The 283,992-nt window shown below is 40.0% G+C and overlaps 16 protein-coding genes, 1 long non-coding RNA gene and 2 pseudogenes across 29 annotated transcripts in view; 16 read left to right on the forward strand and 3 right to left on the reverse strand.

Annotated features, from left to right (window-relative positions):
• Positions 1–403: 403 nt before the first annotated feature.
• On the reverse strand, positions 404–17,124 carry ppp1r13l (protein phosphatase 1, regulatory subunit 13 like). The gene is made up of 13 exons (XM_035910263.2): positions 16,290–17,124; positions 9,583–9,646; positions 9,351–9,472; positions 8,450–8,975; positions 7,864–7,956; positions 7,663–7,751; positions 6,946–7,306; positions 6,396–6,856; positions 6,137–6,274; positions 5,423–5,556; positions 2,307–2,473; positions 1,608–1,801; positions 404–1,481 (listed from the first exon to the last, which is right to left on the reverse strand). Exons 2-13 carry the CDS (start codon positions 9,617–9,619, stop codon positions 1,446–1,448), a joined length of 2,358 nt encoding a protein of 785 aa, XP_035766156.1. The 5' UTR covers positions 9,620–9,646; positions 16,290–17,124; the 3' UTR covers positions 404–1,445.
• Positions 17,102–19,614, forward strand: opa3 (outer mitochondrial membrane lipid metabolism regulator OPA3). The gene is made up of 2 exons (XM_006796680.3): positions 17,102–17,288; positions 18,674–19,614. Exons 1-2 carry the CDS (start codon positions 17,147–17,149, stop codon positions 19,000–19,002), a joined length of 471 nt encoding a protein of 156 aa, XP_006796743.1. The 5' UTR covers positions 17,102–17,146; the 3' UTR covers positions 19,003–19,614.
• Positions 19,615–19,906: 292 nt separating this feature from the next.
• hnrnpul1 (heterogeneous nuclear ribonucleoprotein U-like 1) lies at positions 19,907–29,171 on the forward strand. Its single transcript, XM_006796684.3, has 16 exons — positions 19,907–20,035; positions 20,522–20,801; positions 21,022–21,312; positions 21,625–21,817; positions 21,907–21,980; positions 22,260–22,399; positions 22,820–22,919; positions 23,006–23,118; positions 23,302–23,568; positions 23,764–23,886; positions 23,997–24,125; positions 26,155–26,323; positions 27,044–27,307; positions 27,527–27,678; positions 27,768–27,968; positions 28,272–29,171. Exons 2-16 carry the CDS (start codon positions 20,564–20,566, stop codon positions 28,386–28,388), a joined length of 2,571 nt encoding a protein of 856 aa, XP_006796747.2. The 5' UTR covers positions 19,907–20,035; positions 20,522–20,563; the 3' UTR covers positions 28,389–29,171.
• rasgrp4 (RAS guanyl releasing protein 4) lies at positions 28,633–42,544 on the reverse strand. Its single transcript, XM_006796683.3, has 17 exons — positions 42,071–42,544; positions 36,356–36,531; positions 35,645–35,756; positions 35,379–35,441; positions 35,141–35,272; positions 34,849–34,990; positions 33,764–33,937; positions 33,508–33,624; positions 32,661–32,936; positions 32,487–32,567; positions 32,112–32,216; positions 31,873–31,982; positions 31,612–31,762; positions 31,470–31,506; positions 31,002–31,133; positions 30,713–30,906; positions 28,633–30,243 (listed from the first exon to the last, which is right to left on the reverse strand). The coding sequence occupies exons 1-17, from the start codon at positions 42,085–42,087 to the stop codon at positions 30,136–30,138; spliced, it is 2,127 nt and encodes a 708-aa protein (XP_006796746.2). The 5' UTR covers positions 42,088–42,544; the 3' UTR covers positions 28,633–30,135.
• A 4,197-nt stretch (positions 42,545–46,741) lies between these two features.
• Positions 46,742–116,470, forward strand: ryr1b (ryanodine receptor 1b (skeletal)). Of its 4 annotated transcripts, none has more exons than XM_087851159.1 (106): positions 46,742–47,045; positions 59,138–59,257; positions 59,357–59,458; positions 62,563–62,637; positions 62,734–62,812; positions 62,979–63,091; positions 63,178–63,277; positions 63,372–63,468; positions 63,566–63,640; positions 63,795–63,951; positions 64,073–64,237; positions 66,258–66,379; positions 66,480–66,666; positions 66,853–66,988; positions 67,079–67,174; positions 67,849–67,967; positions 68,574–68,707; positions 69,281–69,522; positions 69,608–69,800; positions 70,390–70,606; positions 70,683–70,787; positions 71,037–71,140; positions 71,238–71,321; positions 71,411–71,570; positions 72,662–72,809; positions 72,936–73,141; positions 73,503–73,677; positions 73,820–74,028; positions 74,108–74,454; positions 74,711–74,846; positions 74,994–75,154; positions 75,862–76,024; positions 76,117–76,203; positions 76,544–76,770; positions 77,131–77,575; positions 77,659–78,222; positions 79,092–79,292; positions 79,637–79,745; positions 79,833–79,979; positions 80,100–80,373; positions 81,088–81,205; positions 81,316–81,448; positions 81,668–81,762; positions 81,847–81,982; positions 82,067–82,250; positions 82,390–82,501; positions 82,624–82,744; positions 82,843–83,012; positions 83,193–83,413; positions 83,653–83,743; positions 83,826–83,966; positions 84,057–84,220; positions 84,916–84,994; positions 85,074–85,163; positions 85,377–85,529; positions 85,724–85,801; positions 85,901–85,976; positions 86,063–86,186; positions 86,280–86,395; positions 86,513–86,580; positions 86,779–86,900; positions 87,172–87,221; positions 87,978–88,038; positions 88,566–88,692; positions 88,785–88,893; positions 88,989–89,070; positions 89,255–89,385; positions 90,083–90,403; positions 90,560–90,800; positions 91,780–91,867; positions 91,956–92,048; positions 92,475–92,489; positions 93,822–93,992; positions 94,295–94,354; positions 94,462–94,596; positions 94,757–94,869; positions 94,998–95,094; positions 95,755–95,861; positions 95,951–96,002; positions 96,092–96,172; positions 98,483–98,582; positions 98,971–99,050; positions 99,193–99,269; positions 99,378–99,451; positions 99,860–99,877; positions 102,459–102,539; positions 104,495–104,583; positions 105,321–105,449; positions 105,804–105,908; positions 108,799–108,880; positions 108,975–110,284; positions 110,368–110,450; positions 110,747–110,939; positions 111,175–111,261; positions 111,506–111,760; positions 111,862–111,992; positions 112,395–112,437; positions 112,520–112,653; positions 112,741–112,801; positions 112,893–113,039; positions 113,134–113,268; positions 113,417–113,573; positions 114,149–114,213; positions 114,301–114,401; positions 114,570–114,621; positions 114,752–116,470. In XM_087851159.1, exons 1-106 carry the CDS (start codon positions 46,998–47,000, stop codon positions 114,845–114,847), a joined length of 15,240 nt encoding a protein of 5,079 aa, XP_087707285.1. In that variant the 5' UTR covers positions 46,742–46,997; the 3' UTR covers positions 114,848–116,470. The 4 variants fall into 4 exon arrangements, with proteins under 4 accessions (XP_087707285.1, XP_087707286.1, XP_087707287.1 ...); XM_087851160.1 differs by having other exon boundaries at positions 96,092–96,154; XM_087851161.1 differs by lacking the exon at positions 99,860–99,877.
• Positions 116,471–117,548: 1,078 nt separating this feature from the next.
• Positions 117,549–122,815, forward strand: LOC102779565 (galectin-4-like). Of its 2 annotated transcripts, XM_087851163.1 has the most exons (16): positions 117,549–117,661; positions 119,180–119,268; positions 119,602–119,806; positions 120,027–120,140; positions 120,591–120,614; positions 120,702–120,728; positions 120,844–120,879; positions 120,987–121,016; positions 121,131–121,166; positions 121,273–121,302; positions 121,413–121,448; positions 121,603–121,629; positions 121,728–121,757; positions 122,190–122,278; positions 122,369–122,534; positions 122,669–122,815. In XM_087851163.1, the coding sequence occupies exons 1-16, from the start codon at positions 117,620–117,622 to the stop codon at positions 122,813–122,815; spliced, it is 1,128 nt and encodes a 375-aa protein (XP_087707289.1). In that variant the 5' UTR covers positions 117,549–117,619. The 2 variants fall into 2 exon arrangements, with proteins under 2 accessions (XP_087707289.1, XP_087707290.1); XM_087851164.1 differs by lacking the exon at positions 120,844–120,879.
• Positions 122,816–128,387: 5,572 nt separating this feature from the next.
• LOC148098982 (galectin-4-like) lies at positions 128,388–135,448 on the forward strand. Of its 2 annotated transcripts, XM_087851170.1 has the most exons (16): positions 128,388–128,429; positions 130,404–130,492; positions 130,789–130,993; positions 131,188–131,301; positions 133,261–133,284; positions 133,372–133,398; positions 133,514–133,549; positions 133,657–133,686; positions 133,801–133,833; positions 133,931–133,960; positions 134,067–134,102; positions 134,251–134,277; positions 134,376–134,405; positions 134,838–134,926; positions 135,017–135,182; positions 135,302–135,448. In XM_087851170.1, the coding sequence occupies exons 1-16, from the start codon at positions 128,388–128,390 to the stop codon at positions 135,446–135,448; spliced, it is 1,125 nt and encodes a 374-aa protein (XP_087707296.1). The 2 variants fall into 2 exon arrangements, with proteins under 2 accessions (XP_087707296.1, XP_087707297.1); XM_087851171.1 differs by lacking the exon at positions 133,514–133,549.
• An 11,464-nt stretch (positions 135,449–146,912) lies between these two features.
• On the forward strand, positions 146,913–155,195 carry LOC102779851 (galectin-4-like). 2 transcript variants are annotated; one of them, XM_087851168.1, is made up of 16 exons: positions 146,913–147,001; positions 148,980–149,068; positions 149,365–149,569; positions 149,764–149,877; positions 151,886–151,909; positions 151,997–152,023; positions 152,139–152,174; positions 152,282–152,311; positions 152,713–152,748; positions 152,855–152,884; positions 152,992–153,027; positions 153,176–153,202; positions 153,301–153,330; positions 154,400–154,488; positions 154,579–154,744; positions 154,879–155,195. In XM_087851168.1, the coding sequence occupies exons 1-16, from the start codon at positions 146,960–146,962 to the stop codon at positions 155,023–155,025; spliced, it is 1,128 nt and encodes a 375-aa protein (XP_087707294.1). In that variant the 5' UTR covers positions 146,913–146,959; the 3' UTR covers positions 155,026–155,195. The 2 variants fall into 2 exon arrangements, with proteins under 2 accessions (XP_087707294.1, XP_087707295.1); XM_087851169.1 differs by lacking the exons at positions 152,139–152,174; positions 152,713–152,748; positions 152,855–152,884 and adding exons at positions 152,426–152,461; positions 152,569–152,598.
• Positions 155,196–155,236: 41 nt separating this feature from the next.
• On the reverse strand, positions 155,237–180,284 carry axl (AXL receptor tyrosine kinase). 2 transcript variants are annotated; one of them, XM_087851166.1, is made up of 20 exons: positions 179,676–180,284; positions 176,294–176,504; positions 175,811–175,911; positions 175,538–175,720; positions 172,683–172,763; positions 172,463–172,578; positions 170,508–170,703; positions 166,201–166,340; positions 165,956–166,100; positions 165,773–165,790; positions 164,856–164,985; positions 164,500–164,591; positions 162,640–162,735; positions 162,291–162,368; positions 161,749–161,841; positions 161,189–161,310; positions 160,503–160,612; positions 159,481–159,640; positions 158,722–158,858; positions 155,237–157,989 (listed from the first exon to the last, which is right to left on the reverse strand). In XM_087851166.1, exons 1-20 carry the CDS (start codon positions 179,836–179,838, stop codon positions 157,542–157,544), a joined length of 2,820 nt encoding a protein of 939 aa, XP_087707292.1. In that variant the 5' UTR covers positions 179,839–180,284; the 3' UTR covers positions 155,237–157,541. The 2 variants fall into 2 exon arrangements, with proteins under 2 accessions (XP_087707292.1, XP_087707291.1); XM_087851165.1 differs by having other exon boundaries at positions 165,773–165,793.
• Positions 180,285–184,776: 4,492 nt separating this feature from the next.
• Positions 184,777–189,471, forward strand: LOC118454635 (uncharacterized). Its single transcript, XM_087851727.1, has 5 exons — positions 184,777–184,851; positions 187,024–187,282; positions 187,550–187,583; positions 187,725–187,911; positions 188,562–189,471. The coding sequence occupies exons 1-5, from the start codon at positions 184,797–184,799 to the stop codon at positions 188,915–188,917; spliced, it is 891 nt and encodes a 296-aa protein (XP_087707853.1). The 5' UTR covers positions 184,777–184,796; the 3' UTR covers positions 188,918–189,471.
• Positions 189,472–193,377: 3,906 nt separating this feature from the next.
• Positions 193,378–194,892, forward strand: LOC148098983 (uncharacterized). The gene is made up of 3 exons (XR_015719997.1): positions 193,378–193,500; positions 194,488–194,536; positions 194,705–194,892. It is a non-coding gene; the product is annotated as an uncharacterized LOC148098983 (long non-coding RNA).
• A 2,208-nt stretch (positions 194,893–197,100) lies between these two features.
• Positions 197,101–208,920, forward strand: LOC148098984 (cytochrome P450 2F3-like). 4 transcript variants are annotated; one of them, XM_087851174.1, is made up of 9 exons: positions 199,739–200,030; positions 200,212–200,374; positions 200,507–200,656; positions 202,095–202,255; positions 202,410–202,586; positions 203,766–203,934; positions 204,062–204,249; positions 204,354–204,495; positions 208,748–208,920. In XM_087851174.1, the coding sequence occupies exons 1-9, from the start codon at positions 199,860–199,862 to the stop codon at positions 208,807–208,809; spliced, it is 1,383 nt and encodes a 460-aa protein (XP_087707300.1). In that variant the 5' UTR covers positions 199,739–199,859; the 3' UTR covers positions 208,810–208,920. The 4 variants fall into 4 exon arrangements, with proteins under 4 accessions (XP_087707301.1, XP_087707300.1, XP_087707298.1 ...); XM_087851172.1 differs by lacking the exon at positions 208,748–208,920 and adding an exon at positions 205,753–206,562 and having other exon boundaries at positions 199,740–200,030; XM_087851173.1 differs by lacking the exon at positions 208,748–208,920 and adding an exon at positions 205,753–206,562 and having other exon boundaries at positions 199,744–200,030; positions 203,793–203,934.
• On the forward strand, positions 197,614–199,738 carry LOC148098985 (uncharacterized; annotated as a pseudogene).
• A 53-nt stretch (positions 208,921–208,973) lies between the features above and the next one.
• On the forward strand, positions 208,974–220,647 carry LOC148098986 (cytochrome P450 2F3-like). Of its 2 annotated transcripts, none has more exons than XM_087851178.1 (9): positions 208,974–209,438; positions 209,620–209,782; positions 209,915–210,064; positions 213,089–213,249; positions 213,404–213,580; positions 214,796–214,937; positions 215,065–215,252; positions 215,359–215,500; positions 220,462–220,647. In XM_087851178.1, exons 1-9 carry the CDS (start codon positions 209,268–209,270, stop codon positions 220,521–220,523), a joined length of 1,356 nt encoding a protein of 451 aa, XP_087707304.1. In that variant the 5' UTR covers positions 208,974–209,267; the 3' UTR covers positions 220,524–220,647. The 2 variants fall into 2 exon arrangements, with proteins under 2 accessions (XP_087707304.1, XP_087707303.1); XM_087851177.1 differs by lacking the exon at positions 220,462–220,647 and adding an exon at positions 216,593–218,326.
• An 83-nt stretch (positions 220,648–220,730) lies between these two features.
• LOC148098987 (cytochrome P450 2F3-like) lies at positions 220,731–231,150 on the forward strand. Its single transcript, XM_087851179.1, has 9 exons — positions 220,731–221,166; positions 221,397–221,559; positions 221,690–221,839; positions 222,274–222,434; positions 222,597–222,773; positions 228,839–228,980; positions 229,386–229,573; positions 229,680–229,821; positions 229,965–231,150. The coding sequence occupies exons 1-9, from the start codon at positions 220,996–220,998 to the stop codon at positions 230,144–230,146; spliced, it is 1,476 nt and encodes a 491-aa protein (XP_087707305.1). The 5' UTR covers positions 220,731–220,995; the 3' UTR covers positions 230,147–231,150.
• Positions 231,151–235,548: 4,398 nt separating this feature from the next.
• LOC148098988 (cytochrome P450 2F5-like) lies at positions 235,549–248,647 on the forward strand (annotated as a pseudogene). Its single transcript, XR_015719998.1, has 9 exons — positions 235,549–236,817; positions 237,031–237,193; positions 237,326–237,475; positions 239,916–240,076; positions 240,256–240,432; positions 246,211–246,352; positions 246,474–246,661; positions 246,768–246,909; positions 248,155–248,647. The product of XR_015719998.1 is annotated as a cytochrome P450 2F5-like (transcript).
• Positions 248,648–252,011: 3,364 nt separating this feature from the next.
• On the forward strand, positions 252,012–262,370 carry LOC148098989 (cytochrome P450 2F3-like). The gene is made up of 9 exons (XM_087851180.1): positions 252,012–252,509; positions 252,740–252,902; positions 253,034–253,183; positions 253,618–253,778; positions 253,941–254,117; positions 260,174–260,315; positions 260,721–260,908; positions 261,015–261,156; positions 261,300–262,370. The coding sequence occupies exons 1-9, from the start codon at positions 252,339–252,341 to the stop codon at positions 261,479–261,481; spliced, it is 1,476 nt and encodes a 491-aa protein (XP_087707306.1). The 5' UTR covers positions 252,012–252,338; the 3' UTR covers positions 261,482–262,370.
• A 5,132-nt stretch (positions 262,371–267,502) lies between these two features.
• On the forward strand, positions 267,503–271,672 carry LOC118455339 (cytochrome P450 2F3-like). The gene is made up of 9 exons (XM_087851181.1): positions 267,503–267,988; positions 268,219–268,381; positions 268,512–268,661; positions 269,093–269,253; positions 269,416–269,592; positions 270,550–270,691; positions 270,813–271,000; positions 271,107–271,248; positions 271,391–271,672. The coding sequence occupies exons 1-9, from the start codon at positions 267,818–267,820 to the stop codon at positions 271,570–271,572; spliced, it is 1,476 nt and encodes a 491-aa protein (XP_087707307.1). The 5' UTR covers positions 267,503–267,817; the 3' UTR covers positions 271,573–271,672.
• Positions 271,673–282,553: 10,881 nt separating this feature from the next.
• Positions 282,554–283,992, forward strand: part of LOC102794390 (cytochrome P450 2G1-like) — a 9,013-nt gene continuing 7,574 nt past the window's right edge. The window contains exons 1-3 of the mRNA XM_006805216.2: positions 282,554–282,745; positions 282,911–283,073; positions 283,215–283,364. Of these exons, the coding sequence (XP_006805279.2) occupies positions 282,578–282,745; positions 282,911–283,073; positions 283,215–283,364 (481 nt within the window). The 5' untranslated portion in view covers positions 282,554–282,577. The remainder of the gene's footprint in view (positions 282,746–282,910; positions 283,074–283,214; positions 283,365–283,992) is intronic.

The following is a 283,992-nucleotide window of genomic DNA, read 5'->3' on the forward strand; positions in this document are numbered from 1 at the left end:
ATCATGCGTGTAGCTTTTTCGGTAATTACACTTATTCATAGGAATACAGTTAACTGACTCATTAAATATCACAGCAGTCCTGTGGGTGCTCTGTGGTGTAAAAGCAGAAAGACTGAAAAAGATCAGGGAAATGAATGCAACTTCAAATAAGAAGAAATAAAAGAAATAAGCAGATCTTTTTCCATGTATAATTTACAGTGTGGGATAATGCTGCAGACCAGCCTTGAATGGTGCTTTGTCATATATTACTATATACAGTTTTTGCTTGCAAAACATGCAGCTGTTGAAATACTTAATAATACAATGCCATCTGTTGGTCAGTAAGGGACATTTCAAAATGGTATTTTCAAGTAACAAAACTCCAAATACAGCACATTTTAAAGAAAAGGCCAAAACAAAAACACGATATTCATCTTTTTATTCAGCATTCAAAAATTTGATCACTATGTGCTCCATAGAAACCTAAAGGTTAGATGCACAGAGGGCCCTAGTAACAAGGGAAACTTGTTTTTGTCACCAAATGCACTACACCACTGTGAGTACACACACAAACACATCCACCCAGAAAACACTTTCAAAAAAGACACACTTATTTAGTGAGCATAAACATACAACACAAACCTGAAGGCAAAAAGAAAATACTGAGGTTGAAAATACTATGGTAAACCTACTACCGCCGTACTGATAGGAGAACACAACTCCTGACATTCAAAAATCACACATATTTCAAGAATATTGTTGTTATTAGGATTTAACAGCCATTGTAGCCAGAAAAAGTTACAGTTAAATACTAGTACTAATATCTGAGAAACTATTTGCAAAGACTGTGATATCTGAGTACATTTCTGAAAGATTATGTAAAGTAAAACATTCCCTGCTAACTGCTCTCTTTTACTGTGGTGCTTCCTTTCTGCAAACCTTTCCAGGAATGGAAACTTGGATTTTACTTTGATTGAAGCAAAGCATTTCTAAACTGAGCAGTCACAAGATTTCACACACCTGCCATGACTTTGCTGATAAGTTGACTGAGCATCAAAAGCCAGTGTTTGCATTCTGATTAGTAACCTTACCAACTTTTTACTCATTGTATGGTCAACCGTTGACTGAAGCCTAAGTAATCCGAACAACATGGACCTTCACCCCTTTGTAACATTTGGATAGACAACAAAACTTGACTATCTGTTATAGAGTTGTAACATAGATAATTATTCTACAGCCAAGCCGGTACAAACGTAAAAAGATTTATCCTTGTCAGTACAGCCAAAAGGAGTATAGAGACTTCACCTTTGCCTCTCCTTCCCTGACAGATCACAAAAAATCTTTTAGGTCTGCAGTCTTTTTATGGCCGTACAGACACAGAATGTTCAACTAAAAGTCTGAAGCTATAAAGCATCTGAGAATATTCCCTGCATCAGTTTGACCAGACCTGATAATCAGGATGCCACTTAACACAGAGATTTCGGCCGAACCTTCGGGAAAAGCTAGAAAAAGAAAAAAAACAAACATGAAAACAATTAAAAGTCATGTTTTGTTGCAAAATGAAAATCGTGAAATCAGGAGAAAAGGACTGAATTGATGTTTTCTTTATTTAGAAAGTGGTGTCTTACCCCAAAGTAGTTGTTTGGAACAAAGCCTTCCCTGCCACACAGTGAGGCCCACCACCAGTCTGACCCCTCAGGTTTCTGGAGGATGGTGACCATGTCTCCGTCTTTAAAGCTCAGTTCATCTGCTGCCTGAGCTGGGTAGCTCCACAGAGCATAAAGCACTCCGCTGTTGTCCACCCCCATGGCCTCCTCCGCAGCTGAAGAAAGAAAACAGGATACATATAAATATAAAGACTGCTGTACCAGAAAGCAGTAGTTTGGAATAGTGTTCATTGAGAGGCTAGAGGTCACTATATTTGCTTTTGATTTCATAATATTTAAAGAAATTATAGTTCACTATAGCTTTATTTTAAAACGCCTCCTTAAAGTGTCCCTACGCTGTATTCTTAAAATACATTTTTTAAAAAGAAAGAAAGAAAGAAAACTTGTAATCCTCCTAACATTTCTTTGGGAGTAGAATTTGAACAAAACTATTTAATTATGATTATTATTTTTCTTACTATTATTTATATTACAACATACAATATATACATATTCTGTACATGTCTGAATGGCTGAATGCTATTTAACAAAACAATTGACACTGAGGTTAAACATGCAGCAGATTACATCAGTAGAAAATATCATATGATACGTTATAAGTACTATTTGACTAATTAAACAGTTCATAGTACAGTTTACGTGTGGGAGTTGTTGTCTCACCCCTCAGGAAGGTTTCACACTCCTCATATCCAGGAGCATAAGGGTCACACTTCTGGGAGGCGGTAGCTCTGTCTCTTTCTGTAACGGCCATGACAGCAGCCCCACTCCTCACCAAAAACTCACAAAGAGGACGGTCATTACAAGAGGCTGCACAATGAAGAGGAGTCCTGTGGGCCACATAAAGAGCTTTTATTATGTTGTATTTATAGATATAGATATAACCATACACCGTCTTCCAGTTCCAGGGCTTTGTATACCAGGATATAACATTATATTAAAAAAATAAAACATCTACTCCTTTGCAACTCCTTCAGATCAACTTCATCAAATGATAACTTAGACTGAAAAACTTTTATCCTTGTCAGCACAGCCAAAGGGAAATATTTATTTAATAAGAACAAAACCAAAATGCAAAAAAAGAAAAGTTAAGCACACTACATGTTAACGTTTTCTGTATGACTTTATCAGACTCTCATGTTATTATGGTCGAACTATGGCCCACTTTTTTTTAGCAACGTTGCTTGAGTTCATTGAGCTTTGCAGGCATTCATTTATGCACAGTTCACTTATGGTTCCACCACAGCATTTCAGTGAGGCTGTGGCCAGTGCAAGGCCTTAATTCTTTTCTTTTTCAACCAGTCTGTTGTCGATTTACCAGTATGCTTAGAATCTTTGCCCTGTAGGACGGATGACCAAGTTTAGTCAAAAAGACTTCACATCTGATTCTAGAAAACTTTTGTATATAAAGAAGTTTACAGTATACTCAAAAACTACATGTTGCACTGGTCCAGACATTACCCCTCCATCACTGTGTTTGACAGTTGGTATGAGGTGTTTGTGTTTGGTTTTCACCAAATGTGAGGTAGTGCATCTCCACTTCGGGCATGTCTGCCCAAAAAGAGATTCTTTAGATATTAAAGATATTCTTTAGAGAGCTGTTTACTAATATGTGCATGGAAATGTTCAAGTATACATTTCTTTCGTGCAAAAGTTATGTGTATACACAAAATTAATATGGAATTTATTAAACATGAGAAAAGTGGTCGATGTTGTAAGACAGAAGTCTACGCATTTATGGCAAGAAAGCAGGGCCAACTGAAAATGGAAACAATTGCACCCAAAGAGAAAGCCAGAAAAGTTGAAAAAGCTTTCCAAAGTTAGGCCTTCATCACTTTGTTCTAACTGTGTTCATAAATTATGAACCAATTTGGTATAAAAGACTGATTTGGCATGATATGCTTGAATTAATTTGTTTGCAGGCATTCTTACTAAATGAGAACCTTTGTTCCAGAGGCCTTGTGATTTGTTCAGATGCAGGTTTGCAAACCTAAGCCATGCTGCCATGTTATCTTTAGAGAGAACAGGCTTTCTCCTGGCAACCCTTCAAAACAATCATACTTGTTCAGTCTTTGTCCAATTGTACTGCCATGAAATGTAACATTTAACATGCTGAGGACTGGTGTATTTTGAATGGTGCTTTTTTTATATCTCAATTTTAATTTGTCTTAACGTTGACGTTGGGGTGAATGTACTGGAACATTTACTGGCAGCTGTCTTCAATGTTTTCCTTTTGCGAATAATCTTTCTCCTAGTACAAACCACCTGCAACTCAACACCTCAAAGACTAAGGAACTGGTTGTGGACTTCGGGAGGTCCAGAGAAGGTCCACTGCCGGTTCAGATAGAGGGGGAGGAGGTGGAGGTGGTCAACAAGTACAAGTACCTCGGGCTGTGGGTGGACAATAAACTGGACTGGTCATGCCACACAGAGCACCTGTATGAAAAAGCCCAAAGCCGACTGTACTTCCTCAGGAGGCTGAGGTCTTTTAACATCTGCAGGAAGCTCCTGAGGATGTTTTACCAGTCGGTGGTTGCTGGAGTACTGTTCTATGCTGTGGTGTGCTGGGGGAGCAACACAGCAAAGAAGGACTCATCCAGGCTGGAAAAACTGATCAGGAAGGCTGGCTCTGTGGTCGGCATGAAGCTGGACACTCTGGTGACAGTGGCAGAGAAAAGGACACTAAAGAAACTGATGGACATTATGGACAATGCTGGGCATCCTCTGCACACGGCCATAAACAACCAGAAGAGTCTGTTCAATGACAGGTTGCTTCTCCCCAAGACAAGACCTAACAGACTTAAAAATTCCTTTGTCCCACACGCCATCAGACTGTTTAACTCCTCTCTGGAGGGGAGAGGGAGGGGAAACAGGAGGACAAAGGAGGGGGGAACAAGCAAGCTGTAGTGCCTCTTCACTTCACTGTGCAATACCTTTTGTGCAATACTTTTTGTTAATAACCAACGGTGCAATAGACTCCATACTTGAAATGTGCAATTCACTTGTATTTTTATTTTTATTTTTATTCCTATTTATTCTATTTATCCCCTTTGTATATTTATTTTTATATGTCTCTGTATTTATATATGTGTATATATATATATAATATTCTGTAACTCTGTAACTTCTGTCGGAAGTTTTTTTTGGAAACCGAATTTCCCAGAGGAACCCACCCGAGGGATTAATAAAGTTTTATCTTATCTTATCTTATCTTATCTTAGAATGATGGATTTCATCTTGTTTGGAAATAGCTTCATAACCCTTTCCAGAACAGTAGGAAACAATAATTGCTTCTCTGAGATCATTGGTGCACACTCTGGTAAGGGGAGTTGGCTTGCACGCACCTGAATGCACCAGACCTGCAAACTGCCAAAACCTCTGCTTTTATAGAGGTGGTCACGCTTATTGATGATCAGTTAATCAAGTGTATTTGATCAGCAGCTCCTGTGTGCTACTTACCCTCTTAAGCCCTATGGAAATATTAAGGCTGCATTTAATTTTTCCTTCTGCATTTTGGTTGAGTTTTGGTTAAAAATAATAATAACACTATGCCATGTAATGTTCATCTATCCAAATGTAAGACCAATTTTATGGCTTGGTATGTAAATCTTTTGAACTGAAATAGGTTGTACCTTTTGTCCACATGGCTGTGCAAACAAGGAGTAATGTTGTGTTCTGAAATAAGTTATATGAACTAGTTGCACAAAGGCTTTTACAGGAGGCAAACATAAGAGGAAACAAGAGAAAGAGGATGTATACAACAGTAAACAAATATTTACCAGCCATGGCTGTCAGGTGCACTGACATTAACTCCAATCCGAACCAGGAAGTCCACAATATCGTGATGCCTAAAGCAGACGGCATTATGAAGGGCAGTGATGCCTTCTTCATTTGGTTGGCTGGGATCACTCATCTTGGAAAAGCATTTTACACACAGTAGATTTGTCAGATAAAATGTGATTCATTTCCACCAACCATTTAAACAAATTGCAGACATAAAACAAATAAGATTTGCATCTGTTGTAACCAGTTTATCCACTCTGACATTCGTTTAGCATGACTGTCAGCATTTCTTTCTAAAATAGGAGTTGAAGCTATTGTGCTGACTGGAAGACTCAGAGATGAGCTGAAAAACAGAACGCATACTCAGCATGTGTTCCTTCAGAAAACTAAAGTTAAACATAAAACATTTTTTCACAATTTTCAGTACTTCTTGATGTCTAAATACGGCACTGGAGCAGGAAGTCTGTCACTTCACTGTTGCAGTCCAATAAACTATATTTATAAAGGCTGCTGATGTAAGCTAAAGAAGAAGAAAAAAATAATATAACTATTATGGGCAGTCCTCGGAGATCATGCTATTTTCTTGAAATACATCCAAACCTTGCTGCCTGCACAGTTCATGACTGGACTTTGTTAACTGAAGTTCTCTTTAAATTCTTAACATAATTAAGCTAGCGATAGAGAGAGAGAGATAGAGCTAGTATACATACCTCCTGGACAGCTTTCTGCACTGTGTCCAGGTCTCCAGCTAAAGCTCCATCAAGTACAAGCACCAGCGGGCTAAGCCGAGCCCGCCTGCCAGAATTGTTGCGCTCTCGATTAGGCAGGCGCAAAATTGATCGGTAATTCTGCACAAAAAACAGAATATCAGTTTGTATAAAGCCAAACACTTGGCTGCAGAAGATTGCATTCCACCTTTTAAAACATTAGATGCTATTGTTATAATTGTTATTGTTGTTAAATACTTACTTTGTCATTTTTAAAGAGAGTGGGTGTCTTAGGTGGAGGGGGAGGGGGTAAAGCACTGTCCTCCCCATCTGATGAGCTGCTACTCTCACTACCTTTGTCCGCCTTGTTATGGCATTCCTTGCGAAAGAGCTTGTTGATAAGATGTTTGTACTGGTTTGGTTGGTAATGCGAGGGCTTCTTCAGGGGCTTTGAAAGGTTCTCAGAGCCCCTCCTCTTCAGGGCTCTGGGAATTTCTGCCCTGATGCGCAGCACCTCCTCTATGACAGGCGTCACATGGCTCTGGGCATCAGGCGCCACCACTGGTTGCAGCGTGGTGGGGCTTAGGGGCCGAGGAGGTTGCTGATTGGTGCCCTCGGTCTCCACACTACCCTCTGATATGGCAGGATTCTCCAAATTTACAGGGTTCTGCTGAGCAGATACCAACCGCTCTAACTCTGCATCTATATCCGCTGGGTTCAGCACTACAAACATGGATAAAAACCACCATTTATAAGACAGAGATTCATAAACCATAGTGAAGAAGTGTTTGCTAATGTAAAATGTGTTTTACCGTCACTGTATAGAGCTGGCTGCCACAGCTCAGGTGGCTTCAGTTGTGGCTGAACTGCAGGAGGCTGGAAGACTTCCTTTGGGACGGGTACAGCAGGTTGGTAAGGTGACATGTCACTTTGTCCTCCAACCACTCTGGGTTGGGGGGCTATCATTGCTCCCCAATAAGGATTTTGAAGGCGCATGATGACAGAAAGAGGAATGGGTTTATGCTGGCGGGACTGAGTTGAATTGGGAGGAATAGAAATACGGGAGATGGGCTGAGACTGGTAAGGGGAGTGAGACTGAGATGGTGGTACTGCAATACGTGCATTACGGGGGAGGGATCCACTGGAAAACTGAAGAGTATTAGAGAGACGATCCTGTAACAGAAGAAACAAAAAAGGGACAATTTTTTTCCTTTTATTTCAATGGAAGAAGTCATTTGGGGGTTTTTTGTGTTGCATTTCTTTTTCATTAAACTGGACATTTTTCTGTCCCACAGAAGACAAAAAATGCAGTATTACAAAAAACATGCTCTGAATTGAGATCAAGGTTTTTAGGAAAGGTGCATCCTGTTCACTGTTGTGATCAACTTGAAAAAACAAGGAAATAGAGTAATTTGCATATCTGAAGTTTCTCATGAACTGCAGGGAGTCTGGAAGCAGATTCATTGGAATTAAAGCGTTGAGATACACAAAAGCCATACAAACAAGTTTCATCTAGTATTACTATTTACTTTTATGGGGTTTGAAGCTGGAGAAGGGCCATCGAGGTTGGATTCTTTCCAATTTGGATTTGGCATAGTTGACCGCAGCCACTCTGTCTCTGCAACAGGAAGGTTAAAAAACAAAAAGAACAACAACAAAAAAAACTTGCTTAGATTACTTGCAGAGACTCATTCCAGAAATTCACTTTAAATGGTCATAAAACCACTAACTGTCATAAGTGTGGTGAGGCTTCCTTTCATAGGACATGTCCAGATCTGTCTCATTCCACTTGCCAGGACTCTTCTGCCATTGCACAGCCTCGTCTGAGATTGTGGGAGATAAAGCAACAAAAATATGAGCAAAGGAAAGACAAAAATAGAGCAAGTGTGCTAGAAAGTTTAGAAGCTTACGGACCAATATTATTTTTTATAACATTTTCACGAGTTTGTTTTTTATACCTGAAAGAACATTGTGACACGTCTACTTTTAGATTTGCTTTCATGTTCAGAAAGTGAGTCTGTTTTTTATCTATTTATCTATTTTTTTTTTATCTTGTTGACTAAGAAGCACTTTTTCAGCCACACTTTAATGACATCTCTACCCAACACACCTCTTTATTTAATCCAGACAATATTTGAATTGTTACATCTCAAATCCTGACTTATATCCAGATATGTTGAGGTAATTTAATTTGACTTGTTGGGTAGTTGCTCACCTAGTTTCTTAATAAAATGTATTAAAATTACTACAAAGGTAATAAAGTAAAATGAATTTCATGATAATTAAGTTTCAATGTCCTGAAGATGAAAACTTTACCTTGTTGCCTGGAACTGCTAAAATTTCTGGGAAGCGTGCTGGACATTGGATAATTGACAGACAATGGAGAAGGGTTTCTGTCGAATCGAGGCGACCTTGGACGCATCTGGCTATTGTCATAAAGTTTGAGCAAATTGGAATGGGCTGAAGCAGATGGTTCCAAAGTAACCATAGAGTTTGGAGCAGGGCTTCTATCAGTGGAGCTAACTGAGCTCCGTGGGCTCTTGTTATAATGAGGCAAAGAATTATACTTCATGTTTTGAGCTGAATGGCTGTAACTATGGTGGACGATGTCAGATCCAGCTCGGACTGGAGCGTGTGCACTTCTTTGGAGCTTTGGGGATGATAGTGGGCTTGATGAGAATACGGGGGAGGATCTGGTATTATTATTGTTAGAACTGACAGAGTCAATGGGATGGAAGGATGCTGAGCTTGTGGAGTAAGCTGAAGAGCTGGAGGATCCATTATTGGAAGTGCTGGAAGACCAACTGGACTGAGGCTGCTTTCTGGAGATACTGGAGGTGGCCTACAGAAAAAAGAGATATGGATATCACTGCGTTTTGTTTTGTTTTAAACACAAACACATCAACATGTTTTTGTTGGCATTCAACTACATCTGAACAAGGGTGTGTTTGAAAGAGTGCAAGGGAATTTGAATGAAAGTTTTTATTTTGGTCTGTGTTCACACATTTACAAAAAATCAGGACAAGGAAACCCCCTCACTGGCAAATTTAATTTAGAAACAGAGGAAAGAAAAAAACAAATAAATCAACCACTGCCTTGATATTTCCACCCATGTTGCACACTTTGAAGGACTACAAAATGTAACTATTATAAACTAGTGCAAATTAACAGCTAAAAGAGGGAAACTACTACTACATGTGTGTGTATGAGTGAGTACCTGTGACTTAGACTCTGTGTTGTTATTGCTGGAGGAGGCCTCCTGCAGCAAGGAGTTAAACTCTTTGGATAACTCGTCTGCTGTAGCGAGTGATGCGCTCAGATCATCATTCATGGTCTGGACTGAATATAAACCGCAAATGTACAAAACTCAATTAGCAGAGGATATTATTCCCACATGTACAAATACACACTGAGCCAAGTGGAAAAGTTAAACATTAGTGGAAACTCACACAGCATGCTGCTCCCAAAGCTTGTTTGAGAACTCATGACTCATCAGATAGCAATAACTTGCTCCTGAAAACAAACGCCACCAGTTAGGACAGAAAAAAAATCCAAAAAACAAAACACTTCCATCAGCTCACAAGCTTTTTATCATCTTTTTAGAAGAATTAACATTTTACAGGAAATGTTTCTCCTAATACTGAACTACACACAGACTTCCTCGAACCCTAATTCACTTTAAATCAACCTTGAAAGTTAGGTTTCATGCAAGATTTACTTTGCTTAGCTCTTCCCTTTCAGCTGCAAGCTCAAATTGCCTTCAGGCAATTTCCAAATAAGCCGAATATTTGTCATGTCTAAACAAGCCACAATTTTCTGATTACTGAAAGTGCAAAAACAGAAATATGACATAGTGCACAGCTGCAAACATTTGTAATGACATTATAGACATTTGAGCGCCCTTTTAAGTGCTGGTTGCAGGTGTTCATCATACCTGCTGACTCAACCAAGTTATCTGAGATACCAGGTGCTCAAGCTTAACATCACTTATGACTTATGTTGGAGTGTCAGTTTCAGACAGACAGGCCAGACAGACAGGTGCAGCACAGCTTCAAGTGCGTCACAAATGATAGTAATGCTAACACTCCAGAGAGACGCCGATGCAGGCTGGGCTATTCTGTTAATGAGTTAAAGCCAATAAAAAAATCTGAACAATGAGCTGCGCAGTAATAACCACTTTGCATAGAAGCCTTTGCAAAGGCTTTTTTGTGTATACATTTGGATGCACTACAAAAAGCTGAGAGTCACCACTGCACGTTTCTCAGTAAACATTCATTTATAGTGCATCTTCAGCCTTTAGGTCCAGTAAATATTGTTCATGCAGTAGAAATCTTTTGAAGACCCTCTAGTTCATGACATTTCTAAAAGTAACTCTGTCATGTTGAAAGCTTAACTTATCACCCTTATCTAATCATTTCTATTGTGAGTTCCAGCAGATTTCCTTTGTGGTTCACGCTTCTTCGTATAGTTAGCCAACTACATTCTGCAGTAGGCAAGTAGATGTTACATAAGCCGCAATGGCTGCTTTCCAACCCATAGCTAGTATAAAGCTAGAATGAAGGTGAAATTTGATGTTACTAAAGAACATTGTTCAAACTAGTTTACAGTAGTAAGGTGCCAAATTAGTGACACCTTCAAGAAGCAAGTCCTGTCAGTCAGCAGCCTACCAAAGAACATCTGGGCACTTATTTGGACATTTATTTTTGAAGTATTATAAAAAATCTGCTTTTATTTCAATGCTCAATACACTTCTACCAACATCTTTGCTGTTGCAAAAGTCTCTCCTGCTATCCAGGACCTACAAGAGTTATGACCATGGAACCCAGTTAGCCCTGCAGGCAGTGCAACAGCACTGTAGACTGTAACACTATACTGCAAACCACCCAGTTTTACCTGTCCTTACCGTCCTATATTCAGTTGCGACATCCCTAGTTTAGGCATAATGGGGGGTGGGGGGGTGGGGGGGAGTTGTGACAGAGGACAGATTTATTGAATCTCCTCACTTTCACTCAGATGCTGTTTCCTGATACTTTGATCTTTATTGTGTTAGACTAGACACAGATTACACATGTACATGACGATGAAAATGAATTTAATACGCATAATGTCTAGGAAAAAATATAAAACATTTTTGGAAATGTTCCTCGGTTCACTTTTAGTGGTTTAAAGGAGCCAAGCCACTTCAACTAGTCATGAAGAGAGATGTGAGATTGATCTTCATAGCCCCCTGTTGTTTAATATTGTTGTGTTTGTACATAAAGAAACCTTGTCTGGACCAATCTCAACCAGCATTGGTTATGCACACCCTGCTCTACATAATTCTGATTAATTAGAATACCAACTGAAAATTAGCCCTGGCCAGAGCAAACAAGGGTTATATGAAGTAATCAATACTAAATTTACAGCAGAATCAGATAAGTGTTGTTCATGCTATTTGTCATGCTTTGTAGCAAGAACTTGTCACGTCTCAGTCGGGCCTGGGTGCAGGCTCACATTCCTTACTCCTCCCAGTGAGACATTCTCACACATTTGCACACTTGAACGCTTACCACTGTCAACAGCAGCTCACACAAAAAGAGATTGCACTCTCGGTGACTCACAAAGGTCAGGCTGATCACTCATTCACTGAACTCTCGCTTTACTGCCCAGGATTTTATTCACCCCACCCTTTTTCTTCCTGTGAAACTCTGCATGCCGTTTGGCACCTTTGCTATTTTCTCTTGATTCCGACAATTTTGGCTTTGTGTTGCCGGAACCGGCTAAACTAGAACGGAATCAAAATTAGATGTTACGTAATTTATTTTTAGATGCATGTAAGAAGTCAAGTCAAGTTAAAGTTTATTTCTCTAGCCCACATAGAACAACCTTTGCTGACCTAAGTGCTGTACAAGGTTACAGAAAATATACACTGGACAAATCCATCACTAAATCAACAACAACAAATACACTGAAAATGATCAAGTAAGACAAAGTAAACAAGACTGTATTTGCATAGAAAAGCCAGGCTACGCTGCTCAACTAGAAGTGAAAACAAGCAAAGATAAGCAGTTTTTTTAAACAGTGTTTTAAAATGATTTAAATCAGCGGTCCCCAACCCCCAGGCCTCGGTCCGTGAGTCGTTTGGTACCGGGCCGCCAGAGTTGAGGCTCGGGTGTGAAAAATATGGTTTTCAGGGTTTTTATCGGTTTTCAGCGTTATTTTGTTATCGTTTTTATCGTTAACTCGGTTTTCCTGGGTCTTTTCACGTGTGTTATGAATAAATCTTATTTTTTATTATTATTATTTATTTTTTTTAGTACAGGTGTTGTGCCAAAAAGTGATTGTCTGCCAAAAACTGATTTCCAGTGTTTCTGTGTATTTTTTATGTGTAACATCTTTACGTATGTTCGTAAATAGACTTCAGTGAACAGGGTTTACAAAGGGGTTACATAAAGAATTAAAAAATGATCTGTTTTTTAAGTATCTTTACAACTTGTACTTACCAATAGCGTAACCAATCCGCTCCTTTATCCCCACTGAAAATATTTTTACTGAACTATTGTAATATTTGCTGCCATTTCTGCTGTCCTATTGGGCAACTTACTCTTACAAAATACATTTTTAATGTTAACGAGATTTTTTTTTTACTGCATAAATAAAGGTTATATAAAAGTCACTGCCAAAAACTGATTGCGTCTTCTATCTTGTTACAAGAATGTTGTTTGTGGCTCAAGATGACTTTATGTCATCCATAAGGGATGCATTTTACATATGTTTAACATATTATAGCCCAACAACTTACTTATAGCACTTTAAATATGAGCAATCGCTTTTTGGCAAATACCGGAAATCAGTTTTTGGCAGACAATCACTTTTTGGCACAACACCGGTACTATTTTTATTTTGTTGTATTTATCCGCGACACCTTAAAGGCCGGTCCGTGAAAATATTGTCGGGCATAAACCGGTCCGTGGCGCAAAAAAGGTTGGGGACCGCTGATTTAAATTACTCTTTTGGGTGTGTTTATGACGTTAACTTTTCTTATAACTTAGTTTATTGCAAACTAATAAAGCCCATTACTGCAGTTAATATAATGACAATATTGAATTATTTCTCTCCTTTCACTTTACTTTTATTTTGTGTTCTATCATCTTCTATGACATACGTATCATAATAACATTTAGATTCTGGATTTGCCTTTGTTTTTGTGCTATTTTAGTGTTTATTTTGAGATAATCTCTTTCATTTATTTCTCCTTGTTTGTTTATTTTTAATCACAATAGGTTTCCTTTGTTTACTTAACACTTTTATCTTATGCAAGTGTATGAATCTAAACAAAATAATAAAAAATCTAGACAACTGTGTAAAGAAAAAAAAGGTTTTAGAAGTGAAGACAGAGATATATAATGTATATATGATATATATATGTTCCAATAACTTTGTTTGTGAAACAGCCAATATCCTTTCAGTTATCACATATAGTATCTCTTGAGGCAATTATTCCACATTTTAATAGACACGTGCTACAGTAAATAAAGATAGAAGCATATGCAAATATGGAAGCGAAAAAACATCAATCATCTAGACGTTTAAAGTGAACTGACAGCTTGTGGCTACTGCAGCTGTGCTGTCATCTATTTCTGGTTTTGTGTTGTGGTTAGTTTCTTGGAAAACCACATTTTGATTTTCTTGCCAGTGCTTAGACTAGAATGTAGTACAATACAGCAACAATTAGCTCTTTTAAGTGGTGAAGCCAACATAAAAGCCACAGGAATAAAATATAAAATGGCACTTGACAAAACTACTGGCAGTGCAAAATGTTAAAATTCTGTTAGGACACCCTGAAAAACAGAGAGAAACTATGGGAAGCACAATGGAAATTTAGAGATTAAAGACAATAATCATTAGCTTTGCAAAATGCTAGGGTGTGTCTAACCAAGACTACAAGCAGTCTCTCCCTTTCCCACTCCTTTTAAGTCTTTCTCTAGAAGTTCATGATTACACATCCAATTCTTTAGTTTTATCCTAACTACATATTTCTATCTAGGTACTAATTTCCTGCCTGTTCTCTTTCACAATTGTCGGTCCCTCCTTCATATCCTTCCTCCAGAACTTTGGCTTTGTGCTGGCAGAAGACTTGCAACAGCATGATAAAGTCCTAAAGCAAACATTGCCTGTAAGTCATCATACAGGCAACACAAACTAAATAAAAACTTTCTGCCAATATTCCAGAACTACTCTACAGGATTTCTTTGCCAGCTTCCAGGGGAAAACAACTCGAGCTTTTTCAATTGCTCTTGCATAGTAAGATTTTAAATACCAAGAGTCCAAAGTCCAACATCCAGCATAATGTTTACACTGGCTCATCACTGTTTCATGTAGCAAGAATGTTTGAACACATGGCGAGAAAGGAGAATAAACCCAAGGATAATTATGCAGATACATGTGGGAGGTGCTGTGTAATTACTGTGAGAATGACCAGGAATCTGTGTTGCAGAATTCTGAGATCTTCATGCACTGATAGGCTTTATCATTAGCATTAGTATTATTGCCTCAACAGATACCGGCAACACTTGAGCTGTTTATGTGAAAGGTCATGTCAAGGCTTGTAAAACTAATTTCAAAAACCGCTATGACGTTGTGCTGACGTAGTTACATGAGAAGTTTAGTTAAATCTGACTATGACCACATGCTGACATTAGACTAATCGTAAAGGGCTCACTGATTAAAACATGGCATGTACTTGGACAATGGTGAGATAACAAGTTGGAAAAACCCCACCCAAAGAATTCTGTTTTGTTTTTTTACAGTGCTTTCACCTGCACAGCGGACCTAGTTAGTCACTGAAAGCCAAACCTACATAATTACACAAACAAGAGTTCACACTAATACGCTCTATTCACGATAGCAACTGTCACTTCCAAAGACAATACATGACTATTATACTTCTCAAGCTTGGGATAAAAGCCAGTCACTGCAGACACAAGAGCACATAAACTATGGATAGACCAGAGACGTGCTGATGTGATGATTACTAATCCAGAACAAGAGTATAACTTTCCTTCCTTTTGTCCCATAATGTGGATAATTGTTTTTTAGCATAGCCTCGTGTCTCTGTGGTGGTAATTCACTTCACTTCTAGCATAATACTGTTCTCCACAGCATATGACACAGGAATCTCTCAGTGCTATATGACATTTCTGGGAAGTTACATGCCAGATCCATTCATCCAATGCCTGCTTTGTAACATTCTCAAGCTGTGGTGCAAAGCAGGGCCACTACCAAGAAGTAAATATCAGCTGGTATATGCGTAGGTACATAAATTCGACCACAATTTTTTTTTTTAAATTGCTGAATTCTGCTTGGTTTTAACATTTTTTTGCAATAGGTTGCAGCAAGTGCAACAAATGCAGCCAAACTTGTTTTGATAGAGAAACCATGTAAAGCACACATGCTGGATAAATGCCATTCCGTCCCTGTTCCAACAGGAAGGTTTGCTTTGCTTGTAAATTAGAGTTGTGTATAGATCCAACATGCAGTTCAATTAAGCAAAAAATTGGCACATTTGAATTTGTGATGTAAAATTGACTGAAACAGTGGTTATACTAACACCAAATGTTATGAATGAATTTCTTGCTTATCCTAACACTAAAAACAACAATTAATACATTTCATCCAGGACCCAGTGTAGTAACAATCCAATAATAATGCACATCAAAAAATAAAAAGAATAAAAGCACAAAACTGATAGAAATATCCAACCTGGATATTGTGTTTCTACATAGCTGTATGGCTGTATTAGACTATATGTATACATAACTGTAAATAAACGATTGTTTTACTGGTTGCACATCAATGTCCAGCCAGCAGCTCGCTTTTGCACTTCAGCTTTTCTTTGTGGTTTTGGACAGAGTGGCATGCCAGGCACGGTTGGTAACATCTGATTTTCATTACAGTACACGCTCTTCCTCAAATAGAAGAAACCTCACAATCAACTAGAAATGAAATGAGATACGCTGTGAAAAAGAGTTTTCACAACTTCAGTTGAGCTGCGAACAGACAACTAATCCGACGTTGCACAAAACCGTAATACAGGCACCATCTTAAACCGCAACTTAAAGTTTTCGACCATGAAGACGGGCAAATTTGCGTTACGGAACAAATTAAAAGTTCATACCTCAAAAAATCAGAGCCTGTCCTTTTGTCCTAAACTGAAGAGAAGAGAATGCGTTGCGTCCAAACCTTCTTGTCTTCCTGAAGTTGGGATCAGCCTGAGTCGCTCTCTTGTGGTGGCGGCTCCAGACATGTAGTCATAGCTGCGTACCGAGTTGAGTTATTTTGGCTGATAGTCCAGCCCCTCGGCTTTCTTCACTGCTGTAACCCGAGCCAGGTGTTCCTGCCACAGCTGTTCCAGGTGAAGTATATAATCCGTGAGGAAGGAGTTGCGTATTATTTAGCAAATTGCGGACAGGTAATTGTCGATTTTTTAATTCACACCCTTACTTTTGAATAGATTTTAGTTTCTTTTTAGTTTATAAACTGTACAGTTCAGTGTTACATGCATAATAATAGACTATTGTTTTACACAATTATGTATTTTTAAAAACATATAACTGTCTTAATTTGTTGGGCCTATAGGCCCAACATATACTTCCGATACACAAGTCTCTCTCATTTTAAGAAAAAATAAAACCATAAAATAGTACCTTACTTTTGTTTATAGTTTATAATGCTTGTGCATTAAAATAATCTAACATGCACCAATGCAATATGATGCCACGCAAAAAAAAATGTTTTTCATTTTATGAACTTAATTAATTACATATTCAGTTCATTTTTAAAGAGAAAATTAATGTCAAACATCAATAATGTTATTTAAATTGGGAAAGATGGGACCAAATAAGTAAGGAAATCAGGGCGTTTCAGTTCACGAGACTTGGACACGTGGTCGGATTTGTGACTGGGCTTGTCAATCAATAACGTCATCACGTAACCTCTACGCACTCCGCCCCATTGAGAAGCATTTCCGCCAAGATGGTTGTTGGTGCCTTCCCTATCGCCAAGCTCCTCTACCTCGGAGTGAGGCAGATGAGCAAGCCTGTGGCTAACCGGATAAAAGCTGGAGCCCGGAGGAGCGAGTTCTTTAAAACTTACATTTGCCTGCCACCGGCACAGAGTGAGTAATTTGAGCTAACGGCTGCTAAAGGCTTAGAGTCCAGTCCAGTCACCTCTGACGGTTGATAAGCATGGGGAGGCGCAACAACCAATGATAATGAACCTGAAATGACTGTTATCCAATAATCTTTCAAGATATATTTCTTCGACCAATAGCAGCCAGGCAAGGTGTAAAGGGCGGGTCTTGTCTGTCATTGAAACAGATTGTATTAGCCTTTGCTATGAGGGCACGGCAGGACAACTGTTGTCCTAACGCCCTATTCAGAATGTGACACTGACTTTAATTAGACAGAAATATGCTAAGTGGACACTTAGCTCTATTGTTTAGTCATTCAAAAATACTTCCCAAGTAAAGATTACTGTGTATATCATGTTGTGTTTGTTACTGTGTGCAAATAAAATAAGTCACAGTTTTTCTTTAAAGATAGCAAATTTAAGTAAATTAATGCATCAAATCGAGCTTTTATGAAAAGGCGCTGCAGAAAAAAGGGCAAGGTATTATTTGTTGACTGAGTAGATAAAATGCAATTAAAGTTTGATTAGATTTAAAGGTGGTCTTATCTTCATATATGATGGCTGAGTGAAGCAGAAAGGATTTTACTCCAAACTGTGAAGGTGTAGTCATACTTGGAGCTGTCAGGGGGTGGAGGAGGGCCAGAAGCAAGAAGGTGGAAGTATAAATGGAGGACACACCAGCTTTTGAGGAGTCTGAGCAGGGGCAAAATGACAACACACAAAATTTGTTATGGACGAGAAATATTATGTAAGCTAAGGCTCTGAGGGATTTGGCTTCTCAGTTGTTATACAGGACACCAGTGACTGTGAAGGGATTCATCTTTACGTGGCAGCCTTCTTGCATTCTGTTTAAGAGACTTCTCACTTTGCAGGGGGCTTTATTCTTTTCCCACTTATAACTGACATCAAGATAATTTGTCTCCTTGATGGACTGCTGAATCTTGGAGAGTCTCTTGAATTATTAACTAGTAAATGTGGATCCTAAGTCATGTGGTGACCGCAGATATGCGGAAGAATGTTTCAGTTTTAATGAACCTGGTTGCCTAATTTCTGTGTAATGTACCAAGAGCACCACTGATTCGGTGGTTTTGGGCAGTGTTGTTCTGTTTTCATGTTTTATTCTAAAAAAACAAAACAATTTCAACCCAATTTCAGTATGGTATTAAGGCTACTTTCTCAGCTGGGTAGAAGATTATAATAAATGATAGCGCAATGATGACATGCATCTTTAACTATAAATGCAGTTTCTCCTGTATTCACAACCTTTGACCAGATTAGCTGATCCTTTTGATGAAAAATTGAACAGGACCCAAACATATTCAAAGTCTAACAGCTCTTTCCTTATATACTGTATGCTCCTTGTTCCAACAGTTTATCACTGGATTGAGATGAGAACAAAGATGCGGATCATGGGCTTCAGGGGAGCCACCATTAAGCCGCTGAACGAGGAAGCGGCAGCAGAGCTGGGCGCCGAGTTACTGGGGGAGTCAATCATCTTCCTCATTGGTGGTGGATGCATGGTGTTAGAGTACAGCAGGCAGGCGGCTAACTCTCGCCGTAAAGAGGAAGAGCTGAACGAGACCCTCATAAGCCTACAGACGCAACTAGCAGAATTATCCCTAACGACAGAGACTCTAAGTGCGCAGCTGAGAGAGGTCAACAGGCAAATGCTGTCATTTCCTGTTCCCACCAAAAAGTAACAAATTTAGTTGTTTGCTATACAGCAAGGCACAATGTCGGGTTGTGGGATGAAGGAGTGAGTGCAGGTGTATATATACAGCCTCATAGCTTTGAGCTGGGTGGAAGAGGTTGATATAAGTATATCACTGCAATGCGGATTTGGGTGTTATTGTTTGCTCGTGTTCTGAGCAACTAGTTGTAAAAAAAGGAATTGCTATGATATTCATAGTGAATTTCACTGGCTGACCTTGTATGTTCATTGTAAAGTTGACTGAGTGTATATAAAAACTTACAGTACAATAAAGTGGTGACCTTAAAGTTGATATATACATATATATTTTTAACAGCATCAGCATATTCCTTTCTTTGTAATTCAGTGATCCTCGTAGACCTTAATCACTTTGGAAATAGTGAATTATATGATTTTTTTAAATACTAATTATGAGTTACTATTAATGGAAAAAAATATAAAAAACCAAAAAACAGAACCAGCTCATATCAGTGGATTAGTTTTTGAGAGAATCTGCCCCTGTACTGTCCATAAAATTCCATGTTGTAATTGCTGGTTTTTAATTGGATATATGGTGACAATTGGAAAAAAAAAATTGAAATAAAATGATATGTTGGCTGTTGATAGCGTTTTTGTCATGTTTAATACCAAACAAGAGAACAAAACTGAAAGCACCTCCAGAGTGGATGATGTCCCGCGTGTCTTCACATTACTGTAAAACTACAGTACCCAAGATGACGTCAACTTAAACACTTCCTGCTTTGGAACGCTCCAAGAGCTTAACGCGTAACATACAGAACATTGTTCTCTTTGATTTCATCTAAGATTATATGGTACAAATTAGTTAATGGTAAACTCGCGCTATTTGATAGCTCAAAGAAGTGCACCCCAGTGTTTTACATTTGCAGTAGAATAATAAATTCAACCAACCGGCTCTGGTTAACTTCCGGTTCTGAGTTTGGTCCACTTTGTGGCGCCAGGGGGCGGTAGCAACTCTTTCAGTCTTCTAACACGACTTGCCCGCGCAACTTGGGTGAAAGGAGGTAGGCCTCAACCTTGTTTTGTTAACATATTCCGCTTTAGTACTAAACTATAAGCGGACTGCACAGTTCATTTTCTCCTGGACTTGCATGCAGACATAAAGTATGGGTCGCAGCTTGCTTATTGTCTGAGTTAAAGTTTCTTCCCTTGCAGCGGCTGTCGGTGCGTTAGCTAATGCTAGGCTAAGAAGGTTAGGCGCTCAGCAAGATATTTAGATGAGTAATAGCATTAGCATCTATTTTAGGAATAGTTTTGTCTTGCAAAGGGTTATATTGGTAACGGCTGCAATAAAACACGAGTTTAATGGTTCACAGACGTGTAGTGGAACACTGTATATTCTTACAGAATCTGTCCAGCGTTGCTAGCTTAGCTAAACGGCTAACGCAGCCTATTTGGTTGTGGGCACGGTGCCGCGCAGCAGATAACATTTGAAAGTTATAGGCAGTGTTTTTAGCGGTACCTGAACATTTCCTCCCTATTTTTTGTAGCAAATAAAGACAAGAAGCACCGAGCAGACATCCAAAATCACAATGAGTGTTGACGTGAAGAAACTGAAAGTCAATGAGTTAAAAGAAGAGCTCCAGCGCCGTGGCCTGGACACCAGAGGCCTGAAGGCAGACCTCGTAGAGAGGCTGAAAGCCGCTCTGGAGGCTGAAGCTCAGGCTGATGCTGGTGAGCAAGAGGATAAAGGGGATCAGCAGCAGGAAGAGGAATACGGGGATGACTACCAAGACAATGAAGATGACACGGATGCACTAGAGCAGCAAGGTAAAGTATTATTTCATTAAGCATGTCACTTCCATGAAACTAGTTTTATTACGTTGTTTTGGACTTTGATCCAGTTTCTGCCCTTTGCTGATATTACATTTTAAGCACTTCACTGTACTTAAGTATGAATTAAAGTTTCAAAGTTGGGAAATGTCAACAAACTTTTCACTTTACAACCTTTAGAACACCTAAACTAAGTTTAAAAATTTTACATTTCCAGATTCAGAAGCAGCTGAGGACTATGGTGGTGATGAAGCTGAAGGTGATGCCCCTCAAGATGAGGATGAGGGCCGAGATTCAGGTGGTTACTATGAAGAAGAGGAGGCAGAAGGTAACCCCTACGAAAGTCAGACTCCTTCAGACTCGGGTCACAATGTGCCCGACTTCACAGCAGATGAGGATATTCAGAAACCTGACATGATGTCTGAGGAAGAGACTAAGCCTGCAACAAAGGAGGAAGTGGAGGAGGAGGAAGAGAATGAAGAGGAGGAGAATGAAAAGAATAGACAAGGTAATTTTTCATTACTTTTATTACTCAGTTGATTTTTATAGTCTTGTATTAATCTCTGATGGCACTGGTTGAGAATAGAAACGCTTTTCAGAGATTCAAGTTTTACTGCTACTTACAGAGGTGGCACAGTGACCCAGTGATCTGTTTAAACTAAATGATGCTAAAGGTAGTGTAAAATTTTCCTCATGGACTTTGGCAATAAAGTAAAGACATGTAAACCCAACACTCAAACTGCTCTCATACCTAGTAGAAAAAATTCAACAACTTGTTTTCATGCTAAAATGTGTTATTTTTGTTCATGTCTAATTATAGAAGTTAAAGTAGAGGTCAAAATGGAAGATGAATCTGAGGGTGCAGGTGAAAGGGAACAAGATAATCAGCAAGATACCGCGGGCCAGCCAGAGCAAGTCAAAACTGAAGGTGAGAGAGGTGGACACTATGGACGTAAGAGGCCGTATGAGGAGAACAGGGGCTACAGCTATTATGAGCACCGTGAGGAGAAGAGGTGGGCTTCTACATGTTTTTCTAAGTTTCTACACTCGGAATGGATAAGGCAAAGTGTATGACAATAAATACTCTGGTGTTATTGTACAGATCCCGAACACCACAGCCTCCTGCTGAAGATGAAGAGGAGAACATTGATGACACTCTTGTTACAATCGATACATGTAAGTATGGTACATTAAATAGTGAGTGAAAAATGGTCTATGGTTGTTTATAAATATCAGAGACTATGGGAAGTTGGACTGTTGTAGCAGACACGGAGTCATTTATTCACTACATGCTTTTGTTGATGGATTACGTGTAACATTTTAAATATATGTATGCTCTGCTCTAATCTACAGTGATAATGAGCGCCCACTATTGCTGCAGAGATGTAGACTACCATCTTATGACTGATATAGATGAAGTGTTTGATGCTTTGTGCTTGACTCTTTTGTTTTCAGACAATTGTGATTTGCACTTCAAAGTTTCCCGTGACCGCTACAGTGGTTATCCACTGACCATCGAAGGCTTTGCTTACCTTTGGGCTGGGGCACGAGCAACTCATGGAGTCAGCCAGGGACGCGTGTGCTATGAGATGAAGGTAAATGAATGTGTTTGTCTAAAGGCTTAGTAGTTTTAAAGCTAGACAGATGATTCATGCTGATGAGGTTAGACCTATTTTATGCAATGCTACCAATTTGGTATTGTGTAATGGTTACTGATACATGAAAACTTTGTGTTAATTATTGATATAGTGGATGGGGAAACTTTACTATTAACAAGCATTATCGTCAAATGTAAGAATAGCATTACCCTGTTGGCCTTTAAACCAATGTAGTTGAAAATGCCATTTTTATAGAAGCTCTGGTTAACTTTTCTTTTGTTTTTGTTTTGTTTGTTTTTGAACTAATGTCAAGTAATCATTCTGGTTCACACACACACACACACAGACACACGCATATATGTATTAGGCAAACAAAAATCTTACTCTGATTGTGTTTGACTTTTGTCTGTTTTTAAGATCAATGAAGAAATTCCTGTGAAGCACCTCCCCAGCAGTGAGCCTGATCCCCATGTGGTCAGAATTGGGTGGTCTCTCAACCACTGCAGCACTCAGCTTGGTGAGTGAAGCATCTGTCACAATACTCAACATGATGTTTGCTCGGTCAACTAATAAAACAATTGTTTTTATCCTGCAACGTTTTAGGCGAGGAGCCATTTTCCTTTGGATATGGAGGAACAGGAAAAAAATCCGTTGACTGTAAATTTTCAGACTTTGGTGAGAAGTTTGGCGAAAATGATGTCATCGGTTGTTACATTGTAAGTAATTGATTCATTTTCTCTAAAGCTTATCACATAAGAATTTCACACATTTCTTTAATAATGTATTATTTATTTTAGTTATTGTGTTTTTATTCTGTAATTCTGGTAGTAATTTATCATAATGCTCGTATTTTGCATATTTTACAAGTTGAGACGTTTTCTTTGCTTTGTCACTTTAAGGACTTTGACAGTGGTGACGAGGTGGAGATGGGCTTCTCTAAGAATGGAGTGCAATTGGGTGTGGCTTTCCGGACAACCAAAGAAGCCTTGGCAGGCCGTGCCCTGTTCCCTCACGTCCTGGTTAAGAATTGTGCGGTTGAGTTCAACTTTGGACAGAAGCGAGAGCCTTACTTCCCCCCACAAGAGGGATACACCTTCATCCACAATCTGGAGATGGAGGACAAGATCAGAGGTACTAAAGGACCTGCCACCAAGTCTGATTGTGAGGTAAGTTAGCAGTGAAATTGTACTATACAGTACATGAGGTTTTTGCCCCAAATCTGTTGTCTTTTTTGGGAGACTAAATGCTTGACTGTTAATTGGAAGTTAGCCACAATTTGTAAATTTAATTGTAAGCAAAATAATAAATTGATGCAGCACTGATCAGAGGTTTTGTTTTGTTTTGGGTTTTTTTCCCCCCAGATTTTGATGATGGTTGGCCTCCCTGCCTGTGGAAAAACCACTTGGGCCTCAAAGCATGCAGAGAGTAACCCGGACAAGAAGTACAACATCCTGGGCACAAATGCTATCATGGACAAGATGAAGGTTGGTTTTGTTTGTTGTGGGTTTTTTTTTTCTTCATTACATTGTGAATGTTGGTTCTGTCTTTATTTATTTTCAAACAAAGATTTTAAAATGTATTCCTTTTTCTCCAGGTCATGGGTCTGCGCCGCCAGAAGAACTACGCCGGGCGCTGGGATGTTCTGATACAGCAGGCCACCCAGTGTCTGAACCGGCTGATTGAGATCGCCGCCCGCAAGAGACGCAACTACATCCTTGATCAGGTACTGCCCCTCCAGTTACACTCTGCTTTAATACTCACCACAGTCAGTCAATGTGCCCTGATGATCACTCTCTCTCTAATGGACTATTTATTTATCTTTCAGGGGGTCTCTGTGTATAATAGAGTAGAAGAAGCATTGATCTCCCTCTTGTCACTTGCTTGTCATGCATTGTAAACGAAAATGATTAATGGCTCTCATAAGTGACAGAATATGTTATGTTTTCATCCCGCAGTATATTGCACTTGCTATTCCCTGTCATAATACAGTATTGTTTGTCTTGTGAATTTCAACAATGTACAAGTAAACCATGACTTTGTAAAGATGTTGAGAAACAAGTAAGCTCTGACTGGTGAGTAAGAAAAACACCTTCTGTTGCTAATTTAATAAGACAGAGTTGATAGCTTTTTAAAAGCTATTTTTTAAGTGAGATATATGGAACTTTTGAGTGTGTTTTTTAATAAATTGACCCCTAAGGTAAGTACTGACTAACAGCCTTTTAGATTTTCAGATCTTTGAGCTCAGGAAATGTGGGAAAAAGGTAGGTGGGTCTGATGGTGGACTGTGGCTTTTCTGTGGAAACTGTGAGTATTTGCAGGTAGGTTATATATGTGTTGTCTGGCATGGGACAAGAGCTCGTATGAAGAAAAGGTGAGTAAAGGTAAGTCTGAGGGACCCATGAGACTAGCAAGCTGTTTTTGAAGCAGCATGTTGTGGTAAATGGTGCGTTTCTGACATGTTTATACTCGATAAAAGTTGTAAAGTTGGCACTTTAGACACAGAATGTTTTCTTTCAGGTATGTGATTTCTTTGTGTATAAATTAAGGAACCGAAATCCTATTTTTTTTATTTTTTTTTTTAGCTTTTTGCATATATTTAAAGCTAAATTGGTTACTAATAAGAACTTGTATAAGCTTCTCACTGTTAAATTGTGAGATCATATTCATTACAAATTTAACTAACATTGGCATTACTTAGTTGTTTGTTGGTCAGTGGAGACCCCACTGAGTTCTGCTGGATGAAGAGAGAGATTGTTTGAAGTTAATACTGTGCCAGTGGTATGGTGAGCTGTTTGCTGTTTAAAGTGTCCTAACCGCAAGTCTTCTATTTGAATGTCATAGCATGGCGCAGTTTAATAGTTGTGCTTTGGCAGTTTTAATGTCACCTATAAGCCTAATTTAGATAAAGCGTAATTATTAAGTGTTTGTTATTGAGCTGTAGTCCTGATTTGAAACAAGGATTTTTGAAGCATTTTAATTCGGTTTTGAGTTCTTACACAGGCTGCAAGGATTATGAACATTTGACAGTTGGCACTGTCATCAACGCAAAATGTAACCATGAGTTGTTCCTGCTGATCAGTGTTATGGAATATTATGGGATAAAAATCTAACATTTTAGTTTATAATAATGAAATTAGGTTGTTCAAAGCAAGATATGAAATATTTATGTATTTCATCTATTCCACCTGGTGACTACTGCAAACTATCTCTACATTTATAATCGCAATAGAAGAAGAATTAACTGAATTGAAAATCAATTCAATCGAAATGGTAACTGTAATATTATTGCCCGTTGGTATTGTCATTGTAACTGTTCATCTAGGGCGTATTTAAGTTCTTTAATGTTTGAGGTAAATACAAAATACTCACATCTTCTCCCAGTTGCTGCTCTGCGTAATTGTAGCAGTGCTTTTGAAGCATATTTACAATCAGCACATAGTCATTGAATGAACTCATAATTGAGTGCGTGCATCTTGGCGTTGTCTGACAAAGCAGAAAGTTTAGTCAGCGCAGGGTCCCTCTTTTTACAATAACTTTCTTTAGCAGTCACTGGGTACCTGGACGCACAGACCGTGAGGTAAGTCTGTGGAGTGACGAGAGGCCAATAGTACCTGAGTAAAAACGTAGACTGACGTCCAAGCCAAACCTCTCTCACTTCATTATTGCAGGGTTCCAGCTTCCTTCCAGTGGAAAGCCATTACAAATAAACAATAACAAACAAGCTTCTACTTCTTTCTTGTCACCATTGCTAGACAAATGTTTATGGATCAGCAAGGAGACGAAAAATGCGTCCTTTTGAAGGTTTTCAACGCAAGGCTATTGTAATTTGTCCCACGGACGAGGATTTAAAAGAACGAACATTAAAGCAAACCAATGAGCAGGGGAAGGATGTGCCCGATCATGCTGTGTTAGAAATGAAAGGTAGGAACGCTGTGGAAACAATAAATAAAACACCAGATCTACTTTTTTACTTTTTTTCTATGTGTTGTCTCTAAAATCAAACTTGGAAGATGCCCCCTCCCCCCTTCCCTCATCATAGCCTTTGGCCAGATATCAGACCTGGATATTTTTTAAAAAGTCAACATGAATCTGATTCTTATTTTTTGCCCTGTATCTACCACTTGCCATTCAGCTTACTTCTGATGCCCTGCAAACTGAGATTTCGGCCTTGTAATAGTAGAACCATTACTGCGCAATTGGCTTCCATGAAACGAATGTTTCCAAATGACACATTTACATGCATATGTTTTTGTAAGTTAATTTGTAACACTCTCACATCAGCTGTCCTTGGTTTGCAGAGCTGTTTCCTCTTCTCACCAACTTTTTAGTTGTCCTTTGCCCCCCTCCCCACCTTTACTGAAGTCTCCCTCCTCTCCTGTGTCTGTTTAAACAAATGTTTCCTCCATGTTCCCTTGGAGGTAATTTTTGTTCCCTTTACCCTACCATCTGCTTCATTATCTGCTCTTAGTTTCTCTGATGTACTTTTCCCCTGTACAATAGTAATTAGTTTTCATTTTGTCTTCCGGTGGTGTGGCTGCTTTGGTCTTCACTACAACCCCCTCCCCCTCTTTCTCTCTCTCCCATCCTTTTTTTGCTGGATGGGCTGTCTCTTTCCTGTGGTCATCACTGCCACTCTTGAAGCCAACTTTACTCTCCCTGAGCCTTGCGACTTCCTGGAGGCAGTGACGTACGTTGAGCTGCAGCGCGACGAGGCTGAAAAGTTGATGAAGCAGTACAATGAGGAGGGCCGCAAAGCTGGCCCACCCCCTGAGAAACGCTTCGATAACAGGTCTGGTGGGTTCCGTGGCCGCGGAGGTGGTAGCTTCCAGCGGTATGACAACCGTGATGGAGCTCGTGGCGGCTACCAGAACCGCAGTGGGGATGGAGGCAGTGGATACAGAGGAGGTAAGAACTCTTAAATATTATTTATTTTTTGATAATTTCAAACTAGAAAGTTGGAACTTTCAGGTTAACATATTTTTCCTGAACACTTAATGATCTCAGTTTAACAAATGTTGCATCTGCTTTCTTCCTTTGACTTTTACGTTGGCACAGCATTTTTTTTTAAATAAAATTGTTCAATAAATGTCTGTAGATATTTAATCTTTTTGTTGTGTTTTACAGGCTACAATCGTGGTGGCAGCTATAACCAGAACAGGTGGGGCAACAGCTACCGTGACGGAGGCTCTGATGCACGAAGTGGATATAACCGCAGTCAGCAGTCAGGGGGAAGCTACAGAACCGCACCCTCTTACAACAAAGGAGGATACAACCAGGTACTTAATATGACTCATTTATGGATAAAACACCATAAATTATAAAATGGAGGAAAAAATTATATCATTGTGTTCTTCTTCACCCTCAGGGCTACAGCCAGAGCTACAATCAAGGGTACAACCAGGGCAACTACAACCAGAATTACTACAGCAACTACAGTCAGTACCCAGGATACAGTCAGAGCTACAGCCAGACACCTGCCACTGGTCAGACGTACAACCACCAGCAGCAGCAACCACAACAGCAACCACAGCAGCCACAGCAGAACTACAACCAGCAGTACCAGCAGGTACCACTAACGTCCATTTTTTGCCCTATGAAGTCAGGCCGTTACTTTAATAGAGCCCAGTGGCAGAAATCCTAATGAATTCACTTTAGTAGTAATCGATCTGATGGTGGCCAAGTTTTATCCAAAGTTTTCACTGTAGAAAAACTGAATCACAAAGTTCACAACTTTAAAACTGTGTTCAGCCTTTTTTTTTTTTTTTTTTTTCTCCACCTTTAAGGCTTTGGAAAGGGTTTAATGATGATGAAGTATCTCAAACTTGTAAACATACTTTTAACTCTAAATGCTTCTTGCTTTGATTTACAGTATGCTCAGCAGTGGCAGCAGTACTACCAGAATCAGAACCAGTGGAATCAATATTACAGCCAGTATGGCAGCTACCCTGGACAAGGCAGCCAAGGCTCATCTTCTGGTTCCCAGTAGCTTCCTTCCTGCTTCTGTACCTGCATCCACCTGTGTCCTGAACACCTCTGATAACTGCAGAAGATTGATTTTTGTACAGTCCCACATTGTGTCTCCAACCATAACACCCTCCATCTGATTTAACACAGTAGCCTTCATTTGCCATCAATCAGTGTACACCTAAATTACATACAGTTTGATGTCTTCTCATTATTTTTACTGAATTAAGTCTTATTCTAAGCAGTGACCGTGAAGTGGTAGATGATAGGTATCAAGACATTTAATGAATGTTATTGATAATGCATTCAGTGTGGATGTATGAAATCCACATTTACTACAGATTGAAGAGGTAATTGTACATTTCATAGTGTGAAGAAGGCAGGAAAAGTACAGCAAACCCTGAATACTTTTGCTTGCTTTGAGAAGAACAAAATGCATGCTTTTTACATCCATGACCCTGTCCTGTCTTGCTTTTTAATTTTCAGTTACCGATTTTACATTTTATTTACTGCAATAGACACCAAGCATTATGAAACACGTTTTTTAAATAGGTGTTGATGCTGTAGTATTTAATCCAGTCTTTGATTGAGAAAAATATTTTGCCACTCTTGTTGACTAGTTCTATGTGCAGGGTTGGTTTTTTTCTTTTTTTTTTTTTTCATCCCTTTGTGATTGCGCATTTTGTCTCGTAGTTTAATCCTATTCTTTTCAAACCATTTGTTTTCTACCTGAAAATGAAAATCAGATTTTGATCAGTTACGCAAACTGTCTTGTCTTTATACAATAAATGCAGTTGTATATGCCTGTACTTGTTAATGTCCTTTTGTTCCCCTTCAGTGAAGTCAGACACAACACATACTGTCTGATTAATCATTGATATGTTTTTTGACCTTTTTTTTCCCCCCAACATTTGTAAATCGTGGACAAAACAAAAGGAAGCGTTTAGCTAAAAATCATGTGCCAAGTTTGGACCATATGCATGTGCAGTCAAAAACATTGGGAAGGAAATGAACATTTTAAACTGTAGTCATGATGGCCGATTAGGCTTAACAAGCTCCTTTTGCTATTCAAGTGGGCAATATAGATGAAGTTTCAATAACAAATACTTTGTGATTTTTCACTAACTTTTTCTGACAGCTTAATTGAGTAAAAAACATGAAATCCAATATTGCCATTTAGAATTTGATGTGCAAAACTCTACTACCAACTGGGCTAACAGATGCTAAGGTAAAACTCAATAATATAACTGTTTGACACGCGATAAATTGATACATTAGCTGTTTGTATATCAAATATCCAATCAACAGCCAAATAAATAACAGTTAAAATAGTTTTCCATTCTTTCCAAATTGACAAGTTGTCATATAGCTGCCAGTGTTACAATTAACCACAGTTTTGTTGAGGTTAGTGTTAATTTCCTACCCTGCATGTGTATATATTGTATGATCAGGAAAAGCCTGCCTATAGGTTGGCATAAATTAGGAAGTAAGGTGGTTTAGCACCAGAAAACCAAGGCACCAGTTCAAAACAATATGAGGTGTTCCTCAGTAGGAAAATCCATGTTTCTGAGCCAGATAACCAATAAAATAGCAGTGACAAAGATCAAATGAAAAACATCACACAACCATGCTTGAAACACAAATGAGTCCTTTGCTGGCCTTCTAAAATAAGTGGCCAGTAAACAGTATCAGTTCAACACGAGTCAGACACAGCTTTGTCCAAAAAATGTGTTTGTGTCTGTGCTTTGTCCATGTGGGGAAATGAGTGCTCAGTCTGGCTCCCTGCTTTTGTCTTTGTACAGATGCAGCTCCTCCATCTTCTCCTGCAGGAAGGAAACAGGCATGGAGCAGCGGGTTCTGTGTGGTAGAGTGCTGACCTGGAAAACAAATATCAAATTAATCATACTAGTCACTGTTTGTTTTTTCTCATTTCACAAAGTCTTGCAAAGTGTTTTAAACTGCACTTGTAATGCTTTAACTCTGAAAGTAGTGCCTAAAATATGAGGTAGTAAAGTCTCAGCAGTCAGATGGACAAGCTGGACACAAAAAAGGATTCTTTTGCTGTTTTATAACAGCATGCATGAAAACGACAGTAGAGGGAGTCATTTAAAGATGTACATATGGAGTCCAAGCTCACAGTATTCTTAATGGAGTTATCCTTTTGTACTGTGTCTGGTAGCAAGTTTTTAATCTTAAATGAATCCTTGCTGGAATATTTCATTATGCAGAGGGATATTTGCTTATTTTATGTATTTTTCACACATAAACAGGATTACCGAGAAGAAAAGGTTAACAAACACTTCCTTTCTGAATGATCACTTTGCAGGAACTTGCACCATTTCTCACCTTTCTCAGTGATGGACGAGAGTGAAGGTGGTTTCCCTTTTTGTCCTTCTTCTCAGGTGTCCAAACTCCAGGATCCGTCTGAGTGGAGCGGTCGGACAGTACTGATTCACTGGTGTTACTTTTCCAGTCAGATGTACCCTTATGGTGCTCTGTTTCATTACTCGGGGGAAAAACAAAGGTCTCCTCTTCCGAACCTGACCAGGAAAAAAAAAAAAAAATTTTAGAGACTTTTTACTGGCAGAAAACAGTGTGTGCTTTGCGGACTGTATGTGAAGAAGAAAAGACGCACTCCAGCTGTTGCCCTTGGTTCTTAAATCAGGTGCAGGGGTGCATGGACAGGACCCGGTCGTGTTTTTGTGTTTCTTCAAGCACTCAATTCCCACCAGATCTCTACAGTGTCTGTGGCAGTTTATCCCACAGTCTGGAAGACAGAGAAAATGTTAAGCTTTTGAAGCACTACCACTTTAAGGATTCATTCACTCAGATTAAGAAAACGTTTTGTGGATTATCCAGAGTAATCAGACCATTGTTTTTGGAACAACATAGCCTATTTCAGTGTTGACGTGTAATTTTGTAATGCTTTTAGCGTTACAAACTAAATTACTTCAATTTAAGAGTTTAAGAGAATTGTCCACTTAAACTCTGTCTTATTCTATTGGGCAAATTCTTGCTCAGCTCAAGCTGATTACTCTTGACAGTTGATTAAAAGGTTAAGATCTCTGATCGTAGAGGTTTATTTTTGTGTTTCTGAGCCTACCTTTACAGTGGTAGCCCTGTTTGGTGACACCCCATAGCTGCAAGATATGACAAATTACAATTTGACTAAATTTCTACAAAACCCAAAACAACAAGAAAAAAGAAACAAACAAAAACCAACAAACAAAGCTAAAGACACTCACAAAGCCTTTACATATATCACAGAATGTTGGTCGTTTGTATGTGGTTTCATGGAAGTTATGCGCGTCATTGAAGTTGTACCCCAACTTGGCACATACGGACATTCCCCTCATGAAGTAAGAGGTGATTTCTTCACGGCTGATTTGTCCCTCCCTAGGCAGAAAATTTTCCAAAGTGCAACATAGATGTAAGTAAGTTGTCCTTTCTCTGATTTGCATTTAGGTCATGACGAGAGGCCCGTGTGTGAGCTGCAGCTTCCTCACCTGTCAGTTTCTTGAGTACAGAAGGAGAAGGGGAAGTTGGCTGCTATTTTTTCAAATTCCTCCAGCGAAATGTAGCCATCCTGATTGTGGTCATAATTCTTCATTATGGACTGCAGGGGGCAACAGAACGATCGGATATTCAGTTCCACTTGTCAAGGAACAGTTTGCTAGTTCTGCTTTAGGCTGCCAAGTAATAAGGAAGTGAGAGACATCAGGTTGTTGCAAAGTCACATACTCACATCCACCATCTGTTTGACGTGTTTAGATATGGTGTCAGGGTCGAGCCTGGGGGTGACTCCTGAACCCCACTCTGCCACTACCGGGGGTTTAACTGGAGCTACAGGCTGTGGACAAACAGATGCAGCAATGAGACACGAAGACTGTCAGACAAGCAAGAAAGCACACACCCACCACATAATACACTTCCCTAACGTACAGCGCTTTGATGTGGCTAACTTTGATGTATTTAAGCACTGCGTCTCTGCTTTTGTTTTGAAGAACATGTTACACCCACAGAAAGTGCGCAAATGTCCACCCGCTTATAAGAAGAGGTTAAAGTAAGTGTGAACCTGTGTACCGTTACAAAGAGCTTCGTTCACTTCAGCTCTACTGACCTGAACTTTGGGGTTCTTGGGTTCCTTGGCATATGAGAGTTCATATATCTCATCCTCAGTGTAGTATAAATCTAGGGAGAGCTGAAACATTAACACAGAACAGAATTTCAGATGTTTGTGACTTCGTGCTATCTAACTTTGTAAAAATCCCCTTCTTGTTTCTTGTTCTAGTACCGTGAGCAGATGCAGCAGGTCTTTGTTGGCCTCAAAGGGTGGTGTACAGCTGTGGAGGGCCAGCAGGTCATTAATGTTGCTATAGAGGTGCTGCAGCTTGCTCAGGTTGATTTTTTCCTCATCTATGTAGTCCGGCAAGGCCTCATTCAGCGAGATCAGATCCTTTAGATGGACACCCAAAATGGGAACCTTGAAGCCGGTGCACTCATTGTAAACCCGACGGTAGTTGCTGTAATTACTCCGCGACGAGAGCAGCTCTGTCATTTCACTGAGAGCCTGACAGAAAATAAAGATTGACAAATAGTGATTAAAAAATATATTTTTTTAAAATATTTAATTAAGCCTTTTTTTAAAAAAAATGGAAAACAGTGAATTGTCTAAGAGTAACCTCAGTAACCTTTGCACACGTTTGTCCAGTTTGTCTAAAAACAGCTGTCTAGCTGTGATGAGACCATACAGCTAAAAATGTAAAAATCTATAAAACTCTTGTCAGGATATGACAAAGCAACCCCAAGAGGGCAGTTGAAGGTGTTGTCCCACACAGGAAAAACAAGAGGTAAAAATGCGATGTGTACCAAACACTTCTCTGAGTTAATGTTACGCCCCAAAACATTCTTCCTCATACGTACAGTAAGTTTAGTCGATGTGCATGACATGCAAAAATCCATTTTTGAATGCCACCATATCTAACAAAAGATAAAGAATTACCAGAAACACCACTTACTGGGTTAGCAGGTGAAGAAACAGACATTACAATGATTAAGCAAAGCAATGTCTAAACGTTTACACCCTTGTGGCGTGACAGGCACTAACACTGACTCGTGACTACACGCAATATTTGAAATACCTTAGTGACATCAGGAGGCAGCAGGTTAGAAGTGTCTTTGAGGCGGGAGATTGAACTGTGACAGAGGCCTCCAGTTACGGCCATGAGAGTGTTAAAGTTTTGCAGAGATCGAAGTTTCTAAATGGAAAAGAGCATAAGAAATAACTGTAAATTAGAAAAAGTGCACCTGAAACAGTAGACCTGCTGGCAGCCAAACCAAAATGCGTCTTAGCTCTTTACTCCAGTTTTTGCGATGTTGCCTCCCCAGGTACTTTACCTGAGCCACATGAATGAACTTGGTGAAGACCTGGGCTCTCTGCTGGGCTGTGTGTCTGCTAAGAATCATCAGCTGGACCCACTGGGAGACCCCATTACACATCATCACTGAACGCTCCAAAGCAGGATTGTCCCGGACTGAACCCCGTACTACATAGCTGCGGTAATCCAAGAACTGTCCGATTAGAAAAGAGTTAGCCAATAAAGGTTATTCGTAATTTTAACATTTTGAATCATTTTCTCATAAAAATAAAGCAATATTTTATCTTCTGATTGTGGCTTCAGAGTAAAAGAAAAAGTTGTGGCACAACTTTGCAATTTCACAAACCATCTGGAACATCTGGAGGGAGCCTGACTGTCAGTAAAACCAAAAGATACGGTGACCACAATCGACTGTATGGCACCATTTACTAATACTTTGTAAAGGGACTGAGACTATAGATGTAGGTACTATTAGGCAAATTGATACACTGAAACCATTTCCCATAAAGTGTTCACACTTCCTATTGAAAGTTAGAAATGCCATCAACTACAATGCAAGTTACGCAACAGGATTTCTCACAATGTGGCAGAAAAACCTGTTCTTACAAATAACATATTACTGATAGTGTGATCAAAACAAAATGACCAATGTTCATGGAAAGTGTCACCATTTAAACTGTCAAAAATACAGTGAACCTTTAACATTTTTACACTATAATATTTTTACTTTAACATACTTCATGCTCAGCTGTGTGTCGAATGAATGAAGATGCCATTAAACTACACTGTTTAGCGAAAAAACTCAAACGCTGACAAAGAATGATTAACTAAAGAGCTTTAGCTTGAATCTTAGATGATTTTATGTTTTATCCATTAATTTTGCTACTAGGCTATAATAAAATATTTACTAGAGGACTAATTATCATAACCACATAATGTACTGCTACTAATAATGATACCAAAAGTAAAACTTGTCTATGCATATTCATCAACTCTGAGTGCTTATTTCAGGACTAGGAACATCTCTGTGAGTCATGGCAACATGATGGTGTCTCATTGGGTGAAAAACCTAAGAAATAGTGAGAAGTTGTTTGGTGAACTTACTGATACATTACAGAAGTTCTTAAACTCAAGGTAGCTGAGATGCTCAGCCATCTCGTCTGGCTCCATGTGATCGAATATTAAAGACACCTTCCTCTTCTTCACAGAAGGTGAGGGTGCCTGTGATATGTTCAGGTGAGGGCTTCTAGGAAAAGCAACAGGACAAAAATCGTCATTCTATTTATAGAATTGTTGATTGTTTATATATATATATTTTTTAACTGTTTTTAGACATATTTATATATATGCAGTTTTTTCAGGGTACAACGGTAAATCAAACAAAAACATGACTCACAAGCAGGAGTTCTCGATGAGCTGCGAGTGTTTCTCCTCTCCATCTGACCGGACCAGTGCCCACAGGTCCCCCATGGTCTGTTCAAGGTGGGGGTCCACCTCAAATACCGCTGGGAACTGGCTGATCCACTGCCTTGCCACGAAGCAAAACAGAAAACATGTTTACTACTCGCAAATAGAGCAGGATAACCAGTTCCGTCGTACTCCATCATTCAACGGTCTCGAGTGTCCTTACTCACCTGGCAAGGTGGCGGATCTGTGTCCGCCTGAGTCCTCTCTTGTCGGAGGGACAGTCCTTATAAGTAAGAATAATAGTCAAGGCTCTAAACACACTGTGCAAATTATACCAAACAGTAGGGATATATGCTTGAAATCTGCTTTGCAAACATGGAGTGCAAAACAAAGCCATGCTTGTTTCCTGATCTGATTAATTAACATGGCCATGTGATTGGGAGCAGTGCACCAGTGGAACCAGAGTATTACACTGAGTGGCAGTGGAGGATATAGAGTGAGAAGTTTCTGGGCAAATGCCTCAGATGGCACAACCCAGCTGTGCATCATCAGGGTCATGTGGACCAACTGGGTCCCTCTTGGGCTGGAAGTCTTGCCCTCTGAATCTGCAAGCAAAACGGAGCAGTGGATTCAGAGGAGGAGGATTAATGTCATTAAAAACAACAAACAGTGCAATAGGCAACGAGTTTATGTCACACCAAGCAGCTCAGGTAGAGTGGAGATTTCAGACTTTCTCTAGGTATGCCTGTTTTTATCAACAGAAATATATATTAATTATAAGTTAAAGGTTCAGTACAACCAAACTACCTAGTTTTCTTTTACCCTAACATTTCCCTAGCAAAGCTTTATAATATGTCAGTTAACTAGATCATTATTTAGAGTTTTTCTACTGTCACATTTCAGGACCTTTAACAGTTGATATCCAAAACATGTATTTGTGCAATTTTAATGAACTGACTGATACACCAACAGAGGAGGCGATAGAGATAGAGAGATTTGTATAGTTTAACATTGCATGGGAATGACTGGCTGGCTTCTGTAACCCAACAGAACAAAGCTTGATTGTATGAGACTGCTCTTTGTCTCTCTCCATCCCACCCTGTCAGTTTCTCTCACCCCCCACCCCCCACACTTTCCCTCATCCCTCAATTATATAACCTTGTTGTTGTTAAAGTGTAAAACCACATGGCAAACAGAGACTGACCAAAGCAGTTTAGGCAGCGCTGTATGAGGTCATCCAGGCTGGCAGCACTGGCACTGGGAGCAGAACTGGGGCTCTGCAGGGCCCGGGTGATGTCCTGAGGACTGGGACATGTATTCCTCCTCCGGTGGACCAGCTTTTTGCCCTTTAGCACACCAGGACTCTCCACATTGGACTTCCTAAGAAAGTGAGACAGACAGAAAGGCAGATAGAGAGTGAAAGTGAGAGCGAGAGAGGGAGAGAAAAGGGGAGCATAAGTAGCCTAAAAAAGTAGAACAATGTGTGACGAGATAGTTCGAGCCAGCATTAGAGGAAACACAGCTCCCCACATCTGATAAGCTCTGCTACAGCTCTGCTGCTGTCTGAGCCATCATGCACAAGCAGACTAACTGCACGCAACAGCTCAGACGTTTCTCTAAATTTGTCAAATAAGTAAAAGACTTGAAGTGGTGGGGGACTTTTCATTACTGACATTAGATAGGTGGCCAGTTATGTCACACATTTAAATGTTGTACTGTATTTTCACTCCCGTGCTTTTAGAAACTTTAAAATTAGTTTTGATGGGTGATGATGATTTTTTTTTTCTTTAACCACAGGTGCTAATGGTGACATAGGCCAGAGCAACTTTTATTTTTAAACTCCTATTAATGTCACAGAAAATCTGGAACAGACAATATGAGAGATTAAATAAGGCATAGTGACTGCTAGTCCTTTTGTTTTTGTTTTTGATATGTAGTACTGAAGTTACAAAAAAAATCTATAAGTATAAAAAAGTAAAACATCAAAACATATTCGGATGCTGTTAGTATAAAAATACATCACCCATCAGTGTTTATAAGACACTGAAATTATGCTTTCTTGTTGTCGAAAACAAAATAGATTTACCACATCTCACAAGTAAACTAGGCAAGAGCGGAAGATCTCTCTTTGATTCACCTCGCAGCCTATAGATACAGTATGTAACCACAAGACCCATTTGTTTTAGTAATCATACACTGGTGTCCTGCTACTGATGTGGCAGAACGCTGATGCAAATTTTCCCTTTTTTGGACTTCAAAGGAAGTTTGCAAATGAGGAGAATCCAGCCTAGTCATAGCATATAGGCCATCCCTTTGTGCATACTTTACGCTGAAGCTGGACTGATGCTAAGTGCGAGTAGAGTTACAAAAACAACTTTTTAGACAACAAAGATAAGGGAGAGATACTACATTTTATGCTTAAACGCAACAGTTTTCTGTTTCATGATTATGTTGATGCTTCCTCTTCAGATCAGTGGCTCAGTTGTGCAATATCTGACCGTGTTTCACAATAACCAGTGAAATTCTTAACTTTTTTTATTGGTTTCTATTCTTTGCTTTTTCATCTACATTTTAACTGGTATAGTTACCTCAGTTTTGCAAGAGACTTAAGAGACGTCTAGATCCACAATTACCAAACATTAATGAAACTACATTTTGCAACAAACCTGCCCATTAAGAGCGTCTGTCATTTTTTTTTAAAAGGTGGCGAAGCTTTGTGTTGCACTTAAGACATTTTGTATTCGTGCATCTGAGCAAACACTGAGTAGTATGTAACCAATATGAAACTGTCAGTCTATACTGCAGATAATGTGATGAAATTGCCAGGAAACAACTGTGAGTTCAGAGAACTGGTGACAAGTTCCCTGAATGACCAGACCTACATCCCCTTCTTTTAACCTAAGCACTCAGCTTATTTCCCCAACCCACTCACCACATCGGTACATTCTCATATAGTTTATGCATTACTAAACATACACCTGCACCCACTGTCCAGACACTCAAAAACATATAAAATGACAGAACACTTATAGATACACAGGAACATGTGGTGACATTCACTTATCTATTTATACCACAAGCTGCCTGTACATGCTGTTCCATCTAGTCATCATGCAACATATTTCACTCTCAGACATTAGGGGGATGTCAGTGATGAACCAGACTCCATCACTCTTCTTCCTCGTACTCAGGCTCCAGGTGACTGGTTTGGAAACCTGCTGGGCAACAAAGATCTGCTTCTTGTGCTCCTCCCCTCTGCCTCATTACACAGTCTGGCTACTGAATTCAAAACACTAACATTAACATGCACCATTTTCAACGAATATATTTTAAGGAGAGGAAAGCTTGTAAAATCAAGATGCCTCTGTCATTTTATCTACACTTAGTTGCTTTTTAGGTTTCTGCAAAAGTGTACTGTGAAACTTAAATCTCATGCTGGGTAAAGTCTGCTTTAAGTTAAGCTGTTACATTCTGTAGACACTGTGAAGTCCATCGATTGAAAAACAATGCAATTTGTGATTTTGACTATGCAGATAACACTGACTTAAAAGTATGAACAACATATTACCTGATCCAGATTGAAAATGAACCAATAATCACCAAATTCATTAACAGTCTCAATAAATTATGAGAATCTTTATTCTATGTTCTCAAGTGTTTCCAAGTCCGTTATTTCTTTTACGTGTTTGGATTGAAGTATGTACACTAATTGTGTACATTTAAAAACAAAACTGAGTGGTTTTCTAATCTCAATGTCCTTTGCAACATATCACCTTTCTCAGTGAATTCACCTGCTGTCAAAGCACTTGCACATACGTGAGACACGGCAACTACAAACAGAAATGCTGACGGGGAAATGTTGTTGATGTCATAACGTTATTCAGGGAATTTCCCCCCAGTGCTGAGTAGGTAACACACAAGACATCAGTCAAAGGTATGTTTTCTGTGTAGTGACACTGACCACCTTCAATGACAGAGAGCTATTTGAAAATAGAGTGTTGTGGATATGGATGCAAATTAGAACACAGTTACTGTTTGGGAATTTGCATTGACTTTTTTCCAAAGCATCGGGCAACTTGCATAAAAAGCACTCCCTTTATTTAGCATGTCATCTATAGGAACAACCTTTGTGTTGAAAAAAAAATCCTTGTGCGCATGACATGACATGACATACTTATTAATTTGTATCCTGCTCCATTGCATCACGGACTCTTTTTTTAGGAAGACCTTCCATTCCTCATTTTCCTCACTAACTCCTACTTTGCTCACTTTTTTCCTCTTCCTTCATCCTTGTTCTATTCATTCCATTCAGGAAACAGCTTCTCCTTTTCTCTCTGGAAATCCCCCTCACTCTCTTTCCCATCTGTGTTGAGACTCCTGGCTAAAGATCCAGTAACCCCCTCCCCTTGCTCCTGCTCTCACACTGGCGGGGGGATATGCAAATTCCTCTCTTTCTTTCCTTAATTGATTAATTGAAGCCCAGGCCCTTTGAAGGCCTTGTTTGTGCACTGCTCTTTTCCCCTGCTCTCCCCTCTCCCAACCCATATTCTTGTTTCCCTCTGCATCAAGAGGATGCATCTTCTGCAAGGAGCTATTGACCCCTCCCCTCCTCAGTACTGTATATAGTGCAATCATATAGTCCTGTGCAAAAGTCTTGAGAAATCCCCAAATTCTTTATATTTTGCTAGAAAATTGGGAGCTAGGGGCAGCCATTCATTAAAACATTCAAGTGTGCATCGAGATACAGTATAGAAACACTGTTTTTTTCAATTATAATGAGTAGTCAAGCTTTCCTGTAATTTCTTTAAATAGTCCTCAGGAATAGGTCACGTTGCCTCTTCAAGAACATTCAAAGTTCATTTTTGGATGCTGGCTGCCTTTTGTTCTGTTCTCTGTCAAGATCTTCCAGTGCTCCCTCAATAATGTTGAGCTCTGAGCTCTGGGGAGGCCAATCCATGACATATGGTGTTCTGTTACGTGCTTTCAATCCAGGTATGTTTTTAATGAATTGGCAGTGTGTTTGGGATCATTGTCACATTGAAAAATGAAAAACCGGATATTCAGATGCTTTGGATGCTCAATCAAAATCTGACAGCACTTTTGTGTATTCAAAAGTAATTAATGGCAAGACCTCCAACAACACTACCAGAAAGGCAGCGTCACACCATGACAGAGCTGCCACTGTGTTTTACAGATGGCTATAGACACTGACTGTTGTACCTCTCTCCTGACCTTCTCTGTGAATACTGAGGACAATCCTCCACTGAGACCATTTCTGGTGAACCTTTAGCAGATAGTAGCTTGATCGACTGAAGGGTCAGATGTGTTTCTCATGTCCTGTATCACATCTTTGAAAATTCTTCTTCCTATTTCTTACAGACTTGACATTTAGATAATGTTTATCTGCTATAGATAGTTTGCTAGTCCTGGTACTTTGTCTTTTGCCCTTCATTTGCCATAATTTCAAAGCACACATTGCAATCCATGCCATTTTTGACTAGGTCCTTGGGAATCAAGCACAAATACTATATTATGTGTGTCAAAGTTCAACTAAAGAAACAGGAATAAATGATGTGCTTTTTTTGGTGACAGACTGCTAATAGCAAAATGCCTAAATATGCAAATTAAAATGGATTCATTCCTTAGGTTTTGTGCCTTTTTCATACTTGAATGATTCATAGGATGGTGTTAAGTGGCTTAATGACGAAATAACAATAACAAAAAACAGAACAAAATATTCCTCTGAAAATGTTCAGGTAAAAGACAGCCAATATCCCAAAAAAACTGAAAGACCCCTAGGACGCTGTTCAAGAGCACTTTACAATTACAAGAAAGTCTGGCTGCTTGGAAGCAAACTATCAAGAAATGAGGAGTGGCTCAAGACTTTTACTCAGTACTGTACCTGTTCAACTAAACACTACACAATGTTCTCTCCAATTTTTGGAAATTCTCTCTCTGGTATACACACATGTATGTTTAACCTATAACAATAATTCTAATGTGACTTACTTCCCTAATTTCCACTATTACAATTTAGTTCCACGTTGAGTTTGTTCCATGCTTCTCTTTGGGTTTTTTTTTCTTTTAGAGATTTTACAAAAAATTCTTCATTTCAGGAATGTGTTATTTATTTTCTTACATATTGTTAAACTCACATGCACAACTGATAAAAATACAATGCTGACCTTATGTGATAGTTCTAGACAGTCTTGCCACTGAAGGGGAAACTCCATACCCTCAAACTCAGGTAACTAATTGGACAAAACTCACATTTGACTACCTCAACATTTTACATACAACCCTTTCATTCCAAGTAATCTGATAAGATCTGTGGCCACAACTGCAGCAGTAAAAAATGCCTCTGAAAACACAAACATATAGGTTCTCTGCTGTATCTAAAATCGAATGCAAAAAACGTCACTGCGCTGACGTGAAAAGGGAGATTACTGGACAGAACAGAAAAGCAGAACACATTTTCATGGAAAGGCAAGCAGGCAGCTCTCCACAGGCACGCACAACTGTTGAATGTTGGCTCTCACTTGTGTGCACTACACACAAATAATTTGAGAAGTTGATAGTCTTCACTGATATGCAGGTCAAAACATTAGCTGCAGCCTTTATTTTAACCCAAAGCCTCCATGTGCACAGTGTTGAATATGACAATAAATGGCAGAAGAGGCATACACTAGATGCAGAAATAAATGTCCTTGTTTCTCTTTGACTTTGTCAAGAACCTTTGCACAAACCACACCACATCTCAGTTACAACCTCAATGTTCACACATCACTGCTGCACTCAAAACACTTGCTGCTGACACATACTTAGACTTACACTTGTTAAGAAACTGAGGTGCAAATGGTTCTGCGAGCAGCGAACTCTCAGTTTTAACGCCCTGTCTCTTTTTTTCTTATTTAATTACCTTTTGTTCTTGTTCATTGCAGAGTTCTTCTCCTCAGCAACACTCCTCCTCCACTGGTGATCCGTACAGGCATTTGAGCACGTCTCTACAGCTCCATGGTTGGCCTTGCTCCTCCTTTATCTCCTCTGTGTCCTCTATGTGTTACTGTGCACTGGACAGCAAGAGCAGGCACAGCAGGGAGGGCTGCTCGAGGTCGAAGGCTGCTCACCTACACTCATCGACTAAACTCCGCGCCTAAGTCCTGCTTATCAAACGACTCTATGAGTGAGTTAACCTCCTTCTCGCTTTATCTGTCAACCACAAATCAGTAACAAAGCAGACCTCATGCCTCCGTTTCCTGCAACAAAGCAGACATGCCAAGACAAAATGCCCCAAAGAAGCCTCGAAGTAGAGTGCAAAAACTCGCAACAGTCACTCACTCGTCCCCTCAACATAAACAAGTCAGCATCTTAAATGGAGGAACTGGCTCTGATAGATAGGGGAACTCACATCAGTTTCTGTGTGTGTGTTTGTGTGTGTTTGTGTGTGTGTGGCCGTGTGCAAGGGGGAGGGGAGAGCGAGTGAGAGAGAGAGAGTTAGAATTGTGAACACAAATGGAGTACCAATAGAGGAAGGAGGAGGAGAGTTAGAGAGAGATAGTGATGAGCAATCATATGAGCATCAGTGTACTTCAAGAGGGGAACTCTCGGGTTCTTTTTAAGTGTCAACACAGGAAAAAAAAATAGGCCACACCTTAAAGCCTCTTTCTGATACAGTTTTCTGTGTCACTGTCAAATCCTGGCAAAAGAATTAAGTTACTAAGCAGGAATCATCAAGGGCCTGGTGACACTGTTGAAACCGGACACGTGTCTCCCCACTGGATCTCCAGGGTGCCCCACATCACGTCTATCTTCCTGATTTCTCCTTTTCTTCTTTTTTTAAACTGCCGCTGTCATTTCTCAGGGTAGCAAGTGATTACACAGGGAGGTAGTGTTTGTGCTTGTGAATGTCGCTGTGCAGCTGGACAGGGAGGCTCAAAGGAATCCTTGTTTTAACACCCCAAGAGGAAGAGGCAACCAAACAGGGGACATTAATGTCCCCAAGTCTGCAGAGGTGGCTTCTTTGCTGCAGGAAGCTGAGTGGCTGGCAGAGACAGTGAGTGGGCGACACGGCATTCAAAAGCAAAGAGAGATGCACAGGGCTCCCGCAGACCTTGCATGCCAAGTCAAAAAACACCTAACATGCACTTGGATTTCGCTGAGAAGTTAGAGTATTGAAGAGCTCCAGGGGAGTACATGCACATGTTGCAGAAAGACACAACACGCCATTTCCGGACAATGTGGTAAACTTACTGTAATCTTAAGCAATGCTTCTTTAAAACAGGAAGCGCCACTCAGCTGGTGAAGAACATTGGACAAAAGCACAGCTAGTGCCATTTTACTACAACTCAACACGCTGGAACGCCCACGTTACCTGCAGCACAACCAGTGCGAGTTTTAAAGCCCCCATAAGACTTTTGTCGTAACCACTGCGTATAATTCTATATGTTTTTTTGGTATCTATTATGTATGCAAAGTACATATTTTGAAAATATACAGCAAAACCACCAAACGTGATGCTTACAGTCTACGGAGCAGCCGTCCTGTTTCGTGAAAGTTTCATTACTTCACATGTTTGCAGGGGATTCCTCCCTTTGCTTGAACCACGTTTCAATAAAACAGTAAAATAACTCCATCTGAGTTAATTAATCAATTCCTTTAAACAACACCTATCTTATTTTGACTGTAATACTGTCATGACCTCTACTATATATCGTTAATTAATTATTTAGCTTGAGAGACACCTGTAAAGCCTTTTCCCATCAGTTCTCTGTATTATATTGCCTCCTTCAGGCGTACTGCTGCAACTGCACATAAAGCCAGCACGATTCGTGAGTTGGCAGAAAACGGGAGTCAGCAGGTTACTTCTGAATCGAGACTCATATTCCCAGAATTCATGTTAGTTCCGCCTCAGTGGCGTATCGCCTTCTTCACCGCCTCTTTTCCTCCTGCTCTCCGTTATCCGCTGAAAGGAGTTGTGTCCCGGCGAGCAGCGTCCTGAAACACCTTTTCCGCTGCCAGCTGCGGTTGCAGTGGGAGATGGATGAGAAAGAAAGCATGCTCAAGGATGCCAGATGGAGACAGGGGAGGTAGGGACGTGTGCATGAGCACAGTGTCTGAAGGCTGGTCACCGTTGCTGTGAGAGTGTGATGCGCTTTTCTCCCCCCCCCCCCCAGCACTCAGACTTCCAGATTTATTGTCTGGTGCATCCCTGCTGTCTGTCAGGAGGGGTGTGACACGCTCCTGCAGATCCACTGTTTCAATCAAAAGCAACTGTTGATTTTCTGAAAAGATGGCTTTTCCAGGGCAAGTTTGTGTCATGCAAAAAATATTTTTTGGGAGGCCTACATAGTTGATTCACAGTAGAGCCAGCTGACAACATTGTGTCTAGATGTAATGCATTTTTTTCCAAGCTAAACTGCTATTTCTTTGCTTTTCAATGAATTATAAGATCCCTGAAATAAGATATAAAAATGAAAACAAATAAAAAATATCAATTGTCCTTACACCTATAGTACTGTTCACACTGCTTGTTAAATTCAACCAGTCTGATCAGTCAACAGTTCAGGACCCAATGATAATGAAGTGATATTAAACATAAAAAGCAACAAATCCGTATATTTCACGACCAACGTTTTTGGAAATTTCTTATACGTTGCCAGTTTTTTACAGAGTAAATGAATAATAGATTAATTTCCGGTGGAAATGAATGTGTTGTTCATCACTGAGTCAATTTCATTATGATTTTACCTGCTGGATTCTTCCCCAGTCACTGCTGAGTCATCTCATCTCTTAAATGTTAAACCCAGGCAGCACTAAAACCATCTAGAGGCTGTTGATAGAGGTATTGCTTCAGATAAGTGACAGGGAAACTCAAAATAATAGGATGGTAATGAATCACTATTCTTAGGGGAAGTAGGAAGGTTGCTACTTTACCACTGAAGCATAAAACTGTAATTATATGGAAGCTAATTAAAAGCCAGACAAAATATCTGTGCAGAGTGTCTCGTTCAGTTATCGATTGGGCTGTAAGAAAGCTTCAATGGTGTCCACCACACTGAAAGTGCCAAGCTGTAAGTTGAGCTGTACTTTGATCCAACAGATTACTTGATTACTTAGACAAGGATGAGAGTTATATAATATACAATTCCTGTAGTATAGTGGTGAAAATAATAATCCTGAATCAACAATGAGTCACTCAACAACACCTGAATGTCAGGGAAGAATCTAAACCAGTTCTTTGTAACAGATCAGTTTTCTCTCTTCAACTATTGTTCAAAGAACACAAGCGATGTGATGACACAACTTCTCAGCATAAATGTGGGTTATGAAGTATTTATTATGTTTTCTGCCATTTCATTCCAAGGCCACGTTTAAAAAAAATGAAATGAAAACATTGCGTCTTGTCAGAGGTTTTTTTTGTATAGTCAAAGTTGGACTGTGTTGGGAAAGTTATGAACCGTAGTGGTTTAGTTATTTGTCTAACAAGTTAAATATTTTGAGTAGAGCTACAAAGTCCTTTAGGGTTGTGTCAGGAAGATCATCTGGCATAAAAATCTGCCAGGTCAAAAATGCAGTGCTAACCTCTGTGGCGACCTCTTGAGCCACAATTGTGGCTCTTGGGGGGGGTGTGATCGTGGCTCAACCGCCTTGTAATTAGGAGGTTGCTGGTTCGAGCCCCGGCTTGGACAGTCTCGGTCATTGTGTCCTTGGGGAACTTCACCTGTTGCCTACTGGTGGTGGTCAGAGGGCCCGGTGGCGCCAGTGTCCGGCAGCCTTGCCACAGCCCCAGGGTGGCTGTGGCTACAATGTAGCTTGCCATCCATCACCAGTGTGTGAATGTGTGTGTAAATGGGTGGATGAGTAAAGCGCTTTGGGGTCCTTAGGGACTAGTAAAGCGCTACACAAATACAGGCCATTTGCCATTTACCAATAAAGGAACAGCTGAAAGTAGCTTCTAAATTGCAACCAAATAATGTCTGATCAAAACACACAGATGAGCTTATATGACTAAAGATGTTTGGTGTCTAACTTAGCTGTTGTTGTATATAAGTTCATTTTGATTAAAAGATTAATCAGCACTAAAACGAATAATGAGCCATATATGGTAAATTATATAGTAAATTTCTTGTAAGTGTGACTTGCAATACTTCAAACATAAAACAAAGAACTAATGCAACCTGCTCGTCAAGTGATGCAGATATCTGAATTTCCAAATAGCTCATGTTGGGCCCAGAACATCTAGTATGATGTTAATATACTGATACACTATTTATCCCAAAGGGTTTTCTTGTGAAGAGCAGCTACAGTAACTTACTCACTTTGAAGAGCTGAGGTGTGTGCTCTTATTGCACGCTCCCCAAAGGCTAGTCCTCACCCCTCTTTCCTTTTATAGCCTCAGACATGTGGAAGAAGGGGAGGGTGATGGAGGGGGGCAGCCTGTGTGAAGGAGTGGCCCACTTCTACAAACATGGCGCCACGGCTGGATGTGAACGGTGCAAATGTGTAACAAGGTGCCTGCCCCTCCCTCATCCACCCTCCATCCCTCCTACTCTCATCTGCTGTTGGGGATACGATCCAAAGAGGAGAGAGAAGCCGGGGAGAGCCTTGCCTCCTTGTCACTCTCTCACAACACCGTGAGAGCACAGGACGCATGCTGTCCTCCAGTACACCCACACACACTAGCACGGAGAGTGAGAGACACTGAGGCAGAGTGCGAAAGAGAAAGAGGGGTACAGGAACGAGGAAACTAAAAGAGGGAGGGACATAGCAAAGCCAAATCCTGACGGGAGAAAACTGAAGGGTTTTCTGTTTTCTCCTGAGGAGCTGCGAATAACCCTCGGTGAAAGATGGCAGAAGGGGGAGAGGGAGAGGAGGAGATTCAGTTCCTGCGAACGGTAAGTCCTACTTACTTTCCTATTGTGAAGGACTAACCTGCCCATCTGTTTGTAGACGAGTTCTAGAGATTTGTGGATGGAGAGTGAAGTCATGAGTTATTAAAGAAAAGAAGTGAGAAGAGAAACAAAACTATTTGTTTTTATGTAGGAAAATCATTTGATTTAACTTTCAACCTGAAGCTCAGTCCTCATATTCCATCATCAGTTTCATGGCGCCTTCAGTGTTTCCCGGACTAATGGTTTCTTCACTTGTATCCCTTTTGCTCTCCTGGCATCGGATTTTTTTAAAACTCAGATTTTGTAGTTGCAGTTCGCAGAGCCAAGTCCCGCTTCTGTATATAGTTGACTATTTTTACGCCGCCCTCATTGTGCCATGACCTGCTTATTAGTTGATCTCTTTAAACCTAATAATTGATTATTTCAGTTTCGTAAGAGCTCAGAGATACATTCCTCAGTCATATTTAGATCTTTCCACAATGCACCGCATATTGCCTTGCATAATCTCTTTTAAATTATCTTCATAATCTTCTAGATTTAAGAATAGGTGGTAACAGAGTATGTGTGCATATGTGTGTGTGTGAGCACAGATAGATAGACAGGGGCTGGTGCATCTGTTAGCATCGTTATCTATTTATATCTAAGGAAAGTAGAGCCTGTCAGAGTGGGGTGAGAAGGCAGAGCAACAAGCTAGCCAGAGTTTGCAGGGGACAGCTGCCCAAAAGCTATACATCTTCCTTAGTGACGCAAACAGAGTGTTGCGATAGCCACTTCACAGCAAAATAGGTCTTTATAACCACAGTATGTGAGAAAACACTCAATGAAACTGGTCTAGATGTTTTTTATTTGAATCCACACTGCTTCTATCACTGCAACCTAAAACTTACCAACTTATATTAGGACCTACAAGAGATCTGGGCAAAATGTTTCCCAACCCCTTTCCTTTTACTTTATGTCAGCTGGGATAAACTCCAACCCCTGCAATCATAAATTAGATAAAATATGTTTCCTGAACTCCCAATTAATGCTCAGTGCAGGGAACTTATTGTTAATTCTTCTCGTTATATCAAGCATTGGTCTTTGCCTGTGTGAAACTGAATAATTCCTTTGAAAAATTCTTTTAGATATCGTATATTATTTTCACTGACACATATATTGTGTGTCAGTGAAAAGTAATACTGACTTTTGAGCAGACACTTGTGTGAGCTATCAAAGCGTTTCACTTAGTTTGCCTTTGCAAACAGCTTTAACAAAAACACTGCAGTGAAATGTGATTCTGCTAGTTTGTGTAATTGCTATCGTTGCTGAAATGTTTACCTGACTGACACTGAATCTGTTTCGATGTGAATACAAAAGTGCAAGTACAAGTATAAAAGAGCCTAGACAGAGGCATACAGAACAACCAAAAGCAGATTATTGATGGACAGGATTCATTTCAAGCTTGTGAAGCCACCTCACAATAACCACAAGAATTACAGAGTAACACAGCTGTTGCTACCTCAAAAAAAATGTTTTTTTCTATCTTTTCTATCTACCTTCAGCAAGTTTGTCATTTGGTCCAAGAGGATCAGTTAGGATAAAACTACAGAACACCAACACTTCAAAAGAAATAAAATAGTGTAGCTCTCTTTGAATTATTAATGTCTTGTGGACTTCAATGGGTTTCTCTTTGACACTAACAGTGTCAGGGTCAGAGGTTCTGTCGACATCTTTTTGCAGGAATACAGTACTAAAAATGTTGGTGCTCATGGCGCTGTTAGGCCTTTGGATGAAAGCATCCACCAAATGTTTCTGGTTATTACTCTTTTAATTACATGGGAGGCATTGTGTGAGTCAGCAGTCTCACTCTGTTGGGGTAGTTCCCTTGGTTATGTTGGAAGTGGGAGGTGTGAAGAAAATGAAGAGAGAGCACAGAGGAGTTTTTAACTCACCTGGACCAGCTGGGCAGCAGATTGTAGCTATGTCCAATATAATCTTTTTGCCGTTATGTAAGGAGACATGAAGGTTCATGGCCTGCACGTCAAGGCTTTCTTTTGAGCTCAGGGTTTTGGCTCATACCTAGAAAATACTTCTGTAAAACAATTTCAGGCGAATGAGTAAAGTTAACCTTTAAAATTAAGAGAAATGCAGGTAATTATTTTTGTTATGAGCTAGCTGTTTAAGATATTAGTTCAAGTAAAGCATAAGTTATATCTTACTAACGCCTGTAGGTCATTAATGTGGAATATGCAGTTACGGTTAACTTGACTGCCGGTTTCACTCTGTTTTTTTCTCTTTTATTCAAGGTCCTAATTTTATAAAGTTCAAATACCCCCTCATGTCCATCATCAGGACTACAAGTCATAATTTGGACTTCCCTACTCCCCTGTGGAAATCATTGAAACCTTTTGTTGTTTGTTTATTAAAGCAGCTGAAAGAGAAAGCATTGTAATCTCATTGGTTCCTTTGTTTTTTATCATTTTCTCTGTTACTCTATTGTTTTTCACCCCTGCTGGGAATCCTCCAAGTAACAAGAAAAGCCGTGGGAGTTATAGCGTAAGGCAATGCATTTAGTGCTGCATTTAGTGATTTGGGGGTTAGGGGTGGGGGATGTTTAATAGTGAGGGAGGAAAAGAAGACAAGATGAGATCCGTTAAATTGTAAATGCTGTTCAGTGTGGCACACGGGGAACACTTCAGCACATCTCCAGTGACTGTTTTTACATCACGAAAAGCCACTTATAGATTACTCAGCAGTCCTTCTCTATTTGGTTCTGGTTTATGGTGTTCTTGTAATACAGCCCTGGCCTGTGACTCATACAGCGGTGACTGATCGCAGTGTGGCTTGAATAGTTGTACATTCAGAAGTGAGCTTAGCCTTTCCACCTGCTCTGCAGTAGCAGGTTATTTAAAATCGGTCTTCACTCAAACAAAGTGGATGCCCTTCGTTGAACTACAGGTATCTCGTACTCAGCCTGCCCCCTAAAAAAATGTGCGAGCGCTTCAGCCCCCGCATTTACTGTCAGAGCAGAGACTGTCTTTACTTGCAGTAACTAGCAGACTTTTCTTTTCTCTTCAGTGGTAGCCACAGCCTGCACTGATGTCTCACATAAACGTGAAAGATCCCAGACAGCGGTGCTGTTTCTCTGTTGGTGAAACTAAAAGCTGTGTCACTGTTTCACGATGCCACATTTGCCATTTAAAGCACACAAGCAAGCGAGTTTAAGGGGCAGTCGAGTTCCAGTCTATAACAGCAGTTTCTTTTTATAGTGTGCCACTATAAGTGCACACGTTCAGGAGGGAGAAACCAGAGGAGCCAGTGTCCTATTTGCCAGCATCCTTTGGGAGAAGTGGTATGTGTACGTGTGTAGACATGGGTGTCTTTCTCTGTGCATCGAGCGAACAGAGACACTGTACATTGTTTTGACAGTTATGACATTTACGGTCAATGCGGGCCTGAATATTGCCTTTAAACCAGAACACTATGGGCTGTTGAATTATGTTTGCAGTGAACACTGAATTGGTATTTTGCCGGGTAAAAGGGGAGAGTTAAGAAATCCTCTAAAACAATAGATTGTAACTATAGAATCAAGGCCTTTGTTTTTATCTTTATAATTTTCATCTCCAGTGTTTGTAATGATGTCTTTTCATTTTTATCCATCCATCTACTTTCCTCAGCTTATCCAAGTCAGGGTCATGTTTGGAGCCTATTACAGCTGTCATGGGGGGGGTTACTCATCCGCAGATGAGATGAGGCTGACTGAGGAAGGCCCAAACTGTTGATACATATTTTGTTTGATGGTGTTCCTGTATAACTGTACTGAGATACGGAGTCTCCATATTTCACCCTGAACGACTTTGTCCCTTCTCCTTTGATATCTCTCTCTCTCTCTCTTTTAACACACACATACACTGAGCACATCTGCTCAGCTACAGTAGCAGCAGATATTGTACTGACAGCAGATGACAGACGGGGTAATGGGAATAGGGAGAGTGCAAGCAAAACACCGCTTTAGAAGTGCTGAGCCTGGGAGATAACCACATCCACGTTGGAATAGCAACACATATAAAGCTGCTCTCTCTCTCACACACACACACAAACACACACAAACACACACACCCAGCACCTGTCATTCTGCCTGCTTTGGTCACAGCAGTTTACACAATAAACAGGTGGTCCGCTTTGCTCTCGGGCACGAGACAGACATAGGGGCGAGGGGGGTTGTGCACAAGCGTTGCAAAGTGACACAACTGTCTTGTTATGCTTGTGTGTGTTTGTTTACACTTAAATAGTCCAAACAAAGTGAAGTGTGGGAAACTGTAAAGAGTTAAATACTTACAAACTTAAGGCAAACACAACTTGTTTTGGCATTGCTATGCCTCATTCCAGTTGTTATCATACAGCCTGTATTTAACCAAAAAAACAAAAATAATGTCTTCTACTGTTCTGTATTGGTAAACAAATAAACCGAACACTCCTAATAATTCATATACAGTCATGGATGTATTCTAGTTCGTGGTATAAAACTCAATAATCAGACGCATGCTGTTAGAGACTGTATTCATAACGCACACATCAAACCTGAATCTGCATTTATGAGTTGTTACGTCATCGTTGTCTGGCACTGTATCACAGTTTAGCAATATAACCCATTTTAACATGAGAACATTGTAGAACCAGTGTCATTGTGATAGATTACATTAATTCTGTCATTGAATATCTTATAGAAATGAAGGGAACATAGAAGCATGGTGTGCAAATGTTTAGTGTTTTTGTCTTTTCAGTCCTTGTATTTTGGGGTATTTTGCTGTATGTTCATTTTTAACATGTAACACTTGTCTTGTCATGACTCATAATGCTGCATGTAACTTGAAAATTTCACATCTGTCTTACATTGGCCTGCTGATCAGCAAAATATTTTGCATAGACTTAAAGCAAATGAACTTTTTTGAAGACTGGAACATGGATTTAGGCCAGCTAAAATAACTGATTTATATAAAATTGCTTTCCATTCATTTGCTAATGTCTGCCAGGATTATCATCTTTCAAAGGGCAGAGGCAGTTTAGTGTCATTTCTGGTAGTTTGCAGCTGTTTTTCTAACCTGGATGAAAATAAAGCCTGTGTCTCTGGGCTTTCCAAACATTTATTTAAAATTCAACTTAGATCTTCCTGAGCACTGGATTTGAGAGTTAACACAGCTTTAGCTTAGTTGTGTTTTCTAAATGTGCAACCCACTAAGCTTTTAGAGAATTTGCAATGATTAATTACTGCCTGTCGTCTAAACTAGCGTCTCCAGTAGCTCTAATATAAACTGCTTTTTTGTAACATTAGTTTAGGTTTGTTTTCCTTCTTCTTTATGTTCTTCAGTAGCAGAAGAAGTCTGCTAGTTTCCTATGTGTTCAGTATCTTGCCTGTGAGCAAGAGAATCTCTTTTGGCTCTTTCTTCAAGTAAGACCTCCAAGTATCTGCTGGTCAGCAGAAGGAGGGAATGGGATAGTGACAGGTGCAGCCAACTAAAATAGGAGTGGAGTGGAAGGGGAAGGCCCAGAGCAGGGTTGGTAGAGGTAACGGAGAAAGAAGGAAAGGGATGAAAGTACAGAGAGAATAAAACGGGTGAGAAGTGCACATTGAAACAAATAGCTTAGAGAAAATTAGTAAAAATAAAAGAGAAAGCTCTTAATGTTCACAACATTGCATCCCGTCTATTATGTGCAGTTGAAAGATTTATCTGCAATAGTTTAATGTAGCATAACAGCTTCCCTGCCTGTGTTCTTTGCCTATCTCAGCTAACTTTCATTCTTTATGAGCTATCTGCAAAACCAAGTCATCATTCCACATTAGATATCTCACCTAAAGCAGACACATACATTTACAGCATTGTAATTGCTCCTTAGATCACTGCATCAATGGGAAATTTCTTATTTTTCCTGTCATTTCTCTTCTGACCTTTAAGATTTACTCTGCAGTTGTGTAAAAATGGGTTTAATGCTTAGTATCCCACTGTCATTAGACTTCTCTAATGCTGCAAATACAAAAACAGCTCAGAGGAGGAAGCCTCTCACTTTAGCAGATGGAAATATTTTTTGGTATTTCCAATTCACCTAGGGAGGATTTAAATTTGCTCTAATGTGGTGCTTACTGAAAGGGAAAGAAGCTTAGCATTTAAGTAGATATTGTAATGTGTGCATGACTTTCTCTGAATCTTTTCAATCAGTGTTGAATGACGTTCATGACGTTTCACTATCGAGTGTCATACAAGTATTAACACCGTAATATAGTTAGAGGAGTTATATGTACCATTAGCAGTAAGAGAAAAAGAAAAGAAACTTTCGTTGAGCTGTTTAACGACAAATTGAGATGCTGCTTAACATTTTTCAAAAATTCACACAGTTTTTCAAAGAAGGTACAAAGCAGGATGAGCCAAAGCATAATGGATTACTTGCCACAGCTCTTCTGTAGATTTGGCCACTCTCATTTGGTTCTGTGTCTTCATGTAAGTGCACAATGACTCAGATCAGGGCTCTGTGGGGGCTATACCATCTGTTAATAGAGTGTTTTTTATTCTTGCTGCTGAAGAAAGTTCTTAATTAATCTGCTTGCAGGTCTGGGGCTGCAGTTTCACATGCTGCAGATTGAATTTAGGTCAGATACCTCCTAATGATATCGTGCTGTGGAGAAGAATCCCATAAATCCAGATACCTCCAAAAAATGCACTTAAATATTTTTTTAACCCACTTACAGTTAATCCCAGAAAAAAAGTGCAACTGATGCTATGACATGGTTTCAGAGGTGTTATGGTAAATTATAGGGTTTTTATCTGGTGAGCACAGCCTAACACAGCTGTCAGACTCGATGATTGATTTCACATCCTCAGCTTTCACAGACCTGAGAAGATATTTTATTATTTTTTAAGTCTAAATTAAAGAGTTTCAAGACATAACTGCTTATACATCAGAATATAAATATACATATTGAATATTTGATTTTCTGCACATACAGTATATATATATTATTCTCTATTCATGGCAGTCATTTATTGTGTTTTATATGTGTTTCTTTAGCACCGATGTGTAAAAATACTACTACAATTTCATTGTAGTATTGTACAAAGTATGAAACTTTGTATAAAAGAATGAGAATAAAGACTGAAACTTTAAACTTGAATGTGCAATAAAAGTCAGGGAGAACAGGAGAAGGATGTTTGGAAGCTTTAATTTAATTTAAAACCCTGTGAGTTCTACTACCCCTCTGTTAGACAGCTGTGACGAAGGATGCTGATCGTGCACCTGCATGGTCTCTCCCAGTATTCAAAGGGAAACCCCATCACTATTCTCCCCTCTGGCTTATTGAACTGTTCCTCTCCTCCACCCACATATTGAGTAATGTGCTGTCCCTCACTCTTTTTATGTCTACAGGAATATAATCAATAGCCTGGGGTGGCCTGCATCAGCACAGTTAAATGGGAGCATTGGACAGAACTCTAGAGCCATAAAGAAAGAATGAATATGTTATCTGTTTGCTAATGATTCGATTAAAGGACAGGTTTTCAGTAGCATGGATGTAGCAGTGTAGCATAAAAGGCAGAACTAGTTTGTTGCTGCTGAGCTGCTGATTCTGATGTGAGAAACCACTTGACTCAGTTGGATGAGTGTATGAGTGTAATTTATAAATATATGACTAGAATTCAGTATAAAAAGAAGGTTTTTTATAAACGTGTCTATAAACCCACTTGTTCCTGTCTCACAGTCCCTTTGTGCTGAATTAAAGCTGATTACCTGCTAGTGGAAAATGGTCAATTTACCAGCAGTTAGAAGTGTAACATAACTTTGTTGCTAGTATTGACATCATTGTATCGGACATAAAGTTGTCCCAAATAACCCATAAACTGTTAAATCCCAGATAAACTAGGCCTATATCTTTCACTTGGGGACCTGCGGTGTGTCAAAGATGCTGTTGCCCCAGCTGTAATTTAAGAACCTCTATAAACAGTCACTGTCCGCAAACAAACAAACCAAACAGTGACGCACCGCCGCGGCCACAGCAATATTTTTCCCAGCTTTGTTCACAGCTGTTCTATTACACCTGGTTCCCTGATTGTGGCTAATCTCTTAGTTTAGGAGATCATGAAAGGATTAGAGGGAGCAAATATCACTCACCATTTTGCATCTGTTCGCTTGTTTGCTTCCTGTCTGCCGCGGGCACCATGCCTGCTTTTCTGGGGAATCCTTGCATGTGCACCATTAGAGGGCCCTAGAGAATAAAGGTGTCTGCTTTCACTATCTATGCTTGTGGCTGTAAATCTCTGGTGCAATACATACTTCTGTTGGTGCTATTAATGCTCACTAGTTGGTTGGTTTGTTTGTCTGTCTACTATTTTCGTTCCATTTGTCTTAACTTCCCCTTTTAACCTCAAATATCCGCATATCCTGATACTTCAGCTGCCAAGTCCAAACATGATTTGGCTGTAGCCTTACAAGCAGCATTTGCATGAGGCATTAAATGTGTTTTATGTTTTTACGTGGCTCAGGTATAAGTTCAGTGGGTGAGATGAGTAATAATCATGACATCCTGACTTCCACTCAGTGAATCCTGTCTTGGTCCCATCAGATATGGTCACAACAGATTAACAAATAATCAGAAGTTGTGGTTGGTGTACAATTAACTGTCAGGTGCACATCTTCCAAATCCTTAAAGCTGCCTCTATTAATAACTGTGTGAGCTAAGCCTGTGGGTTTGTGTGTCAGCTTTTCACGTGGTCAAATTGGAAGTGATTCACACAGTGTGACTTCTGGAAGGACACTGCCCTGTAGCTGCTGATACATTTGACTTAGGAGTATTATAAATGTGTATTGGAGGGTTTAAACTAGTTATTCAGCATGACTGGTTTAAACATGTGCCAGCAAAGTTCTCACAAAGACTGTTTTTCCAGTCCACCAGCCAGTTTGACAGGTAGCTGTCTTGTGCTTTGTGCTGTTGGTTCTTTGTTTAAAGCTGTAAAATACATTAAAGAAGCATTTCTATAGGTTTGTTGGGGAAAGTTGGTTTCTTATCTTCACTGTGTCACAAACAGTGTTGGTCAAGTTACTTGAAAAAAGTAATCAATAACTAATTACTGATTACTTCCCCAAAAAAGTAATCCCGTTACTTTACTGATTACTTATTTTCAAAAGTAATTAATTACTTAGTTACTTAGTTACTTTTTAAAAACACGATTTACAACCTGAATAGGTGATAAAGCGATAGATCTTTCAGCCCAATTCTACTTTTTCTGCATAATCCATCATACAAAATGTAATCAAATGGAAAAGTCTCTTTTTAAAACTTGTTTTATTAGTTTTAATCTTTTAACTTTATGCATCAAGCAAAAATTAAATTATATGCACCATTCTCTGACTGGAAGAAATTAGTTTAACATTTAAACCTATTTTCTGCACATTCCAGCACAAAAAATAAAATATTTTTTGTGTTTACACTCAGTCTTTCAAATAGATGCAAGTAAAACACAGCAGAAAATAAATAAAGTCAAAGACTAGTGGTCCTGTTGCTCTATTTTCACCTGTAAAGCAGGAGTAGGGTAGGCGGAGGTTTACACTGGTGCAGGTGTGCCGCAGCGGTCAGTGGAAGAATCCGCGAGTTTCTCTGTGAGTTTCCCATCACGTCGTTGCTACTCGGAGCTTGCTCGGAAGTTTAGGGGTTTTTTTCGCTGTAAAAAGAAGTTTTCTTCCCACGCACAATGGACACTAATGTTTTTGTCACTTTTTATGGAATCAAACTCAAAGTAAGGTCAGTACTTCCACGCTTTAAACGCTGCACGCTCATACTCTCTCTGCACTCGATATATGATCCATTGTTGATCTGCACACAGCTGTTGCCACGAACTTGGCACTTGCTTACGTCACTGTCATGAGAGATTCTAGCAAAAAAAATCACGGTTTTAGTAACGCAGTAACGCAGCGTTCCTACAGGAAAGTAACGGTAATCTAATTACCGTTTTTGCATGGTAAACTCGTTACCTTACTCGTTACCTGAAAAAAGTAATCAGATTACAGTAACGCGTTACTGCCCATCTCTGGTCACAAATGACTTTTCCACAGTGTGGCGAGGCTTTGGTGTTTATTCTGTTCCAAAGTCCCAAATATTAGCTAATAATCATCATCAACCACTTTCAAGAACACGTTCACAAAAAACACAAATTGAAAAACTGATAAAGAAAACAAAAAAAAGTATTCTTTCTATACAAACTTTAGTCCTTGCAGTCCTCTAGAAAATCCTGTTTTTTTTGGATCATGACTGCAGAGGTAGAAGCTGTGTTTGTCTACCATGTGGGGCAGCGGCTGTTGAAATGGATTAGAAGCCATTGAGCAGGACTGCTGTATAATTGTAGGACATACAGTGTGTATGGTTGTCACCTGATCACTCAACAGTAAACCACTTGGTAACTTTAGTCTTTCAGACTCTTATTAGGTCAGCCCTGTCTTAATGAGGTTTGAGTATTTGTGCACTGGCCTCAAAACATGATGGCTTTAGACAGTTTAACCCTGACTTAGAGCTGTTTAGACCTTGTAGCCTTATTCTCGTTCTGTAATGCTGGCTTTAGAACAGGTATACTGAGTCGATAAAGATGCATGTCATTGTAGTGCGTGCAGGTACTGGTCTGAATCTCAGCTTGGTGCTGTGTAGGTAGATATTGTTGTTGCACAAGGGAGACGAAAGAAAATCTTCCAAATCCAATTTTGTTTCCTGATACTTCTGAGGTTTAAAAGTCAGGTTTAAAAAAAAACCTGTGCAAGCCGTGTGCAGTTTTAGTAACTCTTGACTTGCATTGAGTGCTGTTGCTCATGTCTGCAGTGAAAGAGAGAGGACACATTGCTCCACTTTTCTGAAGTGCAGAGCAGGCAAAGCAAGGAAAGGACAGAGAAGACATTTCTAGGCTGAGGAGGGAGAGATAGATGATAGCTCAGCCAAAGGAAGAGGGGTCACTTTTCAGCCAAAGAAACACTCGAGGCCTCTGGGCATAAGAGATGAGTAGATGTTATGAGGTCACAGCTCTGCATCGTTTTCCATTTTCCTGTTATATGCTAAGCTATAAACATAGATATGCAAAATCCTTTCCTGCCTTTGACCTCGCTTCGAAGGCCCTGCTATTTTTCTAACAGCAAGCCATGACATATTACAGCTGCAGAATCACCAGGGTGAGACAGCGAGCACTTCAAGAAATGAGAAGACAGAATGATACATTACTTGTTAGACGAGAGGGGAGAAAAGTCAGGGATCCGTCCAGAGCTGTAGATGGGATAGTATTCAGGTTAAATGATGGAGCCACTTACATAATGACTGAGTAGAAGAAACAGCTGAGAATTTTGAGTGTCAGGTGTGAGGTTCACATGCGAGGGGGTGTTTATTGCTGTATTTACAACAGTCTCTGGAGCGTCCAGGCATTGACGAGGAGCAAACAAATTACTCACTGTTAGCATTCTGCCCATGGAATAGATGCACATCTAAATATTGTGCCATACCTCACTAAAAGGAGCTGTTTAAATTCTGCTGAAAGCTCATATCCAATTAATCCTTTACACATTCACAATTCAAATTTCGTCATGTTATTGTTGTGGTGATGGATTTAAACTAAGATTGATTTGAAAAGTTGTTATTTATTCATGCAATAGTTTCATAGCTTCAAAGTGCACTTAAATTATTGCAGGTTTAGCATTCGCTGTGATAGATTATCTACTTAAAGCAACAGATTAATTAGTGGTAAAGTCATAAACATACTAAATCAGAGGGTTTTTTTCTAAGTGTACTAGTCATTTTTACTTCAGTCACTGTGTACTCTACAGCAAGTGTCTATTTGAAATGTGCTGTAGGCAAGTTTTCCTTTTTTGCACTTCTTGCAGAGAATTTCAGTTCAGTCAATAAAAGGTCAGTATTGTACAACAGAATGCCTGCAATATCAAGTGAAAACATTTTTTAATAAAAAAGAAATACCTAAAAAAAACAACCTGGCAAAGAGAAAACTGTAGTTGAATAAGTCATGTAAAATGATGCATCCTAAAATTGAAAGAACAGTGAATAAGAAATATTGATGACAGTTTGTTTGTTTGTTTACTGAGTGCAGGATGACCAGGTAGTTCTGCAGTGCACTGCCACCGTCCTGAAGGAGCAGATTAAACTGTGTCTCTCCTGCGAGGGCTTTGGGAACCGTCTCTGCTTCCTTGAAACCACATCCAACGCTCAGGTGAGATTCTGCTACCCATTCCTCCCTTTCCCTTGTACATGCACTTGTTTGTTTTTTGAACAACTTTAATTTACCTCTCTATTGTTTATGCATTTGCAGAATGTGCCCCCAGACCTGGCCATATGTTCCTTCATTCTGGAGCAGTCTCTCTCAGTCCGTGCTCTGCAGGAGATGCTGGCCAACACCGTGGAGATGACCGAGGTGGGGGTCATAACCAGGAATAATGAAACTAGTAGAAGATATATAGAAATATATTGAGAGGGTGATTCATAAATGTAAGAGATTCATGGAGTGCTAAAAGGAATGCGACTTATGAAAGGCACACTAAAGAAATATACTTTATTATGAAGATCAAGGTCTCTCTGAATGCAAAAATATGTATATTCTATATGCAATTTTACTGCCTCTGTCACTGTCCATCTTACTGTCACCAGACAAAAGTTGTCACATTCAGCTGGAATTGCTAAAGTCATTGTGTTTGCAATTTGTTGTGTGCAGTTGTTGAGCATAACTTTTCTGTGTCGTCTCCCACTACCGCCAAACCTATATTGCAAGAAAAATGACAACACTTTTGAAAGTCTGCATATGAAATTGACTCTATTTCCACCATGTCAACAAGAAGTACCCAGCCAAGTTTAACAACAAAAATAGATGCAGCAACCCTCTAACAATTTCCAGTCTGTCTTACTTGATGCACAACAGCTAACATTAATACGGATAAATATTTTTACCTCATATCTTATTGCAAAGTTGGCTGTTTCTAACAGTATATGAATTAATCGTTCTGTGTGTACTTAAAAACATCCTGGTTCGGAACACTTTGTTTCCAATCTGAGATTGAGAGATCCTCGACATGTCTCTGTTTTAGACAGAGAGAAATAAATTTGCAGTTTATGTGGGTCAGACTGTTTAGTAGCGCGTGCCAGTCCTGTCTTAATATGTAGGTGGTATTTTTCTGCTCCATCACAGATGGAGCTTTCAAAATGAATTTAAAAAGTTCACAGTTGGAGATATTATGAACCAAATTCCTTCAGCCTACATAACCACCATCAATGGACTTATTTTTGGTGTTTATTTTATTATGATTTTGTTACTTGCCATCTGATACCCGCTCCCCTTCCCTTCTTGCTCTTTGCAAAGCAGGCAGTCGATTTGGACAAATGGGTATGTCTGTTAACGTGTGTTATTTCCTGTAATGTGTGTCCCAACCAACCTGGCAACTGTCCTTGTTCCTGTCATGTTGGCAAGTGGGTGTCCTAGTGAATGAAATACGTAGTGCTGTATCATTTACACATCTCGGTTTGTGTCAGTTAAGCCCTCACCATAAGTAGGTGATTGTCATGAACACCTGTGTATAGCTTTTAGCAACTGGTGGAGTTCAAGTCCACTGTCTCTGTGCTGAGCTATTAAAAACAGCACTGTTAAGTATAAAAAAGTAACGTTTTAGGGAAAGATTAGATTTTTTTTCCACAGTTTTGAAGCAAGAATAGAGCACAGCATTTTTTCTCATAATTAAACTTCAATCTATCCCACAATATGAGACATAGCTACAAGGCGTCACTCATTTGCATTTTGTGCAAAACGCAGCCCATTCATCATAATTATTATTTCACCTTGCTTGATGTTGCTCATTTGTTTTAGATCATTGTTCTTTGTGAGTCTTAAAAATTGACCTGTTATGCTTTTCTTTCTTTTCCTCATATACTTCAGTTGTGGATGCTCATACTAAACATGGCCAAACGTTCAAATAATAAGGTCGTATGTAAAGACAATCCCCGGAAACAGAACACTCAGGATTCTCAGGATCTGGCCTGTCAGAGTTTTTTCTACACTTAGATGTGTATGATGCAAGAGGAGACATCCTTAATATGGTCATGTCAAACAGACACTTCTCGCAAAGAGCACATAAGCCCCATCCACATGCTGTTAAAACCACCCAGACAATCTGAAGAAGCGCGGCTTTAAAGGTGGAGGAGCTACAACAGTGGGTGAAAAGGGGCTGAACCAAAGCCCTGTGTGAGGCCACTCTAGCAGTCAAACAATAAAAATGAAGAGCTGGAAATGAGCATAACAGGTCCATTTTTATAACACATCCCAGTTCTCCTTTTATTCACAACATGTTATCATATTGATGAAAAAGATTCATTCACTATAAACGTACACACTTGGGTTTTTGTAAGAGAAACTTTTGGTTGTTTTTGGTTTTTTTTTTTCATTTCCAGATGATTACCAGTTAAGTATGCTTTTCACAATTTAACTACAATGTGCCATTTTGATTAGTATACAATCAAAATATCAGTTAGCACATCAAGAAAAAAAAAACAGTGTTGAATCTTTGATAAGACAGGTGAATGAAAGCTGATACGGCTGAGGCAATGATCTTAAGCTAGCTTTAAGAGAAACTATTTCAAGCCTTTTATTAGCTGCATTATGACTAGTCTAGACAGTTCCTGCTTCACAGGAGTTGAAAGATGTGGAGGAGCCAGGCTTCCCTACTGATGAACAAGAGGATGAGAATAGAATGGCATGCAGCCCAGCAGAGGTTCCCACCAACACATGTCAGGGATGGATGGAGAAATTGGACACTCCAGAGCTGCGGACAGGCCTAGCTCCTTCTTAACACACGCACTTGGGGATAAGGCCCACAACACAATCGCCAACACAACACCTGTCCTACCCAAGCCTCGTGCTAATGCTAATGCAGTTTAGAGCTGTTAGCATCATCCTAACACTTGACATACCTGCCCCTAACTCATCTCAGTGGATTATGGGTGCTAAACCCTTAATAAAGGTTTAGTCTTATCTTCCTGTCAACACCCCTAAATGTTAAATGTTGCGCTTGTGTTTGAGACTATAACCTATGGTGACTGACATTAGGGTTTAAATAAATAAATTGGGCAGGTCACTATTGGTTAATATAAACTTGTGACTAAACTAGACATATTGTTTACATAAATTGAACACATCTGAAAGAAAAGATACATATTATTGATCCTAATAGGATGTGTACTTTGACTGAAAAGTTTATGCACCATATACAGGATCAATGAATTCAACAAAAGTTGCTACATATAATGGACAATATAAAGCACAGGCTTAACTGAATACAGCTTAAAGATCTTTAGTACATTCATTTTCAGTTCTTGAAAGTTTCAACCAGCCTCTAATCTTTTCTTCTGACCTTTGAACCTTTAAAAATGTGTCGTTGTTTCCCCCCATCAGGTCAATGTGTTTGTTAAAGTATACAGTCACTTGTGTTGATTTGGCCTGTTAAGTATTTTTTTTTTTATAATTTCTCACCTCAGTCGTCCCAGGGTGGAGGTCATCGCACTTTACTGTATGGTCATGCCATCCTTTTGAGACACCACCACTCAGACATGGTAAGGCTAGAAATGAGCAAGAAATAAATGTAAACCTGTATAAGATGTCGTCAAATGCTCTAGTTGGAGTCATGTCCTCTATAAAAATCTCTCCAGTACCTGAGCTGTTTGACTACATCTCGGTCCCTCACGGACAAGCTGGCCTTCGATGTAGGCTTACAAGAGGATTCCACCGGTAAGGGAAATGCAGCAGAATACATTTTAGGCCTGGTATTAGCTCATTATTCTCTGGTGCTATTGTTATTGCCAACATGAAAGCTATTGACAAAAATAGTCAGCAGTTTATAAAGTTATCTGTTATATTTTTGGAAATAGCTGTTTTTTTCTTACTCTTGTTGAAGGTGAGGCATGTTGGTGGACTATTCATCCAGCTTCTAAACAAAGGTCAGAAGGTGAAAAGGTCAGGGTGGGTGACGACCTCATCCTTGTCAGTGTGTCCTCTGAGAGATACCTGGTACGACTGCTCCTTGTTTTGCACAATGATGGAGACATATGCACAGTATGTCTTTTTTTAATCGTCTTCTTCTCTTCTGTCCCCAGCATCTGTCCTACGCCAGTGGAGATCTCATGGTGGACGCTTCCTTCATGCAGACTCTTTGGAACATGAATCCAATTTGTTCAGGCTGTGAACTAGCTGAGGGTACAAACCTGCTTTAAAAAACTCTGTCTCTTCCCTGTTCCCGTAAAAAGAAACATAACACAGAATCGCTTTGGATGTTTGTTCCTTTACACAGGTTATTTAACAGGAGGTCATGTTCTCAGGCTTTTCCATGGCCACATGGACGAATGTCTGGCCATCGCTACACCAGAGGAAGGAGAAGAAAAGCGCAGGTGAGAATATAGGAACGCTAAGTTGCTCTTAGTAGAATAACTTCTTGTTAGTGTGATACCATGTACATACTGTTTGTGTGTGCCCACTCTGCCACAGGATGGCTCATTATGAAGGCGGTACTGTGTGCAGTCAGGCTCGATCCCTGTGGAGGCTGGAACCCCTCAGAATCAGGTGATTATCTCCTCAAGGGAGTCATGTGACACACATTAGTTGGTTGAATTGCTGGGTAAGGTAAGAATAAGAAAGAGCAACAAAAATCAAAATATAGTAGTGAATGAAACAGTTTAGTTGGCTTCTTTATAGTTTTTTCTTTAACTTTGTGCAGTTGGAGTGGTAGCCACATGAAGTGGGGACAGTCTTTTCGTATTCGCCACATCACGACGGGCCGGTACCTGTGTCTTGATGAGGAAAAGGGCCTCTTGGTGGTCGATCCAGAGAAGGCGAACACCAAACTGTCTGCTTTCTGCTTCCGGGCTTCAAAGGTCAACATTTTAATTTGAATTTCTCAGTGCATTTGGACAGTCATAGTTAATATACTGTGATTTATTCTCTCATTGACTTCAGTTTTTTTCTCACGTACTGTCCTTTTCTCCCCCCGAGCAGGAGAAGGTGGAGGTGGCTCAGAAGCGTGATGTTGAGGGGATGGGCATTCCAGAGATTAAGTATGGAGAGTCCATGTGCTTTGTCCAACATGTGTCTACAGGCCTGTGGCTCACATATGCTGCCCTGGATGCTAAAGCTGCTCGTTTGGGAATGATGAAAAGGAAGGTAATGATCTATCCTGGGAATAAAAGTGAGATACAAACCCAATTCTGAAAAAGTTGTCACACTGTGTAAAAGATAAATAAAAACATGATAATTAGCAAATTTAAAAATATTTCATTCACAGTAGAACACAGAAAACATGTCAAATGTCTAGTTATTTTAAGAACAATATGAGCTCATTTTGTAATTTGATGATAACAGCACGCCTCAAAAGATTTGGCAGGTGGAAAACAAAAGGTTGGAAAAGTAATTAGAAACAGCTAAATTAACATTTTGCAACTAATGTTAACTGACAACAGGTCAAAGAGCATCTTAGAGAGATACAGAATGACCAATCTGCAAAAACACGTTCCTAAACTTAAAATTGTGAATATATTGAATGTTTCATCATCGTCAGCACAGAATAGAATGTAAAGAATAGAATAGCCATTTATTGTCATTGTAAATGTGCAATGAAATTGTGAGTGCTCCTGTGATAGACCGAGCAGTGAAGGAAACTTAGGCACAGGTTAAAGTCCAAAAAACGGATTTTTTATTTAACCCAAAAAACATAATTAGTTAAATCATGCAAAAAGAATCAAAATCTTGGGCCCATAAAAGAGGTCAAAATAACAGAACTCTACTCAAAGTTGACAACACTACTGATAACTCAAACAAACTGACCTAACTTAATGAGACAAAGGGGAAACTTAAATAGTGGCTGATCAGCCCACAAAAACAGGAGAGGGGGTAAAGCACACAAAACCCAACTAAACCTAACATAATGAACTCCAATTCCCCCCCATGGTCCCGAGTTATGGCATGAACCAATTTGCAGTCTTCCTTTAAAGCTCGCTCCGCCCCTTTTCCACCTCTTGGCTCCTTAATCAAGGGACTGGAACAGCTACAACTAAGGTAACTCAGAAAACAAAAGATTAATCATACATAACAGTGTAAACTAAAATGTGCGCACTTATTTTAGAATGCAGTGTTATGTGGATATGTGAATTAACTCTAAACAAAAACCAGTTATTTATTGTCCTGTAAATTAATTCCTATATTTAAAGAAAGACAAATGTGAATGCGATGTTACGTATAAGCCTCTACACTAACATGGTGGGTATTACCACTGTGTGGCTGTAAGTGCAGCCATCACAGCTCTACACCAACTGTTGTGAGCCTAGAGGTGTGGGACCTGATTGACCTGAGGCGTCAACAAGAGGGCAGTGATGTCGGACAGGTGGAGTGCGGGGTGCAAGGGGTCACCTGTGATGGCCCTGCTTTTCCTGAGACAGGAGGATCTAGCAATGGCCTCAAGGGGTGGGAGAGGGCAGCCAGTGATTTTTTGGGCAGTGCTAATTACCCCCTGAGCTGCCTTCCTGTTCTCAGTTGTGGTCGTTGCATACCAAACACCCAGTACATAATATCATCAAAAGATCCCAAGAATTTGGAGAAATCTGTGCACACTGGATAAAATCAGTACTGGATGACTGTTATGTTTGGGCCCTTGGGCAGCACAGCATTAAAAACAGACACGATTCTGCCATAGAAATCAGTTCATAGGCTCAGCTCAGGAACATTCCCAGAAATCAGGTTAAAGATCTATTATACGAAGAAGAAGCCTCATGTGAACATGATCCAAAAACACTGCCATCTTCTCTGGGCCATTTAAAATGGACTGGGGTAAAGTGGTAGACTATTCTGTGGACGAATTCTTGTAAAACCTGGATTCCACATCTGGATTAATTTGGCTTGTGGAAGTTCTTTCTTGTTATCACCACACAGTTAGAAAAGCTGCATCTTTGATGATATGGAGCTACTTTACTGCATATTCACAGCTTGTAATCTGGAAAAGCAGCATCAATGCGGAAGAGTCTGGGTGCTGCAGTCCAGACATTTGTCAGATTTTAGTATTGTTTACCTGCATCTGTGTGCTTTAATGTTTAATGTGAAAATAAGTAAATATTGATAATGGCAAACCTTTTTGAGGTTCTTAAATCTTTTTTCCTACATAAGTACCACCAATGGAAAATAATGTTTCCAGGTTATTCTGCACCAAGAGGGCCATATGGACGATGCCTTGACTGTGTCCCGCTCTCAGACTGAAGAGTCACAGGCTGCTCGAATGATTTACAGCACCACAGGCCTCTTCAGGCAGTTCATCAAGTAAGTTTATATGTTTTCAAAATGTGGATGAGTGGAAACTCTTTTTTGCAGCAGGATGCAGTCATATAAACATATTATTAAATTTTATTTGTTCTTTCAGCGGATTGGACTCCCTCAGTGGGAAGAACAAGTCACCAGGGACAGGATCACTTCCTCTGGAGGCGGTCATCCTCTCTCTTCAGGATCTCATCTTCTACTTTCGCCCACCTGAGGAGGAACTGGAACACGAAGAGAAACAGACCAAGCTCCGCTCTCTCCGCAACCGGCAGAACCTCTTCCAGGAGGAGGTAATCAGCATGCTGCCATCAAAACCTCTTGCACTATGAGTGCAAGAAATAATTTCAGTGTTATATTCAGAATAAAGGGGAATATTCTTTTTTATACAAAATAAGTTTAAATGGATGTGAACATGACCTAAACTCTCAGGTTATTATTATGAATCCTGATCCTTTTGTTTTTGTTTTCAACCCCAGGGAATGATAACCATTGTGCTGGAGTGCATTGACCGCCTGAACGTATACAACACTGCTGCCCACTTTTCTGAATTTGCGGGAGAGGAGGCTGCTGAGTCCTGGAAGGAGATTGTCAACCTCCTTTATGAGCTGCTGGGTACGGCCTCTGAAAACACAAACCGCAAATTACACGTGGTCTCTGCTGAATAAAGAAAAAATGATTTGTCTCTGTGTCTCCACTGCACAGCTTCTCTGATCAGGGGTAACCGATCAAATTGTGCATTGTTCTGTGACAATCTCGACTGGTTGGTCAGCAAGCTGGACCGTCTGGAGGCCTCCTCAGGTTTGGAGTGCACCTTACTCATTCAGTCATACATCCAGCACCCACAAATTACAAGTGTTTCGACTAATTGGCTTGGCAGGATCTACTGTTTATAATTGGCACAGCTTAATGCATTAAGCCCTAGGGTGTTGTTTGTTATTTCCACTTATAAAATCCTCAGATTAATAACACCTTTGATACAGTACAATATAACTGTGTAGCGTTTGACCCGATAAATACACGCTGGGGCGATTATTTTGACAGCACAACGTTTTATTTAGAGACGTGGGTTTATTCGCAGCCACTCCCGCTCTCTGCAGCTGTCACGTCCGCTCCCCTCCGACTGTCACTGTCAACATAAGAAGACACACAATCAATGTCGGAACCCAGCACACCTGTCGACTCCGCCCCTGCGCCGCCCCGGAAGCTCACTGTGTCACCCCTCCTCTGCAGCTGGCCAGAGACCACACCCACGCCACAAACTGAAATACACAAGTCTCCTTACATTCAGTACATCCAGTCTAGATCAGGAGTTGGTTAAACATTCACAACAACAGTTGCATCAAGTTGCTTTATACTGCGAGATAAAAACCCAGCAGTTTTGAAGACGCAAATCTCTGCCAGCCAGCAGCTAGCCTGAAGACTGTATATTATTTAAATATTACCAGTATATGAACCCTTTTCCTTTTTTTAAGGTATTCTTGAGGTGCTGTACTGTGTCTTAATTGAAAGCCCCGAGGTTCTGAACATCATCCAGGAGAACCACATCAAATCCATCATCTCTCTCTTGGACAAGCATGGAAGGAACCATAAGGTAGGCTATATTTCACTGCCAGGAACTGAAAGGGAAAATAAATTAGCTCCATATGATATGCACTCATATTTGAATATTTTCCCATTAACACGTTAAATCTGTTTTGCTGTTGTTTATTGTCAGGGTTTGCAGATGTAATAAAAATATGCAAGATTTAGATGCATGTCTGTAGACACACAGACATCCTTTCTCACTGTGCACGTTTTGAAATTAGTGTGTGCATGAAGGACTGCCTGTTTGCTTGATTTTACATCAGTGCTAAAGTGCTTTGGAGACACTAGTTTATCTCCTCTTACCAGTATCTCCTGTGGAGGAGGTATTGGTGGGCCATCACATCAGTTAGAAGATCTATAAACTGGTAAAGAAAAAAAAGTAGAAGAGAAAGCAAAGACAGAATCCAGGCAAATATATTTTTACCTGTTGGTGGTAGCTAGCTGGTGTCTGTCTCTCTTCTGTCATGGGCAGCAGTTCTTCTGTTTATCTGTCTGAATGAATCTGACTCATAAAAATCCTTTTTGTTCTTGCTGTTCTGTTTTTAGTAATCTTAACCAGCGGATAATCCAGTGATAATTAAGTTAATAAAAGTGTTTATGCTTCTACCTTTAGGTGCTGGATGTCTTGCGCTCTCTTTGTGTGTGTAATGGTGTAGCTGTGAGGTCCAACCAGAACCTCATCACTGAAAATCTACTTCCAGGTCGTGACCTCTTGCTACAGACCAGCATTGTAAACTATGTCACCAGGTACTTGAACTACTGTTAAGTTGTTTTCAAAATCAGAATCAGGGAAACTTCATTAATCCCAGAGGGAAACTGAGTTACCATAGCAGCATAAATACAACAAACAACAAAGGAATAGCATAAAAAGAAGAGTAGAAATAAAGATACAATTAGATAAATATAAATATAAAAGGACACAAGTATTAGTATGTGCAATTCTTCTTCTGACGAAGTTGTATTTTTGTATTTTCCTACTCAGTTGTATATATTATTCTATTCTATTTTATTCTATTGTATATATTATTCTATTCTATTTTATTCTATTGTATTTTATTGCATTCCAGTGTTTTCTAATTTCTGCTACATAACTTTGCACTTTTGCTGTAACAAAACAAATTTCCCACCTGTGGGACTAATAAAGGTCATCTTATCTTATCTTATCTTAACACTAATGTTTCTGGGATATTGCAGAAATTAAAGGTGCACAAGAGTCCAAATATACATTGTTTTGCAATATTTCCACATTGTTAGTTTTTAGTTATTTTCCCTTGTTGTCTATAAAAGTTAATGCTAATGTACTTTCTCCTCTGTACTCAGTGTAAGGCCCAACATCTTCTTGGGTACATGTGAGGGGTCAACACAGTATAAGAAGTGGTACTTTGAGGTGATGGTAGACCATGTGGAAGCCTTTGTGACAGCACAGGCAAGTCACCTGCGGGTAGGCTGGGCTTTGACTGAAGGTTATAGCCCCTATCCTGGAGGAGGAGAAGGCTGGGGTGGTAATGGTGTGGGAGATGACCTCTACTCATATGGCTTTGATGGACTGCATCTGTGGTCAGGTAAGATTTCCTTAAATTCTTTACAAGAAGATTTACAATCTCTTGTAACCAATACAACCTCTTCACTACCTGCTCTACTATTCAGGTACTGTGGCCCGCCAGGTGGCTTCGCCCAGTGCACATACACTGGCTGCCGATGATGTTGTAAGCTGCTGCCTGGATCTCAGTGTGCCCAGTATCTCCTTCCGTATTAATGGCCACCCAGTTCAGGGAATGTTTGAAAACTTTAATGTTGATGGCCTCTTCTTTCCCGTCATTAGCTTTTCTGCTGGGGTCAAGTAAGTTTAACATACAAATAAAGCATAATCCTCTGTTTCACTATTTACTTGTATTTTGTTGATTAATGGTCTAGTACACCAGCAAATTCGTGTGATACATGTTGATGCAATGCAAGCAGAAGCTAATTTAATGGTTTTTCATGAGTTTGTCACCGTTTAAATTGTAATTTAATTTCAATTATTGGACTTTTTGTGTAAAATTTACAATGGGGAAGTAACAAAAGAATTATTATTGCATTATATTTCAGAATTTCTCCAGTTTTATATTTTTAATAATTATTAATTTTCTTGTATTTCTTTAGATTATTGTCTAATCTCCCAAATAATAGCTTTAAAATCATCATCAAATCTTACAGGATTTGTCTGTAATAAATCTTTATAGTGTTGAGATGGGGCTTATGCATCATTGACTGATGAGTACAAGAAGGGAAACACAAGCTCAGGAACCGGCACAGAAATAAAAATCAATTTTTTCTTTATTATGAGTTTTCTAAAGATCAATGAACCATTGTCATAAAGGAGTTTAGTAGTATATAAACCTCTGTCGTATAGATAAAGACTTGGACTCACTTGGTTTTTGTCCCCTTAGGGCTCGGTTCCTCCTCGGTGGTCGCCATGGGGACTTTAAATTCATGCCCCCGCCTGGTTATGCGCCATGCTACGAGGCTGTGTTGCCTAGAGAGAGGATGCGTATTGAACATATCAAGGAGTACAAGCATGACTTTAATGGTGTGCGCAATCTTCTGGGTCCTACTCTGTCCCTCAATCACACATCTTTCACCCCCTGCCCTGTGGACACAATTCAGGTAAAATCCCCTCAGCTAAAATCAGTACTCGATGTCTTTGTTTCTTTTTGTTTTCTGACTTTCCTTTGCTTTATAGATTGTCTTGCCACCCCACTTGGAACGTATCCGAGAAAAACTGGCAGAGAATATTCACGAACTCTGGGCTATCACTCGTATTGAGCAGGGTTGGACCTATGGGATTGTGAGTATGGTGTCAGCACTGCAGAACAGATGCAACTATACGAGATTAGTGGTTTGACAACATCAGCTTTAAGTGGTGTAGAGCTTTTAACTGTTAAAAGTTAATATGACTGTTAGAAATGCTTCAAAATGTTACCTTTGCTTCAAAATGCTTTACACAAGCAAAAAAAAAGCATGAACTAACATATACATATATAAATTTACACACATTTATAAACTGTGGGTAAAAAACTATGATTTTTCCCTGCAGTTTAGGGATGACAACAAGAAACTCCACCCCTGTCTGGTGGACTTCCAAAGTCTGCCTGAGCCAGAGAAGAACTACAATCTGCAGATGTCCGGTGAGACTCTCAAGTGAGTAGCAGGTTAGATTTGAGAGAGTTAAAGGTCAGAGGAAAACGTTTATGTCCCATTATTGGTGAACTTGTGTCTTTACTTTATTATCCCACAGGACTCTCCTAGCACTGGGTTGCCATGTTGGTATGGGTGATGAGAAAGCGGAGGAGAATCTAAAGAAAATCAAGCTTCCCAAGACGTATGAAAACAAAAGATATTTCTTATTGTTTCGTCATAATTTTATACTTTAACTATGCAGATCTAAATGTAACCATATCTTTCTGTTAGCTATGTGATGAGCAACGGATACAAGCCTGCCCCGCTTGATCTCAGCCATGTCAAGCTGACACCAAACCAGAATCAGCTTGTAGAAAAACTGGCAGAAAATGGGCATAATGTTTGGGCGAGGGACCGAGTACGGCAAGGATGGACCTACAGCATTGTCCAGGTGATGATTTCCCAATCCTTAGTGGATCTTTTATTTATTGGTGGATGGTCTGTCTTAAAGTACACAATCAATCACTTACAATCAGTGTTGGAGAGTAACGGAATACATGTACCGCCGTTACGTATTTAAAATACAAAATATGAGTAACTGTATTCCGTTACAGTTACCGTTTAAAAAGGTGGTATTTAGAATACAGTTACTTTGTTGAAATAAATGGATTACACGGCGGTACTTCCCTGTTTCATATTGTGGCGGGTCAGGACTGTTTGGGTTTTGTTTGACAGCTACGTTCTGTTGTTCCAGGCAGCGTTACGGTTGCCATGGTTACAGGGCGACGCTCTCTCTGCCTGTTTCCTGGGTGAGAGAGGCCTTTTTGTTGTTGTTGTGCTAAGCTAATAGGCAGAATGCTACAGGTATAGCTCTAAAGAATGTAGCATCATAGGCAGTGTAGTCCGTGCTGCAGGGAGAATGGACTGCCATACCCGTTATGTGTCTGTGAGCGAGGGAGGGAGAAAAAGGAAAAGTACGAGCTGTCATCGAGCAAAAACGGGAGCTGGAAGCATGTAAATATAATAATAACCACTGCAGCCAAGAAGAGTGCCTGACCCAGTTGTAAGTAAGCTATTAAGACTCGACTGTACACCGTGTTCGTGTTTTCCTCCGAAACAATAAGTTCCGTTGGAGCAGCCTTTCAACGCCTCTCTCTGTCTCTGCTAGCAAAGTTGACCCAGACAACAAAGTAAAGCTAGTTTTCGGCTATGAGCCCGACACAGAACCCACCGTATTAGCCAGAGGTCCCTTTACTACGGTTCGGAGCCGCGACCTTCAGTAACAGTAATAAATCACAGCAATAGTACATTCATGTAGTTGTAAACAGCATGATAATATATTAAGTAATCCAAAGTATTCAGAATACGTTACTCTCATTGAGTAACGTAACGGAATGCGTTACAGAATACATTTTGGGGCATGTATTCTGTAATCTGTAGTGGAATACATTTTAAAAGTAACCTTCCCAACACTGCATACAATCACATGCATTGCATATTTTTTTCTTTTCTATATAAAGCTGCATTTTGTACACTTTTCAGGACATTGTTAATAAGCGTAACCCTCGTCTGGTACCTTACAACCTGCTGGATGAGAGAACTAAGAAAACCAACCGAGACAGTGTCAACAACGCTGTCCGTACACTCATTGGCTATGGCTACAACATTGAGCCTCCAGATCAGGAGAGCAGTAAGTCATCTTTCCTCATGTGTTCGCTGATTAAATGCACAGTATCTTTTTTTCACCACCTTTTTTTTTTTTAGCATTTTTGTTTTTCTTATTCTTATCTGTCATGTTTTCCCTCTTTCACTGCAGCTGGCCATGGCCTTGAGAACACCCGTGGGGACAAGGTGCGAATCTTCAGGGCAGAGAAGTCGTATGCTGTCACCCAAGGAAAGTGGTACTTTGAGTTTGAGGCAGTCTCAACGGGGGAGATGAGAGTGGGCTGGGCACGTCCTAATGTCCACTCTGACACTGAACTGGGAGCAGATGAATTGGCCTACGTCTTTAATGGCAATAAGGTTAGTCACTAGGGTAACATTACAAATCGAATTTAGACTTGTTATCTTGGTCTATAAAAAATTACATTGTGTAAATGTTTTCTAAATCATTCACATCTTTTTGAATGGGTGACGTGGATCTCAAACTATTAGAAATATTGACTTTTGAGGAGGAAAGTTCTTTAAGTTATAGGAATAGAAAATATCGCATTGTCTTTATTATTTTTGTATAGCTAGGAGAAGGTCAAGGTATCGTAAACCTGAGGCAAGATGTATTAGTCAGTAGCTAAAAAAGGTTACTGTAGCACACTGTAGCTGGTGGAAATGATGTGTCTGTTTTTGTGGAAATAAGTAATATTTTATTTGTTGTAACCTCTTCCAGGCCCAGCGATGGCATATTGGCAATGAACCATTTGGCCGCCAGTGGCTGTCTGGTGATGTCGTTGGCTGTATGATAGACCTGACTGAGATGAACATCATGTTCACGCTCAATGGAGAAATGTTGATCAGTGACTCAGGCTCAGAGATGGCTTTCAAAGATATTGAAATTGGGGATGGTGAGAACTGTTTTTTTTATAGTACCAGCATTAGCACCAATAACTAAAAGTTACTGGTGCTTTATTTTTTGCCAGTTTGCATTATAAGCAGCAGCTTGAAAAAACTATTAACTGATTTCTTCCCTTTCATGCTACCCATCAGGTTTTATTCCAGTGTGTACCCTGGGTCTATCTCAGGTTGGAAGGATTAATCTGGGTCAAAATGTCAGCAGCCTGCGCTATTTTGCCATTTGTGGCCTGCAGGAAGGATTTGAACCTTTTGCCATCAATATGAAGCGAGACATCACCATGTGGTTCAGTAAAAGTTTGCCCCAGTTTGGGCCTGTGCCTGTTGATCACAACCATATTGAGGTAACTATTCAGAGACATGTGTAAAGTTTAATAAAGTTAGAACTTCAAAATGAGTGATTTCTTTATTTTTGTCTCCTAGGTTTCCCGTGTTGACGGGACCGTGGACAGCGCCCCCTGTCTGAAGCTGACGCACAAGACGTTTGGGTCGCAGAATGCCAACACTGATATGATGTTCCTTAGACTCAGCATGCCTGTGCAGTTCCATGAGACCTTTAAGATCCCGGCAGGTACCACCCCTCTCACCCGTGCCCTTACTATACCTGAGGAGGAAGTCGCAGTGGTAGAACCTGACTCAGAGTTTGAAGTTTTGAAAAAGTCTGCCAGTCGCAAGGAGCAGGAAGAGGACAAGAAGGACCCCTCTGTGCCTAAGGAGATCTCCGTGGAAAATGAGAAGGACACAATGTCAGAAAAGGGAAAGAAAAGAGGGTAAGTTTGTCAAAATCTTCTGGACTGTTATGGTTGCTGGTTTAATATAAATTAAACAGAACAATCTCAATCACCTTCTGTTTTATTCTATTTATTTGTTTTGTTTGATTTTACGAATATTTGTGCTACATACCAATAACTGAAGTTGTGATATTTTGCTTGTTCTTTTAGAATGAAATCCACTGAAACTGTAAAGCAGTTAGAAGCCTTTAAAAAACACTAATTCCAAATGTTATTTATCTTCTGTGGACAACAGATTTTTTTCCAAAGCCAAGAAGGCAGCCATGACACCTCTTGCCCCTCCTCCTGCTCCTCCAACGGTGCCACGTTTGGTGGAAGACGTGGTCCCTGATGACAGAGATGATCCTGAGATCATCCAAAATACCACCACTGTGAGATTCACATTATTATTTGCTACAGTTACACATATTATTACCTGAGATTTTGTCAATTTGAATGATGGCTTTAAGTTTACATGTAATCTGTAATAATAAAATAATAAAATAATATGATTTCTTCTTTTTCCCCCCCGTCTTTAGTATTACTACTCTGTGAGGATCTTTGCTGGGCAGGAGCCGTCTGGTGTTTGGGTTGGCTGGGTCACTCCTGATTACCACATGTATGATCAAAACTTTGACCTCTCCAAGGTCCGCAGTGTCACTGTCACAGTGGGAGATGACAGAGGCAACATACATGACAGGTTAGTGTTTTTTCGTGCATAAATTTTTATTATTGCTGGCCAAGCATTGAGGAAAACTTTTATGTATTATTTATTTAATCTTAATTGAATCTAATGACATTTAGGCTCGATTTGTTTATTTAAATGCTGTGGAAGTAAAGACAAGCAACACTAAGAAATTACAAATTAAATATGCCTTCATATTAATTTGGCATTGCACCTAAATGAATAAAGGGACCCATCAAGCTTATTTCCAGCTCCATATTTTTGTTCTGGGACTTCATTAGAGCAGCTTTACGGATCTTACTTACTTTGAGATGCAGCCTCTCAGTTCATTATCTGTTTAAGCTCGTGTCTATTTAAGACCCCCTCATGCTAATTGCCCACTTTTGCATGACTTGCTGTTCCTCGCCTGGCTGCTGCAAAAAGTCAATTTCTTATTCTTAAAAAACTCATATTTTGTACAAAATCCAATCATGAGGTTACTTTTACATATGCTGAACTCCTTATTTGAAGCTCTATTCATATTCACAGTGTATGACAGCAATAAAATAAAGAAAATACAATTCAAAGTTAGTTAGGGTTCTATTTTGCTTACATCTACTTCTTTTATTTGGTTTGTTAGTTACTGTAAAGAATTTGGATCAGCTGCAGTATTTCAATTGAGACAGATGAGTTTAACTGGAGTGAGTTTCATTGCAGCTGTGTTTCTTGCTCATTCTTTGCAGCATGAAGCACAGTAATTGTTACATGGTGTGGGGAGGGGACCTGGTCAGCAATCAACAGACCCGCTTTAGCCAGGAGGACATGGTGATTGGCTGCCTTGTTGATCTGGCAACAGGTCTAATGACTTTTACGGCAAATGGAAAGGAGATTAATACTTTCTACCAGGTAAGGGAAAGTCCAATAGATTTATCTGTGTTTTTTATTCTTTGCTTTAAATGTATCCTGATGAGCTATGTGACAACGCTACATTCTGTCAGGTGGAGCCGAACACCAAACTCTTCCCTGCAGTTTTCGTTCAGCCGTTCAGTCAGAACATGGTGCAGCTAGAGTTGGGCAAACTCAAGGTCAGATGGAACGATTATCACTCTTTTTTGCAGCTGCCTTTTCTTAAAGTGTCACCAATTTAGAAATGTATGGTAATGTAAGTCAGACCCACGTTGGTGGTCTTTGGGAGTGGAGCACGGTCCAATCTTGCATTGTAATTCTCCTACTTATCTCTTTTAATATTGGACCAGATGTTGTCCATCATTTATTAATGATGATGTTTGGTGTTTTTAATAAAATGAACCACTATGCTTTTACCTGTACCTTCACATCTGAATTTCTGTATTTTTCAAATCTAGTTGAATTTATTTTTTCCTTCAAATGACAGTAAACTCACCTCTGCTGTTTCTCTCATATCAGAACATCATGCCTATCTCAGCTGCGATGTTCCGCAGTGAACGTAACAATCCAGTCCCTCAGTGCCCCCCGAGGCTGGATGTCCAGATGCTGACTCCAGTTATCTGGAGTCGTATGCCAAATCACTTCCTCAAACCAGAGGTGGGCAAAGTAAATGAGCGGTTAGGCTGGATGGTGGAGTGTGTTGAACCTCTCATCATGATGGCACTGCACATCCCAGAGGAGAACAGGTCAGAAACAGAATGTCGATGCACAAAACTCTTAAGTTTAGAGTTTTCATATAGCATTTATGACATTCCTGCTATAAATAATTGAGATAGCAGCAGATCAGCAACATCTTTTAACTTTATCATTGCAAATGTCAGTTACTTGTTATACCCGATGTATGTAGAGATGTCATAGGAAGAAGCTATTTTCTTTTTTTCCGCATTAAGAGAGCTGAAAACCAAAAAATACATTTTTTTATCATGAGAGTGTGATTTAAGAAAGGGAAGGTAAATATATAGAGCGATTAACATATAGTTATTACAAAAGATTTGTCATGATCATATAATGCATGCAATGCAATGAAGTTGACTTTTTTTCCACAGATGTATTGATATCCTGGAGCTGTCAGAGCGTCAGGATCTGATGAAGTTCCACTATCATACACTCATGCTCTACTGTGCTGTGTGCGCACTTGGGAACAACCGAGTGGCTCATGCATTATGCAGTCATGTGGATGAATCCCAGCTTTTCTATGCTATTGAGAACACCTACCTACCTGGACCTCTTCGCAGCGGCTTCTATGATCTGCTTATCAGCATTCATCTGGAATCAGCAAAACGGGCACGCTTGGGAACCAACAGGGAATTCATCGTTCCCATGACCGAAGAGACCCTCAGCATCAAGCTCTATCCTGATGCAATAAAAGCCCACTCCTTACCTGGCGTTGGTCTCACTACCTGCTTACGGCCAAAGCTGCATTTCTCATCCATCAACTTTGTTGGCACAGACCCTGATTTGTACACCATTAGTCCTGTCTTTCCTCTACAGGTAAGAAACAGGAGACAAGGTGCATTAAATCAAAAATTGTAAATGCTTTCTGCCTTTACTTACTTGTTATTTTGCTTCTGTAGGAGCTGAAAACAAAGGCGATTAACATGTTACGAGAGGCTGTGCTGGATGGTAGCCAGGCCATGCGGGATCCAGTAGGAGGCAGTGTAGAGTTCCACTTTGTCCCCATCTTGAAGCTAATCAGTACACTGCTTATTATGGGCATCTTCAATAATGATGACACCAAGCACATTCTCAAGATGATCGATCCCAATGTTTTCAGTGGAAAGGAAGAGGAGGAAGCTGAAGAGGGTGGAGCTGCTGAAGGAGAAAATGAGGAAAAGAAGGAGGAGGAATCGGAAGAAGCAGCCGAAGACGAGCTTGAGGATGAAGGGGTCGGGGATGAGGAAGAGGAGGAGCTAAAAGAGCTGGAGAAACGAGAGGGTGAGGAGGAAGAGGCTGAGCCCAAGGAAGAAGGAGAAGAGGAGGAAAAGGACAAAGAAGAGGCTAAGAGAGAAAAAGTAGATGGAGAGAAAGCAGAGGAAGAGAAGGAGTCAGAGGCAGTGGAAGCAGAAGCACAGGAGGAAGACGAGGGTCTGGAGGAAGGACTGCTACAGATGACGCTGCCAGAGTCTGTCAAACTGCAGGTCATTGTGATGTTTAAACTCTGACTGCTTTACAGTTTTACAACCGATGTGGATAATTGTGTCAGAGGATCTCATATCATAAAATTGTTTTTTTTTAATTATAAGCATCAGCACCTCCAAATCTGAGGCCATGGTTCTCAGCCGGAAAAGGGTGGAGTGCCCACTCCGGGTCGGGGATGAGTTCCTGCCCCAAGTGGAGGAATTCAAGTATCTCGGGGTCTTGTTCGCGAGTGATGGGAGAAGGGAGCCGGAGATCGACAGACGGATTGGGGCTGCAGCTGCAGTAATGCAGACGCTGCACCGGTCTGTCGTGGTGAAGAGGGAGCTGAGTGTAAAAGCGAAGCTCTCAATTTACCGGTCGATCTACGTCCCTACCCTCACCTATGGCCACGAGCTGTGGGTAGTGACCGAAAGAACGAGATCGCGGATACAAGCGGCAGAAATGAGCTTCCTCCGAAGGGTGGCTGGCCTCTCCCTTAGAGATAGGGTGAGAAGTTCGGCCATCCGGGAGGGGCTCAGAGTAGAGCCGCTGCTGCTCCACATCGAAAGGAGCCAGCTGAGGTGGTTTGGGCATCTGACAAGGATGCCCCCTGGGCGCCTCCTGGGTGAGGTGTTCCAGGCATGTCCCACCGGGAGGAGGCCCCGGGGCAGACCCAGGACACGCTGGAGAGATTATATCTTTCGGCTGGCCTGGGAACGCTTGGTGTTCCCCCGGATAAGCTGGAGGAGGTGGCTGGGGAGAGGGAGGTCTGGGCCTCTTTGCTTAGGCTGCTGCCCCCGCGACCCGGCCTCGGATAAAGCGGATGAAGATGGATGGATGGATGGATAAGCATTAGAACTTATGTTCCTGTCTCACCTTGCTCTTTCAGATGTGCACACTCCTGCAGTACTTCTGCGATTGCGAGCTGAGACACAGGGTGGAAGCCATTGTAGCATTCTCAGACAAGTTTGTCCATGATGTTAAGAGCAATCAACGTGTCCGTTACAACCAGCTAATGAGAGCCTTCACCATGTCAGCTGCTGAGACTGCACGCAAGACCCGGGAGTTCCGCTCGCCTCCACAGGACCAGGTAATAACTAATATTATCACACTAAACGAATGTGTCTCATAGGCTCCAGGTTTGAATTAATTTAGAGGGTATTTCTTAGTTGATATTCATCTTTGGAAAGTAAGAACTTACACTGAGAACAATGTAACTTAACAGTTTGTCATCAGATCTAAGGATCTAAAGATTAATTCTAAGGATTAAGTACAAACCATGTACTTGATGAATTAATTATTAGTTCTTGAGATCTGATGATAAACTGTTAAGTTTCCCATGTGCTGTTCAGACGACAACAAAACAAACCATATTTATAGCAAAAGACACACAAAATATCCTGATATAGCTGCTATAATGTGCTCTCTGTTAAGGTTCTTATGCTAACGAACTTCAAACACTTGGAGGATGAAGATTCTCCAGTTCCTGAGGACGTGCGGGAAACACTGGCAGAATTCCACAATGACCTCTTGCTTCACTGTGGTGAGCATTTTTGTGTAATTATGAATTTCTTCAGATGTGAAAAGCTGTTTATGGGTGTTTAATGCTGTAGTCACATTTTTACCATAGGTATACATATTGAGGAGGAACCAGAGGAGGAGGAGGTGGACACTTCACTGAGGGGCAGACTTGTTAGTCTGGTAGACAAGGTTAAAAGCCTCCGTAAGAAGAAGGAGGAGGAGGAACAGCCAGAGGTGGAGGAAGAAGCAAAACCCAGTAAGATTAACACTTAGGTTACCTGTGAAACAGTTGAAGGACCCGATCTGCATTTTCTTTTTAGCTCTAGGGTAAGAGTTAAATTGAGTTTATAACACGCTCTTCCTTCATTTCACCCAGGCACCCTTCAGGAGCTGATCTCCCACACCATGATCCACTGGGCTCAGGAGTCTTTTGTTCAGAACCCTGAGCTGGTGCGACTGATGTTCAGCCTTCTACACCGACTGTACGACGGTCTTGGCGAGCTGATCCGTGCACTGCCCAAAGCATATGCCATCAATGCTGTGTCCGTTCAGGACACCATGGACTTACTTGAGTGTTTGGGACAGATCCGATCACTGCTCATCGTCCAGATGGGTCCCGAAGAGGAGCGGCTTATGATCCAGAGCATTGGGTTAGTGTGGGGGATAAATAGTGTATACTTTGGAATTTAGAGTTAGTTTGTTACATTTTGAGTTATAATAATAGAACATGTGATGTTATTTTTTTTTTTTTGATCAAGATCTTTTTATTGAACAAAGAATTGCTTCCAACAACAATTACAGCAATATTAACAAACAGTCGTGCCCCCCCACCCACCCATCCACCCATCCACCCATCCACCCAGAACAGTGTAACTAAAACCCAGCCAGAGAGGAAAGAAGAGATAAAATTAAAGAAAATTACAGATACAAAGTAAATAATAAAATAAATGAACAACAGCAAGGGAAAAAAACAAACAAACAAAAAACAACAACAACAACAAAAAAAACCCATTCACACGCACATTAAGCGATAGTATCGGGACTTAATCTTTCAAAGTAAGTAAGAAAAGGTTGCCATGTGTCATAAAACCTCCGAACCGAACCTTTTACAGTGTAGCGGATCTTTTCCAGCTGAGTATAGTACATGACATCCTTAACCCATTGCCCATATACAGGTGGAAGTGGCTCTTTCCATTTCAATAATATCATTCTACGGGCCAAAAGAGTGCAAAAGGCCAGAAGATCAGAGTGTGATTTGGAAAGACTGGCATCACAAGGCGTCACCCCAAAAATAGCTATAATGTGATGTTATTTTATTAAGTAATGTAACACTGATGTATGGCTTCTGTTTTTTTTCTTTTCAGAAATATCATGAATAACAAGGTGTTCTACCAACACCCCAATCTGATGAGAGCTCTGGGTATGCATGAGACTGTGATGGAGGTGATGGTCAACGTGTTAGGTGGAGGAGGAGATTCGAAGGTAACTGTGATTTCTTCAAGTCTTTCACTTTCCAGGCCTGCGATTTATAACACAGCACACATCAGACATTATGCATCTGAGAAAAAAATGTTTGTTTTTTTCTTGCCCAGGAGATTCGATTCCCCCAAATGGTGACCAGCTGCTGTCGCTTCCTGTGTTACTTCTGCCGTATCAGCCGACAGAACCAGCGTTCTATGTTTGACCATCTGAGCTACCTGTTGCAGAACAGCGGCATCGGCTTGGGTGAGTCCCCTGTTACACTGTTTACTGTACTCTGTGTATGGCTTATTATGGACAGATTTTAATTTTAAATCTTTTTATTTTGAATAATCATGAAACAATTACAATAAAATTTAACTCACTGAAGCATGCAGGTAAGAAGTTTCTAAATGAGTTTTAATGAGCTGGGATCTTTCTACCAGGTGATGAATGAATAAACTCACTGATTATATCCCTATGTAGGCATGCGTGGATCCACACCCCTGGATGTGGCTGCAGCCTCCTGTATTGACAATAACGAGCTGGCCTTGGCTTTACAAGAGCAGGAACTGGAAATGGTTAGAGAGAAAAAATGTTTTTAAAAAAGGCTATAGTGGAACTGTTATCTGATAATCTCTCCTTTTGGTACTCACACGAGGTAGGTGGTGACATACTTGGCAGGCTGTGGACTGCAGATGTGTCCAATGCTCTTGTCTAAGGGCTACCCTGACATCGGCTGGAATCCTTGTGGCGGAGAGAGATACCTGGATTTCCTCCGCTTTGCTGTCTTCGTTAATGGTTGGCTTTGTTTATTATATAATGATGAGATTTGTAAGTAGTCGCCGCTAATATTTACCTCCTCCTACAACCTACTCCCCTTAGGAGAAAGCGTGGAAGAGAATGCCACCGTTGTGGTGCGTCTGCTCATCCGTCGCCCTGAGTGCTTTGGCCCAGCCCTGAGAGGAGAGGGTGGTAATGGCCTGCTGGCTGCAATGGAGGAGGCCATCAAGATATCAGAGGACCCGGCAAGAGATGGGCCCACTGTTAAGAAAGACAGGCGCTTCATGTACGGGCTGGCGCAGTGGCAGTGAATTAGATTTTTGTTGACAAAGTAACACCAACTAACAGCTTAGACAAATCACTGTGTAGTTTCACAGCAGCACAACAAATTTTCTTATAGAAAATAACATTATCTGGATTGGCAGGTTTGGTGGTGAGGAACAGCACGAGGAGAACCGTGTGCATCTGGGAAATGCCATCATGTCCTTTTACTCGGCTCTCATTGATCTGCTGGGTCGCTGTGCCCCAGAGATGCATGTAAGTAGAGCAGCTTTTAACATATTTCTATCCCTCAAACCTCCAGGAAGAGTGGCTCTGTGGGTGTTTGATTTGTACGAGTTAGTTTCATATAGCACAACTTACATTTTTTTTATTTGTAGCTGATCCAAGCGGGTAAGGGTGAAGCTCTAAGAATCAGGGCCATCCTGAGGTCTCTGGTGCCTATAGAGGACCTGGTTGGAGTAATCAGCTTACCTGTGCAGATTCCAGCATATGGCAAAGGTTGGATAAAAAGTTGTGCTGATATACGGATGTTTTGTAACAATTTACAAAATGTGGCGCCCTACTTCAAAGAGGATTTTTTTCCTATCTAACCACAGATGGCCAGATTATTGAGCCCAAGATGTCTGCCAGTTTTGTGCCAGACCACAAGGCCTCCATGGTCCTCTTCCTCGACAGAGTGTACGGTATTGATAACCAGGACTTCCTGCTTCATGTGCTTGAGGTTGGCTTCTTGCCTGACATGAGAGCTGCAGCTTCTCTGGATACGGTGAGAAAAAAAGGCACAGACCTAACAGATAAAATTTCCTTCTGTAAATTCTAGATTTCAGTACAAAGTCTGCATATTGATGTAATTTGCTATAGATTCCCTTTGATATAGATAATGTATCGGTCTGTCCTTAAGGTAATGCAGTGAGTATAAGCAGTTTTTTGTCTTCTCTGATTTTAGGTGGCATTCAGCACAACTGAAATGGCCTTGGCTCTGAACCGCTACCTCTGTTCGGCTGTCCTCCCTCTTCTTACAAAGTGTGCTCCATTGTTTGCTGGAACAGACCACCGGGCCATCATGATCGACTCCATGCTCCACACAATTTATCGCCTGTCTCGTGGCCGAGCCCTTACCAAGGCTCAGAGGGATGTTATAGAGGAGTGTCTCATGTCCCTCTGCAAGTCAGTATCTAAAAAAACCCCTCTCTGTATACCAAATGCTAAATAAGCAAGCTGAATAACTCCGAAAAGGAAGCCTTTATTTTCTATTTGTTTAACCTTTATTCAGCCTTTCCGAGACATTATCTCTTTTACAAGAAAGATCTAATGATAACAGCAAATTCACAACAAATTACAAACTTTGAAGTGAATGATGAAACGTGCCTTTTCAAACAGTTTTAAACTTACGGTGATATCCACAGATACCTTCGACCCTCTATGCTGCAGCATTTGCTTAGACGGCTGGTGTTTGACGTACCCATCCTCAATGAATATGCAAAGATGCCTCTCAAGGTGAGTCTTCTGTGTAACAGTGTTCTGTTTGTTTGTTTATATAATCTAATTTTTATATCACATATTAATTGAATTGCTTCAGCTGCTGACCAATCACTATGAGCGCTGTTGGAAGTACTACTGCTTGCCAAATGGATGGGCGAACTTTGGGGTGACTTCTGAGGAGGAGCTGCATCTTTCTCGAAAACTCTTTTGGGGAATCTTTGAATCGTTGGCACACAAGGTGGGAGATGTTGTTAACCTTCCATAAGTGCACGTCGTTTAAGTTAAGGAATTACTAACTTGGCTTCTCGAATATGAATTTAAATTCTAGAAATTTGATGCAGAGCTCTTCAAGATTGCCATGCCCTGCCTCTGTGCTATAGCTGGAGCCATCCCCCCTGACTATGTGGATGCCAGCTACTCCTCTCACACTGAGAAAAAGGCCTCTGTGGATGCTGAAGGCAACTTTGATCCAAAACCAGTAGAGACCACCAAGTGAGAACTGAAAGAAAGACTGTTTGATGTTATTTTAGTGCATTATTGCTTTTGGAAGAGAGTCAACGTGTACCTTGTCAGTGACGGATAGTTATAATTACATATTTGAACAGATTTTTTAAAGATTGTTTCCAGTTTCAGTTTTATTTGTCATATGCAAGCTAGCACAGGGTCTATGGAACGCCAGGACTGCCATAATGAATTAATTAATTAATACACCATTAAATGATTAATTAAATGTGTCAATAATTAAAAATAATTCATTAAAATGGGAAATAATTGATTAAATAAATATTTTTGACGCATTTAATTAATTATTTGTTTATTTCCAATTTTAATCAATTATTGCCACAATTAATTAATTTTTTAATGGTGTATTTAATTAATTCATTATGTCAGTCCTGTCCTGTCATTATGTCAGTCCTATATATATATATATATATATATATATATATGTGTATATATATATATATATATATATATATATATATATATGTATATATATATATATATATATATACTGTAGGACAGCTTCTGAGTGCATCCTGTGGAGTGTGTGTTTAAGTGTCAAATCTTCAAGGGTAGTTATGAATGTGACTGAAAAGGCACATATAAACATCTTACATGAAAGTACACTGTAATTTCTATAAAGTCATAGATTATTTGAATAACAGTAAATATGACTAAATTTTCAGCACTATCATCCCAGAGAGACTGGATCCTTTCATCAATAAGTATGCAGAACACACTCATGATAAATGGGCTTTTGAAAAGGTCAGTAATAAGGGAATAATGTAAGCAATAATGTTTTTTTAAAGTGTTGCTTGTAATAATTGCTTAAATCATTTTTCAGATTCAGAACAACTGGACGTATGGAGAGGTGCTAGATGAGAATGCTAAGACTCACCCGATGCTCCGGCCATACAAAACATTCTCTGAAAAGGTAATGATTTTTCACTTGTTTTAGTCTGAAGCTTGAAATCGTATCTAACCTTTTGTAGTAACCCTGTGTTCCATTAAATATGAGGATGCCAGATCTTCTTAATTAGTATTCATTACCCGTGGACCTTTTGACTATTTTTGCATGATTATTGTTATGGGCATTCATAGTATAGCTTCGTTGTTAATTGTAAAGCCCTCTACCTTCTTTTCTCAGGACAAGGAGATTTATCGTTGGCCCATTAAAGAATCCATCAAAGCTATGCTAGCATGGGAGTGGACCATAGAGAAAGCAAGGGATGGAGAAGGAGAAGTCGAGAAAAAGGCCGCCGCCACCACCGCCACGCGCAAAATCTCTCAAACTGCTCAGGTAAAAGTCCATATAGGAATGCAAGGTTTTTACATAAGTGTAAAAACAGAACATTCGTGGATCGTGCAAAATGAATTTTCTCTTGGCCTAATTAAATTGGGGAAACAATGGAGTTTCTCTTTTACTGAGAAACTCAGTAAAACCTTCACATGGACACTGTTACACACAAGATCTTTTTTTAAAATTGTCTTCAGGCCACTTATGATCCGAGTCACGGATACAGCCCTCAGCCAATAGACATCTCAGGAATGGCCCTCTCCAGAGAGCTGCAAGTATGTCTCTTCTGGTCAGATTTTCCCCAGCATTTATAGGTTGCTCACATACCTTTAAAGAACTAGGTAGAATAATAATTATTTTTTCTTTCCACATAGTCTATGGCTGAACAGCTAGCAGAAAACTATCACAACACCTGGGGCAGGAAGAAGAAGTTGGAGCTACAGTCCAAAGGCAAGAGTAGTTTTTATTACAGTAAACTGGGAGTTTTCTTTTTAATGATATGTTGATTTAAAAAATGACTTGTGTGCCCTTGCTAGGTGGTGGTACTCATCCTTTGCTCGTGCCTTATGACACATTGACGGCTAAGGAGAAGGCCAGAGACAGGGAGAAAGCCCAGGACCTGCTCAAGTTCCTCCAGCTTAATGGATATGCTGTGACAAGGTAAGCTAGAGCTCTCAGAGTTTAAGATTAGAGCTATCTGTTTTTCTCTTTCAACCCCTTTCATATTTCCTCCATGTTTTTTTCCACTCCTAGAGGTCTAAAGGATATGGAACAGGACATCTCCTCCATTGAAAAGCGTTTTGCTTATGGCTTCCTTCAGAAGCTTCTTAAATGGATGGACATTGCCCAGGAATTCATCGCTCATCTTGGTACTGTGATTGAACACATAGATGATTTTTGTACTTATACTGTGTGCACTGCTGGTTAGACCAGAAATAAAGTCAGAAGTGGTTTAATTGTTATTATTATTAATTTTTTTCTAACAGAGGCTGTAGTTAGCAGCGGTAGAATGGAAAAGTCACCACACGAACAAGAAATCAAATTCTTTGCCAAGGTGAGCTTCTTTATTCGTCGTACTTTTTTCCCCGTGGATGTCAGAGGATGATAGTTGTAACAGAATCCTGTGCTGAAGTTTGTAGGGACTGAAAAAATTGCCACAATTTGTGATTTTAAGAAACGCCTTTTATTCTGTAGCTTTACTAAGCAGATACTATTTATGATTGGATATTTTATGCTGGGTTATTTTTTATAGATCCTCTTGCCGCTGGTAAATCAGTACTTCAAGAACCACTGCCTGTACTTTCTCTCCACTCCTGCCAAAGTATTGGGCAGTGGAGGACATTCCTCAAATAAAGAGAAGGAGATGATTGCAAGGTATGTGCCATAAAACCATATATTTTTTAAAAAATCAATCTTACCTTGAATTATGTGCCCTGAAAAAATTGCCATTTCCTTTCCCTCTAGGACAGTGTGATAGTATCTGTCCTCTCCTTCCATGTCCCTCCATCTTTCTCCTGTTGTGTGATATCCATGATCTCCTTTACTTTCCTTTTGCTTTATGTGTACTTCAAACATTTTTCCTGCCTTGTTTCCCCTTACTATACTCCCTTCCTCTCTCCCTTCCTCTTTTCTCCTCCTACCTCAGTATCTTCTGTAAGTTGGCTGCTTTGGTGAGGCACAGAGTATCTCTTTTTGGTAAGGAAATTGCACGATGTCATGCCCTGTCACCATCTCTGTATTTGTTTCCCTGTGTAATTTCTCTTTATTACAGCGTTTTATTTCTTTGCTTCTTCCTCCTCCCTACCTTTACTTTACATACTAATCAAACTAATAAATCATCGTTACCTCCTGCTAACTTACCAGTTCTTCTCTTCTCTGTCTTTAGCTCAGCTTTTGCTTGGCTTTAATGTTTGCTGCAGTTTCTTTGATTTAAAAGGTATCCACAAAGTTAGCATGAATGTCTGTGACGGCGTCAGATATCCAGTGGTACTGTACTGCAGCTTTGTCGTGTGTTATCATCCTGGCTTATATGAGACAATGAATGCTTTGTTGTCATTTTACTCCCCTTCACCACCATATGTCTTAAGCAGACTGTCATTGTTACATGGCCAGTGGACAGGTGAGCTTGTCTCACCAGCACAATATAATCTTCCACTTTAAACGTGCCTAAATAAAACTCTGTGATGGTGGCATTGCACTTAAGAAATTGTTTTTTAACATCTTTTTATGCTCTTTTCTTAAATAATAATTATTGTTGTTTCAGCTATGTATTTAACATTTGCGATTCAGAAGATTCAGACTTTACCATTGTAATGTAATTGTGAGTTTGCTCAGTGTTTCCCAACAAACTGTATACAAGGTTTAGAGCTAATTGTGGCATTTGCAGTAATTTGGGCTCTTGTAGAGCTGAAGGATGGCACTGACAATGCACCTTTTTTGTTATGTTTTCAGGAACGGATGCCCCTGCAGTGGTAAACTGCCTGCACATTCTCTCACGATCACTGGATGCCAGGTAGATCACAATAGAATAGAATAGAATAGAATAATCCTTTAATTGTCCCACAAGGGGAAATTTGGTTGTAACAGCAGCCAGAAAGACAAATATACAAACAAACAGTACACAGGACACGGAGCAGAAACATACACAATTTTTCTTACATATTTACATTAAGGACAATGGTTACTATAAACAGAGAGTACTGTACAGTTATTAAATCAAATAAAAATAATTACAGGTAAGAGGCAAACCAGGTTGTAGTGCGAATTGGTTAATTAACTAACTTATTTCAGTTACAGCATTGATGTAAACATCTATGTTTGTTGGGAGCAGTTCAGATTGTACAGTCTGACAGCTGCAGGGAGGAAGGACCTGCGGAAACGCTCCTTCATGCATCTAGGATGCAGCAGTCTGTCACTGAAGGAGCTCTGCAGTTCATATATATACCCATAAAACATCCCTATTGGTCCACAAGCAAAGAGAAAATAGAAACAAACTGTCTGAGATTTTTAGAAAACCTTTTTCTCTGTGTATTCTTTAAGGACTGTTATGAAATCAGGCCCTGAGATTGTGAAAGCCGGCCTGCGTCAGTTCTTTGAGAGCGCTGCGGATGACATTGAGAAGATGGTTGAAAATCTAAAACTGGGCAAGGTGTCCAGTCGAAACCAGGTCAGAGAGGGTTTTCTTTCTTTTTGCTCACTAAACAAATGTGTTCATGTTTTTCTTGTGAACTGAAATCTGTATTTGTGTGTTGCTTACAGGTTAAGGGTGTCGCACAGAATATCAACTACACCACCACTGCCCTGCTGCCAGTCCTCACTTCACTGTTTGACCACATTGCCCAACACCAGTTTGGTGATGATGTCATGAGTAAGTAGAATGCTTTTGTCCTTTAAATGAACCATTAATGACTTGTTACTCTGGACCAACTCAGAGCTAATGAAGTCTCTTCTCAACATTCTCAGTGGACGACTTGCAGATATCCTGCTATCGTCTAATGTGCAGCATCTACTCTTTGGGCACTGTGAAGACTCCACATGTGGAGAAGTGAGTAGAGACATGGTCTAAAAAAAGCCTGCAACTAGTTTTACTTTTTTCATTATATATCAGATATCATAACAAGAAACATTTATTTTTCTTTATGTGCATGTATTCATTCAAAGGTTGATTTTGCATGTGTTATTTCATACAGACATCTAATGAGTATGCGTGTTTTTTCCTTCCTTTGCAGACAGCGACCAGCTCTTGGCGAGTGTTTGGCCCACTTAGCAGCTGCTATGCCGGTAGCCTTTCTTGAACCAGTGCTAAATGAATTCAACTCATTTTCTGTTTACACGACCAAGACTCCTAGAGAGAGAGCGAGTGAGTTTTGCTGTCTTCTTTTACCTTTATGATTCATTTTTGTCATGGTCCTGGGCCATGTTGGCCCAGCATTCTTAGTTTTCTTGTATTTTTGTATTTTGTTCCTTATGCCGTGGTTCCTAGGTTCTGTTAAAGATGTTCCTTATTTGATTACCCCTTGTGTGCCCCTCTGTGTATCTGTGCCCTCGTTTCCCCTCCTTGTGTTTCATTTAATGTTTTCCCCAGCCCGTTATGTCTGTGCTCTCTCTCCTCCTGTCTGAACCTCTGTGTACTTCCTGTTTTACTTTGACAGTCTCTCGTCAGTATGCGTCATGTTGTGTTCACTCCTGCCCTGTCTCTACGATTATCTGTGTTCCCCGTGTGCTCCCACTTCCCTCGTTAACCCTCTGTGTATTTATGTGCATGTCTCCCTCAGTTCAGTGTCGCGTCGTCAATGTCTCCTCCCCGAACCTGTGTGTCTTTCTGTGTTCCCTCGGTCTTCTGTTAGTATTCCCAGTTTAGTTCTGTTTCGTTGTGAAGCCTGCAATAAAGCAGTGATTTCGAGTTCAGTTCCTGTCTCCGTGAGTTTTGCGTTTGGGTCCTCATCTGCCTCCACACAGCCAGTTCATGACAATTTTACATGCTTCAAACTATTAGATAGTGTTCATGCTGAGTTATTTTTCATGTGATTTCACTCGTCTTTTCTCTCCCCGCTTAGTTCTTGGTCTTCCCAATCAAGTAGAAGAGCTGTGTCCTGACATCCCAGAACTGGAGATTCTGATGAAAGAGATCCATGACCTGGCTGAGTCTGGAGCTCGCTACACAGAAATGCCCCATGTGATTGAGATCACCTTGCCCATGCTGTGTAACTATCTCCCGCGCTGGTGGGAGAGAGGCCCAGAGAACTTCCCCGAGCAGGACGGCCAGCTCTGCACCGCTGTCACCTCCGAGCAACTCAACCAGCTGCTGGGTAGCATCATGAAGATTGTGGTTAACAACCTGGGTATAGATGAAGCCTCTTGGATGAAAAGATTAGCAGGTTAGTGACCAGAGGATTTACAATAAGCCAAAACAATGTCACGTGACACACAGCTATCGTATTGCAGCATATCATAATGTGTAAACAACTACATTTTCACATGTTACACTAACTATTATTTGGAGATGACTTGCAAATGTTTTGTGCCTTGTCCAGTGTTCGCTCAGCCCATTGTCAGCAGGGCTAAACCAGAGATGCTTAAATCCCACTTTATCCCAACCATGGAAAAGCTGAAGAAGCGTGCAGCAAAGGTGGTGGCAGAGGAGGATCATCTGCGCATGGAGGGCAAAACAGAGGTGGACAGTGAAAACGGGACCATTCGAGATGAGTTTGCTGTACTCTGTCGGGACTTGTACGCTCTCTACCCTTTGCTCATTCGCTACGTGGACAACAACAGGTAGCTGAGATTTGCAGCACCTTTATATGAAACACATTTCTGCTTCAGTTTTCTTTTTTTTTATTGAAATTTGAAATTTAGGGGAGCATAATATGACGCTTTTTTGTCTTGCAATGAGGCACAATGTTGTTATTGAGGCAGAGGGATGGAACCAGGGAACTAAACCTACAAGAAATAATAAATTCAAAATCTGAACACTAGAACAGGAAACTCAACAGGAACAATAATTCAAGGTTTTAAAAGAAACGTCTTGATGCATTCTCAATCATCCAGGAAAATAAATCTACAAAAGTTGATTCTGTTCATCTGGACGTAGCGTATATCTTTCGCCATCTTACAATGCTGTGATTGCAGCCATTCCCCAACTCTCTGTGAATGGTACTCATGGCCATTGATCAGTGGTCTTTGATCAGTGGGTTTTGGTCAGTGGTTGTTGATCAATGGTCATGAGAATTTGCATAATTATGATTAAGGAACTGACCTCACAGCCCGTTGTTCCTTCAGTGGGCTGGTTTCAGTCATTATGCAAATGTACTGTTTATAAGATTGGGGAAACCTGCAGTCAGCTGAGACTGAAGAAGTCACTTGGATGAGTGACGAAACGTTTCTCCCAGAATACGCTACGTCCAGATGAACAGAATCAACTTTTGGAGGTTTTAAAAGATAAAAGATAAAAGTTAAAAGAAACACATTTCTGCTTCAGTTTTCTTTTTTTTATTGAAATTTGAAATTTAGGGGAGCATAATATGACGCTTTTTTGTCTTGCAATGAGGCACAATGTTGTTATTGAGGCAGAGGGATGGAACCAGGGAACTAAACCTACAAGAAATAATAAATTCAAAATCTGAACACTAGAACAGGAAACTCAACAGGAACAATAATTCAAGGTTTTAAAAGAAAGCTCCACCTTCATTTCACCCTTTTGTTTGCTGGTCATGATTCACATTTAAGAACTATCTATTGCTGCCTGTGTCTGTAGGGCAAGGTGGCTGACTTGTCCAGACCCAGATGCAGAGGAGCTTTTCAGGATGGTGGGTGAGGTCTTCATTTTCTGGTCCAAATCCCACGTAAGTCTTCTGTTTTCTGACATTTTCCATATATGTATGCATTTATTCCGTCTCTCGTTTAGCATCTTTATTGTGTTATATATTGCAGAACTTCAAGAGGGAGGAGCAGAACTTCGTGGTGATGAATGAGATCAACAACATGTCCTTCCTGACTGCTGACAGTAAGAGCAAGATGAGCAAGGTACTGTCTGAGAGCAAAGGAAATGTAAAAGTAAAACATTGCCTGTTCTCTAGATGTTTGATTCACCTACTTCCATATCTTGAGTCATAACACATTAAGAAACTAAACTCTAATAATTAATGTTTCACTAACACCACCCATCACAAGCAGAGAAAAGTAACAGGAAGCCCTTCCTGGTGTTTTCTCAGCTGTTATTTCATTGTTTTTCTTTAAGCTGCTGTAGCTTTATGATTATTCTGTAAGTGTTCATTTCAGTCATTTCACAAATAAGTTTCTACGAGAAGACTGATGGGCTGTTACATAAATATTAATATCCTTTTTTTCCAGGTCTGTGTAAGTGGCAGTATATAGTGTAGTAGTAAGATTGTTGCTAACTGTTTTTTCTCCATATATATCCTGTGTCGGGGTTGGACGCTGGGCCACTAGGCCGGAGATGGAGAGGTTAGACCGTGTTTGTGCACGAGAGCTGTGCTGATCGCATGGCACCCTGAGTTTGCAGAGGCATTTCATCAACTGCTAATAGACAGATCCCAATATTCACACGTATACAGACACACAAACACACACATACAGGGTTTTTCCTCTTAGGAGAGACTTCACTACACATCTATGAGTGAATGAATAAAGTGTGAGATTATATTATGCACAAATATATTAGTGTTTTTTAGGAGTAAAGAATGTGAGTGTGAACGTGTCGCAAACATATGCTTTTATGTGTGTCTGTATATGTGTGAGTAGGGGTCCGGAGCAGCTTGATGAAAGCTCTTTGCTGTAGATCACAGTAGTGTGAAAGGTTTCATGGTGCTCGGCAGAGCAGTAGCGTATATAATTTGTTGTGTGCACTCCTGCAGCCGAGTACCATCACCTTGTTTTTCTTTGACCAGTAAATAGTTTGCCTTTCGATGATCCTTGTTGGATACAGTCATGGAGCCCGTGCTACTGTGATGTTACTTGTGTCACTGATGCTTGGGTTTTTTTTTCAGCTTTTGTGTCAGAGATTCCTGCGCTGGGGGACTCTTCTCTTTTCAGTAGCTGTTTAAACCAAAAGTCCATTCCCTGCTGTTGCTCGGTCCACCAGCAGCAAATGTCAGTCGCTGGATCTTTTGCAGGAAATTAAGCTAGCTCTCACTACATCACCAGAATACTGTCATCATATTTACTAACTGGACTCGTTACATCATGTCATGTTCATTGACACCATTAAATTGTTAAATAAACCTAATCACTGTTTGATGTTTTACGTGGTTGGTGCAAGTAGAACCTCTTCTCCTGGGCTATCAGATGGACATTACTGTAGTGAGCTTCTGTTTCCTGATCATCACAATGACTCTCAAAGCCCATAGAGTGTTTTCCACCCACACACGCCAACACCAAGCATGCACAATAAGGGCAGAGAGGGTGCTGTGAGGCCAGACAACAGACAGTAATGAGCATTGTCAGCCTCTGGATAGGAGTGTGTGAGAAGAGCTCCACGGCAATGGAGCTGACCCCATGTGCTGTTCTCTGTGATGTCCACTGGACAGGATGTGCCCTGTCCGGCCACTGCAGTACTAACAGTGAAGCTGCATTGTGTGTAACACCTGTTGCTGGTGCAGCAATGAAGCACATGACATGACATGAAAAGTTGATAGAAGAAAATATTGTTGTTTAGTTGTTAAATATTCTCCAAAGCCTTAAATGCCACAAACCATTTTCTGAAAAGAGATTTTTTATTGGTGCCATATAGTTGCTTCATGGAATAGAAAGTGTTCAATCAGTTTAATCTCTCTGTAGTCTGGCAGCTCAGAGCAGGAGCGTACCAAGAAGAAGCGACGGGGGGACCGCTACTCTGTGCAGACCTCCCTAATTGTAGCAGCGCTAAAGAAGATGCTACCCATCGGCCTCAATATGTGCTCTCCTGCAGACCAGGAACTCATCAACCTTGCCAAGATCAGATACTCACTGGTACTTGTGCTTATTAATGTGATTTATTTGGGCAAAACTTGCTTCATGGATTAATTTGTTGAATTGAGCACTTTAAATTTCTATAGTGCAAAAGAGTTGCTTCTTTGTTAGCATACATTTTGACACAAAATGGGTAGAAATTATTTTATCTCTCTCTATATATATATAATAATAATTTTTTCCACAGTCATATAACTCTGTTACTTTTTTCATTCCCAAATTTGTTTAGAGGCTGTGTGCTGTTAATTACTAAACTATAGGATTATAAATGTCCTCCAAATCTCGGTTTCTTTAACTCGTAGAAAGACACAGATGAAGAGGTGAGGGAATTCTTGCACAACAACCTGCATCTGCAAGGCAAGGTAGGCAGACTTTTTATTTCTTCACTAACTGAAAGAAGATAATAAACACATTCCTGTATAAATCTATTCATTCTGTTCATTATACACATTGATGTGTTATATTTTAGGTGGAGGACCCAGCAATGCGCTGGCAGATGTCTCTTTATAAAGAGATGTCTGGAAAAGCAGAAGATGCCGATGATCCGGAGAAGGTGGTGAAGAGAGTACAAGAGGTGTCTGCTGTCCTTTACCACATTGAAGTGGTGAGTACAACCAGGCATCCTCAATAAAAGACGGTCTGGAACTGGCTCTCTGTTTAAAAAGTCCTTATCTCTGATCCTATGACTATAACCCAGCAGGCAATGCAGAGCTTAAGAAAAGAGAGACATTTTCCAAGTTAATTATTTATTTTTTGTACACTAGACTGAACATCCCTTCAAGTCAAAGAAAATGGTTTGGCACAAGCTGCTGTCTAAACAGCGTCGCAGAGCTGTGGTGGCCTGTTTCAGGATGACGCCTCTGTACAACATCACCACGTAATGATTAACAACATACTTATTCAAAACATGATCGACAATAAAATCAAAAGGCTTTACGAGGCATTATACCTAATATTAATTATCTTAATTATCCCTAATTGTCAGTGATCTTTCATTGTTTGCAGGCACAGGGTAACCAACATGTTCTTGGATGCATACAAACGCAACTGGTTAGAAACCGAGGGTTACTCATTTGAAGACAAGATGATTGATGACTTATCAGTAAGTTACACTTTCATTAAGGTTTCATTACTGGCATATTGTCTATTCTTTATACAAAGAGTCTGTCATGTTTTATCCTATCTATTTCTTTTTCTTTTTCTTTTTTTTAACTTGTTTTTCTTTAAACACTATACACTATACAACAAAACAAAACCACAAAACAACAACAACAACAACAAAAAGATAGATACAACAAGTAGGATAACAAAAAACAAGCAAACAAAACAAACAAACAAAAAAAACCATGTTGGATCTCTTTGTTTCTACAGTTTGATCATTTCTCATTATCAATGTGTTGGTCTATATCCTGTTGGGTTTATGTACTCAGTCCATTTCTCCCACTTTTTATGGTATTGATCTTCCTGAGTCCTTATTCTGTAGGTCAATTGTTCCATGGTTTGTATTTCATCTATAATTTTGATCCATTCGTCCTGTGATGGTGGGTCTATCTTGTTCCATTTTCTTGCAATTGCCTTTTTACAGGCAGCAAGCATAATTTTCAATATGTATCTATCTTCTTTCATCACATTTCCCGTAATGACACCAAAATATAATAATGTACAAGTCTTAGATACAGCATAACCCAAAATTTTACCTATAACTAAATTAATATCTTCCCAAAATTTTGTACAAAATATTCTATCTATTTCTAACGATTAGAAAGCCATGGAAGAAGAGGAGGAAGAGGAAGAGGAGACTGAGACGAAGCCTGACCCCCTTCATCAGCTGATTCTTCATTTCAGCCGCACAGCTCTTACAGAAAAGCTGTAAGAGCGTCTTTCTTCCTCCGCCTCAGTTCTCTGACCTGTTCCTCAGTGACACTTACTGATTCCTGCTCTGTGGTATTTCATTACAGTAAACTTGATGTTGACCATCTCTATATGTCATATGCTGATATTATGGCAAAGGTAAGACCTGTAAAACGCCAATGGGAATAGATCTTGAAGCTGAACTTCAGAAGAGAATAATTCACTGACATTCTGTCTGTTGCTTTCAGAGCTGCCACATTGGTGAGGAGGACGAAGGGGGAGAACAGGAGGGGGAGGAGCCATCCTTTGAGGTGCGACAGACAGAGATGGTATGGGGGGACCAGGGGAGGGGAGGCAGAGGGGAGTCAGCGGACAAGCAGCTCCCCACGCACTGAGTGACTACACCATGACATCACACTCGGCACATCCCCCCCACCCCACTCTTGCTACATTTCTCGTTTTTTCCCTTTCTGTCTTCCTTTCGTAAACTCACACCACGTGTCTATTTCCTGTTGTGGTGGACTGACCTGTGCATGCCTTTCCTGGACTCTGCACACCAGTCGGGATCAATATTCTGAAAGAATGTTTTTTTGTTTTGTTTTTTTTTTTCTAAATTGCATGACTCGAGTGTAGAGATGACGGCAGCTAAAGAATTCAAAATAAAACCCAGGTGAAGACAGACAAGTGAGTCTGTACTAGCTATTAAAATTTCAGAATCACAGTTTCCAAGCCCAAGGTGTTTCGACGCTGTGATGTTGCAGCTATGGTGATTCCTTTTGGAACCTGATACGTAAATTGTGATGTTGCCCCTTTTAGACTTAATTTAGTAAGAAACAGATAATGGCGATTAATTAAGCCATAGCACAGGATCCCTAACAGGTCCCCTGTGCAAGTCTCAGAGTTTGTGGTCAGTGTCTTCTAGACATGCACCACCCTTTTCTGACTCACAACTCATGTAATCACCTGCTAATTTGACTGTGTTCACCCATATAGACTCACCTGAAAACTGGAGTTCTAACATCTGACAACTAATTGATTTTTGTTTGTCTTTCCTTTGAATTGGACAGCGCTAACAAGTTTCCCTCTCTGTGCTCACCAAGAATACAGTAAAAGCCTGCACAGTCAGCCGTACATATACCGCCCCAAGCCCAAACACACTCATGCGAGCATACGCTACAACAGCTACATTCACAGAGACGTTCATTCATACTCACACAGTTTCTTTCCATTCTTTCTATTCATACTCTTACGCTGAGCGGAATCTCTGTAACCAGAGAAAAGTGCATTTCATGTTTTTAAAACACTTCAGGCTCACGAGGGAGGGGGGCGGAGGGAGGGTTAGGTAGAGGTTTGGGTGCTTTGGGTGGGGGTCTGTGCATGATGTGCAGTGGTGGGTCAAATGTAACCTCTTTTGTCAACAGGATGGTTGTTCATTATCTGCTATTATTATAGTATTTGTACTGTACCACAGAATAATATAAAAAAGAGAAGTATAGTGCAGCATAGTCCGAATAGCGTGAGTTAGAATACTGCGTCACGCAGCATTAAAGTTTGTGTTTTTTTATTCACTTTAATCTTAATATGTTATATTAAACAGTATGCAGTGTCTGCAGATGTGCAGACTCATTTGTTTGTCTAGTGTTCAGTAGTTTTAAAATATCATCACATACCTTTATTAATCTAATTCAAATAAATCTGAAGGGTGATGAGTGATTTGACAATTTGACAAAGACTGCTGCTGTATAACTAAATCGTGTTTATAACCAATCAGCCTTTTTCAGAGTAAATATTTCAAAGTTCTTGAATAGAACAGTCTTTTTCATTTTCATATCGTGACAAGTCAAAACTCTAAATGACGAAAATATTTAGTCAATCAAGCAACTTTTCCTCAGTTTCAGTTTAGGGTCTTATAGTTTATCTAAAAAGCAGACAAGCGTCACAGACAGGCTACTCCAGGTAGCTTAAAATATAAGTTTAGGCTGTGAAGTAGAACAACCCTAAGCTGTTCTGTTGGAAGCAGGGGTTGCATGCTGTTTTACTCCAGCAACTGATGTTGCTTCCTAAGAAGAATATGTGAAGTGTGTGTTACAATCTGGGATGAAATGATTGCTGCAATTGAATGTTTGCACCTGTGTTGGATATCATAAACTGGAATAACTGTCTCCAACACTAATACATTGGAAGAGAATTGTATGTGTCTTTAAGAGTCCCGAGTATTAACACTAAAACAGCTTGTTTTTTTTTACAAGTTCATTCAACACTTGAAAAGAATAGTTTACCTTAGCATTTACTGAAAAAAACTGGCCACTATCTGATGGAAACAGTGAGAATCTGCTCACTTAACTGAGCTTAACACAAAGAAAGATTAAGAGAAGCTGTTTCATAGGTGATAAAATAAATGAAAGTGTAAAAAGTTGTGTTACTTGCATATAACACGAATTATTAACCAGCAACTCTGGATGACATCAGGACCAATGGTATAGCAAATACAATAGCAAATTATAATTAGAATACGATTATAAGGATGTGTGTGTTTTTAGTGTATGTGTGCCTGTACATGTGTGTGTGTGTAAGTGCGGGGGGCAGTGCAGTCTCTGTTGACAGGGTTACAGCTGTTTTCTTGCTACTCTGCTGCACAGGAAAAGGAGATGGAGAAACAGAGGCTCTTGTACCAGCAGTCCCGTCTGCACAACCGTGGTGCTGCAGAGATGGTGCTGCAAATGATCAGCGCCTGTAAAGGTAGCTGCTGCACATTAGATCTGCACACAGACACATAGTAGCACACTCTTACACACACACAAACACTTGTCTGAAAATTATGAACCAAGCGTTAGCTGTGTTAGATGAACCTGTTTATAAAAAAGTAGTGGGAGTAGGAAGTGTAAATTTTGGGGGATAAGAGCTCAAACTGCTGTCCGTCATGGAAAACCCATCGCACCCACTTCATTTTATGTTGTAGAGGCAGCACAGCTCATTCTCCCTCAGACTTATTCGACTCCCCTTCTATAAAAAAACTGTAGGCAACCTTTCCTACCATTTTATCTGTTGTTATCTTGGCAAAGAGAATCCAGCTTCGCTATTCATGGTTGGGTCAAGTTGTTGTACGAGCGGTATCTGCTTGTTTCAGGTGAACCTGGAGCCATGGTTTCTTCTACACTCAAACTGGGAATCTCCATCCTCAATGGAGGCAACAGTGATGTACAGCAGGTAAAGAGCCTTCATGAGTATGATATATTTATGTCTACAGGCTAAAAAGATTTAAGAAACAAAATTTATTTTACTGCCTATCTACATCTTGACATCTTCATTAGAGCGTTGTTGTCATCATGCTCTTGTCATCTGTGTGCAGAGGATGCTGGACTATCTGAAGGATAAAAAGGATGTGGGGTTCTTCCTTAGCATTCAGTCTCTGATGCAGACCTGCAGGTCTGTAATACATTTATGGTTACATCGCTTTTATACTTCTGCTTGCCGTTGGAGGGGATATACAAGTTTTTGTACTTTTTAAGCTGATTAAATGTTTGCTGTTAACAGTGTTTTGGACTTGAACGCTTTCGAGAGACAGAACAAGGCTGAGGGACTTGGGATGGTTTCAGAAGAAGGCACCAGTGAGTATGCTCGACAGCTTTTAATGGTCACTCACAAACTCAACATGCAATGCATACAAACATCTGCATCTTTGTTCTCCTCCTTTGTTTTGTGATATAATATAATATTTTCTTAGTGTCAGTCTTTATTCTGTGCATTTGTGTGTGCCTGTATGTGTATGCCTTGTACAGATATCTTTTCATGTGTCCAGAGTCGAGGAGTCACGACACATGTGTGTTAGTCGCAGCATTTTGACTGTTAATGTATGAAAATGTTTGTCATTCGCTGACAGTCATGAGAATTCTGGACTCACTCCGTCTCTTTGTTTTTCTCTTCCCTACATCTTGTTCACTTTGCCCGTTTCAACTCTTTACTCCTCATGCCTATGTCCTTCCTACGCATCAATTTGCTGCTCTCGCGGTTCAAAGATAAGAAGCTAGAACGTGGTAAATGAAACTTTGCTGTCATATATTTTTCTTTCTTTCCCCCTTCTTTCTGTCCTTTCTGTCCCTTGTAGCTCTTCTTCTTTTGACTAGCCTTTTCCTTGCTGTGAACTTAATATGCATTTCATTTCACACTCAAGAGCCCAGTAAGATTAATCTTTAGAGTCATTTGGTCAGTGGTAGATTACAATATGTTGATATATTTATTCATTGTATCCAAGTGGCTGTGAAGTTTAATTTTCCTTCTTGAGTGTTTTATGACAGATCTACTGTAACTCCATCAATCTCTGTCTCAGTATAGATCAATGGGAATGAAATGTGATCGTGTTATCTTCCTATTTCTTTGTATTTCATTCACAAATTGTGCTTGAAGCTAAAGTGTCGGAACTTTTTATGCTCTGCGTCGCTCTTATTTCCATAGTTTAAATGTAGTTTGTTTGCGTCTCCTGTTCCGGGCTGATCTTCACAAACTACGTAAATGGCCAGGTTAACCTCTGATCATTTCAATTTTGATTTGCTTTACTTCATCGGTATCGTAGCGTTGTTTATGAAATATCAGGTCATAATGTTTTACTGTGCTTGTTGTTAAAAAAGCTCAACGAGGCAGTCCAAAGGCAGCTCAGTAGAATCTCAGTCCTTGAGGATCTCCCTGTTATAGCGTCTATTTGTACATATTTTTGTACATCATTTCTTCTCTGCTTGTGCACAGTATATGATATGATGTGATAGTTCAATCTGGTAAGAAACAAGTAATGAAGTCTTTTTAAAGTTCCAGCTCTTTGCTTGGTATACCTATGGGAATATTTAACATGAGTCACAATGATAACATATTTCTCCCGAGGCATGTGTCCATGACTGTTGTTTTAAGAAAAACTTGGCATCCCCCACATGGCTTTGTTATGATTTGTTGTTGTTCATTCATGATTAAATTGAAGCATGCTTGTGCATCTTTTGGAAATAAGCTGTTTTTACCTGATAGCATGCTATTAGAGAACTGTGAAATTGATATTTTTGCAGTATATGTAGCAAAGTGCAATGTTTAGGTTAGATTCTATTGCAAAGAAATTATGAAAGTCTTCTCAGTTCCTTCAAAAATATTGACAAAAGTGGTTATTAAAGTGCATTTTCCTGCATTCCCCCCTGATTTTCCCCCAACATCCAAGCTGATAGCTAACAGGAGTTTACAGAGTTCAGTAGATCTGTACAGCATGATGGTGTGCTGTGGAAGTTATATCTGTGTTTATGTGTTTACCATCAGTATCCATGTCCTGTTTTTTCAGCTGTATTTTTCTGTTATTTTGTTATTTTTATGTGTACTTTCATTGTCCACTACAGCGTGATGTGGCTGACACTTCTTGTTCATCTGAGTTGTGCAGATTTTTTTGTGTTAAAAAATGTTGAGCTGGTTTGCAATACACATTTGTTCACCTTCCATCACAGTCACAGGCTCTTCAAGTTCAAACATGAATCTCAATTTCACAAACATTAAATAATGTCATTTTAAATAATGTCCACTCATGACCTATTCCTATAAATAACATTTGTGCTTACTGTTTAACTTTTAATGCTAATAAAATCTAAATCCAGCAGTGTTAAATGTGTAGATGAACAATATAAAGTTGGTTTACAATATTTAACTATTTGATGAGTGCACTTAATGAAGGTAAACTGACCTGAATACTAAATTCTATAATCTTTCTATAACTGGTCATTTGAAAAAATCATTTCCATCCATCCATCCATCTATTCGCTTCCGCTTATCCTTTTCAGGGTTGCAGGGGGTGCTGGAGCCTGTCCCAGCTGTCCTAGGGTGAGAGGCAGGGTAGAACCCTGGACAGGTCGCCAGTCTGTCACAGGGCTAAGACAGAGACAACCAATCGCACTCACGTTCACTCCTGCATTCACGCCTATGGGCAATTTAGTGTTTCCAATTAACTAATTAAAAATTACAATTTCCAATTAAATAATTATTTGTTTTTATATTTTCTTGTACGAAGACAAAATGATTGGATATTTTGATCTCTTGGTGCATTTTTCCCTTTTCTTTGTTTATAATTTATTATATGTATATATATATATATATATATATATATATTTATATATGTATATATATATAGGTTCAAGGTTCAAGGTTCTTTGAAGGTTCTTCTATAACACACAGTGAAATTTAACCACAATATATATATATATATATATATATATATATATATATATATATATATATATATATATATATATATATATATATATATATATATATATATATATAACTATATAGAAAGAAAACTGGTCTGAATCTTTATCTACAGCTTCTGTAAGGTGAAGTCAAATAGATCAAGTCAAAAAGGATACAATTCAAGTTTTGCAAAAGAACATTAAAATGTTAAAGAAACGTGAGTTAAAGGTACCCTAGCTTTTTCTTTTACTTCCTCTATAGCGTCAACCTTTACTCCTAATATACATAATCTTGTGTTTACCACTATATTCTAACAGAATAAAAGCAGTTCATGTGTACTCTGTCCTGGGACTGTGGAAACCTGCTTTCGCACAGATTAATTAGCATGCCTTTTGTTATTCATCCTAGATGAGAAAGTGATGGCAGACGATGAATTTACATGTGACCTCTTCCGCTTCCTTCAACTTCTTTGTGAGGGCCACAATAATGGTAAGTCATGGCTGTACTAAATAAAACAAGTCTATTCACCAAACACCACGGCTGTATTTAGTGATCTTCCATGAGGCAGAGTGATGCCACCTTGTTTTTAGACTTTCTGCATTAAGTTTTGTATTTCATAAATGAAACACGGTCATTATCCGTGTGCATTGTGAAGCACGGTCTGATTGCTTTCGGCTGAATATGAGCGGGGAATATAGAATAGAATGGAATAGAATAAACCTTTATTATCCCATGGAGGAGACATTTCGGTGTTACAGAGCTCTTACAGCAAGGAAAAATAAAATATAAAAGGGAGACACAAGGTGAACATTGAACGGAGAAATCTATAAAATGGACAGGGATATGTATCAAATCTACAGAGTTATGCATAAAATGTACAGTAAACAAACAAGCTGGTGAGTAAGATGACCAACAGGATGTTAAGCTGCATTATAGAGTCTGACAGCTGCTGGTAAGAATCACCTGCGGTAGCGCTCCTTCCTACACTGTGGGTGTAAAAGTCTACTACTGAACGAGCTGCTCAGTGCTTGTACAGTCTCACGCAGGGGGTGGGAGGTGTTGTCCATGATGGATGTCAGCTTAGACAACGTCCTCTCCTCCCCAACCTGCTCGATGGACTTCAGCTCCAGGACAGAGCTGGCCCTCCTGACCCGTTTGAGTTTCCCCCTGTCTCTCTCTCTCCATATATATGTGTCAAAGATTGGTTAGAAGTTGTGAAGCAGTTTTTATTAACCACTGATATAATTGTTTCATTGTGCACTTTTGCATTCATTCTTTTTAAGAGTGATTTGGACACTCCTAAAGTTTTTTGTCATCTCTCTGATGGGTTTATTTTGGTTTTTAAACTTTATGATAGCCTCCATCACTTGCACTAACATCTCACTGGGCCTCTTATATAAATTACAGTGAAAAGCTTCAAAGCTTTAAATCAATTTGAGACATTGTTTTTACTTAATTTTCCTTAATTTTGATCGAGGCTCTGAAAATGGGACACTGTATATCGTCATCATCAATGTCATGGTCCGGAGTCTGTGACTCCGTGTTTATGTTTTAGTTTATTATTATTCTGTGGTTTAGTTTATTCTGGGTTTCTGTACTCTCCTGTTTTCACGTTTCATGTTCCTATGTTGTGTGTCCCCCAGTCTGTGTTAAGTTTGTGTGTTGTGTCGTTACGTGTATGTGTTTCCTGTTTTATTGTGAAGGTCTGCGTCTTATGTGAGTGTTTTCAGTTTGCCTCCCTGGTCTCGTCACGTTAATCACTCCCAGCTGTGTCCCCACCTGTGTGTGATCTCCCTGTGTTTCTCTGAGTGTATTTAAGTCGTGTCTTCTGTCTTAGTAGTTGCTGGTTCGTTTGTGTTGTTCCCCTCCATTTTACTGTGCATTCTCCCCGCGTTGTTCTCCCTGCATCTCTGGTTCATGTCTCAAGGTTTCACGTTTGTTTTTGCTTAGCTTTTCCCAGTTTAGGTTACTCTTAAGTTTTGGTTTTTGTCCACCTCGTCCCTGTTTGTTTCACCCTTTTGTTAATAAAGCTCGCTCGCAACTTAAGCAGTCTGCATCTTGGGTCCGTTTATAATTCACACACAGCTTGGCCCGGCAACCCGTGACAATTAAGCCTGTAGACTCCTGGTGGAGCATAGGGCCACAACAACACCACGCCAACGGACTCTGTTTTGGGCTGTTCTCTTCAGCCGGGTCCACATCATTCTGGCGGCTTTTATTTTGCTCTCAACAGATGATCTTCACGTCTGTTTGGGTCTCCCCACAGGACACTGTATATAGAACTGTGTAATTCCTAAACAGTTGCTAAATTTTTATAAAACTTCTTGAATTAAAGCTGAAAGTCAGCACTTGATGCACCTGGTGCATCATCGTCTGTCTGAATTTTTAAAAGTAGACTTCTTTAATTTTGACAATTCAGTTAATTTTCTTTTCCTTTTACTCAGATTTTCAGAACTACTTAAGAACTCAGACAGGCAGCACAACTACTATAAATGTCATCATCTGCACTGTGGACTACCTTCTTCGACTCCAGGTCAGTCAGATATACAGTACTTACCCTGATTTTTGTAAGACTGAGGATTAAGCACCTTATATACAATAAAGCTTTTGAAATGTTTCTTATTAATGACGTCTGGGAGCTCAAAAATTCATTTCAATTCAATTCGATTTTATTTATATAGCGCCAAATCACAACAAAAGTCGCCTCAAGGCGCTTCATAGATACAGAGAAAAACTCAACAATCATATGACCCCCTATGAGCAAGCACTTTGGCAACAGTGGGAAGGAAAAACTCCCTTTTAACAGGAAGAAACCTCCGGCAGAACCAGGCTCAGGGAGGGGCGGCCATCTGCTGCGACCGGTTGGGGTGAGAGAAGGAAGACAGGATAAAGACATGCTGTGGAAGAGAGACAGAGGTTAATAACAGATATGATTCAATGCAGAGAGGTCTATTAATACATAGTGAGCGAGAAGGGTGACTGGAAAGGAAAAACTCAATGCATCATGGGAATCCCCCGGCAGCCTACGTCTATTGCAGCATAACTAAGGGAGGATTCAGGGTCACCTGGTCCAGCCCTAACTATATGCTTTAGCAAAAAGGAAAGTTTTAAGCCTTTAAGTTTTAAGACAACAGTCTTAATATGAGTCCAGTATATCATAAAAATTAGATATTACAGTTAGCTTCTGATATTTTTAAGGTTTTTGAGAGTTAAACAAGTCATCCAGAACCCTTGCTAACATCATGTTCTTCCTCCTGTTCCTGCATGCAGGAGTCCATTAGTGACTTTTACTGGTACTACTCAGGAAAAGACATAATTGATGAGCCTGGCAAGAGGAATTTCTCCAAAGCAATGACTGTGGCCAAGCAGGTGTTCAACAGCCTGACTGAGTACATCCAGGTAAAAATCTTGCTGCACGAATGATAAGAAATCTTAGTGGAAGATAAGATTTCTAGGGGATATTCCAAACATGGGTCTACTGCCACGGCCCTCCAGACAGTGGTTAAGTGGAGAACCCCTTCAGATCTAAACTTTGTACATTACAGAGTAAATTGACTTTTTATAAGGAATTCTACAGGTTTTGTATTCCTGCTTAGGATATGCATTTTTCAAAACACAGTTTTGTTCCCAAAATCAGACTTTTTAGAATTTTTGAAATATTTGGTTTGGTTACAAAGAAAAAAATATGTCTTCCAAATTTGTAAGCGCACATGAATATTATCTTTATTTGCCGATGTGTGTGTTAACTTTCAGGGTCCCTGTACTGGGAACCAACAATCTCTGGCCCACAGCAGATTGTGGGACGCTGTTGTGGGCTTTCTACATGTCTTTGCTCACATGATGATGAAACTTGCTCAGGTAAGGAACATGCCATTCAATTCATTAATTTTCAGTCTTTTTCTTTTTTAGTTTTTATTTCCCGGTGTCAGGAATAATTTCCATTTAGAATCCAACACCCCCCCCCCCCACCCCCACCCCCCCCCCCCCACCCCCCCAAACTATTTTCTATAATAATCTAAACATACTTGTTTATAAAAATAGTTGTCGATTTGTCTGTTTTGTTATGCTAATTATATAAACTGTCTCTCTCATGGTTCCTACAGAGAAAAGTATGTATTTGTTTGATTACTCTCAGGTTTAACTTTAGAAAAAATCTTAACCGTTTCCTCCCTTTTTAGTCATATTGTTTCTGCCACTTTGATGAGTCTTTTGATATTTAACTGTCTGATAAATATCAAAGGATATTTAAACCTCGCAAATTTTGTCCCTGGTAAAGTAATCTGTCTATATATTAAGTCTAACTGTCTTTATGTTTTAGTTAGATTGTAACCAAATTTAAATTAGAAATGCAAGATCATCTTCCTTCATGCATACAGTATTTGTCTTGTAGCTACGCGTTTATTAGCTATGTTCATCGATTCAACAACTTTGTTTGACATTTTAGATTTCCACCCAGAGAAATATGAAAACATTTTCAGAGTTGCAGAAATTATGGCTACTACATTAGCAAAGCTAATTATTCTCACTCAGTCTAATGTAGAGGTGGGAATCACCATGCATCCCACGATACGATATTATCACAATACTTAACGCACGATACGATATTATTGCAATTTTTTAAAATATTTTGCTATATTCAGATTCTGTACATAAAGGTAAACTTTATCAATATTCATTTTATCTAATATCAAAGTCTCACACTCAGTCTTTCTCTCATTTCAGTTTTATTGTTGACAAACTGAACGGTTTGTATTACAGTCTAGTCCAACTTAACTGAATGCAACCATCTGGTACAATTATAGCTATTCTGAACTATGCAGTTTATGAAAACTATGCAGCCCCTTCAGCAACTGAAGAATTTGAAAGTAAATTAAAACAAAATATAATTTTACATTAAATAAAAAAGTTTTAAACTTAATTAAAATAAAACATGTCTTAAATTAAAATAAGTAAACTGTCATGTTTATTGCTGCCAAAAAAAAGTTAAACACATTTGGACAGTGAAGGAATGTCAGGATTCTTGCTCAGAAAAAGGATCAACATGCTCTGAAGTCAGAGCATGTTCCAGTCCACAAAAACTTTTTTGTAACAAAATATCGATTTCTGCTGTCCCTGTGTCGATACATTATTAGCAAACAAAATATCACGATACTACACAGTATCGATTTTTTCCCCCACCCCTAGTCTAATGTGGAATTAGAATTCCTCAAATAAATCAGCTAACCTGATGAATAATATGAACTTCATTAAAGTTGGCAGAAACAACTTGAAAAAAATATACACTTATTCCTTTCTATTACTCCTATTTTCCTACTTTACATTTTTGTATGATAAAGTTAAACTACCAGTGCTATTTGATTGTGCTTTGGGTGTTTGCTTTCAATAACACGTGTCTTCTGTCATTCATTTGTTTGGGTTTACAAGAAGCTGCAGTGTTTACTAATCTAATTTTGTGTGGCTGTTTTATTGCTACTGACACCACTGATTAAAAGGCATTTTTTATGTCATATGACTCTCCTGAAAATTACTTTTGTACAAGTACTTTGTTTAGGCAGGTTTAGATAAAACAAAACACATACATTAAAAAAAGTTTTGTTCTGAAGTTCTATGCCAAAAAAACTTCCAGAACAATATATGCTGTCTTGGTTATTGAAATGGAGGCTGTTGCCTGACAAAACATTAGATAGTATTCATGCTGTGACAATCCGAAAACAAAGTAAAAATGTTAATGTAAAACAGTTTTATTTTCATGTGTAACTCTGTTAGATGCACCCCGATCCTGGACAGCGAAACGGCGTAAGAATCTGTGTTTTCACACCGAATCCATTTCATTTAAAGCCCCTCATGCTTTTTTAAAGCCCTCGTGCTTAATACTTTCTTTAATAAGTTGCTTAATAGCCTGCACCATCTACATGTGCCTCTTTGTGTATTTTCTCTGCAGCACTTCATATTTTGTCTTTGCGTTTATTGTAATGATGTCGATTTTAGGTCTCAACTGTTAAACAAGCCAAAGTTACAGTTATTCACTTAGTTGTGCTAGATTTAGACCTCGATGATTATTACACACCAAACTGTAATTACACTTTGTAAGGTAAGTGTCTCCGGATGTATTGTGATTGAATTAATTATTTCTTCTTTGAGGGATTCATTTCACTTTACTCCTTAAAGCCTTAACGTGTTGTATCGTCTCTCTTCATTTAGCTGTTTCATTTGCTGTAGATGATAAGCTGTTTAAAACGGTACAACTCTGATTTCGCAAGCAGTTTTTGCTGGCTTGCATGACATCCTTTTCCTCTAGATCTCCACCAGTCTGACAGCCACTATGACCTATGATAAACATTTGAAGTTTGCCATATCAGCTGGTGCAGGCCTTCAGGAGTGATAAGATTAGCGTCTGCAAATATGGCTGTCTTCCATCCTGCAGTCTCTTTTTCAAATTAAGGCTGTTAGAAGAGCCATTTTCTTCCTTCCCCTTTCCTGTGTTTCTGTCTCACGTCCTATCACATTCAGTGTACAATTTATTATATAAAAATGCATATTCTTTATTCAAAAATGCACTCCCAGGATCATTTTTGGAGTAGATCACACTCTGAGGTAGTGCCTTTCACTTACGTTTTAAAAAAAAAGCAAATTATGTTCAGTTTAAACTGTAATGTATACAAAAAATGGCTTTTTTTTAGTCAATACACTTTAAAAAGCTTGTCTCTCCGCTTTGTGTTCTGGTATATACGTTTTGGCTCCATCGAAGGACTCCAGTCAAATTGGTCTCTTGAAGGAGCTTTTAGATCTGCAGAAGGACATGGTAGTGATGCTTCTGTCACTGCTTGAAGGTAAGATACTCCTCACTATCAGATCATGTCTGCTTCTTTCTGTCAGATACATTCTATATTGTCCTTATCTCATCTCTGCTTGTACTGCTATCAGGCAATGTGGTGAATGGTACCATTGCCAGGCAGATGGTTGACATGTTGGTGGAGTCCTCCAGCAATGTGGAGATGATCCTTAAGTTCTTCGACATGTTCCTCAAGCTCAAGGATATAGTGGCATCCGATGCGTTCCGTGATTATGTGACTGATCCACGTGGTCTTATTTCAAAGAAGGACTTCTCCAAGGCCATGGACAGTCAGAAGCAATACTCTCCCTCTGAAATCCAGTTCCTCCTCTCGTGCTCAGAGGCTGATGAGAATGAAATGATCAACTTTGAGGAGTTTGCTGATCGTTTCCAGGAGCCAGCAAAAGACATCGGTTTCAATATTGCTGTTCTGCTCACAAACCTGTCAGAGCATGTACCCCATGACACTCGCCTTCAGAACTTCCTGGAACAAGCAGAGAGCGTGCTCAACTATTTCCGCCCTTTCCTTGGCCGTATCGAGATCATGGGAGCCAGCAGGAAGATCGAACGCATTTACTTTGAAATCAGTGAGGAGAACCGCAATCAGTGGGAGATGCCTCAAGTCAGAGAGTCCAAGCGGCAGTTCATCTTTGATGTGGTCAACGAGGGTGGCGAGAGTGAGAAAATGGAGATGTTTGTGAACTTCTGTGAGGACACCATTTTTGAGATGAACATTGCTGCATCTATCTCTGAGCCAGAGGGAGATGGTGCAGAAGAAGAAGATGATGATGAAGAAGAGGAAGGCGGAGGAGATGAAGGAGAGTCTGGAGAAGGAGATGAAGGAAATGGTGAGGGTGAAGCTCCGGAGTCGGCTTCTGCCTTTGCAGAGTTTCTGAAGAGCGTGGTTAACTTCTTTAACATGTTCACCTTCCGTAACCTCCGGCGTCGATACCGCAAACTTCGAAAAATGACGGTAAAGGACATGATTATCGGCCTGGTTACATTCGTCTACACTGTTTTGATGGGCATCCTGATTTTTGTCTATAGTATATGCAAGGGTTTCTTCACACTAATATGGAAGGCACTGTTTGGTGGAGGCTTAGTAGAGGGTGCCAAGAAGATAACAGTCACAGAGATCCTGGCCAGTATGCCCGATCCCACCCAAGATGAAGTTCATGGGGACCTACCGCCTGAACCGGGTGCTAGGGAAGTCCAAGATGCAGATGGAGTGGCTGACCTCATAGATGCCGTGGGTGGAGAGGAGGAAGAAGAGGATGGTGAGGACAGAGAAGGTGGACGGTTGCCTGGCTTTAATACTCCTGGGGGACTTGGAGACATGGGAGAGACAACACCAGAAGAACCTCCGACTCCAGAGGGCACTCCACTGTTGAAGAGGAAACTGGTGGGTTGTTCTCTCTCGTAGTTTTTTATTAATATGTACACTCTTTAGTAACTGGTTAATTAATTGTCAACTAATTTAAACAGCTGGCTGCTGCAGTAGGAGGACAAGGAGATGAAGAAAAGGTTGAACACGAAGAAGAGGCTCCTCAGGAGACCGAGAAAGCAGAGTAAGACGTTTGCCTTGTTGTCAAAAATAAGCAGGATCTGCTTAAAATGTGTCCTTGAGATTAAACATAATATATTCTGAATTCACCGAATTCACTATCATGTGTGCAATTATAAACAATTTCCAGATGTTATTGATTAAAAAAACAGTTGTAACTCTGCACGGTTTTGTTAGTTGTTCACATACATAGCATACACCCTTGTAGGTATTGAGTTTTTAATCACATTTTAAACAGTGCCAAAAGTCTAAAGCTATTTTTGTTTTCCCAAAGCTTAAATTTCTTTGTGTCTTTCCAAGCACCGAGAATGGTGAGAAAACAGAGAAAGCAGAGAAGGCAGAGAAGGCAGAGCCTGAACCCGAGGTAAAGGAGGAAGAGCCTGAGGAACAAGAAGAGATAAGTGTGAAGACCAAAGTGAAGAAGGACAAGAAATCTGATAAGGAGGGCTTTAAACTGTGGAATGAGCTGGAGGTTCAGAGGATTAAATTCATGGTGAGCAGCTTTTTCTTTCAGCACCGTGTTGAATGTATTTTAACTGCCAGGATGAGTACTAGAAAATGAGTCTGATATGTTCAGCTAGTGTACTAGAGATTAGTTTCATACATAGAACATTTTTAAAATAACTCCTGGTGTACTTTTGTGATTAGTAACTCATGGAGGACACCTTATCAGCATGTTTATCAGCATTTATCACAGCATTATTGCTAATTTCTTTATTTCTTTCCAGAACTACCTTTCTCGTAACTTCTACAATTTACGTTTCTTGGCCCTGTTCATTGCCTTCGCTCTCAATTTCATCCTGCTCTTCTACAAGGTCTGTTTTGACTAAATAATTTGATGTCATGACACCTGGGACGTGGCACTGTGCATTACAAATTCAGTAATTAGAATCTGTTAGTTCTGGAGTCTTACGTGCATAAAAATAAGCATATTCACATTTATACATCAGCACCTAACTAATATTTGTGATCTTAAATATTTTTTTCAGATTTTTAGTAAAATTATTCTTAGAAGCTTTAGCGAGACCCTGAGGACTGCTGTTTTTTATGACTATCTAGGTGTCTGAAACGCCTCCAGGTGAGGAGGAGTTTGAGGGTTCTGGTCTCTTTGAGGGTTCTGGGATTTTTGAAGGCTCCGGTGCTGAAGAAGACGGATCAGGATTAGATGACGGAGGGGAAGATGATGATGAAGAAGGCCCTTTGTACTACTTTTTGGAAGAGAGCACTGGCTACATGGAACCAGCAATGGCTTTCTTTGGTATTGTTCACACCATCATCTCCTTCCTCTGTATCATTGGCTACAACTGCCTGAAGGTGTGTGAGAGATTTGCTTTTCTTTAGTCCAAAAAAGTTTTAGGGGTGTGTTTTCATAGGTTTCATGCGGTATATCTTCTGCCCATCTCCACCTTTGTAAGGTCCCTCTGGTTATCTTCAAAAGAGAGAAAGAACTGGCCAGAAAGCTGGAGTTCGATGGCCTCTATGTCACTGAGCAGCCTGAGGACGATGACATCAAGGGCCAGTGGGACAGACTGGTGCTCAACACTCCGTAAGACCCATGTTTCAGTATCAGATACATTCGTGATACTTTATTACGTAGAACCTGCTAGTACCAGGTTGGTACAACAAGGCACTTTTGCCCAGAGAACTGTCACTCACTGGGTATTTTCTCTTTTTCAAAGCATCCTGTTTAAACACTAGAGATGGTTGTGCAGTAAAATCACAGTATCACTGATAGAAGACAGAGAGCAAGGAGAGATGATGAGCTGATAAAGAGTGAAAGACGGTTGGGCAATGAGAAAATAAGGAAAGAAAAAGAGAACAAACAGGTTTTTAGGTCAGGAAGATATTTATCTGTGCAAAACTGGAAAGGAAATGTGTGAGGCTCCAGAGCTTCAAATAAATAAGATAAACTGAGCACACTGTAGCTAATGTTTGTATCATTGTGCAGAACCTTCCCCAACAATTACTGGGACAAGTTTGTGAAAAGAAAGGTAAGAGTTTTTTGTCAGCCACATTTTTGCAGTTATATATTGAAGTACGACGGTCAACTCAACATCTGTATGTGACATCCAGGTTCTGGATAAATATGGGGACATTTATGGCAGAGAGAGAATTGCGGAGCTGCTTGGTATGGACTTGGCTTCTCTTGATGTCAGCGCCATGAACCATGGAAAAAAGCCTGAACCTGACACCTCAATGTTCAGCTGGTAAGCTCACGCATTACATGAATCAGTATCATTTACAGAGTTATATTTAAAAAAGGCATAATGTCAAATGTGTCTGTTGTTGTGCAGGATAACATCTATTGATATCAAATACCAGATCTGGAAGAATGGTGTGGTCTTCACTGATAATGTGAGTAAAAGAAAGTTTTTATGTAATTAAAACATTAAGCGAATCTGCTTTGAATGCGGTCTTCCTGATGCATTTTTTAAATATCTTTTAGACCTTCCTTTACCTGGTTTGGTACATGTTGATGTCTCTGCTTGGGCACTACAACAATTTCTTCTTTGCTGCTCATCTTGTTGACATTGCAATGGGCGTGAAAACCCTGCGCACGATTTTGTCCTCCGTCACCCACAACGGCAAACAGGTTACACTTTTGCTAAAGATATGTAATCAGGCTTTCAGTTGACCTGTTTTGTTTTTTTACATTAGATCCTTTGTTTTCCTTCCTTTCGCTGCAGCTGGTGATGACAGTGGGTTTGCTGGCCGTGGTGGTGTACCTGTACACTGTGGTGGCCTTTAACTTCTTCCGCAAGTTCTACAACATGAGTGAAGACGAGGATGAGCCGGACATGAAGTGTGATGACATGATGACTGTGAGTGAACGGCAACCCCCCCACAAAAAACAACAAAGCAAAAATAAACCCACTTCAGGACACACCCAGCATGATTTTTTTGGAGGTCGGCTTTACTATGAGTTGTGATGCTATCTAAACTGACCTCTGACTTTACCCCCTCCTGCAGTGTTACCTGTTCCACATGTACGTTGGTGTGCGAGCTGGCGGTGGCATAGGAGATGAAATTGAGGACCCAGCTGGTGATGAATACGAGCTTTACCGCGTTGTCTTTGACATTACATTCTTCTTCTTCGTTATTGTCATCCTGCTGGCTATCATCCAGGGTAATTTTGTGTTATTTGTGGACACTTTCTTTTTTTTTTTTTTTTTTGCCTGTCCCGTTTGGCTCTTTTGCCATCAGAATTATTGTCTAAAGGCGAAGAAAGATGCCCAACGGATTTACTTTACCAAATTGACCATTCCAGCTTTGCCGTAATGGTCCATTTGATTCACCTTTTATTGTTTATTTTATTTTCACTTGCTGAATATGGGACAGACTTGACTGGGGGAAAGAAAAGGGAGAAAGAAAGAGGGAAAGAAAAACAGCTGAGAAGAGGGATGGGGGAGAAGGGCAAAAAACAAAATTTGTGGACACTTACTGAACCACCGTATCATGACAATTTCACTGCAAACTGTATACAATTGGCTGTAAGCATAAGTCTAAACAGAAAATGGCATTTACAGCCAGTTTTAACACTGAAAAATGTAGCATTTAGCTATTTGTGCAGTATCACAAGTGAAGAAGATATTTCTGTTTTACAAAAATTAGAAAAGGGTAAAAAGGGTATTTTTAAGGGTCTAAGGGACTTCATTTCTAACACTTTGGTCTTCAGTAAGAAATCCTGTGTCTGTCTCTCAGGTTTGATCATTGATGCATTTGGAGAGCTGAGAGACCAGCAGGAGCAAGTCAGAGAGGACATGGAGGTAAGGCTTAATTTTAAACAACCTACATCTCTCTTTCAACTACTAGACATGATTTTGTTTCTCATAAAGTTTCCTTTCTCCCTTTAGACAAAGTGTTTCATCTGTGGAATAGGGAGTGACTACTTTGATACGACGCCGCATGGCTTTGAGACACACACTTTAGAAGAGCATAACTTAGCCAATTACATGTGAGTGGTATTACAAACGCAGATGTGACTTTCACGCCATTAAACATAATATTCTGTTATTTAAAATAGAAAATCAGCAGATATTTGTGCTAATTGTATTAATCTGAAAATCATGTTTAACCCCTTAATGCTAATGATTTTGACTTTGAATTTGTGTTTCTGTTTCAGGTTCTTCTTGATGTACTTAATCAATAAAGATGAAACAGAACACACAGGACAGGTGAGTAAATATAGGGATTGATTTGAGACAAATATTGATGTTTCAAAAACAAAGGTGCAGGCCTCCTTAGTATTTTTTGGAATCGTTAATTTTGAAAGTCGGTATTCACCAACGTTGCACCATTTTTCAGGAGTCATATGTGTGGAAGATGTACCAGGAACGATGCTGGGACTTCTTCCCTGCTGGAGACTGCTTCAGGAAGCAGTATGAGGACCAGCTTGGATAAAGTCATGCATCTTTACTCTGCATCCAATGGAGAAAGAGAGGAGAGTGAAAGATATGAAATTTTAAGATCAAACATATCTATGTCTTAGTTTTGTCCTTTGCCTGCACAGTTATCTCCTCTGTTAAAGCTATGCACACTTTGACTGCACTGTTGTACCACCTGCAGCAGAATGTTGTTGGAGCTTATTTAAGAAAGGGAGAGTAATAACCGAGAGGCATAAGAAGATACAAGAAGCCAGGGGCCTTTTTATTCTGCTATGACTACACTACATGGCCTTTTTGTGAAATATACATAGTTTGCCTTGCATATCAGTTGTGTCTTTTCAAATGGGGCTCTTTTGTCGCTACTGCTGTAAACGTTATAGTGCCTATAGCAAAGCCACTGCTTCAGCAATCTCGTTTAGATTTTCAGTTTCAACACTTTTCTTTGAGATATTTTATTTATATTATTTGTAAAATTAGGATTTTTTTTTGTACATGGCTGCTGCTGACTGGTATTACATGTCTGACTGTTGGTGTTTCTGCAATAAAAGCAGCTCGCAGTCATTTTTCTGAGATCCTTGAGAGGGCAGTAAAGATATTTGGCCGGCTCTCACTCTTTTTCTCTCAAAGCTTGTCTTTGGAGAAGCAATCGTGAATAGAAACTTCTGAACTGACTTGCCAAACTAAAAAAACGCACTGACATCAGTACGTGGCATGTACTGGTGTGAATCAGCTGTACAGACAAACCTACTTGGCACTCTTAAGTCTTACAATGCATCCCTGAATGTATGTGGTGCCCAATCTCTGCTGGTGTTTCTGTGCCATATAAGATATCGATGATGTACACACACATACACTATAAGAGGATGCCAAGGTTATTTATTCTTTATATGCAGATCAGATCTTCTGAAGACGACCGTTTTAGCCCGTCTGTATTTCTGGCCAACAGTCTGTTTTATGACACTTTATGCACAAATAAGTTTTTGTCAGTGCATTAAAATAAGTAATGAATGTATCTAACGTATACACGTTGGCCAAAGCGTCATCTGTATAACTGAGGAATGACTAGGCTGCCTGGACGCTTTTTGATGAAAAGACATATTTTACTTAAACCATAGATACATATATTTATTTTTATTTGGGGCTTTAAGGGATTTAAATGACCCTTGCTACTTTGTTGGACACGTGTGTCCTGTTTGTGACATCCTCAGTGGTGACGAGAAATGGTCTTACACAGGTTTATATGCCCAGTTTGCAGTCAGAAGAGAAAGTTAGCTTTTGTTTTTGCTAGTTAGGTTTTTATGATCAGTATTTTTAGGAATTCAACATATGAATTATTTTCTCAATTTAAAAAAGTCATGTGTGATGCATTGATCTCAGACCGTTCTGTCTCACTATGCCTCCTCCTGAACACATAAAAAACTCATTTACTCTCCATCTTGTATTTAATGTTATTATATGTCAAATACAGAGCAGTATTTTGGTTGCTGATGACTCTGAAGTGTGCATTTGCCGCTGTAGCCCTATCAGAAGCATTTGATGTTATGGAACTGAATAGAGATCACTACTTTCCACTTGACTGAGTGTCCTCTGACTGAACCCTGTGTTTCAATACAGAATAAACAGACTATTTTAAGGAGAACGTGAAGATGTCTCCTTATTTCCGTGCAAGCTTCTGTGTGTTTCTGGATGTACATCTCCCCAGATTTGTTCTTCATGTTACCTTGTATTTAGAAGTTACAAATTTCATTCATATTTGGTCTCACAAGGTTGTTCTCCAGTAAGATGAGCCAGGCAGTCTTCATGCATTTCATCTGGGCGATAACACTGATTTTCATTTTGCAATTACACATTGAAGTGGCAAAAGCTAGAGTTTATATTTTATTAAATGAAAGATTTTATAGGTTTGATGGTGTCTTTAAAAACTTTAACTTGTGTGTGTGTGATTTACATTGCTGTGCTTGAGAGCCACCATCTACCGGAACCAAATTCCTTGTATGTGTCTGCACATATACTTGGCCAATAAACACAATTCTGATTCTGATTCTGATATGAAAAGTCCTTAGTTAAGCAGGACACACCCATGAATTACTGTGACAGTTTTGTTCTCTGAATGAATTTGTGTGGGTCTACGTTCAAACACACAACCATTCAGTGTGTTTACTTTACAAAGCACTTGCTGGATTAAGCTAACGCCTCCATGTAGTATGTATGCGTACATTTATGAGGTTACCTGAGTGGGAGATAAGGATTACTTGTGCTTCTGTTTGCCTTTAGCAGATAGGCTTGTTTGGATATTTAATGAATCATACTTAGAGTACACACCTCTACAGTTCTGTTTTATGATATCAGGTTTCTGGGTGTACCAGAGGTAATTTATTCATACATACAGCTCTATTTCAAAAGAGTTCTGTTGCACACATAACTACAAAATGCTCTATAAAAAACATCATTGTACATCATGTATTGAGTATGAATTTAATCAGGTCTACCATAAAGAGAATCACCACCCTGTAGAATGGATACTCATTGCTTCATCATTTTGGTTTTTCCTTGCACAGCTGCACACAAATGCATTCTCAGTCTTTTTCTTTCAAGTGCCACTCCTCTGCTGGGGCAAAGGTTATTTGCAGCACGTTACTCCAAAGTAAACACAGTGATGCAGGGCTGGGTGTGGTACCCTGTTCTACCCCTCCCTCACTGCTTGTATAAAATAAGGCATCTGGGTGGTATTAGTGTTCGGTGAAGTTCTCCTGCTTTGTTCTGCTCGCCCATCTTACTGACTGCAGCCATGTTTGTTGCTCCTCCTGGCTATCAGCCAATCTATAGCCCGGTAAGTATCTGCACGCACTGATACCCACAAAAATATATGTTTTTTTTATTAGGTCTTAAACAAGCGTCATTGTTTTTGTTCTGTTAATAACGATAATATTTGAGCCTGTGGCACTGTGTGAATTTTATGCTGAGAAGATGTAATAAATTGTCCTTAGGTTCTCATAGTTTCATTACCATTACAGGATTTTGCAAATGTATTAACTCAAAAGTGCAATCACATACTTTGTTAGAGAATTCAGATAATATCACAGTGGAAGGTCGGCCGTTTTTGTAAGGAGAAACCAAAAAAGTGACACCATAAAATGATAGCAAAGACGTATTTTTAGTTGGATCTTCTTTTTAGTTATTCAGTTTTTTCCAGTGGTTCCCAAAGAATGACACGTTTTAAGTGACGGGCATTAATGAAGGCACGAGATTAGGAAAGTTTATAACACTTAGAACAGGAGTAAGTAAACAACGTTCTAATTGACCATAGTACTGGTCACGGTTCTTAGTAGAAGAATAGACTAAACAATCTGACCGATAAGGGAGTGTAGGTCAGGATATACAGTTAAATTCAATTTATTTGTATTTATCATAGTTCTAAATCATGACAGCTGTCGCTTCAAGACCCAGCCAGGCCCCAATAATCAGATAGCCCCCTGTGATCAAGCACTTGGGGAGGAAAAACTCCCTTTTAAGAGGAATAAACCTCCAGCAGAACCAGGCTCAGGGACCCATCCACCATGACTGTTTATGGGTGAGGGGACAAAGACAGGGCAGAACATTAACTGGAAGTGAGTCATAGATTAATAATGACTAACGATAACATTCAAAGTTGTGCATAAACACACAAAGAAAGAAACGTGCAGTGCATTATGGAAAGTCCCCAGCAGAATAGGCCTATTGCACCATAACTAAGGGAGAGTTCAGGGTCACCTGTTTCAGCCCTTTTGTTGAACATGGCTTGTTAATAGATTAATTAATCATATTTAAGACTTGTCCACTGTGGTGTATACTGAGGTAAAAATACAAAAATTATGTATTTTTCCAAAGCATTATGGAAGACAGTATATAATACATGAACTGTGTGTGCTTTGCCATGCCCAATAACAAAGAGAGAGGCCAAACTGAGAGAGTAAGAACTGTTGTGAAATAAGATAAACACTAGATAGATTCACAATGCTGTCCATACTGCCCAGGCCTTTGTATAAATATTGAAATGCTGGGCCTCTTTTGGCTTCATTGAAACAAATAATACATTTACAGATTTGGTACAAACCAAATAGAAAAGCCTGATTAATATTTAATCTACATTAAATCCTAATTTGACATTTAACTAGTAACTACACTAATAATATATACACTATTATGATAGTTCAAAATAACACTAGAGTACTGTAATTAATCACTGCAAAGTAATTTGTAACTTGATTTAATCATAATATGACTGACATTTGGACATTTGGACTATGAAGTGCGTACATTCCACCGTGTTGCTGTGTTATAGTTACTTAATATTTTGTCCCTGGCACAGGACATACCCTATCTAGGGCCTATTTATGGAGGGCTGAGGGAAGGAACATCCATCTATATCCAGGGGACCATTCCCAAGCACATCACCAGGTGAGGGGAAGAAATAAACTTGTGACCCTATACACTTTACAGAAAATTTGTTATAGTCAATAGTTGTTAAACAGCTTTGTCTGTTTCCAAGGTGGTTATCTTTAGCTATGATTTATCATTTATATCCAAGAGGCAGCAGTGATTCAGGATCATAGTCCATTAACGGGCAGAGTAAAAACTGCACATACCTCACTGTGTCAACATATTAAGCTCTTTTTTTTTTTTACAACAGTTACAGCAAGTTTCCTAATCTTATCTGCTTTCTTTCTTTCTTTCTTTCTTTCTTTCTTTCTTTCTTTCTTTCTTTCTTTCTTTCTTTCTTTTCATTGGCAGGTTCTTTATCAACCTGATTTGTGGAGAATCTGAATCCAGCGACATTGCCCTACACTTCAACCCTCGATTTGATGGCAGGGACAAGGTGGTCTTCAACACCTGTCAGAATGGATCCTGGGGGTCAGAGGACAAGATTCACAAAATGCCTTTTAGAAAGGGGGAGCATTTTGAAATGGTCATCATCGTTACTTTGCAGGGCTACCAGGTCAGGACAAACTGTTGTACAGACAATGAAAACAAATTCTATGTATGTAAAAATCTATTCATGCAAAAGCTGTAACTGAAGACTCAATAAATGGTTTATTCTCACTATAATATAATTGTAAGGTATTAGTTATAGTCAGTATGTGATCAGTTATATTATTACCATTTATGCTTCTTTTATTGATTTAATCCAACACAAATATGACATTATTCTGTTCCAGATAAAAGTAAATGGGAATGATTTCCATACTTTTCAACACCGCATCCCTATGGAGCAAGTTCGTGGGCTGCAGATTGCAGGAGATGTTTCCATCCAGACGATTAATTTTATTGGGGTGAGTCCTCAGCTCTGTGAATCTTCCGCATTGATGCTTCGGGCTTTGCTGGGGAAAATAAATTAAGTCAAAATTATCAAAAGTTTAGATTTAACAAGTGTGGCAGCTGTTGGCTAACGATTTCTGCATATGTGCCCAAAAGGGCATGCATAGGTATCATGAAGGAATGGGAATAATTAAAACAGTACATGTTGCATCATATTTAGAAAAATCTTTTTTCTTTCATGTTTTGCTGGGTTTAAAAGTCATCTCTTTACAAATGTGAAATTAGCAGATGAATAAATATGTTTGTATGAATAAATGAATAAGTATGTTTCTATCAATATGCCAGATTTCTCCTTGTATTTCAAACAACACAATCTTCTGTGTTTAATTATTATTATGGTCAACAGCACTTACTTTGTGAAGATTTTGTTTTTAATTAATTTTTTCCCTATTTGATCTTTTTAGGGTGGAATGGGAGGAGGAATGGGAGTGAGTATATATATGTAATATCAAAATGATACAAATTAATTTACCACAGCTTTTTCATGATTACAGTCATTCCCTGCTTTTCAACAGGGAGGATATCCAGGAGGTGGCATGGGGGTATGTTACTTTGGCTGAAATATGTTTTGCATTCTGTTTCTTTAAATATTACTGTAGTGAGATAAAGTGTGCATATATTTAATTTGAACTGCACTGTGTTTCTTTTGACATCCAGGGAGGTTACCCAGGTGGCATGGGAGTAGGGATGGGAGTAAGTGTACTGAGTAATTGTACATTTGCTTTTGATAAGATCACTGTACTTTTTCAATTGTCACGTTAGAATTCATATTATTCAACATTCATATTTGAACCTTTCAGCCAGGAGGATATCCAGGAGGTGGCATGGGGGTATGTTACTTTTACTGAAGCATGTTTTACATTCAGTTTCTTTAAATATTACTGGAGCTGTAGTGAGAGGAAGTCTGCACATTTGAACTGCACTGTGTTTCTTTTGACATCCAGGGAGGTTACCCAGGTGGCATGGGAGGAGGAATGGGAGTAAGTATAGTGAATATTGTATATTTGCTTTTGACAAGACCACTGTAAGTTTTCAAATAACATGCTAGTACACACATCATTAAACAAACATGTTTGAACATTTCAGCCAGGAGGATATCCAGGAGGTGACATGGGGGTAAAAAATACTTTCATTCCTCAGATTTACATTTGCTATATTATAAAATGTAGGTCACACATATGTAACAGAGTAAAGTAATTTTAAAACTTCTGATTAATTCCTTGCAGGATGGATATCCAGGAGGCATGGGAGGTGGAATGGGGGTATTGAATTATGTTATAACTTAAATAATCTGTGCAAGCTGAATTTTTATCACAAAAATCTTAATTTAAGTTTTATTTATCTTTCATTTTCATTTTCATTTTGTTTTTGTATTTCTTTTTCTTATTATTAATATCATTATTATTATTATTTAAGGGTACCTTTCCAGGCTCAAATCTGCCGGTGAGAACAATGCACAAAAATCGACATGTTCTTTTTATACACAGTTCATATATATTTACATTTGCTAAACCTACTCATATTTTCTATCTACTAATCAGGGTATGAGTGGGCAGCCAGTCTACAACCCTGTAAGTAAAATTTGCATAACACTTAACTTTCAGTCCAGTCACTGACTCCACGGGTATTATATTGAAAGATTAAATCTGAAATTATGAGGCGAATTTAGTCAAATGAAGATCGATTGTTTAGAGAACATAAACAAGATGAGCTCACATGCTGAACTTTGTTTAATGAAAATGTTCAATTTTACCTTTTCTATTATTATGACTAAGAAAAGCATGTGGGTTGTGAAGCTTGAACTTTTGTTGGTTTCTGAAATGATGCATAACAAAGAAAGTTTGACAATCACTGAATTTGTCAAACAAGACTTCAATCCCATTAGACACCAGACTGTAACCTTTAGGACACCATTAACAGGTTTTGTACACCTCTTATAAGTCCACCTGTGTTACTGTGTAATACTGTAATACTCATATAAGATATCTCATCTTGTATTTAAGCCTGTGCCCTACTCCAACATCATCCCAGGAGGGATGTTCCCTAAGAGGACCATCGTCATCAGAGGCATGGTTCCCTATGGAGCACAAAAGTGTGTGATTTTAAGACTACTTGCCGAAATCTCTAGTGCAGTACTAAAGTGCTAACATGAATGTTTAACGCTCATGGATGTGTGTTTCAGATTAAGGATCAACTTTTTGGTGAGCAGATCTCGAGACATTGCTTTCCACATGAATCCCAGAGTGAAGGAAGGAATTGTTGTAAGAAACAGTATGATTGGAGGAAACTGGGGCCAGGAGGAGAGAGAAATGAGCATGAATCCATTTATGGAGGGCCAGTACTTTGATGTAAGTAACATCAGTCATGCAGTCGTAATATCAAGTCCTTATGATGAATTTTAGAAGCAAATTTTAATGTGATTTTGGCAAATTCTAGAAAACTTTGTGTGTCAGCATTCAAAAGTTTTCTCTCTGTCCCTCAGATGTCAATCCGTTGTGGGAACCAGAGGTTTAAGGTGTTTGTGAACGGGCAGCACCTGTTTGACTTTTCCCATCGCTGGCAGTCCTTCAATGAGATCGACATGCTGGACATAGAAGGCGATGTGCAGATCTCCTACATCCACTTCTGATACCCCCCCCTCCCTCCCCCAAAAATAAATAATTTTGTGCAACTTTCAAAACTATGTCATCTACAGAGTTGCTTATCTCAGTTTCTTACCTGCTTTGAGATCAGATATCTCAATAAGATCAAATGTCACCTCAGTATCTGCTGTATTGTTTATACCAGTTAACTGAATTAATAAATCATTAATGATTCATGAATTAATTTATTTCTTATGCAAAGCTTCTTCAGTTCAAAGTCAAATGGTGGAGAGTCCCAGATTTAAGCTCTGTGGGAGTAACCCACCGAGAGCGACAATGGACCCCCTAATGATCCTCTACCCAACTAATCACATGAGCCAAGGTGTGAAAATGGGTGTGGGTCACAATCAGCCAAGGTTTCGGGTGAGCTCATTGTGAAACCTAGCCCCACCCTATCATGTGATTTCCTGAGGTCAGATGGCCCAGGATGTGAGTGGGCATTAAGGCGTCTGGGAAGGGATCTCAAAACTGGATTATAGATGGCAGACAGTTGGTGTCGTAAACCACCGCCTCTGTTCAAAGATGGTCGCTCACAGTGGACGTAAATGGCTTCTTTTACTCCTCTTTCAAACCATCTGCCCTCTCTGACCAAAATGTGAACATTGGCATCCTCGAAAGAGTGATCTTTGTCCTTTAGATGCAGATGGACCACCGAGTCTGAATAGTTTATATTAATGGGCCAATAGGTTTGATTATAGGAGCACGGGGTGTGTTTAAATGAGACACAGAAAGGAATGTGACTGGAAAGAACCAGTCGGCTTTAGTGAACCAAACCATAAGTTCTGACAACCACAGGGTTAAGGCACTTTACAGAATTGTGGAAAAGAAAATTACAAAAAATTAAAGAAAAGTAAAACCACATAAAACTACTAATATAGCACCCTGGCCAAGTGTTAGCTTTTAGCTCTCAATGTTGGGTGCACCCTGATAACTGACTCCTTAACTTTTACAGAAAACAGATGACTCAAATTCAATGTCCATTCAAATGAAGATCTTACACACCATTCACATGTGGAAAATGTTCTACACAGCAGCTTATTATTCAGAGTCCTAAATAAAACTTGTCCAAGGGGTATAGTCCAAAAATTCCCAGGGTGCGAAAGAAATTAGGGATGAGAAAATTTCAGTCAGTGGTCTTACATATAACCAGCTGAGTGTCAAAGTGTGAGTGATACAGGCCTACCACACCGCAAGGTGCAGCAGATCATCAGGTGGAAAAGAAGGAAATCTCAGTCTCAGAAGAGGAATTCAAATACTAATTATGCTGTTCTAGCTATAATCCACAACTTAGGCTTGTGTTGAGATCATATTAGACATCAATTTGCAATTAAAATACTCAAATTTGCAAAAAAAAAAAAACCATTTCTCTTATACAACCTATCCATTACTGCAAAGTATTGTCAAAACACTTTTTTGTAAATTGCAAAATAAGCACTTTTCCAAAAACAATAGGAAAACATTAAAACTTACCAAGCAAATTAAAAAAAGTTATTGCATATACAACAATTATTAATCAAAATAATTCAGATGAATTCAGTTATACAACAATAAGTTGTTCAAATAACTTTTGATTTGAACAAACAGACAAAAATTAACTGAGGCATACACAATATGTGCTCACCGATCTCAGTGCATCATGCTCGAAGACAATGGTATGGTGTCTCTTATAGTGATGTGTGAATCATGAACGAATCGTTCAATACTCGAGAATCACTTTACTGACTCGTGATCATGATTCACAAGCCTAACTGACTCACTGACTCATCCCTGTTACTGAAGCAAACTAATTTCATTAGTAGAAATATATCTAGCTTATAATTAAAATTGTGGAAAAAACAACAACAACAACCAGTTTCTTAACAAAAACATTTCTGCTCTGGACTGGACGAAAAAACCCTGAGTAGAAACCTCACACCAAGACAATAGCTCATCAGCTCACAGTAGCATCGCTGTGCTAACATGCTAACAGCACATTTGAGCTACTCAAACATGCGGGGCTCTAAATGACATAACAGGGCACGTTTTTTACTCTTTAATGACAGTAATATGATGTCTCAACGTGAATACAAATAAACATAAGTTGTACTTTAAGTGTTACCTCACTCCTGGAAGCAGAATGAGATGAACTTTCAGGCAGTTGATAACAAATTAGACTTAACAAGGCTAACAGTTTAGCTCCACACAGTGCTCAATAAAGTCACTGGAAAACTGTAGCATCCGACTGTTTACTCACTGCCACTATTTTCAATATGGAACATCGCTGATAACCAGTGAACTTATGAGCAGCAGAATTTGTCGCAAACTTATATCTAGTAATTTTTCCAACTCAAAAACTTCAGTGTCTCAGCAAACCAAACACTGCAGCACAGCACTCTTTTCCTCCCCCCAGCACAGTAGTGATGGGTCGTTCGCGAACGAAATGGCTCTTAGAGCCGAATCTTTGACGTGAAAATTTAAATAGTTAAAAGTTGAAATGTGAATAGTTGATTTTTGTATTATATGATTTATTTATTACATTTTATGTGGAGTGAATAAATAAAAGTATATTTACGGTGGCCCCTACAGACAAAGCACGTACAAACTCCAAAACACGTACAAACTCCAAAACACGTAAAAACTCCAAAACACATAAAAACACGTAAAAACACGTACAAACTCCGAAGCACGTAAAAACTCAAAACACGTACAAAAGACAACAGAAGTGCTCCAGGATGCTAGGGGCAGTGTTGAGCTTTTGTTACCTAGTGGCTACACAAGCCAGCAAGTACCAACGACCGGATTTGGTGTGTGGTAGTAGCAGGTAAATGAACATTGTTTTTAAATTATTTGAATATATATGAGTGCCTGTGTATAAATACACAAACAATACACACATGCTTTCAATTGTGTAATTTAAGTGATCTAGTAGCTCTGTTTAGGAAGTTCAGTTCATGCTAGAAATGTGTTTTGGAGTTTGTACGTGTTTTGTCTCTAGGGGCCACCGCATATATTTATATATAAACATATATAAATAAAACCACTTTTTTACGTTAGTAATTCCTTTTGTGCATAATTTTATATTATTGTTAATAATAAATTATTAAAGCAACAAAACAACCTGAAGAGCCGGTTCGGAGCCGAAAGAGCCGACTCTTTTTAGTGAGTCGAACCGAAAGAGCCGGATCTCTCAAAAGAGCCGGAAATCCCATCACTACAGCACAGGACTACACACGCCTAGAAGCGGACACAGGGAGATGGGCGGGACACACAGCAGCAGCCTGCTTTCCTATTGGTCGAAACAAACTGAAAGCTTTGTATTCTGATTGGTTTGGTAGGCTGTCCATCTTTCCTCACCTCTATCATTTCTTAAAGCGGTAAGAAATCATTTTATGTGGGTTACATATAACATGCTATTTTATATAGTTTTATATACAAGTACCTTTGATGTATACAACTAAGAAACACAGCGCCTCACTGACATTTTTTGTTATCTTGAAATGTGTGCCAGATTATTTTCAAGGCCATTCCAATGACAAAATGATAAACTAAAGTAAATACATAAAAAATAAGTGCATACTGTTGTGTCTTTCTCTTGGATTCTGCTATGTACAGCGCCAAACGCTGTCCCTGTAGAAAATCCTCAGACTCCTAAGTTATAGCAAAGATATATACATTACGTGAATCAGGACATGCACATGTAACAACTGTCAGTGAGGAAAGACTTGCTTTCTTAACACTATGACTTGCTCAGTGTACTTGAACTTCAATGTATTTATTTATTTTTAAAGATGTATATTGGGAATACGTCTTTAGATGGAAAGCCAACAGATGCACAACCTCCTCCATGAAGTTCGTGTTTTGACACTTCTGACAATTTTAAGGCTAACGAAAAATAGGGTCAAGTAAAGGCAACCAAGCTAGGCATTCTTAACCTCTTCATAAACTTTCTTATTGTAGGTATTAACATAACCTTAAAAACAACAAGTTTTCTGATCAGATAATTCACTTTGTGTAAAACAGGCTCTGCTGCTTCTTTCTTCCAAGAATGAATGAAGTTTATTCTTATATAATTGTTTCCTTGTGTGTAACAGGTCCTCCATACAAGTGCTGACTCACTGTAAAGTTCAAGCTTTCGGGTTTAGTCTGGCAGGGTCTGAGCTGTTTTTATTAATTTTTTATTTTTTAGCTTAATTACTCTTTTGCATTCAGGTAGTTAAACAGAAATGGTGTGTTTGTTAGGAATTCATTTCTCTGATTCTGCTGCAGTGTGTGTGGGCATGTAGCATGGAATCTAGATCTCTTCACCCTCTTATTGATAAGAGTGTCCCCAACTGCTACAGCAAATGTAATTCTACACTCACTTGGCTCTGGATAGTGTAATAAAACTTCATAAGACAAGGTTGGCTTATAAGGTTTTTTCAACCCGTCATCTTATAAGAAAGGGGTTGAAAATAAAATATCAGTCCTTCACGTCCTTGGAATTAATTTGGCTGCTTGTTTATGAGTATGTCTGTACAAACTATGTATAGAGAGCCACATAAGGTTTCTTCTTGCTGTTAGAAAGAATCAGCGACGGGCTGGATTAAGTTCTTTGTACTTGTACTGGGATAGCACACTTTGGCAGTGACCTGTCTTGTCATTTTTAAGAGTGAGTCTGTCACTGCCAGGGCATTTTCTTGGATCCATTCCTGTCCTCGAGCAGCTCAACAGTTGGAGTGCAATTGGGAGTGGAGTGGCATGATGACTGTAGAGGCAATGTGGCTGTGGAGGATGATACTGGCATGTCCAGGCTCTCCATGGAGTCAGAAAGGGTTCGGTTGGTTTCGTGCTGTGGACAGAGGACGTAACGGTTGGGGTGGTGGACCTCCACTGTGGTCACAGACTCCAGGCCTTTCAAGCAGAGAGGGGATGAGCGTCCAGTGGGGTCACGACCACCAACGGCTCCGAGCTCCATGGAGGACTCATCCATGTTCACATATAGAATCTCATCTGGATCTTGTGGGACTGGCAGATCCTCAAGGGCTTTTTCGAGCTCACAGCGCAGTGACTCGAATGATGGACGATCTTTTGGGCTCAGCAGCCAGCAGGAGAACATCAGGGAATAGCTGGTTTCTGCGTGTAGCAGAGGTAATTTCTTCCTACATAGATCTCTACTTTATTTAAAAAGACTTTTTGCACACATAACTACAAAGCACTCTATAAAAAAATCATTCTACGTTATGTATTGAGTATGAATTTAATCAGATCTACCACGAAGACTTGAAAAATAGAATGAATCACCATCCTGTAGAATGGATACTCATTGCTCAATCATTTTGGTTTTTCCTTGCACAGCTGCACACAAACGCATTTTCGTTTTTTGTTTTTTTTTCACTCAAGTGCCACTCCTCTGCTGGGGCAAAGGTTATTTGAATCAGGTTCTTCCAAAACAAACACAGTGATGCAGGGCTGGGTGTAGTACCCTGATCTACTCCTCCCTCACTGCTTGTATAAAATAAGGCGTCTGGGTGGTATTAGTGCTTGATCACAGGTAGTTATTCTCCTGCTTTGTTCTGTTCGCCCATCTTACTGACTGCAGCCATGTTTGTTTCTCCTCCTGGCTATCAGCCAATCTATAGCCCGGTAAGTATCTGCACGCACTGATACCCATAGAAATATGTTTTTCCATTAGGTCTTAAACAAGCGTCATTGTTTTTGTTCTGTTAATAACAATGATAATATTTGAGCCTGTGGCACTGTGTGAATTTTATGCTGAGAAGATGTAATAAATTGTCCTTAGGTTCTCATAGTTTCATTACCATTACAGGATTTTGCAAATTTATGAACTGAAAACTGCAATCACTGAACATACTTTGTTAAAGAATTAAGATAATATCACAATGGAAGGTCGGCTGTTTTTGTAAGGAGAAACCAAAAAAGTGACACCACAAAGCAGTTCAGAGGAATCAAAAATGATTTAGTATTTTCAGTTGGATCTTCTTTTTAGTTATTCAGTTTTCTCCAGTGGTTTCCAAAGAATGACACATTTAAAGTGGGGGACATTTATGAAGGCACGAGATTAGGAAAGGTTACAATGCTTAGAACAGGATAAGTAAACAAAGTTCTATTTGACCATAGTACTGCTCACGGTTACTAGTAGAAGGATAGACTAACAATCTGACAGATAATGAAGTGTAGGTCTGGATATATAGCTAAATTCAATTCAGTTGTATTTATTATAGTGCCAAATCATGACAGCTGTCGCCCAGCCAGGCCTCAACAATCAGATAGCCCTCTGTGATCAAGCACTTGGGAAGGATAAACTTCTTTTTAACAGGGATAAACTTCCAGCAGATCCAGGCTCAGGGACAGGCACAGGTGGATATAGACGGGGCGAAACAGTCACTCAAAGTGAATCAGAGATGAATAGTAATCCTTGCTTTTATTTAAGCAGTATGGAAATATTAGTTGCTGAGAGGGACTGGAAAGAGAGACCATATTTCTCTGATAGTAGCAATTTAAAATCCTTCTACTCACCTACAAGGTACCATATAAACCCAATAGATCCCTTTGCTCTCAGATGGCAGACTTACTTGAGATTTCTAGGGTATTTCAAGCCCCTCGTTTGTGGAGACAAGTGTTGTGCCAAACTAGGTATGCCCGACAGAATTTGTTTCCCCTGCATTGGGAGGATTCACTGGGCAGGGAGAGTGGATCCAATTGATTACGCCCGAATTAGAACCAACTAGACATGGAAGAAATGAGCTTTTTTAGTGAAAACTTGAAAAGTGAGTGTCATTACATTACCGTTCAGTTTGAATGTTACAACAGAAAATTATATATTTATTGTTCTCTCGTGTTATCGAATGGAATTATTTCAATAAACTGGCAGATAACTGACCGATTATTATTTGTATGCTCCTGTAACTTTACTGTATAAAGAGCTAAAAGCTCCAACATTTTAGGAGTCATTATAAGAAGTGTTTGTAAACTAAAAATGAAGAATTTGGGATACTGTTTGTCTGTGATTTGGACACGTGCTAGGTAAGGTAATGTCTTTTTAAGTAATGGTTTAATCACGGCCACCTTAAAGACCTGTGTACATGGCATCTTAACAGAGACAGGCTGATCATATTTAAGACTTGTCCACTGTGGTGTATACAGTCAAAAATACAAAAATTGTGTATTCGTCCCAGCATTACGGAGGACAGTGTATATAATGTATGAACTGAATGTGTTTTGTCATGCCCAGTAACACACACAGAGAGAGGCCAAACTGGGAGAGTAAGAACTGTTGCGAAATTAGATAAACACTAGATAGATTCACAATGCTGTCCGTACTGCCCAGGCTTTTGTATTAAATATTGAAATGCTGGGTCTCTGTTGGCTTCAAAAATTATTTCACTGAAACAAATAAAACAACATTTGGTACAAACCAAATAGTTTGGAAATGCCTGATTAATATATACTAGAATACTGTAATTAAGCACTGCAAAGTAATTTGATTTAGCTGATCTAATCCTAACACGACTGACATTTGTAAGTGTACTCATAGACTTGCATACAACATACAGTGTTGCTGTGTTATAGTTACTTAATATTTTGTCTATGGCACAGAACATACCCTATCTAGGGCCTATTTATGGAGGGCTGAGGGAAGGGATGTCCATCTATATCCAGGGGACCATTCCTAAGCACATTACCAGGTGAGTGGAAGACATAAACTTGTGACACTGTGCACTTTGCAAGAGTTAATAGCTGTTAAATATATTTAGTCCATTCTCAAGGTGGTTATCATTCGTTATAAGGGGCTGGACAGAGTCAACGCGTTAACGTGCTAACCGCGCTAATACGGTGAAACCATCCAGCCCCAGGCACGGGCGATCCGCAGTAACTCGTTAACGGAGATTTAATGCAGTTATGAAGTGAACATCATTTTAACGAGATTAACGCTGACAGCAGTAATTTTATTTATTTTTTCTTTATTTCTTTTCATTGGCAGGTTCTTTATCAACCTGATTTGCGGAGAATATGAATCCAGCGACATTGCCCTACACTTCAACCCTCGATTTGATGGCTGGGACAAGGTGGTCTTCAACACCTGTCAGAATGGATCCTGGGGATTAGAGGAGAAGATTCACAGGATGCCTTTTCGAAAAGGAGAGCATTTTGAAATGGTCGTCATTGTTAATTTTCAGGGCTATCAGGTCAGGTAAAACTGTTGTACAGACAATGCAAACCATTTCTCGTTTATTTTATCCTGTAAGTAAAGACTCAATAAGTGGTTTATACTCACTATAATATACTTATAAGATATTAGTTATAGTCAGTCAGTTATATTATTACCATTTATGCTTCTTTTACTTTAATGTAACACCAATATGACATTATTCTGTTGCAGATTAAAGTAAATGGGTTTGATTTCCATACTTTTCAACACCGCATCCCTATGGAGCAAGTTCGTGGGCTGCAGATTGCAGGAGATGTTTCCATCCAGATGATTAATTTTATTGGGGTGAGTCCTCAGCTCTGTGAATCTTCTGCATTGATGCTTCGAGCTTTGCTGGGGAAAATAAATTAAGCCAAAATTATCATAAGCTTACATTTAACAAGTCTGGCAGCTGTTGGCTAACGATTTCTGCTAATGTGCCCATGTAACCGGTTTCTGCTTCACCCCGCTGCAACAGTTCGGCCTAAACAGACTCCTCGACTCTGCGTTGTGTTGTGTTTTTAAGAAGACAAAGAGTCTCTGATCGATCATTGCCGCTTTATTTCCTGAATGGAAACAACGGTGTTGTATCAGTGCAAAGGGTTCGCCACTAGTGATGGTAAATTTGATTATTTTTACTGAATCGAGTTTTAATGAGTCACTCACCAAAGTGAATCGGATTTTTTGAGTCATTTGATTCACTGAGTCAGTTGACCAGAGAGTGCAAAAAATTTACATTTTCACTCAAACTTAATTTGTTTCTCTTTTCATGTAAATCCCACTGCTAAGATGAATGATTAAAAAAAAAAAACCCCAACTATTTTATAAAGCAAAAAAGAGCAAAAACATTTCTAAAATTAAGCAATTTCCTATCAAAATTGCTTAATAAACATTTATTTTGTTTATTTGTATTTTATTAGTATTTTCCTTAAATGTGTTAAATATATATTTTCTCATCTAAATGTCCACTGAGCTGTGAGCCAGGGGGCGGTAATGCGCCTTAACATTGGTTGCCAACCAAGACGAAGAAGAAGCTGTGAGCCAGGAGGGAGGGGGTGAGTGAGTGATTCTTTCGCTCGCTCTATGATTCAGCACAGGAGGGAGGGGGTGAGCGAGTCCTGAGTGATTCGCTTACGCTTACGATTCAGCACAGGAGGGAGGGGGTTAGTGAGTGAGTGATTCGTTCGCTCTATGATTCAGCACAGGAGGGAGGGGGTGAGCGAGTCCTGAGTGATTTGCTTACGCTTACCATTCAGCACAGGAAGGGAGGGAGTGAGTAGCTCAAATGTGCTGTTAGCATGTTAGCAGAGCGATGCTAGTTTGAACCGAGGAGCTATTTTCTTGATGTGAGCTTCTACTCAGGGTTTTTTCTTCCAGTTCAGAGCAGAAATGCTTTTGTTAAGAAACTGGCTGTTGTTTTTCCCCCCACAATTTTAATTATAAGCTAGATATATTTCTACTAAGCGAATTAGTTTGCTAACAGAAACAGGGATGAGTCAGTGAGTCAGTTGGACTTGTGAATCATGATTTACGAGTCAGTAAAGTGATTCTCGAGTATTGAACGATTCGTTCACGAATCGAACATCACTACTCGCCACACACCACTCCGCACAGCACACTACGGCAGAACATCCCATTAGCATTCCGCTTTAGCATACAGTTTTACACAATAATAAACAAATGAAAAGTACATAAAACTGGTGTTGGACATGTGTCCACTAAGCACTTATTACACTCGGTGCCCATCAGTTAATCAAACATGTTTCGTGTGTCTGTACTACTTAGCTACATTGTGTCTGAAACAATACACCTACAACTCACGTATGGCTAGACTGGCAGCGATTACTGCAGCCAGCCTCACCTAACCAGCCACACCGAGAGGGGGCGCTGTTTCCCCATTACACTGAAATTTGTGGCAAGTGGAATAATACCACGTAAACACTGTTACACCCAATAGGGCATGCATAGGTATCATGAAGGAATGGGAATAATTAAAACAGAACATGTTGCATCATATTCAGAAAAATCTTTTTTCTTTCATGTTTTGCTTGGTTTAAAAGTAATCTCTTTACAAATGTGAAATTAGCAGATGAATAAATATGTTTGTATGAATGAATGAATAAGTATGTTTCTATCAATATGCCAGATTTCTCCTTGTATTTCAAACAACACAATCTTCTGTGTTTAATCATTATTATGGTCAACAGCACTTACTTTGTGAAGATTTTGTTTTTAATTCATTTTTTCCCTATTTGATCTTTTTAGGGTGGAATGGGAGGAGGAATGGGAGTGAGTATATATATGTAATATCAAAATGATACAAATTAATTTACCACAGCTTTTTCATGATTATAGTCATTCCCTGCTTTTCAACAGGGAGGATATCCAGGAGGTGGCATGGGGGTATGTTACTGTGGCTGAGATATGTTTTGCATTCTGTTTCTTTAAATATTACTGTAGTGAGATAAAGTGTGCATATATTTAATTTGAACTGCACCGTGCTTCTTTTGACATCCAGGGAGGTTACCCAGGTGGCATGGGAGGAGGGATGGGAGTAAGTGTACTGAGTAATTGTACATTTGCTTTTGATAAGATCACTGTAATTTTTCAAGTGCCACTTTAGAATTCATATTATTCAACATTCATATTTGAACCTTTCAGCCAGGAGGATATCCAGGAGGTGGCATGGGGGTATGATACTTTTACTGAAGCATGTTTTGCATTCAGATTCTTTAAATATTACTGGAGCTGTAGTGAGAGGAAGTCTGCACATTTGAACTGCACTGTGTTTCTTTTGACTTCCAGGGATGTTACCCAGGTGGCATGGGAGTAAGTATAGTGAATATTGTATATTTGCTTTTGACAAGGCCACTGTAAGTTTTCAAATAACATGCTAGTACACACATCATTAAACAAACATGTTTGAACATTTCAGCCAGGAGGATATCCAGGAGGTGACATGGGGGTAAAAAAAAACAACCTCAGATTTACATTTGCTATATTATAAAATGTAGGTCACACATATGTAACACAGTAAAGTAATTTTAAAACTTCTGATTGATTCCTTGCAGGATGGATATCCAGGAGGCATGGGAGGTGGAATGGGGGTATCAAATTATGCTATAACTTAAATAATCTGTGCAAGCTGAATTTTTATGACAAAAATCTTAATTTAAGTTTTATTTATCTTTCATTTTCATTTTGTTTTTGTATTTCTTTTTCTTATTATTAATATCATTATTATTATTATTTAAGGGCACCTTTCCAGGCTCAAATCTGCCGGTGAGAACAATGCACAAAAATCGACATGTTCTTTTTATACACAGTTTATATATATTTACATTTGCTAAACCTACTCATATTTTCTATCTACTAATCAGGGTATGAGTGGGCAGCCAGTCTACAACCCTGTAAGTAAAATTTGCATAACACTAAACTTTCAGTCCAGTCACTGACTCCATGGGTATTATATTGAAAGATTAAATCTGAAAATATGAGGCGAATTTAGTCAAATGAAGATGATTTGTTTAGAGAACATAAACAAGATGAGCTCACATGCTGAACTTTGTTTAATGAAAATGTTCAATTTTACCTTTTCTATTATTATGACTAAGAAAAGCATGTGGGTTGTGAAGCTTGAACTTTTGTTGGTTTCTGAAATGATGCATAACAAAGAAAGTTTGACAATCACTGAATTTGTCAAACAAGACTTCAATCCCATTAGACACCAGACTGTAACCTTTAGGACACCATCAACAGGTCTTGTACACCTCTTATAAGGCCACCTGTGTTACTGTGTAATACTGTAATACTCATATAAGATATCTCATTTTGTTTTTAAGCCTGTGCCCTACTCCAACATCATCCCAGGAGGGATGTTCCCTAAGAGGACCATCGTCATCAGAGGCATGGTTCCCTATGGAGCACACAAGTGTGTGATTTTAAGACTACTTGCCGAAATCTCTAGTGCAGTACTAAAGTGCTAACATGAATGTTTAACGCTCATGGATGTGTGTTTCAGATTAAGGATCAACTTTTTGGTGAGCAGATCTCGAGACATTGCTTTCCACATGAATCCCAGAGTGAAGGAAGGAATTGTTGTAAGAAACAGTATGATTGGAGGAAACTGGGGCCAGGAGGAGAGAGAAATGAGCATGAATCCATTTATGGAGGGCCAGTACTTTGATGTAAGTAGCATCAGTCACGCAGTCGTATGGTGAATTTTAGAAGCAAATTTAATGTGATTTTGGCAAATTCTAGACAACTTTGTGTGCCAGCATTCAAAAGTTTTCTCTCTGTCCCTCAGATGTCAATCCGTTGTGGAAACCAGAGGTTTAAGGTGTTTGTGAACGGGCAGCACCTGTTTGACTTTTCCCATCGCTGGCAGTCCTTCAATGAGATCGACATGCTGGACATAGAAGGCGATGTGCAGATCTCCTACATCCATTTCTGATACCCCCCCCCCCCCCTCCCCAAAAAATAAATAATTTTGTGCAACTTTGTCATCCACAGAGTTGCTTATCTCAGTTTCTTACCTGCTTTGAGATCAGATATCTCAATAAGATCAAATGTCACCTCAGTATCTGCTGTATTGTTTATATCCAGTTAACTGAATTAATAAATCATTAATCATTCATGAATTACCTGATTTATTTCTTATGCAAAGCTTCTTCAGTTCAAAGTCAAATGGTGGAGAGTCCCAGATTAAAGCTCTGTGGGAGTAACCCACCGAGAGCAACAATGGACCCCCTAATGATCCTCTACCTAATCACATGAGCCAAGGTGTGAAAATGGGTGTGGATCACAATCAGCCAAGGTTTCAGGTGAGCTCATTGTGAAACTTAGTCCCACCCTATCATGTAATTTCCTGAGGTCGGATGTGAGTGGGTGTTAAGGCGTCTGGGAAGGGATCTCAAAACTGGATTATAGATGGCAGACAGTTGGTGTCGTAAACCACCGCCTCTGTTCAAAGATGGTCGCTCACAGTGGACATAAATGGCTTCTTTTACTCCTCTTTCAAACCATCTGTCCTCTCTGACCAAAATGTGAACATTGGCATCCTCGAAAGAGTGACCTTTGTCCTTTAGATGCAGATGGACCACCGAGTCTGAATAGTTTATATTAATGGGCCAATAGGTTCGACTATAGGAGCACGGGGGTGTGTTTAAATGAGACACAGGCAGGAACGTGACTGGAAAGAACCAGTCAGCTTTAGTGAACCAAACCATAAGTTCTGACAACCACAGGGTTAAGGCACTTTACAGAATTGTGGAAAAGAAAATTACAAAAAATTAAAGAAAAGTAAAACCACATAAAACTACTAATATAGCACCCTGGCCAAGTGTTAGCTTTTAGCTCTCAATGTTGGGTGCACCCTGGTAACTGACTCCTTAACTTTTACAGAAAACAGATGACTCAAATTCAATGGCCATTCAAATGAAGATCTTACACACCATTCACATGTGGAAAATGTTCTACACAGCAGCTTATTATTCAGAGTCCTAAATAAAAGTTGTCCAAGGGGTATAGTCCAAAAATTCCCAGGGTGCGAAAGAAATTAGGGATGAGAAAATTTCAGTCAGTGGTCTTACATATAACCAGCTGAGTGTGAAAGTGTGAGTGATACAGGCCTACCACACCGCAAGGTGCAGCAGATCATCAGGTGGAAAAGAAGCAATGTATTGTCAAAACACTTTTTTGTAAATTGCAAAATAAGCACTTTTCCAAAAAACAATAGGAAAACATTAAAACTTACCAAGCAAATTAAATAAAGTTATTGCATATGCAACAATTATTAATCAAAATAATTCATATGAATTCACTTATACAACAATAAGTTGTTCAAATAACTTTTGATTTGAACAAACAGACAAAAATTAACTGAGGCATACACAATATGTGCTCACCGATAGAAGACAATGGTATGGTGTCTCTCATAGTGGTGTGCAAATCATGAACGAATTGTTCAATACTCGAGAATCACTTTACTGACTCGTGAATCATGATTCACAAGCCCAACCAACTCACTGACTCATCCCTGTTACTGAAGCAAACTAATTTCATTAGTAGAAATATATCTAGCTTATAATTAAAATTGTGGAAAAAACAACAACAACAACCAGTTTCTTAACAAAAACATTTCTGCTCTGGACTGGACGAAAAAACCCTGAGTAGAAACCTCACACCAAGATATGAGGTGCCGTAAGGGACATTATTACTGAAACGCTCTCACACACACTACTGAAACGCTCTCACACACACTACTGAAACGCTCTCACACACACTACTGAAACGCTCTCACACACACTACTGAAACGCTCTCACACACACTACTGAAACGCTCTCACACACACTACTGAAATTTTAGCTCTCACACACACTACTGAAACGCTCTCACACACACTACTGAAACGCTCTCACACACACTACTGAAATTTTAGCTCTCACACACACTACTGAAACGCTCTCACACACACAACTGAAATTTTAGCTCTCACACACACTACTGAAACGCTCTCACACACACAACTGAAACGCTCTCACACACACAACTGAAACGCTCTCACACACACTACTGAAATTTTAGCTCTCACACACACTACTGAAACGCTCTCACACACACTACTGAAATTTTAGCTCTCACACACACTACTGAAACGCTCTCACACACACTACTGAAATTTTAGCTCTCACACACACTACTGAAACGCTCTCACACACACAACTGAAATTTTAGCTCTCACACACACTACTGAAACGCTCTCACACACACTACTGAAACGCTCTCACACACACTACTGAAATTTTAGCTCTCACACACACTACTGAAACGCTCTCACACACACAACTGAAATTTTAGCTCTCACACACACTACTGAAACGCTCTCACACACACTACTGAAATTTTAGCTCTCACACACACTACTGAAACGCTCTCACACACACTACTGAAATTTTAGCTCTCACACACACTACTGAAATTTTAGCTCTCACACACACTACTGAAATTTTAGCTCTCACACACACTACTGAAACGCTCTCACACACACTACTGAAATTTTAGCTCTCACACACACTACTGAAATTTTAGCTCTCACACACACTACTGAAATTTTAGCTCTCACACACACTACTGAAACGCTCTCACACACACTACTGAAACGCTCTCACACACACTACTGAAAAACCAAGGCATTTCAGTTGAACAGGAAGGCATTTCAGTTGAACAGGAAGGCGTTTCAGTTGAACAGGAAGGCATTTCAGTTAAACAGGAAGGCGTTTCAGTTGAACAGGAAGGCATTTCAGTTAAACAGGAAGGCGTTTCAGTTGAACAGGAAGGCATTTCAGTTGAACAGGAAGTTAATTCTTGACAAAGAAACTGAAGGAAAAAGTGGTAGATTTCAAACAAACCACTACACAGATGTCTACTCAGCAACCTGCTAGTTAGGGGTGGGTTTTTATAATCGATTTATCAATTAAAATCGATTCTGGCTTGGATAACGTGAAATCGATTCATTAAAATCCTGAATCGATTTTTTAATATAAATTAATTTTGCCCGAAATGCCAGAATCTCAGGTGAAACCTCACAAAATTTCAACAACCACCAAACAGCTAAAACAGTAAATGAGAGCAGGAACAAGGATTCTGCACAAAGACGTAAACACACAGCGCGGACCGCGGATCAGAATCAATGGGATGTCGCCTTTCTCACCCGATGGCAAGGACACGGTCGGGGCTGAAAGCCAACAGCTGGCTGATTCTGATCTGTCGGCTGTCCGCGCTTTGTTTTCACGCCGTTTTTGCCTGATTCTAAAGCTGTTAGTTTGATCTCTCTCCAAACAATATTGACTGAACCAGCAGCAAAAGAAGATCCAAACTGCGCTTCACGTAAACATCGTCATGAATTCCCTCTGACGTTTAATGTTTTGCTTCCACCACGATAAAATCACACGTCATGCACAGCTCTCTCTCTCTCTTTCTCTCTCTCTCTGTACTTCAAGAACAGTTTCCCGTCTAAAAATCTGTTTTCTGCATTATTCGCTTGCTTGTTACGCACAAGTCTACTGTTGTTTACAGCGCTGTCGGCCGCTGTTTTTTTTTTCGTTTTACATACTTCCTAAAAGAAAATCTTATTTCTGCCGTTCAATACTGAACAAATTTAAACATTTAAAAATTATGCAAAATGCAAAACGCTTAGCCGTGTCTCTAATAAAACCGCTGGAACGTGAGAGGTAACGTTCATATGTTGATTAATGGTTTTCTTTCGTTTTTGATGTACTGCAGAATATTTTTTATAAAATCCCAGGCCAGGAAAAATCACCTTCATGTTTTTCTGTGTTTTATCTTCAGCTACTTTTACACAAAGGCATCTGCTGTGACGCTTACACCTTTGATAAAGTCTTGCGTGTGTCAGCTTCCTTTTTTTAGATACAAAAATATGTAAATGTACTGATCTGAATTATAATATTGCTGACTGTCAAAATTTCCCAGAATCAAATTGAATTGAATTGAATCGAATCGAATTGAATCGAATCATGGAACGATAAGTTAGACAGCTTAGTCTTAGTGAGACAGCTGCATTACTTAAAAATATATTAGCCTCAGCATAAGTCAAAATTTAGAATAGCAGGAGACGGGCATTATCCTGGGTTTTTTTTTTTTTTGGCATATGTGCTTTTTGTCTTTTTTAGCAAAGAAAAAAATATCTTAAAATCATCAATAAAACCAGGGAGAGAAGGCTTAGCGTTCCCCCATTTAACACAATGGATATGATATTTACTCAAACGTATGATGATGTTAATAATGTCTGATACACCCAATGCTAGATGATCCATATAAAAAAAATTATGATGTAATTCAAATAGTGGCACATCATTAATATTTAGGGAAATCCAATTTTTTAAGTTGCACCAAATACATTGTGTGATAGGGCATAGAAAAAAAAAAGATGTTCTAGGGTTTCATTTTCATCAGTACAAAAAGAACACTGATCCACCTCAAAGCCAAATCTCTTTTTTTAGAAATTCTGCCACAGGATTAATTTTTTTAAAAGTGTGTTTCTTTAACTTTAGGTAGAATAGGCTATTTCATAAATTTTTAGTATGCTTTATCCAGTGTATATGAAATAACTAAATTAGAACCATGCAATGTAACCATTCTGTTGTAACTATGAAATATTTTTGTCTTTGAAGAAACTACTAACAAATTTCTTATTGCATTTTTATCAAACAGCTGACATTGCCCTAGCAATAAATTTGGGAGCACTGATGAGAAATTATTGTATATCATAAAAATTTTAATTAAATGAAGCAGAGGCAGTGGGACCAGTTCACAAAATTTGTTATATTCTCTTTGAGAACAGTTTAGACAATATTTTTCTGAAAAGTCTGGGTAACTTAGAATTACACCGTTATCATCCAACAAATCTGTTATGAATATAATCTTTTTGTTCAAACCAGTCACTCTTGAAAATTGATTTTTGATTAAGTGTTATTACCCTATTATTCCATAAGGTTGAATTATGGGGAGAAGTTGTGGGTAAATCTCATTTTCCCAAAAATGCACAGTCTGTTTTGGAAAGTTTGATATCTTTATGGGGATTTTATTTACCGCAAAATCACATTTCAAAATAAAGTCTAATCCTGTATACTATTTTATTAAACAAGGATCATAGGATGTGGAGCTAAGTAGAGTCTGGCTGTGACAGACAAGATTTTAACCATTTAATTCTAAGGGTGCTATCCATAAATTCTAATTCTGGAGTTTTGATGCCACCTTTATTGTATTCCTTCACAAGCTGATATCTTTATATGTAATGGGTTTTATTCCTCCACAAAAATTCGAAAATAACTGTGTTAGCCTTATTAATGCTTTTAGAGGAGATATATAGAGAGTGACAAGGATAAATCAATTTGGAGATGCCTTCAGCTTTAGATAGGATGTTTCTGCCAAAAAAAGCGAGGTCTCTGCTTAACCAGTGGCTAAGTGATTTCTTCATCTCGATGATACAGTTAGAAATATTGGTGTCTTTTCTGCTAATTGGGTTTTTTAGATATTATCAGCCCTATATATTTAACTTTAGATTCAACTCTAACCAAAGCTATTGAGGAGTCAGAGCTTGTATGAATCGGGAGAAGTTCACATTTTTTGATACTGAGAGATAAACGAGAAGCTTTAGTTTTCTCTACCATGTATTTATCTTTCAAAAACATAGATGTATCATCTGTGAATTGACTTATTTTGAAGTCTTTATTAAAAATTGATATTCCTTGTATGTCGTTAGAATTTTTGATTAATAGTGTTAACAACTGAGTTGCCAATATAAAAAGCTTAGGGGAAACAGGACATAATTGCCAAATTCCCTGTTGCACCTTGAATCCATTCCTTGATTCAAGGAAGCTAAAATATTGTTAAGTAATGCGGCTGCTTCACTTAGGCTACAAGCACAGCCGTCCCCAACCCCCAGGTCCTGGACCAGTACCGGTCTGTGAGTCGTTTGGTACCGGGTCGCAAGAGTTGAGGCTTGAGTTTGAAATTCATGGTTTTCATGGTATTTATCTTTTTTTTTTATTTTTATATTGTTTACGTGGCACAAAAAAGGTTGTGAACTGCTGTACTAGCAGGTTGCTGAGTAGACATCCTTGTAGTGTTTTGAAATATACCACTTTTTCCATCAGTTTCCTTGTCAGGAAACAACTTCCTGTTCAGCGGAAATGCCTCTGGTTTCAGTGGAGTGCGTGAGTGCATTTCAGTAGTGTGTGTGAGAGCGTTTCAGTAGTGTGTGTGAGAGCTAAAATTTCAGTTGTGCGTGTGAGAGCGTTTCAGTAGTGTGTGTGAGAGCATTTCAGTAGTGTGTGTGAGAGCGTTTCAGTAGTGTGTGTGAGAGCGTTTCAGTAGTGTGTGTGAGAGCGTTTCAGTAGTGTGTGTGAGAGCTAAAATTTCAGTAGTGTGTGTGAGAGTGTTTCAGTAGTGTGTGTGAGAGCGTTTCAGTAGTGTGTGTGAGAGCTAAAATTTCAGTTGTGTGTGTGAGAGCGTTTCAGTAGTGTGTGTGAGAGCATTTCAGTAGTGTGTGTGAGAGCGTTTCAGTAGTGTGTGTGAGAGCTAAAATTTCAGTTGTGTGTGTGAGAGCGTTTCAGTAGTGTGTGTGAGAGCGTTTCAGTAGTGTGTGTGAGAGCTAAAATTTCAGTTGTGTGTGTGAGAGCGTTTCAGTAGTGTGTGTGAGAGCATTTCAGTAGTGTGTGTGAGAGCGTTTCAGTAGTGTGTGTGAGAGCGTTTCAGTAGTGTGTGTGAGAGCTAAAATTTCAGTTGTGTGTGTGAGAGCGTTTCAGTAGTGTGTGTGAGAGCGTTTCAGTAGTGTGTGTGAGAGCGTTTCAGTAGTGTGTGTGAGAGCTAAAATTTCAGTAGTGTGTGTGAGAGCGTTTCAGTAGTGTGTGTGAGAGCGTTTCAGTAGTGTGTGTGAGAGCGTTTCAGTAGTGTGTGTGAGAGCTAAAATTTCAGTAGTGTGTGTGAGAGCGTTTCAGTAGTGTGTGTGAGAGCGTTTCAGTAGTGTGTGTGAGAGCTAAAATTTCAGTTGTGTGTGTGAGAGCGTTTCAGTAGTGTGTGTGAGAGCGTTTCAGTAATAATGTCCCTTACGGCACCTCATACCAAGACAATAGCTCATCAGTTCACAGTAGCATCGCTGTGCTAACATGCTAACAGCACATTTGAGCTACTCAAACATGCGGGGCTCTAAATGACATAACAGGGCACGTTTTTTACTCTTTAATGACAGTAGGCAAGGCAAGGCAAGGCAAGTTTATTTGTATAGCACAATTCAACAACAAGGTGATTCAAAGTGCTTTACAGAGACATTAGAAACAAAAACAAATAAAAAGCATGATTTAAAATTGATTAAAACAAGCAAACAAACTAACTAATTAACAAACAAACAAACAAACAAACAAACAAAACAGTATATAAAATCAAAACAGATAAAATCAGAACAGTAGATAAAATCAGTAGTTAAAATGTAAGTTTTGAAATATAATAATAATAATAATAATAATAATAATAATAATAATAATATGATGTCTCAACGTGAATACAAATAAACATAAGTTGTACTTTAAGTGTTACCTCACTCCTGGAAGCAGAATGAGATGAACTTTCAGGCAGTTGATAACAAATTAGACTTAACAAGGCTAACAGTTTAGCTCCACACAGTGCTCTATATAGTCACTGGAAAACTGTAGCATCCGACTGTTTACTCACTGCCACTATTTTCAATATGGAACATTGCTGATAACCAGTGAACTTATGTGCAGCAGAATTTGTCGCAAACTTATATCTAGTAATTTTTCCAACTCAAAAACTTCAGTGTCTCAGCAAACCAAACACTGCAGCACAGCACTCTTTTCCTCCCCCCAGCACAGTAGTGATGGGTCGTTCGCGAACGAAATGGCTCTTAGAGCCGAATCTTTGACGTGAACGACGCGACCCGGCTCCTTATCGCAAGCCGTCACGTGGGTTTTCTTTTGGTTTTTTCTTTCTCTCAGCCTCTCTCTCGCACTTTTTTTCTGCTTCACTCAGCATGCAAGCCTTGTGCTTTACGCTGGGAAGAGGGGGGAGGGGCGGTAGTTACACTCAGTAGCACAGGAACAGAGCCGGAGGGAGAGAGAGAGCCAGGGACAACAACGTCACATTAGAAAAGTATAGTAATCATCCAGAACTATTTTTAGTTGCAGATGATAAAGGATTCAGAAAGTTTATTCATGCGGGCCCATATGACAGAGAATATGCATGTTCTTTTTGTTTTCATATTTTAATTTATATTTAATTGTGTTGTGGTTTGCAGTGTTTTGTGTTGTTTCACTTTAAATTTGTAAAAGGAAAAAGTTGAAAATTTAAATAGTTAAAAGTTGAAATGTGAATAGTTGATTTTTGTATTATATGATTTATTTATTACATTTTATGTGGAGTGAATAAATAAAAGTATATTTACGGTGGCCCCTACAGACAAAGCACGTACAAACTCCAAAACACGTAAAAACTCCAAAACACGTACAAACACGTAAAAACACGTACAAACTCCGAAGCACGTAAAAACTCAAAACACGTACAAAAGACAACAGAAGTGCTCCAGAATGCTAGGTGCAGTGTTGAGCTTTTGTTACCTAGTGGCTACACAAGCCAGCAAGTACCAACGACCGGATTTGGTGTGTGGTAGTAACAGGTAAATGAACATTGTTTTTAAATTATTTGAATATATATGAGTGCCTGTGTATAAATACACAAACAATACACACATGCTTTCAATTGTGTAATTTAAGTGATCTAGTAGCTCTGTTTTGGAAGTTCAGTTCATGCTAGAAATGTGTTTTGGAGTTTGTACGTGTTTTGTCTCTAGGGGCCACCGCATATATTTATATATAAACATATATAAATAAAACCACTTTTTTACGTTAGTAATTCCTTTTGTGCATAATTTTATATTATTGTTAATAATAAATTATTAAAGCAACAAAACAACCTGAAGAGCCGGTTCGGAGCCAAAAGATCCGGGTCTTTTTAGTGAGCCGAACCGAAAGAGCCGGATCTCTAAAAAGAGCCGGAAATCCCATCACTACAGCACAGGACTACACACGCCTAGAAGCGGACACAGGGAGATGGGCGGGACACACAGCAGCAGCCTGCTTTCCTATTGGTCGAAACAAACTGAAAGCTTTGTATTCTGATTGGTTTGGTAGGCTGTCCATCTTTCCTCACCTCTATCATTTCTTAAAGCGGTAAGAAATCATTTTATGTGGGTTACATATAACATACTATTTTATATAGTTTTATATACACGTACCTTTGATGTATACAACTAAGAAACACAGCGCCTCACTGACATTTTTTGTTATCTTGAAATGTGTGCCAGATTATTGTCAAGGCCATTCCAATGACAAAATGATAAACTAAAGTAAATACATAAAAAATAAGTGCATACTGCTGTGTCTTTCTCTTGGATTCTGCTATGTACAGCGCCAAACGCTGTCCCTGTAGAAAATCCTCAGACTCCTAAGTTATAGCAAAGATGTATACATTACGTGAATCAGGACATGCACATGTAACAACTGTCAGTGAGGAAAGACTTGCGTTCTTAACACTATGACTCGCTCAGTGTACTTGAACTGCAATTTATTTATTCATTTTTAAAGATGTATATTGGGAATACGTCTTTAGATGGTATGCCAACAGATGCACAACCTCCTCCATGAAGTTCGTGTTTTGACACTTCTGACAGTTTTAAGGCTAATGAAAAATAGGGTCAAGTAAAGGCAACCAAGCTAGGCATTCTTAACCTTTTCATAAACTTTCTTATTGTAGGTATTAACATAACCTTAAAAACAACAAGTTTTCTGATCAGATAATTCACTTTGTGTAAAACAGGCTCTGCTGCTTCTTTCTTCCAAGAATGAATGAAGTTTATTCTTATATAATTGTTTCCTTGTGTGTGACAGGTCCTCCATACAAGTGCTGACTCACTGTAAAGTTCAATCTTTCGGGTTTAGTCTGGCAGGGTCTGAGCTGTTTTTATTAATTTTTTATTTTTTAGCTTAATTACTCTTTTGCATTCAGGTAGTTAAACAGAAATGGTGTGTTTGTTAGGAATTCATTTATCTGATTCTGCTGCAGTGTGTGTGGGCATGTAGCATGGAATCTAGATCTCTTCACCCTCTTATTGATAAGAGTGTCCCCAACTGCTACAGCAAATGTAATTCTACACTCACTTGGCTCTGGATAGTGTAATAAAACTTCATAAGACAAGGTTGGCTTATAAGGTTTTTTCAACCCGTCATCTTATAAGAAAGGGGTTGAAAATAAAATATCAGTCCTTCACGTCCTTGGAATTAATTTGTCTGCTTGTTTATGAGTATGTCTGTGCAAATTATATATAGAGAGCCACATAAGGTTTCTTCTTGCTGTTAGAAAGAATCAGCGACAGGCTGGATTATGTTCTTTGTACTTGTACTGGGATAGCACACTTTGGCAGTGACCAGTCTTGTCATTTTTAAGAGTGAGTCTGTCACTGCCAGGGCATTTTCTTGGATCCATTCCTGTCCTCGAGCAGCTCAACAGTTGGAGTGCGATTGGGAGTGGAGTGGCATGATGACTGTAGAGGCAATGTGGCTGTGGAGGATGATACTGGCATGTCCAGGCTCTCCATGGAGTCAGAAAGGGTTCGGTTGGTTTCGTGCTGTGGACAGAGGACGTAACGGTTGGGGTGGTGGACCTCCACTGTGGTCACAGACTCCAGGCCTTTCAAGCAGAGAGGGGATGAGCGTCCAGTGGGGTCACGACCACCAACGGCTCCGAGCTCCATGGAGGACTCGTCCATGTTCACGTATAGAATCTCATCTGGATCTTGTGGGTCCGGCAGATCCTCAAGGGCTTTTTCGAGCTCACAGCGCAGTGACTCGAATGATGGACGATCTTTTGGGCTCAGCAGCCAGCAGGAGAACATCAGGGAATAGCTGGTTTCTGCGTGTAGCAGAGGTAATTTCTTCCTACATAGATCTCTACTTTATTTAAAAAGACTTTTTGCACACATAACTACAAAGCACTCTATAAAAAAATCATTCTACGTTATGTATTGAGTATGAATTTAATCAGATCTACCACGAAGACTTGAAAAATAGAATGAATCACCACCCTGTAGAATGGATACTCATTGCTCAATCATTTTGGTTTTTCCTTGCACAGCTGCACACAAACGCATTTTCGTTTTTTTTTTCACCTAAGTGCCACTCCTCTGCTGGGGCAAAGGTTATTTGAATCAGGTTCTTCCAAAACAAACACAGTGATGCAGGGCTGGGTGTAGTACCCTGATCTACTCCTCCTTCACTGCTTGTATAAAATAAGGCGTCCGGGTGGTATTAGTGCTTGATCACAGGTAGTTATTCTCCTGCTTTGTTCTGCTCGCCCATCTTACTGACTGCAGCCATGTTTGTTTCTCCTCCTGGCTATCAGCCAATCTATAGCCCGGTAAGTATCTGCACGCACTGATACCCATAGAAATATGTTTTTCCATTAGGTCTTAAACAAGCGTCATTGTTTTTGTTCTGTTAATAACAATGATAATATTTGAGCCTGTGGCACTGTGTGAATTTTATGCTGAGAAGATGTAATAAATTGTCCTTAGGTTCTCATAGTTTCATTACCATTACAGGATTTTGCAAATTTATGAACTGAAAACTGCAATCACTGAACATACTTTGTTAAAGAATTAAGATAATATCACAATGGAAGGTCGGCTGTTTTTGTAAGGAGAAACCAAAAAAGTGACACCACAAAGCAGTTCAGAGGAATCAAAAATGATTTAGTATTTTCAGTTGGATCTTCTTTTTAGTTATTCAGTTTTCTCCAGTGGTTTCCAAAGAATGACACATTTAAAGTGGGGGACATTTATGAAGGCACGAGATTAGGAAAGGTTACAATGCTTAGAACAGGATAAGTAAACAAAGTTCTATTTGACCATAGTACTGCTCACGGTTACTAGTAGAAGGATAGACTAACAATCTGACAGATAATGAAGTGTAGGTCTGGATATATAGCTAAATTCAATTCAGTTGTATTTATTATAGTGCCAAATCATGACAGCTGTCGCCCAGCCAGGCCTCAACAATCAGATAGCCCTCTGTGATCAAGCACTTGGGAAGGATAAACTTCTTTTTAACAGGGATAAACTTCCAGCAGATCCAGGCTCAGGGACAGGCACAGGTGGATATAGACGGGGCGAAACAGTCACTCAAAGTGAATCAGAGATGAATAGTAATCCTTGCTTTTATTTAAGCAGTATGGAAATATTAGTTGCTGAGAGGGACTGGAAAGAGAGACCATATTTCTCTGATAGTAGCAATTTAAAATCCTTCTACTCACCTACAAGGTACCATATAAACCCAATAGATCCCTTTGCTCTCAGATGGCAGACTTACTTGAGATTTCTAGGGTATTTCAAGCCCCTCGTTTGTGGAGACAAGTGTTGTGCCAAACTAGGTATGCCCGACAGAATTTGTTTCCCCTGCATTGGGAGGATTCACTGGGCAGGGAGAGTGGATCCAATTGATTACGCCCGAATTAGAACCAACTAGACATGGAAGAAATGAGCTTTTTTAGTGAAAACTTGAAAAGTGAGTGTCATTACATTACCGTTCAGTTTGAATGTTACAACAGAAAATTATATATTTATTGTTCTCTCGTGTTATCGAATGGAATTATTTCAATAAACTGGCAGATAACTGACCGATTATTATTTGTATGCTCCTGTAACTTTACTGTATAAAGAGCTAAAAGCTCCAACATTTTAGGAGTCATTATAAGAAGTATTTGTGAACTAAAAATGAAGAATTTGGGATACTGTTTGTCTGTGATTTGGACACGTGCTAGGTAAGGTAATGTCTTTTTAAGTAATGGTTTAATCACGGCCACCTTAAAGACCTGTGTACATGGCATCTTAACAGAGACAGGCTGATCATATTTAAGACTTGTCCACTGTGGTGTATACAGAGTCAAAAGTACAAAAATTGTGTATTCGTCCCAGCATTACGGAAGACAGTGTATATAATGTATGAACTGAATGTGTTTTGTCATGCCCAGTAACACACACAGAGAGAGGCCAAACTGGGAGAGTAAGAACTGTTGCGAAATAAGATTAGACACTAGATACAATCACAATGCTGTCCATACTGCCCAGGCTTTTGTATTAAATATTGAAATGCTGGGCCTCTGTTGGCTTCAAAAATGATTTCACTGAAACAAATAAAACAACATTTGGTACAAACCAAATAGTTTGGAAATGCCTGATTAATATTTACTAGAGTACTGTAATTAAGCACTGCAAAGTAATTTGATTTAGCTGATCTAATCATAACACGACTGACATTTGTAAGTGTACTTCATAGACTTGCATACAACACACAGTGTTGCTGTGTTATAGTTACTTAATATTTTGTCCATGGCACAGAACATACCCTATCTAGGGCCTATTTATGGAGGGCTGAGGGAAGGGATGTCCATCTATATCCAGGGGACCATTCCTAAGCACATCACCAGGTGAGTGGAAGACATAAACTTGTGACACTGTGCACTTTGCAAGAGTTAATAGCTGTTAAATATATTTAGTCCATTCTCAAGGTGGTTATCATTAGTTATAAGGGGCTGGACAGAGTCAACGCGTTAACATGCTAACCACGCTAATACGGTGAAACCATCCAGCCCCAAGCACGGGCGATCCGCAGTAACTCGTTAACGGAGATTTAATGCAGTTATGAAGTGAACATCATTTTAACGAGATTAACGCTGACAGCAGTAATTTTATTTATTTTTTCTTTCTTTCTTTTCATTGGCAGGTTCTTTATCAACCTGATTTGCGGAGAATATGAATCCAGCGACATTGCCCTACACTTCAACCCTCGATTTGATGGCTGGGACAAGGTGGTCTTCAACACCTGTCAGAATGGATCCTGGGGATTAGAGGAGAAGATTCACAGGATGCCTTTTCGAAAAGGAGAGCATTTTGAAATGGTCGTCATTGTTAATTTTCAGGGCTATCAGGTCAGGTAAAACTGTTGTACAGACAATGCAAACCATTTCTCGTTTATTTTATCCTGTAAGTAAAGACTCAATAAGTGGTTTATACTCACTATAATATAATTATAAGATATTAGTTATAGTCAGTCAGTTATATTATTACCATTTATGCTTCTTTTACTTTAATGTAACACCAATATGACATTATTCTGTTGCAGATTAAAGTAAATGGGTTTGATTTCCATACTTTTCAACACCGCATCCCTATGGAGCAAGTTCGTGGGCTGCAGATTGCAGGAGATGTTTCCATCCAGATGATTAATTTTATTGGGGTGAGTCCTCAGCTCTGTGAATCTTCTGCATTGATGCTTCGAGCTTTGCTGGGGAAAATAAATTAAGCCAAAATTATCATAAGCTTACATTTAACAAGTCTGGCAGCTGTTGGCTAACGATTTCTGCTAATGTGCCCATGTAACCGGTTTCTGCTTCACCCCACTGTTCGGCCCAAACAGACTCCTCGACTCTGCGTTGTGTTGTGTTTTTAAGAAGACAAAGAGTCTCTGATCGATCGTTGCCGCTTTATTTCCTGAATGGAAACAACGGTGTTGTATCAGTGCAAAGGGCTCGCCACTAGTGATGGTAAATTTGATTCTTTTCACTGAATCGAGTTTTAATGAGTCACTCACCAAAGTGAATCGGGTTTTTTAAGTCATTTGATTCACTGAGTCAGTTGACCAGAGAGTGCAAAAAATTTACATTTTCACTCAAACTTAATTTGTTTCTCTTTTCATGTAAATCCCACTGCTAAGATGAATGATTCTAAAAAAAAACAACTATTTTATAGAGCAAAAAAGAGCAAAAACATTTCTAAAATTAAGCAATTTCCTATCAAAATTGCTTAATAAACATTTATTTTGTTTATTTGTATTTTATTAGTATTTTCCTTAAATGTGTTAAATATATATTTTCTCATCTAAATGTCCACTGAGCTGTGAGCCAGGGGGCGGTAATGCGCCTTAACATTGGTTGCCAACCAAGAAGAAGAAGAAGCTGTGAGCCAGGAGGGAGGGGGTGAGTGAGTGATTCTTTCGCTCGTCAAAGGAGCTTGCAAAGATTCGCTCTATGATTCAGCACAGGAGGGAGGGGGTGAGCGAGTGAGTGATTCGTTCGCTCTATGATTCAGCACAGGAGGGAGGGGGTGAGCGAGTCCTGAGTGATTCGCTTACGCTTACGATTCAGCACAGGAGGGAGGGGGTTAGTGAGTGAGTGATTCGTTCGCTCTATGATTCAGCACAGGAGGGAGGGGGTGAGCGAGTCCTGAGTGATTTGCTTACGCTTACGATTCAGCACAGGAAGGGAGGGAGTGAGTAGCTCAAATGTGCTGTTAGCATGTTAGCAGAGCGATGCTACTGTGAACCGAGGAGCTATTTTCTTGATGTGAGCTTCTACTCAGGGTTTTTTCTTCCAGTTCAGAGCAGAAATGCTTTTGTTAAGAAACTGGCTGTTGTTTTTTCCCCCCACAATTTTAATTATAAGCTAGATATATTTCTACTAAGCGAATTAGTTTGCTAACAGAAACAGGGATGAGTCAGTGAGTCAGTTGGACTTGTGAATCATGATTCACGAGTCAGTAAAGTGATTCTCGAGTATTGAACGATTCGTTCACGAATCGAACATCACTACTCGCCACACACCACTCCGCACAGCACACTACGGCAGAACATCCCATTAGCATTCCGCTTTAGCATACAGTTTTACACAATAATAAACAAATGAAAAGTACATAAAACTGGTGTTGGAAATGTGTCCACTAACCACTTATTACACTCGGTGCCCATCAGTTAATCAAACATGTTTCGTGTGTCTGTACTACTTAGCTACATTGTGTCCGAAACAATACACCTACAACTCACGTATGGCTAGACAGGCAGCGATTACTGCAGCCAGCCTCACCTAACCAGCCACACCGAGAGGGGGCGCTGTTTCCCCATTACACTGACATTTGTGGCAAGTGGAATAATACCACATAAACACTGTTACACCCAATAGGGCATGCATAGGTATCATGAAGGAATGGGAATAATTAAAACAGTACATGTTGCATCATATTCAGAAAAACTTTTTTCTTTCATGTTTTGCTGGGTTTCAAAGTCATCTCTTTACAAATGTGAAATTAGCAGATGAATAAATATGTTTGTATGAATGAATGAATAAGTATGTTTCTATCAATATGCTAGATTTCTCCTTGTATTTCTGTGTTTAATCCTTATTATGGTCAACAGCACTTACTTTGTGAAGATTTTGTTTTTAATTAATTTTTTCCCTATTTGATCTTTTTAGGGTGGAATGGGAGGAGGAATGGGAGTGAGTATATATATGTAATATCAAAATGATACAAATTAATTTACCACAGCTTTTTCATGATTACAGTCATTCCCTGCTTTTCAACAGGGAGGATATCCAGGAGGTGGCATGGGGGTATGTTACTTTGGCTGAGATGTGTTTTGCATTCTGTTTCTTTAAATATTACTGTAGTGAGATAAAGTGTGCATATATTTAATTTGAACTGCACCGTGCTTCTTTTGACATCCAGGGAGGTTACCCAGGTGGCATGGGAGGAGGGATGGGAGTAAGTGTACTGAGTAATTGTACATTTGCTTTTGATAAGATCACTGTAATTTTTCAATTGCCACTTTAGAATTCATGTTATTCAACATTCATATTTGAACCTTTCAGCCAGGAGGATATCCAGGAGGTGGCATGGGGGTATGTTACTTTTACTGAAGCATGTTTTGCATTCAGATTCTTTAAATATTACTGGAGCTGTAGTGAGAGAAAGTCTGCACATTTGAACTGCACTGTGTTTCTTTTGACATCCAGGGAGGTTACCCAGGTGGCATAGGAGGAGGAATGGGAGTAAGTGTACTGAGTAACTGAACATTTGCTTTTGATAAGATCACTGTAATTTTTCAAGTGCCACATTAGTACGCAAATGGTAAAACATACATATTTGAACTTTTCAGCCAGGAGGATATCCAGGAGGTGGCATGGGGGTATGCTACTTTTACTGAAGCATGTTTTACATTCAATTTCTTTAAATATTACTGGAGCTGTAGTGAGAGGAAGTCTGCACATTTGAACTGCACTGTGTTTCTTTTGACTTCCAGGGAGGTTACCCAGGTGGCATGGGAGGAGGAATGGGAGTAAGTATAGTGAATATTGTATATTTGCTTTTGACAAGGCCACTGTAAGTTTTCAAATAACATGCTAGTACACACATCATTAAACAAACATGTTTGAACATTTCAGCCAGGAGGATATCCAGGAGGTGACATGGGGGTAAAAAAAAAAAATCCTCAGATTTACATTTGCTATATTATAAAATGTAGGTCACACATATGTAACAGAATAAAGTAATTTTAAAACTTCTGATTGATTCCTTGCAGGATGGATATCCAGGATGCATGGGAGGTGGAATGGGGGTATCAAATTATGCTATAACTTAAATAATCTGTGCAAGCTGAATTTTTATGACAAAAATCTTAATTTAAGTTTTATTTATCTTTCATTTTAATTTTGTTTTTGTATTTCTTTTTCTTATTATTAATATCATTATTATTATTATTTAAGGGCGCCTTTCCAGGCTCAAATCTGCCGGTGAGAACAATGCACAAAAATCGACATGTTCTTTTTATACACAGTTTATATATATTTACATTTGCTAAACCTACTCATATTTTCTATCTACTAATCAGGGTATGAGTGGGCAGCCAGTCTACAACCCTGTAAGTAAAATTTGCATAACACTCAACTTTCAGTCCAGTCACTGACTCCATGGGTATTATATTGAAAGATTAAATCTGAAAATATGAGGCGAATTTAGTCAAATGAAGATCGATTGTTTAGAGAACATAAACAAGCTCACATGCTGAACTTTGTTTAATGAAAATGTTCAATTTTACCTTTTCTATTATTATGACTAAGAAAAGCATGTGGGTTGTGTAGCTTGAACTTTTGTTGGTTTCTGAAATGATGCATAACAAAGAAAGTTTGACAATCACTGAATTTGTCAAACAAGACTTCAATCCCATTAGACACCAGACTGTAACCTTTAGGACACCATCAACAGGTCTTGTACACCTCTTATGAGGCCACCTGTGTTACTGTTAGGGGTGGGGGAAAAAATCGATACTGTGTAGTATCGTGATATTTTGTTTGCTAATAATGTATCGATACAGCAGAAATCGATATTTTGTTACAAAAAAGTTTTTTGTGCTCTGACTTCAGAGCACGTTGATCCTTTTTCTGAGCAAGAATCCTGACATTCCTTCACTGTCCAAATGTGTTTAACTTTTTTTTGGCAGCAATAAACATGACAGTTTACTTATTTTAATTTAAGACATGTTTTATTTTAATTAAGTTTAAAACTTTTTTATTTAATGTAAAATTATATTTTGTTTTAATTTACTTTCAAATTCTTCAGTTTCTGAAGGGGCTTCATAGTTTTCATAAATTGCATAGTTCAGAATAGCTATAATTGTACCAGATGGTTGCGTTCAGTTAAGTTGGACTAGACTGTAATACAAACCGTTCAGTTTGTCAACAATAAAACTGACTGAAATGAGAGAAAGACTAAGTGTGAGACTTTGATATTAGATAAAATGAATATTGATAAAGTTTACCTTTATGTACAGAATCTGAATATCGCAAAATATTTTTAAAAATTGCAATAATATCGTATCGTGCGTTAAGTATTGTGATAATATCGTATCGTGGGATGTATGGTGATTCCCAACTCTTACTTACTGTGTAATACTATAATACTCATATAAGATATCTCATTTTGTTTTTAAGCCTGTGCCCTACTCCAACATCATCCCAGGAGGGATGTTCCCTAAGAGGACTATCGTCATCAGAGGCATGGTTCCCTATGGAGCACACAAGTGTGTGATTTTAAGACTACTTGCCGAAATCTCTAGTGCAGTACTAAAGTGCTAACATGAATGTTTAACGCTCATGGATGTGTGTTTCAGATTAAGCATCAAGTTTTTGGTGAGCAGATCTCGAGATGTCGCTTTCCACATCTATCCGAGATTCAGGGAAGGAATTGTTGTAAGAAACAGTATGATTGGAGGAAACTGGGGCCAGGAGGAGAGAGAAATGAGCATGAATCCATTTATGGAGGGCCAGTACTTTGATGTAAGTAGCATCAGTCATGCAGTCGTAATATCAAGTCCTTATGATGAATTTTAGAAGCAAATTTTAATGTGATTTTGGCAAATTCTAGACAACTTTGTGTGTCAGCATTCAAAAGTTTTCTCTCTGTCCCTCAGATGTCAATCCGTTGTGGGAACCAGAGGTTTAAGGTGTTTGTGAACGGGCAGCATCTGTTTGACTTTTCCCATCGCTGGCAGTCCTTCAATGAGATCGACATGTTGGAGATAGAAGGCGATGTGCAGATCTCCTACATCCACTTCTGATACCACACACTAAAGAAATAAATAATTTTGTGCATCTTTCAAAAAATTTTATTTTTTTAAATAACATATTTCAAAAATATCTCATCCACAGAGTTGCTTATCTCAGTTTCTTACCTGCTTTGAGATCAGATATCTCAATAAGATCAAATGTCACCTCAGTATCTGCTGTATTGTTTATACCATGTTAACTGAATTAATAAATCATGAATCATTCATGAATTAACTGATTTATTTCTTATGCAAAATAGTGTATATACTGTATAAAAATTTGTTTACAAATCATTACAGTGACAATATAAGGCAGTTATAGTACAATTTTCTCCCAATTCAAAAAAACACAACAGGAAAAATCGCAGTCGACACACACATGCACTGTAATGCAAAATACTGGCTCTGTGAAGGCACTTGGTAAAATCATAAAATTTAAGGCTTTGAATGTAAGATGGAGTTTCAGTTTTTGCTGGAATACAGTTGGAAGCTCATTTTTGGACCAAAATACTCCAAAGACACAGATATAAAACAGGAGACATATGTGCATTCAAAGTGGTATAGCATCTGAACATGGAAATTTAAACCAGTACCTCAGCCTCAGCACCACTGTTTGTGGTTCAGAAACAATGTGGTACTCCCACTGAGTCTACAGTACCAAAGCTATTACAAGAAATGTACACTTTTAACAAGGAATTTCCATAATGCTACTAGTATAACATACTATTTTATATACAAGTACCTTTGATGTATACAACTAAGAAACACAGCGCCTCACTGACATTTTTTCTCATCCTGAAATGTGTGCCAGAATATTGTCAAGGCCATTCCAATGACAAAATTATAAACTAATGCAAATACATAAAAAATAAGTGCATACTGCTGTGTCTTTCTCTTGGATTCTGCTATGTACAGTGCCAAACAAGTGGCAGGATGATGTCACATGACGAGGTTAGTGATGTTTTCCAGTCTCCCAGACTCTTCCCATCAACAGAAAATACTGCAAATGTGTCATGTTCTCTCAGGTGTGTTTTCTGCTACTAAGAATAGGAAATAACTGAAATACAACAAAAAAACCCGAAACAAAAAGATACACACATTATAAACACACACAGATACAAAAACATTAGTGCAAGTTGTAGAAATACAAAAATCAGCATTTTTAAAAAAAAGTGTAATAACACTGTGCTTGACATAAAAAAAGTAAAGGTAAAGAGTTTATCCCATCAATTGTCATGGATAATGGATTCGTTTCCTACATCCATCCACCTGTACCTTGAATCATCTCTGTCCTCCTGATTTGACTAGTACGTCTGTCCCTCTAGAAAATCCTCAGATTCCTGAGTTATAGCAAAGATATATACATACGTGAATCAGGACATGCACACGTAACAACTGTCAGTGAGGAAAGACTTGTTTTGTTCACACTATGAATCGCTCAGTGTACTTGATGCACAACCAACAATAAAAACCCCTGGGGAAGATACAACTCTTTGTTACAGCGGCACACTATGAATGCAAATCCTGTATTATTACTATGTTTTTAATGAAGTACCTTTACTTTTATTTGCAATTTATTTATTTATTTTTAAGATGTATATTGGGAATAAATCCTTAGATGGAGTGCAGCCAACACTGTGCAACTGTTGGCTGCACTCCATGGAGGAGGTTGAGCATCATGCACAACCTCCTCCATGAAGTTCATATTTTGACACTTTTGACAATTTGTAAGATAATTAAAAATAGGGTTAAGTTAAGGCAATCAAGCAAGGCATTCTTAACCTTTTCATAAACTCTCTTACTGTAGGTATTAACATAACCTTAAAAACAAGTTTTCTGATCAGATAATTCACCTTGTGTAAAACAGGCTCTGCTGGTTCTTTGTTCCAAGAATGAGTGGAGTTTCTGCTTCAAAAAATGTTTCCTTGGGTGTGACAGGTCCTCCATACAAGTGCTGACTCACTGTAAAGTTCAAGCTTTTGGGTTTAGTCTGGCAGTGTCTGAGCTGTTTTTACAAAGAGGTTTATTTATTTTATTTTTTTTAGCTTAATTACTCTTTTGCATTCAGGTAGTTAAACAGAAATGGTGTGTTACAGCTAAAGCAAAAGGGAATTCATTTCACTGATTCTGCTGCAGTGTGTGTGGCATTGTAACATGTAATGTAGCCCTCTTCACCCTCTTATTGGTAAGGGTGTACCCAGCTGCTACAGCAAATGAAATTCTACACTCACTTGGCTCTGGATAGTGTAATAAAACTTCATAAGACAAGGTTGGCTTATAAGGTTTTTTCAACCCATCATCTTATAAGAAAGGGGTTGAAAATAAAATATCAGTCCTTCACGTCCTTGGAATGAATTTGGCTGCTTGTTTATGAGTATGTCTGTGCAAACTATATATAGAGAGCCACATAAGGTTTCTTCTTGCTGTTAGAAAGAATCAGCGACGAGCTGGATTTTGTTCTTTGTACTTGTACTGGGATAGCACACTTTGGCAGTGACCAGTCTTGTCATTTTTAGGCAGTGAGTCTGTCACTGCCAGGGCATTTTCTTGGATCCATTCCTGTCCTCGAGCAGCTCAACAGTTGGAGTGCGATTGGGAGTGGAGTGGCATGATGACTGTAGAGGCAATGTGGCTGTGGAGGATGATACTGGCATGTCCAGGCTCTCCATGGAGTCAGAAAGGGTTCGGTTGGTTTCGTGCTGTGGACAGAGGACATAACGGTTGGGGTGGTGGACCTCCACTGTGGTCACAGACTCCAGGCCTTTCAAGCAGAGAGGGGATGAGCGTCCAGTGGGGTCACGACCACCAACGGCTCCGAGCTCCATGGAGGACTCGTCCATGTTCACGTATAGAATCTCATCTGGATCTTGTGGGTCTGGCAGATCCTCAAGGGCTTTTTCGAGCTCACAGCGCAGTGACTCGAATGATGGACGATCTTTTGGGCTCAGCAGCCAGCAGGAGAACATCAGGGAATAGCTGGAGGAGACAAAAGAATGTTAGTGGAGAATGTACTGTTAGCATGATAACAGTGACATTTAATATCCCATGGTGACCAAATGTTTTTATAGAAATAAACAGTTCTGCATTTCTATGTAATTTATTTTCCTGGACAAGAGCATGCATTCAATACTTTTAAATATCGGATAATTTCTAATAATTAGCTCTATATTTCCCCCTTGATCTTAAAAGGTCCGTTTGGCTCATGTTAAATTTTGGTTTATATTTTAATACAAAATCCTCTTTTTTCCTCACTTCAGTTTTCTGTGCAATTATGTATAATGTCAGTGTGACTGCTGTAAAAGCAGAAAGACTGGAGAAGTCTTTAAGCCTTTATGGAAACAGGGTACTTCTATTGGAGCTTATGTATCGGAATTTCTGGAGCGGGACCACGCCTCCAAACATGCTCCTTCCGGTTGTCATCTATATAGATTCCCCCAGTTCTGCAAGCTGTTCATTCTCGTTCACGTGGCCCAACCTCCCTCCCTCCTTGTTCTCAATTCTTTAACTTCTTCATTTCTATTTAGTGCATGGGGACCTGCCAGGCCCCTTCGAGGCCTTCCCCAAACCGCAGCTCAATTCATGTCAAAACATTCACTTTTACCTACTAAAACGCTGTCAAACCTAAAATGAGGACGTGGGTCCAGCTAGTGAAATGAAAAGGGAAAAGATTTCATTATCAGCAAAGTGTTTTTTGTCAAGGATACTCACATGCTGTCCAGACAGTCTGGAGGCTGCTTGAGACGGTTTCCTTGTCTCAAATAATCATAAATCTCACTATTTTCGACCCCAGGGTATGGCGTCTGACCCCGAGTGGCGATTTCCCACATGGTGACTCCAAATGACCACTAAGAGGGAGCAAGAGAAAGATGGAGAGGCGTACAGGGAAATAAAGAGAGAGAGGGCGAGGAAGGGTTTAGCACGAATTCCTGTAGACTTTACACACCTTGTCACACATTAGTGAAACATGAGTCTACACTGGTCAAACACTGGCTATGGAAAAAATATCACAGTCATGTTTGTCTTGGATTTTTAGACATCCTGCTTTATGAACAAGCACTAAAGAATGCAGATCATTTTAAGTGCTGCACTGTATAAACACAACTGCACATGTGCATGGACACTTAGGCCCTTAAAAATACTGTATATGTCATTAGCTTACCAGCTGCTAAAGTTGATATCACTCACAGATGTTGGTCAGGACATATTTATGCATATACTGACATTTACAGATATTTTGGTAAATAATTTTGTCTTCATGACCAGCTGGTATGCTTAAGTAATGTATAAAGCACTTGTTTCTGAGTACTTCAGGTCTTCTAAAAAAATTTGACTATACAGCTTTTATTCCCAAAACACATTGTTACTTTTTGAGAAGGTGTATTTTTGTTCCCAAGCCTCTCTAATACTGAATGCCTTTGCTCTGTACTGTAGGACACACAGTAACAAACACACAGAAGATAAACTTACCACATCACTCTTTGTGGTGTAGACACGGTCAGCTAAGCTTTCAATGGCGATCCATTTTACAGGCATCTTGGAGATCCTGCCCTGTCTGTAGTAGTCTCCATTGTAGATCTTCTTGGAGAGGCCAAAGTCAGCCACACATACATTCATATTCTCATTCAGCCTGCGAAAGAGCATTTAGACATGACCTAGAGTTATTACACTTGTGTTGGTACTATATATATTGAACAGTATCTACATATCGACAGTCTTATTTAGGTTTAACATCCAAAACATTTGTTTTATACCAGCGGTCCCCAACCTTTTTTGCGCCACGGACCGGTCTTTAAGGTGTCGCGGATAAATACAACAAAGTAGTACTAGTACCGGTACCGAAAAAAAGAAGATTTATTCATAACACACGTGAAAAGACCCAGAAAAACCGAGTTAACGATAAAAACGATAACAAAATAACGGTGAAAACCGATAAAAACCCTACATTTCACACCTGAGCCTCAACTCTCGCGGCCCGGTACCAAACGACTCACGGACCGGTACCGGTCCGAGGCCCGGGGATTGGGGACCACTGTTTTATACCACTCATAAACTGGCAAGGCAAGGCAAGGCAAGTTTATTTATATAGCACAATTCAACAACAAGGTGATTCAAAGTGCTTTACTGAGACATTAAAAAACAATAAAAAGCATGATTTAAAATTGATTAAAAAAACAGTAGATAAAATCAGAACAGTAGATAAAATCAGTAGTTAAAATATAAGTTTTGAAATTTAAGCTTAAAAGTGTGGATGGCAAGGCTTGCTTGCATCCTTAGTCTTTTATTCTAGCAAAAAAAGAGACTAATGCCTAAAACTGACATCTAATAGTCATGTTTAATATTAAGCAAAGTCTGTAGTTCTTGCTTTACTTCTTTACTGAGATCTTCTCCAACCATTGTATGTTGGATGAAAAAAAAGGAAAGAGAAAGAGCAAACGAGAACACCCACAGGAAGTGAAAGAGCAAAATGCAGAAGCAGAGTTTGTGCTTACATGCAGTTGCGGGCAGCGAGGTCTCTGTGGATGAAGTTCTTGTTGCTGAGGTATTCCATTCCCCTGGCAATATCGGTCATGAACTTAACCAGCATTTGAGATGGGAGGTACTGCAGGATAATACAGAGAGAAATAAGTTTTGTTTTTGTTCTTTGTCTAACAAAGCTGACGTGTATTTTCTGTGCAATAGAGGGCACCAGAGCCCATCGTGTTTCAAGTCTGAATGGAGCACTCCTTTGCTCCCGATACTCCTCATGTGGAAACAATAGACTTCAGCTCCACTGTGTTCTTGGAAACTGTGCATGGGTGTTTCAATACTGTGTATGGATCTTGTTTTGATTAGGCTTGTGTTACCCAACTTTGCTCTTCAGGGACTTACTGCGTAAGTCAGTTTAAAAAACCAAAACATAAAACCAAAATAAGTATTAATACGTAACACTTCAAATAAAGACTTGTGTTTCCATAATCTCTGACTTTACGTGTTGCCGGAAAAAGTATGGGCGGAGACTTGTTTAAGAGATCTTTGAATCTCTGTTGAACTTTGGAACCCATTTAGCTGACAGACATGTGAACTTATTAAGCTGTTAAACTGTGTGGGACTGTACGTGTGCATATATGCATAGGTGACTGTGAGTGTGCATGTCTGTTGCTGATTTTGTGCATTTGTTTGCTATAATCAGACTAACCACAGGACAGTCTCCCAGCCTTGAGTATAGCAGATAACTGTGCAGATCTCCATGTTTCATATACGGCAGGATGACCACAGGGGAGGGATATCCTTCACTCTCCACAGTCTGTAGACACACACCTATTAAAAAAAGCAAAACACAAAAAGAGCTTAGTATGCACAGAGACTTCATGCCTGTTCTGTCTGTTCAGAAATTAACGTCATTTTACTTTTAATCCCCAAAGTCTTGACTGTGTATTTAAATAAGTGTCTTCATCTATGAAGAAACAACACACAATAACTGCAACACAAAGGATTTATTCTATGGCTCTGTTTTCTTTGGCTCTTACACAGAATACACAGTATATCGCTAACATTTCTTTGTGAGTTTTGTGGATCGTCCTAAAAAAACAGCTGCATTGAGCAACAAATGCCTCCAGCGTTTTCAGTTGGATGCAGACAGAAATTTCAAAACCTAAATGGCTGTGTATCATTAAGTGTAAATTAGAAAAAACACAACCTTTTGCAATTCGAAATTGCCAACTTTTGACATGCCAAGCAGCAAAATTGCGAACTCACCAAGAAGCCTCATGACATTGGGGTGGTCGAACTCTTTCATGCAGGCAGCCTCTCGGAGAAAATCTTCCATCTCTGAGCGTGTGCATATAGCAACTGGGGAGAAGAAGGTACAGAGGTGAAGCCACATCACCCATATGTTACTCAGTAGGTAATGCATGGCACTAAAACCAAAAGGTTGACAGTTTGCAAGAATAAGAAATAAACTATTTGAGAAGGTCTTTTGATTCCCTGGATTTATTTAACTGTGAGTTCATGCATGTCAGCATTTTTAACCACTGAGGTTGTTTAAATTTCTCAACTAGAGTCCCTCCATAATTTAGTTTTGAAAAAAAATCAAAAAAAAAAAATCATATGGGGTAAAACTTTCTCTTCTGCCAATATTTTCTAAAAGCTGACTTTGTCCGTTTTCTGATGAAAACCGAGATTTTTGCCCTGAACACTTGTAAATTTTTGACCCAGGAGGCTGCTTATCAAATGCCCTGTGTTCCAGAGATGAAGGGATTCATTGTAGTGATTGCTGAGTACTTTTACTGTCTACTCACTTTTCATAGTCTTGACAGCGACTTTGAGAACAAACTCTTCTTGAGTCAGCAGCCCTTCCATCACAGAGCCAAACTCCCCTGAAGACAGAAAAACGTCGTTTAAAAAGCAATTGAAAATCGCCACTCATTAATTTCTCAACTGTAAACAGTTTATACAGCTATTAAACAGCAAACTGTTTTACTATACAAATATATAACATATTTGTCTGACAGGAGATAAGTAGAAACCTGCATTGGTGCTATGGCAGACAAGTCTATGGACATGTACCAATTTTGATAAAGAAGTGTTAACAAAGCCTGTGATTAAATATATATATATTAAAAAAAATAACAAAACACTGAGCACTACCTTCTCCCAAGGTCTTTCCCAGGGTTAATTTATGTCTGTCCACCATCACATCTTGGAGCTTCTGCTTCAGCTCGTCGCTGATGCCCAAGCTGTTCACTGAAGAAAGGGGAGAAAAAGAATTTTAATGCTGCTTAGCTGCCTGAAGCAATTTAATTAACAACACAGAAATGAGAGAATAACAGCCTGACTTTGCCAAACAGCCTCGCTAGCTTTCCCAAAACCGCAATGCATGACACTAAGCCAAAAACAAAGTGTTTACTTGTAAAACTCCCCCAAAATGAGCATTAGTCTTTCCAATTTTAATCAATTTGTTAGTAACATTATTTGAAGTTGCATTCATATAATACATCATCTTTATTTATGCACTTTTTCAGGTACATGTGTTTGTTGCAAGTCTAACATAGTTTTATGTCTAAAAGACAAAACAAAACCATTAAAAGTGAAGCAAAATGTTACCAGGACCTAATAAATAATATAACATACTGAAAGTAAAAGTGCTTCAATTACAATGCAAAAAAGTGCAATATTCTTTAAAAAAATCTTTAAAAAGCTCTGTTGGGAATATGTAACACCAGTTTTGTTTATTACCCTTTTCTATAAGTCTATGTGATCCTGCAGAGACCAGGTTGGGTTGAGGGACACGAGGTCAGAGGATTAGGCTGGTTTAAATACTCACTCCACAGCTGGCTGTCATTGAGCAATAGTGCTAAGCTGACTGCGCTACACATTTTAGCTCTGTTTTCACATCTGGGCCAGGATGTGACAAGACTACAACATGCTCAGAGATCCCCTCCAGCTGCTGCTACACCATCAATCTGTCATGCATTGGACAACAATCTACTCGGTCTTCAGGCATGTTCCAACACATGCTGGCGTGACCAGCTATTAGCCAAGGCTTCTAACATCTAGAGCTTTGGGGTTTGACTCCACTCTGAGAACTGGCTCAGTGTCCACAGCTTTAATTCTGTCTAAATCTCTCCAATCTGATACTTTCCCTTTTACCCAGTGCAACTTTCTTCATTCACTCTGAGTCTATAATATCTCCCCATCTCTGTATCTTGGCCCCTCTTATTTTACTCACTGAATAGTTTTTTTTCTCTCTTTTCCCTGCAGTTTTATCTTACTTCTGGCCTCTTTGCGGCTATTGCAAGCTGAGACTTGACCACGAGGACTAAAATACTGTGTGTACTGGTTACAGTGGCAAGACAGGTATATCAAATCATGTGGACTCGCAGGGAAAAGCACACAAACTACTGCTTCTATGATGCTACCAGTTTGAGTTAAATGGCACTGTTACTTTATTTCCCAACACCACATGCCTTTTCCCAATTTGGAAATGTGGAGCGGATATTTTAACTTGTTTTTAACATCTCCGGTATCACGTTCAATTTAACTTTAATTTGCTTATCTGAAGAGTCTAGTTCAATTTTGATGTTCATGCTTCAATGCACAGGTCATAACTTCATTACTACATTTCCCGCACATCTAATTAATAGGCCTATTAAAAGACTGTCTTGTGTAATATAAAATGCTCACTGTTGCTATGGTGTATGTCAGCTGACTGAACTCTCCAGGGCTATTATTACTGTGGGAAATGAATTAACTGTCAGTGCATTTCTGGCTTTGATCAACCAAAACAAACTAAAGATGTTTTTCTTGCTTTGAAATAATGTGAATAGAGCTGTAATTGTGTGACGCTTTTCTTCCACAGAACTGCTGGTTCCTGTTACGTGTCTTTCTTTAAGGGCATGTTTGGGCATGCTGTTAATAAAGAGTACCTATTTCTGCCAAAAGGACAGATGGATGCAAATACAGAGTATCAGCTTTCTGCCAAACATGGCAGACTACAGAGGAACTCACATGTTGCTTCTGTAGTCCTACGGCTGTACGAGCGGCGAGCACGGTACCTGACCACCAGCTCTCCACTCTCCATCATGGGTTCAAACGCCTCTCTGTGAAAGGATACATCACAAGAAACAGAGCAAAACACGAAGTCAGGTCACACCAGTGAACAAAAGTGAAAGATGGTTTTGCGCTACATTTCATGAAGCTATTTTTAGTCTTTCAAAACAAATGTTATTGCTTTATATAAATGCTTTAGAAGTGTGCAAGTGAGGCAAGCGGGCTGAGACCCAGAAAAAATTGAAACTTTTTGGTTTGGCGCAGTCACTGAGTCCCTCCCTTCCAACCACAAGGAGCAGTAACACCCTACGCACCCAAAGCGCGTCTCCTTGCGCCGCAGCTTGGCCACGTAAACAGCCAGGAACACAGCTATGGACACAGCGCCGGTAATGGCCATCACCACATAAAACCAGTGCCAGGAAAAGGCCGGGGGCGATGATGGACCTGAAGGAAAGGGTGTGGATGGAGACAGATGAGCGTTTAGTAGTGTAGGTCTTGTAATTTGGAGTGGGGATTTAGGAGTTTAAAGCAGTAATTAAGTTATTTTATCAGAGAAGAAAGAAGACATGATTTGTGTAAGTTATATTAGCTAGACGACAAAAAGCATGCTGAAATATACACGCTGAATTGTTGGGAATAATGGTATGAATCAAGTGAAGACAGTGACAAAGCAAACTCTTTAAGCTAAATCAAAAAGTCCTTCTTTTCCTAAAAATATAGTCATTTTCTTCACTCTAGAAATACTTTGCTGTGCCATTTCCCACACTGAAATTTACTCTCCAGTCACTGCCACAATCTACTGCTGAACACTCACAAACTCTACCCAGTGTTTACAACTTCTCTTTCTTTTCATACTCATCCTCCACGACTTTGCTTGCTGGTTTTTCTCCTTTCATTTGCCATTTTGTTGTTTGAACTGTCTGTCTAGCTCTGTTAGACAAAGCAAACAGAGATGCTCACTGCTCCTGCCAGTTATAAATATTTATGATTCTTCTCCTCATTCAGCCCCATACCCCTCTTCCCCTTTCCCTTCTCTGTGAGATCATCTTCTCTTTTTTTTCTCTTCCTTCCCTTTTGTCTCAAAATACACAGTGAAACAGACTAAGAAGAAGTAGTCCAGTTATGGAGAAAAAAAACATGAGCTCACTTCCACTATCACTGTCATTGTGTGCTACTCAGAGAGGTGACAGAAGAATGTTTGTATGTGTACATAAATCCAGTCATTGCTCACCTCTAAATTCACCCATTTCTGCTGGTGTAAAAAATAGAGAGCACGTGTTAATATTTTGACTTTTCAAAACAGATCATATCAAGTATATTTTAGCAACCACAATTTCATCAAACGAAATCATTGCTTTATAAGAATAATACGTTAATCACACCTGTTGCAATAAATGACGATTTCGTTACTCACCAGGAACGTTGAGTGTCAGAGTCTGAATGGGTGCCCAGGGTCCTTGACCCGCCCCTGTATAGGCACACACTCGGAAAGAGACATTGGACAGGGGGACAGACAGATTGATTGCGAACTCAGTGCCCAATCCAGTATTGACGACAACCTGAAAGAAAAAATCGGTCTGTCATTATTAAGAAAAATGGACATTTTCTCCATGCATTTGTAAATTTAGCAACTTTGTTGACTGTGAATGTGTTCCTCACCTGCTGAGTAGCAGGTGTGCTGTACTCCACCATGTAACCTTGCAGCTGCCCATTTAGTTTTCCTGGTGGCTCCTCCCACATTACTAGTACCTCCGTCCCATTTAACTTAGCAGTCACATTAGCTGGTGGATTTTCAGGCACTGAAAAAGAAAAACAACAACAAAGCTCTGAAGCATCTCAGTTTTCTTTCTCCCTCCTGCAGACTAGGATTGCTCAGTTTTCCTGTTTATCCCTCTGTGTTACCTTGCCCACTGGTAGGTGGAATTAATCAGTGCATCTGGGAGCACCTGTCCACTTAACTTGTGTCTTTCACACAATTTGTAATGACTCATGGAAACAATCACAGCAATTTTTATTTATAATTATTGTAAGTGTACCATCAGTACTTTAACTGTGTGCTAAGTGGCCTGTGTCCGGCGGACTGGAGTTAGCCAGGCATGTGTTGTTTTGACAGCTTAGAGCCTCTAGGGTGTGGATAACTCAAGCAGCTGGAGGGAGAAGATGTCAAAGAATGTGGAGAATTTGGCTTTATTAGGACAAAAAGGCATCTGAGGGCACCGCAGACAGGGGTGATTAGTCGAGTTCAGAAGCTGTTCTGGTCTTTCTTTGTCATTATGGTTCAGTAAAGTCATGTGTCTACTTCACTTCATGCAGTTCCTTTTCTGTTGGCCATTCCTGTTATTGTTTTATTCACATTTGTCTGGCTTTGTTTTTGGCATTCGGGAGAAGAGAGGGGAAAAAAGGCATCTGGCTACCAAAATACCCACTGGAGAGAAAATCTAGCTGAATAACATGCTAGAAATAGTGTGAGGAATTTATGCACTGTGTGTCTAGTGTGTGTGTGTGCGGATATGTGACTGATGCACTGTTTAGGACAGAAAACCAAGAAAACTTTCAATAAGAAGAAGTGAAGGCTTATTTCCTGTGTTAGTGTTTAAAGCTTACTTTGTGTTTGCTTCTCACTCTTGGTATGCTCCCAAAGTCACACAAACAAGCTGGACACCCACACACACCCACGCATGAGCTAAGTCACCGTGCGTTTGGGAAACACAGCCCAGCCCTATGGATGATGTTATCAGGAAGCGTTTGGCGGGTGATTGTTTCCACATGTGGTCCTTATTCTTCCTGCCAGCGGCAACAAAAGCAAACTCTAAGTCAAGTTTGTTCCAGCAGTTCGGCTCCGCATTTGCTTAATCATCTGTCGGACTTTCTCTCTCTGCGTTCTCCACCTCTTTGTTGCCCATACTCTTTTACTCTCCTTCTCATTTTCTCTCTTTCCCTGACTTCTATCCAACACAATTCCATCGTCTTCTCTCCAAGTTTTCTTCTCCTTCATTGCTCGCCCTGTTTTAATGCCCTTCTTTGTTCATGGAGTGGCGAGTTCAAGTGAACAGACATGTTGATGTAAAATGTAGGATTAAAAAAAGAGTTTCCCTTGGACAAAAATAATTAGATTTGCAAACTTCAAAAAAGGAAATGAGATGTTTATTTGTGCTTTTTCAAAAATGCCTCATGTTTTTTATTCTTCTGAAAGAATGGAAAGCAAGCCCTGACTTGGCAAGAGATTGAGAAAGAAACTCTTGAGCCACAATTAGTTCACTACAGCAAAGGTTCAGAAACTTACTGTTTCACATCCTGTTAGGGGTGAAGAAAGTGTCAAATGATCAGATTTGGAAGATTTTGAAAAGTTGTTTGAAAGCAGCGATTTGACTCTTTCCTTATTCTTTATTCTTTTTTCCATTCTTACAGGCTGTAGGCCCTGTGTATGGAAAAAGGTCATCCTTAAGCCAGAAACTGACTGGTTCCCATGCATGAGAACCAAGAAAGCTCTACACAGGAAACATGTGCAACACAAATGTTAGTGTCATCAAAAATGTCTTAACTTTTAAGGCCATCCACCTTCTTTCAATTTAACAGCACAACCGACTGCTGTCTGTCTGGGAAAAAGAGTCACTTAATGCTTGAGAATGCATTTTTGTTGGCAATAGTATTAAGCAGGATTAAACGTGACACGTGTGCACATTGGGGTATGTCATCATGACTCACTTCCATTGGGACAGTGAATCGGGCTGTTCTGTGACTGTTTATTACATCTCTTTGGGGGTACAGACTGACGTTATGCAAGGTGTGTGCAGAGAGTCAGGACTCCATTAACAGCCATTTAGTTTCTTAGTAACTGATTCTTTGTTTATTCTGTCTGTGTGTTTGTGATTTTTTTATTCTGGGGTTCTTTTCAGACAAATAAAATAGACTTGTGGTATGTAAAGAAACGCAATAAATGTAAAATCTCATCTCGTCGCAGCGTTAGGATTAGCGGGGTGACATGGGTCGACTCGCTTCCTCTCCCTCTGACCAGCCCTACCCCCTCGTCCTCCTGGGAAAAAAGTAGACTGAGAAAATAGCTAGATGAGTGTTTTCTCAAAGCACCCCCTTCTCCCATTTTTTTTCTGCTCTTCCATCCAGTCCTTCCCTACTCTCACCACCACCACCACTTTTTCCCTTTTTCCCACAGTGCCTCGCTCTGTGTTCTGGAAAGGAAAATCATAAGTCAACTGAGGTTAAAAAAAAAGGGGGGGGTGAAAGATGAAGGAGTCAAGCTGAAAAACTGGATTCAGAAAAACTTGTTCAGCTTGTTCGGGGTGCAGGAAATCACATCCTCAGCAATGTTTGTTGGATGAGGTAGAAAACACTGGCTGAAAGATAAATGAGTAAAAGCAAGCCCAGTTCTTCTGGAGGAACCAGATGAAGGACATAAATGGAGAGAGAGTTCAGCATATATGCACAATTTATGAGGGATTTAAGGAGGCAGAAAGCTACAGAAGGCTTCAGGCTCAAGAGAAAAACCTTGTGGGAGTTTGTCAGACACTTCAGCAATGAAGCACATGGAAAATGTGGAAAATATTGCTGTGCTGTAAACAGCCAAACTCTCTCTATTATTCTCTAACTCAGTTTACCCTTAATGCCTCCTGAACTATTTTTCTCAAAAGCTAAATGTTATGTTTCATATGTTGTCTTTTTTTTCCTGTGAAACGAAATGAAGATTGCTTTAGCTCAAAAAAAAGAACTGAAAATTCTGCTTGTTCGAGGACTGCTTCCCTTTTGCGTCTTCCATTTATGAGAAAATGAGAAATACTGTGTTTACAGATTACAAGCAGCTTCCCTCATGGAAACCCCCAATCACTGCTCCTGTGGCATGTCTCCACTCTCCATTCCTATTTATCCAGGGATACAGAAAGCATGAGCTGGCATGGAAAATCCCACCTCAGTCTAAACTCAAACACAGGCTAGCATTAGAGTTTGGACAGAGTGCTGCAATCCTAACTGAAGCCTTTCAGGAGAATTTAGCATCTACCTTCCTTTTCCCATCACAGCCTTTTCTGTCCCTTAAGCGCCAGTCAGCCTTCTACTTCAAGAGTTTATATTTAAAGCTGGGTTCACAAGGATACAGTCACTCACATCTGGTAACCTTCATGAACACAGACTAAGGAAAAGGGGCACAGTAAGGAATATTATGACTAATGGTGCACTGTAAACTAATTCCCTAACTCCATGTTATCAGAGTTCAGAATAAGTCTTGACTTATAATGATCCAAGTTGAAAATAATTCAAAAGACTCTGCAGGGAATTACATCCACCTTAAAATAGATCCAGAAAAAAATGGGTCGTGGGGCTAAAACACTCATGTTAGTGCAGTGCTGCTGAGGAACTTTTGCCAGCTTGAATTCTAGACAAGACAGAAAACAGTCAAAGTGACTCATAAGCGCCCAAAGCATAAGACAGCAATGAAACACAGCTGGAGTATATTAACTACATCTTAAACATAACATAGTATCAGATATGCAGACCTAATAAGTGAATTAGACTTAAGTCAGAGTTCCAGACCTATAAATTGGGCTTTAATCTACGTTGTCACCCTGGAACAGAACAGCTAGGCCCTGTGAAGCCATCATCTTTATTATTACTGTTTTAGTCCCATTGAATAGGCGTAGCTGAGAAAACAACACTAACACATGTTCAGTGTGACTGAGGGCATCATTATGTTAGCATATACTTGAACATTTAGCAGTAAAAGTATCCCGCTGGCATTTGTTTGAAATGCACTTATAGAAAAATGACTCTTACTACAGAACAAAAACACCATAAAAAGCAACTCAGTGGTGTTTTTGTTACTGTGTAGATTCTGTCCTGGTCTGGTTACAGTTCACAGAGCCTTGACCTTGAAATAATCTCACACACAGCGACATAAAAAGATGCACACATCCGGACAAGACATCCTTGGTGAAAACAAACAACTCTGCAAAACTAACCTCCTTCTTTGGTACGTAGCTCCACCCAGGGAGACCAGTCAGATGGGCCTTGGCTGCTATGGCAGGCCACTCTGACAGCATAGAGGGTGTGAGGCTTCAGGTCTTTGATGATGTGTGAGGATCGTGGCATGGACACAGTCTGATTATGGATCAGCTGATGTGGGCCTGCTATGATGGACTCTCCTGAATGTTTTGCCTGGAACATTAAGATGATAAACATTATACTTTGTAATCAGCATTTCCTATTAATCAGATTTACTGGTTTACGTGCAAACAAGAAGATGATGTGCTGTTTTTGAGTCCAAACTGACTGAAAATAATATAAGGAGAAAATAGAAAATCACTTTGAGCCATGCCAATTTCTTTAACAAATCAAGGAATTTCTGTATGCATCTCTGTGCTTTGCTTGTTTATTTAAATTTCTTCACAGACAGGCGAACTGGTTGTGCAGACAAAATGGAAAAAACTGAATTCTTGTCTGCAGTTTCTTAAGCTATTATTTGTTGCTGCTGCTGGTGGTGGTGGGGTCATTAAGTGTTAATTTTTAACAATGCTGTAAAATGCTCCTTTGCTGCTCTGAACAAAAGCCAAACTCAGCAAGGTAGACTAAAAGCAGAACCCGCCAACCAGACATCACAGGCAGAAACCTGCTGTCTCTGCAAAGTCTTTATGGTAAACACATTTAAAGAGGAACACTAGAAAACAAAAGCTTCTCTGCAGCAATTTTATAACCACATTAAAGTTGCTGGTGTAGGCCATTATTCTGCAGCATTGTTCATTATCAACAAACTTGTTTGAAATGGGTGCAGTTCACAGGTAGAGTTAAAAACATTATAAATAATATGTCTAAAAATGAGCAGCCACACAAACAGATGTTTGTAGCAGGTGCTGATGTGTACTGTTTTACCATATAAAGCAGGGAGGGGTAGAGGAGGAGTTATGGCACGAAAAGAAAAGCAAAATCTCTTTCATTTAAAACTAGGCAAGCAAAAGGCTCTGAACTAGAGAATTAGCACAAAAACAAAACATGAGCAGTCAGAGGTCATGTGCTATAGGAAGCTTAAGTCTTTTTCCTTACGGCATGAGTTAGACATCTGAGGATGTCTTCAGTTGCATGAATGAGGAGAACTGTATGAATGTGTGTGGGTTTGTGAAAGCTCGATGAATCACCGTCCAGCCTGCAAAACAAGTGTGTTTAATCTAATAGTACAACTCAGCCCTGAGTCACACTCCAGCATGCATTCCCCCTTGTATGGCTCAGACCCACAATACCGGCTGTCACTGACTTTTCCTGTTTTCTTTTAACAACTTTCTCCACACCTTTCTTTCCTTCTTTCTTCCCTTCTTTCACCTCTCTAAACCATTGCCTTTTCATGTTTCTCTTCACTACACAAACTACCGTTAAATTCAGCTTTTTGCCCCATTCTCCTGAAGTAGGCCCCTTTTCTTTTCCCCCTACAAGGGTAAAGGGGTTAGAGAGAGATGGAGGAAGGGAGGGGGCAATAGTATCAAGAGGTATGAGGGGCAGCTTTATTAGAACCAGACGTTTAGGGGTGGTGCTGCAGTGTTCCCTTCTCCAGGAGAAAATTTTCCTCCTCTCAGCTATGAGCTATAACGGCCTCAAAGCATGATAGTGGCAGAGAGACACTTACAGAAAGAAAGAGAGGGAGGGAGCGGCCCTACATAAGTCCAAGAGGCCACTTTCCCAGAGTGAAACATGACCCACTGGTACATGAATAAAGCAGGGAGGGGTAGAGGATGAGTTATGGCAAGAAAAGAAAAGCAAAATCTCTTGTCTTTAAAACTAGGCTAGCAAAAGGCTCTGAACTAGAGATTTAGCAAACAGAGGAGTCAACGATCAATTGTTAACAGGTAGAAACAACAAACAGCTGCTGTGGTTATTCCAGCTAGTTGTGCTATTCACATCTGCCACATTTACGTCTAGTTTTTCTCACCTGAACAGAACAGTTGACTATCTGGTAGATACCTCCGAAACCAGGTTCCCACGATAAATGAAGTGCGGACTGAGTGATCTCTACAGCTCTCACATCCTGAGGTTTGTTGGGGAGAACTAAACAACAAAAACAATCCCCAAAATTAAAGATGTAAACATAATTATATGCAGATAAACTAGCAATGGCTGAAGTGACACTGCTTGCATGGGCTGACACCTACCAGTGATGGTACCAGATCGGGAACTGGCCACACCCTTACGGTTCTGGGCCTCACAAGAGAAGGTGCTGGTCCTGTTCAGGCCTGGACAGAGAAGTGAAACATGCAGGTGTGAGGAGGAAACACTTCAGTATGCTGAGTTGCATGTGATGTCAATGTGAGAAAAATGTAACTAGAGTGAGAATAGCATGAGGGTAAAAGTTTCCATTCAGTAACATCCTCTGTTTGTCAGTAGTATTAGGTAGTAGGGTGCTTCTTCCTGAGAGTGTAATGGTCGTTAATTCAGGAAAGACTTACAGATTTTACATTTTGATTTGTGGTGTAAAAAAGTGAAAAAATGTGCAGCTGCTTCAGCTTTGGCAAGACAAGACAGTGTTAAACTTTTATACCTTATCGAAACGTTTCAAGAAATTAACTTTATTCCATTGTGAACAATGAATCTTAATGTGAGTAAATACATGCAGAAATCAGGTTTACTTGTTGCACATGTTTAAGCAACGAGAGCTGACCAAAGCTGTGTACTAACACAAATAAAAGAGAGGAAGAAAGAGCAGGATAAAAAAAGTGTAGTAGGAATTTCAATGATAGAATATCAGTTACTATAATATTAAGTTTGATCAAGCCAATAAAAAGCCATATAAAGCGCAGGTGGAGATTTGCTGATATTCAGGTTGAAAGACATCAAAAATGTGCTTATTCTGGTATAAATCATAATATTTTTAGGACTTGGATGTAGTTTTGATTAAATAATTTTTTTCTCAATTGGCTACTATAACCAATATGATTTTTCACAAGATCATCAAAAAAACCCATTCTGGTTTTAACTGCTATTTGACGTAATTTGAGGTTTGGTTTTTCAAAACTGCAGCTTCATGATAAAGCAAAAGTTTCAGGAGTTGCGAATGCTTTTTGCTTTGTAGGCTGGAGAACAAAGAGTGCAGCCTAGCTGAAGTCTAGGTGTAATATGCTGAGCTGCTGCCTTCAAGAGGAGCTGGGGCTCCCGTGAAGGGGGAAAACAAGTATGACACACTGACATTCAGCAGAGAATGAGTCCTCTGACAAAGTGACTCACAGCGTGCTCACACATTGAGCATTTTGTAATGCAACACAGGCCTACACACACAGACAGACAGTGAAACATGTGACATTCAAGTTTATCACTGTTATCTAACACCCCAACATTGTCAATAAGCCACAAGCTGAGAGTGACAGAATCATGCAGTGTGTTTGTCCTGCGCCGACGGCACCATGCCTCCATTGTGCCGTGGCCGGAAAAAGAACAGGGGGTACGATCCTCGCTGGCTGTAGTGAGGGGTTGTGAGAGGGGGAAAGGAGGGAGGGCAGCATGGGCTGACCACTGGCTGTGTGCGACAGTGAACTGCTCATCAAGCCAGATTGCGCCACTTGCTCGTGTCTCCTTCCTTCCTCATCAGAAAACCACAAAACAACATCCTTTAACAGCTGGAAATGTCATAATCTGTTACTAGGAGGAACCTCATGATCCGTGCAGTATTGACCAACAGTGTCAGCTGGGAAAGGCAGTGCGTGGCTTTGGTACTTTTTTTTTTTTGCTAGACTAACATTTTCTGTGAACAAAGTAATAGTATTAGATTTCTCAACTTTCTTAAAAGGAACTGGGATTGTGAATACTTTAATGGTTCATGAATAACCAAAATGGTTCAGAACTGAAGGAGAAATGAAACTGATAATGAAGTTGAAAGCATTGACTTTAGCAGGGGAGTAAACCAAATATGCAACATGAATTTATTTTGATGAATAGATTTTTTTGCCCAAGACACAATAAAAAAAGAAAAAGAAGAAAGAAGAACAGTTTATGAGGACTTCTCACATCATGAAGCCACACGTGTATGGCTCTTGGTTTCTTGCTGGTTGGAATGCACTTCATTCCATTTCTCTTTATGGGCTCCTTGAAAGATTATTTGTGTTTGCCTTGGTTTGGATCTGTGGTCTGCCAGGCCAGCTGTCCATACCAGAGTTGTGAGTGTAGGTTACCATCAATCGGGTCCTAGTCAACACCATGCAGCCTGCTCCGATGAGTCAAACCAGAGCCTTCAACTGAACTTCAACCGCTGCTTGCTCCTCCCTTTTTCCTTCTGACTCAGCCTCCTCTGTTTTTCAGCCTATCACTGGTAGGCTAGCTGACAGGCATCTGTAGTTTGCATTCAAGCAGCAACAGAACCCCCCTCCTTTATCTCCGTCTTTCTTTTATCTCCTTATGCCCTCTGCACATCAATTTTCCATCTCCCAATTTCCCAATTGTCCTTTCTGTGCTTGCTGCTCCTTTTTACCCACAAAACCACAAGGCATGTCCTCAATGGATTCACTGGCAATGTGCCAGCCTGGCTCTCTCTGGGGAGGGTGGTTATTCGGTAGTATTGTTTTGGCCATGAAAGGAGGATTTGAAAGTATTTCAAACACAGGAGATAGTTGCCATGCAGTTTTTGAAGCAGGTCATTATAACCAGTAGATTAGATTCAAAAACTCAACTCTGAACCACAACCTCTTGAAGGAGGACTTTTTACTCGTCTAATATTTAATTCCCATATTATTATTATTTTTTACCTGCAGAAATTAACATTTGTAACTTATTAATCATTTAAGTAATTAATCTTCTCAGTTTTTAAAATGTGAGGACCCACTTCTCTTGCCAACATGTCAAGTTTGGGGAGAATGTTTTTCTTTCTTTTTTTAAAAACTTTTTTTTAACTTGATCGTTTGTTATTGTTTTTATTTTCTCCTGTCCATTTCACTGTCAGTGCAAAATGAGGATTTGAGAAATCTGTTTGTTTGAACTGGACTAACTAGGTTGCTGTGCTTGACTGAGTAAAACATGATACCTGTGAGGTTGAGGGTTGAGGGTGAGAGGGCCACTGGATCCGACAAAGAATTCAGAGGATGGCCATCCTGTAGCCAGATGACCCTGACTGGTTCAGGAGGCCCGTGGGCTGCACAGTGAAGGCTGAAGGAGACATTTGCCACGACAGTCATGTGGTAGGGCTCCAAAGAAAAATGAGGAAGGCCTGAGAAAGACTTAGCTGAGTCAGGGTCTCCACTCCTTTAAACAATCCAAATCTATAGACTTCTGTAGCTGTGGTTGTTTAATAACTCACCTTCCAGCTGAATACCACCCTCATCAGAAAAGGTCTCATTGCTTCCTGATAGAACAGCGCATTTGTAGTAGCCCATGTCAGGGAGCTGGACTTTCTCAATTCTGTTATGTATATAAAGAGGAATATTTTCAAAGGTTTTGTAAAGAGCAGAAAATGTCAAAGCAAACTGGTAATACAGGGAGCTGATGTTTACTTTCTTTCTAAATTTAACATTCAGTCATGCCTGAATAAAATATTTCAAGTTACAGCAGATTAGACAAATGTGATTTTCCTTGGATTGCATAATTTCTTTGAGAATTGATTTCTCTGGTTCTCTACTGAGAGTGGAAGTCAACATGGTGACATAATCCAGCAACAGCCCTGTTTGAGCTAGAAACAAGACGGGGTGGAAGAACAGGAAATAAACACATTTTTAGACCAGGTGTGACTGCTTCACAATACATAAGAAACTTCCACATGTTAGCAGTCAAAACTGCATCCTACCTGAGTGTGCTTATGATAGTCCTACTGTTGCTGCCAGTGAGAACTTGGTATTGATTATTTTCTGCATGCTCCAGTGGCACACCATCTTTCAGCCAGATCACATCAGGGGACTCCACGTCCTCACTCCCTTTACCATTCAATTTGCACTGCAATGTAACAGGTTTGCCCAGTGAAGAGATGACAGTAGTGGGACTCTTTACAAACTCCAAATCTTTGAGAGAGGAAAGAAGCAGAAGAACAGGTTAGCATTTTTCAAATGCAAATTTTTTGCAGTCCAAAAAACTGAAAACGTATCTTCAAAGAACAAGATTTCCCGCTCTTCTCTTTTCTATAGAATCTGTGCAGCTACAAACTGAGCGTAGCATTACTTCAGAAAATGTTTAGCTTTGTCTGCAGTCTTGTTACATCAACAGCTGATCTCAGTCCAGCCCAAAAAACCTACTGCTGGCTCAGATGGTACCCTTCTGTGCATTCTTCAGGCAGATATCATACAGGCAACACCATGTCCTGTTCCTGCAAGCTGCTTTGCAACCCACCGTAACCCCCAATGCCTTCATTTCATCTTTTGCTTGACCTTAATGTGATGTATGTTGTCACTTTGTTGATGCTTGCTTAGAGCTGTACATGTTTGTCTTGCTGTTTCTTTCATAGGACATAATTTTTCTATCACAAACAGTCATTACTAGAAATGAAAGGTTCACTCTTTTTTTGGGCTAAAGTGGTCCTGACTCAAATGTGATTGTTCTGCATGCATGTGCATGACACCTTTCAGTAGTTTAATTCACATAATTAGATTAACTACATTAATCATGTCATCTATCCAATTCGCTCCAACTCCCATAGATTAAGGTGAAATAGTCCAAACAACAATTCAAAACCCAAAGATATTTAAATTACAGTGACGCAAAACACAGAAAAGTAGTAAATCTCCACAAGCAGCAAGTAGCAAATTTTGGTTTAATAAATGTCTGGAACATTAAATCATAAACAGAATTGCTGTTGTCCTATTAATCAATCAGCTAATATGTCCAGCACTCAAGTGTTCATTTGGTTCTGTCTGATAAATATTTATTGCTTGTGACAGGCTTACTTTTGCAGTTGCTAGGATATGATAACCCGAGCTTTTCAAAGACTCTGGTTATCTCGTGCTCCCACTGATAGTGAGGCTGACCTGAGAAGGGCAGCACTGATACTGAGACAAAGGCTTCTTGTTAGAGGAAGGTTGCCTATGTTGCTTAAACAATGTCTGAGAACTGAGAGCCCAACACAAACTAAACGTAATTATAATCACAGCTTCTTCATAGCAGTATTCACAGACCTGCAGCCTATAGATGTCTGATGTCAGAAAAATGTTGAAAACGGGGATCCTTCTTTTTTTTTTACCTTCTGAAACTTTCAATGATAATGAATTAGAATATGTAACTTAAAAACCCAGATTTTCTTTAACCCATCAAACTGGCAAGTGCACATAAGATGTGCACAGATTTGTGATACAAGAATTCTTTTCTTTCTTTCGCAGCATCACATAAAAATGCAAAGCATCCACTCAACCAACCAAGCCAAGGCAACTCCTTGTAGATAAAGAAAACATAAATCATTTGAGGATGAGCAAACTTGGTTTTCAGAGCAAGAATGAAAAAGCAAGATTTTCTCAAGCTTGTCAACACGCCCTCCTCGTCTATTTCATGGTCACCTTTCAACCTTTGACCCTTTACAAAGACCCCAAAGACCCATTTCACTATAACACATAAATGCCCATAATTCAACAACCAAAAACAGATTTAAAATGCACCTTTTTGCAGTACTCATTTTACTCTTAACTATAACATGTCTTGACAGAGTGTGTGCTTCCCCACCTCTTTGTCTCTGTGTGTTTTCTGGCATTAAAAGTCATTCATCCCTTTATTTTTTAAGCTTGGCTGAGCTCTTTCAATATTCTACATGACCCTGGCTTTGCCCCCCTCCCCCTCCAGTGCATTGAACCAAAAAAGCCTCATTTTCTCTCTCTGTATCTTTTTTTGCTGAATTCATATAATAATAACCTTGTAAACATTTTACAAGATTGCAGACAGACAGAGAGAGGAGGCTACAGACTAACTGTGTGTCTCTGTTTGTGTGTGGCCTGTCTCCACTGATTCATTGGTGCCTAACTACTTCATCGCCTCCCTATTGTTCCCCGAATTCCCTTCAGGTCCCCCACTTCTTCCCTGATCTTTTCTTTCCACCCTGCCTCTACTCCTACTCTCCACTCTGTGAGAATGCTCAGATGTTAAATGTCATTGGTTGTGCACATACCAAAAATGTCTGACACAGTCTTAAGCATTTATCCTCCTCTCACTCCCTGCTTTATCCTCCTGCATTTTTAACAGTGTGGAATCCATTCACTGCCGCGCCTTTGCCCTTTCTCCTTTTCATGCCATTCATTGGATTCATCGCTACACATTTTGCCACCTCCCCTCCAAACTCTCTACTCTTGCCCTCGTACCCCATCCATCATTGGATTGGAGTCTGAGTCAGACAAGCTCTGACTCACAAACCAAAGCATTTGGCCCCCTGAACCCCCCCTCATCCTTCACATCCTCACATCCAAATAGGAACTGAGACACCGGAATAAAATTCTCCATTCTTCACATCGGTGTCTAGTAATCTCCCTGCCTGCTAGTCATACATATACTGAGGGCAGGTGCCCAAGAGACAGAGTGACTGCAATTGTCAAAACACATAAGCTGACAGGTGGACGTCCCTGTAGGGATACTGTTTTCATCGACTGGGTGCAGTTGAAAGTTCCCAAACAGTCAGTAAAGTTTGTTTTAAAAGATAATTAACATACTTTTGAAATGATTCTGTATAGTGTAGAAAGACTATTTTCTTAAGAAAGCAGAAATTTGGCTTTTATCTTTCATCTTTGGCGTTCAGCAAACATTCTCTTTGCTGATTATGATTCACCCTTGTCTCAAGATATTTACATTAAATGCCCACCTTTCACTTCTATCAAATCACATCTATCAAATTCTAAATCTTGTTCGCTTGAACTCCCAGCATGAATAAACATTGATCACCTGATTTCAGAAACATTGCCTTTGAGCAGTTAGTGTTACTGGTTGTTACCTGTTAGGTAAAACTCCCCCTCACTTACTTTGATTGTATTATAATATAATAACAGTATACAATAATATTAATCCTTTATTGCTTTTGATAACGTTTTTTTTTTTATGTTGGCCAGATGTTGAACGCCCCTGCAGCTGTGGTTAGCCAAAAACAAATTGAGTTAACGAGGCAGAGAGCTGACTGTGCTAATTGCTATTTACGATGTTTCCCCCTGCACACAACTAACAGGCATATTGGGTAAATAAAAAAGCGCCCCGTTTCAGTTAAACCTTACCTGTCAGCGATTCTGCAGATGTTGGTATCCAAACCGAAAACATGACGGTGAGAATCACAATCGACCATTTAGACAAATTCATACTTTCTCTCGAAAACAAATGACCTCGGAAAAAGAGCTTCATGAGGAGAAGAGTCATCCTGGAAACATCACCAGACTCCATTACCGCATCGCAGCAGCTCAGAGAGTCAAAGTTATGTTTTGCTCTAAAGAAAAAGAAAAAAATTTCTCTGACTTGGCAGGTGCTGAAAATGTTGAGTATCCACAAATCAAGACCCAAACAAAGCGAATCCTCGCGTTTCAGTTCCCCATTTTATGAAACATGCGGTTAAAAAGTCTCTGAATTGCCACAAACTCTTGAGTTTCCCTTATCCTGTTGCTTTGGTTGGTTTCAAACGGAGCAGGGCTGTCTCCATCAAAAACTTTCATCTACCATGGAAAAAGCGCACAGCAAACGACGCTCTAAACTTTTCCTGTCCAAACGAGAGTCTATTTCTAGCGACCAAGAGCGTATTTTTAAACCAGTCTTTCCTGCAGCCGGTTGTCCAAAGTCTCTATCCTGCCTACAGGTTCCCTGCGACTCCAGACATTCCCCTGGCTTTCTTATCCCTCTCCCCCTTTCAAACACGATTCAAATTCCTCAACTCAAGTTCTTTCCACCCTCCTCCTCATCCTCCTCCTCCTCCTCCACAGTCTCCCTCCTTTTCTCAAAGGATGTGAGAAACTCTGCGGCATGCTGATTGTCTCTGCCCAATCTCCCATTCGCTTTTTAATTACACAGGGAAGCCCAGAAGTTGTAAATGTCTCCGTAAATCAAAAGTTTCGCGCTTGAAATACTGTTTAAAACACAAGCCTGTGCATTTCAGTGTGCGCAACATGACAGCATCATGTACATATAATAAGAAAACATAATGTTACAGACCTGCCTTTTTAATAATAAACTTTTTTCTTTTTTTCCTAAGAAAAATGTTTTTTTTTAATCGCGCTGTCAAAGTAAATTACTTATCCACATCTATTGTTTTTCTGTATACTGTTTTATAATAATTAAAACATATAAATGTTTAAAAGTACTACTATTAAAATACCATATCCAGGTTTAGCAGGTTTTGTTATTAATTCTTCATTATCTTGCTGCTGTTTAAAGCATTTGAACATGTCGATTTGTTATTCCAACCAGTCAAAAGCAAACGGGATGTCAGCAAAAATGCATTAACGCATTACAGAAAAATATTCAAACTATTTTTGTTTGCATTTACTCCATTCTACACAAACAGAGTCACCATCACGATGTCTGGGAATTTGTTTGAAAATCCGGATTCAGTCATAACAATTTGAAGCACTCTCAGCTGTAGTCTAAATAACTGCGGCTTTCCTTGATTTACATCTAAGTTACTGTTGTAGGTCTGAAGTGTGTTCTGTGTGTGCGTGAGGAAATGCTTCTCGCTGCGTGAGAGAAGTCCCTGCAGGGTTCTCATATCATTCATGAATGAATTGATCTGCTGTGTATATTTCTGTTTTTTTCTTCTTCTCTGAAAACAATGAGAGGGGCTGGAACTCAGGTTGCGAAGAACTCCGTCCGACTGCCCCTTTAAGAGTAGCTCTGCGGACAGTGTTGTGTTCCCAGGGTTTTTAATGGAGACAGAGAGCCACTGAGAAAGACCCCATTGTATATGCTCTCCTTTCAATCGGGGCCTGAGCAATGGTGCTCTCACTGCTCCCTGATAGAAGCACAGAGTGGAGGGAGGGAAGAGGGTCGCAGAGGGTGGTCCTGCATAAGAAAGCGGGGTGTTCAACTCCAAAACACAAAGTTTCGTGGCTAGTTGGACCTGGAAGGAGTGAATGTTTGGATATAAAGGGGGAGGGGCATCAGGTCTAGGACTCAAGGAGTGTTTAGGTTCAAGTCACGCTAAAATCTGATTCATCACACACCAAGACCCAAAGATTTAAAGACCTTTACACGAAGCTCAAGTGGATTAACAGAATTAAAAGCGAATGGTCTAGGTTATAAAACACTTTAACCGGCAAAACAAACTATATGGGCCCCCAGCTACTCACAGAGTAGTAGGCTAGTGCTGAGCTCATATCCCTGATAATCTCAAATGCATTATTATGCATATTAACAAAACAACCTGTCTCGAAGAAGAGTGTCTATTGGCTGGAAGACATGAGAAACACCTTCCTGCTACTCTCCCAGCTACACATCCCCCCGGTGGTGCGGATAATGAGCTGAGGGCCTCTTCTTTTTCCTTCTCCTTACTGCAGACTTGACAGCCAAACTGCTCCACTCAAGCCTGATGATTCATTAAAATAGACTGTAGTGACTGACTGCCTGAAGTTGAAGGCTCTTATGCCCCCTGCTGGTGATTTTGTTCAAACTGAATTCATGGAAGAACAATCAGTCCTGAGAAACTCTCTGAACAAACCTAACTGAAGATCATTTAAAGGCGGTCAGCTTAGGCTCCTGACCCAAACTGACCTCCTCATCGGTCGAACAAGTTGGTGTTTTTGTTATGACTTGAGTATAAGATAAGATAAGATAACCTTTATTAGTCCTACACGTGGGAAATTTGTTTTGTCACAGCAGGAAGTGGACAGTGCAAAAGTTATGAAGCAAAAATTAGAATACAATAAGAATAAATACAGTACACAACTGTACAGAATAGAATAGAATAAAATACTATATACAGTAGAATAAAATAGAATAAAATATACAATAAGATAAAAATAGAATACAAATGCTATATACAACTGAGTAAAAATACAACGATGCCAGAAAAGATTATTGCACATTAGTGTTATTGCACATTTGTGGATGTGTGTGTTTGATCAGTTAAAGTCTTTGTTGTGGAGTCTGACAGCAGTGGGGAGGAAAGACCTGTGAAATCTTTCCGTCCCACACCATGGGTGCCGCAGTCTCCCACTGAAGGAGCTGCTCAGTGCTGTCAGAGTCTCCTGCTTGGGGTGGGAGATGTTGTCCAACAGGGATGACAGCTTAGCCGCCATTCTCCTGTCACTCACCACCTCCACTGGGTCCAGAGGGCATCCTAGAACAGAGCTGGCCCTTCGGATCAGCCTGTTCAGTCTCTTCCTGTCCTCAGCAGAGATGCTGCCACCCCAGCAGACCACACCATAAAAGATAGCAGAGGCCACCACAGAGTCATAGAAGGTCTTCAGGAGTGGGCCCTCCACTCCAAACGACCTGAGTCTCCGCAGCAGGTACAGCCTGCTCTGCCCTTTCCTGTAGAGGGCGTCTGAGTTATGAGTCCAGTCCAGTCTGTTGTTCAGATGAACACCAACTGCCAATAGCTGCCAATGGATCTAACACTGGCATTTGCTGATAAATCTGAGCTATACAAGAGTGTGAGCTCAGATTCAGCCAAATGTACAAAACCTATTGGGAAAACATTTAATTTGAGCAGGGCAGCAATGCCTAACATAGTGCAAAAACAACACAAAAGCTTAACAGGGTGAAAAGGCGATGTCCTCAAATAGTAGAGTCAATCCCCTGATTTAAATCAAATTGAGCTGCATTCCATCAGGCTGAAGACAGACGGACTCAACAAAAAGCAGACGGTGAAAGTTTACTTCAGCCATAGAGTGTAAAAGATTTTATACTCAATACTTAATATGCTGATTTTTTTTCTACACTCCCAAATAATTTGAAAGCACAATTTAATTAACATTTTTCTATCAGTACTGATGTCAGTTTTGATTTTAAAGTTGACTAAACCAGGCCAAAAACACCAGATATTATTACTTCATGTTTGTTCTTTGCTTGGAGAGGTGCGCAACAAGATTAAACCTTGCAATGAGAGCTTTCTGCTGTTTTATTTTCAGCTCACTGGTGAAATTAGCCAGTAATAGGAACACTGAAATAGCAACAGACAGCAAAGCAAATGATTTCTATGTGCTACAGTGTAAGATCCTGTTTTTCTGTCACACATAGAGTTCAAAGGGAGGACTGATCTGTCTGATGGGAAAATAACATTTCCAGTGGGATCATCTGATTTTATGTCATCTCCTGGCTTTGACTAACTCCTCAATAGCTCTGCTTGTCATAAACTTTAAACAGAGACAGATATGTCTGTGAACAAAAACCTAGAGACACGCATCAAGGGCTGCAGTAACAACTTCAAACAAATGCTTTGGCATGTTGGTGATCCCATGTGGCATGTTACACATTACTGTAGGCAGATCACTAAACCAGAGGTCAAAGATTTAAGCCTCATGTTTTCAAGGTGTTAAAGGTACAATATACAATGTACACTGAAGGTGTGTGAATATTTTTGCCCATTTATTTTCAAATTGCTTGCTGAAATTTGCTTCCTGTATTTAGCCCCGACATCTTTCGGACTACCACCACCTTACAACCCATTTATTGAAGACCAGTTTCATCAAAGCATGTGAGCGTCTCTCTAAGATCTCTCCTGTTACGTAATGTCATTCTAACAGCGATTAGCAAACCCAGAATGTCACAGTGAATAGCATTTAATCTCACGTGGATATATGATGATGAAAGACATGTAATATCTTAGAGGTGGTTACTTGGATGGGGCCACATATCCCAGGTTTGAACAGATTAAAATCTTGGTTGGGCCTATCCACAGCAGTGCAACAACAGGCTTCCAGCTGTGCAAGAATAATAATCCCTCTGTTTTAATCTCTCTGAGCAGGAGGTGATCCGAGCTCTTGTTCAGAAGCCATCCAAGGGCGCAGGGATGCGCTAAGATACAGGTTTGACAGGTTTACCAGTTTAACGATAAGCAATTATGCACCTCTCATATTTTCTGTGTGGAGCTGGATATTGAAGCGTGTGTGTGTATGTTGCTCAGGGAGGGTGTCCAACATGACATCTGGTAATGGTTGCAGTATAAACCATAAATCATCTTTTTGGTGGGATTTATGCTTTGCTGTGATGATTATTTGGGCCTCTTATGCTCATATGATGTTTATGTGCATAACCAGGCATGGCTCCAATTCCACTCACAACAGCATGGGTTTAAAGAGGGAAGGCCTAAATAGTGGGGATTATTCTCTCTCCCGCTTCTCCCTCTCCCTCTTTCTCTTACCCTATTTTTCAGCATCAGTGCTCTGCCTTTCATTTCAGTTCCTGTTGCTGTGATGACCACAGACATGAGCACAGCAGGTGTTCATCGAGGCTTCCTCAAAAAATACGGTAGGGCTGCTTCTATCCTTTTATCCACAGTAACCCCTCTGCAGTCGTCATGTAAAGTTTTATGTGAATGCTTTGGTCTGATTTTGTTTACTGCATCCTTTTGTGCTCATTCTGCAAATTAGGCCAACGTTAGTAACTATATAGGCTTTTTGAAGATCTCAGTTGCTTTGCTGTAAAATATGACCCAACTATGTCTTTAATTTAGATTTTCTGATTGTCTTATGCTTATTTTCTCCAAGGTGTAATAAATTCTTAGTGTTTATTCTTTTAAAGCCAGTATAGATTATATGGCTGCTGACTTCACAATCGGTGGAAAACTGTCTCAGAACACCAATCCAACTCTTACATGAGCAATGTCAGCCTAAGAGGCAGCCAGTATGATTTTCAAGCCAAGTCATGAACCGGCTCTTGGCCGGCGTCTCTCTTACATTACATCTGTTTTTTATTGCCCTTGTTTTCATTTCAGAGTGGCGTCACAGTTGATAACAGTTAAGTAGCTATTTTGGTACTTCAAATGTTTTTCTTCCTCTCTTGACTTATGCAGACTAATAGCGCAAATAAAAATTTAGGGATATTAATCTAAAGGTTGCAATCTGCAGTCAAATTAATGTAGTTGTTGTCATATTAGTATTCCCAGGTATAGTAGACGCCATAATAACAAACAATCAATCAAAAATTCCTATACCCCCCTCTCTTGCTCGCTTGCAAATCCACCTGCTTTAATCCGCTGTATGGAGAAATAAAGCAGATCTTGTGTGTCAACATGTGCTCACCTTCTACTATCTGCACCGTCGTGTGTCCTGTCCTGAAAACTCATTGTTCCAAAAATGACAATATTTCAGTTTCTTTTTAATACAAAAACGCATTACATTTGACTCAAGCTGTTTTTATTGATTTTTGATATTATGGATCTGCCTTGTTTCAAGGACAAGGTGTCATTATTTTTGTATTATTATTGGTATTGTTGTTGTTGTTTTCATAAGTTGATGCTGTGACTTTCTCTGACTGTTGTAATTTTTGATCAGTGTGATTTTGAGGCTGCTGTTTGTGCTCTTAAAACCCCCCAAACAATTTATTGGACATTATTATAGTTGTGTTTATATCACTGCAATAAGTATCCAATTATATCACTGAAACTGTCAAAAATAGAACATTTCTCTCAAAGAACCTGCTCATTAAACAATTGTGTTATTTGTTTGTGAAACTTTCAGTTAAGTTAGTGAAAGTACAAGCATATAACCAAACAAACAACACGTTATAGTTCTGGACATACAATGCCAGCAGTAGCATTACTACTAATACGGAAGTATCTTGATTCATGTTCAATCATCCAGGTAAGGAATTCTCAAAAAGTTGATTCTGTTCATCTGGATGTAACATTTTCAGTCACTCATCCAAGTGACTTCTTCAGTGTCAGCTGAATGCCAGTTTCCCTAACCTTATAAACAGTAATGACCGAAACTAACAACACTGACAAGCAAAGGGAGTGAGATCAGACCAAATGTCATTGATCTGTGCTATGGTGTACATTTTAGGACATCTTCAGGTTTCAGGAAACCATCGTCAGACATCAGATCAAACGGTCTCAGATGTCACACCATAAAAAAAACCATCACATTCCAGTGAAAATCATATGATAATAATAATGGATTGCATTTATATAGCGCTTTTCACAGCCCTCAAAGCGCTTTACAATTCCACTATTCATTCACTCTCACATTCACACACTGGTGGAGGCAGCTACAGTTGTAGCCACAGCTGCCCTGGGGCAGACTGACAGAAGCGAGGCTGCCATATCGCGCCATCGGCCCCTCTGGCCATCACCAAGGACAACGACCGAGACTCGAACCGGCAACCTTCCGATTACAAGACGAACTGCCAACTCTTTGAGCCACGATCGCCCATGAGACTACTGACTAAACAGCACCAGACTAAAAAGCCTCAGAAAAAACAACATCAGATGATATGATAAATGGCAGAACATTACAAAACATTTTCTCTGTGCTTTTGCTACAGTTGTTTTTTTTTTTTTACAGTTGTTTTTCTGGGACTTGTTTGTCTGATTAGTCAGAAGGACCTCTTGTTCAGCTTGTTTTGGCTGTTCTGGCACTTTTTGATTCATCTCCTATTTATGAGCCTACTTGTACTGTTTTCTTTTTCTTTTTTCTGGAGGCGGCTTCATGTTTAAGCAGTGGAAGGAGAAGTACCTTGTGCTGACCATAGAGGGTAACCTGCTGGTGTGTCGGGATGCAGAGTCCCCTCCAGACCAAGTGGTAGCACTACATAGCAGCTGTGAGTCAATTGCAGAGGGACGAGAAATACTTGACCTGCCCAAGTTGCCTCCAGGGGGCAGGAGAGACTGCTGCTTTGCTCTTATCCTGCCACAGAACAAGTTCCTGCTGCTGCTCTCAGACAACCCAGACGACTGCACGTAGGTCTCTCGCTCTTTCTTTATCTCCTTCCCTCTGGAGCTCAGATGTCCTTTACCCATTCACTATCAGTTGTTTTGCACATGGTGGCAGATTTACACACACATACATTCTGAAATTTAGGTTTCCTTTGCTCTACTTGGTACCAAATAATTTTACTGCACGTGATTATCAGGCTGACAGTAAACCCTCTCCTCTGCTGTTAAAAAAATAAAAAATAAAACTTTGGATCTGTTTCAAACATCATGACATGTCATTATCTCTCACAGGCTCTGGCTGAAGGTCATCAGGAAAGTGAGAGAGGTGAGTTAGGAAGCACTGTTTTATTTAATATCAAAACAAATTGTGTTCTCTATGTTTCTCACTGCTAATTTGTTAGATTCCTGTTCCAGTTGTAGACTGTTTATTTCTGTCATATAATAATGTTTACTTCCAATTTGCTAGGGTGTCATGTCACCCCTGACACTCCAGAGACAACGCAGCCTCACTCCCTGCATCACAGATAGAGACCCCCTGCCCGACTCTGCCAGTGATAAAGATCCCGGGTCACCAAGGGTTGGTGAGGGCACCCCCCCTTTGACTAGGGTCACTGAACGGGGAGGCTCCTTCAGAGAGAGAGGGCAAAACCAAGGTCAGCTCTTAGGCCATTTGTAATTACTTGACAGTAGATTGAAGAAGGGTGCTGATTAATTTCACAAAACAGAAAAAACAAGACAAATGAACAAAAACTCTAATCTGGTTAATTAATGAACTAATGGATATAAAACGATTTGTGAATAAAACAAATGGGAAGCACGTTCAGAAATTTGACAATACACATTTCTGAAGCATTTATGCCTAAAACTACACATTATCACATTACTCACCTGTTGCTTTATTACAGTTACAACTGCATCTTAATTACTGAAGCTCTGACTAATTTAATTTGCTAAATGTGATGCATTTGGACAATTCATGTTTCTCTTTTTTCCTTTATAATTTAGTGCTCTGTTGTTTTGAGCATGACAGATGGTGTCCTTAAGCACCTGCAAAGCCGTAACAAAGAGCACACAGAGGCAGAGTTGGGGTTAATCGTGTTTTGATCTAATTTTGAGTAATGAAAAATATAGCTTAATTTAAGTAGTTTATGAATACTAAGTCTAGTACACACATATACACTGTTGCCAGTAGTAGTATAATAGTATTATAGTAGCCAGTTAGTATAATATATACTGTCTGGCTGGTAAATAAGCCAAACTACACATAAATGTGTGAATTTAACAACATTTACATCTTTTACAGCAAATGTGTCACGGCAGCCTCTGCGTAGTGTTTCTGTGGCACCACCTCACCGCGTGTCCGACTGTCTTCGCCATGGCAACAGCAGTGATGCCCGGGCAGTGAGGGCAGTATGCTTACTGATGGGAGGGGCAGCAGCCTCCTCTGCTTTGGGCTACCTCAATTCCTGCTCCCCTTCCTCTCCCCTTGCCACAAGACCCCCAGAAATTGCCCACGGCACAGGGGGCTTCTCTGAGCTTTCTGCTGGGGGCTCCTTCCATGCCTGCAGCCAGGATGTCGATTCCCCACACTTTAACAGCTTCGACTTCGAAGGAGACTCCGACTTTGATGCATTTGACTGTGGAGGATTTGCTTTTTAGTTGACAGGGCTTTCAAATTCCTTATATTGATGTTTGTAATATAAGTATGTTGTTATTTACTAATCAGCTGTTGGGTAATCTGTAGGACTAATTTAGCAATTAATAAAGGTGTGCTTCCTGGCTTTATGCCAATGCTCCTCAGGTTAATCATAAATAAGCCTGACCCCTGTAAACACTGTCTGTGTTGTATCACTTTTTCCATGCCATGATGACTTGATATTAACTGGGTCAGCAGTCTGATTCCAGTCACACAGACATTTATAAGAACATATTAGTCTCAGATTTCAATTCCATTCAATAAAACTTTGTTGATCCTGAAGGTTGATCCCGAAGGAAATTGGGTATTTTTTTTTCTTTTCTTTTTTTTCAGATTTGGATTTGTGTCATAAATTTGAGAAAAGATGATCTCACTGAATGTTTTCTTTCTCGTCCACATTTCTCTCAGTGTCTTCTGCCCTGCTTTTGGAAATTACCCTTTCACCTGTGTGCACAGTGTAGTCATACATGGAATGCAGTTTAAAGGTTAACACATTAAATCCTTTTGTCAACATGAATTTGTGTCTGTCTCTCTAGAACAAACAAACTGCAGCAGTGCAGACATAGGCCAAGGTCTGGGGAGGAGGGATTTTGAAGCAAATCTGTACAAGAGGGGGATATGCATAACCTGAAAATGCACATGCTTAATGTGTGTATCAAGCAGATTATTATAGTCAAGACATCCATTCATTTTTTTTTATCATAAGCATCACTTTTTTTAAAATTATATTATGACTGCTTTAAAATACCCAAAGTCTTACTGCTTGGCATTACTTTACTGTTTGACAGCCAGGACAATTAGTAAAGTACAACTTCTTCCTGTTAGAGTTACCCACACTGAAAGGAACAAGTTGTACCATTTCTTGTAGATATAAATCTGACTGAAAAGACAAAAAACAGTTTGAGTAACAGCTAAAATAGCAATGTCATTACATCTCTATCATTGAAGTTCCCTCTGGGTACTCCGGCTTCCCCCCACAGTCCAAAGACATGCAGTTAGTGGGGACAGGTTAATTGATTAATCTAAATTGCCCATAGGTGTGAATCTGTGCGTGAATGTGAGTGCGAATGGTTGTCTGTGCCTCTATGTGTTAGCCCTGCGACAGACTGGCAACCTGTCCAGGATGTACCCCGCCTCTCGCCCTATGCCCTCCCGCCTCCCGCCCTAGCAGGTCAGCCACTAATCAGAAGGTCAGTGGTTCGATCCCAGGCTGCCTCCTGGCTGCATGCCAAATATCCTTGGGCAAGACACTAACCCCATGTTTGCCTACTGGTGGTGGTCAGAGGGCCCGGTGGCGCCAGTGTCCGGCAGCCTCGCCTCTGTCAGTGTGCCCCAGGGCAGCTGTGGCTACAATGTAGCTTGCCATCGCCAGTGTGTGAATGTGTGTGTGAATGGGTGAATGACTGAATGTAGTGTGAAGCGCTTTGGGGTCCTTAGGGACTAGAAAAGCGCTATACAAATGCAGGCCATTTACCCCGCCTCTCGCCCTATGACAGCTGGGAAAGGCTCCAGCGTCCCCGCGACCCTGGAAAGGATAAACGGAAGCAAATGGATGGATGACAAATGAAAACAACAATCACCTCAAGGTGCTTTATGTTGTAAGGCTAAAGACCCTACAATAATACAGAGAAAACCCCCACAATCAAAAGATTCTCTATGAGCAAGCAATTGACAGTGGAAGGAAAAACTAGCTTTTGACAGGAAAAAAAAACAGGCTAATCAAGGAACAGCCAGGTTGAAGGCTGAGGTTGAAGGAGGCAGGCAGGATGAAAGACACACTGTGGAAGAAAGCCGGGGATTATAAATGACTAATGATTAAATGCAGAGTGGTGTGTAAACACAAAGTGAGTAAAAAAGGTGAGTGAAGAAGAAATGCTCAGTGGATCATGGGAAGCCCCCATTAGACTATGCGTATTGCGGCATAACTAAGGGATGATTCCAAGAGCATCTTGGATCAACTGAAGGCTTTTTGGGGATTTGTGTTAGATTTGCATTTTTAGCAATCCCACAAGTTTTCTCAGAAAGTTTTCTTGATCTTACTTACACATCACCCTGGCAGCTGCTATTTCCTAGGCAAACTTGCTTTGCTAACTTCTCTTGCTTCACAGGGATCAGGTATTTTGTTCCTATAATCATTCTAGAACCTTACATACGGTTTGCATTGTGTTCTCACACAAAAACAGTTTCAGCAAAACTGGTTTACAAACATTTATGTTAATAAGCAAAAAATGACATTTAGCTAATCTTAACAGTTTTTTTTTTTAAAATACCAATCTTCAGAAAAGAGAGGAAGTTGGGAATCCTTACATCACATAGCTCACAGTCTCCTATTACAGAGCTTATTATCTGTCCGTTCCCCCCAGCTAGCCACCATGGGGCAAAGGGCTTTTTGCTGCTCTGCTCCTCGACTCTGCAAATCCCTTTCCCCTGATATAAGAAATATCACCTCCCTCTCTCTTTTTAAATCTAGACTCAAAACTCACCCGTTCACAATAGCCTACTCGACATGAGCTTCTCCATTCTGCTATTTTAAATTTGCTCTACGTTTTATGTTTATAATTTTGTAAATTGTTATGCCTGTTGTTGTTTTGCTTGTCTCTATTCTGCTGTGTACAGTGTCCTTGAGTGTTTCGAAAGGTGCTTTTTTAAATTAAAATGTATTATTATTGTTTTTTTTTTGTTTGGTTTTTTTTTTTGTGTCCCGTTTGGATCTTTAGCCATCAGAATTGTTGTCTTAAGGCCAAGAAAGATGCCAAGTGGATTTATTTTACCAAGTGGATCATCATAGCCTTGCCATATTGGTCCATTTGATTGACCTTTATTATAATTATGTATTTATTTTATTTTCGGTTGCTACAAACGGGACAGACATGACTGGGGGATAGGACAGGGAGAAAGAATGAAAGAAAGAGAGGGAGAGAAAGAAAACCAGAGGGGAGAAGAGACGGTGAGAAAGGGGGGAAGAAAGACGGAAAAACAAACAAAACACCTGGATCACCTGTATGGAGAAAAAAAAACAGAAGAGAAAGCAAACAAAAAAAGAGCAACATAATAAATACAGCACCATCACAATAAACTAGCTAGCAGTAGATAACAGTAGATACTAAATATTAAACAATATTGTGCAGCACGCAAGATAGACAGCGCACAATGTGCTTTGAGGCAGCAGCCAAGAAAGGTGTAGTCCGCGTCTGTGAACACCTGTGTGGATCAGCATGCTTGTATTCCAAAGGTTTCTCCATGTAACGATCTGCTAGGGAGTGTGGGGAGCCATAGCCCCGTCCCCCAGGGCATGAAGCAGGTATGGAGGAGATCCAGGCCCCAGATATCCAGAGGCCCCAGAGTACAAGGACCCGAGGAGGACCACCAAAAGGAGGGGAACCGTGCCACCCTCCTGGGAAGAGCTGAGTAGAGCCCCAAACGAGAGGTCACCCAGCAGCTACGGAGCAGAGGACAGAGGGGGTTGCAGTGGTGTGTCCGCGGGCTCTGCCAGCAGCCAGCTGTGCCAGAGAGGACCGAGCTTCAGGCTCCGAGACCTGAGGGCACCCCACCCCCCAGAAGGGGCCCAGCCGGGCCACAGGCGCCAGGCCCCGCCAATCGGCCACCAGGAGTGAGCCGGTACATACATGAGCGCCCAGCCCCAGTCGACAAGAACCACCAACACACCAACGTCTGAGGGCATCAGCCACCGGCAGGAAGTGTGGTGAGGGGAGATAGGCCTCCGTACTTTGGAGGGCCTGAGATGTACCCAGAGAGGTTGAGTCTAAGACCCAACCTGACATATAGACACAGACGAACAGGCGCACGCGGACACAAACGTGCATTCCCACCCCCATATACACAACCAAATACAACCAAATATGTATTATTATTGTTAAGAAAGTCATTGTCTTTACAAACTTTGTCAGAGTGTCTGTTTATTTACCTTGTGTGTGCCCTGTCAGTATTTTCTGGGTTAGTTCAGTTGTTTGCCTTCCGTCTGGCATTTGAAACTATTTCTTGTCAAGTGATAACATAATAACAGTTAAGATAAGAAAGTTTATAGAGCATTATGGAATTTTCTACAACTTTGATCTTGGCAGGGCTAATCTTAGCTCTACTGTGGATATTTAATGTAAAAAACAAAACAAAGAGGCGTCTACCTCCAGGACCCACTGCACTTTCTTTCATACACTGTAAAATGTAATATTGTGTTTAATTAAAAATATTAAATAGGCTGAACTCAGTTTTTATCAATTTGTTTTCAGAACTCGATTTAAATAAGTTACCAATACTTTTTATGCAAAAATGCTGATAAACTCAATTTATTTGAGTTGTCTTAACTTAGAGAAACTAAGTAAGATGGAAGTTTTGCTTCTCAGTGCGGAAGGATGAAAGATGTGTTTTGAAAATGCCCTGTCACTACCGTCCTCCTCCCTCTTGGATCAGTCCGCATGTTCATGGTGCTAGCATTTGTTATGGAATATGTTGAGCAAACCTGGAAAAGCGTCAGCTCAAGATATTATTGTTTTCATTGCTGTGAATCTTTACCTGATACACTGACTTGGTGAGTAAATGTTTACTCTTATTCAAACTGATTTTGTGGCTGCTCTTAGTTTAGCACCAGGTTTATAATCTTGCTAGCTAGTTAGTGTTAGCCTAGCGTTGCTGCTGCCGCTGGGCTCATGTTACTTAAAAATTAACACCACAGCCTTAAAAACCTTACATAAAACTATGTCGGTGAAATTTTCTGTTGATTGTTTGAAATAAAAAAGTGAAATAAGAGCCCAGACAAAATTCTTCGGGAGGTGCAGCCATTAGGGGTGGGGTGTGGGGGGTATTATCAATCCATAGCCATAACTACCTAACTAAGTAATTATATATATATCATGTTTAACCTGAGTAGCAAAAGACTGCAGGGGGTTGAAAACAATAAGCCAGGAGTTAGCTGTGCTCGCGGACTCTATCGAGCCTTGACTTCCCGGTCAGCTATTGCACTGGTGGATAACAGAGCTCTCCGAAAACGTGGAAGCACTTTTGCAAATATGTGATATTTTGATAAATTAAGTAGATATACACAGCTACATTCTCGCCTGAACATATCTTAAAAGGTTATTTTGTGACCCAGAAAGGGTAGTCTGGGGAAAAGGAGGATGGCATTTGTCGGCCACAGTTGTCGGAGCCTGTGCGTATTTGTAAGCGAGGCGATGGCGGAGGAGCGCGGCTAAAAAAACGTATTACTTTTTCTGGGTCACAAAATAAACTTTTAAGATATTTTCAGGCGACAATGTAGCTGTGTAAAGTTCAAATATCTGCTCAATTTATCAAGACATCACATATTTGCAAAAATGCTCCAACGTTTTCAGAGACGTCCATTTTTGTTTTTGTGGCAGCTTTTGAACATCTGTGGCTTCTATTAATGTCAAATCTAGACTTTATTTAACAACATAAGCAAACTCTATGTTACAATAATTGCACAGCCATTAAGGATCAAATCAGTTTCTGAAAAATGTTCTGCTTTTTCTCCCTCTGCTTGCTTCTTACTGTCTTTGAGGCTCGGGACCAGCACTCCTGCTGTTGGACAGAAAGACATCAACTCAGTGGTAAGTATTTTGGTTTTCCAATATATTAGCAACTGTCAGTGACATTTATATTAATCAGGCTGAACTTTAATCATACTTTAGATCAGCCTGTTTTACTTATTGTTTTATTTGTGCTTTGGTTTGGGGAAGTTGTTTCTTTACTGATCTTTTCCTGTCTTCTGTTATTAGACTTGAGATATGACTGCACTATGCTGTTGCTGGTGACTCCAGTTAATTCTACAAGACATGCTGTGTAAGTAAACAAACAACAACAGTTTGGTCTGCATTTCTTGAAAGATCACATCCCCCAAACTTAGTTTAGAGGGTCTACACTGTATATAGTGAAGTCTGCAAGTTTTCTAACAACAAAATTTGTTTTGTGCCCAAATCATTTTGCACATCATTAGAATGAAAGTTATTGGCCATGTTTGCATAGCCCTTTTTAAAATGATGCTTTCATGTGTTGAAATCTCCCAATTCTTTGAATCTTTGGGCTGAAGGAAGGACAATACTCGGTGTATAAATGCTCAATCAACAATCCTTTATTTCCATACAATTTTCACACAATGAGCATAAAACCATCCGGATGGGGAGAGATGCATGAGAGGGTCACAGCAAGTCTCAAAATGGTGATGTGTTACACAGCTTTTTATACTTTCTACTGGCCCCCACCTGGTCGTAAACCTAAACATTCACACTCTCTTATCTGTCATGGCGCCTAAGTTATGACCTCGGGCTCCCTGTCTTTCTACCCCCTACAAGGGTGGGGGCACAGAATGTTGTCTACTTTTGCTATTACCGGCCCCAAGGTCCTTCGCACGCAACCTTCTCAGAAAATGATTTAAGCAGTCTGACATGACAAGAAAACAGTGTAAAACATTCACAGCAGATAAATGGTGGCGCCCACCTGTCTAACAGAACCCAAAGATGGTCACCTTCTTTTAATCCCCAAAGATATACTGGAACATTTGTCTAACATACTACAAAAATATACTGTGAAGATGGTCATGTTCTTTAACCTAAAAATATAAGGAAAACTAAGCTACATATTTTACACACAACTTAGACTAAGGAATATATTTATGTTCTACAGCTGTTTAACATAATTCGTCTACCTTGACTATGGCTATAAGATAACATAGTTTGAATAATGATCTCACACATGACATTATTGTGTGTTGGGTGGTGGTCACGGCTATCCAGACTGACAAGTGGGACATTGAATGTCACCTCTCCGGTGGGGAGGGAGCCTGAGATTGTGTAAATTGGAGTCTGTTTTATACCAAATGCAGAAAAAAATGTTTTAAGAAAGCAATTAAGTTCATGTTCCAAAAAATATGATTGTTTGCTTGCAGGACAACAGGAGAGATGAGTCCTCCGTCACACATGGTGTGGTCAGTGAAGATGGTCGCCTGCAGGTTCAAGCTCATTGCATCTCCAACCGACATCCACTGCCACTGTACTTAAGGGAAGTTAAAGACTTTCTTCTGCACCTACATTTGGATCACCTCGATCCATGACAGTCATTCAGGCAGTAATGCCTGGACTGGAAACAAGCCATCCTTAAAACATTACAACAATCCAGCTCATGTCTTGGAATGCAAAACAAATGTGTTGTTTAAATCAGAGACTGCACTTGTGACAGAACAACAAATATTTTATTTTGATTATATAAGTAAGTACAAAACAAACTTGTGGCAGGTCTAAACTTATTTTCAGAATAATTACATCTGAGACTTTGTTTCATTGTGAGATTATAACCGTGATGGCAATATAATTGTTTGTTGTTCAGCAGAACAGTGTCCAGTATGTTGGCTGTTATACTTTATTGTGTTTGAAAATAAAAGTTGGGCTGATTTTAACATCATTACAAAAAGTGTTGTTAATTATTTTTAATCACATTCAGGTTACCACAAATTGTTTTTTCATTTAGTTGAACTTGAAATGTTTGTCAGTAAGTAAACAATTAGTGTTGTACAGTCAGAAATATCAAGTTATTCTTAATACTGCAGACTTGCAATGATGGCTGTTGTCCTAACAGTCATCTTAAGTAAGCTTTACTTAGTTTTTTTGAGGCAACGAGTTTCCTTAATTGTTTTGAGTTCTGGGAACTAACAAGGCCGTACAGTGTACTCAAAATGAGTAAGTTGCCCTAACCTGGTCATCTTACGTAAACTTGATCCAATTTTCTTGAGTTCTGGGAACAAATGAGCTTGTACAGAGTACTCAAAATAAATAAGTTATCCTAATTTAGTCATTTTTAGCTAAGCTTTACTCAATTTTTTTGAGGCAACGAGTTTCCTCAATTTTTTTGAGTTCTGGGAACTAATTTGATTTTACAGTGTAGGAAACCTACAGCTAGACAAAAAAAAAAACACACTTTAAAAGCCTTTTTAAGGTAAGTTTACAATAGTATATTTTGTAATATGAGGAGAGTAATAACTGTCTTCAAACAGACTAAATTTAACAGCATCTTAACATTTCAGAATCAGAATACTTTATTAAGGGTGTGCAATTACTGCAGTGTGTTTTTGCATAAAACTCATAAAAAGCTCAATGCTTATCATTAAAACAAATAATTTTTATTAGTTCAGTGAAACCTATGGGCCAGTGATGACAGTATACCTAGGCTGGCAGCGGACAGTACTTCTGGTAGGATATGATGCTGTGAAAGAAGCCTTGGTGGATCAAGCAGATGACTTCACAGGCAGAGCACCAACTCCATTTCTACACAACCCTAACAAGAAATATGGTAAAGCGTGATCACTCAAATATGTTGTCTTTGTCAAGGCACAAGTGATTTTGTTTCCGAGTACTTTAATTATTTTATGAATCAGCATGGCTTTTCTTCCATTACTTTGGTAAGTGGTTTAACCTTTCAGGTTTAGGGAGCAGTAATGGGGAACGCTGGCGTCAGCTGCGACGCTTCACACTGTCCACTCTAAGAGACTTTGGGATGGGACGCAAGGGGATGGAAGAATGGATCCAAGAAGTGAGTGAACATATGAGGGCTCACATACATAAATTAAAAGGTTAAGCCAAGCCAAGCTATGTTTACTATGCACAGCATAGTACCTATATTTATATAACATATTAAAAAACCATCATGGAAGGACAGACCCCTGACTGCTATGTACTACTGGCAGATAAAGGAATCAGCTAACATCCAGAAATCCTACGAGTGGCTAGACAAAGCTGGACAGAAAGACAGCACAGAGGCACTAATCATATCAGCATATAAACAAGCTCCAAGTACAAGATTCTAAGAAGGTGGGATCTACCACACCAGGCAAGACTCAAGGTGCAGGCTGTGTAAAGATGTCCCTAAAGCAATCAGCACATAACAAAAGGGTGCAAGGTGCTAGCAGCAGCCAATAACCATAGCCAAGTGGCTGACATAGTATAGAGGAGCATCTGTGCTGAGTATAGCCTGAAATTCCCAAGGTCAAAATGGGAGATGCCCCCGAGGGCGGTCGAGAATGACCAAACTAAGATTCTGTGGGACTTTCAGATGCAGACAGGCAAAACGGTGATGGCTAACCAACCCGACATTGTAGCAGTGGACAAGCAGAGGAAGATGGCCATATTGATAGATGTAGTGATAACGAATGACAGCAACATCAGGAAGTAGGAACACGAGAAGCTGGTGAAGTACCAAGGGCTCAGAGAAGAGCTCAAGAAGATATGGAGGGTAAAAGTAACAGTGGTCCCAGTGGTAATCGGAATACTCGGTGCAGTGACCCCCAAGCTAAGCGAGTGGCTCCAGCAGATCCCAAGAACATCCAAACTCTGTCAGGAAGAGCACAGTTCCCAGGAACAGCAAAAGTACTGCGCAGGACCCTGAAGCTCCAAGGCACAAGCTGGAAGGAAGGGTGAGAGGGGATTTTTTTGTATATATATGGGGTAAAAATGAAATGTAGTTTTTTCTTTTGATGCCACACACTCTAAAATTCAGTTTTTGATGATGTGACGGAGTTACACCGTCCCGGGCCGCAGACAGCTGATCTGGGCGCATACACGCACCACCACCATTAGTTTCTACAATTACTGTGGCTGCGCGTCTTTTCGTCGACCGGGCAGATAAATAAAAAGGGGTGAGAGGTATATTTTGAGCGGCGGAGAGGGTGGCCAACATATTTTGCCACTTACCTTTAATAACGCCGGTCGAGTAGACTCGCTGTGATCGCCGATTATACGAGGGTTATGCAAGCCGATGGTATGGTGTTCCGGGGTTCAAATAGTGGGTTCGCGCGCGCTGGAAAGGTCACGTGAACTGCATTATTCTTTTGTTTGTTTTTTGTTATTGTGAAACACTGTAGGCTGTCTGGAATTGGCCATAAATGTCTGTATATACATATATGTATTGTAGGAATACAGCTGGAAATAAGCTGAGGGGGAAAGAGTGTTTGGTAAAAGAAATAATAAAGAGATGACTATTATGCCTAGTGGGAGGGGCCATGGGGTATAAACGAAGGCTGCCAGGGCCTACCTGGGTTCTTTTCAGTGAGATGTTACAGAGAGGGTAACATGCAGACTGTGTTTTGTATATAGATGTTTGTTTTGTGTTGACTTAAGTTACTTTCCTATATTTTTTGTAAATAATCTTTTGTGCACCTGGGAGGCCGGCAGAATAAATTATAAATTATCCACACTGAATGCTTCCTGACTACGCCTGCATTTGTTCGGGAGAAGTTTAGGAGAGGACCCCGCGACAATGAATAAACCCATTTTGAGAAAAGTCAAGAAGTATGAGATGAAGGGGTTTTAAAATGGCAAGGGGTCACCTACTTGGCTGTTCTAGTACATCAACCGTCAGAAAACATCAAGTATATTTAATGTTTTCGTCCATAATGTCCAAGCCGAATAACAAAATGTTTCACAGCAAAAAAAACATAATAAATTGAAGGTTAACTAAGAAGAGTGGTTAATCAGTAAGCCCACCAGTGTCATTATCCATGCTTACGCGAACTCCCTGTTAAACATAAACACATCTTTTAAAGAACAGTGACTATATATATATGTGACTGTCCTGGGTCTTAAAGCCAAGCTTTTGGGTTGTTGACATCTTAATTTCTATTTTTATTACCGTTTCATTTTGATTTATCCTTTTCTGTTAGTATAGTTTTACTCTTAGTTAGACTTTGCAGTCTTAATCCCAAATTATATTGTCTTTGAGTTCTTCTTTCAACAGGGTTCTCTGTTGCTTTATTTGTGTAGCTGTAGTGTGAACTTCATAGTTCTCATAACACTGAGTCTTGTTGAAATTTCTTTTTGCTTCTAGTTCCTTTACTTGCTGCTGTATTTTTGTGTATTATTTTATAGTTTTTAGATTATATAGAGCAGGATGGAATCTTGTGCAACTGTCATCTTGGCAGGTTTAATCTTAGCTCTGCTGTGGATGTTTAATATAAAACACAAAAGGAACTGGCATTTGCCTCCAGGACCCACTGCACTTCCTCTCATAGGAAACCTTCTACAGATAGACAAAAAAGCACCTTTTAAAAGTTTTGTTAAGGTAAGAGTTCACTTTTTTAAATATTTGTGCGGTTTTTTAAGTTGTACAATATTTTTTCTCGTAATTTGAGGAGACCGACACACTTTTAATCAACACACTGAATTTAACTTTAACAGTATGTTGGTATTTAGACAAAACTTCAGATGAATGTTTATCATTTAAACAATTCACATATCTTTAGTTCAGTGAAACCTATGGGCCAGTGATGACAGTATACCTAGGCTGGCAGCGGACAGTACTTCTGGTAGGGTATGATGCTGTGAAAGAAGCCTTGGTGGATCAAGCAGATGACTTCACAGGCAGAGCACCAATTCCATTTCTACACAACCCTAACAAGAAATATGGTAAAGCGTGATCACTCAAATATGTTGTCTTTGTCAAGGCACAAGTGATTTTTTTTCCCCTAGTGCTTTAATTCTTTCATGAATCAGCATGGCTTCTCTTCCATTACTTTGGTAAGTGGTTTAATCTTTCAGGTTTAGGGAGCAGTAACGGGGAACGCTGGCGTCAGCTGCGACGCTTCACACTGACCACTCTAAGAGACTTTGGGATGGGACGCAAGGGGATGGAAGAATGGATCCAAGAAGAGAGTGAACATATGAGGGCTCACATACATAAATTAAAAGGTATAGTTTCAGCTGATGTGAAAAGGGCTACTGTGCAATATGCCAAGTTATGTTTACTATGCACAGCATAGTACCTATATTTATATAACATATTAAAAAATTTAAATGCTGATAAGTGAAAACAAATACTAGGGTGCAACGATACTCGTATCAATATTGAACCGTTCGATACAGTGCTTTCGGTTTGGTACGCATATGTATCGAACAATACAAACTTTTTAATTTATTTTATCAACCTTTCTTCTGATGATGCTGTCTCTCTTGAGAGCTCAGTGGATCTGCGTTCAACTACTTCGCCTGGGCTGCACTGTAGAGCGCAGATCCACTGAGCGCAGCGCAAGCTAGCAAGACAGAAGCTAAGCTCGTTGCAACATGGCAAATTGAACCTCCCCCACCCTCATTTAGATCTGGCCTTTGGAACTATTTTGATCTTCATGTGAAGTATGACCCTGAAGGTAAGCGCGTCATGGACAAAAGTAAAACAGTATGTCGGATGTGCCACATGGGCAATTAAATGGGCGGGAACTACTGCGTTTTGCTCGTTAACGTGTTGAGTGATTTCTCGATCAGATAGATTTATTATTTTATCCCTTTGTTGTTTCAGCAACATTAAATTTAAAAACTGTACGTTTGAGTTAAAATATATATTTATAATTTTAATAAATGACAAATTAAAAAAGCATGAACATTTTTTTGTATTGAAAAAATATCGAACCGTGACACCAAAGTATCGAACTGAACCGAACCATGAATTTTGTGTATCGTTGCACCCCTAACAAATACATATATATTTTGATATATAAAACACTATATGGAACACTATCATCCCTAGTGACCACACCCATATACCAATTTTCATCTACAACTCTGGCTGTCCCAAATGTACACACTCTTTGCCATGAGAATGCTCTAAAGAAAGAGACAAGGACCAGTGTTAAAATCACTGACACATCATGCCAGATAACCAAAAAGGAAACACAATAAGCTGTCCATGAACATAACAGGACACTACAATACTAACGGAAAATAATCAATCTTCACTTTGGAAAAACAGAAGCATATTACAGTAGGCTAATCCCACTAACCCAATATTCTCCACTACTGAATTGACATCCACTACCACTTCCACCACCAAAAAAACCAATATGACCTGCTACAACAGAGAGTTTTTGTGAGCTTCAGGTTGTTAACACATCAGGATGCACAACTGATATCAGAAATCACAGTCAAATGCATGAAAACACCATTTTCTGGAAAGCCGTGTGCCAACAAACATACGCTTTGAATCTTTTTAAAAGTTGATTAGCCAGGACCAAACTTGTAATAGTTTGAAACGGAGAAGCGCAGACTAAACAGTGGGAAAGTCAGACGTGTGGGCATGTCATAACTAAAGTGAAGTCCTTAGTTAATTTGACAGATGATTCCTCTTCTCTTGCAGGTGCACCATTTGACCCCACATTCTTATTGAGCCGTACTGCGTCTAACGTGATCTGCTGCCTGGTTTTTGGTCAACGTTTCAGCTATGAAGACAAGCAGTTCTTGCACCTCCTTACCATACTTTCTCATATAGGAAAGCTTAATAGCAGCCCTGTGGGTCAGGTAACTGAAAGTGGGAGCAGAATTAAAAATTAGTTTGATTAAGAATATATACATCAGAGTCTGTCCTGCATCTTTTAAAAAACATACTGGGAAAATTATCCAAACACAGTACATGCTTTACAAGAATGTATGGTGCTATGCTTCCTTACAACAGATGTACAACCTCTTTCCAAAACTCATGGACCATCTTCCTGGCCCCCACCACAAAGTTTTTGCAAAGTATGAAGAGGTGAGAAAGTTTATCAAGATGAAGATCCAAGAACACAAAGACACATTGGACCCCAGCTCCCCACGAGACTACATAGACTCCTTCCTTATTCGAATCAACCAGGTTGGAAAACTTAAGCATAATATATAAAAGAATACACAAAACTACAACTACTGTGTTTATTAATGTAGGTAATTAATAAAATCTAAAGTGCTAAAAATTATATTCTTAATTTAGCTGTGTCCTGCACCTACATTGCCTAAGCAACTGTATGGACTTTTGGCTACCATCAGAGTGTAGCACCAGCAGTAGCTAAAGAAAAAACGTGCGGGAGTTTAGGGAGACCATGGAGCAGATTTTCAGCCAGCCTCAAAGCAACATGCTGTCGGGACATAATGTTGGAGCATTAGTTAAACCAAATGGCATGACCAGATATTTGAAGTGTCCCAGGTGTCTGTTCAAAAGCTGTCTTCCACTTGTCCCCATGTTTGATCTGAACCAGATGATATGGGTTTAGAAGGTTGAGTTTGGTGAAGACCGTGGCGCTTTGGAGTGGTTTAACCGCGGAGCTGATGAGGTGTAAAGGTTATTTATTCTTAACTGTAATGTCATTTAAGCTGCAAAAATCAATACATGGCCGGAGACAGCCATCCTTTTTGTCAACAAAAAAGAACCTGGCCCCTATCGGGGAGGAAGATGGCTGAATGATTGGCTGGACAAATCTAAGAGAGGATTTTGAACCTCCAAACAAGGAAAACCTAGGATGAGTGGTGTATCTGGAGAATGAAATGTGAAAAAGTTGAGAGTGTTTCCGTGGTTTGTAATGTAATTACAAGTAAATTAGTAATGCGACGGGCGCAGTGCAATGATTGATGTGGGCAAAACCTTCATCGTTTAAGGCTTTGGCAGGAATGGGTGGGTCTAGCTTAGCCAGTGACATGTTCAGTTGTCATAACCTGTTTAAACTGCTCCCATCAGGCAATAGATATAAAAGCATCAGAACAAAGACTAATAGAGTAAATAGCAACATCTACCCTGCAGCTGTTAGGGTACTGAATTACAGGTAATCACCTACAATTAGCCTGACAAATACTGTGCAATGGATGACATCCTGTGACATCCTGTGCAACAGTGCTTATGTGCAATAAGGTTCTATTAATTATTACTGAATACAGTCTTCTGCCTCTTTTTTATATTTCATTTGTAATTATATTTTAAACTTTGCTTGACAAGGCAGGGACTGCATTTATTTTGTTGTACTTGTTAAAATGACGATAAAGATATTCTGATCCTCTGATTCAGAGAACAATGGCAACTTTCTTCTCTCAGGAAAAGGAGATTTCCACAACTGAGTTCCACTATGACAATTTGGTCTCTACAATAATGACTCTGTTTCTGGCTGGAACACAAAGCACCAGCTCCACCCTGAGATATGCTCTTAGCGTGCTGATTAAATACCCCAAAATACAGGGTAAGTTTACAAAACAAGACCTTGAATTTACTTTACAAGCCCTAATACATTATTGTTAGGAATACGTCCCTTGGTGGACGTATAAAACAAATCAGAGTGGTAATCATTTCCGCTTTGCTGTGTCCAGAGAAAATGCAGCAAGAGATTGACACTGTTATTGGAAAAGGCCGTTGTCCCAGGATGGACGACAGGAAGTCCCTCCATTTTTCACTTGCTGTCATCCATGAAGTGCAACGTTTTCTTGACAATCTCCCTCTCAGCCTCCCTCACTACACACTGAATGACATATCCTTCAAGGGTTATACAATCCCAAAGGTATTCTCAATTCCAAGATTTCATGTGTATTACAGAATCTATTGTATATCAAGTCAGAGAATAATGTTGAAAGCAGCAACACTAACAAGATATGTTTTGAATAGGACACTGTAATTATTCCACTGTTGCACTCTGTGCTAAAAGAGGAAAAGCAATGGGCCACTCCCAGGTCCTTCAATCCCCAGCACTTCTTGGACAATAATGGCAACTTTAAGAAAAGCCCTGCATTCATGCCATTCTCTGCAGGTAAAGAGTCAACACACAGTTATTGATCATCCAGTTCTTTTGCATGTTGACGTAATTTTTTTCTCCCAAATATCTTGATATTTACAGTGAAAAGCAATTCAGGGCTCTAGAATGTGACCAGTTTGGACACACATGCAACCTAATTTCTCAATGGTGTGACTAAAAAAATCCTAGGTCGCACCGGTGTGACCAGCCAGTGGAGTAAAAGAAAATGTCCCTACAACTCTGAAAGTCTCCGTGTGGTCAACAACAGACACACACTATGCCCATATCATGGTCTAAATCATTTAGAGACCTCTCTGATTAGCTGTGGTCCACATATTTCTGTAGGCCTGCGTGTGTGTATGTTTGAAAGAGCAGGCGAATAGAGAGGTGTGAGTAGCCTAGGCCCGATACAAGTAGATATAGCTGTGGGTAATGACAAAAGATGAAAAGAACGATTGATAACTTTTTCCTTCAGGCCTGATCCGTCCGTAGCCAGTGCTATGACACGGAGCCATCAGGCTCTCAGGTTGTGTCTAACACTGGTCTGGAGATGGCATAAGATAATGAGCCATATACGGTCACCAGAGGAGGCCGAGATGATGATTAAGTTTAACATTGCCTATGTAATGTTACAATATGCCTATTGTAAGTCCGAAATAATTCTTCACAAGAAAAATGGCTTGAACGTAAACCCTACATACAGTAATGATGTCGCGTATGTGAAGTTTATAGGTGTCATCCCGAACACAGAAGAAAATAATGGGAAAAAGGCCAAATTACAGGAGTTGGCCATCTGAGGGGCATGTGACTGCAGTGGAGGATAGTCTATAAGATATCAAGCTGTTTAGATGTTCAGATATTGAGATGTTCAGTTTGAAGCCTTATCAGACACTTTGAGGTCCTTTTAATTAAGATTTCCTTTCCTTTAATATATCTTGAGATGTATTAAGTTTCAATTTCAGCTCAGTGAAGCACTTAAAGCACAAGCACTTTTTCAGTCACTTATGTTTCTTGTAGAACTGTGCTCCAAATAAAGAACTTTGTGTTGACAAGATTGTCATTTACAAATCAATACTGTCTGTATGGACAGCTGCCCCCCCCGGAAAAAAAAGTGAATATGTAAAATTGTGGTGGTAAGCAATGTGGTTGAAAAATTTGGGTGCACCTAACTTTTGTGCTGGCGCACCTTAGAATACAAGTGCAACCGTGACAAAAAGTTAGTCTAGAGCCCTGCAATTATTTTTAATCAGAGTCCTTTGTGTATCTCTACAGGGAAGAGAAACTGTGTTGGCGAGTCTCTGGCCCGTATGGAACTTTTTATTTTCATAGTATCATTGCTGCAGGATTTCACTTTTTCCTGTGCTGGAGGCCCTGACAGTATAAACCTCATTCCTGAAAAAAGCAGTTTTCTTAATGTGCCCCGCAGATACCATATCATGGCCACACCTCGTTAAAAAGATGATTTGTTCAGACAGAGTTATAGTCTGGTTGAAGCACTCGAACAAGGATGTCTTCATCAGCTTCTTGTGAAACAGTGATTTGATTTTTATTTTACAGTTAGTTTGCTAGTACCTCACTGATGTAGAACACACAACCATCACATTTAAATCTTTCATCTCATCATAACTGTGTTTTCTGTTTTTTGTCATTTATTCTTTTTTTAATGAGTTGTTTAATGGACTGTTTTTCTCTACAAGCAATAAATATTACTACTATCTTGAACAAATAACTACTATAAATGGCTTTGCACCGATCAACAAATCATAAAGACTTTTATATAAATACTCAGTCTCATCGTCACTGTTGAAACTGTAGAAAACAAAAAAATACAAGGATTAACGTGAATTAATTAAAAATTGCTATCCTGTCTGAAATGTTGTTTCAAAACTAAAATCTTAGTATTTGCTTTAATAACATTCACTCCAATGATGTATTCAGTTTCCACAAGTGTAGCACAATGTTAACGCAGCTGGTTTAATGCAGAGATTATTTTGACCTCTTTTGGGACAATATAGCACATTTTTAACTACGCCACAAAATTCTTTGGGGTAAACACACATGAACCCTGCAAAGAGAGTCTGAGGTTATTTTTTTGTAACCTTGTAAACCAAAATATATGAAAATTTTATGTTTGTGCATCTACAGATGAGAATTTGTGTCTGTGTAAAAAAGATCTGTGTTTGTAAAAAATATTTATTGTTTTTTGCTTTACGGAGCTTCAGGTCCTGGAAGAATAAATGCTCAGCTTTTTCCTTCATCACCACGAAGGAAAACAGCCTGTGCATGTCCGAGTTCGGTGATTTTTTTGTCACAGGTTTATGTGCTTATACAGAGACCTCCAGTATGGGCCGCTCTTGAGCCTTTTCAACTGCGCTGCGGACCTCGGGGGGAAAGCAGTGTTGTAGAAATTATGCTTTTCTTTGTCATGAATTACCTATACATGTTTTTATTGAACATTTGAAGATAAAACAACACAAACTCTAGTAGAGGACATAAAGTCAGAGATAGAAACGAAAAGGAGCAGGTGCATCTAGTACACGTAGAGCTGGCGCAAAAACCCCACAGAGCTCAGCAGACAGTGCAACAAATTCTGGATCCTTGGCTTTAAGTTAGCAGTTTGCATTAGCAGCACATGCTGCGTCCGCTGTGAAAGGGCCTTTATGCTGCGCACTGACTCACAGCAATGGTCAGCCCTGACTTTGTGTTAAACTAATCCTAAAGTAATAATGGCATTTCTAACCACTGATATACCACAACTTGATCCTTTCAACAGCTACCAAAAGTTAGGGGACCTAGCTTCTATGGGATATTTATATAGAGATCCTCCAGCTTCAAACTTTATTACCCTTCCAGGACCTGAATCTCAGTAAAGCACCCCTCCAACAGCCAAACCCATCTGTTCTCTGACCGGATTGTTAAATTTGTGATTGACATAACATTGACCAATCAGCTGAAAGGAAGAAAAATCGGGTCAAAATTCGTACTTGTAGTTGAAATCCACATGCAGCCAGGGAACCTGAGCACAGAGTTTTACATGTAGCTTTTTGCTTTGTATCTGTAACCAGACCTTAACAAAAAAAAGTGTAAATTTTTTTCAAATATAGTAAGTAAATAGTAAATTTTTTTTATACACACAAATTCTCATCTGTAGATGCACAAACATAAATTTTTCACATATTTTGGTTTACAAGGTTACAAAACTCAGTACACAAATACGCATTTGATTTGCAAGTACAAAATATTTATGACCACAATTTGAGCCCATACGGTAGTTACACTCGCAGTAGCACAGGAACAGAGCAAGAGGGAGAGGGAGAGAAAGAGAGCCAGGGGCAACAACAAGAGACAACATCATCACATTAGAAAGCTACAGTAATGGAAATGAGTGACACCAATAAAAGAAGCAAAATCTGGAACCATTTCAATTTTATTGACAATACATAGGCAGAGTGTAGCGTCTGCAAGAAAAGGTTATCATATAGAGCCGGCTCCACAAACAACTTGCACAGGCACCTGAGAACTGTCCACCCATCAGTGCAATGGGAAGATAAAACGCAGTCCCTTGAGTGTGATATTAATGAAGATACCAGTGTGTCCACTGTAACTTTTACTGCTGCTGCATAGCATCTTGCAGTATACCACTCTAAACCAACCCAGAGCTCTATTAGACAGTTTTTGCAGAAGTCTGTGACCCCGAGCAGGACAGAACTCAATTGATAAAGACCTATCAAAAATGATTGCAAGAACAAATAGCTCAGAAGTGCATTTAATGTGTTTATTGTTGTGTGTCGTCTAGCCTGCCGCTGCTGTTGGTTTTGGAGCCGCAATAAAACATTTAATAATAATGGATTGGATTTATATAGGGCTTTTCAAGGCACCCAAAGCGCTTTTCAATGCCACTATTCATTCACTCTCGCATTCACACACTGGTGGAGGCAAGCTACGGTTGTAGCCACAGCTGCCCTGGGGCAGACTGACAGAAGCGAGGCTGCCATATCGCGCCATCGGCCCCTCTGGCCAACACCAGTAGGCGGTAGGGTAAAGTGTCTTGCCCAAGGACACAACAACCAGGACAGAGAGGCCGGGGATCAAACCGGCGACCTTCCGGTTACAGATGCACTTCCCAACCCCCTGAGCCACGGTCGCCCCAATATCAAAACAAATTGTGTTCTCTATTTTTCTCACTGCTAATTTGTTAGATTCCTGTTCCAGTTGTAGACTGTTTATTTCTGTTATATAATAATGTTTACTTTTTCCAATTTGCTAGGGTGTCATGTCACCCCTGACACTCCAGAGACAACACAGCCTCACTCCCTGCATCACAGATAGAGAGCCCCTGCCCGACTCTGCCAGTGATAAAGACCCTGGGTCACCAAGGGCTGGTGAGGGCACCCCCCCATATTCCATGCTTACGCAAACTCCCTGTTAAATATAAACAGATCTCCTATATATATATATGTGTGTGTGGATGTGCTGGGTCTTGGAGACAGGTTTTTGGGTTGCTAGCATATTAAGTTCTGCTTTTATGACAGTTTGATTTATCCTGTTCTGTTAGTATAGTTTTACTCTTAGTTAGACTTTGCAGTCTTAATCCCAATTTATATTGTCTTTGAGTTCTTCTTCCAACAGGGCTCTTTGTAGCTTTATTTGTGTAGCTGTAGTGTGAACTTCATAGTTCTCATAACACTGAGTCTTGTTGAAATTTCTTTTTGCTTCTAGTTCCTTGACTTGCTGCTGTCTTGTATTTTTGTGTATTATTTTATAGTTTTTAGATTATATAGAGCAGGATGGAATCTTGTGCAACTGTCATCTTGGCAGGTTTAATCTTAGCTCTGCTGTGGATGTTTAATATAAAACACAAAAGGAACTGGCATTTGCCTCCAGGACCCACTGCACTTCCTCTCATAGGAAACCTTCTACAGATAGACAAAAAAGCACCTTTTAAAAGTTTTGTTAAGGTAAGAGTTCACTTTTTTAAATATTTGTGCGGTTTTTTAAGTTGTACAATAATTTTTCTCGTAATTTGAGGAGACCGACACACTTTTAATCAACACACTGAATTTAACTTTAACAGCATGTTGGTATTTAGACAAAACTTCAGATGAATGTTTATCATTTAAACAATTCACATATCTTTAGTTCAGTGAAACCTATGGGCCAGTGATGACAGTATACCTAGGCTGGCGGCGGACAGTACTTCTGGTAGGATATGATGCTGTGAAAGAAGCCTTGGTGGATCAAGCAGATGACTTCACAGGCAGAGCACCAATTCCATTTCTACACAACCCTAACAAGAAATATGGTAAAGCGTGATCACTCAAATATGTTGTCTTCGTCAAGGCACAAGTGATTTTTTTTTCCCTAGTGCTTTAATTCTTTCATGAATCAGCATGGCTTCTCTTCCATTACTTTGGTAAGTGGTTTAATCTTTCAGGTTTAGGGAGCAGTAATGGGGAACGCTGGCGTCAGCTGCGACGCTTCACACTGACCACTCTAAGAGACTTTGGGATGGGACGCAAGGGGATGGAAGAATGGATCCAAGAAGAGAGTGAACATATGAGGGCTCACATACATAAATTAAAAGGTATAGTTTCAGCTGATGTGAAAAGGGCTACTGTGCAATATGGCAAGTTATGTTTACTATGCACAGCATAGTACCTATATTTATATAACATATTAAAAAATTTAAATGCTGATAAGTGAAAACAAATACTAGGGTGCAACGATACTCGTATCAATATTGAACCGTTCGATACAGTGCTTTCGGTTTGGTACGCATATGTATCGAACAATACAAACTTTTTAATTTATTTTATCAACCTTTCTTCTGACGATGCTGTCTCTCTTGAGAGCTCAGTGGATCTGCGTTCAACTACTTCGCCTGGGCAGCACTGTAGAGCGCAGATCCACTGAGCGCAGCGCAAGCTAGCAAGACAGAAGCTAAGCTCGTTGCAACATGGCAAATAGAACCTCCTCCACCCTCATTTAGATCTGGCCTTTGGAACTATTTTGGTCTTCATGTGAAGTATGACCCTGAAGGTAAGCACGTCATAGACAAAAGTAAAACAGTATGTCGGATGTGCCACATGGGCAATTAAATGGGTGGGAACTACTGCGTTTTGCTCGTTAACGTGTTGAGTGATTTCTCAATCAGATAGATTTATTATTTTATCCCTTTGTTGTTTCAGCAACATTAAATTTAAAAACTGTACGTTTGAGTTAAAATATACAGTGGGGCAAAAAAGTATTTAGTCAGCCACCGATTGTGCAAGTTCCCCCACTTAAAATGATGACAGAGGTCAGTAATTTGCACCAGAGGTACACTTCAACTGTGAGAGACAGAATGTGAAAAAAAAATCCATGAATTCACATGGTAGGATTTGTAAAGAATTTATTCGTAAATCAGGGTGGAAAATAAGTATTTGGTCACCTCAAACAAGGAAAATCCCTGGCTCTCACAGACCTGTAACGTCTTCTGTAAGAAGCTTTTCTGTCCCCCACTCGTTACCTGTATGAATGGCACCTGTTTGACCTCATCATCTGTATAAAAGACACCTGTCCACAGCCTCAACCAGTCAGACTCCAAACTCCGCCATGGCCAAGACCAAAGAGCTTTCGAAGGACACCAGGAAAAGAATTGTAGACCTGCACCAGACTGGGAAGAGTGAATCTACAATAGGCAAGCAGCTTGGTGTGAAAAAATCAACTGTGGGAGCAATCATCAGAAAATGGAAGACATACAAGACCACTGATAATCTCCCTCGATCTGGGGCTCCACGCAAGATCTCATCCCGTGGGGTCAAAATGATCATGAGAACGGTGAGCAAAGATCCCAGAACCACACGGGGGGACCTGGTGAATGACCTGCAGAGAGCTGGGACCAAAGTAACAAAGGTCACCATCAGTAACACACTACAACGGCAGGGAATCAAATCCCGCAGTGAAGCCAGTGCATGTCCAGGCCCGTCTGAAGTTTGCCAGAGAGCACATGGATGATACAGCAGAGGATTGGGAGAATGTCATGTGGTCAGATGAAACCAAAGTAGAACTTTTTGGTATAAACTCAACTCGTCGTGTTTGGAGGAAGAAGAATACTGAGTTGCATCCCAAGAACACCATACCTACTGTGAAGCATGGGGGTGGAAACATCATGCTATGGGGGTGTTTTTCTGCCAAGGGGACAGGACGACTGATCCGTGTTAAGGACAGAATGAATGGGGCCAAGTATCGTGAGATTTTGAGCCAAAACCTCCTTCCATCAGTGAGAACTTTGAAGATGAAACGAGGCTGGGTCTTCCAACATGACAATGATCCAAAACACACCGCCCGGGGAACAAAGGAGTGGCTCCGTAAGAAGCATTTGAAAGTCCTGGAGTGGCCTAGCCAGTCTCCAGACCTCAACCCCATAGAAAATCTGTGGCGGGAGTTGAAAGTCCGTGTTGCTCGGCGACAGCCCCAAAACATCACTGCTCTTGAGAAGATCTGCATGGAGGAATGGGCCAAAATACCAGCTACTGTGTGTGCAAACCTGGTAAAGACCTATAGTAAACGTTTGACCTCTGTTATTGCCAACAAAGGTTATGTTACAAAGTATTGAGTTGTATTTTTGTTATTGACCAAATACTTATTTTCCACCCTGATTTACGAATAAATTCTTTACAAATCCTACCATGTGAATTCATGGATTTTTTTTTTCACATTCTGTCTCTCACAGTTGAAGTGTACCTCTGGTGCAAATTACTGACCTCTGTCATCATTTTAAGTGGGGGAACTTGCACAATTGGTGGCTGACTAAATACTTTTTTGCCCCACTGTATATTTATAATTTTAATAAATGACAAATTAAAAAAGCATGAACATTTTTTGTATCGAAAAAATATTGAACCGTGACACCAAAGTATCGAACTGAACCGAACCATGAATTTTGTGTATCGTTGCACCCCTAACAAATACATATATATTTTGATATATAAAACACTATATGGAACACTATCATCCCTAGTGACCACACCCATATACCAATTTTCATCTACAACTCTGGCTGTCCCAAATGTACACACTCTTTGCCATGAGAATGCTCTAAAGAAAAAGACAAGGACCAGTGTTAAAATCACTGACACATCATGCCAGATAACCAAAAAGGAAACACAATAAGCTGTCCATGAACATAACAGGACACTACAATACTAACGGAAAATAATCAGTCTTCACTTTGGAAAAACAGAAGCATATTACAGTAGGCTAATCCCACTAACCCAATATTCTCCACTACTGAATTGACATCCACTACCACTTCCACCACCAAAAAAACCAATATGACCTGCTACAACAGAGAGTTTTTGTGAGCTTCAGGTTGTTAACACATCAGGATGCACAACTGATATCAGAAATCACAGTCAAATGCATGAAAACACCATTTTCTGGAAAGCCGTGTGCCAACAAACATACGCTTTGAATCTTTTTAAAAGTTGATTAGCCAGGACCAAACTTGTAATAGTTTGAAACGGAGAAGCGCAGACTAAACAGTGGGAAAGTCAGACGTGTGGGCATGTCATAACTAAAGTGAAGTCCTTAGTTAATTTGACAGATGATTCCTCTTCTCTTGCAGGTGCACCATTTGACCCCACATTCTTATTGAGCCGTACTGCGTCTAACGTGATCTGCTGCCTGGTTTTTGGTCAACGTTTCAGCCATGAAGACAAGCAGTTCTTGCACCTCCTTACCATACTTTCTCATATAGGAAAGCTTAATAGCAGCCCTGTGGGTCAGGTAACTGAAAGTGGGAGCAGAATTAAAAATTAGTTTGATTAAGAATATATACATCAGAGTCTGTCCTGCATCTTTTAAAAAACATACTGGGAAAATTATCCAAACACAGTACATGCTTTACAAGAATGTATGGTGCTATGCTTCCTTACAACAGATGTACAACCTCTTTCCAAAACTCATGGACCATCTTCCTGGCCCCCACCACAAAGTTTTTGCAAAGTATGAAGAGGTGAGAAAGTTTATCAAGATGAAGATCCAAGAACACAAAGACACATTGGACCCCAGCTCCCCACAAGACTACATAGACTCCTTCCTTATTCGAATCAACCAGGTTGGAAAACTTAAGCATAATATATAAAAGAATACACAAAACTACAACTACTGTGTTTATTAATGTAGGTAATTAATAAAATCTAAAGTGCTAAAAATTATATTCTTAATTTAGCTGTGTCCTGCACCTACATTGCCTAAGCAACTGTATGGACTTTTGGCTACCATCAGAGTGTAGCACCAGCAGTAGCTAAAGAAAAAACGTGCGGGAGTTTAGGGAGACCATGGAGCAGATTTTCAGCCAGCCTCAAAGCAACATGCTGTCGGGACATAATGTTGGAGCATTAGTTAAACCAAATGGCATAACCAGATATTTGAAGTGTCCCAGGTGTCTGTTCAAAAGCTGTCTTCCACTTGTCCCCATGTTTGATCTGAACCAGATGATATGGGTTTAGAAGGTTGAGTTTGGTGAAGACCGTGGCGCTTTGGAGTGGTTTAACCGCGGAGCTGATGAGGTGTAAAGGTTATTTATTCTTAACTGTAATGTCATTTAAGCTGCAAAAATCAATACATGGCCGGAGACAGCCATCCTTTTTGTCAACAAAAAAGAACCTGGCCCCTATCGGGGAGGAAGATGGCTGAATGATTGGCTGGACAAATCTAAGAGAGGATTTTGAACCTCCAAACAAGGAAAACCTAGGATGAGTGGTGTATCTGGAGAATGAAATGTGAAAAGGTTGAGAGTGTTTCCGTGGTTTTGTAATGTAATTACAAGTAAATTAGTAATGCGACGGGCGCAGTGCAATGATTGATGTGGGCAAAACCTTCATCGTTTAAGGCTTTGGCAGGAATGGGTGGGTCTAGCTTAGCCAGTGAGATGTTCAGTTGTTCAGTTGTCATAACCTGTTTGAACTGCTCCCATCAGGCAATAGATATAAAAGCATCAGAACAAAGACTAATAGACTAAATAGCAACATCTACCCTGCAGCTGTTAGGGTACTGAATTACAGGTAATCACCTACAATTAGCCTGACAAATACTGTGCAATGGATGACATCCTGTGACATCCTGTGCAACAGTGCTTATGTGCAATAAGGTTCTATTAATTATTACTGAATACAGTCTTCTGCCTCTTTTTTATATTTCATTTGTAATTATATTTTAAACTTTGCTTGACAAGGCAGGGACTGCATTTATTTTGTTGTACTTGTTAAAATGACGATAAAGATATTCTGATCCTCTGATTCAGAGAACAATGGCAACTTTCTTCTCTCAGGAAAAGGAGATTTCCACAACTGAGTTCCACTATGACAATTTGGTCTCTACAATAATGACTCTGTTTCTGGCTGGAACACAAAGCACCAGCTCCACCCTGAGATATGCTCTTAGCGTGCTGATTAAATACCCCAAAATACAGGGTAAGTTTACAAAACAAGACCTTGAATTTACTTTACGAGCCCTAATACATTATTGTTAGGAATACGTCCCTTGGTGGACGTATAAAACAAATCAGAGTGGTAATCATTTCTGCTTTGCTGTGTCCAGAGAAAATGCAGCAAGAGATTGACACTGTTATTGGAAAAGGCCGTTGTCCCAGGATGGAGGACAGGAAGTCCCTCCCTTTTTCACTTGCTGTCATCCATGAAGTGCAGCGTTTTCTTGACCTTATCCCTCTCAGCGTCCCTCTCTACACACTGAATGACATATCCTTCAGGGGTTATACAATCCCAAAGGTATTCTCAATTCCAAGATTTCATGTGTATTACAGAATCTATTGTATATCAAGTCAGAGAATAATGTTGAAAGCAGCAACACTAACAAGATATATGTTTTGAATAGGACACTGTAATTATTCCACTGTTGCACTCTGTGCTAAAAGAGGAAAAGCAATGGGCCACTCCCAGGTCCTTCAATCCCCAGCACTTCTTGGACAATAATGGCAACTTTAAGAAAAGCCCTGCATTCATGCCATTCTCTGCAGGTAAAGAGTCAACACACAGTCATTGATCATCCAGTTCTTTTGCATGTTGACGTAATTTTTTTCCCCAAATATCTTGATATTTACAGTGAAAAGCAATTCAGGGCTCTAGAATGTGACCAGTTTGGACACACATGCAACCTAATTTCTCAATGGTGTGACTAAAAAAATCCTAGGTCGCACCGGTGTGACCAGCCATTCGAGTAAAAGAAAATGTCCCTACAACTCTGAAAGTCTCCGTGTGGTCAACAACAGACAAACACTATGCCCATATTATGGTCTAAACCATTTAGAGACCTCTCTGATTAGCTGTGGTCCACATATTTCTTTAGGCCTGCGTGTGTGTACGTTTGAAAATGCAGGCGAATAGAGAGGTGTGAGTAGCCTAGGCCCGATACAAGTAGATATAGCTGTGGGTAATGACAAAAGATGAAAAGAACGATTGATAACTTTTTCCTTCAGGCCTGATCCGTCCGTAGCCAGTGCTATGACACGGAGCCATCAAGCTCTCAGGTTGTGTCTAACACTGGTCTGGAGATGGCATAAGATAATGAGCCATATACGGTCACCAGAGGAGGCCGAGATGATGATTAAGTTTAACATTGCCTATGTAATGTTACAATATGCCTATTGTAAGTCCGAAATAATTCTTCACAAGAAAAATGGCTTGAACGTAAACCCTACATACAGTAATGATGTCGCGTATGTGAAGTTTAAAGGTGTCATCCCGAACACAGAAGAAAAAAATGGGAAAAAGGCCAAATTACAGGAGTTGGCCATCTGAGGGGCATGTGACTGCAGTGGAGGATAGTCTATAAGATATCAAGCTGTTTAGATGTTCAGATATTGAGATGTTCAGTTGGAAGCCTTATCAGACACTTTGAGGTCCTTTTAATTAAGATTTCCTTTCCTTTAATATATCTTGAGATGTATTAAGTTTCAATTTCAGCTCAGTGAAGCACTTAAAGCACAAGCACTTTTTCAGTCACTTATGTTTCTTGTAGAACTGTGCTCCAAATAAATAACTTTGTGTTGACAAGATAGTCTAGAGCCCTGCAATTATTTTTAATCAGAGTCCTTTGTCTATCTCTACAGGGAAGAGAAACTGTGTTGGCGAGTCTCTGGCCCGTATGGAACTTTTTATTTTCATAGTATCATTGCTGCAGGATTTCACTTTTTCCTGTGCTGGAGGCCCTGACAGTATAAACCTCATTCCTGAAAAAAGCAGTTTTATTAATGTGCCCCGCAGATACCATATCATGGCCACACCTCGTTAAAAAGATGATTTGTTCAGACAGAGTTATAGTCTGGTTGAAGCACTCGAACAAGGATGTCTTCATCAGCTTCTTGTGAAACAGTGATTTGATGTTTATTTTACAGTTAGTTTGCTAGTACCTCACTGATGTAGAACACACAACCATTACATGCAAATCTTTCATCTCATCATAACTGTGTTTTCTGTTTTTTGTCATTTATTCTTTATTTAATGAGTTGTTTAATGGACTGTTTTTCTCTACAAGCAATAAATATTACTACTATCTTGAACAAATAACTACTATAAATGGCTTTACACCTATCAACAAATCATAAAGACTTTTATATAAATACTCAGTCTCATCATCACTGTTGAAACTGTAGAAAACAAAAAAATACAAGGATTAACGTGAATTAATTAAAAATTGCTCTCCTGTCTGAAATGTTGTTTCAAAACTAAAATCTTAGTATTTGCTTTAATAACATTCACTCCAATGATGTATTTAGTTTCCACAAGTGTAGCACAATGTTAACGCAGCTGGTTTAATGCAGAGATTATTTTGACCTCTTTTGGGACAATATAGCCAATTTTTAACTATGCCACAAAATTTTTTGGGGTAAACACACATGAACCCTGCAAAGAGAGTCCGAGGTTATTAGGGATGCACCGATACCGATACTGGTATCGGGTATCGGCCTCGATACCACATTTTCTAAAGTACTCGTACTTGTTAAAAGTCCTCCGATACCGGGGACCGATACCACGGTCTGAGACCTGTCTATGTTTGAGCGGCATGTAAGGGGTTAATCACAGGCGCCGAGTGCCCGCCCCAAGGCCCAGAGTGCCCGCCCCCAGGCCCCGGCTGCAGCTCAGAGCGGGGAGAAGGGGAGGCGAGACAAGTCAGCTGTGTGGAACTATTTCAAAGTGAACGAAGACGCAAAAACAAAGGCGGACTGCAAATTGTGCTCAGCGAAATTGTCCAGAGGAGGCTCAAAAGGTAGCGCATTTAACACAAGTAATTTAATCAAGCACCAAAAACACGACAACGAGTACAAAGAGTTTACCCACGCTTATTTACCCACGCTTATTAGCACAGAGGAGCATAGCTGATGCTATAGCAGTGGGACGGAAAATAGTTGGGCATTTTAAACATTCCGCCTTAGCCTACTCCCGCCTCGAGGACATTCAGGGATAGCTCAACCAGCCAATAAAGAGACTGCAGCAGGACGTACAGACGCGCTGGAACAGCACGTATTACATGCTCCAGTCCCTCATTGAGCAAAAGCGAGTGCTGGGCGTGTCCGAGCATGAACTCCCTGACTATCTCACCGCTCACCAATGGGCTCTTATGGAGACGACTGTTGCCATCCTCGCCCCCTTTGAGGAACTAACTAAAAAAGTGAGCAGCCACGATGCACTAGCCTCTGATGTCATCCCAGCTGTGACTGTGCTAGTGAGACTTCTAAACAGAGAAACAGACGAACAAATTTAAAATTAAATTTTGTTTTTTATAATTATTTATTCTGTAATATGTTGCATACAACATGCTTTTCATTTTAAATAAATGTTCTTAATTCCAACCTAGTCCCTTGTTTGTTTGTTTTTTGTTAAATTATAGGACTAAAGCTGTTACCTGTAAATTTAAATCATGTTTTTATTAAGTAATGCAAGTACCCATACTCGTACTCGTTTCCAAAAAAGTGGTATCGGTGCATCCCTAGAGGTTATTTTTTTGTAACCTTGTAAACCAAAATATATGAAAATTTTATGTTTGTGCATCTACAGATGAGAATTTGTGTCTGTGTAAAAAAGATCTGTGTTTGTAAAAAATATTTATTGTTTTTTGCTTTACGGAGCTTCAGGTCCTGGAAGAATAAATGCTCAGCTTTTTCCTTCATCACCACGAAGGAAAACAGCCTGTGCAGCTGTAGAGGACATAAAGTCAGCGATAGAAACGACAAGGAGCCAGTGCATCTAATACACGTAGAGCTGGCGCAAAAACCCCACAGAGCTCAGCAGACAGTGCAACAAATTCTGGATCCTTGGCTTTAAGTTAGCAGTTTGCATTAGCAGCACATGCTGCGTCCGCTGTGAAAGGGCCTTTATGCTGCGCACTGACTCACAGCAATGGTCAGCCCTGACTTTGTGTTAAACTAATCCTAAAGTAATAATGGTATTTCTAACCACTGATATACCACAACTTGATCCTTTCAACAGCTACCAAAAGTTAGGGGACCTAGCTTCTATGGGATATTTATATAGAGATCCTCCAGCTTCAAACTTTATTACCCTTCCAGGACCTGAATCTCAGTAAAGCACCCCTCCAACAGCCAAACCCATCTGTTCTCTGACCGGATTGTTAAATTTGTGATTGACACAACATTGACCAATCAGCTGAAAGGAAGAAAAATCGGGTCAAAATCCGTACTTGTAGTTGAAATCCACATGCAGCCAGGGAACCTGAGCACAGTTTTACATGTAGCTTTTTGCTTTGTATCTGTAACCAGACCTTAACAAAAAAAAGTGTAAATTTTTTTCAAATATAGTAAGTAAATAGTAAATTTTTTTTATACACACAAATTCTCATCTGTAGATGCACAAACATAAATTTTTCACATATTTTGGTTTACAAGGTTACAAAACTCAGTACACAAATACGCATTTGATTTGCAAGTACAAAATATTTATGACCACAATTTGAGCCCATACGGTAGTTACACTCGCAGTAGCACAGGAACAGAGCAAGAGGGAGAGGGAGAGAAAGAGAGCCAGGGGCAACAACAAGAGACAACATCATCACATTAGAAAACTACAGTAATGGAAATGAGTGACACCAATAAAAGAAGCAAAATCTGGAACCATTTCAATTTTATTGACAATACATAGGCAGAGTGTAGCGTCTGCAAGAAAAGGTTATCATATAGAGCCGGCTCCACAAACAACTTGCACAGGCACCTGAGAACTGTCCACCCATCAGTGCAATGGGAAGATAAAACGCAGTCACTTGAGTGTGATATTAATGAAGATACCAGTGTGTCCACTGTAACTTTTGCTGCTGCTGCATAGCATCTTGCAGTATACCACTCTAAACCAACCCAGAGCTCTATTAGACAGTTTTTGCAGAAGTCTGTGACCCCGAGCAGGACAGAACTCAATTGATAAAGACCTATCAAAAATGATTGCAAGAACAAATAGCTCAGAAGTGCATTTAATGTGTTTATTGTTGTGTGTCGTCTAGCCTGCCGCTGCTGTTGGTTTTGGAGCCGCAATAAAACATTTAATAATAATGGATTGGATTTATATAGGGCTTTTCAAGGCACCCAAAGCGCTTTTCAATGCCACTATTCATTCACTCTCGCATTCACACACTGGTGGAGGCAAGCTACGGTTGTAGCCACAGCTGCCCTGGGGCAGACTGACAGAAGCGAGGCTGCCATATCGCGCCATCGGCCCCTCTGGCCAACACCAGTAGGCGGTAGGGTAAAGTGTCTTGCCCAAGGACACAACAACCAGGACAGAGAGGCCGGGGATCAAACCGGCGACCTTCTGGTTACAGATGCACTTCCCAACCCCCTGAGCCACGGTCGCCCCAATATCAAAACAAATTGTGTTCTCTATTTTTCTCACTGCTAATTTGTTAGATTCTTGTTCCAGTTGTGGACTGTTTATTTCTGTTATATAATAATGTTTACTTTTTCCAATTTGCTAGGGTGTCATGTCACCCCTGACACTCCAGAGACAACACAGCCTCACTCCCTGCATCACAGATAGAGAGCCCCTGCCCGACTCTGCCAGTGATAAAGACCCTGGGTCACCAAGGGCTGGTGAGGGCACCCCCCCATATTCCATGCTTACGCAAACTCCCTGTTAAATATAAACAGATCTCCTAAAGAACAGTGACTATATATATATATGTATGTGTGACTGTCCTGGGTCTTGGAGCCAGGTTTTTGGGTTGCTGGCATATTAAGTTCTGCTTTTATGACAGTTTGATTTATCCTGTTCTGTTAGTATAGTTTTACTCTTAGTTAGACTTTGCAGTCTTAATCCCAATTTATATTGTCTTTGAGTTCTTCTTTCAACAGGGCTCTTTGTAGCTTTCTTTGTGTAGCTGTAGTGTGAACTTCATAGTTCTCATAACACTGAGTCTTGTTGAAATTTCTTTTTGCTTCTAGTTCCTTGACTTGCTGCTGTCTTGTATTTTTGTGTATTATTTTATAGTTTTTAGATTATATAGAGCAGGATGGAATCTTGTGCAACTGTCATCTTGGCAGGTTTAATCTTAGCTCTGCTGTGGATGTTTAATATAAAACACAAAAGGAAGTGGCATTTGCCTCCAGGACCCACTGCACTTCCTCTCATAGGAAACCTTCTACAGATAGACAAAAAAGCACCTTTTAAAAGTTTTGTTAAGGTAAGAGTTCACTTTTTTAAATATTTGTGCGGTTTTTTAAGTTGTACAATATTTTTTCTCGTAAATTCAGGGGACTGGCACACTTTTTATAAACACACCAAATTTAATTTTAACAGCATGTTGGCATTTAGACAAAACAAGCACCTCGGTATACCCTTGGTTTTTTAGTGTGCTTTATAAATAAAGTTTATTATTATTAGTTTATTATAAATCATTTTACATATCTTTAGTTCAGTGAAACCTATGGGCCAGTGATGACAGTATACCTAGGCTGGCAGCGGACAGTACTTCTGGTAGGATATGATGCTTTGAAAGAAGCCTTGGTGGATCAAGCAGATGACTTCACAGGCAGAGCCCCAACTCCATTACTACACAACCCTAACAAGAAATATGGTAAAGCGTGACCACTCAAATATGTTGTCTTTGTCAAGGAACAAGTGATTTTGTTTCCTAGTGCTTTAATTATTTCATGAATCAGCATGGCTTCTCTTCCATTACTTTGGTAAGTGGTTTAATCTTTCAGGTTTAGGAAGCGGTAACGGGGAATGCTGGCGTCAGCTGCGACGCTTCACACTGACCACTCTAAGAGACTTTGGGATGGGACGCAAGGGGATGGAAGAATGGATCCAAGAAGAGAGTGAACATATGAGGGCTCACATACATAAATTAAAAGGTATAGTTTCAGGTGCTGAAAGGTCATTTCACATGCCCTGAACATTACAGGACACTATAACACTAATTGAAAATAATCAGTCTTAAGTTTAGCAAGATAGAAGCATACCACAGTGGGCTAATGCCACTAACCTATTATTTTCCAGTACTGAATTGACACCCACCACAGCCACCCAAAAAACCCAATATGATCTACTAAAACAGTGTTTTTGTGAGCTTCAGGTTGTTAACACAACAGGATGCACAATAACTGATCTCAGAAATCACATTCAAATGCATAAAAACTGTTCTTTGGGAAAGCCATGTGCCAACAAACATACTCTTCAAATCTTTTTAAAAAACAGACTAAACAGTGGTAAAGTTGGAAGTGTGGGCATGTCATTACTAAACTGAAGTCCTTAGTTAATTAGACAGATGATTCCCCTTCTCTTGCAGGTGCACCATTTGACCCCACATTCTTATTGAGCTGTACTGTGTCTAACGTGATCTGCTGCCTGGTTTTTGGTCAACGGTTCAGCTATGAAGACAAGCAGTTCTTACGCCTTCTTAACATATTTTTTCAAATAGAAAAGGTTAACAGCAGCCCTGTGGGTCAGGTAAATTAAAAATTAAATAGAAATGCTTTTTAATTTGGTTTTCATATTTTGTATAAGAGTATATACGTCTTTTGAAAATCATACTGTAAAAATGATCCAAACACAGTAGATGTATCATTGTCTCTTCACAAGAATGTATGTTGCTATGTTTCTTTACAACAGATGTACAACCTCTTTCCGAAACTCATGGACCATCTTCCTGGCCCCCATCAAAAAGTTTTTGCAGAGTATGAAGAGGTGAGAAAGTTTATCAAGATGAAGATCCAAGAACACAAAGACACATTGGACCCCAGCTCCCCACGAGACTACATAGACTCCTTCCTTATTCGAATCAACCAGGTTGGAAAACTTAAGCATAATTTATCAAAGAAAGCTCAAAACTACAAATACTGTGTTTATTAATCTAGGTAATTAATATAATCTAAAGTGCTAAAAATGTCCTAATCTTGCTATGAATGATTTTAAACACTCCTCTGTGAATTGTCACCTTCTTGTGATGGAAAGGTTTGTATGTTGTTGGAGGAATTTGTTTGTGACAGGGTCTCCTAAGGCAAACTTGTGCTGGGTAAGGGACCAAATGAAAACTGATTCAGATAATCCCTATGAACAAGGGTTTTGGGACAAGGAACATTATCTTTCTAGTGGGTAAGGAGCATGATGTTAAACTGAAGACCCCCAGCTAGATGTGGTCAGGCTTATTTCAACACATTGCACAGGCTCTGGAACCAAACTCCTTTTGAGGGTCTGGACTCCGTTCCAATCTGGAGTTCCAATCAGTATACTTGTATCTCCTCAGTTTTTTGCCTGCACATTGGAAGTTTCACCAGTGGACAAGTGAGTTGTTTCCCTGCCCCTTCCGGTTGGGGACTGTGCCCTTACAGTCGTTTGCACTTATGTGCTTAACAACAGTTCAGAGTTCAAATTCAAATTTTATTTGTCACACACACAACCATACACAGTATGACATGAGGTGAAATGCTTGTAACTGTGCAATGCAATGCCCGACCATTAAATGACAGTGGTTTTACAGTATTTACAATTTACAGGTTATACAAAATTTACAGATTTAACTTAGAAATTTACAGTAAAAAAATGTGCAAATAGCAAAAAGAGATTATAAATTATAGGAAGTGTGCATGAAGAAAAACCAGAGTGCGTGTGGTGATGTGATGTGTGTGGGAGAGTCCAGTCCTACACCTGGTTCAGGGACCGAATAGCCTGGGGGAAGAAGCTCCTCCTCATTCTCTCTGTTTTGGCCTTAAGGGAGCGGAGGCGCTTCCCAGACCTCAACAGTGAGAAAAGTCCATTGTTGGGGTGGGAGAGGTCCATCATAATCTTCCTAGCTTTGGTCTTGCACCGCTTGGTGTAGATGGACAGCAGGTCAGGGAGCTCTGATTGAATGATGAGTTCGGCTGAGCGCACCACTCTTTGCAGATCTCGTCTGTCCTGCTTGGTGCTGTTCCCAAACCAGGTGCAGATGTTTCCCGTCAGGATGCTCTCGATGGTGCAGGAGTAAAAGTTCTTGAGCACCTTCAGTGGCAGATGGAAGTCTCTAAGTCTTCTGAGGAGGAAGAGACGCTGACGGGCTTTCTTAACCAGGGTGTTGATGTGACAGGACCATGACAGGTCCTGAGTGATGTGGACACCCAGGTATCGGAAACTGTCCACTCTCTCCACTGGCGTGCCACTGATGATGAGGGGCTTGTAATTCCTCGCCTGCTTTGTAGTGAAGTCCACGATCAGCTCCTTAGTCTTGCTGACGTTTAGGAGGAGATTATTCTCCTGGCACCAGGTCTCCAGGTTCCTAATCTCCTCCAGGTCGGCCGTCTCGATGTTGTCGGAGATCAGGCCCACAACAACAGTGTCGTCAGCAAACTTGACAATGGAGGTGGTTAGTGATGCACCGATACCGATACTGGTATCGGGTATCGGGGCCGATACTGTAAAATGTGTGTGTACTCATACTTGTAAAAGTTAACCGATACCATGAACCGATACCAACTTATTTCATTAATCAGAGGGTGGCTTGTCATTTTTGTTGTAGTTTTTTAGATTGGCCACTAGGGGGACATCCCGTGCTAAACAGGCACAGGGTTAGAAGAGTTAGACTGGCAGCTCCAGAAAAAGAGAAACTGGAGGCTGCTGTAGCTAGGCTAAACAAAATGTCAGCAGTGTGGACCGGAACAGCCAACTTTAACTCAGGTTTTGGAAAAGCGATGAAAAATGTCAAGAGAAAATCCACGGGCAGTTAAAATAACAGAGGCTCTGACTCATTTTATCGCTCTGGATGACCAGCCAATGCCAGTCGTGGAAAACATAGGATTCTTCTCAGCATACTCGAGCTGCGATATGAAATTCCCAGCCGCCCACACATCAGGGAGATAATGGTGCCAAAACTTTCTAAAGAGGTAAAGACAAGCAGTGTGTGCGCGATGTCAGTCCTTGGTTTAACAGCACAGTGGACTGATGATCCACGGGCAGATGGGGAGTTCGTTCGTTAATGCTAAATACTTTCGTTATTTTGTTTGTTTGTTTACAATATGGACACTCTGCAACAATTTAAAAGTTTATTTTATTCTCAAACCTAATTTGTATTTATTTTATTCCAAACAGAAGTGTTTATTTATTATTCTGAAAGCTCGAGACACTGCCAATAGTTCAGTGATATTTGTTAAATTACAATGTGGAGACTCTGCAATAATTTAACAGAAGTGCTTATTTTTCACTTGAAATTTATTTGTGGTCATTTTTTATTAAGATATAATTTATTATCAGCAGAGAATAAGATAAAACCTGTCTTCCAATTCATTGCATTTGTGTGTGTGTGTGTGTGTGTGTGTGTGTGTGTGTGTGGTAGAAGTATCGGTTTTCGTACTCTCTATCGGCAAGTACTCAGATCCATGTATCGGTATCGTATCGGTTTGAAAAAATTGGTATCGTTGCATCCCTAGAGGTGGTGTCTGATGTGGCTACACAGTCATAAGTGCACAGTGAGTACAGCAGGGGGCTTAAAACACAGCCCTGAGGCGCTCCAGTGCTGAGTGAGATGGAGGGGGAGACTTGTTTTCCCACCCTCACTGATTGGGGTCTGTCTGTGAGGAAGTTGAGGATCCACTGACACAGTGATGAGCTGAGTCCTAGATCCGTCAACTTGGTGAAAAGCTTAGAGGGAATTATTGTGTTGAATGCTGAACTGTAGTCCACGAACAGCATCCTAACATAATTCCCTCTGCCAGTGTCCAGGTGACTCAGGGATGTGTGGAGCAGGTGAGATATGGGATCGTCTGTGGAACGATTAGTCCGGTAAGCAAACTGAAGTGAGTCGATGGTGGCAGGAAGTGAAGAAGTGATGTGATCTCTCATCAGTCTTTCAAAACACTTCATTACAATTGAAGTCAGTGCTACTGGACGGTAGTCATTGTGGCAAGCGGGATGTTGTTTCTTTGGAACAGGGACAATGATGGACTGTTTGAAGCACGTGGGAACCACTGCTTGGGCCAGTGAAAGGTTGAAGATCTCCGTGAACACCGGTGCTAGCTGGTCAGCGCAGGCTCTCAGGACCCGGCCAGGGATTGCATCTGGTCCTGCTGCCTTCCTGGTGTTCACCCTCCTGAAGGTGTTCCTCACGGCATGCTCTGTGATGATGAATGCATTGTCTTCACTGGTGCACTCTGAGCCCGCGCAGCCGTTTGTTGTTTTAAATGCTGCGGTGTCAAAGCGAGCGTAAAACGTGTTCAGCTCATCAGCCTGTGAAGCGTCGGCATTCATCATTGAAGAAGCTGGTCGTTTATAGTCCGTTATTGTCCGCAGTCCTTTCCACAGGCTCCTAGAGTCGCACTGTCGTAGCTGTGACTCTAGTTTTCCCCCGTAGCTCCGCTATGCCTTTCTGACCGCACTGCGCACGTTGTAAGACGCAGCCTTGTATAGGTCCATATTACCAGAGATGAGCCCTTCATTGTAGGCAGCGGTGCGTGATCTCAGAGCGTCGCAGATGTTTTTATCCACCCACGGCTTCTGGTTGGGAAACTTTCGGATGATAGATCTTTCTGCTGTGTCGTCCGCTAGTTTCCTGATAAATCCCACAACCGCTTCCGTAAACATGTTGATGTCATCAGAGCTTCGCCGAAACATGTCCCAGTCTGCGTCATCCAGTGCTTCATCCAGTGCGTCATCCAGTGCGTCCTGCAGCGTGGTCACTGATTGGTCCGTCCAGCAAGCGACCTCCCTCCTGATTGGTGGTTGCTGCTTTAGCCTTTGTTTGTAAACAGGCATGAGGAGGATGGCGGCATGGTCCGATTTTCCAAATGCCGGCAGGGGCTGAGCCTTGTAACAGTTCTTGAACGGGGTGTAGCAGTGGTCTTCTAATGTCCTAGTGCCCCGGGTGGGGCAGTTGATGTGCTGGTGAAGGTTGTGAAATGTCTGTTTGAGATTCACCATGTTCTAGCTGAAATGCATTGGCTACCCATTAAATACCGCATCCAATTTAAAATACTGTTGCTTACGTTTAAAATTACCAACAACACAGCACCGAGCTACTTTAGCAAACTCCTTATATCGTATGTTCCCGCCAGAGCACTAAGATCATCTACTCAGTTACTCTTGGTGCAGCTTAGATCTCAGCTAAAGTCTAGAGGTGACTGTGCGTTTGCCTTGACTGCACCAGAGTTGTGGAATAACCTTTCTATTGCGATCCGGGCGTCCGATTCTATCCAATCTTTTAAATCACGGTTAAAAACCTATTTGTTTAATCTCGCTTTTCCTGCTTGTCAATGCCTGTACCTGACTCTTAGACTTACTCTATTTGTCTTTATACATATCTTTTATGGCTTGTGCTTTTACAATGTTTTTACCTGATATGCATTTTATGCTACCCCTGTGTATTAGTGGCAATGACCTGTGAGTATATTTGGTACTTTGCTGAGGCCTTATAATACACATGTTAATTTGGGTCTTGTATGTTAAGCACTTTGGTATACCGCTGGTTTTTAAATGTGCTCTATAAATAAAGATTGTATTGTATTGTATAACCAGACAAAGGGGAAACAAACCTCAAATGTTACGACCCCCTCTGCTAGGCGTCAGAGAAGGAGTAACATACACAAGCCCCCAACACAAAACTGAGTAAAGAAAAAGGTTTTAATCTCAAACTTTGAACAGAAAACCAACAGGGCTGTTGAACAGACCACTGGGCAAACAATTATTACATAAAGAAAAAACAGTCAAGAGTAAAAGCTAAAGGTTAACTAAGGCAAGCTGGCAGCACACAAAATAAAAGCTAAGGGTTAACTAAGGCAAGCTGGCAGCACACAAAATAAAAGCTAAGGGTTAACTAAGGCAAGCCAGCATCACAAAACTCTAATGAAACTAAGTTCAGCTGGTTTAGCAAACAAAGAGCAACACAGCAAACAGTTTCAACAAACAACGTTCAAGTGTGAGGCAACGAGGAGGACTCTGCATGTCACTTCAGAGCAGCAATTTCCCATAGTGTGAAGGATCTTCAGCCTTTTATACTCCCAGGTGCAGACAATCAGCCAGTCAATTGGTCTTGGAGTGGTCATGGGATCTCCAGGCAGCCAATCGTCCGCGAGGTCTGGCACATTGAGATCTGCATAAAAGAAGGCTGGCACAGGACTCCCAGCAGCCAATCCTCCACGAGTCCTAGCACACTTGGATTTGCATAAACAAAAAGGCAGTCTCACGCCCTCCAAGGCCCCGGGCCGTAACACAAATGGCCACTATTTATACTAGCGCCCCCTAATGCGCCAGGCTGGAAGTGGGTTGAACCGAGGAATAACATTCATCCTGCCACACTCACATCTCCAATGGTTGTACACGTTGTCATTAACGTGGCTTCACTCCACATCAGCCACGCCGCTTTGCCAGCTAAAACACCGGGGTCGGCACATAAGGACGCTGTCATAGCCTGTCAACGACGTTGATTGGCTGCGCATATACGCATTATTGGCTGGACTATGGGATAAGGTGGCATCGTTCCCATATGGGAGCAGCCAGTCACTTACTGACTAACACTGCAAAACAGAATTGTTAAAGTATTAACTTTAATTTCAATTCAGGTTAGATTTTTTTGTGCGCAACGCAGAATTTCTGTGCGCAGAGACCGTGCCAGCAGTGCGCAATTGCGCACGTGCGCAGCTTAGAGGGAACATTGACACTGAACACGGGTAAAGTCTATTAAAGTAAGATATAACGGTAAGATAATAACTGATGACAAACAGATGAGATTATTCACCTCAGGTGTGCAGAAACAAAGGGCTAGAAGCCAGAATGGATCTAGATGCACACACAAATATACTCTCACACAGACAGAAAGAGAAAAAATATAAAGAGAGACACATCGAAGTACAGAGAAGCACAGAAAAACAATGACAACTTTCTTCTTTCAGGAAAAGGAGATTTCCACAACTGAGTTCCACTATGACAATTTGATCTCTACGATAATGACTCTGTTTCTGGCTGGAACACAGACCACCAGCTCCACCCTGAGATATGCTCTTAACGTGCTTATTAAATACCCCCCAAAACAAGGTAAGACTGTGAATTTACTTTATAATACATTCAATACTAATACATTATGGTTACCCATATGGAAAAGAAATAGTAAAAACTTATATGACTTAACTCATGAAAGTGGCCACTTTCATGAGTAAATCATATAAGGCTTACATGATTTACTCATGAAAGTGGCCACTTTCTCATTACTTTCATATATTGTTTTAGTAAGTATCCAAAACATACAAGTTTCATTATATAATTTTTCAAGGGATCTTATATCTGTTTTTACTCTTGTATGCTTTTCATACAAGTTTCACACAAGACAGATACAAACTTTATAAGATTTATATATATCTTTTCCATATGGGTAGGAATACCAACCTTGGTGGGCGTAAAAACAGATCAGAGTGGTAATCATTTCTGCTTTGCTGTGTCCAGAGAAAATGCAGCAAGAGATTGACACTGTTATTGGAAAAGGCCGTTGTCCCAGGATGGAGGACAGGAAGTCCCTCCCTTTTTCACTTGCTGTCATCCATGAAGTGCAACGTTTTCTTGACCATCTCCCTCTCAGCCTCCCTCACTACGCACTGAATGACATATCCTTCAGGGGTTATACAATCCCAAAGGTATTCTCAATTCCAAGATCTCATGTGTATTACAGAATCTATTGTATATCAAGTCAGAGAATAATGTTGAAAGCAGCAACACTAACAAGATATATGTTTTGAATAGGACACTGTAATTATTCCGCTGTTGCACTCTGTGCTACAAGAGGAAAAGCAATGGGCCACTCCCAGGTCCTTCAATCCCCAGCACTTCTTGGACAATAATGGCAACTTTAAGAAAAGTCCTGCATTCATGCCATTCTCTGCAGGTAAAGAGTCAACACACAGTTATTGATCATTCAGTTCTTTTGCATGTTCAATCATGCAAAAGAATATTTTTTTTTCCAAATATCTTGATATTTACAGTGAAAAGCAATTATTTTTAATCAGAGTCCTTTGTGTATCTCTACAGGGAAGAGAAACTGTGTTGGCGAGTCTCTGGCCCGTACGGAGCTTTTTATCTTTATAGTATCATTGCTGCAGGATTTCACTTTTTCCTGTGCTGGAGGCCCTGACAGTATAAACCTCATTACTGAAAAAAGCAGTTTTGTTAATGTGCCCCGCAGATACCATATCATGGCCACACCTCGTTAAAAGAGATGATTTGTTTAGACAGAGTTATAGTCTGGTTGAAGGACTTGAACAAGGATGTCTTCATCAGCTTCTTGTGAAACAGTGATTAGATGTTTATTTCACAGTTAGTTTGCTAGTACCTCACTGATGTAGAACACAAGACCATCACATTTAAATCTTTCATCTCATCATAACTGTGTTTTCTGTTTTTTGTCATTTATTCTTTTTTTAATGAGTTGTTTAATGGACTGTTTTTCTCTACAAGCAATAAATATTACTACTATCTTGAACAAATAACTACTATAAATGGCTTTGCACCTATCAACAAATCATAAAGACTTTTATATAAATACTCAGTCTCATCATCACTGTTGAAACTGTAGAAAACAAAAAAATACAAGGATTAACGTGAATTAATTAAAAATTGCTCTCCTGTCTGAAATGTTGTTTCACAATTAAAATCTTAGTATTTACTTTAATAACATTCACTCCAATGATGTATTCAGTTTCCACAAGTGTAGCACAATGTTAACGCAGCTGGTTTTCTGCAGAGATTATTTTGACCTCTTTTGGGACAATATAGCACATTTTTAACTACGCCACAAAATTCTTTGGGGTAAACACACATGAACCCTGCAAAGAGAGTTCGAGATTATCCTCTCTCTTTCCCTTTGACAGCTGGTAAGGACCCAGCACCTTGTAACGAAGTGGAAAGGAAAGTGGACGGTTGGAAGCACCAACTATGTCTCTAACTTGCTTGAGGCCAAGTCAATTCCATGCAGACTAGCTAAATGATCACAGTGTGTTTCTGATGCGTTCAGGGTCACTAGTTTGCTAGTACCTCACTGATGTAGAACACAAGACCATTACATGTAAATCTTTCATCTCATCATAACTTTGCTTTCTGTTTTTTGTCATGTATTTTTTTTTTCGTTTCTGTTAAAAAAAAGAAAAGAAAGAGTTATTGTTTCTTGTATTAATTGGACTATTTTTCCTCTACAGGCAATAAATATTACTACTATTATTGACCAATAACTACTGTAAATGGCTTTACACCTATCAACAAATCATTAAGGTTTTTATGTAAATAGTCTCATCATTGCTGTTAAAACTTTACAACCCCGCCCCCAAAAAAGCCTAACAAGGACAAAGTCAATTTTTAAAAAATTGTTCTCATGTGTGAAATTTTGCTTTAAAATTTAAATCATAGTATTTGCTCTGGAAGCATAGAGCTGACACCCAGGCAATAAAACAATAGAGGTATATCACGTTATACGTGAAAACTTTATTGTTCTAACAATATACTTTTCATGTTTGTACATTATACTTTCACGTTTGAACGACATAATATCACGTTATTACAAAAAACTTTAACGTTCATACAATATCAAGTTCAAGTTCAAGTTCAAATTTTATTCGCCACATGCAGAGGTAGGTTGCCCTGCAGTGGAATGAACCCGCCCCCCGACCTTACATACACAACACAGACATCACATGGGGATACAAGTCAGAGAATGGTTGATACAGAAAAAAACACCGAAATGGATATTACAATGGGAAAAAGTACAAGAGGAAAAAAAGAGACCTCTACTCATGCTGGGCTACAGGAGGACAGCATGAGAACAGGAAACAAAAAAACTCCTCTGCACAGAAAAGCACATAAATGTCCACAGTACAACATTATAGAGCACGTGACCAGCAACAGGGTTGTGTAGGGGATAAGGAGTAATCCCAGGCAACACAGCAGACATCCTGCCACTGCGCCGACTCGCCAGCGCGGGCCCAGACCCGCCTCGTGTTCCCAGGAGGTAACAAGCATCGAAGGCGTTGGAAAGGGAAGGGGAGATGAGTGCTTATCAGTGTAAGTGTGTGTGTGTGCGTGTCCATAGTTCAGCTGAGACAGTGTCCTTCGCCCTATCAGGCTAAGTAAACAGTCCTCCAGCCAATCCAGGTGGCCTTGCTTGGGATGGGGAGAATAGTCATCACACAGTCGTTATCAGGGAGTGTTTGTCCGGCTTCAGCCTTCGGCCTGTGCAGCTGGCGCCGTGGTGGTGTCTGCATTTTGATCCCGAATTTGTTGATTTTGTTGATTTTCTTTCCATACGAGCAGCTCACGAGAATTTTCAAAGCTGATCTTTAACACTCTGATGCTGGTCTCTCGATCTCCCGTTGGAGAGCCGCGAGCCTCCCCATGATGGTATTAAACTTCTGATCCGTGGTGTTGTCATTCTTTTGATTCTGAGACCTCACAACTGCAGTGATCCGTTCTGTGATGTGATCCAACTTTCGCTCAAGGTTGTCATTTTGAGCAGGGCCCTCTCTGATGTATCCCACCATACGCTCAATGGTGTTGTTTTGAGCCTTCACAGCAGCTGTAAGCGTCTCCAAGGTGTTAACCATGCTGCGTTTGTTGTGAGAGGTCGCGACTCGTCCAGTCGCTTCGATTCCAGCGGGCAGCCTTGGGGGGTTTGAACAGCCAGTTCCGCTCTCTCAATTCTCCGATAAGTCAGGGCCATGCCAGCTCCGATCAGCAAGAACCCTGTTATCATGGTTCCGAATAGGTAGATATCTTCAGCGTCCTCGATCGACAGTCCCGCCAGGCACATGACTCTCCAGTTCTGCCACCCGTCCATCGTGTATCCAGCAGGGAAAGTCCCTCCAGGGCACTCGGGCTCTCCCGAGCCCAGACTTCTCGTTGAGAAGAGGGTGTCAATAGCATTCAGAGACCAGTTGATCAAATCCATAATTCTCTTTTAGGTTTTAGAGAACGACAGTGAGAGACTGTTCCAGGGAAAAGTAATGCACATGAGACAGACAAGGACACAGAGGCTAAGCAGGGAAGATAAGGGTAAGGAGGAGAGGAGAAAAGTGCGACCGCCTTCGCTGAGAGCCAAACGAGAAATCGTAAATATTATATTGTACCAACGAGATAATTATATTGTTTGAACAGTAAAGTTTTCACGTTATAACATATCTTATATTGTTTGAACATGATATATTCGTTTGCCTTAAAACATAGTGAAGTGGATGGCAGTGCAGATCAGAGTGCGAGAACATGGCTTGTTTATCGGAATTAATTAAGTTCTATTTTATGCTTGGATTGAGGCATGGGGAGATTTTTCTGTTACTGAGCAGTTGGGACAGTACTGTGATAAGCATGCAGACACTCAGAAGAAACCTAAAACGCATGTGGCTGTACTGGAGAAAGAATGAGTCTGAGCCGACTGAGGTAGCACGATTTCTTTTTGATCAACTGGAGGGACACGGGAGGCTCCATGGATACAAACTACACCAGCTGAACTGCATTTACACAGGATATGTTGTCACGCAGAGTACTGCGAGACATTTACTGAAATATCATGACCCTTATGGGGTTGAGTTGAGCTTTCAGTTTTCCACAATATACTGTTATACTTGTTGTTGAGTATTTTTGATAAACTTTGTTTTTCTGACTGATACTGTGTGGTACTTTTGGTCAACATGTTGAGCCAAAAGAAATGTGTTCTAGTGAGAATTTTTTTTAAATTGTTAATATTTAACAGGAAGAGCTGCAGCAAGTTGCACATTTGTGGAACACCCACATAATGCGCAGAAGCAGAAATGCAGTTGCTCCAAGTGGACGTCGGATTCTCATGTACACCATCCCTAATCTTGTTGTTGTTGTAAATCAGAATGTGTATGTTTGTGCATCTGTAGATAAGAATTTGTGTGTGTAAAGAAGATTTGCGTGTGTAAAAATATTTACACAAATTACAAATTCTTTTTGTTAAGGTCTGGTTACAGATACAAAGCAAAAAAATAAGAGTGAAACTCTGCACTCAAGTTTCAACTTACGAGTACAAATTTTGACCTGATTTTTCTTCCTTTCAGCTGATTGGTCAATGTCATGTCAATCAAAAATTTCACTATCCAATCAGAGAATAGATGGGTTTGGCTGTCGGAGGGGTGCTTTACTGAGCTGCAGGTCAAACCCACTTTAGAAAAACTAAATTCTCTTTCAGTTGCACAATGCACAAAGGGTTGAACTCATTGGATATCAATATAAACACAGTTTAATTCATTTGTTTTTAGATAAACAAGGAAACATTGTGCTCAAAATAATATAGAGGAGGGAAGTGAGACGGTAAGTGATGGAAGTGACGGGAGAAGGTAAGCGAATTATGCTGTAGGTGACGTCAGACGCCGGAGATTTGGAGGAAAAAAAAGCAAATGGTAGCATAGAATATAAAAAACGCTTTAAAACTTGAAGTATTCCAAATACACTAATCAATTGTCATTTAACAAACCACATTTGTCCAACTATCTCCAACACCCTGGAGGACAACGAGGAGAGTTTAGATGCTCTCCAAGATTTCATCGACCGGTGCTTCCATGACCTAGTAATGAAGAAGGCCCAGAGCGCGTCTTCCCCGGCCAAAGTTGAGACGCAGTCATATTAAAGATGTCGCCCGGCATACTTCCCCATCACAACATTGCCTGCCGGCAAATACATTATGGACATCCTGGAGTCAATCGATAAGCGATTGCCCAGTTTTGATGCGAGGCTGTCCCTGGTGGAGATCTTACACCGGGAATTTAAATCTCTGAAGGAATCCCTGGAGTTCAGCCAGCAGCAGGTGGAAACACTTGCTGCGGAAAACGCCATGTTACGGGACTCGGTCAAATCTCTAACCGATAATGTGATCCAGTTAACATAGAAAATAAAAAAAATAAAAGAGACCGTTATTGATCTACAAGCCCGTAGCATGAGGGATAATCTTGTGTTTTCTGGTATTCCAGAGTCTGCCGGAGAGGACCCGGAAACAACCATGAGAAGCTTCATTAAACCCCACCTGAAGCTGCCGGAGGACACGGTGAAAAACATAGGATTTGAAAGGGTGCATCGCATCGGGACTCCAAAGACAGGAAGCGGGAGACCACGGCCTATTGTGGCCAAATTCGGCCACTTCAAGCAGAAGGAGCAGGTGAAGAGTCACGGCAGAGAGCTGAAAGGAATGGATTTCAGCATGAACGACCAGTTCCCCAGAGAGATCCTGGAACGACGCAAGGTCCTGTTCCCAGTCTGACGTAGCTTTATTCGGAAAGGCTGCCGGGATGTCATCGCCGTGGACTGGCTCTATGTGGACGGACAGCTCTACCGCGACCCCGGCACCACTCCGTGGCTGTATTGACCGCACACCAGATAACAATCCGCTACACTATTTTCTTCACTCACACTCTCTTGTATTAACTTTTGTTTAACTTTGTAATATCAGTTTGTTAATTCAGTGTAACGTCACCGTCACTCTCCGCCAATGCCTTAATTTGAATGTTTCCGTTTTTATTACTTTTTTCCTCTCAAAATTCAAAATACTTTTTGACATCTAAAATGAAGATAACACTGCATATATTGTTTTTGGGGTTTTTTTTATATTTTTTTTAAAAAACATAAAATTTTCACATATTTTGGTTTACAAAGTTACAAAACTCAGTACACAAATACGCATTTGATTTGCAAGTACAAAATATTTATGACCACAATTTGAGCCCATACGGTAGTTACACTCGCAGTAGCACAGGAACAGAGCAAGAGGGAGAGGGAGAGAAAGAGAGCCAGGGGCAACAACAAGAGACAACATCATCACAATTTATTGACAATACATAGGCAGAGTGTAGCGTCAGCAAGAAAAGGTTATCATATAGAAGCGGCTCCACAAACAACTTGCACAAGCACCTGAGAACCGTCCACCCATCAGTGCAATGGGAAGATAAAACGCAGTCACTTGAGTGTGATATTAATGAAGATACCAGTGTGTCCACTGTAACTTTTGCTGCTGCTGCATAGCATCTTGCAGTATACCACTCTAAACCAACCCAGAGCTCTATTAGACAGTTTTTGCAGAAGTCTGTGACCCCGAGCAAGACAGAACTCAATTGATAAAGACCTATCAAAAATGATTGCAAGAACAAATAGCTCAGAAGTGCATTTAATGTGTTTATTGTTGTGTGTCGTCTAGCCTGCCGCTGCTGTTGGTTTTGGAGCCGCAATAAAACGTTTCACAGTTTTAAAAAAATTCTAAAAAACATAATGAATTGAAGGTTAACTAAGAAGAGTGGTTAATCAGTAAGCTCACCAGTGTCATATTCCATGCTGACGCAAACTCCCTGTTAAATATAAACAGATCTCCTAAAGAACAGTGACTATATATATATGTGTGTGTGACTGTCCTGGGTCTTGGAGCCAGGCTTTTGGGTTGCTGGCATATTAAGTTCTGTTTTTGTTACAGTTTGATTTATCCAGTTCTGTTAGTATAGTTTTACTCTTAGTTAGACTTTGCAGTCTTAATCCCAATTTATATTGTCTTTGAGTTCTTCTTTCAACAGGGCTCTCTGTAGCTTTATTTGTGTAGCTGTAGTGTGAACTTCATAGTTCTCATAACCCTGAGTCTTGTTGAAATTTCTTTTTGCTTCTAGTTCCTTGACTTGCTGCTGTCTTGTATTTTTGTGTATTATTTTATAATTTTTAGATTATATAGAGCAGGATGGAATCTTGTGCAACTGTGATCTTGGCAGGTTTAATCTTAGCTCTGCTGTGGATGTTTAATATAAAACACAAAAGGAACTGGCATTTGCCTCCAGGACCCACTGCACTTCCTCTCATAGGAAACCTTCTACAGATAGACAAAAAAGCACCTTTTAAAAGTTTTGTTAAGGTAAGAGTTCACTTTTTAAAATATTGTGCTGTTTTTTAAGTTGTACAATATTTTTTCTCGTAATTTGAGGAGACTCGCACACTTTCTATAAGCACACCAAATTTGACTTTAACAGCATGTTGGCATTTAGACAAAACTTCAGATGAATACTCATTTAAATAAATGATTTATTTAATTTAAATGATTTAAATAAATAATTTTACCTATCTTTAGTTCAGTGAAACCTATGGGCCAGTGATGACAGTATACCTAGGCTGGCAGCGGACAGTACTTCTGGTAGGATATGATGCTGTGAAAGAAGCCTTGGTGGATCAAGCAGATGACTTCACAGGCAGAGCCCCAACTCCATTTTTACACAACCCTAACAAGTAATATGGTAAAGCGTGATCACTCAAATATGTTGTCTTTGTCAAGGCGAGGTGATTTTGTTTCCTAGTGCTTTAATTCTTTCATGAATCAGCATGGCTTCTCTTCCATTACTTAAGTGGTAAGTGGTTTAATCTTTCAGGTATAGGGAGCGGTAACGGGGAACGCTGGCGTCAGCTGCGACGCTTCACACTGACCACTCTAAGAGACTTTGGGATGGGACGCAAGGGGATGGAAGAATGGATCCAAGAAGAGAGTGAACATATGAGGGCTCACATACATAAATTAAAAGGTATAGTTGCTGAAAAGTAATTTCACATGAAGCTGTACACCTATATTTATATAACATTAAAAAAAATGCTGATAAATGAAAATAAGTTTACTATGCACAGCCTATGTACCTAAATTTATATTACATAAAAAATTTTAATGCTAATACGTGAAAATAAATACATCACTATATGGAGCACTATCACCCCTAGTGACCACACCCATATACCTATATTTAACTGCAACTCTGGGTACCCCAAGTGTACACACTCTCTGCCGTGAGAATGTCCTAAAGAAAGAAACGCACTGACACATCATCCTAGACTATCAAGTGCCCTGAACATTACAGGACATTATAACACTAATGGAAAATAATCAGTCTTAAGTTTAGCAAGATAGAAGCATACCACAGTGGGATAATCCCACTAACCCATTATTTTCCAATACTGAATTGACACCCACCACAGCCACCCAAAAAACCCAATATGATCTACTAAAATGGTGTTTTTGTGAGCTTCAGGTTGTTAACACAACAGGATGCACAACAATGGATCTCAAAAAACACATTCAAATGCATGAAAACTAGTGATGGTAAATTTGTTTCTACTGAATCGAGTTTGAATGAGTCACTCACCAAAGTGAATCGGGTTTTTTTGAGTCATTTGAGTCACTGAGTCAGTTGACCAGAGAGTGCAAAAAATTTACACTCAAACTTAATTTGTTTCTCTTTTCATGTATATCCTACTGTTAAGATGAGTGATTGAAAAAGAAAAACAACAATTTTTATGGAGCAAAAAAGAACAAAAAAATTTCTAAAGGGAACATTTATTTTATTTCTTTTTATTTTATTTTATTAGTATTTTCCTCAAATATGTCAAATATATATTTTCTCATCTAAATGTCCACTGAGCTGTGAGCCAGGGAACCGTAATGCGCCTTAACATTGGTTGCCAACCAAGAAGAAGAAGCTGTGAGCCAGGAGGGAGGGGGCGAGTGAGTGAGTGATTCGTTGACGCTATGATTCAGCACAGGAGGGAGGGGGTTAGTGAGTCCTGAGTGATTCGCTTACGCTACAATTCAGCACAGGAAGGAGGGGGTGAGCAGCTAAAATGTGCTGTTAGCATGTTAGCAGAGCGATGCTACTGTGAACACAGGAGCTATAGGGCTTTGGAGCGGACGTCACGCCGCAATGTATTGTGGGAGCGCGGCGCCATTTTCCGGGTCCACAAATCAAAACAGACACACTGTGTTGGAACGACGATGACAAGAAACATGCTTAAAAGCAGCTCAAAAGAAAACGGACGGTATAGAGACCGATTGCGTCCAGAGGCGAAGCAGCGGTACTTGAAAAAAATAGAGTGCATCGCAGATGTGCACCCATATGGAATACAGCAGTGGAGAAAAGACCCAGGCGACTTACCACCACTGTCCTTACCCGATATCTTCACGCATCTTGTTAACCCTAACTCTAACCCTCACGTTCGGATTTCAGAGTGCCCCATGTGTAACGTTGGCACCCAGTCTGGATTTGTTTGATCCATTTCATAGGCAGGCTTCCCCACAGTTGTGTGAAAGAATTAGCGAATCGTTACATAGTACGCATGTCTGCACAGTCACTCAATTCAATGTTTGATCGCAATTTCTATAACCTCCGAGAACACCAACGATAATATTATTAAGCTATAAAGAGTGATATAAACATATATAAAACTTACCGGAGTGAAAATGTCTGGAGCACACCAACAGATATCTGGAGATGGAAGTGAACTGGATATCAGCTGAACTCACGGCTGCTATTCAGGCTAGACACCTTCGTTTTGTAAGGTCCGCCATATAAGCTCCCTCATGTTGCTTCCAGGTTGGGAAAGAATAAAAGGACAAACTCTTTTTAAGCTTATTCCCTTGCCGGTCGTGCGATCGAACATTGCAGCCGACCACACAGCAAGTACAAACCATGGCTGTTGTGTGTGCCTTCGCTCCTTTTTCGCTTGGCGCATCAGGCCAAAATCCTTTCCACGCCCACCCTCGTGACATCACGCTCCAAAGCCCTATTGTCTTGATGTGAGCTTCTACTCAGGGTTTTTTCTTCCTGTTCAGAGCAGAAATGTTTTTGTTAAGAAGCTGGCTGTTGTTTTTCCCCACAATTTTAATTATAAGCTAGATATATTTCTACTAATGAAATTAGTTTGCTAAGAGCAACAGCGATGAGTCAGTGAGTCAGTTGGGCTTGTGAATCATGATTCACGAGTCAGTAAAGTGATTCTCGAGTATTGAATGATTCGTTTATGATTCGCGCATCACTAATGAAAACTGTTATTTGGGAAAGCCATGTGCCAACAAACATACTCTTTAAATCTCTTTAAAAAAACTGACCTACCAGTGGGAAAGTTGGAAGTGTGGGCATGTCATAACTAAAGTGAAGTCCTTAGTTAATTTGACAGATGATTCCCCTTCTCTTGCAGGTGCACCATTTGACCCCACATTCTTATTGAGCTGTACTGTGTCTAACGTGATCTGCTGCCTGGTTTTTGGTCAACGGTTCAGCTATGAAGACAAGCAGTTCTTGCGCCTCCTTACCATACTTTCTCATATAGAAAAGGCTAACAGCAGCCCCGTGTGTCAGGTAACTGAAAGTGGGAGCAAAATTAAAGATTAAATAGAAATGCTTTTTAATTTGGTTTTCATATTTTGTATAAGAGTATATACGTCTTTTGAAAATCATACTGTAAAAATGATCCAAACACAGTAGATGTATCATTGTCTCTTCACAAGAATGTATGTTGCTATGCTTCTTTACAACAGATGTACAACCTCTTTCCGAAACTCATGGACCATCTTCCTGGCCCCCATCAAAAAAATTTTGCAGAGTATAAAGAGGTGAGAAAGTTTATCAAGATGAAGATCCAAGAACACAAAGACACATTGGACCCCAGCTCCCCACGAGACTACATAGACTCCTTCCTTATTCGAATCAACCAGGTTGGAAAACTTAAGCATAATTTATCAAAGAAAGCTCAAAACTACAAATACTGTGTTTATTAATCTAGGCAATTAATATAATCTAAAGTGCTAAAAATCTTTTCTTATCTTGCTATGAATGATTTTAAACACTCCTCTGTGAATTGTCACCTTCTTGTGATGGAAAGGTTTGCATGTTGTTGGAGGAATTTGTTTGTGACAGGGTTTCCTAAGGCAAACTTGTCCTGGCTAAGGGACCAAATGAAAACTGATTCAGATAATAAGCAGTGAATCCTGCTTGTGCTGCGATATTCGGGACTGAAAACCGAGGAACATTCACTCACTTTCAGCTTGTTGTGTTAGTTGGTATATTACTCATTTTAACTATCCATTAAATCATCAAATTCACTGTAAGATTAAGATCAACTATTGAATGGCATATATTTTAAAGCAGTGGTTCTCAAACTTTCCATAAAAATGACCATCTCATAAAATATATGGCTCTTGAAGTACCGTAGTACAGTAGTATATGCCTATTTAACACCATATACAGTTTACACAAGACAATTTGAATTCTTATATGAATGTTATTTATTTTAACTGTCATAAACAGAATGTGACGAGTCATAATAACAACAACTGTGCTGCATTAAAACATTCACAGCTGGTGGGATATCTGGTCTTTAAGTGATGACGTGGTGAATTCTGCTTCCGGGTCCAAAATACTCTGCATTTATTAAAGCTTTGAGCTTTTAACATGTTTTAATTCTTGTGCATCTTGTTCTATTTAGTCTGAACAAGACCTCCCAAAAAGTCAGTGATCACTGTCGGCCTCTCTCAGTTTTTATCACCACTATTCATTTCAAAGCTAAGTTTTTAAAACCTTATGATATAACTACAACCCAGCCCACGCAGCAGTATATTAATGACTAACCTCGCATTGTGGATGGATTATCTCAGTTGTTCTCCTCACTGAAGTTTGGTCCGTTTACAGGATCCTGCCATCTAACCCTCACATTAACTTTTATCGAGTGGAAAGAAAGTTAGCGTTCATCCTCCAGCTTCAATGTTATGCTACCCATAGCTGTGTAGCTAGCCATCACACAGCACATCATTATATACCAGCTAGCCCAACTTCAGTAACCCTATAAATGCCACTGCTGTGTAGTTTTCTGTCTTCATTTATGTCAGAAGTGATAGCAGAGCTATACATTTTTATTTTTGCTGTGGTGGTTAAGCTGCCAGATTTTTGGCTTCACGACCCTCCTTCATGCTTCGTGCATGTCGAAGCTCAGTTTGCTCTTCGTGGCGTTTCAGCCGACAACACGAAATACCATCATGTGGTGACCTCACTGGATCTGCTGTCCACCCGCCGTGTGATGACCATCCTCCGGGATCCCCCCACCCAAGGGAAATACACCGCTCTCAAGGTGCTGAGCTGAGCTACTCCCTCTCCGACGCAGAGTGGGCCAAGAAACTCCTCTCTCTCAGGCCTGGGTGATGGTACCGCTCTTGAGCTCATGGAGAGCACGCTGTCCTTGCTAGGAACAGATGATGGCGGATTCCTCTTCACTCACGTCTTCCTCCAACAGAGCGAGCCGGCCTTGCCAACTCTCCACTGCTGGCTGCGAAGGATTACTGCTCACTGGCAGAAGCGGATCGCAATATCCTGTCTACCAGGAGCTTCGACATAGATAGTTCCCAACTCACCGACGGCATCTCCCCCGCCTGCACCAATTCTCCCGGTGGCCTGCGACTCATCGATGGTGGCTGGGATCACGGCACCACGGTAAAGTGCTGTGTTTTTACCATCAGTATTTGGCCCCGTAGCACGGCGCTGTCTGCCACCTTGCAGTTTTAAGGCCCAGGGAAACGGGCCCACCAGTGCTCTGTAGCGGCCGTGACTGCTGGCGATAAGGAAAGGCTGTTCTTCATTGAGGACTCACCCTTGGGGAGCCGTTTTCTGGTTGACTCCGGTTCCCAGAATACCCTCAGGAGCTCTTGTGTCGTCTTTACATACCTCCATGATGGTATATTATTTATTATTATTTATATTAATTCCCGCGTACCACTACAGGGAGCCCAAGCACCACCAAAGTAAAGGCTTTAAAGTAAAGGCTTCAAAACCAAGTTGACGCTGAAAGTACTAACATCACTAATATCACAGAACTTTGCATGTGGCCAAAAGTAATGTTTTAATGTTCTTTGTTATCAAACATTTGCACATAAATAAGTGACATAATATTCAGTACTTACTTTTAAAAGTTTACTCTTCTGCTGCCCCGCTTCAGCCATCCACTGTTTCTTTTTTTTCCAAAAAAAGTATCCACACCCACATACACGCTATGAATTCTGGGATAGGTTGGGCCACAAAGGATAGACCTGACCCATCCTTCAAATTCGGGAAAATGAAGGATGCATTTGTCGGCAGCATTTGGAGCAACTTTTGAATTGGGACAGCCTTTGTTGCGTCACTGTGATGTAATCAGCCTTTAAATGTGGCCTCCGAAGGATGCAGACCCTGAATTGGGACACAGCCATTGTGTTGACCTTTGGCTGCTCGCAGAGTATAGCACCAGCAGTAGCTGAAGAAAAAACTTGTGTGGGAGTTAAGTGAGATCATGGTGCAAGACTTTCATTCAGCCACAAAGCAATTCTCACACATCATCAGCTCATTAAGGAGAGGAAAGTGGTGCCAGTGGTGCCAACTCCCCAGTAAGGAAAATTGCTATTGGCTGTCATAAAAGTACAGCAGAAGTAGCTAAATATCATCATTGCCTAATTTGCATAATTGGCCCTGCGTATGTAATTGTAACAGACGCTTTAGGAGAGAAAAATAACATTGTGGAAGAGGCATAAAAAAACACGCTAAAAGCATTTAGAATATATTTAGAACTACAAATTAAATTTCTCTTACCAATTATAGTTTTCAGTAATTCCAACCCTCCTCCTTTATCTGGACTTGGGACCGGCAAAAGTGACCTGAAATAGGCACTCTGGCAGAGTTACTTTTTTGGTTTGTGTGTTTTTAAGTGTTTTTAAAAGTAACAGTGAAAGAAGAATATTTTTCAAATAACTATTAACAATCAAAATGGACAGAGCCTCCCAGCATTGCAAACCTCATTACAACGATGGGAATGATGAATTTTAGTGCATTGATTTATTTTAGACAAAGAAAAATGTACATTTACCGCTGCTCCCGCCCTGCGTTACAGTCCGGGGGGTGTGGGGATGTGTGGGTGCAGCAGCTGCTTCGCTCATTTGCAGTTTGCACGCATTGGGGTGAATATCGCCCACTCTGACATCAGCTGGGGGCGACTGCTGCGTGAGGACTATGGGCCGCCTGTAAGCATTTTGGCACGGATGAGGTGCCCACGACAGCACCCGCTGCTTGTTGAGTGCAAGAGCGATACGTGCTTTCACGTCAAAAAGTCGTCATAAGTCTCCAATAACACCACAAAAAGTCGCCGGATTTGTTGCTAGTTGCTTTTTAGAAAATAAGTCGCTAAGGGGGTCTGAAAACTCGCTAAATATAGCGACAAAGTCGCTAAGTTGGCAACACTGAGTGGTGCTATACTAATATAGTATAAATAGGAGATTGTTGCAGACGGCAACCAAAAATATTGAGTGGTTGAGGCAGGCATACTTCGAGGATCTCCTCAATCTCACTGACATGTCTTCTCTTGAGGAAACAGAAGCTTTAAGGGGGTATTTCAACAATTCCTCGGCAAGGCCCCTCAGGAATTCAGCCCGAGTTCCTTCAGGTACTGGATGTAAAGCCTAATCGAGATCCAGTGGCAAACGAGGTAGATGTTTCTCCTCTGAGAGGAGGGGAGCTGGTTAGTATGTTCCAACTATAAGGGGATTCTCAGTCTCTCTCGGAAGGTGGCAGGGTACTGGAGAGGAGAGTGTCTGTAAGTTGAACCTTGGATTCAGGAGGAACGATGCAGCTTTTGTCCTCGTCATGGAAAACTGGACCGCTTCTTTATCCTACCAAGGATATTTGAGGGTGCATGTGATTTTGCCCAACCACTGAGCAGTGCTTTGTAGACTTGGAAAAGACATTCAGCCAAGTCCCTTGGTAGATTGTGCGAGAATTGCTTAGGGATCATGAGGTGACTGATTCCATTTCTTTTTCTTTTTTTTTTATGGACAGAATTTCTAGGTGTAGCAAAGTGGTGGAAGGATTCCACTTTGGGGGTCTCACGATCTCCCTGTCTTTTGCAGATTATGTGGTTCTGTTGGTTACATCAAGTGGTGACCTTCAACTTGAACTGGAATGGTTTGTAGCCAAGTGTGAAGAGGTGGAAATGAGAATTAGCGCTTTTAAAGTTTAAGGTCAAGGTTCTCAGCTGGAAAAGTACACCCAAGTGCTGCTAGTGGTTAGCTATAAGTATCTCAGGGTTTTATTCCCAAGTGAGAGGAGAGGGACATGGGAGATTGACAGATGGATTGGTGATAGTTGCAGTAATGTAAATGATATCCAGATGGTGAAGAGAGAGGCGAGCATAAAAGTAAGGCCTTTGATTTACTTGATTTACTGGTTAATCTATGTCCCTCACATCATGCAAGGGACATAGATTAACCAGATTAACCATAGACCACTACCCAGAGCTCATGTGACATCATGAGCTCTGGGTAGTGACTGAAAAGAAAAAAACATTGTGGAAACAAGCACCAAAAATGACATTTCTTCAATGGGTGGCTGGTTTCTCCTTTTCGAGATAGAGGGAGGAATCCGGTAACTTTGGAGAAACTCAGAGTACTCATTTGTAACACCCATCCCACGTTCTATTGAAAGGGGCCCTGAGTTCCTGTTGTTACTTACTATTGATACTCCCTTTTTGATGATTGTGATCTGAAATGTGTATTAAAATTGACTATATGACAATAAACCACATGCAAGCAGGCCAATTATAAATTTGACTCCACTTTAGTGACGATTAGTTCCAATAACACAAAAGAAAAATAAGTGACATTAATAAAGTTTGTTGAGCAATGACAAACTATCCAACATCAACTGACACCAAATAAATAATATGGTAGGAGAAAATGCTCTCTCTTTCTAGTCAGGCATCAGTCTGGGACAGGATATTTCTAATTTTAGAGATACTGCGCAAATGGAAGAAAGCAGTCCTACAAATGTGTTTAATATATGCATTGAAGGATATATCCTGGTCAAAAATGACTCCAATGTTCTTCACAGTGTTACTGGAGGCCAAGGTAATGCAAGCAGAGTAAGAATGTCGTTAGATACCATATTTCTTAAGATTTTCAGGGCCAAATACAATAACCTCAGTTTTATCTTAATTTTCAAGCAGAAAATTCGAGGTCGTCCAGGTCTTTATGTTTTTAAGACATTCCAGCAGTTTAACTAATTGGTGTGTTATCGGGGTTCATGGATAGATAAAGCTGGGTGTCATCTGCATAGCAGTGAAACTGTATGCTATGCCTTTTGATGATACTCCCTAAGGGAAGCATGTATAATGTAAACAGAGTTGGCCCTAGCACTAAACCCAGTGGAACTCCATAATTAACCTTAATATGCGAAGAGGTCTCTCCATTTATATGAACAAATTTGAGTCTATTAAAGTAAGATATAATGGTAAGATAATAACTGATGACAAACAGATGAGATTATTCACCTCAGGTGTGCAGAAACAAAGGGCTAGAAGCCAGAACGGATCTAGATGCACACACAAATATACACTCACACAGACAGAAAGAGAAAAAATATAAAGAGAGACACATCGAAGTACAGAGAAGCACAGAAAAACAATGACAACTTTCTTCTTTCAGGAAAAGGAGATTTCCTCAACTGAGTTCCACTATGACAATTTGGTCTCTACAATAATGACTCTGTTTCTGGCTGGAACACAGACCACCAGCTCCACCCTGAGATATGCTCTTAGCGTGCTGATTAAATACCCCCCAAAACAAGGTAAGACTGTGGATTTACTTTACAATACATTCAATACTAATACATTATGGTTAGGAATACGTCCCTTGGTGGACGTAAAAACAGATCAGAGTGGTAATAGTTTCTGCTTTGCTGTGTCCAGAGAAAATGCAGCAAGAGATTGACACTGTTATTGGAAAAGGCCGTTGTCCCAGGATGGAGGACAGGAAGTCCCTCCCTTTTTCACTTGCTGTCATCCATGAAGTGCAACGTTTTCTTGACAATCTCCCTCTCAGCCTCCCTCACTACACACTGAATGACATATCCTTCAGGGGTTATACAATCCCAAAGGTATTCTCAATTCCAAGATTTCATGTGTATTACAGAATCTATTGTATATCAAGTCAGAGAATAATGTTGAAAGCAGCAACACTAACAAGATATATGTTTTGAATAGGACACTGTAATTATTCCGCTGTTGCACTCTGTGCTACAAGAGGAAAAGCAATGGGCCACTCCCAGGTCCTTCAATCCCCAGCACTTCTTGGACAATAATGGCAACTTTAAGAAAAGTCCTGCATTCATGCCATTCTCTGCAGGTAAAGAGTCAACACACAGTTATTGATCATCCAGTTCTTTTGCATGTTGACGTAATTTTTTCCCCCAAATATCTTGATATTTACAGTGAAAAGCAATTCAGGGCTCTAGAATGTGACCAGTTTGGATACACATGCAACTTAATTTCTCAATGGTGTGACTAAAAAAATCCTAGGTCGCACCGGTGTGACCAGCCATTCGAGTAAAAGAAAATGACCCTACAACTCTGAAAGTCTCCGTGTGGTCAACAACAGACACACACTATGCCCATATTATGGTCTAAACCATTTAGAGACCTCTCTGATTAGCTGTGGTCCACATATTTCTTTAGGCCTGCGTGTGTGTACGTTTGAAAATGCAGGCGAATAGAGAGGTGTGAGTAGCCTAGGCCCGATACAAGTAGATATAGCTGTGGGTAATGACAAAAGATGAAAAGAACGATTGATAACTTTTTCCTTCAGGCCTGATCCGTCCGTAGCCAGTGCTATGACACGGAGCCATCAGGCTCTCAGGTTGTGTCTAACACTGGTCTGGAGATGGCATAAGATAATGAGCCATATACGGTCACCAGAGGAGGCCGAGATGATGATTAAGTTTAACATTGCCTATGTAATGTTACAATATGCCTATTGTAAGTCCGAAATAATTCTTCACAAGAAAAATGGCTTGAACGTAAACCCTACATACAGTAATGATGTCGCGTATGTGAAGTTTATAGGTGTCATCCCGAACACAGAAGAAAAAAATGGGAAAAAGGCCAAATTACAGGAGTTGGCCATCTGAGGGGCATGTGACTGCAGTGGAGGATAGTCTATAAGATATCAAGCTGTTTAGATGTTCAGATATTGAGATGTTTAGTTGGAAGCCTTATCAGACACTTTGAGGTCCTTTTAATTAAGATTTCCTTTCCTTTAATATATCTTGAGATTATTAAGTTTCAATTTCAGCTCAGTGAAGCACTTAAAGCACAAGCACTTTTTCAGTCACTTATGTTTCTTGTAGAACTGTGCTCCAAATAAAGAACTTTGTGTTGACAAGATTGTCATTTACAAATCAATACTGTCTGTATAGACCCCCCCCCCCCCCGGAAAAAAAAGTGAATATGTAAAATTGTGGTGGTAAGCAATGTGGTTGAAAAATTTTGGTGCACCTAACTTTCACCTTAGAATACAAGTGCAACCGTGACAAAAAGTTAGTATAGAGCCCTGCAATTATTTTTAATCAGAGTCCTTTGTGTATCTCTACAGGGAAGAGAAACTGTGTTGGCGAGTCTCTGGCCCGTATGGAACTTTTTATTTTCATAGTATCATTGCTGCAGGATTTCACTTTTTCCTGTGCTGGAGGCCCTGACAGTATAAACCTCATTCCTGAAAAAAGCAGTTTTCTTAATGTGCCCCGCAGATACCATATCATGGCCACACCTCGTTAAAAAGATGATTTGTTCAGACAGAGTTATAGTCTGGTTGAAGGACTCGAACAAGTATGTCTTCATCAGCTTCTTGTGAAACACTGATTTGATGTTTATTTTACAGTTAGTTTGCTAGTACCTCACTGATGTAGAACACACAACCATTACATGCAAATCTTTCATCTCATCATAACTGTGTTTTCTGTTTTTTGTCATTTATTCTTTTTTTAATGAGTTGTTTAATGGACTGTTTTTCTCTACAAGCAATAAATATTACTACTATCTTGAACAAATAACTACTATAAATGGCTTTGCACCGATCAACAAATCATAAAGACTTTTATATAAATACTCAGTCTCATCATCACTGTTGAAACTGAAAAAAAAACAAAAAAAACAAGGATTAACGTGAATTAATTAAAAATTGCTCTCCTGTCTGAAATGTTGTTTCAAAACTAAAATCTTACTATTTGCTTTAATAACATTCACTCCAATGATGTATTCAGTTTCCACAAGTGTAGCACAATGTTAACGCAGCTGGTTTAATGCAGAGATTATTTTGACCTCTTTTGGGACAATATAGCCCATTTTTAACTACGCCACAAAATTCTTTGGGGTAAACACACATGAACCCTGCAAAGAGAGTCCGAGGTTATTAGCGATGCACCGATACCGATACTGGTATAGGCCTCAATACCACATTTTCTAAAGTACTCGTACTTGTTAAAAGTCCTCCGATACCGGGGACCGATACCACGGTCTGAGACCTGTCTATGTTTGAGCGGCATGTAAGGGGTTAATCACAGGCGCCGAGTGCCCGCCCCCAGGCCCAGAGTGCCCGCCCCCAGGCCCCGGCTGCAGCTCAGAGCGGGGAGAAGGGGAGGCGAGACAAGTCAGCCGTGTGGAACTATTTCAAAGTGAACGAAGACGCAAAAACAAAGGCGGACTGCAAATTGTGCTCAGCGAAATTGTCCAGAGGAGGCTCAAAAGGTAGCGCATTTAACACAAGTAATTTAATCAAGCACCAAAAACACGACAACGAGTACAAAGAGTTTACCCACGCTTATTTACCCACGCTTATTAGCACAGAGGAGCATAGCTGATGCTATAGCAGTGGGACGGAAAATAGTTGGGCATTTTAAACATTCCGCCTTAGCCTACTCCCGCCTCGAGGACATTCAGGGACAGCTCAACCAGCCAATAAAGAGACTGCAGCAGGACGTACAGACGCGCTGGAACAGCACGTATTACATGCTCCAGTCCCTCATTGAGCAAAAGCGAGGGCTGGGCGTGTCCGAGCATGAACTCCCTGACTATCTCACCGCTCACCAATGGGCTCTTATGGAGACGACTGTTGCCATCCTCGCCCCCTTTGAGGAACTAACTAAAAAAGTGAGCAGCCACGATACACTAGCCTCTGATGTCATCCCAGCTGTGACTGTGCTAGTGAGACTTCTAAACAGAGAAACAGACGAACAAATTTAAAATTAAATTTTGTTTTTTATAATTATTTATTCTGTAATATGTTGCATACAACATGCTTTTCATTTTAAATAAATGTTCTTAATTCCAACCTAGTCCCTTGTTTGTTTGTTTTTTGTTAAATTATAGGACTAAAGCTGTTACCTGTAAATTTAAATCATGTTTTTATTAAGTACTCGGTATCGGTATCGGCGAGTACTGAAATACAAGTACCCATACTCGTACTCGTTTCCAAAAAAGTGGTATCGGTGCATCCCTAGAGGTTATTTTTTTGTAACCTTGTAAACCAAAATATATGAAAATTTTATGTTTGTGCATCTACAGATAAGAATTTGTGTCTGTGTAAAAAAGATCTGTGTTTGTAAAAAATATTTATTGTTTTTTGCTTTACGGAGCTTCAGGTCCTAGAAGAATAAATGCTCAGCTTTTTCCTTCATCACCACGAAGGAAAACAGCCTGTGCATGTCCGAGTTCGGTGATTTTTTTGTCAAAGGTTTATGTGCTTATACAGAGACCTCCAGTATGGGCCGCTCTTGAGCCTTTTCAACTGCGCTGCGGACCTCAGGGGGAAAGCAGTGTTGTAGAAATTATGCTGTCTTCACTAGTGGGGATAGTTACAAAGTTTTCTTTGTTATGAATTACCTATACATGTTTTTATTGAACATTTGAAGATAAAACAACACAAACTCTAGTAGAGGACATAAAGTCAGAGATAGAAACGAACAGGAGCAGGTGCATCTAGTACACATAGAGCTGGCGCAAAAACCCCACAGAGCTCAGCAGACAGTGCAACAAATTCTGGATCCTTGGCTTTAAGTTAGCAGTTTGCATTAGCAGCACATGCTGCGTCCGCTGTGAAAGGGCCTTCATGCTGCGCACTGACTCACAGCAATGGTCAGCCCTGACTTTGTGTTAAACTAATCCTAAAGTAATAATGGTATTTCTAACCACTGATATACCACAACTTTATCCTTTCAACAGCTACCAAAAGTTAGGGGACCTAGCTTCTATGGGATATTTATATAGAGATCCTCCAGCTTCAAACTTTATTACCCTTCCAGGACCTGAATCTCAGTAAAGCACCCCTCCAACAGCCAAACCCATCTGTTCTCTGACTGGATTGTTAAATTTGTGATTGACATAACATTGACCAATCAGCTGAAAGGAAGAAAAATCGGGTCAAAATTCGTACTTGTAGTTGAAATCCACACGCAGCCAGGGAACCTGAGCACAGAGTTTTACACGTAGCTTTTTGCTTTGTATCTGTAACCAGACCTTAACAAATAAAAGTGTACATTTTTTTCCAAATATAGTAAGTAAATAGTAAATATTTTTTTATACACACAAATTCTCATCTGTAGATGCACAAACATAAATTTTTCACATATTTTGGTTTACAAGGTTACAAAACTCAGTACACAAATACGCATTTGATTTGCAAGTACAAAATATTTATGACCACAATTTGAGCCCATACGGTAGTTACACTCGCAGTAGCACAGGAACAGAGCAAGAGGGAGAGGGAGAGAAAGAGAGCCAGGGGCAACAACAAGAGACAACATCATCACATTAGAAAGCTACAGTAATGGAAATGAGTGACACCAATAAAAGAAGCAAAATCTGGAACCATTTCAATTTTATTGACAATACATAGGCAGAGTGTAGCGTCTGCAAGAAAAGGTTATCATATAGAGCCGGCTCCACAAACAACTTGCACAGGCACCTGAGAACTGTCCACCCATCAGTGCAATGGGAAGATAAAACGCAGTCACTTGAGTGTGATATTAATGAAGATACCAGTGTGTCCACTGTAACTTTTGCTGCTGCTGCATAGCATCTTGCAGTATACCACTCTAAACCAACCCAGAGCTCTATTAGACAGTTTTTGCAGAAGTCTGTGACCCCGAGCAAGACAGAACTCAATTGATAAAGACCTATCAAAAATGATTGCAAGAACAAATAGCTCAGAAGTGCATTTAATGTGTTTATTGTTGTGTGTCGTCTAGCCTGCCGCTGCTGTTGGTTTTGGAGCCGCAATAAAACGTTTCACAGTTTTAAAAAAATTCTAAAAAACATAATAAATTAAAGGTTAACTAAGAAGAGTGGTTAATCAGTAAGCTCACCAGTGTCATATTCCATGCTTACACAAACTCCCTGTTAAATATAAACAGATCTCCTAAAAAACAGTGACTATATATATATATATGTGTGACTGTCGTGGGTCTTGGAGCCAGGCTTTTGGGTTGCTGGCATATTAAGTTCTGTTTTTATTACAGTTTGATTTATCCTGTTCTGTTAGTATAGTTTTACTCTTAGTTAGACTTTGCAGTCTTAATCCCAATTTATATTGTCTTTGAGTTCTTCTTCCAACAGGGCTCTCTGTAGCTTTATTTGTTTAGCTGTAGTGTGAACTTCATAGTTCTCATAACCCTGAGTCTTGTTGAAATTTCTTTTTGCTTCTAGTTCCTTGACTTGCTGTCAAGACTTACTGTCTTGTATTTTTGTGTATTATTTTATAGTTTTTAGATTATATAGAGCAGGATGGAATCTTGTGCAACTGTCATCTTGGCAGGTTTAATCTTAGCTCTGCTGTGGATGTTTAATATAAAACACAAAAGGAACTGGCATTTGCCTCCAGGACCCACTGCACTTCCTCTCATAGGAAACCTTCTACAGATAGACAAAAAAGCACCTTTTAAAAGCTTTGTTAAGGTAAGAGTTCACTTTTTTAAATATTTGTGCGGTTTTTTAAGTTGTACAATATTTTTTCTCGTAAATTCAGGGGACTGGCACACTTTTTATAAACACACCAAATTTAATTTTAACAGCATGTTGGCATTTAGACAAAACAAGCACCTCGGTATACCCTTGGTTTTTTAGTGTGCTTTATAAATAAAGTTTATTATTATTAGTTTATTATAAATCATTTTACATATCTTTAGTTCAGTGAAACCTATGGGCCAGTGATGACAGTATACCTAGGCTGGCAGCGGACAGTAGTTCTGGTAGGATATGATGCTGTGAAAGAAGCCTTGGTGGATCAAGCAGATGACTTCACAGGCAGAGCCCCAACTCCATTTCTACACAACCCTAACAAGAAATATGGTAAAGCGTGATCACTCAAATATGTTGTCTTTGTCAAGGAACAAGTGATTTTTTTTCTCTAGTGCTTTAATTATTTCATGAATCAGCATGGCTTCTCTTCCATTACTTTGGTAAGTGGTTTAATCTTTCAGGTTTAGGGAGCGGTAACGGGGAATGCTGGCGTCAGCTGCGACGCTTCACACTGACCACTCTAAGAGACTTTGGGATGGGACGCAAGGGGATGGAAGAATGGATCCAAGAAGAGAGTGAACATATGAGGGCTCACATACATAAATTAAAAGGTATAGTTTCAGGTGCTGAAAGGTCATTTCACATGCCCTAAACATTACAGGACACTATAACACTAATTGAAAATAATCAGTCTTAAGTTTAGCAAGATAGAAGCATACCACAGTGGGCTAATGCCACTAACCTATTATTTTCCAGTACTGAATTGACACCCACCACAGCCACCCAAAAAACCCAATATGATCTACTAAAACAGTGTTTTTGTGAGCTTCAGGTTGTTAACACAACAGGATGCACAATAACTGATCTCAGAAATCACATTCAAATGCATAAAAACTGTTCTTTGGGAAAGCCATGTGCCAACAAACATACTCTTCAAATCTCTTTAAAAAACAGATTAAACAGTGGTAAAGTTGGAAGTGTGGGCATGTCATTACTAAACTGAAGTCCTTAGTTAATTAGACAGATGATTCCCCTTCTCTTGCAGGTGCACCATTTGACCCCACATTCTTATTGAGCTGTACTGTGTCTAACGTGATCTGCTGCCTGGTTTTTGGTCAACGGTTCAGCTATGAAGACAAGCAGTTCTTACGCCTTCTTAACATATTTTTTCAAATAGAAAAGGTTAACAGCAGCCCTGTGGGTCAGGTAAATTAAAAATTAAATAGAAATGCTTTTTAATTTGGTTTTCATATTTTGTATAAGAGTATATACGTCTTTTGAAAATCATACTGTAAAAATGATCCAAACACAGTAGATGTATCATTGTCTCTTCACAAGAATGTATGTTGCTATGTTTCTTTACAACAGATGTACAACCTCTTTCCGAAACTCATGGACCATCTTCCTGGCCCCCATCAAAAAGTTTTTGCAGAGTATGAAGAGGTGAGAAAGTTTATCAAGATGAAGATCCAAGAACACAAAGACACATTGGACCCCAGCTCCCCACGAGACTACATAGACTCCTTCCTTATTCGAATCAACCAGGTTGGAAAACTTAAGCATAATTTATCAAAGAAAGCTCAAAACTACAAATACTGTGTTTATTAATCTAGGCAATTAATATAATCTAAAGTGCTAAAAATGTCCTAATCTTGCTATGAATGATTTTAAACACTCCTCTGTGAATTGTCACCTTCTTGTGATGGAAAGGTTTGTATGTTGTTGGAGGAATTTGTTTGTGACAGGGTCTCCTAAGGCAAACTTGTCCTGGGTAAGGGACCAAATGAAAACTGATTCAGATAATCCCTATGAACAAGGGTTTTGGGACAAGGAACATTATCTTTCTAGTGGGTAAGGAGCATGATGTTAAACTGAAGACCCCCAGCTAGATGTGGTCAGGCTTATTTCAACACATTGCACAGGCTCTGGAACCAAACTCCTTTTGAGGGTCTGGAATCCGTTCCAATCTGGAGTTCCAATCAGTATACTTGTATCTCCTCAGTTTTTCGCCTGCACATTGGAAGTTTCACCGGTGGACAAGTGAGTTGTTTCCCTGCCCCTTCCGGTTGGGGACTGTGCCCTTACAGTCGTTTGCACTTATGTGCTTAACAACAGTTCAGAGTTCAAATTCAAATTCAAATTTTATTTGTCACACACACAACCATACACAGTATGACATGAGGTGAAATGCTTGTAGCTGTGCAATGCAATGCCCGACCATTAAATGACAGTGGTTTTACAGTATTTACAATTTACAGGTTATACAAAATTTACAGATTTAACTTAGAAATTTACAGTAAAAAATGTGCAAATAGCAGAAAGAGATTATAAATTATAGGAAGTGTGCATGAAGAAAAACCAGAGTGCGTGTGGTGATGTGATGTGTGTGGGAGAGTCCAGTCCTACACCTGGTTCAGGGACCGAATAGCCTGGGGGAAGAAGCTCCTCCTCATTCTCTCTGTTTTGGCCTTAAGGGAGCGGAGGCGCTTCCCAGACCTCAACAGTGAGAAAAGTCCATTGTTGGGGTGGGAGAGGTCCATCATAATCTTCCTAGCTTTGGTCTTGCACCGCTTGGTGTAGATGGACAGCAGGTCAGGGAGCTCTGATTGAATGATGAGTTCGGCTGAGCGCACCACTCTTTGCAGATCTCGTCTGTCCTGCTTGGTGCTGTTCCCAAACCAGGTGCAGATGTTTCCCGTCAGGATGCTCTCGATGGTGCAGGAGTAAAAGTTCTTGAGCACCTTCAGTGGCAGATGGAAGTCTCTAAGTCTTCTGAGGAAGAAGAGACGCTGACGGGCTTTCTTAACCAGGGTGTTGATGTGACAGGACCATGACAGGTCCTGAGTGATGTGGACACCCAGGTATCGGAAACTGTCCACTCTCTCCACTGGCGTGCCACTGATGATGAGGGGCTTGTAATTCCTCGCCTGCTTTGTAGTGAAGTCCACGATCAGCTCCTTAGTCTTGCTGACGTTTAGGAGGAGATTATTCTCCTGGCACCAGGTCTCCAGGTTCCTAATCTCCTCCAGGTCGGCCGTCTCGATGTTGTCGGAGATCAGGCCCACAACAACAGTGTCGTCAGCAAACTTGACAATGGAGGTGGTTAGTGATGCACCGATACCGATACTGGTATCGGGTATCGGGGCCGATACTGTAAAATGTGTGTGTACTCATACTCGTAAAAGTAAACCGATACCATGAACCGATACCAACTTATTTCATTAATCAGAGGGTGGCTTGTCATTTTTGTTGTAGTTTTTTAGATTGGCCACTAGGGGGACATCCCGTGCTAAACAGGCACAGGGTTAGAAGAGTTAGACTGGCAGCTCCAGAAAAAGAGAAACTGGAGGCTGCTGTAGCTAGGCTAAACAAAATGTCAGCAGTGTGGACCGGAACAGCCAACTTTAACTCAGGTTTTGGAAAAGCGATGAAAAATGTCAAGAGAAAATCCACGGGCAGTTAAAATAACAGAGGCTCTGACTCATTTTATCGCTCTGGATGACCAGCCAATGCCAGTCGTGGAAAACATAGGATTCTTCTCAGCATACTCGAGCTGCGATATGAAATTCCCAGCCGCCCACACATCAGGGAGATAATGGTGCCAAAACTTTCTAAAGAGGTAAAGACAAGCAGTGTGTGCGCGATGTCAGTCCTTGGTTTAACAGCACAGTGGACTGATGATCCACGGGCAGATGGGGAGTTCGTTCGTTAATGCTAAATACTTTCGTTATTTTGTTTGTTTGTTTACAATATGGACACTCTGCAACAATTTAAAAGTTTATTTTATTCTCAAACCTAATTTGTATTTATTTTATTCCAAACAGAAGTGTTTATTTATTATTCTGAAAGCTCGAGACAGTGCCAATAGTTCAGTGATATTTTGTTAAATTACAATGTGGAGACTCTGCAATAATTTAACAGAAGTGCTTATTTTTCACTTGAAATTTATTTGTGGTCATTTTTATTAAGATATTATTTATTATCGGCAGAGAATAAAATAAAACCTGTCTTCCAATTCATTGCATTTGTGTGTGTGTGTGTGTGTGTGTGGTAGAAGTATCGGTTTTTGTACTTTGTATCGGCAAGTACTCAGATCCAAGTATCGGTATCGTATCGGTTTGAAAAAATTGGTATCATTGCATCCCTAGAGGTGGTGTCTGATGTGGCTACACAGTCATAAGTGCACAGTGAGTACAGCAGGGGGCTTAAAACACAGCCCTGAGGCGCTCCAGTGCTGAGTGAGATGGAGGGGGAGACTTGTTTTCCCACCCTCACTGATTGGGGTCTGTCTGTGAGGAAGTTGAGGATCCACTGACACAGTGATGAGCTGAGTCCTAGATCCGTCAACTTGGTGAAAAGCTTAGAGGGAATTATTGTGTTGAATGCTGAACTGTAGTCCACGAACAGCATCCTAACATAATTCCCTCTGCCAGTGTCCAGGTGACTCAGGGATGTGTGGAGCAGGTGAGATATGGGATCGTCTGTGGAACGATTAGTCCGGTAAGCAAACTGAAGTGAGTCGATGGTGGCAGGAAGTGAAGAAGTGATGTGATCTCTCATCAGTCTTTCAAAACACTTCATTACAATTGAAGTCAGTGCTACTGGACGGTAGTCACTGTGGCAAGCGGGATGTTGTTTCTTTGGAACAGGGACAATGATGGACTGTTTGAAGCACGTGGGAACCACTGCTTGGGCCAGTGAAAGGTTGAAGATCTCCGTGAACACCGGTGCTAGCTGGTCAGCGCAGGCTCTCAGGACCCGGCCAGGGATTGCATCTGGTCCTGCTGCCTTCCTGGTGTTCACCCTCCTGAAGGTGTTCTTCACGGCATGCTCTGTGATGATGAATGCATTGTCTTCACTGGTGCACTCTGAGCCCGCGCAGCCGTTTGTTGTTTTAAATGCTGCGGTGTCAAAGCGAGCGTAAAACGTGTTCAGCTCATCAGCCTGTGAAGCGTCGGCATTCATCATTGAAGAAGCTGGTCGTTTATAGTCCGTTATTGTCCGCAGTCCTTTCCACAGGCTCCTAGAGTCGCACTGTCGTAGCTGTGACTCTAGTTTTCCCCCGTAGCTCCGCTATGCCTTTCTGACCGCACTGCGCACGTTGTAAGACGCAGCCTTGTATAGGTCCATATTACCAGAGATGAGCCCTTCATTGTAGGCAGCGGTGCGTGATCTCAGAGCGTCGCAGATGTTTTTATCCACCCACGGCTTCTGGTTGGGAAACTTTCGGATGATAGATCTTTCTGCTGTGTCGTCCGCTAGTTTCCTGATAAATCCCACAACCGCTTCCGTAAACATGTTGATGTCATCAGAGCTTCGCCGAAACATGTCCCAGTCTGCGTCATCCAGTGCTTCATCCAGTGCGTCATCCAGTGCGTCCTGCAGCGTGGTCACTGATTGGTCCGTCCAGCAAGCGACCTCCCTCCTGATTGGTGGTTGCTGCTTTAGCCTTTGTTTGTAAACAGGCATGAGGAGGATGGCGGCATGGTCCGATTTTCCAAATGCCGGCAGGGGCTGAGCCTTGTAACAGTTCTTGAACGGGGTGTAGCAGTGGTCTTCTAATGTCCTAGTGCCCCGGGTGGGGCAGTTGATGTGCTGGTGAAGGTTGTGAAATGTCTGTTTGAGATTCACCATGTTCTAGCTGAAATGCATTGGCTACCCATTAAATACCGCATCCAATTTAAAATACTGTTGCTTACGTTTAAAATTACCAACAACACAGCACCGAGCTACTTTAGCAAACTCCTTATATCGTATGTTCCCGCCAGAGCACTAAGATCATCTACTCAGTTACTCTTGGTGCAGCTTAGATCTCAGCTAAAGTCTAGAGGTGACTGTGCGTTTGCCTTGACTGCACCAGAGTTGTGGAATAACCTTTCTATTGCGATCCGGGCGTCCGATTCTATCCAATCTTTTAAATCACGGTTAAAAACCTATTTGTTTAATCTCGCTTTTCCTGCTTGTCAATGCCTGTACCTGACTCTTAGACTTACTCTATTTGTCTTTATACATATCTTTTATGGCTTGTGCTTTTACAATGTTTTTACCTGATATGCATTTTATGCTACCGCTGTGTATTAGTGGCAATGACCTGTGAGTATATTTGGTACTTTGCTGAGGCCTTATAATACACATGTTAATTTGGGTCTTGTATGTTAAGCACTTTGGTATACCGCTGGTTTTTAAATGTGCTCTATAAATAAAGATTGTATTGTATTGTATAACCAGACAAAGGGGAAACAAACCTCAAATGTTACGACCCCCTCTGCTAGGCGTCAGAGAAGGAGTAACATACACAAGCCCCCAACACAAAACTGAGTAAAGAAAAAGGTTTTAATCTCAAACTTTGAACAGAAAACCAACAGGGCTGTTGAACAGACCACTGGGCAAACAATTATTACATAAAGAAAAAACAGTCAAGAGTAAAAGCTAAAGGTTAACTAAGGCAAGCTGGCAGCACACAAAATAAAAGCTAAGGGTTAACTAAGGCAAGCTGGCAGCACACAAAATAAAAGCTAAGGGTTAACTAAGGCAAGCCAGCATCACAAAACTCTAATGAAACTAAGTTCAGCTGGTTTAGCAAACAAAGAGCAACACAGCAAACAGTTTCAACAAACAACGTTCAAGTGTGAGGCAACGAGGAGGACTCTGCATGTCACTTCAGAGCAGCAATTTCCCATAGTGTGAAGGATCTTCAGCCTTTTATACTCCCAGGTGCAGACAATCAGCCAGTCAATTGGTCTTGGAGTGGTCATGGGATCTCCAGGCAGCCAATCGTCCGCGAGGTCTGGCACATTGAGATCTGCATAAAAGAAGGCTGGCACAGGACTCCCAGCAGCCAATCCTCCACGAGTCCTAGCACACTTGGATTTGCATAAACAAAAAGGCAGTCTCACGCCCTCCAAGGCCCCGGGCCGTAACACAAATGGCCACTATTTATACTAGCGCCCCCTAATGCGCCAGGCTGGAAGTGGGTTGAACCGAGGAATAACATTCATCCTGCCACACTCACATCTCCAATGGTTGTACACGTTGTCATTAACGTGGCTTCACTCCACATCAGCCACGCCGCTTTGCCAGCTAAAACACCGGGGTCGGCACATAAGGACGCTGTCATAGCCTGTCAACGACGTTGATTGGCTGCGCATATACGCATTATTGGCTGGACTATGGGATAAGGTGGCATCGTTCCCATATGGGAGCAGCCAGTCACTTACTGACTAACACTGCAAAACAGAATTGTTAAAGTATTAACTTTAATTTCAATTCAGGTTAGATTTTTTTGTGCGCAACGCAGAATTTCTGTGCGCAGAGACCGTGCCAGCAGTGCGCAATTGCGCACGTGCGCAGCTTAGAGGGAACATTGACACTGAACACGGGTAAAGTCTATTAAAGTAAGATATAACGGTAAGATAATAACTGATGACAAACAGATGAGATTATTCACCTCAGGTGTGCAGAAACAAAGGGCTAGAAGCCAGAATGGATCTAGATGCACACACAAATATACTCTCACACAGACAGAAAGAGAAAAAATATAAAGAGAGACACATCGAAGTACAGAGAAGCACAGAAAAACAATGACAACTTTCTTCTTTCAGGAAAAGGAGATTTCCACAACTGAGTTCCACTATGACAATTTGATCTCTACGATAATGACTCTGTTTCTGGCTGGAACACAGACCACCAGCTCCACCCTGAGATATGCTCTTAACGTGCTTATTAAATACCCCCCAAAACAAGGTAAGACTGTGAATTTACTTTATAATACATTCAATACTAATACATTATGGTTACCCATATGGAAAAGAAATAGTAAAAACTTATATGACTTAACTCATGAAAGTGGCCACTTTCATGAGTAAATCATATAAGGCTTACATGATTTACTCATGAAAGTGGCCACTTTCTCATTACTTTCATATATTGTTTTAGTAAGTATCCAAAACATACAAGTTTCATTATATAATTTTTCAAGGGATCTTATATCTGTTTTTACTCTTGTATGCTTTTCATACAAGTTTCACACAAGACAGATACAAACTTTATAAGATTTATATATATCTTTTCCATATGGGTAGGAATACCAACCTTGGTGGGCGTAAAAACAGATCAGAGTGGTAATCATTTCTGCTTTGCTGTGTCCAGAGAAAATGCAGCAAGAGATTGACACTGTTATTGGAAAAGGCCGTTGTCCCAGGATGGAGGACAGGAAGTCCCTCCCTTTTTCACTTGCTGTCATCCATGAAGTGCAGCGTTTTCTTGACCATCTCCCTCTCAGCCTCCCTCACTACGCACTGAATGATATATCCTTCAGGGGTTATACAATCCCAAAGGTATTCTCAATTCCAAGATCTCATGTGTATTACAGAATCTATTGTATATCAAGTCAGAGAATAATGTTGAAAGCAGCAACACTAACAAGATATATGTTTTGAATAGGACACTGTAATTATTCCGCTGTTGCACTCTGTGCTACAAGAGGAAAAGCAATGGGCCACTCCCAGGTCCTTCAATCCCCAGCACTTCTTGGACAATAATGGCAACTTTAAGAAAAGTCCTGCATTCATGCCATTCTCTGCAGGTAAAGAGTCAACACACAGTTATTGATCATTCAGTTCTTTTGCATGTTCAATCATGCAAAAGAATATTTTTTTTTCCAAATATCTTGATATTTACAGTGAAAAGCAATTATTTTTAATCAGAGTCCTTTGTGTATCTCTACAGGGAAGAGAAACTGTGTTGGCGAGTCTCTGGCCCGTACGGAGCTTTTTATCTTTATAGTATCATTGCTGCAGGATTTCACTTTTTCCTGTGCTGGAGGCCCTGACAGTATAAACCTCATTACTGAAAAAAGCAGTTTTGTTAATGTGCCCTGCAGATACCATATCATGGCCACACCTCGTTAAAAGAGATGATTTGTTTAGACAGAGTTATAGTCTGGTTGAAGGACTTGAACAAGGATGTCTTCATCAGCTTCTTGTGAAACAGTGATTAGATGTTTATTTTACAGTTAGTTTGCTAGTACCTCACTGATGTAGAACACAAGACCATCACATTTAAATCTTTCATCTCATCATAACTGTGTTTTCTGTTTTTTGTCATTTATTCTTTTTTTAATGAGTTGTTTAATGGACTGTTTTTCTCTACAAGCAATAAATATTACTACTATCTTGAACAAATAACTACTATAAATGGCTTTGCACCTATCAACAAATCATAAAGACTTTTATATAAATACTCAGTCTCATCATCACTGTTGAAACTGTAGAAAACAAAAAAATACAAGGATTAACGTGAATTAATTAAAAATTGCTCTCCTGTCTGAAATGTTGTTTCACAATTAAAATCTTAGTATTTACTTTAATAACATTCACTCCAATGATGTATTCAGTTTCCACAAGTGTAGCACAATGTTAACGCAGCTGGTTTTCTGCAGAGATTATTTTGACCTCTTTTGGGACAATATAGCACATTTTTAACTACGCCACAAAATTCTTTGGGGTAAACACACATGAACCCTGCAAAGAGAGTTCGAGATTATCCTCTCTCTTTCCCTTTGACAGCTGGTAAGGACCCAGCACCTTGTAACGAAGTGGAAAGGAAAGTGGACGGTTGGAAGCACCAACTATGTCTCTAACTTGCTTGAGGCCAAGTCAATTCCATGCAGACTACCTAAATGATCACAGTGTGTTTCTGATGCGTTCAGGGTCACTAGTTTGCTAGTACCTCACTGATGTAGAACACAAGACCATTACATGTAAATCTTTCATCTCATCATAACTGTGCTTTCTGTTTTTTGTCATGTATTTTTTTTCCGTTTCTTTTAAAAAAAAAAAAAGAAAGAGTTATTGTTTCTTGTATTAATTGGACTATTTTTCCTCTACAGGCAATAAATATTACTACTATTATTAACCAATAACTACTCTAAATGGCTTTACACCTATCAACAAATCATTAAGGTTTTTATGTAAATAGTCTCATCATTGCTGTTAAAACTTTACAACCCCCCGCCCCCAAAAAAGCCTAACAAGGACAAAGTCAATTTTTAAAAAATTGTTCTCATGTGTGAAATTTTGCTTTAAAATTTAAATCATAGTATTTGCTCTGGAAGCATAGAGCTGACACCCAGGCAATAAAACAATAGAGGTATAGCACGTTATACGTGAAAACTTTATTGTTCTAACAATATACTTTTCATGTTTGTACATTATACTTTCACGTTTGAACGACATAATATCACGTTATTACAAAAAACTTTAACGTTCATACAATATCAAGTTCAAGTTCAAGTTCAAATTTTATTCGCCACATGCAGACGTAGGTTGCCCTGCAGTGGAATGAACCCGCCCCCCGACCTTACATACACAACACAGACATCACATGGGGATACAAGTCAGAGAATGGTTGATACAGAAAAAAACACCGAAATGGACATTACAATGGGAAAAAGTACAAGAGGAAAAAAAGAGACCTCTACTCATGCTGGGCTACAGGAGGACAGCATGAGAACAGGAAACAAAAAAACTCCTCTGCACAGAAAAGCACATAAATGTCCACAGTACAACATTATAGAGCACGTGACCAGCAACAGGGTTGTGTAGGGGATAAGGAGTAATCCCAGGCAACACAGCAGACATCCTGCCACTGCGCCGACTCGCCAGCGCGGGCCCAGACCCGCCTCGTGTTCCCAGGAGGTAACAAGCATCGAAGGCGTTGGAAAGGGAAGGGGAGATGAGTGCTTATCAGTGTAAGTGTGTGTGTGTGCGTGTCCATAGTTCAGCTGAGACAGTGTCCTTCGCCCTATCAGGCTAAGTAAACAGTCCTCCAGCCAATCCAGGTGGCCTTGCTTGGGATGGGGAGAATAGTCATCACACAGTCGTTATCAGGGAGTGTTTGTCCGGCTTCAGCCTTGGGCCTGTGCAGCTGGCGCCGTGGTGGTGTCTGCATTTTGATCCCGAATTTGTTGATTTTGTTGATTTTCTTTCCATACGAGCAGCTCACGAGAATTTTCAAAGCTGATCTTTAACACTCTGATGCTGGTCTCTCGATCTCCCGTTGGAGAGCCGCGAGCCTCCCCATGATGGTATTAAACTTCTGATCCGTGGTGTTGTCATTCTTTTGATTCTGAGACCTCACAACTGCAGTGATCCGTTCTGTGATGTGATCCAACTTTCGCTCAAGGTTGTCATTTTGAGCAGGGCCCTCTCTGATGTATCCCACCATACGCTCAATGGTGTTGTTTTGAGCCTTCACAGCAGCTGTAAGCGTCTCCAAGGTGTTAACCATGCTGCGTTTGTTGTGAGAGGTCGCGACTCGTCCAGTCGCTTCGATTCCAGCAGGCAGCCTTGGGGGGTTTGAACAGCCAGTTCCGCTCTCTCAATTCTCCGATAAGTCAGGGCCATGCCAGCTCCGATCAGCAAGAACCCTGTTATCATGGTTCCGAATAGGTAGATATCTTCAGCGTCCTCGATCGACAGTCCCGCCAGGCACATGACTCTCCAGTTCTGCCACCCGTCCATCGTGTATCCAGCAGGGAAAGTCCCTCCAGGGCACTCGGGCTCTCCCGAGCCCAGACTTCTCGTTGAGAAGAGGGTGTCAATAGCATTCAGAGACCAGTTGATCAAATCCATAATTCTCTTTTAGGTTTTAGAGAACGACAGTGAGAGACTGTTCCAGGGAAAAGTAATGCACATGAGACAGACAAGGACACAGAGGCTAAGCAGGGAAGATAAGGGTAGGGAGGAGAGGAGAAAAGTGCGACCGCCTTCGCTGAGAGCCAAACGAGAAATCGTAAATATTATATTGTACCAACGAGATAATTATATTGTTTGAACAGTAAAGTTTTCACGTTATAACATATCTTATATTGTTTGAACATGATATATTCGTTTGCCTTAAAACATAGTGAAGTGGATGGCAGTGCAGATCAGAGTGCGAGAACATGGCTTGTTTATCGGAATTAATTAAGTTCTATTTTATGCTTGGATTGAGGCATGGGGAGATTTTTCTGTTACTGAGCAGTTGGGACAGTACTGTGATAAGCATGCAGACACTCAGAAGAAACCTAAAACACATGTGGCTGTACTGGAGAAAGAATGAGTCTGAGCCGACTGAGGTGGCACGATTTCTTTTTGATCAACTGGAGGGACACAGGAGGATCCATGGATACAAACTACACCAGCTGAACTGCATTTACACAGGATATGTTGTCACGCAGAGTACTGCGAGACATTTACTGAAATATCTTGACCCTTATGGGGTTGAGTTGAGCTTTCAGTTTTCCACAATATACTGTTATACTTGTTGTTGAGTATTTTTGATAAACTTTGTTTTTCTGACTGATACTGTGTGGTACTTTTGGTCAACATGTTGAGCCAAAAGAAATGTGTTCTTGTGAGATTTTTTTTTAAATTGTTCATATTTAACAGGAAGAGCTGCAGCAAGTTGCACATTTGTGGAACACCCACATAATGCGCAGAAGCAGAAATGCAGTTGCTCCAAGTGGACGTCGGATTCTCATGTACACCATCCCTAATCTTGTTGTTGTTGTAAATCAAAATGTGTATGTTTGTGCATCTGTAGATAAGAATTTGTGTGTGTAAAGAAGATTTGCGTGTGTAAAAATATTTACACAAATTACAAATTCTTTTTGTTAAGGTCTCGTTACAGATACAAAGCAAAAAAATAAGAGTGAAACTCTGCACTCAAGTTTCAACTTACGAGTACAAATTTTGACCTGATTTTTCTTCCTTTCAGCTGATTGGTCAATGTCATGTCAATCACAAATTTCACTATCCAATCAGAGAATAGATGGGTTTGGCTGTCTTCCCCGGCCAAAGTTGAGACGCCGTCATATTAAAGATGTTGCCCGGCATACTTCCCCGTCACAACATCACCTGCCGGCAAATACATTATGGACATCCTGGAGTCAATCGATAAGCGATTGCCCAGTTTTGATGCGAGGCTGTCCCTGGTGGAGATCTTACACCGGGAATTTAAATCTCTGAAGGAATCCCTGGAGTTCAGCCAGCAGCAGGTGGAAACACTTGCTGCGGAAAACGCCATGTTACGGGACTCGGTCAAATCTCTAACCGATAATGTGATCCAGTTAACATAGAAAATAAAAAAATAAAAGAGACCGTTATCGATCTACAAGCCCATAGCATGAGAGATAATCTTGTGTTTTCTGGTATTCCAGAGTCTGCCGGAAAGGACCCGGAAACAACCATGAGAAGCTTTATTAAACCCCACCTGAAGCTGCCGGAGGACACGGTGAAAAACATAGGGTTTGAAAGGGTGCATCGCATCGGGGCTCCGAAGACAGGAAGCGGGAGACCACGGCCTATTGTGGCCAAATTCGGCCACTTCAAGCAGAAGGAGGAGGAGAAGAGTCACGGCAGAGAGCTGAAAGGAACGGATTTCAGCATGAAATCTGTTACAGATGCTGGAACGACGCAAGGTCCTGTTCCCAGTCTGACGTAGCTTTATCCAGAAAGGCTGCCGGGCTGTCATCGCCGTGGACTGGCTCTATGTGGACGGACAGCTCTACCGCGACCCCGGCACCACTCCGTGGCTGTATTGACCGCACACCAGATAACAATCCGCTACACTATTTTCTTCACTCACACTCTCTTGTATTAACTTTTGTTTAACTTTGTAATATCAGTTTGCTAATTCAGTGTAACGTCACCGTCACTCTCCGCCAATGCCTTAATTTGAATGTTTCCGTTTTTTTTTTTTTTTCCTCTCAAAATTCAAAATACTTTTTGACATCTAAAATGAAGATAACACTGCATATATTGTTTTTGGGGTTTTTTTTAATATTTTTTTTAAAAAACAAAATTTTCACATATTTTGGTTTACAAAGTTACAAAACTCAGTACACAAATACGCATTTGATTTGCAAGTACAAAATATTTATGACCACAATTTGAGCCCATACGGTAGTTACACTCGCAGTAGCACAGGAACAGAGCAAGAGGGAGAGAAAGAGAGCCAGGGGCAACAACAAGAGACAACATCATCACAATTTATTGACAATACATAGGCAGAGTGTAGCGTCAGCAAGAAAAGGTTATCATATAGAGCCGGCTCCACAAACAACTTGCACAAGCACCTGAGAACTGTCCACCCATCAGTGCAATGGGAAGATAAAACGCAGTCACTTGAGTGTGATAATAATGAAGATACCAGTGTGTCCACTGTAACGTTTGCTGCTGCTGCATAGCATCTTGCAGTATACCACTCTAAACCAACCCAGAGCTCTATTAGACAGTTTTTGCAGAAGTCTGTGACCCCGAGCAAGACAGAACTCAATTGATAAAGACCTATCAAAAATGACTGCAAGAACAAATAGCTCAGAAGTGCATTTAATGTGTTTATTGTTGTGTGTCGTCTAGCCTGCCGCTGCTGTTGGTTTTGGAGCCGCAATAAAACATTTAATAATAATGGATTGGATTTATATAGGGCTTTTCAAGGCACCCAAAGCGCTTTTCAATGCCACTATTCATTCACTCTCGCATTCACACACTGGTGGAGGCAAGCTACGGTTGTAGCCACAGCTGCCCTGGGGCAGACTGACAGAAGCGAGGCTGCCATATCGCGCCATCGGCCCCTCTGGCCAACACCAGTAGGCGGTAGGGTAAAGTGTCTTGCCCAAGGACACAACAACCAGGACAGAGAGGCCGGGGATCAAACCGGCGACCTTCCGGTTACAGATGCACTTCCCAACCCCCTGAGCCACGGTCGCCCCATTTGACAGTTTTAAAAAAATTCTAAAAGACATAATAAATTAAAGGTTAACTAAGAAGAGTGGTTAATCAGTAAGCTCACCAGTGTCATATTCCATGCTTACGCAAACTCCCTGTTAAATATAAACAGATCTCCTAAAGAACAGTGACTATATATACATATATATGTGTGACTGTCCTGGGTCTTGGAGCCAGGCTTTTGGGTTGCTGGCATATTAAGTTCTGTTTTTATTACAGTTTGATTTATCCTGTTCTGTTAGTATAGTTTTACTCTTAGTTAGACTTTGCAGTCTTAATCCCAATTTATATTGTCTTTGAGTTCTTCTTTCAACAGGGCTCTTTGTAGCTTTCTTTGCATAGCTGTAGTGTGAACTTCATAGTTCTCATAACACTGAGTCTTGTTGAAATTTCTTTTTGCTTCTAGTTCCTTGACTTGCTGCTGTCTTGTATTTTTGTGTATTATTTTATAGTTTTTAGATTATATAGAGCAGGATGGAATCTTGTGCAACTGTCATCTTGGCAGGTTTAATCTTAGCTCTGCTGTGGATGTTTAATATAAAACACAAAAGGAACTGGCATTTGCCTCCAGGACCCACTGCACTTCCTCTCATAGGAAACCTTCTACAGATAGACAAAAAAGCACCTTTTAAAAGCTTTGTTAAGGTAAGAGTTCACTTTTTTAAATATTTGTGCGGTTTTTTAAGTTGTACAATATTTTTTCTCGTAAATTCAGGGGACTGGCACACTTTTTATAAACACACCAAATTTAATTTTAACAGCATGTTGGCATTTAGACAAAACAAGCACCTCGGTATACCCTTGTTTTTTTTGTGTGCTTTATAAATAAAGTTTATTATTATTAGTTTATTATAAATCATTTTACATATCTTTAGTTCAGTGAAACCTATGGGCCAGTGATGACAGTATACCTAGGCTGGCAGCGGACAGTAGTTCTGGTAGGATATGATGCTGTGAAAGAAGCCTTGGTGGATCAAGCAGATGACTTCACAGGCAGAGCACCAACTCCATTACTACACAACCCTAACAAGAAATATGGTAAAGCGTGATCACTCAAATATGTTGTCTTTGTCAAGGCACAAGTGATTTTGTTTCCTAGTGCTTTAATTCTTTCATGAATCAGCATGGCTTCTCTTCCATTACTTTGGTAAGTGGTTTAATCTTTCAGGTATAGGGAGCAGTAACGGGGAATGCTGGCGTCAGCTGCGACGCTTCACACTGACCACTCTAAGAGACTTTGGGATGGGACGCAAGGGGATGGAAGAATGGATCCAAGAAGAGAGTGAACATATGAGGGCTCACATACATAAATTAAAAGGTATAGTTTCAGGTGCTGAAAGGTCATTTCACATGCCCTAAAAATTACAGGACACTATAACACTAATTGAAAATCAGTCTTATGTTTAGCAAGATAGAAGCATACCACAGTGGGCTAATGCCACTAACCTATTATTTTCCAGTACTGAATTGACACCCACCACAGCCACCCAAAAAACCCAATATGATCTACTAAAACAGTGTTTTTGTGAGCTTCAGGTTGTTAACACAACAGGATGCACAATAACTGATCTCAGAAATCACATTCAAATGCATAAAAACTGTTATTTGGGAAAGCCATGTGCCAACAAACATACTATTCAAATCTTTTTAAAAAACGGACTAAACAGTGGTAAAGTTGGAAGTGTGGGCATGTCATTACTAAACTGAAGTCTTTAGTTAATTAGACAGATGATTCCTCTTCTCTTGCAGGTGCACCATTTGACCCCACATTCTTATTGAGCTGTACTGTGTCTAACGTGATCTGCTGCCTGGTTTTTGGTCAACGGTTCAGCTATGAAGACAAGCAGTTCTTACGCCTTCTTAACATATTTTTTCAAATAGAAAAGGCTAACAGCAGCTCTGTGGGTCAGGTAAATTAAAAATTAAATAGAAATGCTTTTTAATTTGGTTTTCATATTTTGTGTAAGAGTATATACGTCTTTTGAAAATCATACTGTAAAAATGATCCAAACACAGTAGATGTATCATTGTCTCTTAACAAGAATGTATGTTGCTATGCTTCTTTACAACAGATGTACAACCTCTTTCCGAAACTCATGGACCATCTTCCTGGCCCCCATCAAAAAGTTTTTGCAGAGTATGAAGAGGTGAGAAAGTTTATCAAGATGAAGATCCAAGAACACAAAGACACATTGGACCCCAGCTCCCCACGAGACTACATAGACTCCTTCCTTATTCGAATCAACCAGGTTGGAAAACTTAAGCATAATTTATCAAAGAAAGCTCAAAACTACAAATACTGTGTTTATTAATCTGGGCAATTAATATAATATAAAGTGCTAAAAATTTGCTATGAATGATTTTAAACACTCCTCTGTGAATTGTCACCTTCTTGGCACATTGAGATCTGCATAAAAGAAGGCTGGCACAGGACTCCCAGCAGCCAATCCTCCACGAGTCCAAGCACACTTGGATTTGCATAAACAAAAAGGCAGTCTCACTCCCTCCAAGGCCCCGGGCCGTAACACAAATGGCCACTATTTATACTAGCGCCCCCTAATGCACCAGGCTGAAAGTGGGTTGAACCGAGGAATAACATTCATCCTGCCACACTCACATCTCCAATGGTTGTACACGTTCTCATTAACGGGGCTTAACTCCACATCAGCCACGCCGCTTTGCCAGCTAAAACACCGGGGTCGGCACATAAGGACGCTGTCATAGCCTGTCAACGACGTTGATTGGCTGCGCATATACGCATTATTGGCTGGACTATGGGATAAGGTGGCATCGTTCCCATATGGGAGCAGCCAGTCACTTACTGACTAACACTGCAAAACAGAATTGTTAAAGTATTAATTTTAATTTCAATTCAGGTTAGATTTTTTTGTGCGCAACGCAGAATTTCTGTGCGCAGAGACCGTGCCAGCAGTGCGCAATTGCGCACGTGCGCAGCTTAGAGGGAACATTGACACTGAACACGGGTAAAGTCTATTAAAGTAAGATATAATGGTAAGATAATAACTGATGACAAACAGATGAGATTATTCACTTCAGGTGTGCAGAAACAAAGGGCTAGAAGCCAGAACGGATCTAGATGCACACACAAATATACTCTCACACAGACAGAAAGAGAAAAAATATAAAGAGAGACACATCGAAGTACAGAGAAGCACAGAAAAACAATGACAACTTTCTTCTTTCAGGAAAAGGGGATTTCCACAACTGAGTTCCACTATGACAATTTGATCTCTACGATAATGACTCTGTTTCTGGCTGGAACACAGACCACCAGCTCCACCCTGACATATGCTCTTAACGTGCTGATTAAATACCCCCCAAAACAAGGTAAGACTGTGAATTTACTTTATAATACATTCAATACTAATACATTATGGTTAGGAATACCAACCTTGGTGGACGTAAAAACAGATCAGAGTGGTAATAGTTTCTGCTTTGCTGTGTCCAGAGAAAATGCAGCAAGAGATTGACACTGTTATTGGAAAAGGCCGTTGTCCCAGGATGGAGGACAGGAAGTCCCTCCCTTTTTCACTTGCTGTCATCCATGAAGTGCAACGTTTTCTTGACATTGTGCCTCTCAGCCTCCCTCACTACGCACTGAATGACATATCCTTCAGGGGTTATACAATCCCAAAGGTATTCTCAATTCCAAGATCTCATGTGTATTACAGAATCTATTGTATATCAAGTCAGAGAATAATGTTGAAAGCAGCAACACTAACAAGATATATGTTTTGAATAGGACACTGTAATTATTCCGCTGTTGCACTCTGTGCTACAAGAGGAAAAGCAATGGGCCACTCCCAGGTCCTTCAATCCCCAGCACTTCTTGGACAATAATGGCAACTTTAAGAAAAGTCCTGCATTCATGCCATTCTCTGCAGGTAAAGAGTCAACACACAGTTATTGATCATCCAGTTCTTTTGCATGTTCAATCATGCAAAAGAATAATTTTTTCCCAAATATCTTGATATTTACAGTGAAAAGCAATTATTTTTAATCAGAGTCCTTTGTGTATCTCCACAGGGAAGCGAAACTGTGTTGGCGAGTCTCTGGCCCGTATGGAGCTTTTTATCTTTATAGTATCATTGCTGCAGGATTTCACTTTTTCCTGTGCTGGAGGCCCTGACAGTATAAACCTCATTCCTGAAAAAAGCAGTTTTGTTAATGTGCCCTGCAGATACCATATCATGGCCACACCTCGTTAAAAGAGATGATTTGTTTAGACAGAGTTATAGTCTGGTTGAAGGACTTGAACAAGGATGTCTTCATCAGCTTCTTGTGAAACAGTGATTTTACAGTTAGTTTGCTAGTACCTCACTGATGTAGAACACAAGACCATGACATGTAAATATTTTACCTCAACACAATTGCAATTTGTGTTTTTTCGGTCATGTATTCCTTTTCTTTAGTGAGTTATTTTTTCTCGTATTAATTTGATTTTTTTTCTCTATCCAATAAAGATTGCTACTGATTTTAACCAATAATTACTTTTAAAAAACTACACACCTATCAAAAAATTGTAAAAGCTTTTATGTAAACACTCAGTCTCATCATTGTTGTTAAAACTGTACAGAAAAAAAATACATTAATTAAGTCTAACACGGACTTCAAAGTAAATTCATTTAAAATTCCTCTCCTGTGTGAGACGTTGCTTCAAAACTAACATCTTAGTATTGGCTTTTATAACATTCACTCTTTGATTGTTTGATTGTTTCAGTTTTTTTCATGAACACCAAAACTAACAGCTCTAAATAATTACATTTTTATGGAAAAAGGTTATAAAAAGTAAGTGGATAACTTGTGGAATTAGTTGCGCTAAATTTAAGACTGTATAGAAACAGAGCGCTCACTGTGAAACCGACCTCAAAGCTGAAAGCTTTAAGAAACACATTTTAAGTAATTATTTTAAAAATAGAACAGGCAAAGTTTATCATCTCATCCACATCTATCTCCGACCACCAAACCCGCAACCTCTCATCCAACATCCAGACTGCTAATTCTGCAAGCCTTCACCTCCTTGGCTGTCTTGCTCATGTAACAGTTTGCTTTTATGTTTTTGCTTTCATTTGTAACTTTGCTTCTGATGTGTAATTGGAAGGAGTCTTGAAAAAGAAGTGTGTCTAAGGGGGAGTGAGCATCTCTTCTGTGGAAATTCCAGAAGATGATGAACTCATTCTGGTGTAAATAATAACTTGTGGCAAAGGATTTATGTTTATTATTTTGGATTTGGATTATTTAGCATTGTAGTTGCTCATTTTTAACATGTATTGTTGAATGTTATGGTTGTGACCACAAGTTTTTATGGTTGAATTCAACATGACCAAGATCAGTTGCGAGTAAGGAAACTGACTAACATTTATTTTAAGCGCTTATTAAAATTATACAATTATTACTAGAAAGTGAAAATTTTAGAAGAAATTTTAAGTGTGCCTATGCCGCTGCTAATCAGTGTAGTTTGCCATTCATACGGCTACAGAGAGCAAAACTCAGCAGAGCAGCCATTCTCCACCATGAACTATGGTAAAAACAAACACCGCTCGCGCATCACAGATGACAGCTTACAGTTTTGTGCAAAGATGAGGTGACTTCGTACAGCCCCGATTTGCAGACGCTGTGCACAGAGGTTCATGAGCAGAAGTCCCATTGTACCACGGCAGACCCGACAATGTTTGCATGAACACGCTTTGTAGCATTATTTTATTGACCACTTTTCACACATGGTTGCTGTACCCACACAGCCGGCTGTAGCTTTTCATCTCACAGCCTGACACACACCAAAAAAAACAGCCGAGAGAGCACAGACTTTACGCCTGAGAGGCGTGATTGCAGATGCCTCTCAGGTGGGTCCACCTCCCCTGCAGCAGCACTGCAGACCACGCCCCGCCACACACATCAAACACGTAAAATAAATATTTATGCACTTTTGCATTCACTTTTTGTTATTTTTACACAGTGTTCTGAATGATTAACAATGGCCTACAGCCAATCTTGTGTATCATTATACAAACTTTGGTTGTAAGATTCAGATAACTATTTAATAAAAGCTAAATATTTTATATGAGAGTAAGAAAGAAAAGTATATCTTTGTGCCCCCCTTTCCCTGTTAATGCCCTACCTGGCCCCCTGGCAAAAGCTTTGCTAGATCCGCCCCTGCACAGTTACCAGCTGTCAGCTACACAAAAAAGGATATTGTGTTATTCGTCTCTCAGAAACAGTTCATAACTTCCCTTCAACTCATTCATGTCACCTAAAAGGTAAACTTGTTTCTCCATCACCAGTTCAGCTCTGATGATTCAGTAAAGACAACTCATGGTTTGGGCCAGCCGTTTTTACAGCTGTGGCTCCAGCAAACATCAGCTGATACTAGACATTAAAATCAAATGAATTCTAAAAACAGCTGATCAACCTTAAACATGCTGTTGTTGTTTAGCACAATAAACAAACAAGAGAGAAAAGCCGATCATTGATCAATTTCATGATTGAAGTTGCAACAGGCGAGAGAATGACAGGGGAGGCTGTCATAAAGTTCAACATCAGTAACTTAGTGCGCACACAGCTGTATAGAAACTCTGTCATGCTAGCTAGCACGCAGTACGAGTTATTGTAATTGATTGTAAAAAGTCAGCACAACGAAAATAAACTACACCTAAACTCGGTTTATATCTGACCCAAATAGAGTGCAGTTCATAACTTCTTACCTGAAATTCAGTTCACCTCACGCTCAGACCGGGAGCCGCCTTCTTCTCCTGCCTTCGGTTTCCCTGATCCATGATTGAGCTCCGGGTTAGCCACCACCGGTCGATCGGCAGCCGCCTCGTATGTCTCTTTCCCATGCCCTTTCTGTCATACACCGGTGGCTAGCTGCCTTCTGTTGTAGCTCCGCGTTAGCCACCACCAAACAACTGTTATTTTTTCCACATCGACCAGCATCTGGACAACCACCTTTCACTGTTTATACCGTTACTAAAATGAATAAATGAATCATCGGCCCATATAAACGAAAAATAAGTCCAGCTGAGAAACAGACTATTTGTGAGCGATCGGGGGTGAAAGGAGTGTAAGCCGCCTCACTGAAAGCCAAGCCCGGGTGCTTTTGAGCGAAGCGGCGCTAGCCGGCTAGCCGCGCTATCTAGCTAGCCGGCTAGCAGCAACATCGTGAGAAAACTGTTGCTAATATGGGATGTTTTGACAAAACGAGCAGATATTTGACGTTTACACACCTACATTCTTGCCTGAAAACATCTTAAAAGTTTATTTTGTGACCTAGAAACACGAATAAGAGGAATATAAAAACGAGGTGGCAGCCGCCATTGTTTCACTCGGTAGAGGCGTGCTATGAATTGTGGGATATGGAGTGTTCCACCAAGCATACACCCTTGCAGTTACCGTAACTATTCAATGGTTCGCGCAACCTTAAAAATTCCAATGGTTCCTGAAAGCAGCGACGCTGTGCGCTCCGTTGATATTACGGTAATGCAAATACGGGTAGACAGGCCGTACCACTCCCGACATACCACTAGAGAGAGCCAACAAACCACAAATGAAGTTTGAAATCTGTTTCTATGGGGCCAAAAGTTGAATCTTTCTCATGGGCCTAGAAATGGGCCAAAATTTGCACTAAAATCTAAATATTTAAAAAACTATAAAAGTCATAAACACCAAAAGTCATAGCATACTAGTCCAGACCCAGCCGCACAAAATGATATAACATATGTAACCCTTGTCTCAAAACTGTGCGGTACATAAGCGCGGGAAAATTTTCACTAAAATATTAATATTTAAAAAACTATAAAAGTCATAAACACCAAAAGTCATAGCAGACCATTCCAGATCCAGCCACACAAAATGATATAACATATGTGAACCTTGTCTCAAAACTGTGGGGCGAGTAAAGTCATAGCACACCATTCCAGATCCAGCCGCACAAAATGATATAACATATGTGAACCTTGTCTCAAAACTGTGGGGCGAGTTTTGCTGCAAAATTTCAGGCAGAAAAAGGAAAATAATAATAATAAGAATAAGAATAAGAATAATAAATCCGACGAATAGTAATAAGTGTGCCTCTTGGCATAGGCACACTTAATAATAAATCCGACGAATAGTAATAAGTGTGCCTCTCTGCATAGGCACACTTAATTAATGTTAAATAATAATAATAATTAATTATTTATGTTTTTATTGTATGTCTTAAACTTGCTTTTTAAACAATAATTGTATTTCTGTTGGCAGTTATCAAAATGACTGTCTCCTGCTTTTTTATATTTAGATTTTTTTTGTTTTTGTTTTAAATTTATTGGACTTAAATCTTTTACAGATGGCATATAACAATAATTCCTAACAGTCCAGACACCCAAACTGTTTGCAGTGCATGGCTAACAGGCAGAAGAGTTAGCAGGGCCCCATGAAAAAAATATAACTTTACTTTAATATTGCAAACCATGCCAACCTTGGAAATATAACACTGCACAGCCGTGGATCAGTATTCTGCTTAGATAATATATTTTTCAATTTCATGCAAGATTTATGAGATATGTGGAAGCAATTACATTACATTTTAATATTTTTATGATAACTTTTATTTTATTTTAATTTATTTACATTGATCGGTATCTTACACCAAATACAAATAAAATATATGTTACCTTTGTGAATTTAAATTCTCATCTAGTAAGTACTGGCAAATGTAACTTAAATAATCCTCTGGATATGTTAACAGTGTGTAGAATAAAAATAAATTTCCCAAGGAGCTTCTTGCAATTCCACACATTTTTTGACAAAACAACTCACCTGTGTCATTATATATAAGAAAGGCAGGTTCAGGTTGAGTGGAGTCGGGTATGGGTAGTAGGACCCCTAAGCCTTAGCCAGAGGTTTGATCTTCTTGGTCAGGCACCAGGTTGTCAGATACGTCTATATACAGTGGCTTGCAAAAGTATTCAGCCCCCTTGAACTTTTCCACATTTTGTCGCATTACAGCCACAAACATGAATCAATTTTATTGGAATTCCATGTGCAAGACCAATACAAAGTGGTGTAAACGTGAGAAGTGGAACGAAAATCATACATGATTCCAAACATTTTTTACAAATAAATAACTGAAAAGTGGGGTGTGCGCAATTATTCAGCCCCCTGAGTCAATACTTTGTAGAACCACCTTTTGCTGCAATTACAGCTGCCAGTCTTTTAGGGTATGTCTCTACCAGCTTTGCGCATCTACAGACTGAAATCCTTGCCCATTCTTCTTTGCAAAACAGCTCCAGCTCAGTCAGATTAGATGGACAGCGTTTGTGAACAGCAGTTTTCAGATCTTGCCACAGACTCTTGATTGGATTTAGATCTGGACTTTGACTGGGCCATTCTAACACATGGATATGTTTTGTTTTAAACCATCCCATTGTTGCCCTGGCTTTATGTTTAGGGTCGTTGTCCTGCTGGAAGGTGAACCTCCGCCCCAGTCTCAAGTCTTTTGCAGACTCCAAGAGGTTTTCTTCCAAGATTGCCCTGTATTTGGCTCCATCCATCTTCCCATCAACTCTGACCAGCTTCCCTGTCCCTGCTGAAGAGAATCACCCCCAGAGCATGATGCTGCCACCACCATATTTGACAGTGGGGATGGTGTGTTCAGAGTGATGTGCAGTGTTACTTTTCCGCCACACATAGAGTTTTGCATTTTGGCCAAAAAGTTCCTTTTTGGTCTCATCTGACCAGAGCAGCTTCTTCCACATGTTTGCTGTGTCCCCCACATGGCTTGTGGCAAACTGCAAACGGGACTTCTTATGGTTTTCTGTTAACAATGGCTTTCTTCTTGCCACTCTTCCATAAAGGCCAACTTTGTGCAGTGCACGACTAATAGTTGTCCTATGGACAGATTCCCCCACGTGAGCTCGTCCAGAGCCACCATGGGCCTCTTGGCTGCATTTCTGATCAGCGCTCTCCTTGTTCGGCCTGTGAGTTTAGGTAGACGGCCTTGTCTTGGTAGGTTTACAGCTGTGCCATACTCCTTCCATTTCTGAATGATCGCTTGAACAGTGCTCCGTGGGATGTTCAAGTCTTGGGAAATCTTTTTGTAGCCTAAGCCTGCTTTAAATTTCTCAATAACTTTATCTCGTGATGTGACGTTCTGTATCGAGGCTTCGAAGCTTGTGTCGAGTAATTGAGGGGGCGTTTCCGCGATGCGTGTATCGAGGCTTGCTTCATTTATGGAAGGAGCTGAAAATGATGACGTCCGAAGCCTCGCTGCCCGGCTGTACCACGTGACTGGCTCATGAAGTGGTTCGAACTTTGCCGCGAGCTATGACAGCGATATAAACCCCTCAGACTTCATTCAAAAATGTAGGTATTTGATGGAGAGTTGCGGTTAGTGAGAGTTTGGAGACAGTTTGGAGGTTTATGAGAGTGAGGAGAGAAAGTCAGGAGAGAATGGAGCCAGCTAAGAAGAGGAGGATGTCCTCCCCTGTGTAGGAACATTTTGATTTTATTCCTCCCAACAAGGTATGTAAATTTCTACAGAAGATGTATTTTCATAATACTGATGGTGCAATACAATTTATGTTAAGTGGCTTTACTTTTGAACAAGGTGAAGTGTTTGCTATGTGCCAGGGAGCTGGGATATAACAACAACACCTCATCCATGTTTAGGCACTACAGACCTTTGCATGAGCATAAGGGGAACACCGATTGTGGAGCAAGACCAGGTGAGCCATCAAATGCCATGATAATGCCTCACCTCACAGTAAATGATCATTTCCATTTTAAGCATTTCCAAATAATCATTTTCCATACTGCCAGTATAAATATACACAGTATACAGCCATCACTACAATATACATGTTTTACACACTCCTTTTGTTGTTGACATTTACAGGCTGTGTGCAAAAGGCCACACTCTTCAAATTCATGCCAACTAATATTTTTACGTCCAGTAGGTGTCCTACTAGAGCAAATGAAGCTTCAAGACGCTTTGCGCTGGGGTACACAATTGGATGAAAAGCTTCAGTGCTTCATGAAGCTTCATCTGCCCATCACTAACTTTATCCGTGACCTGTCTGGTGTGTTCTTTGGACTTCATGTTGTTGTTGCTCCCAATATTCTCTTAGACAACCTCTGAGTCCGTCACAGAGCAGCTGTATTTGTACTGACTTTAGATTACACACAGGTGCACTCTATTTAGTCATTAGAACTCATCAGGCAATGTCTATGGGCAACTGACTGCACTCAGACCAAAGGGGGCTGAGTAATTATGCACACCCCACTTTGCAGTTATTTATTTGTAAAAAATGTTTGGTATCATGTATGATTTTCGTTCCACGCCTCACGTGTACACCACTTTGTATTCTATCTATCTATCTATCTATCTATCTATATATATATATATATATTTGTTCGTGTTTTGGAGTTTGTAATTGCTTTGTCTCTAGGTGCCACCTTAAATATACTTTTATTTATTCACTCCACATAAAATTTAATAAATAAATTATAAAATTCAAAAACCAATTACTTACATTTCAGCTTTTAACTATTTAAATTTTCAGCTTTTTCCTTTTAAACAAATGTAAAGTGAAACAACATAAAACACTGCAAACCACAACACAATCAAATATAAATTAAAATATGCAAAACAAAATGAAGATGCACATTCTCTGTCATTTAGGCCTGGGATGATTTTTTGGGAGTGTTTTCCTGCTTGGAATTGCATAGGATTCACTGCATGAATAAACTTTCTGACTCCTTTATCATCCGCAACTGAAAATAGTTGTGGATGATTACTATACCTTTCTAATGTGATCATGTTGTCTCTTGTTGTCCCTGGCTCTCTTTCTCTCTCTTTCACTCTGTTCCTGTGCTACTGTGAGTGTAACTACCACCCCTCCCCCCTCTGCCCAGCACAAGCACAAGGCTCACGTGTGGAGCAAAGTGAAAAAAAGTGCGAGAAAGCGGGTGAGAGAAAGAAAAAAAAACCACGGCTCCCAATAAGGAGCTGGCTGGCGTCGTTCACTTCAAAGAGCCAGCTCTAAGAGCCATTTCGTTCGCGACCGACACATCACTACTGGCTTCCTCTTTCTGGCGCGGAGTGGGCGATAAACAAACAATAGAGAAAAGCCGATCATCAGTTTCATGATTGAAGTATCAACAGGAGAGGGAGGGTCGATCATGACCAATTGGCCAATCCACCACCTTTCATTGTTTATACCGCCACAAAAAGAAACATAAAAACAAAAAATCTTTCCTGCTTGGCTCTGCGTCTTTCTCTAGTCTCGTCTAATTCTGGGCGATGCGATGGGCAAGGTCATGAGTACTCGGACTGTGCTTATTGAACACAATATGGATAAGATCTTGGAGAAGCTCAAGACTCTGCAACAGGGAATCGATAGGTCTGGGGACCAGTGATGGACATTAGATCAGCTGCGAAATTGGATGCAGTTTGTTTGCACTAAACCTAACCCAAACAACCATTGTCTTCATGTGGCTGCCCGGGGCCAGCCAGAAGGCTCCAAGGGCGAATGGCTCCAAGGCCAAATGGCTGCTGGCACAACAATTTCTCCCAGGTTACAAGACTGTGTTTTGACTCTCTCACCCTATCCTTCAAGGCCTCAAGGCCACCTGCATCGGCTGGAGGACTGTTGACTTTTTGCTTAACCAGGTGAAAGGACGGTCTCTCTCAGTTGAACACGGGACACACACACACATGCATACATATGCATGTGCACTGAAACAGACACACACTCACCCCCCTCCCTGCTTCCAAACACTTGCGATGCTTACTTCCACCCGATGAAGACGATGGGTCTGCGTCCTGCTCTGGAGAATAGCTGCAGGATAGGCTGTTGTATATACAGGTTCACTCTGTGAAATTAAATTCCTTGCCAGTGCTAGTACATCAACCTTCAGAAAACCGAGAAGCCTATTACATATTACTTGTGAACAAGAGCCCAAGATATTTAAACTCTTCCACTTGGCTGTAATGCATCCCTGACTTGGAGGGATTCCTTCTGAAAGCAATAGTTTCAAACTTGAAGGTGTTTATTCTCAGGAAGTTATACGGAGTAAAACAAAGACACAAGCTATATATATATAATACAAGCTGTATTGCATAGCACTGGAACAGAAGGGGTGAGCTGCCTTATTGTTTTCCCTTGCACTGTTTTCTCCTGTTTATTTCAGTTAGGGAGTTAGGTGTAGCGCTTGTCTTTTGTTTGATGTTTGATTCCACATAGGGTTTTAGATAGCACCTCCTCCTGACTTAGCTTGTTTTGTTTGTCATTTTGGCCTTTGTTCACCCCGGAGCTTCATTTTGAAGTGTAGAGTAATAAACCACCGTTCACTAAGAAATTGGTTCTCCCTCTGTGTATGGTTTTGGGGACCAGGGCGGGGCAATCTTTTCAAACTTATGTTGCGTTCCTGTACCCCTAGAATGGGGCGTAACATAAAGTGGGGGCTCGTCCGGGATCTTCTTTTGCCATTCTTTTTGCTCATTGTGTTTTGTGGGTTGTCTGCAGTTTTTGGTTGGCAGTTTCTTGTAGTGTTGGGGATGATCTAGTCACAATGACTTTTGACGTGGATGATTTTGCACTGCAACCCACCATAAATAAGGCGTAACAAATAGTTTCAAACTTGAAGGTGTTTATTCTCAGGAAGTTATAAGGAGTAAAACAAAGACACAAGCTATATATACACAGGGGCCTGGGGAATAGGGAAAAGATGGGAACATGTGGAACTAGTCACTGATAATGACAAAAGGAGGTAAAACAGCCACAAGACACAAAGAACAAAAGACTACCAAAATAAAACAGGAAGTAACATAATGAGGAAAAATAAGAGACAGAGAAAAAGTCTTGACATAATTCAAGAGAACACAGGAGAGGCACAAAACACTTAAAAACAAAGAATTAAATATGAACCACAAGCAGAAAGTAGATTCCAAAGGGTAACAAAACTATAAGACAAACTGAGAACATAATCATAAAGAAACCAACCAGACATTTTCTGCTGACTGCAAAGAATACAATACTGTAAATGTGGGCACAGAACACAGTGTCCATGACATAGAATGGTTAAGTTTGCAGAAATCAAGTTCTTTCTAAATATTATTCACTGTTAATAATTATAAAATGCAGTTGCAAGGATTTTATTTAATGATAATTCAGTTATACCTGTCTTTAACAGTCATAATGATTATATAACTTTATATGAATGTTTAAGAATGTTATAATCATTTCCACTTTAAAAAAACATATTTAAATCATTAATCAGTGTTATCCTTTCATATAAAATAGAACATCAGATTGTGTCATAATTTATATAAATACATTCTCTCTGCTCTCTGAAATTAATGGATCATTAATTAATTATCCATTTACTAAATTCAGGTAACTTGTTACTGGTTTCTAAATGGATACATAGTTCAACATTTAGTATAGACACATTATGAGGGAATATTTTTGACTCGGGTCAAAATTGAAACAAACCAGTAAGCACAAGCATGAAATATAAACAGTATGTGTTCCAGTTATAAGTTAACTAATAGCTAGTACAAATTACTTTAGACGTGTCAACAAAGCATAAAGGTTTTTTGAACATCAAATTGTAATTGCTGTTTAAACTTAACAAAACTACGTTTCTCCTTAGTGCTGAGCAGGTAACCCCAGTTTCATATGAAATGGATCCAAAAAACAATCCAAATAAAGTCTGAAAAAGACTTGATATTGAATAATTTTGTGAAATGCTGCTTTTAGATCATGAGTATTTGCTACTTTACTTTCACTATTAGTTTATATTTGCCTATGCTGTTACAGACAGCATATAACTGTTCAAACAGGTGTCAGAGCAGTTTGTGGGTCAAATCTTGATTCCAGTAGAGGGCAGTGTAGACTGTCAAATAACTGTCGTTCATGTGAGATTTTATTATCAGTTGTTCTTATCAACAAGGTGTGGTTATATTTTGTGTTAGTTGACATCATTATCAAGTTTGTTGTGTAGTGCAGCAAAGTTTTTATCTTTATTATTCAAATCAAGTATTGCAAAGGATTTTGTCAATGAGAATCATAAATGAGGTAAAAGTGTGCTAAGGTGCACACGATTACAGCATCATATTGGTCATGTGTGTCCAACCAGCCAAACCCCTGTTAAATATAAACTAGCTACAGGAGCCAATCACAGAGAGAAAGTAGGTATATAAGGAAGGACAAAATACAAAAATGATACAACATTATGGAGTTTTCTGCCACAGTGATCTTGGCAGGGCTAATCTTAGCTCTGCTGTGGCTGTTTAGTGTAAAAAGAAGGAAGTATCGCCTGCCTCCAGGACCTGCTCCACTCCCTCTTCTAGGAAACCTGCCACAAATAGACAAAAATGTACCTTTTAAAAGCATACTTAAGGTAAGTTTGGAATTTTTATTTATTTATTAATTTTTAGCATTTTTCATATTGTTAAATTGTTCAATAAGAATAAACAAGAGCACCCTCCATTACTGTTCTGGATTTTTATTTTAGCTGCATGCTGACGTTGCATAAATACAAACAAGGTTTTTTACTTTGTCTTAGTTCAGTGAAACCTATGGTCCTGTGATGACACTGTACATGGGATGGCAGCGGACAGTGGTTCTGGTGGGGTATGATGCTGTGAAAGAAGCCTTGGTGGATCAGGCAGATGACTTCACAGGCAGAATGCCCGTACCATTTCTGTTCAAAGCTACCAAGGGCTATGGTAACAAGACACCATATATCAGTTTTCAAGACCAGTGATTTCTTTGGCATGACTCTAAGTCAACTTTACATGAAAATAAAGAAATTTCAAATAATAGTTTGTGTAAAAGTTTTTCCAAATCTTGACATTTCATCTTCTCAGGTTTAGCAATCAGTAATGGGGAGCGCTGGCGCCAGCTGCGACGCTTCACACTCACAACCCTGAGAGACTTTGGGATGGGACGCAAGGGGATGGAAGAATGGATCCAAGAAGTCAGCGAAGACTTGAGGGCTCACATACGTACATTTAAAGGTGCGTTCTCAGCTATTGTGTGAGCACGTATTACATACAGGGTGGATTTGAAAAATCATTCATTGCTCAATCATTGCTTAAGTTTCTCACTCTTTTTATCCAGTACAGTAACTTGACTATGACGAAAAAGATTTCAATTCAATATTTACCTCAGAATTGACTGACAGTTTAAGAAATAAAACATAATAACAAGAACATTTCTTGCAAAAATTGCAAAACTCTTAATTTTGCCTGCACAAGAAATAGGCTGTAGTAAGAAGAAAAAATAAATGTGTAACAAAATGCACCAAATACACATAAAAATGTTGATAAAATATGTCAAATAATTCAGTAACATTTGAAGTCTATCAGATTTTGCAATTAACATACAAATCCTGCTTTGTCTGAACTCTTTAACGTTTGAGCAGAAGACATGGAATATTGCATAACATGCTAAAACACTAAAGTATCATTTATAGCGTCTGCTTGCTGTGACATGAGTGATGCACTTGGAAAGGATAAACTTATCCATGCCAATTTACAGTTATATGTTTTAATGTCTGTGAAGGTTCTCAGTCATCCAGGTCATTGTAGTCAAAGGAGCTTGCAAAGAAAAGCGTCTGGACTTCTTTAAGTTGCTTGAAGACGT

The sequence above is a fragment of the Neolamprologus brichardi genome, chromosome 14, assembly GCF_056152115.1.
Source record: "Neolamprologus brichardi isolate AB-2024 chromosome 14, ASM5615211v1, whole genome shotgun sequence".
Classification (NCBI taxonomy): domain Eukaryota; kingdom Metazoa; phylum Chordata; class Actinopteri; order Cichliformes; family Cichlidae; genus Neolamprologus; species Neolamprologus brichardi.

Coding starts and splice junctions, on each gene's coding strand:
- opa3 (XM_006796680.3), top strand. CDS start 17,147: ATGGTTGTTGGTGCCTTCCCTATCGCCAAGCTCCTCTACCTCGGAGTG. Junction 17,289..18,673: donor TTGCCTGCCACCGGCACAGA/GTGAGTAATTTG, acceptor TTGTTCCAACAG/TTTATCACTGGATTGAGATG.
- LOC102779851 (XM_087851168.1), top strand. CDS start 146,960: ATGTTTGTTTCTCCTCCTGGCTATCAGCCAATCTATAGCCCG. Junction 152,175..152,281: donor GCATGGGAGGAGGGATGGGA/GTAAGTGTACTG, acceptor TGAACCTTTCAG/CCAGGAGGATATCCAGGAGG. Junction 154,745..154,878: donor TGGAGGGCCAGTACTTTGAT/GTAAGTAGCATC, acceptor TCTGTCCCTCAG/ATGTCAATCCGTTGTGGGAA.
- ryr1b (XM_087851159.1), top strand. CDS start 46,998: ATGGCAGAAGGGGGAGAGGGAGAGGAGGAGATTCAGTTCCTGCGAACG. Junction 94,355..94,461: donor ACCTGCATCTGCAAGGCAAG/GTAGGCAGACTT, acceptor GTTATATTTTAG/GTGGAGGACCCAGCAATGCG. Junction 95,095..95,754: donor AGATGATTGATGACTTATCA/GTAAGTTACACT, acceptor TCTAACGATTAG/AAAGCCATGGAAGAAGAGGA.
- LOC148098984 (XM_087851172.1), top strand. CDS start 199,860: ATGGAATCTTGTGCAACTGTCATCTTGGCAGGTTTAATCTTAGCTCTG. Junction 202,587..203,765: donor TCCTTATTCGAATCAACCAG/GTTGGAAAACTT, acceptor CCTCTGATTCAG/AGAACAATGGCAACTTTCTT. Junction 203,935..204,061: donor TAAATACCCCAAAATACAGG/GTAAGTTTACAA, acceptor TGCTGTGTCCAG/AGAAAATGCAGCAAGAGATT.
- LOC102779565 (XM_087851163.1), top strand. CDS start 117,620: ATGTTTGTTGCTCCTCCTGGCTATCAGCCAATCTATAGCCCG. Junction 121,303..121,412: donor ATCCAGGAGGTGACATGGGG/GTAAAAAATACT, acceptor AATTCCTTGCAG/GATGGATATCCAGGAGGCAT. Junction 121,758..122,189: donor GGCAGCCAGTCTACAACCCT/GTAAGTAAAATT, acceptor CTTGTATTTAAG/CCTGTGCCCTACTCCAACAT.
- ppp1r13l (XM_035910263.2), bottom strand. CDS start 9,619: ATGAGTTCTCAAACAAGCTTTGGGAGCAGCATGCTGT. Junction 6,857..6,945: donor GCCAGCTCTATACAGTGACG/GTAAAACACATT, acceptor CCATGTTTGTAG/TGCTGAACCCAGCGGATATA. Junction 5,557..6,136: donor TGCAGAAAGCTGTCCAGGAG/GTATGTATACTA, acceptor TGCTTTTCCAAG/ATGAGTGATCCCAGCCAACC.
- LOC148098986 (XM_087851177.1), top strand. CDS start 209,268: ATGGAATCTTGTGCAACTGTCATCTTGGCAGGTTTAATCTTAGCTCTG. Junction 210,065..213,088: donor TCACATACATAAATTAAAAG/GTATAGTTTCAG, acceptor CTTCTCTTGCAG/GTGCACCATTTGACCCCACA. Junction 213,581..214,795: donor TCCTTATTCGAATCAACCAG/GTTGGAAAACTT, acceptor TTCTTCTCTCAG/GAAAAGGAGATTTCCACAAC.
- LOC148098989 (XM_087851180.1), top strand. CDS start 252,339: ATGGAATCTTGTGCAACTGTCATCTTGGCAGGTTTAATCTTAGCTCTG. Junction 260,316..260,720: donor TAAATACCCCCCAAAACAAG/GTAAGACTGTGA, acceptor TGCTGTGTCCAG/AGAAAATGCAGCAAGAGATT. Junction 261,157..261,299: donor ATTCATGCCATTCTCTGCAG/GTAAAGAGTCAA, acceptor GTATCTCTACAG/GGAAGAGAAACTGTGTTGGC.
- hnrnpul1 (XM_006796684.3), top strand. CDS start 20,564: ATGAGTGTTGACGTGAAGAAACTGAAAGTCAATGAGTTAAAAGAAGAG. Junction 21,313..21,624: donor GAATGAAAAGAATAGACAAG/GTAATTTTTCAT, acceptor GTCTAATTATAG/AAGTTAAAGTAGAGGTCAAA. Junction 22,920..23,005: donor CCACTGCAGCACTCAGCTTG/GTGAGTGAAGCA, acceptor GCAACGTTTTAG/GCGAGGAGCCATTTTCCTTT.
- LOC118454635 (XM_087851727.1), top strand. CDS start 184,797: ATGACCACAGACATGAGCACAGCAGGTGTTCATCGAGGCTTCCTCAAA. Junction 184,852..187,023: donor AGGCTTCCTCAAAAAATACG/GTAGGGCTGCTT, acceptor TTTTTTCTGGAG/GCGGCTTCATGTTTAAGCAG. Junction 187,912..188,561: donor AGAGAGAGGGCAAAACCAAG/GTCAGCTCTTAG, acceptor CATCTTTTACAG/CAAATGTGTCACGGCAGCCT.
- LOC148098987 (XM_087851179.1), top strand. CDS start 220,996: ATGGAATCTTGTGCAACTGTCATCTTGGCAGGTTTAATCTTAGCTCTG. Junction 221,840..222,273: donor TCACATACATAAATTAAAAG/GTATAGTTTCAG, acceptor CTTCTCTTGCAG/GTGCACCATTTGACCCCACA. Junction 228,981..229,385: donor TAAATACCCCCCAAAACAAG/GTAAGACTGTGA, acceptor TGCTGTGTCCAG/AGAAAATGCAGCAAGAGATT.
- axl (XM_087851165.1), bottom strand. CDS start 179,838: ATGGAGTCTGGTGATGTTTCCAGGATGACTCTTCTCCTCATGAAGCTC. Junction 175,721..175,810: donor GGGTGGTATTCAGCTGGAAG/GTGAGTTATTAA, acceptor AGTCTTTCTCAG/GCCTTCCTCATTTTTCTTTG. Junction 161,311..161,748: donor CAATGTCATGAGGCTTCTTG/GTGAGTTCGCAA, acceptor TTTTTTTAATAG/GTGTGTGTCTACAGACTGTG.
- rasgrp4 (XM_006796683.3), bottom strand. Junction 32,217..32,486: donor CCAAGAACCCCAAAGTTCAG/GTCAGTAGAGCT, acceptor GTTTGTCCACAG/CCTGTAGCTCCAGTTAAACC. Junction 31,763..31,872: donor TGTACTCAAGAAACTGACAG/GTGAGGAAGCTG, acceptor TTTTCTGCCTAG/GGAGGGACAAATCAGCCGTG.
- LOC118455339 (XM_087851181.1), top strand. CDS start 267,818: ATGGAATCTTGTGCAACTGTCATCTTGGCAGGTTTAATCTTAGCTCTG. Junction 268,382..268,511: donor CAACCCTAACAAGAAATATG/GTAAAGCGTGAT, acceptor TTAATCTTTCAG/GTATAGGGAGCAGTAACGGG. Junction 271,249..271,390: donor ATTCATGCCATTCTCTGCAG/GTAAAGAGTCAA, acceptor GTATCTCCACAG/GGAAGCGAAACTGTGTTGGC.
- LOC148098982 (XM_087851170.1), top strand. CDS start 128,388: ATGTTTGTTTCTCCTCCTGGCTATCAGCCAATCTATAGCCCG. Junction 130,994..131,187: donor TTAATTTTCAGGGCTATCAG/GTCAGGTAAAAC, acceptor ATTCTGTTGCAG/ATTAAAGTAAATGGGTTTGA. Junction 133,687..133,800: donor ATCCAGGAGGTGGCATGGGG/GTATGATACTTT, acceptor TTTGACTTCCAG/GGATGTTACCCAGGTGGCAT.